Source organism: Salvelinus fontinalis, chromosome 27 (genome assembly GCF_029448725.1).
Source record: "Salvelinus fontinalis isolate EN_2023a chromosome 27, ASM2944872v1, whole genome shotgun sequence".
NCBI classification, from domain to species: domain Eukaryota; kingdom Metazoa; phylum Chordata; class Actinopteri; order Salmoniformes; family Salmonidae; genus Salvelinus; species Salvelinus fontinalis.
Window position 1 is genome coordinate 22,920,687 of NC_074691.1, and position 267,285 is coordinate 23,187,971.

General features: G+C 44.3%; 8 protein-coding genes and 3 long non-coding RNA genes across 16 annotated transcripts in view; 6 read left to right on the forward strand and 5 right to left on the reverse strand.

The window, feature by feature from the left end:
• Positions 1-45,054, forward strand: part of wasf1 (WASP family member 1) — a 149,979-nt gene extending 104,925 nt beyond the window's left edge. For both annotated transcript variants that reach the window (XM_055885305.1, XM_055885304.1), the window contains 7 exons: positions 1,211-1,364; positions 9,212-9,329; positions 26,939-26,995; positions 28,402-28,574; positions 32,258-32,434; positions 42,366-42,913; positions 43,064-45,054. In XM_055885305.1, the coding sequence (XP_055741280.1) occupies positions 1,211-1,364; positions 9,212-9,329; positions 26,939-26,995; positions 28,402-28,574; positions 32,258-32,434; positions 42,366-42,913; positions 43,064-43,224 (1,388 nt within the window). In that variant the 3' untranslated portion in view covers positions 43,225-45,054. The remainder of the gene's footprint in view (positions 1-1,210; positions 1,365-9,211; positions 9,330-26,938; positions 26,996-28,401; positions 28,575-32,257; positions 32,435-42,365; positions 42,914-43,063) is intronic.
• A 16,451-nt stretch (positions 45,055-61,505) lies between these two features.
• Positions 61,506-63,990, reverse strand: LOC129825306 (G-protein coupled receptor 6-like). Its single transcript, XM_055885306.1, has 2 exons — positions 63,424-63,990; positions 61,506-62,970 (listed from the first exon to the last, which is right to left on the reverse strand). The coding sequence occupies exon 2, from the start codon at positions 62,941-62,943 to the stop codon at positions 61,933-61,935; it is 1,011 nt and encodes a 336-aa protein (XP_055741281.1). The 5' UTR covers positions 62,944-62,970; positions 63,424-63,990; the 3' UTR covers positions 61,506-61,932.
• Positions 63,991-76,310: 12,320 nt separating this feature from the next.
• fig4a (FIG4 phosphoinositide 5-phosphatase a) lies at positions 76,311-180,703 on the reverse strand. The gene is made up of 24 exons (XM_055885309.1): positions 180,546-180,703; positions 179,996-180,132; positions 177,429-177,527; positions 171,361-171,484; positions 164,530-164,686; positions 163,878-163,928; positions 162,217-162,368; positions 161,687-161,815; positions 156,612-156,712; positions 156,032-156,194; positions 151,980-152,077; positions 144,140-144,273; positions 141,500-141,616; positions 133,736-133,781; positions 133,444-133,592; positions 133,150-133,316; positions 119,868-120,006; positions 118,452-118,510; positions 118,088-118,235; positions 117,212-117,298; positions 112,709-112,907; positions 109,150-109,235; positions 103,126-103,200; positions 76,311-77,509 (listed from the first exon to the last, which is right to left on the reverse strand). The coding sequence occupies exons 2-24, from the start codon at positions 180,056-180,058 to the stop codon at positions 77,332-77,334; spliced, it is 2,721 nt and encodes a 906-aa protein (XP_055741284.1). The 5' UTR covers positions 180,059-180,132; positions 180,546-180,703; the 3' UTR covers positions 76,311-77,331.
• Positions 180,704-180,759: 56 nt separating this feature from the next.
• Positions 180,760-203,152, forward strand: ak9 (adenylate kinase 9). 2 transcript variants are annotated; one of them, XM_055885307.1, is made up of 38 exons: positions 180,760-180,915; positions 181,145-181,272; positions 181,405-181,468; positions 181,569-181,621; positions 181,708-181,804; positions 181,965-182,077; positions 182,290-182,466; positions 182,579-182,701; positions 182,907-182,981; positions 183,214-183,315; positions 183,515-183,654; positions 183,770-184,092; positions 184,241-184,291; positions 184,380-184,421; positions 184,525-184,658; positions 184,793-184,943; positions 185,060-185,171; positions 185,292-185,377; positions 186,370-186,438; positions 186,595-186,789; positions 189,431-189,558; positions 189,800-190,003; positions 190,232-190,534; positions 190,643-190,764; positions 190,876-191,095; positions 191,383-191,451; positions 191,604-191,807; positions 192,324-192,542; positions 192,721-192,934; positions 193,850-194,051; positions 194,319-194,465; positions 194,720-194,937; positions 195,822-196,018; positions 196,204-196,373; positions 201,938-202,036; positions 202,146-202,248; positions 202,396-202,510; positions 202,701-203,152. In XM_055885307.1, the coding sequence occupies exons 2-38, from the start codon at positions 181,180-181,182 to the stop codon at positions 202,910-202,912; spliced, it is 5,346 nt and encodes a 1,781-aa protein (XP_055741282.1). In that variant the 5' UTR covers positions 180,760-180,915; positions 181,145-181,179; the 3' UTR covers positions 202,913-203,152. The 2 variants fall into 2 exon arrangements, with proteins under 2 accessions (XP_055741282.1, XP_055741283.1); XM_055885308.1 differs by having other exon boundaries at positions 190,646-190,764.
• A 118-nt stretch (positions 203,153-203,270) lies between these two features.
• On the forward strand, positions 203,271-206,495 carry LOC129825310 (uncharacterized). The gene is made up of 2 exons (XR_008754847.1): positions 203,271-203,515; positions 203,982-206,495. It is a non-coding gene; the product is annotated as an uncharacterized LOC129825310 (long non-coding RNA).
• On the reverse strand, positions 205,862-207,322 carry LOC129825311 (uncharacterized). The gene is made up of 2 exons (XR_008754848.1): positions 207,224-207,322; positions 205,862-206,250 (listed from the first exon to the last, which is right to left on the reverse strand). It is a non-coding gene; the product is annotated as an uncharacterized LOC129825311 (long non-coding RNA).
• Positions 207,323-214,677: 7,355 nt separating this feature from the next.
• On the forward strand, positions 214,678-217,320 carry ppil6 (peptidylprolyl isomerase (cyclophilin)-like 6). Its single transcript, XM_055885310.1, has 8 exons — positions 214,678-215,309; positions 215,444-215,539; positions 215,698-215,886; positions 216,062-216,124; positions 216,214-216,361; positions 216,571-216,630; positions 216,788-216,923; positions 217,164-217,320. Exons 1-8 carry the CDS (start codon positions 215,232-215,234, stop codon positions 217,273-217,275), a joined length of 882 nt encoding a protein of 293 aa, XP_055741285.1. The 5' UTR covers positions 214,678-215,231; the 3' UTR covers positions 217,276-217,320.
• Positions 215,992-217,220, reverse strand: LOC129825314 (uncharacterized). The gene is made up of 2 exons (XR_008754849.1): positions 217,127-217,220; positions 215,992-216,405 (listed from the first exon to the last, which is right to left on the reverse strand). It is a non-coding gene; the product is annotated as an uncharacterized LOC129825314 (long non-coding RNA).
• Positions 217,321-222,500: 5,180 nt separating the features above from the next.
• On the forward strand, positions 222,501-243,528 carry LOC129825313 (sialomucin core protein 24-like). 2 transcript variants are annotated; one of them, XM_055885311.1, is made up of 6 exons: positions 222,504-222,706; positions 223,592-223,654; positions 236,608-236,697; positions 237,437-237,553; positions 237,715-237,816; positions 237,988-243,528. In XM_055885311.1, exons 1-6 carry the CDS (start codon positions 222,637-222,639, stop codon positions 238,152-238,154), a joined length of 609 nt encoding a protein of 202 aa, XP_055741286.1. In that variant the 5' UTR covers positions 222,504-222,636; the 3' UTR covers positions 238,155-243,528. The 2 variants fall into 2 exon arrangements, with proteins under 2 accessions (XP_055741288.1, XP_055741286.1); XM_055885313.1 differs by lacking the exon at positions 237,437-237,553 and having other exon boundaries at positions 222,501-222,706.
• Positions 243,529-256,154: 12,626 nt separating this feature from the next.
• Positions 256,155-260,604, reverse strand: cep57l1 (centrosomal protein 57, like 1). 2 transcript variants are annotated; one of them, XM_055885315.1, is made up of 11 exons: positions 260,416-260,604; positions 259,861-260,035; positions 259,571-259,729; positions 258,977-259,098; positions 258,267-258,383; positions 258,092-258,169; positions 257,805-257,894; positions 257,636-257,713; positions 257,293-257,537; positions 256,994-257,138; positions 256,155-256,835 (listed from the first exon to the last, which is right to left on the reverse strand). In XM_055885315.1, exons 1-11 carry the CDS (start codon positions 260,434-260,436, stop codon positions 256,605-256,607), a joined length of 1,461 nt encoding a protein of 486 aa, XP_055741290.1. In that variant the 5' UTR covers positions 260,437-260,604; the 3' UTR covers positions 256,155-256,604. The 2 variants fall into 2 exon arrangements, with proteins under 2 accessions (XP_055741290.1, XP_055741289.1); XM_055885314.1 differs by having other exon boundaries at positions 259,571-259,732; positions 260,416-260,603.
• Positions 260,605-261,643: 1,039 nt separating this feature from the next.
• sesn1 (sestrin 1) overlaps positions 261,644-267,285 on the forward strand; it is a 72,787-nt gene continuing 67,145 nt past the window's right edge. For both annotated transcript variants that reach the window (XM_055885316.1, XM_055885317.1), the window contains exons 1-2: positions 261,644-261,750; positions 262,815-263,126. In XM_055885316.1, the coding sequence (XP_055741291.1) occupies positions 262,848-263,126 (279 nt within the window). In that variant the 5' untranslated portion in view covers positions 261,644-261,750; positions 262,815-262,847. The remainder of the gene's footprint in view (positions 261,751-262,814; positions 263,127-267,285) is intronic.

Here is a 267,285-nt window from a genome sequence, read left to right on the forward strand (position 1 = left end):
CTGGGTTTTCGTAGCAGAAATGTAGTTTTTAGCCCAGTGAGATCGAGTGCTTCACTGTCTTCTAGATTTCTTCCTCTCTCAGCAATTTCTCAAGGCTGTTTTCTGGGAGAAGTCGTGCACTATTGGCTGTGTGGCATCGATTTTCCTCTGTTATTCTCCTTCTGATCCAAAATGACAGTTGGTCCAGTATTAAAGAAGGCCAATTACACCCACTGCCTCTGATCAACGGGTTAGCGGTTAGCTTTAGTGTTAGCCCAGCGATCTACCCAGGCTTTGCTTTGGAGCAAATGGAGGCAGTTAGCCAATTTGCACAAATTGTGGCTATAGAACATTAGCCTGTAGGCGTATGACAATGGGTTTGACATTTCCTGACACTAATTGTGACTACCATAATGATGATGGTTATTACTGGCCCCACTTTTATTGGAGTCCACAGCGGGAGTGTAAAAACACACACGTGTTCCTGCTGTAGATTTAGCACAAAACCTGATGCCTCTCTCCTCTCTCTTTCTCCTCTCTCTCCTCTCTCTCTCTCCTCTCTCTTTCTCCTCTCTCTCTTTCCTCTCTCTTTCTCCTCTCTCTCTCTCCTCTCTCTCCTCTCTCTCTCTCCTCTCTCTCCTCTCTCTCTCTCCTCTCTCTCCTCTCTTTCCTCTCTCTTTCTCCTCTCTCTCTTTCCTCTCTCTTTCTCCTCTCTCTCTCTCCTCTCTCTCCTCTCTCTCTCTCCTCTCTCTCCTCTCTCTCCTCTCTCTTTCTCCTCTCTCTTTCTCCTCTCTCTCTCCTCTCTCTTTCTCCTCTCTCTCTCTCCTCTCTCTTTCCTCTCTCTCTCTCCTCTCTCTCTCTCCTCTCTCCTTCCTCTCTCTCTCTCCTCTCTCTCCTGTCTTTGTCTCTCCTCTCTCTCTCCCTCGCTCTCTCTCCTGTCTTTGTCTCTCCTCTCTCTCTCTTTCTCCTCTCTCTTTCTCCTCTCTCTCTCTCCTCTCTCTTTCTCCTCTCTCTCTCTCTCTCTCTCTCCCTCTCTCTCTCCTGTCTTTGTCTCTCTCCTCTCTCTCTCTCCTCTCTCTCCCTATCTCTCCTGTCTTTGTCTCTCCCCCCCTCTCTCTCTCCTCCTTCTCTCCCTATCTCTCCTGTCTTTGTCTCTCCCCTCTCTCTCCCTCTCTCCCTCCTGTCTTTGTCTCTCCTCTCTCTCCCTCTCTCTCGCTCTCTCTTTCTCCAGTATCTCTCCAGGACATCACTATGAGGAAGGCGTTTAGGAGCTCCACCATCCAGGACCAGCAGCTGTTTGCCCGCCAGTCGCTGCCCATCCCCCTGCAAGAGACCTTTGACCTCTGCGAGCAGCCGCCACCCCTCAACATCCTCACACCCTACAGGTCAGCTTCACAGCCATCTCCCTCCTGATTGCTTAGTGTCAGCTTCACAGCAATCTCCCTCCTGATTGGGTAGTGTCAGCTTCACAGCAACCTCCCTCCTGATTGGGTAGTGTCAGCTTCACAGCAACCTCCCTCCTGATTGGGTAGTGTCAGCTTCACAGCAACCTCCCTCCTGATTGGGTAGTGTCAGCTTCACAGCAACCTCCCTCCTGATTGGGTAGTGTCAGCTTCACAGCAACCTCCCTCCTGATTGGGTAGTGTCAGCTTCACAGCAACCTCCCTCCTGATTGGGTAGTGTCAGCTTCACAGCAACCTCCCTCCTGATTGCTTAGTGTCAGCTTCACAGCAACCTACCTCCTGATTGGGTAGTGTCAGCTTCACAGCAATCTCCCTCCTGATTGGGTAGTGTCAGCTTCACAGCAATCTCCCTCCTGATTGAGTCAAATGGAGATAAATAATCCATGATGAAACCCCAGCAAGCGGTCCAGGGCTTTTTATTTGTCTGGTTTCTCAGTTGTGTGTGTGACTGACTGACTTTGTTTTTTACGAGGCCCATAGCTATTCCAGGCTGTGGACCGAGCCTGGCTGGTAGAACTGGGGAATAGCAGAAGTGTTATTTATATATGTGGACCCAGCCTGGCTGGTAGAACTGGGGAATAGCAGAAGTGTTATTTATATATGTGGACCAAGCCTGGCTGGTAGAACTGGGGAATAGCAGAAGTGTTATTTATATATGTGGACCCAGCCTGGCTGGTAGAACTGGGGAATAGCAGAAGTGTTATTTATATATGTGGACCCAGCCTGGCTGGTAGAACTGGGGAATAGCAGAAGTGTTATTTACATATGTGGACCCAGTCTGGCTGGTAGAACTGGGGAATAGCAGGAGTGTTATTTATATATGTGGACCCAGCCTGGCTGGTAGAACTGGGGAATAGCAGAAGTGTTATTTATATATGTGGACCCAGCCTGGCTGGTAGAACTGGGGAATAGCAGAAGTGTTATTTATATATGTGGACCCAGCCTGTCTGGTAGAACTGGGGAATAGCAGAAGTGTTATTTATATATGTGGACCCAGCCTGGCTGGTAGAACTGGGGAATAGCAGAAGTGTTATTTATATATGTGGACCCAGCCTGTCTGGTAGAACTGGGGAATAGCAGAAGTGTTATTTATATATGTGGACCCAGCCTGGCTGGTAGAACTGGGGAATAGCAGAAGTGTTATTTATATATGTGGACCCAGCCTGGCTGGTAGAACTGGGGAATAGCAGAAGTGTTATTTATATATGTGGACCCAGCCTGGCTGGTAGAACTGGAGAATAGCAGAAGTGTTATTTATATATGTGGACCCAGCCTGGCTGGTAGAACTGGGGAATAGCAGAAGTGTTATTTATATATGTGGACCCAGCCTGGCTGGTAGAACTGGGGAATAGCAGAAGTGTTATTTATATATGTGGACCCAGCCTGGCTGGTAGAACTGGGGAATAGCAGAAGTGTTATTTATATATGTGGACCCAGCCTGGCTGGTAGAACTGGAGAATAGCAGAAGTGTTATTTATATATGTGGACCCAGCCTGGCTGGTAGAACTGGAGAATAGCAGAAGTGTTATTCATATATGTGGACCCAGCCTGGCTGGTAGAACTGGGGAATAGCAGAAGTGTTATTTATATATGTGGACCCAGCCTGGCTGGTAGAACTGGGGAATAGCAGAAGTGTTATTTATATATGTGGACCCAGCCTGGCTGGTAGAACTGGGGAATAGCAGAAGTGTTATCTTACTTCATTCATTCATGCTTGTGTGTGTATGTGTATTTTCTATAATAGCCTCTGTTTCTATCTCCATAAATGCACACACACACACACACACACACACACACACACACACACACACACACACACACACACACACACACACACACACACACACACACACACACACACACACACACAGGGGGTTCTGAGGAGACAGCTGCAGGTGTACATTACTCTGGTTTTAAATCCAGGGTCAGTTTGTGTGTGTGTATGTGGGTTTCACAAGCTACTGTATGACTGTGACTGAGAGGCAGGTGTTGGTATTACTACTACTCTATAGGCTGACAGACACAGAGCCTGTAGACACAGTGTGTGTTTAGTAGCTGTATTGCTCTGTGTCTGTTCTAGGATAAATGTCAGCTGTTGAGCTAGTCTATACTGAGACACAGCTGTAGACATTACTATGGACAGCATACCGACAGAAACCTCTACCCAGCATGTTCTCTGACCCCTCTATATATACAGTTGTAGTCGGAAGTTTACATACACCTTAGCCAAATACATTTAAACTCAGTTTTTCACAATTCCTGACATTTAATCCTAGTAACAATTCCCTGTCTTAGGTCAGTTAGGATCACCACTTTATTTTAAGAATGTGAAATGTCAGAATAATAGTAGAGAGAATGATTTATTTCAGCTTTTATTTATTTCATCACATTCCCAGTGGGTCAGAAGTTTACATACACTCAATTACACGCATTGCCTTTAAATTGTTTAACTTGGGTCAAACGTGTTGGGTAGCCTTCCACAAGCTTCCCACAATAAGATGGGTGAATTTTGGCCCATTCCTCCTGACAGCTGGTGTAACTGAGTCAGGTTTGTAGGCCTCCTTGCTCGCACACGCTTTTTCAGTTCTGCCCACAGATTTTCTATAGGATTGAGGTCAGGGCTTTGTGATGGCCACTCCAATACCTTGACTTTGTTGTCCTTAAGCCATTTTGCCACAACGTTGGAAGTATGCTTGGGGGTCATTGTCCATTTGGAAGACCCATTTGCGGCCAAGCTTTAACTTCCTGACTGATGTCTTGAGATTCAACATAACTTTCCTGCCTCATGATGCCATCTATTTTGTGAGGTGCACCAGTCCCTCCTGCTGCAAAGCACCCCCACAATATGATGCTGCCACCCCCATGCTTCACGGTTGGGATGGTGTTCTTCGGCTTGCAAGCCTCCCCCTTTTTCCTCCAAACATAACGATGGTCATTATGGCAGTTCAACAGTTCTATTTTTTGTTTCATCAGACCAGAGGACATTTCTCCAAAAAGTAGGATCTTTGTCCCCATGTGCAGTTGGAAAACATAGTCTGGCTTTTTTATTGCAGTATTGGAGCAGTGGCTTCTTCCTTGCTGAGCGGTCTTTCAGGTTATGTTGATATAGGACTCATTTTACTGTGGAAATAGATACTTTTGTACCTGTTTCCTTCAGCATCTTTACAAGGTCCTTTGCTGTTGTTCTGGAATTGATTTGCACTTTTCGCACCAAAGCACGTTCATCTCTAGGAGACAGAATGCGTCTCCTTCCTGAGCCGTATGACGGCTGCATGTTCCCATGGTGTTTATACTTGCGTACTATTGTTTGTACAGATGAACTTGGTACCTTCAGGCGTTTGGAAATTGCTCTTAAGGATGAACCAGACTTGTGGAGGTCTACCATTTTTTCTGAGGTCTTGGCTGATTTCTTTTGATTTTCTCATGATGTCAAGCAAAGAGGCACTGAGTTTGAAGGTAGGCCTTGAAATACATCCACAGGTACACCTCCAATTGACTCAAATGAGGTCAAATAGCCTATTAGAAGCTTCTAAAGCCATGACATAATTTTCTGGAATTTTCCAAGCTGTTTAAAGGCAGTCAACTTAGTGGATGTAAACTTCTGACCCACTGGAATTGTGATACAGTGAATTATAAGTAGTTTGTTAACAAGACATTTGTGGAGTGGTTGAAAAACGAGTTTTAATGACTCCAACCTAAGTGTATGTAAACTTCTGACTTCAACTGTAGAACACTTCTGAAGGACTCCAGGACCACTGTTTAGTTTCTTTAGTTTCTGTCCCATGTACCCTTTCTTCTCCCTCCCTCTCAATTTCAATTCCATTCAAAGGGATTTATTTGCATGGCAAACAGATGCCAAAGCATTAGAAATAGATAAAAAACAAAAGGAAATGAACAGTAAACATTACAGGAATATTTCAAATGTCATATTGTGTCTTTGTAAAGTGTTGTAACTATGTTCAAATAGTTAGAATACAAAAGGGACAATAAATAAACATAGATATTGTATTTACAATGGTGTTTGTTCTTCACTTGTTGCCTTTTTCTTGTGGAAACAGGTCACAAATCTTGCTGCTGTGGTATTTTGCATAATAGATATGGGAGTTTATCAAAATTGGTCTGTGTAATCTGAGGGAAATATATGATTCTAATATGGTCATACATTTGGCAGGAGGTCAGGAAGTGCAGCTCAGTTTCCACCTCATTTTGTGGGCAATGGGCACTAGAGGTCGACCAATTATGATTTTTCAACGCCGATACCGATTATGATTTTTCAACGCCGATACCAATTATTGGAGGACCAAAAAAAGCCGATACCTATTAATCGGCTGATTTATGTAATAATGACAATTACAACAATACTGAATGAACAATGAACACTTTTATTTTAACTTCATATAATACTTAAATAAAATCTATTTAGTCTCAAATAAATAATGAAACATGTTCAATTTGGTTTAAATAATGCAAAAACAAAGTGTTGGAGAAGAAAGTAAAAGTGCAATATGTGCCATGTTAAAAAGCTAATGGTGGCCTCCCGGATGGCGCAGTGGTATAGGGCACTGCATCGCAGTGCTAACTGCGCCACCAGAGTCTCTGGGTTCGTGCCCAGGCTCTGTCGCAGCCGGCCGCGACCGGGAGGTCCGTGGGGCGACGCACAATTGGCATAGCGTCGTCCGGGGTAGGGAGGGTTTGGCCGGTAGGGATATCCTTGTCTCATCGCGCTCCAGCGACTCCTGTGGCGGGCCGGGCGCAGTGCGCGCCAACCAAGGGGGCCAGGTACACGGTGTTTCCTCCGACACATTGGTGCGGCTGGCTTCCGGGTTGGAGGCGCGCTGTGTTAAGAAGCAGTACGGCTGGTTGGGTTGTGCTTCGGAGGACGCATGGCTTTCGACCTTCGTCTCTCCCTAGCCCGTACGGGAGTTGTAGCGAAGAGACAAGGTAGTAATTACTAGCGATTGGATACCACGAAAATTGGGGAGAAAATGGGATAAAAAATTATTTAAAAATAAATAAAAATAAAAAAAAGCTAATGGTAAAGTTCCTTGCTCAGAACATAAAAACATATGAAAGCTGGTTGTTCAATATTCCCAGATCTTCAATATTCCCAGTAAAGAAGTTTTAGGATGTAGTTATTATAGGAATTATGACGCGTCGACTATTTCTCTCTATACCATTTGTATTTCATATACCTTTGACTATTGGATGTTCATATAGGCACTTTAGTATTGCCAGCCTAATCTCGCGAGTTGATAAGCATGAAGTCATAAACAGCACTGTGCCTCAAGCATTGCAAACGCAGTAAAGTGCTGTTTGAATGAATGCTTACGAGCCTGCTGCTGCCTACCACCGCTCAGTCAGACTGCTCTATAAATATCAAATCATAGACTTAATTATAATATAATAACACACAGAAATACGAGCCTTTGGTTATTAATATGGTCGAATCCGGAAACTATCATTTCGAAAACAAAACGTTTATTCTTTCAGTGAAATACGGAACCGTTCCGTGTTTTATCTAACGGGTGGCATCCATAAGTCTAAATATTCCTGTTACATTGCACAACCTTCAATGTTATGTCATAATTATGTAAAATTCTGGCAAATTAGTTCACAGTTCGCAACGAGCCAGGCGGCCCAAACTGCTGCATATACCCTGACTCTGCTTGCACTGAACGCAAGAGAAATGACACAATTTCCCTATTTAACATTGCCTGCTAACATGAATTTCTTTTAACTAAATATGCAGGTTTTAAAAAATATACTTCTGTGTATTGATTTGAAGAAAGGCATTGATGTTTATGGTTAGGTACATTTGTGCAAAGATTATGCTTTTTTCAACAATGCTCTTTTGTTAAATCATCCCCGTTTGGTGAAGTTGAAGTAGACTGTGATTCGATGATAAATTAACAGGCACTGCATTGATTATATACAACGCAGGACAAGATAGTTTACCTAGTAATATCATCAACCATGTGTAGTTAACTAGTGATTATGTGAAGATTGATTGTTTTTTAGAAGATAAGTTGCTACCTTGGCTCCTTGCAGCCACAAGGTTCTTTTGACGCTGCACTCGCGTAACAGCTGGTCAGCCTGCCACGCAGTTTCCTTGTGGATTGCAATGTAATCGGCCATAATCGGCGTCCAAAACGGCCGATTACCGATTGTTATGAAAACTTGAAATCGGCCCTAATTAATCGGCCATGACGGTTAATCGGTCGACCTCTAGTGTGCACATAGACTGTCTTCTCTTGAGAAACAGGTCTGCCTATGGCGGCCTTTCTCAATAGCAAGGCTATGCTCACTGAGTCTGTACATGGTCAAAGATTTCCTTCATTTTGGGTCAGTCACAGTGGTCAGGTATTCTGCCACTGTACTCTCTGTTTAGGGCCAAATAGCATTCTAGTTTGCTCAGTTTTTTTTGTTTATTCTTTCAAGTGTGTCAAGTAATTATCTTTTTGTTTTGTCATAATTTGGTTGAGTGTAATTGTGTTGCTGTCCTGGGGCTCTGTGGGGTCTGTTTGTGTTTGTGAACAGAGTCCCAGGACCAGCTTGCATAGGGGGCTCTTCTCCAGGTTCATCTCTCTGTAGGTGATGGCTTTGTTATGGAAGGTTTGGGAATCGCTTCCTTTTAGGTGCTTGTAGAATTTAACGGCTCTTTTCTGGATTTTGATAATTAGTGGGTATCAGCCTTATTCTGCTCTGCATGTAATATTTGGTGTTTTACGTTGTACACCATAAAGGTCAATGGGTTCAATAACTGATTCAAGTATTTTTAGCCAGATTCAAATTGGCGTGTCGAATTTTATGTTTCTTTTGATGGCATAGAAGTTCTCTCTCTCTCTCTCTCTCTCTCTCTCTCTCTCTCTCTCTCTCTCTCTCTCTCTCTCTCTCTCTCTCTCTCTCTCTCTCTCTCTCTCTCTCTCTCTCTCTCTCTCTCTCTCTCTCTCTCTCTCTCTCTCTCTCTCTCTCTCTCTCTCTCTCTCTCTCTCTCTCTCTCTCTCTCTCTCTCTCTCTGCAGCACCTCAGGCTGTTGTTCCTCAGATCCAGCTGCTGCTACCCTGTCACATACACAATCACAATATAAACACCATACTACTCAGTCACAATACACACACACACACACACGCCAAATTCACATGCACATGATGCACTCACACACTCAATAACACACAGCCTACCCCTGTCATACTCCCTTCAATCTTCCCCATGTTGTTGCAACTCATTAAACGTCCTCAGCTATTTTGATGATGTTTCCTCTTCCTCCCTCTGTCACAATCACGGCCTCTTGTCACCGAGCACAGCATGGTCCTTAGGAGAAAGAGGTGGAGCCCTTTTAATGCTGCAGGTGACTTATGGAGAAACCAGTATGATGTTGTCAGGGCAGAATATGGCTCAGTTAGTGAGTTACTTCAGTACCTTTTGCTGGTGTAACTGACTAGCATGTGTATGTGGCTATTTGTGGGTCGTGTGTGTGTGTGTGTGCGTGTGCGTGTGCGTGTGTGAGAGAGAGGGAGTGACAGTGTGTGTGTTTGGTCATTCATTTCCTCGTCCTAGGGGATTTGAAGTGATAATTTCCTCCTTCCGATTTAATTTCTCCTGGTCAAGGGTGAAGACAGGAGGAAATGAAAGACAAATGAAAAGATAAAGAGAGAGAGAGTTCAAACTTGACTGATCAGAGTGCATCCCCCATCAGCCTTCGCTGGTTCGCAAGGCTCTGAGTAGACCTTAGATCAGTGTCTAGGGGTAACTGTGGTTTCCTCCTGCAGGGATGACGGTAAGGAGGGGCTGAAGTTCTACACCAACCCCTCCTACTTCTTTGACCTGTGGAGAGAGAAGATGCTGCAGGACACAGAGGACAAGAGGAAGGAGAAGAGGAAACAGAAGGTAATGAAGGGCAGCCATTGGCCCGTCACCAGCATCCTGTCTACATATTGGTGGATTCAGCGTGGTGTCGTTAGCCCATTGGTCCTTAACTGAGGGGCTGTGTCACCAAGTGGCTTTCTGACCCTAACTAATTTCAGATCAGCTCTCCATATCGTAAGCATAATCTCAGCCATTATGAGCCCAGTAGTGGAACTGTTCTTGGATCAGAATTGACAGTATTATTAACATTTAGAGCTACAGATGATATATGCGATGAAGGACATAACACTGTAGTCTATGGTCAGTGATTCACACACACACACACACACACACACACACACACACACACACACACACACACACACACACACACACACACACACACACACACACACACACACACACACACACACACACCCACACACACACACACATTAAAGCATAGATTCACAAACACACACACACACACACACACACACACACACACACACACACACACACACACACACACACACACACACACACACAGGGAACCATTAGCTATGTATCTGTAATAGATGAGCATCAGGGAGGGGAGGATACAGGGTGGTTCTCTGTTGTCAAGTTATTTACTCTAATTAATGGTTGGCTCTGCCCTCTCTCTGCCCCCGCTCCTCATGAGGGAGCCTTTGTTTATCCTTAGAGAGACACACTCACATTTCCATACACCCACATACTGTACACACAGTTGATCTCATGTGGGGCCCTTCATAAATACACATTTACTATACTGTATACACACATACGTACCGTACACACAAATGCACTCATGAGGAAGAACGCTGTGCATCCTCAGAGACACACACACACCCACACAGAAGCATGAGGCAGCCTTTGTATATCGTCCGAGATCTCCTTCCGTCTCTCACACAAACCCTAATTTACTGAGAAGTCAGCCCCTGTGCAGAAGGAGGGGTCTCCTGCCCCGAGCCCCAGGGGCTCCCTATGACGCTAATCAGCACCAGCTTGAAAGGCGGGCCATAGCCCTCACTTCCCCATACCATTCAACCGGAGGCCAATGTGGTTAGATTTCCAAGCACAACCAGTCAATGAGGTAGAAGCTTCCACAGGGAACCCTGCCAGAGAGGTTTGGGATATAGAAGTTGAGGTTTGGGTTTTCATGGTGGTGATAAATGGTTCAGTCACAAGGCTCAGTCAGGGAACAGGGGACAGTTGCATTAGTCAGGGAACAGGGGACAGTTACAGTAGTCAGGGAACAGGGGACAGTTACAGTAGTCAGGGAACAGGGGACAGTTACATTAGTCAGGGAACAGGGGACAGTTACAGTAGTCAGGGAACAGGGGACAGTTGCATTAGTCAGGGAACAGGGGACAGTTACAGTAGTCAGGGAACAGGGGACAGTTACAGTAGTCAGGGAACAGGGGACAGTTACAGTAGTCAGGGAACAGGGGACAGTTACAGTAGTCAGGGAACAGGGGGCAGTTGCATTAGTCAGGGAACAGGGGACAGTTACAGTAGTCAGGGAACAGGGGACAGTTACAGTAGTCAGGGAACAGGGGACAGTTACAGTAGTCAGGGAACAGGGGACAGTTACAGTAGTCAGGGAACAGGGGACAGTTACAGTAGTCAGGGAACAGGGGACAGTTACATTAGTCAGGGAACAGGGGACAGTTACAGTAGTCAGGGAACAGGGGACAGTTACAGTAGTCAGGGAACAGGGGACAGTTACAGTAGTCAGGGAACAGGGGACAGTTACAGTAGTCAGGGAACAGGGGACAGTTACAGTAGTCAGGGAACAGGGGACAGTTACAGTAGTCAGGGAACAGGGGACAGTTACAGTAGTCAGGGAACAGGGGACAGTTACAGTAGTCAGGGAACAGGGGACAGTTACATTAGTCAGGGAACAGGGGACAGTTACAGTAGTCAGGGAACAGGGGACAGTTACAGTAGTCAGGGAACAGGGGACAGTTACAGTAGTCAGGGAACAGGGGACAGTTACAGTAGTCAGGGAACAGGGGACAGTTACAGTAGTCAGGGAACAGGGGACAGTTACAGTAGTCAGGGAACAGGGGACAGTTACATTAGTCAGGGGACAGTTACAGTAGTCAGGGAACAGGGGACAGTTACAGTAGTCAGGGAACAGGGGACAGTTACAGTAGTCAGGGAACAGGGGACAGTTACATTAGTCAGGGAACAGGGGACAGTTACAGTAGTCAGGGGACAGTTACATTAGTCAGGGAACAGGAGACAGTTGCAGTAGTCAGGGAACAGGGGACAGTTACAGTAGTCAGGGAACAGGGGACAGTTACAGTAGCCAGGGAACAGGGGACAGTTACATTAGTCAGGGACTAGTTGCAGTAGTCAGGGAACAGGGGACAGTTACAGTAGTCAGGGAACAGGGGACAGTTACAGTAGTCAGGGAACAGGGGACAGTTACATTAGTCAGGGAACAGGGGACAGTTACAGTAGTCAGGGAACAGGGGACAGTTGCAGTAGTCAGGGAACAGGGGACAGTTACATTAGTCAGGGAACAGGGGACAGTTACATTAGTCAGGGAACAGGGGACAGTTACAGTAGTCAGGGAACAGGGGACAGTTACAGTAGTCAGGGAACAGGGGACAGTTACAGTAGTCAGGGAACAGGGGACAGTTACAGTAGTCAGGGAACAGGGGACAGTTACAGTAGTCAGGGAACAGGGGACAGTTACAGTAGTCAGGGAACAGGGGACAGTTACATTAGTCAGGGAACAGGGGACAGTTACATTAGTCAGGGAACAGGGGACAGTTACAGTAGTCAGGGAACAGGGGACAGTTACATTAGTCAGGGAACAGGGGACAGTTACAGTAGTCAGGGAACAGGGGACAGTTACAGTAGTCAGGGAACAGGGGACAGTTACAGTAGTCAGGGAACAGGGGACAGTTACAGTAGTCAGGGAACAGGGGACAGTTACAGTCACACCACTGTGAGTTTAGAAAAGACAGAGGACACAGAATATATAGAAAGAAGTATTTCACAAAATACTAGGCTATGGGCCTATATATACAGTATTCAATAGACCTTGTTTTGTGTAGACAGAGTATTGAGTTGGGATGGTGGTGGAGTTGGGGCCAGATCCCAGTCTAATAAAAGGCTTAACTCAGTGGGGTTATAAAGCCCTATTCATTTCCACTGCACCACAATACACTGGCAGCCATTACAGTCAGAGTACAGACCCCTTACAGATAGCCAGGATGGCAGGCCACTAAGACCAGGGAGGGAGATTTCTGGGGTCTACACACTAATAGTTCTGGTTTGGGTTCAGATACATTATGAGATACAGGCATACAAGTACAGGATAGTGGAATAAGAGACGACGGGTTTCTGGCATGGACATTATGGAGTTATGTGAGTGGATAGACATGATGTCCTTGGCTAGAGAAAGTGAGTGAGAGAGAAAGAACAGAGAGAGAAAGGAAGAAAGAACAGAGAAAGAGAGAGAGAGAGTGTACAAGCATCTCTACAACAGATCAGAGCACTTTTTCTGGAATATACATGCAGGGACTGGATTTGCCCCGATTGCCAACCCCCACAATGTACTCCCCTTCAACACAATATTACTGGTCGGGTTCCCTACCCCATGCTCTAACCCCTCTCCCTCTCTCTTTCCCTTCGTCCTCTCCCCTGTTCTCATCCCGTCTCTATTGTCTCTGACTGTGTGCAGCTGGAAATGCCTTTTAATTTGTGACCGGAGGGCCTTATAAGAGTCCCCTCCTTGCCCCCTCCCCTCCTCGCCCCCCCTCCCCCCCCAGAGGTAAGGCTGACACCCCAGACCCTGTCATGGGACCCTCAGGTTAGCCTGCTGCCCCCCTACCTAACACCCCTTAAGGCATTTGCCCTGCCTCAAAGCATTGGACCGGCCCCCACTAACTCTGCTGCTAACCCCTCCTACGTACCTACCTACTACTTACCTGGAAACCCTTGCTAATCACCTCCCTAACTACAAAACACTTCTGAGACAATCGCTGGCTGGCTGCTAGTGGGATTCTGCTTATTTCACAGTGATTGTAACCTCCTGGGTTAGTATGCCGCCCTCCCTCCACCTGCTGCCCACCAACACAGACCCCCTCCCTCTACATGCTGCCCTCTAACACAGACCCCCTCCCTCCACATGCTGCCCACTAACACAGACCCCCTCCCTCCACCTGCTGCCCACTAAAACAGACCCCCTCCCTCCACATGCTGCCCACTAACACAGACCCCCTCCCTCCACCTGCTGCCCACTAACACAGACCCCCTCCCTCCACATGCTGCCCACTAACACAGACCCCCTCCCTCCACATGCTGCCCACTAACACAGACCCCCTCCCTCCACATGCTGCCCACTAACACAGACCCCCTCCCTCCACCTGCTGCCCACTAACACAGACCCCCTCCCTCCACATGCTGCCCACTAACACAGACCCCCTCCCCTCAGTGTCTTGGGTTTCCACTAACACAGACCCCCTCCCCTCAGTGTCTTTGGGTTTCCACTAACACAGACCCCCTCCCCTCAGTGTCTTTGGGTTTCCACTAACACAGACCCCCTCCCTCCACCTGCTGCCCACTAACACAGACCCCCTCCCTCCACATGCTGCCCACTAACACAGACCCCCTCCCCTCAGTGTCTTTGGGTTTCCACTAACACAGACCCCCTCCCCTCAGTGTCTTTGGGTTTCCACTAACACAGACCCCCTCCCCTCAGTGTCTTTGGGTTTCCACTAACACAGACCCCCTCCCCTCAGTGTCTTTGGGTTTCCACTAACACAGACCCCCTCCCCTCAGTGTCTTTGGGTTTCCACTAACACAGACCCCCTCCCCTCAGTGTCTTTGGGTTTCCACTAACACAGACCCCCTCCCCTCAGTGTCTTTGGGTTTCCACTAACACAGACCCCCTCCCCTCAGTGTCTTTGGGTTTCCACTAACACAGACCCCCTCCCCTCAGTGTCTTTGGGTTTCCACTAACACAGACCCCCTCCCCTCAGTGTCTTTGGGTTTCCACTAACACAGACCCTCTCCCCTCAGTGTCTTTGGGTTTCCACTAACACAGACCCCCTCCCCTCAGTGTCTTTGGGTTTCCACTAACTACCAGGATGGTTGTGGTCTGATATTTCTCCCTGTACTTTACTCCCTGTACTTCACATGTAAGAGGTTCAGTACTTTAGTTTCTCATTCTTTTACCGTCTACTATGTACTTGGTAATTCGAATTAGGGGTGAAAGTAAGGTGGTCCGGTACGGCGTCCCGGCAAAATAAATAGTGGGGGTACGCCATACCGGTAAAACATGAGCCTATCACAATAATGAAAACAAAATATCAAGAAAACTGCATGTCAGAGGCATGGAAAAGAGAGAATGGACATGAAACCCGGTGGTAAAGCCTACGCTCCAAAATATGATGTGTTTCGGTGAGAACACTGCAATTTTGCCAAGGCAGAGATGAGTGGCCGAAACAGAGACACGCGGAGAGCAGTGGACGCATACATTCTGTCCTAATTACAATCGCCAAACGTCATTAGACTTTTTGGTGTCACGTTCCTGACCTATTTCTGTTAGTTTGTTATATGTGTTAGTTGGTCAGGACGTGAGTTTGGGTGGGCATTCTATGTTTTCTGTTTCTATGTTGGTTTTTGGGTTGCCTGGTATGGCTCTTAATTAGAGGCAGGTGTTTGGCGTTCCTCTAATTAAGAGTCATATTTAGGTAGGTGTTTTCACAGTGTTCGTTGTGGGTGATTGTCTTCCGTGTCTGTGTCTGTACACCACGCGGGACTGTTTACGGTTTGTTCGGTTTGTGTAGCCTATGTTTCCTATTCGTGCGTTTTTCTTGTTTTATGTAAGTACGTCGTCTAGGTCTGTCTACACCGTTTGTTGTTTTTGTTAGTTTAGTCAAGTTCGTGTTTTCGTTAATAAAATATGTCATTTCACTACGCTGCGCCTTGGTTCCCTCAATACTCCTCCTCTTCAGATGAAGAGGAGGAGGACTGCCGTTACAGAATCACCCACCAATCCAGAACCAAGCAGCGGAATTTCGAGCAAGGGGAGAGGATACAGGACTTGTGGAGTTGGGAGCAAGTATTTAACGGAGAAGGACCATGGGCTAAAGTGAATCACCGTCCATGGGAACAGCTGGAGGCAGTTCGGAGAGCGGAGGAAAAGAGAGAGAGGAACCGGAGTTATGAGGGGATGCGTCTTGCACGGAAGCCCAAAAAGCCTGTGAGTAACACCCAAAAATTTCTTGGGGGGGGCTAAGAGGTAGTGGACCAAGGGCAGGTAGGAGACCTGTGCCCACTTCCCAGGCTTACCGTGGAGAGCGGGAGTACGGGCAGGCTCCGTGTTACGCAGTAGAGCGCACGGTGTCTCCTGTACGAGTGCATAGCCCAGTGCGGGTTATTCCACCTCCCCGCACTGGTAGGGCTAGATTGGGCATTGAGCCAGGTGTCATGAGGCCGGCTCAACGCGTCTGGTCTCCAGTGCGTCTCCTCGGGCCGGCATACATGGCACCTGCCTTACGCATGGTTTCCCCGGTTCGCCTACATAGCCCGGTGCGGGTTATTCCACCTCCCCGCACTGGTCGGGCGACCGGGAGCATTCAACCAGGTAAGGTTGGGCAGGCTCAATGCTCAAGAGAGCCAGTACGCCTCCACGGTCCGGTATTTCCGGCGCCACCTCCCCGCCCCAGCCTAGTACCTACAGTGCCTACACTACGCACTAGGCTACCAGTGCGTTTCCAGAGCCCTGTTCCTCCTCCATGCACTCTCCCTGTAGTGCGTGTATCCAGTTCGGTGCCTCCAGTGCCGGCACCACGCACTAAGCCTCCTGTGCGTCTCCAGAGCCCTGTACACACTGTTTCTTCTCCCCCTACTAATCCTGATGTGCTTGCCCTCAGCCCGGTGCCACCAGTGCCGGTACCACGCACCAGGTATAGAGTAGGCTTTGAGAGTCCAGTGTGCCCTGTCCCTGCTCCCCGCACTAGCATGAAGGTGCGTGTCCTTAGCCTGGTGCCTCCAGTTCCGGCACCACGCACCAGGTCTACAGTGCGCCTTATCCGGCCAGAGCCATCCGTCTCCCCAGCGCCATCTGAGCCATCCGTCTCCCCAGCGCCATCTGAGCCATCCGTCTCCCCAGCGCCATCTGAGCCATCCGTCTCCCCAGCGCCATCTGAGCCATCCGTCTCCCCAGCGCCATCTGAGCCATCCGTCTGCAATGAGCCTGCAAAGCCGCCCTTCTGCCATGAGCCTGCAAAGCCGCCCGTCTGCCATGAGCCTACAGAGCCGCCCGCCAGACAGGAGCCGCTAGAGCCGCCCGCCAGACAGGAGCCGCTAGAGCCGTCCGTCAGACAGGATCTGCCAGAGCCGCCAACCAGACAGGATCTGCCAGAGCCGCCAGCCAGACAGGATCTGCCAGAGCCGCCAGCCAGACAGGATCTGCCAGAGCCGCCAGCGAGCCATGAGCAGCCAGAGCCGTCAGAGAGCCATGAGCGTCCAGAGCCGTCAGAGAGCCATGAGCGTCGAGAGCCGTCAGCCTGCCATGAGCGTCGAGAGCCGTCAGCCTGCCATGAGCGTCGAGAGCCGTCAGCCTGCCATGAGCGTCGAGAGCCGTCAGCCAGCCATGAGCGTCGAGAGCCGTCAGCCAGCCATGAGCGTCGAGAGCCGTCAGCCAGCCATGAGCGTCCAGAGCCTTCAGCCAGCCATGAGCGTCGAGAGCCGTCAGCCAGCCATGAGCGTTGAGAGCCGTCAGCCAGCCATGAGCGTCGAGAGCCGTCAGCCTGCCATGAGCGTCCAGATTCGTCAGTCAGCCATGAGCTGCCCTTCAGCCAGAAACGGCTATATACCCAGAACTGCCCCTCAGTCCAGAGCTGTCTCTCTGTCCGGAGCTGCCTTTCAGTCCGGAGTTGCCCCTCTATCCTGATCTCCCTCTCTATCCTGATCTACCTCTATATTCTGATCTATCCCTCTGTCTTGTGCTATCCCTCTGTCTTGATCTATCTCTCTGTCCCGGTGTTGTCCCTGTCAGTGATGTTACCAAGAGGATTTTGTGGGGGTAGAATGAGGGTGGACATTTTTAGGGGGAGATGGAGGCTAGGATTGATTATGGTGGGGTGGGGACCTCGCCCGGAGCCTGAGCCACCACCGTGGTCAGATGCCCACCCAGACCCTCCCCTAGACTTTGTGCTGGTGCGCCCGGAGTTCGCACCTTATGGGGGGGGGTTATGTCACGTTCCTGACCTATTTCTGTTAGTTTGTTATATGTGTTAGTTGGTCAGGACGTGAGTTTGGGTGGGCATTCTATGTTTTCTGTTTCTATGTTGGTTTTTGGGTTGCCTGGTATGGCTCTTAATTAGAGGCAGGTGTTTGGCGTTCCTCTAATTAAGAGTCATATTTAGGTAGGCGTTTTCACAGTGTTCGTTGTGGGTGATTGTCTTCCGTGTCTGTGTCTGTACACCACGCGGGACTGTTTACGGTTTGTTCGGTTTGTGTAGCCTATGTTTCCTATTCGTGCGTTTTTCTTGTTTTATGTAAGTACGTCGTCTAGGTCTGTCTACACCGTTTGTTGTTTTTGTTAGTTTAGTCAAGTTCGTGTTTTCGTTAATAAAATATGTCATTTCACTACGCTGTGCCTTGGTTCCCTCAATACTCCTCCTCTTCAGATGAAGAGGAGGAGGACTGCCGTTACATTTGGTGTGTTGTGTAGAAGATGTCTCTTTCCATTCACCACTGTTTAGAGGTTGGAAATATGTTGTGAGTGGATGAACATCACTGAGACCTTTGAAGTGATTGTTTGACAATCAGATGAAGACATCATGACTGGTTGAGTTGATGCTACGGTAAAAGGTAATACATTTTAAAAGTTAAATGACAAATCTTTAAGACTCACAGAGATCCTATTGAATTAGTAGGGATTCTATATGTAGTTCTATGATTAGGCCATCAAATGACATAGAAGGTCCTGTATCGGAATAAATTCATTCTACTTTCACCCCTGATTAGTATACAATCTCCATGATAATGACCAAATGATAGTTAGGTAACTGTACCAGCTCCTTCCCTCCCACCCCCAGACTCCCAGCCTGGGTTAGGACCTGCATGGGGGAGTAGAGACAGCAGTGGCGGTGGCATTACGCTGAGTCTGTCACACACACACACACACTGTATACATACACACACACAAACACTGTATACACACACACACAGGGTATACACACACACAAACTCACTGTATACACACACACGCACACTGTATACACACACACACACTGTATACACACACACACACACTGTATACACACACACACTGTATACACACACACACACACACACTGTATACACACACACACACAGCCTGTGCTTGCACAGCAAGACACACTCCTGTGTGCCGCTGGCACATTCAGATGTAGGATGACTGCATGGGTTAGTCATACAGGGTCCTGAAATTAGCCACATTTATAACAGTAATTACACATGCAGAACCCACACACACACTCAAACACGAACACTCAAACATGATCCCACACACACTCTCAAACACGAACACACACACACAGCGACCCACACACTCATCACTCATAACCATTTTAACTGATTAAGGAACGGCTCGCGAGTACAATAAACCTTCGGGTCCATTCCATCTTCTCTTGTGTGTGTGTGTGTGTGTGTGTGTGTGTGTGTGTGTGTGTGTGTGTGTGTGTGTGTGTGTGTGTGTGTGTGTGTGTGTGTGTGTGTGTGTGTGTGTGTGTGTGTGTGTGTGTGTGTGTGTGTGTGTATGCTTCTCTCCACCCGTGCTTCCTCAGCGTAATGGCCTGTGATTAATCGTGGCTAATCAATATGCATTACTGTTAGGATTCATGATGCTCCCTTCACTCTGCTGTGTGACCACTGACTGCCCTGGGCACCACAGGGACGGGTTGGGGGCGGAGTCAACTACAGGTAGCCAAACACAAACACAGGCTGACAACCGCCCAATCCACGTCTCTTCAAATCACTACCCACCGTCCTGTCACACACCCGCCTGATCACCTGAGCATGTGTCACGGAAACAAATGTTGTGTCTTTGGCATCATTAAGGTGAAGACTGTTATTTATCAAATCAATTATCTGTAAATATTATTACGTGATTAAACTAATCATGTAAATTGAATTAACTAGGAAGTCGGTGCACCACGGAAAATCTTCAGATTACAAGTTATAATTTTCCGAATATAACTCTTCAGATATTTTAATATCTGATCAATTAGTCTTCTAATTAATTAATGATTCTTTACCTCACATCAGTCTCATTCCAAATGTTGTAAATTGATAGTTATCTGCATGAACCCAGCCTAAACTATGAATCATCCATATACCAATTGGCTTAATCATTTATTTACTAACTAACTAAATAATCACAGAAATACATAAACAGTAGATATTGGTTACTAACCAAGCCGATATGACGGCTTGGTGGACAAAGGGAAGGGGGTGTGGACTGAGAAAGAGCGGGAAAGACAAAATTAATCACTACACAGTGGATAATTATATTCATTGAAATGCTAATCCTTTGCACATGAACGCTCGCTAATTTGGGAATAATTGCAATCAATATATTTACTCCCATATGTCGTTGTTGTCTTCTCTGTTGGAATCGTCGGTCCGTCTGCGGGAGAGTCAGTTCATCAGAGAGTCTCTGGTTACTCATGGTGGTGGCTCTATCGGCTGCTCCTGATACTGTTTGTTGTATGGATACGTCAGGCGTCCATTGTTCTTAGAGTAGATGTTTCGGCGGTTGTCGGTATTTGCATCCCAGGTTTACATAATTTCTAGCTGCAGACTTGTAATTAGTATCTAAGATTTGCTCTTATTTTTTAGGGATCGATAGTCTCAGAGTTGAACAATTTCCAGCCGTGTAGCCAATGCTCCACGTTGCATAGTTTTCTAGTTCTGGTAGTCAAACTGTAAGGGCTGTCGCTCTCCTCATCCTCGGACGAGGAGAGGAGAGAAGGATCATCAGACCAAAATGCAGCATTAGGGAAATAAGCCATCTTTTATTTAACACGACGATGGCAACACGAAAAAACAAAACACTTTCAAAAATACAAAACAAGAAAACGACGTAGACGAAACCTGAACATAAACTTACATAACTAAACGTAACACTTATGGACAGGAAACAGACTACATCGAAACGAAAAGAACAACGGAACAATCCCGTATGGTGCAAGACATAACACAGATACGGAAGACAATCACCCACAAACAAACAGTGAGAACACCCTACCTAAATATGACTCTTAATTAGAGGAAAACGCAAACCACCTGCCTCTAATTAAGAGCCATACCAGGCAACCCAAAACCAACATAGAAACAGAAAACATAGACTGCCCACCCAAAACACACGCCCTGACCATAAACACATACAAAAACAACATAAAACAGGTCAGGACCGTTACAGAACCCCCCCCTCAAGGTGCGAACGCCGGGCGCACCAGCACAAAGTCCAGGGGAGGGTCTGGGTGGGCAGTTGACCACGGTGGTGGCTCAGGCTCTGGACGCTGTCCCCACACCACCATAGTCACTCCCCGCTTCTGTCTACCCCTCCCAATGACCACCCTAAAACTAACATCCCCTAAATGAACGGCCAGCACCGGGACAAGGGGCAGCACCGGGACAAGGGGCAGCACTGGGACAAGGGGCAGCACCGGGACAAGGGGCAGCACCGGGACAAGGGGCAGCACCGGGATAAGGGGCAGCACCGGGACAAGGGGCAGCACCGGGACAAGGGGCAGCACCGGGACAAGGGGCAGCACCGGGATAAGGGGCAGCACCGGGATAAGGGGCAGCACCGGGACAAGGGGCAGCACCGGGACAAGGGGCAGCACCGGGACAAGGGGCAGGTCCCGGCTGATGTACTCAGGCAGATCCTGACTGAACGGCTCTTGACGCTCATGGCTGGCTGACGGCTCTCGACGCTCATGGCAGGCTGACGGCTCTCGACGCTCATGGCAGGCTGACGGCTCTCGACGCTCATGGCAGGCTGACGGCTCTCGACGCTCATGGCAGGCTGACGGCTCTCGACGCTCATGGCAGGCTGACGGCTCTCGACGCTCATGGCAGGCTGACGGCTCTCGACGCTCATGGCAGGCTGACGGCTCTCGACGCTCATGGCAGGCTGACGGCTCTCGACGCTCATGGCAGGCTGACGGCTCTCGACGCTCATGGCTCTCTGACGGCTCTGGCTGCTCATGGCTCGCTGGCGGCTCTGGCAGATCCTGTCTGGTTGGCGGCTCTGGCAGATCCTGTCTGGTTGGCGGCTCTGGCAGATCCTGTCTGGTTGGCGGCTCTGGCAGATCCTGTCTGGCGGGCGGCTCTGGCAGATCCTGTCTGGCGGGCGGCTCTAGCGGCTCCTGTCTGGCGTGCGGCTCTAGCGGCTCCTGTCTGGCAGACGGCTCTGTAGGCTCATGGCAGACGGGCGGCTTAGCAGGCTCATGGCAGACGGGCGGCTTTGCAGGCTCATTGCAGACGGATGGCTCAGACGGCGCTGGGGAGACGGATGGCTCAGATGGCGCTGAGGAGACGGATGGCTCAGATGGCGCTGGGGAGACGGATGGCTCAGATGGCGCTGGTGAGACGGATGGCTCTAGCCGGATACGGCGCACTGTAGACCTGGTGCGTGGTGCCGGAACTGGAGGCACCGGGCTAAGGATAAGCACCTTCCTACTAGTGCGGGGAGCAGGAACAGGGCACACTGTACTCTCAAAGCCCACTCTATAACTGATGCGAGGTACCGGCACTGGTGACACCGGGCTGAGGACAAGCACATCAGGATTAGTAGGGGGAGAAGATACAGTGTGTACAGGGCTTTGGAGGCGCACAGGAGGCTTTGTGCGTGGTGCCGGAACTGGAGGCACCGAACTGGATACACGCACTACAGAGAGAGTGCGTGGAGGAGGAACTGGGCTCAGGAGACGCACTGGTAGCCTAGTGCGTAGTGTAGGCACTGTAGGTACTAGGCTGGGGCGGGGAGGTGGCGCTGGAAATACCGGACCATGGAGGCGTACTGGCACTCTTGAGCATTGAGCCTGCCCAACCCTACCTGGTTGAATACTCCCGGTCACCCGACCAGTGCGGGGAGGTGGAATAACCCGCACCGGCCTATGTAGGCGAACCGGGGAAACCATGCGTAAGGCAGGTGCCATGTATGCCGGCCCGAGGAGACGCACTGGAGACCAGACGCGTTGAGCCGGCCTCATGACACCTGGCTCAATACCCAATCTAGCCCTGCCAGTGCGGGGAGGTGGAATAACCCGCACTGGGCTATGCACTCGTACAGGAGACACCGTGCGCTCTACTGCGTAACACGGCGCCTGCCCGTACTCCCGCTCTCCACGGTAAGCCTGGGAAGCGGGCGCAGGTCTCCTACCTGCCCTTGGCCCACTACCTCTTAGCCCCCACCCAAGAAATTTTTGGGTGTTACTTACGGGCTTTTTGGGCTTCCGTGCCAGACGCGTTCCCACATAACTCCGGTTCCTCTCTCCGGTAGCCTCTACTCTCCTCAGTGCCTCCAGCTCAGCTTTGGGACGGCGATACTCTCCCGGCTGTGCCCATGGACCTCTCCCGTCCAATATTTCCTCCCAAGTCCAGGAGTCCTTGTTGCCCTGTTCCTTACTCCGTTGAGTTTTCCCTTGCCGCTTGGTCCTAGCGTGGTGGGTGATTCTGTAAGGGCTGTCGCTCTCCTCATCCTCGGACGAGGAGAGGAGAGAAGGATCATCAGACCAAAATGCAGCATTAGGGAAATAAGCCATCTTTTATTTAACACGACGATGGCAACACGAAAAAACAAAACACTTTCAAAAATACAAAACAAGAAAACGACGTAGACGAAACCTGAACATAAACTTACATAACTAAACGTAACACTTACGGACAGGAAACAGACTACATCGAAACGAAACGAACAACCGAACAGTCCCGTATGGTGCAAGACATAACACAGATACGGAAGACAATCACCCACAAACAAACAGTGAGAACACCCTACCTAAATATGACTCTTAATTAGAGGAAAACGCAAACCACCTGCCTCTAATTAAGAGCCATACCAGGCAACCCAAAACCAACATAGAAACAGAAAACATAGACTGCCCACCCAAAACACACGCCCTGACCATAAACACATACAAAAACAACATAAAACAGGTCAGGACCGTTACACAAACCTGTGCCACCTCAGCTTACACTGAGGTATGAGTGGTCTGAATAGGATTTCCTCAGGAGTTTTTTTTTATTCGTAACAATAGAAAAGGGCGGTTGCATGACGCCAGATCATGTCTGTGCTCACGGGGGCGTGGCCGCTAACTAGTGAAACTTTACAGGGAATTCAATTCTCTCACATTAAAAAGGTTAACATCACATTACATAATTTCACAACTAGTTTCATCTTTACTCATTCATTTTATACAAGAATTAGATGCAAACCCCATAACTGAGAAATGTACACATTCAGAGATACCGTTATGTGTGTTTCCTGTCCTTCATGAGGTCACCAAATGAAACACACTCAACATAACTGTCCCATAAGTGTCCACGGACCTTTCCCACACTCTCAAAGGTGGACATATTGTTTCAAACTCCCATTTTGGGGATTTAGGAGTTTGAAAGCCAAGTGAAACCCCTTGTTCTCTCTGTGGTCTCTCTCACTGCATGACCAGGGGGAGAGAGTCTCCGCCAGGAATTTATGGCCTGACATAACATAACCTGGGTGTAGGAGAGAGTGAGGGAGGGGGAAGCCACGATCTACACCCAGAAAGAGCCACGTCATGTCACAAACTAACAATACAACACATGTTATCTACATGAGTTAGATTAGAGCTATACTAACAGGAATGTTGATTGATCAAACAATCGACCAAACAATCTTTTTCACTTGATTTGGCTTGATGTTGGTTTAGACTTGGGAGAGGGTTATGTATGTTTTGATATGTCTCTGAATGGGGGTTCTGTAGGGTTATGTAGTAGGGAATAGGTTTGAGAGGAGAATTAGGGCCAATTTCAAGTTTTCATAACAATCGGAAATCGTTATTTTTTGTAATTTTTTTTACACCTTTATTTAATCTTTATTTAACTAGGCAAGTCAGTTAAGAACACATTCTTATTTTCAATGACGGCCTAAGAACGGTGGGTTAACTGCCTCGTTCAGGGGCAGAACGTCAGTTTTTTACCTTGTCAGCTCGGGGGATTCAATCTTACAGTTAAAAAGTCCAACACTCTAACCATCTGATTACATTGCACTCCACGAGGAGCCTGCCTGTTACGCGAATGCAGTAAGCCAAGGTAAGTTGCTAGTTAGCATTAAACTTATCTTATAAAAAACAATCAATCAATCATAATCACTAGTTAACTACACATGGTTGATGATATTACTAATTTATCTAGCGGGTCCTGCGTTGCATATAATCGATGCGGTGCGTATTGTTGCTCCAATGTGTACCTAACAATAAACATCAATGCTTTCTTAAAATCAATACACAGAAGTATATATTTTTAAACCTGCATATTTAGCTAAAAGAAAGCAGGCAATATTAACCAGGTGAAATTGTGTCACTTCTCTTGTGTTCTTTGCACGCAGAATCAGTGTATATGCAACTGTTTGGGCCACCTAATTTGCCAGAATTTTACGTAATTATGACATAACATTGAAGGTTGTGCAATGTAACAGGAATATTTAGACTTATGGATGCCACCCGTTAGATAAAATACGGAACAGTTCTGTATTTCACTGAAAGAATAAACGTTTTGTTTTCGAGATGATAGTTTCCGGATTCGACCATATTAATGACCTAAGGCTCGTATTTCTGTGTGTTATTATGTTATAACTAAGTCTATGATTTGATAGAGCAGTCTGACTGAGCGGTGGTAGGCAGCAGCAGGCTCGTAAGCATTCATTCAAACAGCACTTTTGTGCGTTTTGCCAGCAGCTCTTCGTTGTGCTTCAAGCATTGCACTGTTTATGACTTCAAGCCTATCAACTCCCGAGATTAGGCTGGTGTAACCGATGTGAAATGGCTAGTTAGTTAGCGGGGTGCGCGCTAATAGCGTTTCAAACGTCGCTCGCTCTGAGACTTGGAGTGGTTGTTCCCCTTGCTCTGCATGGGTAACGCTGCTTCGAGGGTGGCTGTTGTCGATGTGTTCCTGGTTCGAGCCCAGGTAGGAGGGAAGAGAGGGACGGAAGCTATACTGTTACACTGGCAATACTAAAGTGCCTATAAGAACATCCAATAGTCAAAGGTTAATGAAATACAAATGGTATAGAGAGAAATAGTCCTATAATTCCTATAATAACTACAACCTAAAACCTCTTACCTGTGAATATTGAAGACTCATGTTAAAAGGAACCACCAGCTTTCATATGTTCTCATGTTCTGAGCAAGGAACTTAAACGTTAGCTTTTTTACATGGCACATATTGCACTTTTACTTTGTTCTCCAACACTTTGTTTTTGCATTATTTAACCAAATTGAACATGTTTTGTTATTTATTTGAGGCTAAATAGATTTTATTGATGTATTATATTAAGTTAAAATAAGTGTTCATTCAGTATTGTTGTAATTGTCATTATTACAAATACATTTTAAAAATTGGCCGATTAATTGGTATCGGCTTTTTTTGGTCCTCCAATAATCGGTATCGGTATCGGCGTTGAAAAATCATAAACGGTCGACCTCTACTACAGTATGTGGTCACATACAGTCAGACCTACAGCTGCTAAGTATCACAGCTCCAGATATTTTACTGCACGTTTATCTAACAACTATCTCACAACAGCTGTTATTCTTTTTCAATGCGTTTTAATGTCTCAGGGCTACATAAGTTTGTCATTGTGCTTGTGTGTAGGATGTTTAAGCTAGGTGTTACATTAAGATTGTATAACAATAAATTAGCCTACCTAGCATAATTATTTGAGGCCGATGCTTTGCTGCCTCTTAACGAAAGTGTTTGACCAAATTGCTGAGATTTCTGCTGCATAGCAACAGTCTAGGAACACCAACTGTATTTTTCTGTCTTGGATGTTGCCTGTAAGCTAGCTAGGTGGTTTTGTTTTAGATGGACTGTGAATGATGACTCCCTATTGTCCTTTTGACACTTGCTTTGTGCTTCCTTCTGGCGCTAACCGTGTTGTGCCAAACACTCTGTCATGTTTTGTTACTGTGTGTTCTTGTCCGACTGCACTGTGTTGTGAGTGGCGTGCTTTGTGCTTTTTTGTGTGTTCAAATAAGCTCTTATCTTTTATGACGATTTCTTTGTCTTTGTATGTCTGAACAGCTCTGTTGTCTTTGAGTGAGTGTTTGTTTGGAGCTGTGCGTGCGTGTTGTGTGCGCTCCAGTCCACTGTTTATTTGGTTTGTAAGGGGCGCATGCACTATGTTAAATTGTATGATTTGCGCTCTGCCGCTGTGTGTGACTACTGTCAGTCCAGCTGTGTCATGTCATTTTGTGTTTAAGAGAGTTTTGCTTCCTCATCTGATTCACTGCTCTGCTGCTGCTGTCCTGTTTTTGCCGCTGTCAGCAGCCAGCGGTGTTGCGTTCTAGTGCTCTGTGTGGTGTTAACTTGTTCCCCCTGGTGCTTCTCTTGTCGTTTTGTTCTTGTAGTTGCAGGACCCCAACATGTATGATCAGGTCTATAGGTACTTAGACCTCCCAGGACAGGTATGTGATCTCATTACAAACCATGTATCTTTTTACAGCTCATAGTCCCTAGGACAATATTTAGACATGTTATAATGCATTATGAAGACCTAGTGTCACGTTCCCACTGCTGTAGGTATGGGAACTAAGAATTCTGTTGTGTATTTTGGCAAAAATGATTTAATTAGTAAAGTACAGTTCAATTCGTTCTACTATTATTTGGACATGATAATGTCTTTCTTTTCATTTTGGTGTATAGTAGACACCATGTTTTCTGTAGTACTATACATGTAACATGCCTTGTAATGTCCAGCTCATTCAACTAAAATGTCAGCTACAGCTTTCCTTGTTCCCAGACTTCACATGGCAGTGTGGTATTCCTCACCTACACTAAGTTCTGCCTTACACTTGTTCTATCTTGTGTGCCACCTTCTGTGTGTCCCGTTTTATATATGTGTAGACTGAGCATCCTACTCTGTGTCTATGTAAATATTCCATATGGCTTAGTATCCAATGAAAAGGAGAGAGTCACTATGACAACAGCTACTGTGCAAAACCAAGAGCAGAGATAAGTTTTGCTTATGAGGCTTTATGGGATTGTGTTTGTTTTTTTGTTTTACTATCCTTGTGGGGACCAGAAGTCCTTGTGGGGACCAGAAGTCCTCACAAGGACAGTAAAACAAGAAACATTCAGACAAGTGGGGACATTCCTTTATTTTTTTATTTGATTTAACTAGGCAAGTCAGTTAAGAACAAATTCTTATTTACAATGACAGCCTACCCCGGCCAAACCTGGGCCAATTGTGCGGTTGTGATACAGCCTGGAATCTAACCAGGGTCTGTAGTGATGCCTCTAGCACTGAGATGCAGTGCCTTAGACCGCTGCGCCACTCAGGAGTGGGTCCCCACAAAGAAAAAGGCTATTTTAGGTTTAAGGTGTGTGTGTGTGTGTGTGTGTGTGTGTGTGTGTGTGTGTGTGTGTGTGTGTGTGTGTGTGTGTGTGTGTGTGTGTGTGTGTGTGTGTGTGTGTGTGTGTGTGTGTGTGTGTGTGTGTGCACCACACTTTGTTAGTCCCGATCCAATCAATGTGAAGACAGGAGTGTACCAACTGTTGATTCTCTATTAAATCTTTCTTCTCTCTGTTGCCTCCTGTCTTTGCACTCAGTTCCGCTCTCTGTCTCTCTTTAAATGTTAAATGTAAAGATAGCTCTTCCCTCTACTTGTGATCAAAGCAGTCATGACTGGTTAAATGTGTGTGAAGGGACCTTCAATGAAGTGCTGTGTTTGTATGATAGTTCTGTACAGATGAAGACTCTAGTCTCTCTCTCTTGCCTCTTTCCTTTCTTCGCTCCTCCAACCCCCTCCTTCTCCTCTCTCTCCTCCCCCCTCTCCTCCCACCTTCCTCCCTCTATCCCCTCGTTCTCCAGGTTAGGGGAAACGACCGTACTCTGGAGACTGAGAAGATCCCGCGGGCGCCTCACGACCGGAAGAAGGAGTGGCAGAAACTGGCGCTCGGGGCGGAGCTAGCTGAGGACGACCCTGAAGAGGCCCTGAAACACAGAGAGGCTAATGGCTCCGCTCCCTACCACGACAGGTCTGGGTGAGTGTGTGTGTGCGCGCGCACGTCCTTGTTTCTCTGTATATGGAGCATTGGGGAATGCTATTAAACCCCAATGTTACTCTATATCGAGAATTTGTGTCATGTCCCAATTCACTGTCTCCCTTACTTTTTTTACAATTTATTTAAACCTTTATTTAACCAGGAAAAGCCCATTGAGACCCAGAGTCTTTTTTTCAAGGGAGACCTGGCCAAGAAGGCAGCAACAATCAATACATTACAGAATTAAAACATACAACAATCAATACATTACAGAATTAAAACATACAACAATCAATACATTACAGAATTAAAACATACAACAATCAATACATTACAGAATTAAAACATACAACAATCAATACATTACAGAATTAAAACATACAACAATCAATACATTACAGAATTAAAACATACAACAATCAATACATTACAGAATTAAAACATACAACAATCAATACATTACAGAATTAAAACATACAACAATCAATACATTACAGAATTAAAACATACAACAATCAATACATTACAGAATTAAAACATACAACAATCAATACATTACGGAATTAAAACATACAACAATCAATACATTACAGAATTAAAACATACAACAATCAATACATTACGGAATTAAAACATACAACAATCAATACATTACAGAATTAAAACATACAACAATCAATACATTACAGAATTAAAACATACAACAATCAATACATTACAGAATTAAAACATACAACAATCAATACATTACAGAATTAAAACATACAACAATCAATACATTACAGAATTAAAACATACAACAATCAATACATTACAGAATTAAAACATACAACAATCAATACATTACAGAATTAAAACATACAACAATCAATACATTACGGAATTAAAACATACTACAATACAATAACATGATCCAGCCTAAAAAAAGCATTTACACTCCTCTGTAACAGAGTCTCCCATCAATATTTTAAATTCATTCAGTGGCACTAACATATCTAGAGGAAGCATGGATTGTAGACTATTCCATGCCTCTGGTGCACAAGAAGAGAAGGCAGTCTTGCCTAATACTGTGAATGTCCTGGGGACTTTAAGTAGCAACACCTAGCAGACCAGGTATGGTAACTGCTGCTGTTGAAGGAGACCAGACTACAGAGGTAAAGAGGGAGTTTACCCAAAAGGAATGTGTAGATGAACACATACAAATGTAAATTTCTGCACATATAACGTGAGGTCCAACCTACCATTTGGTACAATGTGCAATGATGGGTGAGTGACTTGGCATTTGTAATAGAGTTCCTTTAGCACGTGTGTAACACTTTAACGCTTCCCCTTTCTCTAAATCAAACACTCAAACACTCAATCAATCAAATGTATTCATAAAACCGATGTCACAAAGTCCTGTACAGAAACCCAGCCTAAAACCCCAAACAGCAAACAATGCAGATGTAGAAGCACGGTGGCTAGGAAAAACTCCCTAGGAAGAAACCTAGAGAGGAACCAGGCTCTGAGGGGTGGCCAGTCATCTTCTGGCTATGCCGGGTGGAGATTATAACAGAACATGGCCAAGATGTTCAAACGTTCATAGATGACCAACAGGGTCAAATAACAATAATCACAGTGGTTGTAGAGGGTGCAACAGGTCAGCACCTCAGGAGTAAATGTCAGTTGGCTTTTATAGCCGAACATTCAGAGTTAGAGACAGCAGGTGCGGTAGAGAGAGAGAGTTGGAAAAACAGCATTTCCGGGACAATGTAGCACGTCCAGTGAACAGGTCAGGATTCCATAGCCGCAGGCAGAACAGTTGAAACTGAAGCAGCAGCACGACCAGGTGGACTGGGGACAGCAAGGAGTCATCAGGCCAGGTAGTTCTGAGGCATGGTCCTAGGGCTCAGGTCCTCCGAGAGAAGAGAAAATAGAAAGAGAGAGAGAGAGAATTAGAGGGAGCATACTTAAATTCACACAGGACCCTGGATGAGACAGGAGAAATACTCCAGATATAACAGACTGACCTTAGCCCCCCGACACATAAACTATTGCAGCATAATTACTGGAAGCTGAGACAGGAAGGATCGGGAGACACTGTGTCTCCGTCCGACGATACCCCCGGACAGGGCCAACCAGGCATGATATAACCCCGCCCACTTTGCCAATGCACAGCCTCCACCCCACTAGAGGGATATCTTCAAACCACCAACTTACTACCCTGAGACAAGGCTGAGTATAGCCCACAAAGATCTCCCCCACGGCACGAACCCGAGGGGGAACGCCAACCCAGACAGGAAGATCACGTCAGTGACTCAACCCACTCAAGTGACGCACCCCTCCTAGGGACGGCATGTGTAACACTCTAACGCTTCCCCTTTCTCTATATCAAACACTACCCTGCCATGTGTAGCATATGCATTTCAATTAACAGGTGTGGCTTGTTCATTTGTGGAATTTCTTTCCTTCTTAATGCATTTGAGCCAATCAGTTGTGTTGTGACAAGGTAAGGGTGGTATACAGTAGATAGCCCTATTTGGAAAAATACCAAGTCCATATTGAGGCAAGAACAGCTGAAATATGCAAAGAGAAAGGACAGTCCATCATTACTTTAAGACATGAAGGTCAGTCAATCTGGAAAATGTCAAGAACTTTGAAAGTGTCTTTAAGTGCAGTTGCAAAAACCATCAAGTGCTATGATGAAACTGGCTCTCCACCACAGGAAAGGAAGACCCAGAGTTACCTCTGCTGCAGAGGATAAGTTCATTAGAGTTACCAGCCTCAGAAATGGCAGCCCAAATAAATGCTTCACAGAGTTCAAGTAACAGACACATCTCAACATCAACTGTTCAGAGGAGACTGCGTGAATCAGGCCTTCATGGTCGAATTGTTGCAAAGAAACCATTACTAAAGGACACCAATAAGAAGAACAAACTTGCTTGGGCCAAGAAACATGAGCAATGGACATTAGACTCATCTGACCTTTGGTCTGATGAGTCCAAATTGGAGATTTTTGGTTCCAACTGCCGTGTCTTTGTGAGACGCGGAGTAGGTGAACGGATGATCTCCGCATGTGTGGCTCCCACTGTGAAGCATGGAGGAGGAGGTGTGTTGGTGTGGGGGTGCTTTGCTGGTGACACTGTCTGTGATTTATTTAGAATTCAAGGCACTCTTAACCAGCATGGCTACCACAGCATTCTGCAACGATACACCATCCTATCTGGTTTGCACTTAGTGGGACTATCATTTGTTTTTCAACAGGACAATGACTCAAAACACACCTCCAGGCTGTGTAAAGGCTATTTGACCAAGAAGGAGAGTGATGGAGTGCTGCATCAAATGACCTGGCCTCCACAATCACCCAACCTCAACCCAATTGAGATGGTTTGGGATGAGTTGGACCACAGATTGAAGAAAAAGCAGCCAACAAGTACTCCGCATATGTGGGAACTCCTTCAAGACTGTTGGAAAAGCATTCCAGGTGAAGCTGGTTGAGAGAATGCCAAGAGTGTGCAACGCTGTCTACATGATTCCATATGTGTTATTTCCTAGTTTTGATGTCTTCACTATTATTCTACAATGTAGAAAATAGTAAAAATAAAGAAAAACCCTTGATTGAGTAGCTGTGTCCAAACTTTTGACTGGTACTGTATATGGAGGGGATCTGTAACACTACCCCCCCCCCCCACCCCCTCTCTCAGAGCTCCTAGTTACTTGGATGGGATGGACGGGCCATTCTCCCTAGCAGCGCTGCCCTACAGCCAGATGAATGAGCTGCTGAACCGCCCTGGGGACAGAATGTACACAAGACCCCATGACCCCCCACCACCACCCCCTATGCACCATCTGGGAGACATCAAACCCCCCTCCATGATCAGGTGGGTATCACACACACACACACATACACACACACACACACACACACACACAGAGGCACACACGCAAGGGGTGGCAGGTAGCCTAGTGGTTAGAGCATTGGACTAGTAACCAAAATGTTGCAAGATCAAATTCCTGAGCTGACAAGGTAAAAATATGTCAGTCTGCCCCTGAACAAGGCAGTTAACCCACTGTTCCCCGGCAGGCCACCATTGAAAGTAAGAATTTGTTCTTATCTGACTTGCCTAGTTAAATAAAGCAAACTAGAGAATGTGTTACCACATGGGAGTGTCTCCCCATCACCTACCTGGTTTTGTGGCTTTGAGAATGCCTTTCACTCCAAATGGATACAAGTCTCTTCTTCTGTTTCCAGTCAGTTGTTTTCTCTACTCTGTTGTTCTCTTCTACTCATGGGTTGCATGTTTCCTCACAATGTTGTTTTGAACATTTGTTTTGGACTGATGACCGACTGAGCATATCGTCAATGAGCACTGTTGAAGATTTCATCAAAAGTCCAATACAGTGGCTTGGAAATACAATGGCATTCAAGTGTAGGCAAATAAATAGTAGGAAAACCTTTGGTTATAATTTTGATGTCACCAGATTGACTTTAGATGCAGTATAACGTTAGCTATTTAGCTAAGATTGAGGGGAGGAGGTAACAATACTTCGTATGAAGTGCCTACATTATTACACATATTATGCATTAATTGTGGAAATAAATTGATGAGGTGACTCTGGGATGCTGGCCTTCTAGGCAGAGTTGCAAAGAAAAAGCCATATCTCAGACTGGCCAACAAAAAGAAAATATTAAGATGGGCAAAAGAACACAGACATTGGACAGATGAACTCTGGATCCCGGAGACGCCTCGTCACTGTTGACGTTGAGACTGGTGTTTTGCGGGTACTATTTCATGAAGCTGCCAGTTGAGAACTTGTGAGGCGTCTGTTTCTCAAACTAGACACTCTACTGTACCTGTCCTCTTGCTCAGTTGTGCACCGGGGCCTCCCACTCCTCTTTCTATTCTGGTTAGAGACAGTTTGCGCTGTTCTGTGAAAGAAGTAGTACACAGCGTTGTACCAGATCTTTAGTTTCTTGGCAATTTCTCGCATGGAATAGCCTTAATTTCTCAGAACAAGAATAGACTGACGAGTTTCAGAAGAAAGTACTTTGTTTCTGGCCATTTTGAGCCTGTAATCGAACCCACAAATGCTGATTCTCCAGATACTCAACTAGTCTAAAGAAGGCCAGGTGTATTGCTTCTTTAATTAGCACAACAGTTTGCTAACTGTGCTAACATAATTGCAAAAGGGTTTTCTAATGATCAATTAGCCTTTTAAAATAATACACTTGGATTAGCTAACACAATGTGCCATTGGAATACAGAATCGTTCAATGGCCCTAGGATCCAGGTGGACAGAGGTGGTCTGCCAGTCACTGGGACGACAACCCAACTTGGGATGGGGGGAGGTTTTAGCGAGTGGAATAGTGAAGAACAATTGGAGGTTTACTCAGTAGCAGTGCCAATCCTGTATCAATAGTACAGTTATATAGACACTCAGTCATCATGGTGCTTATTAATGGTAAGTTTACAAACATATGATAAATCGAATTTCAACTTGTATCTCATTATGGTAAATGGGGAAATAAGTATAGCCAGTTATAATTGTAATATCTTAGAAGATAATAAGAAAAGACGATCAGTATTTACCTGGCTGAAAGAGAAGGAATATAACATCTATTGTTTACAGGAAACTCATTCACCAATTTTAGATGAAGTTGTGTGGAAAAAGGACTACGGGGGCAAGATACACTTCTCCTATGGGCAAAGAAACTGAAAAGGGGTGATGATATTAATTAACAATATATTTGATCCAAATGTGCAAATTGTCCAAACAGATTCAGAAGGTAAATTGATTATTTTAAATATGTTATTGGATCATAAACCGATTTGGCTCATTAATCTATTTTGGTGAAAAGAGTTCATATTAACAAAGGAATAGAGGGATTAATACTACCGATAGATGGAAATAAAAACTGTACCATAGAGACACAGAATAAGTTAGAGGAAAAGCAAAAATATCAAGTGTAATGTATTATAAAAAATAAAGCAAACTGGATGGAATATGGGGAAACAATTTTTAATCTTCAACATAGAAATGTTATCAAAAATCATTTACTGAAACTTGTTACAAATGACTGAGTCACCCACGATTCACCAGTCTTGTTTCAGTCTCCTCCATCTCCACTTACCAAAGTTTATTGTAAGGATTTATTTTCTATTAATAATGTCAAATGAACAGCTGTACAGAAAGACTCATGGAAGGCCAAATTACCGAGGAGGAACTTCTTGATGCAATTAAAGCCTTTAAGTCCGGGAAAACTCCAGGACTGGATGCCATACCAGTGGAGGTATACCCAAACCTTAATGATGTTCTCAGAGGACCATTATTACTGTAGCATGTTTTAACCACTCCTATAAAAAAATATATATAATTTACCTAGGCAAGTCAGTTAAGAACAAATTCTTATTTACAATGACGTCCTACTGGGGAACTGTGGGTTAACTGCCTTGTTCAGGGGCAGAACAACAGATTTTTACCTTGTCAGCTCGGAGATTCAATCTAGTAACCTTTTGGTTACTGGCCCAATATTCTAAGCACAAGGCTACCATCCCTTCATCCTTCTCCCTCGCTCCACTACCCCATCCCTTCATCCTTCTCCCTCGCTCCACTACCCCCCATCCCTTCATCCTTCTCCCTCGCTCCACTAACCCATCCCTTCATCCTTCTCCCTCGCTCCACTACCCCCATCCCTTCATCCTTCTCCCTCGCTTCTCTACCCCATCCCTTCATCCTTCTCCCTCGCTCCACTACCACATCCCTTCATCCTTCTCCCTCGCTCCACTACCCCATCCCTTCATCCTTCTCCCTCGCTCCACTACCCCATCCCTTCATCCTTCTCCCTCCCTACACTACCCCATCCCTTCATCCTTCTCCCTCGCTCCACTACCCCATCCCTTCATCCTTCTCCCTCGCTCCACTACCCCCATCCAGAATCCATCCCTTCATCCTTCTCCCTCGCTCCACTACCCCCCATCCCTTCATCCTTCTCCCTCGCTCCACTACCCCATCCCTTCATCCTTCTCCCTCGCTCCACTACCACATCCCTTCATCCTTCTCCCTCGCTCCACTACCCCATCCCTTCATCCTTCTCCCTCGCTCCACTACCCCATCCCTTCATCCTTCTCCCTCGCTCCACTACCCCATCCCTTCATCCTTCTCCCTCCCTCCACTACCCCATCCCTTCATCCTTCTCCCTCGCTCCACTACCCCATCCCTTCATCCTTCTCCCTCGCTCCACTACCCCATCCAGAATCCATCCCTTCATCCTTCTCCCTCGCTCCACTACCCCCCATCCCTTCATCCTTCTCCCTCGCTCCACTACCCCATCCCTTCATCCTTCTCCCTCGCTCCACTACCCCATCCCTTCATCCTTCTCCCTCGCTCCACTACCCCATCCCTTCATCCTTCTCCCTCGCTCCACTACCCCCCATCCCTTCATCCTTCTCCCTCGCTCCACTACCCCATCCCTTCATCCTTCTCCCTCGCTCCACTACCCCCCATCCCTTCATCCTTCTCCCTCGCTCCACTACCCCATCCCTTCATCCTTCTCCCTCGCTCCACTACCCCCATCCAGAATCCATCCCTTCACCAATTTTGGCCCATTCCTCCTGACAGAGCTGTTATAACTGAGTCAGGTTTGTAGGCCTCCTTGCTCGCACATGCTTTTTCAGTTCTGCCCACAGATTTTCTATAGGATTGAGGTCAGGGCTTTGTGATGGCCACTCCAATACCTCCAAGACTTTGTTGTCCATAAGCCATTTTGCCACAACTTTGGAAGTATGCTTGGGGTCATTGTCCATATGGAAGACCCATTTGCAACCAAGCTTTAACTTCCTGACTGATGTCTTGAGATGTTTCTTCAATATATCCAAATATTTTTCCTGCCTCATGATGCCATCTATTTTGTGAAGTGCACCAGTCCCTCCTGCAGCAAGCACCCCCACAACATGATGCTGCCACCCCCGTGCTTCACGGTTGGGATGGTGTTCTTCAGCTTGGAAGCGTCCCCCCTTTTCCTCCAAACATAACCATGGTCATTATGGCCAGACAGTTCTATTTTTGTTTCATCAGACCAGAGGACATTTCTCCAAAAAGTACGATCTTTGTACTTTGCAGTTGCAAACCGTAGTCTGGCTTTTTTATGGCGGTTTTGGAGCAGTGGCTTCTTCCTTGCTGAGCGGCCTTTCAGGTTATGTCGATATAGGACTCGTTTTACTGTGGATATAGATACTTTTGTACCTGTTTACGCCAGCATCTTCACAAGGTCCTTTGCTGTTGTTCTGGGATTGATTTGCACTTTTCGCACCAGGGTACGTTCATCTCTAGGTGACAGAACGCGTCTCCGTTCCTGAGCCGTATGACGGCTGCGTGGTGAACGTGATGAACGTGGTACCTTCAGGCGTTTGGAAATTGCTCCCAAGAATGAACTAGACTTGTGGAGGTCTACAATTTTTTTCCTGAGGTCTTGGCTGATTTCTTTTGATTTCCCCATGATGTCAAGCAAAGAGCCACTGAGTTTGAAGGTAGGCCTTGAAATACATCCACAGGTACACCTCCAATTGACTCAAATGATGTCAATTAGCCTATCAGAAGCTTCTAAAGCCATGACATCATTTTCTGGAATTTTCCAAGCTGTTTAAAGGCACAGTCAACTTAGTGTATGTAAACTTCCGACCCATTGGAATTGTGATAAAATGAATTATACGTGAAATAATCTGTCTGTAAACAATTGTTGGAAAAATTACTTGAGTCATGCACAAAGTAGATGTCCTAACCGACTTGCCAAAACTATAGTTTGTTAACAAGACATTTGAGAAGTGGCTGAAAAACAAGTTTTAATGACTCCAACCTAAGTGTATGTAAACTTCAGACTTCAACTGTATATACTGTATTTTAGTCAATGCCACTCCGACATTGCTTGTCCTAATATTTACATATTTCTTAATTCCATTATTTGGACATGGATGATACATTTGAGATAATATAAGACAAGTACTGGAAACAATAGAACACTATGAAGAATCTGTGAAACCAGGCCTGGTATTCATAGCTGATTTTGAAAAGGCTTCTGATAAAGTGCGACTGGAATTTATATACAAATGCCTGGAATATTTGAATTTCAGAGAATATCTTATACAATGGGTGAAAGTTATTAATAGTAACCCTAGGTGTAAAATAGTAATTCATATTTCTCAGAAAGTATTAAACTGTCAAAAAGAGCTAAACAAGGTTGTCCACTATCAGCATATTAACAGGTCATTCAGAAAGTATTCAGACCCCCTGACGTTTTCCACATTTTGTTACGTTACAACCTTATTCTAAAATGGATTTAAAAAAACATTTTTCACATCAATCTACACACAATACCTCATAATGACAAAGCGAAAAACATATTTTTAGCAAATGTATTAAAAATAAAAACAGAAATACCTTATTTACATAAGTATTCAGATCCTTTGCTATGGGACTCAAAATTGAGGTCAGGTGCATCCTGTTTCCATTGATCATCCTTGAGATGTTTCGACAACTTGATTGGAGTCCACCTGTGGTAAATTCAATTGATTGGACATGATTTGGAAAGGCACACACCTGTTGTCACGTTCCTGACCTGTTTTCTGTTATTTTTGTATGTGTTTAGTTGGTCAGGGCGTGAGTTGGGGTGGGCATTCTATGTTTTGTGTTTCTATGTTTAGGTCATTTGTAATTAGCCTTATATGGTTCTCAATCAGGGACAGGTGTTTGACGTTTCCTCTGATTGAGAACCATATAAAGGTAGGCTGTTCACACTGTTTGTTTGTGGGTGGTTGTCTTCCGTGTCTGTGTCTGTGCACCACATGGGACTGTTTCGTTTGTTCGTTCGTTTGTGTCATCTGTACCTGTTCATGCGTTCTTCGTGTTATGTAAGTTCGTTTTGTTCAGGTCTGTTGACTTCGTTTATTATTTTGTAAATTCTCAAGTGTGTTTAGTTTTCGTCTGGTTTAATAAATATCATGTCGTATCACAACGCTGCGCTTTGGGTCCAATCCCTACTCCTCCTCTTCGGACAAAGAGGAGGAGGACAACCGTTACACCTGTCTATTTAAGGTCCCACAGTTTACAGTGCATGTCAGAGCAAAAACAGCGACGCCCCCCCATCCAACCTGACAGAGCTTGAGAGGATATTCAGAGAAGACTGAGAGAAACTCCCCAAATACAGGTGTGCCAAGCTCGAGGCTGTAATCTCTGCCAAAGGTGTTTCAACAAAGTACTGAGTAAAGGGTCTGAAAAGGGTAAAGGGTCTGAATACCTATGAATACTTATTTTACATTTTTTTGCACCTTTATTTAATCTTTATTTAACTAGGCAAGTCAGTTAAGAACACATTGTTATTTTAAATGACGGCCTAGGAACGGTGGGTTAACTGCCTTGTTCAGGGGCAGAACGACAGATTTTTATCTTGTCAGCTCGGGGGATTCAATCTTGCAACCTTACAGTTAACTAGTCCAACGCAATAACGACCTGCCTCTCTCTCGTTGCACTCCACGAGGAGCCTGCCTGTTACGCGAATGCAGTAAGCCAAGGTAATTTGCTAGCTAGCATTAAACTTATCTTATAAAAAACAATCAATCAATCATAATCACTAGTTAACTACACATGGTTGATGATATTACTGGTTTATCTAGCGTGTCCTGCGTTGCATATAATCGATGCGGTGCGTATCGTTGCTCCAATGTGTACCTCACCATAAACATCAATGCTTTCTTAAAATCAATACACAGAAGTATATATTTTTAAACCTGCATATTTAGCTAAAAGAAATCCAGGTTAGCAGGCATTATTAACCAGGTGAAATTGTGTCACTTCTCTTGCGTTCTTTGCACACAGAACGGTTCCGTATTTCACTGAAAGAATAAACGTCTAGTTTTCAAAATGAAAGTTTCCGGATTCGACCATATTAATGACCTAAGGCTCGTATTTCTGTGTGTTATTATGTTATAACTAAGTCTATGATTTGACAGAGCAGTCTGACTGAGCGGTGGTAGGCAGCAGCAGGCTCGTAAGCATTCATTCAAACAGCACTTTCGTGCGTTTTGCCAGCAGCTCTTCGTTGTGCTTCAAGCATTGCGCTGTTTATGACTTCAAGCCTATCAACTCCCGAGATTAGGCTGGTGTAACCGATGTGAAATGGCTAGTTAGTTAGCGGGGTGCACGCTAATAGCGTTTCAATCCTCACTCGCTCTGAGACTTGGAGTGGTTGTTCCCCTTGCTCTGCATGGGTAACGCTGCTTCGAGGGTGGCTGTTGTCGATGTGTTCCTGGTTCGAGCCCAGGTAGGAGGGAGGAGAGGGACGGAAGCTATACTGTTACACTGGCAATACTAAAGTGCCTATAAGAACATCCAATAGTCAAAGGTATATGAAATACAAATGGTATAGAGAGAAATAGTCCTAAAATTCCTATAATAACTACAACCTAAAACTTCTTACCTGGGAATATTGAAGACTCATGTTAAAAGGAACCACCAGCTTTCATATGTTCTCATGTTCTGAGCAAGGAACTTAAAAGTTAGCTTTCTTACATGGCACATATTGCACTTTTACTTTCTTCTCCAACACTTTGTTTTTGCATTATTTAACCAAATTGAACATGTTTCATTATTATTTATTATTATTAGTAGTAGTATTAGTATTGTTGTCATTATTTTGTCATTATTGTCATTATTTGTCATTATTGTCATTATTACAAATACATTTTAAAAATCGGCCGATTAATCGGTATCTGCTTTTTTTGGTCCTCCAATAATCGTATCGGTATTGGCGTTGAAAAATCATAATCGGTCGACCTCTAATAGCCAGTTGTGTTGAGTTTTGTTCTGCTCAACTCTGATGATGGGGACGTGAGCAGCTACAGGTGTGTTTCACATCTCCGGAATTTTCTGCTACGTTGAAGCGCAGGCAGAGGAAAGGAGGGAGGGATGATGGGTGGATTCTGGATGGGGGGGTAGTGGAGCGAGGGAGAAGGATGATGGGTGGATTCTGGATGGGGGGTAGTGGAGCGAGGGAGAAGGATGATGGGATGGATTCTGGATGGGGGGGTAGTGGAGCGAGGGAGAAGGATGATGGGTGGATTCTGGATGGAGGTAGTGGAGCGAGGGAGAAGGATGATGGGTGGATTCTGGATGGAGGTAGTGGAGCGAGGGAGAAGGATGATGGGTGGATTCTGGATGGGGGGGTAGTGGAGCGAGGGAGAAGGATGATGGGTGGATTCTGGATGGGGGGTAGTGGAGCGAGGGAGAAGGATGATGGGTGGATTCTGGATGGAGGTAGTGGAGCGAGGGAGAATGATGATGGGTGGATTCTGGATGGGGGGTAGTGGAGCGAGGGAGACGGATGATGGGTGGATTCTGGATGGGGGGTAGTGGAGCGAGGGAGAAGGATGATGGGTGGATTCTGGATGGAGGTAGTGGAGCGAGGGAGAAGGATGATGGGTGGATTCTGGATGGGGGGGTAGTGGAGCGAGGGAGGAGGATGATGGGATGGGGGAGCAGTGGAGCGAGGGAGAAGGATGAAGGGATGGGGTAGTGGAGCGAAGGATGAAGGGATGGATTCTGGATGGGGGGTAGTGGAGCGAGGGAGAAGGATGATGGGTGGATTCTGGATGGAGGTAGTGGAGCGAGGGAGAAGGATGATGGGTGGATTCTGGATGGGGGGTAGTGGAGCGAGGGAGAAGGATGATGGGTGGATTCTGGATGGGGGGTAGTGGAGCGAGGGAGAAGGATGATGGGTGGATTCTGGATGGGGGGTAGTGGAGCGAGGGAGAAGGATGATGGGTGGATTCTGGATGGGGGGGTAGTGGAGCGAGGGAGAAGGATGATGGGTGGATTCTGGATGGGGGTAGTGGAGCGAGGGAGAAGGATGATGGGTGGATTCTGGATGGGGGTAGTGGAGCGAGGGAGAAGGATGATGGGTGGATTCTGGATGGGGGTAGTGGAGCGAGGGAGAAGGATGATGGGGGGGTAGTGGAGCGAGGGAGAAGGATGAAGGGATGGGGTAGTGGAGCGAGGGAGAAGGATGAATGGATGGGGGGTAGTGGAGCGAGGGAGAAGGATGAAGGGATGGGGTAGTGGAGCGAGGGAGAAGGATGAAGGGATGGGGTAGTGGAGCAAGGGAGAAGGATGAAGGGATGGGGTAGTGGAGCGAGGGAGAAGGATGAAGGGATGGGGTAGTGGAGCGAAGGATGAAGGGATGGATTCTGGATGGAGGTAGTGGAGCGAGGGAGAAGGATGAAGGGATGGATTCTGGATGGGGGGTAGTGGAGCGAGGGAGAAGGATGAAGGGATGGGGTAGTGGAGCGAGGGAGAGGGATGAAGGGATGGGGGGTAGTGGAGCGAGGGAGAAGGATGAAGGGATGGGGGGTAGTGGAGCGAGGGAGAAGGATGAAGGGATGGGGTAGTGGAGCGAGGGAGAAGGATGAAGGGATGGGGGGTAGTGGAGCGAGGGAGAAGGATGAAGGGATGGGGTAGTGGAGCGAGGGAGAAGGATGAAGGGATGGGGTAGTGGAGCGAGGGAGAAGGATGAAGGGATGGGGTAGTGGAGCGAGGGAGAAGGATGAAGGGATGGATTAGCTTGTTGTACTTTGAGTGTACAACAAGAGTACAAGGTATTCTCTTGACTCTCCATCTTCCTGTTATCTCTGCTAGATTTCCTTCATTTCTTGCTCCCTCTCTCCCACCTGATATATATTTGTCACATCTTCTCTGTTAGTGCACTGCAGTTCAGTTAGCTTTCAATTAACAGTAACTCTGTCTTTCTCTCTTCCCTCTCCTCAGCTCCAGTTCAGGTTTTTCAGACAGCAGACCCCAATCTCCAGCACAGACTCACGGCTTCAACTCCAACACACCTCCCCCTCCGCCACCCCCCTTGCCCCCTCCACCTCCTCCCTTGCCTTCCATGTCTGGTTTTGGCCCTCGGGGCACCCCTCCTCCCCCTATTCCTCCTCTACCCGTCCAGCAGCAGCCACCGGCCATCCCCCCTCCCCCTGCCCCTCTCCAGATCGCCCCTGGCGTCCTCCACCCTGCCCCTCCCCCAGTGGCACCTCCCCTCCACATCTCCTCCCCAGCCCGTCTCCAGCAGGTCCTGGACAGGGGCCCGACCCCTGGCCAATCAGATGGCACCGTGCTACCTCCTCCGCCCCCTCCCCCGCCCCTCCCAGGAGTGCGGAGCTCCTCCCCCTGCCCACCGGGCCCACCTCCCGTGCCTTCCTTCCTGTCAGGTGCCATGGCGTCCCCGCTCTCTCACTCCGGGGGGAAAAAACACTCCGCCAACCTGCCGCCCATCAGCGATGCACGCAGTGTCCTATTGGAGGCCATCCGCAAAGGTGGGTGGGGCCTCGGTGTAACAGCCAGTAGATCTGTTTATTGTGCATGACTGTCAATGTGCGTAGTCATTGGACAGTTTTATAACAGAAGAAAGCTGATACATTCTCTCTTGTAGATTGCAGTAATCCCTCTCTCCTTCGCTCCCCCAGGTATCCAGCTCCGGAAGGTGGAGGAGCAAAGAGAGCAGGAGGCAGCCAAACACGAGCGTGTGGGGAACGACGTGGCCACCATCCTGTCCCGACGCATTGCCGTCGAGTACTCCGACTCAGAGGACGAGTCCGAGTTCGACGAGGGAGACTGGATGGAGTGAATGAGATGGAGGGAGAGGAAAAGAAAAGAGAGGGGGACAAAAGGCAAAACTGTCACCCAACTGTACCCCCTTTAGAGATGTCAGAATCCATCCTTACATCCACTATCCTCTGTCAGTCCTGTTTTACACCCTCACCTGTCATACCACACCTCTCTCTCTCGCCCTCTTGCTCTCTCTCCCCCTCTCTCCCCCTATTTTTCCTCCATCTCTCTCTTTTTCCCTCTCTACACCTCCCTCTCTTTCTCTCCCTCTCTACCTCTCTCCCTATTTCTCTCTCCTCCCCCTCTCTCTATTCTCTCCCTTCCTCTCCCTCTACACTTCCCTCTCTCTTTCTCTCTGTCCCTCTCGTTCTCTGTCATATACTGTTCTTGGTGTGTTTGTAGGAAAATATCAATTTCAGTTGTTTGTTCCCCATGTTCTGGTCGGGAAATGTTTTTGTACTCATTTTCTACACTACTACACATTGTTCAGTGGCTCTTATGTTATTTTCCTTCTTTATCCTCCAATTGTATGACATCCTCCTCATGTACAGTTGTTTAAAAAATGACCGTTAACCAAACAATTTTTTTTGTTTCCGATAACCTTTTAAAGAAAAGCTATTAACAACTACATGTTTTTTTATTTCCTTTGTTTCTTGCTGTTGAGTGTCAACGTGACGAGGTGGCCTGATTCTTCTGTCCTTAGTTCTGATACTATCCTGCCACCTGGTGGGCCAAAGTGGAGGTGAATTGATTCTGTATTTTATTATCTCTATTTTGAGTTTCTTTTCTTACAGAAAAACACTTGCAGTTTTTAAATGGGCCAGTTGTTGCCAATATGAACCACTTGAAGGATGGTAGCCATCCTGAATATCAGTCGGCTGTGGTTGTTTGCTGAGGAGATTTATTGGAGTCGTTGTTTGTTTTTATATTATCAGGATTTTACTTATCACCTCAGAACAAGGAAATATTGTGATGATAGTATGATATGTTATGTGATGATTGTTGTATGATTGTGATGATGAAGATAAAGAAGGATAATTGTGAGACATTAGAAGGAAGTTATTAAGTGATCCGAGCTAATCTATGTTAATCGTTCCCTTATGTCACCCAAGGACGTGTCTGTCAAGTTTAGCCAAATGTTTTATTATCTAGGTATGTGTGTCCTCAAAGAGCCACCGTAATGTATCTTGGCAGCAAGGAAGTATCATGAAGTTTGGAGCCATATGGTATACTATACTAGACTAGTGTCTGACCAACAGGAACCACTTTACAGTAGTGGCTGACCAATAAGAACCACTTTACTGTAGTGCTGACCAACAGGAACCACTTTACAGTAGAGTCTGACCAATAAGAACCACTTTACAGAATGGATATCAAAGGCAGCTTATTTCCCAGGGTCCCCCACTCTGTGTGTGCTGACTAACAAGAAGCCTTACCTCGTTTGACTCTAGAACACTAACTAACTGTTACTATGAAGAATATAAATAAATGAACAGCATGGGTCTACCTGTGTTTCTGCTGCCCAAGGGGGCGGGACTCTGAAGAGAAAGAATGATTTATCTGCCTTCACTGCCCCCTTTGAAGAAGATGATGTCTGCCGTCCTTTTCTTTCTCTCTTCCTACTTTCTCTCTCTTCAACTTGCCTTATTGTTTGTACAGACGTATTGTTGAGTTCATGAATGTATCGTGCTGTTACTACTTTTTGCCTGCACTCGTATGGATTAGCTGTTTCTATGTTTGGGGACGGGGAAACCGAACCCTGGGTTAAAAAAATATCAAACCGTGTAACATGTAACTTATGTAATTGTAACAGTTTGCTTGAATTAATAAAAGCTAATGTTATGTTTCAGGAGTTGTTGTTTTGTGTTTTATTCTTTACTCATATATACGATAGATAGCTGATCCAGGGTTAGTCATTCCATCTAAAGCCCCCAAACACCCGATCTCACTTCATGAACCATGAGGTAACCACTGATCCAGGGCCTGTGTGTGCTTTTCGGTAGTGGTGTACCCAAAGGGCTACGGTTCAGAGACGTCTTCCTGAATCAGTAATGGGGACACCATGCATTACACCTCATGACGATAACCTTCCCTCTCTTCACTCTCTCAAACACAAACAGATTTCAGTACTAGACAGATTTCGGATCTTAATTTGACCTAATTTGTCACAGCAAAATAGTCCTGCAGTAACAAGATTTGAACATTTAGTCCATAATGTTGCTTGGTAAGGCTATTAGCTGGCCAAAAGTAGGCAACATGAATATTGTTAATATAACCGTGTTAATGTGGGTTTTCACTGATTTTATGTCAATCATGAAGCTCATCTGCAGTAAAATTCTCAGCAACAAAGTGATCCAATTAAGATTCCACATCTGTATGTATAAACTGCCTATGTGAAGTTAAATCCATTCTTGGTGCACAAGTGGTGCAGGGGGGCTGCTGCAGGGAGGCTGCTGCTGCAGGGGAGCTGCTGCAGGGGGGGCTGCTGCAGGGGGGCTGCTGCAGGGGAGCTCCATCTGTAACCACAACGTAACCTCTCCTGGAGACACTTATTTATTGTGTCACACGCACACACATGCACACACGCACACACATGCACGCACGCACGTACACGTACACACACACACACACACACGCACGCTCTTTTTGATACATCAGCTGTAGGTCTGCTAGGATTAAGAGGGAATACATTTCTTCACAATCACACTGTTCTGGCGCATGAGGCTTATTTAAATCAGTGTGGGTGCCTGTGTGAGTGTGTCTGCCTGTGTGTGTGTGTGTGTGTGTGTGTGTGTGTGTGTGTGTGTGTGTGTGTGTGCGTGCGTGCGTGCGTGCGTGCGTGCGTGCGTGCGTGCGTGTGCGTGTGTGTGTGTGTGTGTGTAAGAAAGAATGGTATGAGGGAGGGAGAGATTCAATCACTAGATAGTCATAGCAAAGTAAATATAAATGTGAATATTATTATTCATGCCTGTAGGGAGTCTTCTTATAGTTTCTCTAACTCCGGCCTTGTTGGCAACATTTACTCTTCCTGCTATGTCTTTCACACAATACATTCACACGAGAAAGTGAGTTGAATCAGTGATATTGTTGCCTTTCCTCCTCCTGCTTCCTGGCCTAGAGGGCTCCATTTATTGGCCTAAAATTTTGTGTAACATGTGAGGACCTCATGGGCCAGTTTCCCAGACACAGATTAAGCCTTGTCCTGGCTCAATAGAGCATGTCAATTTAAAGTGTTTTTTAGTCCAGGACTATGTGTAATCGGTGTCCAGGAAACTAGCCCCATTAGTGTAAAAAAAAAAATGACCACGCACTCCCTCCCATCCACACACTTGGCACAGATCTGTTGTAAAGGTTGTGTAACACTGCCCTCTGCTGGCTCAGGTAGACTCATATGATGAGCTACTCTCAAGCGCTCTGACTAAATCAATGTCCCCAGTAGATGGTAGCAACATGCTTTCTATGTCAGTGACACTGCCTGACTTCTGGTGCCAGACCAAAGCCCATTTATTATACATGTACAGTGTCCATAGGACAGACTCTTTGTCAGCAGTAAGGCAACTCCTGCTGAGCCCGAGGCTGTCCTAATACGGCCACCATATTCATTATTTGTGTGAAAACATCATTGCACTGAGCAGCTTTTGGGTGAATATCAATAGTCTCAAGTGGCTTCCTTGCCTCGTCTCTTCCCCGTGTCTCCTTCCCTCGTCTCCTTTCCTCCATTTGCTCTGACAGGTGACAGGTGAAAGCACATTCCTGGTAGTTATCCACCATATTGCTTTCTGCTGTGTTTATTGTTATTTTTATGTTTCAGACCAGTAAAGATGAAGGAGAAGAGAAAAGGAGAGAGAAACATTTTAGAGTACTGAGATGCACCCATAGTTTTTCTATGGTGAGGGTGCACAAACGTTCATGAAGGTTTGTACTTACCTAAATTATTTGATTTACCACAAAGTAATGGCTCAGACAGGCATACTGGGATGGAAGTCAGACGTTGGTGTGGCTCGTTTGGTATAGGGGCATGTTCAGAGGGCATGAAGCGAGGCATCTGTAAAAAAATAAAATAAAATAAAAAAGACAGGGAATAGAAGCATTATGGTGGCTGCATTTCAAGAGGGTCATTTCCTAATGTCCTTTGGAGGAAGGATGTTTGACATTTTTATCTAATGAAAGGATACAGATATCAAATATCTGATGGTAGTATGGCTCAGTCCGGTAAGGCAGGCAGCCAGGGATGGGAGATTGGCGGTGGTAACCGTGGTATACTCCGAGTTGATATGCACGTAATAATAAGGAATTCCCCTCGACCACGGCCACAAGAAAACAAACATTATTTCCAATTGATCCCCATTGTAAAAGAGCCAACTACGTTGTTGATTTTCTGTTATTGAGAAATAACAAAACAATGCCGAAAATCTGCTGTGTTATTCAATGTACATGTAAGCAGATCAAAAATCCCAACCTACAGTTCCCAATGAAACTCTCGACCCGCTCCACTACAGCCCCGTCGATGTTAATGGGTAGAGCAGCGTTTTATTATGGACATACTTCTCCCCATCTTAGCTACTGTTGTATCAATATTTTTTGACCATGACAGTTTACAATCCAGGGTTACTCCAAGCAGTTTAGTCACCTCAACTTGCTCAATTTCCACATTTATTTTTTACAAGATTTAGTTGAGGTTTAGGGTTTAATGAATGCTTTGTTCCAAATACAATGCTTTTAGTTTTAGAAATATTTAGGACTAACCTATTCCTTGCCACACACTCTGAAACGAACTGCAACTCTTTAAGCTGTAGTAGCTGACATGTATAGTGTTGAGTTATCCACATACATAGGCACACTGGCTTTACTGAAAGCCAGTGACATGTCATTAGTAAAGATTGAAAAAAGTAGACCTAGACAGCTGCCCTGGGGAATTCCTGATTCTACCTGGATTATGTTGGAAAGGCTTCTATTAAAGAACACCCTCTGTGTTCTTTAGACAGGTAACTCTTTATCCACAATATAGCCTGGGGGTGTAAAGCCATAACACACATGTTTTTCCAACAGCAAACTATGATTGATAATGTCAAAAGCCGCACTGAAGTTTAACAAAACAGCCCCCACAATCTTTTTATCATCAATTTCTCTCAGCCAATCATCAGTCATTTATGTGCTGTGCTTATTAAATGTCCTTCAATATAATCATGCTGAAAGTTTGTTGTCAATTTCTTTACTGTAAAATAGCATTGTATCTGGTCAAAAGTTTACTAAGGGTTGGTAACAAGTTAATTGGTCGGCTATTTGAGCCAGTAAAGGGGGCTTTACTATTCTTAGGTAGCGGAATGACTTTTGCTTCCCTCCAGACCTGGGGGCACACACTTTCTAGTAGGCTTAAATTTAAAATATGGCCAATAGGAGTGGCAATATCATGAGCTATTATCCTCAGTAACTTTCCATCCAAGTTGTTAGACCACAGTGGCTTGTCATTGGTGATAGACAACAATCATTCTTCACCTTTTCCACACTCACTTTATGCTTGTCTTTCATAATTTGTCCAGATATACTTGGATGTGTAGTGTTCATGTTTGTTACTGGCATGTCATGCCTAAGTTTGCTAATCTTGCCAATGAAAAAATCATTAAGTAGTTGGCAATATCAGTTGGTTTGATTCAATGAATGAAGGAGCTGAGTTAGCTTTTTTCCCCAAAATGTCATCCTAAATATTTCTAAAACTAAAAGCATTGTATTTGGGACATCATTCATTAAACCCTAAACCTCAACTAAACCTTGTAAAAAATAATGTGGAAATTGAGCAAGTTGAGGTAACTAAACTGCTTGGAGTAACCCAAAAGCTTTTTACTATCATTCTTTATGTAATTTGTCTTTGTTTCATAGTGTAGTGATTTCTCAATGTGCAATATGTTTACCAATCGTTTGTTCAGCCAGACTTATTTGCCATTCATTTTGCCTCATCCCTCTCAACCATACAATTTTTCAATTACTCATCAATCCATGGGGATTTAACAGTTTTAACAGTCATTTTCTTAGTAGATGCATGCTTTTAGTAACTGGAATAAGCAATTTCATAAATGTGTCAAGTCTGTTTTCTCCTCATTACACACCACGGACCAACAAATATTTTTTGTCATCAACAACATATGAATAACTACAAAACTTATTGTATGACCTCTTATACACTATATTAGGCCCATCTGTTGGAACCTTGGTTTACCTAGATATGGCTACTGTATTGTGATCACTACATCCGATGGATCTGGAAACTGCTTTCAAGCAAAATGTAGCTTGCACATAGGATACCCAGTGATGTCCTCAATCATTTAACATATTTTATTCTGAAAATGTAGAAGCTTTTGAGAATTCTGCAGGTGTACCTGTGTCCAGGTACAGTGCATTCGGAAAGTATTCAGACCCCTTGACCTTTTCCACATTTTGTTATGATACAGCCTTATTCTAAAATAGACTAAATACATTTTGTTCGTCATCAATCTACACACAATACCCCATTATGACAAAGCAAAAACTAGTTTTTAGAAGTTTTTGGAGATTAATAAAGAACACAAAACAAAAATACCTTATTTACATAAGTATTCAGACCATTTGCTATGAGACTCGAAATTGAGCTCAGGTTCATCCTGTTTCCATTGATCATCCTTGAGATGTTTCTACAATTGGATTGGAGTTCATCTGTGGTAAACTGAATTGATTGGACATGATTTGGAAAGGCACACAGCTGTCTATATAGTTGACAGAGCATGTCAGAGCATGTCAGAGCAAAAACCAAGCCATGACGTTGAAGGAATTATCTGTAGAGCTCTGTGACAGGATTGTGTCAAGGCACAGATCTGGGGAAGGGTACCAAAACATTTCTGCAGCATCGGAGGTCCCCAAGAACACAGTGGCCTCCATCATTCTTAAATGGAAGAAGTTTGGAACCACCAAGACTCTTCCTAGAGCTAGCCGCCTGGCCAAACTGAACAATCGGGGGAGAAGGGCCTTGGTCAAGGAGGTGACCAAGAACTCAATGGTCACTCTGTGGAGATGGGAGAACCTTCCAGAAGGACAACTATCTCTGCAGCAATCCACCAATCAAGCCTTTATGGTAGAGCGGCCAGACGGAAGCCACTCCTCAGTCAAAGGCACATGACAGCCTACTTGGAGTTTGCCAAAAGGCAACTAAAAGACTCAGACCATGAGAAACAAGATTCTCTGGTCTGATGAAACCAAGATTGAACTCTTTGGCCTGAATACCAAACGTTACGTCTGGAGGAAACCTGGCACCATCCCTATGGTGAAGCATGGTGGCGGCATGCTTTATCCTGTTGGAAGGCGAAGGTTCACCTTCCAACAGGATAACGATCCTAAACTCACAGCCAAGACAACGCAGGAGTGGCTTCGGGACAAGTCTCTGAATGTCCTTGTGGTCCAGCCAGAGCCGAGACTTGAACCATATCAACCATCTCTGGAGAGACCTGAGAATAGCTACGCAGCGACACTCCCCATCCAACCTGACAGAGCTTGAGAGGATCTGCAGAGAAAAATGGGAGAAACTCCGCAAATACAGTTGTGCCAAGCTTGTAGCGTCATACCCAAGAAGACTCGAGGCTGTAATAGCTGCCAAAGGTGCTTCAACAAAGTACTGAGTAAAGGGTTTTAACTTTTAATACATTTGATACAATTGCTTTGTCATTATGGGTTATTGTGTGTAGATTGATGAAAGAGAAAAAAATATTTTTATCTATTTTAGAATAAGGCTGTAACGTAATGAAATGTGGAAAAAGTCAATGGGTCTAAATATTTCCAAATGCACTGTACATCTATATAGGTACATAGCTTTTGTTATTGTTCTATTCCTACACATCAATTACTATACCCATTATACTTCATCCAATGCTCTTAGATGGACAGTGCAATCAAAAACATATTTTTCCAGTGTTTTGTATGTACAGTACCAGTCAAAAGTTAGGACGCACATACTCATTCAAGGGTTTTTCTTTATTTTTTACAATTTTATACATTGTAGAATAATAGTGAAGACATCAGAACTATGAAATAACACATATGGAATCATGTAGTAACCAACAAAGTGTTTAAAAAATCAGAATATATTTGAGATTTGAGATTCTTCAAAGTAGCCACCCTTTGCCTTGATGACAGCTTTGCACACTCTTGGCATTCTCTCTACCAGCTACACGAGGTAGTCACCTGGAAAGCATTTCAATTAACAGGTGTGCATTGTTAAAAGTTAATTTGTGGAATTTATTTTATTGTGACAAGGTAGGGGTGGTATACTGAAGATAGCCCTGTTTGGTAAAAGACCAAGTCCATATTATGGCTCAAATAAGCAAAGAGAAACAACAGTCCATCATTACTTTAAGACATGAATGTCAGTCAATCTGGAACATTTCAAGAACTTTAAAGTTTCTTCAAGTGCAGTAGCAAAAACCATCAAGTGCTATGATGAAACTGGCTCTCATGAGGACCGCCACAGGAAAGAAAGACCAAGAGTTACCTCTGCTGCAGAGGATAAGTTCATTAGAGTAACCAGCCTCAGATTGCAGCCCAAATAAATGCTTCACAGAGTTCAAGTAACAGACACATCTCAACATCAACTGTTCAGAGGAGACTGTGTGAATCAGGCCTTCATGGTCGAATTGTTGCAAAGAAACCACTACTAAAAGACACCAATAAGAAGAAGAGATTTGCTTGGGCCAAGAAACATGAACAATGGACATTAGACTGTTGGAAATCTGTCCTTTGGTCTGATAAATCAAAATGAGAGATTTTTGGTTCCAACCGCTGTGTCTTTGTGAGACGCAGAGTAGGTGAACGGATTATCTCTGCATTTTTGGTTCCCACCATGAAGCATGGAGGAGGAGGTGTCATGGTGTGGGGGTGCTTTACTGATGACACTGTTGGTGATTTATTTAGAATTCAAGGCACACTTAACCAGCATGGCTACCACAGCATTCTGCACCAATACTCCATCACATCTGGCTAGAACTTAGTGGGACTATCATTTGTTATTCAACAGGACAATGACACAAGACACCTCCAGTGTGTGTAAGGGCTATTTGACCAAGAAGGAGAGTGATGGAGTCCTGCATCAGATGACCTGGCCTCCACAATCACCGACTTCCTCACACACATACACTTTCTAAGATCACGAAGGGACAGGAACAAGGTATGTTTTGACCAGTCTGCCCATGTAAGCACCACATCACACTACACCACATCATACCACATCATACCATATCATATCACATCACACCATACCACATGACACCATATCACACCACATCATACCATATGATATCATATCACCCCACATCATACCACATCACACCATACCATATCACACCACATCACATCATATCACACCACATCATACCATATGATATCATATCACCCCACATCATACCACATCATACCATACCATATCACACCACATCACATCATATCACACCACATCATACCACATCATACCATATCATATCACATCACACCATACCACATGACACCATATCACATCACACCATACCACATGACACCATATCACACCACATCATACCATATGATATCCTATCACCCCACATCATACCACATCACACCATACCATATCACACCACATCACATCATATCACACCACATCATACCACATCATACCACATATCATACCACACCACATCATATCACACCCCATCATATCACACCACATCATTCCACATCATATCATACCACATCATACCACATCACACCATACCATATCACACCATATCACATCATATCACACCACATCATACCACATCATACCATATCATATCACATCACACCATACCACATGACACCACATTACACCACATCATACCATATGATATCATATCACCCCACATCATACCACATCACACCATACCATATCACACCACATCACATCATATCACACCACATCATACCACATCATACCATATCATATCACATCACACCATACCACATGACACCACATTACACCACATCATACCATATGATATCATATCACCCCACATCATACCACATCACACCATACCATATCACACCACATCACATCATATCACACCACATCATACCACATCACACCACACCACATCATACCACATATCATACCACACCACATCATACCACACCACATCATATCACACCCCATCATATCACACCACATCATTCCACATCATATCATACCATATCACATCATATCACACCACATCATACCACATCATACCATATCAAATCACATCACACCATACCACACCACATTGACACCACATTACACCACATCATAACACATCACACCATACCATATCACACCACATCACATCATATCACACCACATCATACCACATCACACCACACCACATCATACCACATATCATACCACACCACATCATACCACACCACATCATATCACACCCCATCATATCACACCACATCATTCCACATCATATCATACCACATCATATCATACCACACCATACCACACCACATCATACCACATCACACCATAACACACCACACCACATCATATCACACAACATCATACCACACTACATCATACCACACCACATCACACCATAACACATCACACCACATCATACCACATCACATCACCCCACATCATATCACCCCACATCATATCACCCCACATCATACCACATCATATCACCCACATCATACCACACCACATCACACCATAACACATCACACCACATCATACCACATCACATCACCCCACATCACATCACCCCACATCATATCACCCTACATCATACCACACCACATCATATCACCCCACATCATACCACACCACATCATACCACACCATATCATATCACCTCACATCACATCACACCACATCATACCACACCACATCATACCACACCACACCACACCACATCATATCATATCACACCATAGCACTCCACATCATACCACATCACACCACATCATACCACACCACATCATACCACACCACATCATACCACATCACACTACATCATACCACATCATACCACATCATATCATACCACACCACACCATAACACATCATATTACCCCACATCATATCACACCATAGCACTCCACATCACACCACATCATACCACACCATAACACCTCACATCACACCACATCATATCACACCATAGCACTCCACATCATACCATATCACACCACATCATACCACAGCATACCACACCATATCACACCACACCATATCACCCCACATCATATCACCCCACATCATACCACATCACACCATAACACACCACATCATATCACACAACATCATACCACACCATAACACATCATATTACCCCACGTCATACCACACCATAACACATCATACCACACCACATCATACCACATCATACCACATCACACTACATTATACCATATCATACCACACCACATCATACCACACCATATCATACCACACCACACCATATCATACCACACCATAACACATCATATTACCCCACATCATATCACACCATAGCACTCCACATCACACCACATCATACCACACCATAACACATCACATCATATCACACCACATCATAACACATCACATCACATCACACCACATCATACCACACCATAACACATCACATCATATCACACCACATCATACCACACCACATCAAACCACACCATATCATACCACACCACATCATACCACACCACATCATACCACACCACATCATACCACACCACAGCATACCACACCACAGCATACCACACCATATCACACCACACCATAGCACTCCACATCACACCACATCATACCACACCATAACACATCATATCACACCACATCATACCACACCACATCATACCACACCATATCATACCACACCACATGATACCACACTATATCATACCACACCATATCATACCACACCATAACACATCATATCACCCCACATCATATCACCCCACATCATATCACGCCACATCATATCACACCACATCATAACACACCACACCATAACACACACCATAACACACCGCACCACACATGGGGCTGGGGAGGGGGGCACAAACAGTACCATGTCAGATTCTGGAAGGAGCCAGAACACGCTAACAAGCTCTGAGTAAACACACACACACACACACACACACACACACACACACACCTTATTTACTGCATCTTCATTAGTCGTTCCATCTGTCCTCTGGGATTCACATTACTTGCTCAACCATTGCAGATGGGGGTGGGGCAGGGAAGACCAAGGGAAAACCTGAGGCTCTAGCATGATGATACTCTGCAATCATATAATATTGACTGGCCTATCATGCTGTGTCTTGCTGAGAGCAGTTCTAAAGATATTTGTACACATGTAATCACACACACTCATAAACAAGCATCACACCACTCAGGGGGATGGGGAGGAGGTCACAAACAGTACCCTGTCAGATTCTGGAAGGAGCCAGAACACGCTAACAAGCTCTGAGTAAACACACACGCACAGTTTATTTGTACAGACAGATGCGGGAGAAGGAGGTAACGGGGCTGTTCAACACAGGAGATGTGGACACTGGATATAATCTAACCTGCCTGTCTGAGACAATTACTGAGGCCCAGGTGTGTGTGTGTGTGTGTGTGTGTGTGTGTGTGTGTGTGTGTGTGTGTGTGTGTGTGTGTGTGTGTGTGTGTGTGTGTGTGTGTGTGTGTGTGTGTGTGTGTGTGTGTGTGTGTGTGTGTGTGTGTGTGTGTGTGTGTGTGTGTGTGTGTGTGTGTGTGTGTGTGTGTGTATTGAGCACGTTGATCCCAAGAGAGAGAGGAGGTGGACTGATCATAACACAATCAGTAGACCAGTCGCTTGGTATCGACAGAGAAGTCACACAATCTTCCAGCATGTCACCGTGACCATTTCACCGAGGAATGGACATCCTATGCAGCAGAAGGAACCAACAACTATACTGTCCTGTAGCACCCCAGAGAAAAAGAATCACTCAATCAGATCAACTAGCTCTTTATGGCAGGCAGCAGATCTTGACGAAACAGAAAAGCATACTGCATATCAGGGGAATAGCAGCCTGGAATGCAAACTAAATAGCACTCTGTTCTTCTGATGTTTAAGAGGAATCCAGGCAATGAACATATACACCTAAGTAAATCAGAGAAACCAACTACAGATGTTGGACCTTCATTTGAGCCAGTTTCTATATAAGGAAAATAATCCTGCAGCAACAGGAAATGTGAGTTATTATTTGGATTATAATTAATGGACATTTCTGTTGGGGTTGATACATTTTTCGTAAGGGAAAATCAAGTCTGACATTTCAAAGTAAAAAATTACAAACTTCAGAAGCCTTTTATAGCCTCAAATACACTACAAGTTTAAAATGTCCTGTATTGCAGGAAAGTTCTCCTGCAACAGGCTGATCAAATGTAGATCCTGCATCTGTACTGTACTATATCTGTGATGTGTAATAGCTCCATCATCAGTAACATTAGCATTACATTCCCCCATAAGACTAATTAAAGTTGAGTATTAATACTGTGTCTCTGAGCAAACATAGAGATTGCACTGAGTGCTACTGTGCCCAGGATTACATAACACACTCTGTCTCTAGCCCTACCTCCTTCCACCTTCATTAGGTAATGACTTTCATACCAGAGTCTTAGCACAGCAGTCACTGACTGGTTTAACGTGGGTAACGTTAATGTAGAGTTGTAAATGTAGATTACACTATCTAAGTGAGAGAGAGGCACAGGGAGAGCTACATTGTATACAGTGGTTTGACATTAGAGAACTAGCAGAGTGTGTGCTGTCCATTCAGCACTACTAGAGCACAGCACCCAACCTAGAGACACTGAACATGATTTTAGTACTGAGCAATTAACTTAGTATGTATGTGTCTGCATGGCCATAATTATGCAAGTCCGTGCAGTGAAAGAACTGAATAAAACCTCAAACAGCGGTGGATTGAAGAGGGGACTAGTGAAGTGTAGGAGTGGATCTTAGAGTACCTCCTGCCTTCAAGAGAAGAGGACAGTGGTTGTCCCTGCTGCTCTCGCTCACAATCTGAGACTTCATCCACCTTTGTGCTGTAGCCTTTACAAAAGTGTCCACTGTCGAGTCTGTGGTGTGGTTGTTATTTAGTTAGGCCCGCCTACGCATGAGCGAGTTACAAAGCGATGACTCTGCGATGTTATAAAGCGCAAACAAACAGGCGGCAAGGCCAGAGCACTTTGGATGAGAACACCCTTAAGTGACTTGACTCAGTTAAAAAAAGATGGAACATCTGTCTAGGTACAGATTTCACTACAATGAACAAACATCTCAAACTACACGGTCCATTACCTGCGTGCGGTAACCTTTCCTCCAGTTCTCCTTATACCGCACAGAGCACAAACGTCAAAGGTGCGATCTTATATCGATCGACTTTCGATAAGTCTGTGGCCCTCAGAACTGATGTGACTTTAGGCCAGGCCTACTGCCGAATAACCAAATCAAACCAGGTAATAGCCTACAATTCAATAAACCGAGAGGAAAACTTGTGAATCAGTCACATCAACAGTAATTAGAGGAACACAGTTGGGAAGCGCGTGTTAAAGCCATTCACGAGTAGGTGAGATAGATGATTTTTCAAGCAGAGTCCTGGGACGCTCGTCCTCCATCCCTCGTGGCCGTTGGACGTCATCACCGCGCGGGATGGATGTCTGTTTAAACAGGCTGGCAGATAAACTATTGTGCAGGAGCGTTCCGAGGCTGCGCAGACTCTTGTTCCGTTTAATCAGTGGTTATCAGGAGTCATCCCGAAGGAGTGATGCACCAACAGACTGCCTCATAAGTAAGGTATCAATGGGGACACACACAAAGAGAGAGATTGGGCAATCACTTTCACTGGAATATTAAAAAGTTTGTCATTCTAGATAACCAAAATAAAGATCTGTTGAATTTAGCATATTATCAGTCTAGTTCAGTGAGATTATCTTATGCATGTGTGGTAGACCTTTCTCATTGCATGTGATCATATAGGCTAATATCGTTAATAACATCATCTTATCAAACCAAAGTGGATGTGTCAGTACAGAGTTACATTATCGACACCGTGGGCCTGCTCAGTACAGAGTTACATTATCGGCACCGTGGGCCTGCTCAGTACAGAGTTACATTATCGACACCGTGGGCCTGCTCAGTACAGAGTTACATTATCGACACCGTGGGCCTGCTCAGTACAGAGTTACATTATCGACTCCGTGGGCCTGCTCAGTACAGTTACATTATCAACACCGTGGGCCTGCTCAGTACAGAGTTACATTATCGACACCGTGGGCCTGCTCAGTACAGAGTTACATTATCGACTCCGTGGGCCTGCTCAGTACAGAGTTACATTATCGACACCGTGGGCCTGCTCAGTACAGAGTTACATTATCGACACCGTGGGCCTGCTCAGTACAGAGTTACATTATCGACACCGTGGGCCTGCTCAGTACAGAGTTACATTATCGACACTGTGGGCCTGCTCAGTACAGAGTTACATTATCGACACCGTGGGCCTGCTCAGTACAGAGTTACATTATCGACACCGTGGGCCTGCTCAGTACAGAGTTACATTATCGACACCGTGGGCCTGCTCAGTACAGAGTTACATTATCGACACCGTGGGCCTGCTCAGTACAGAGTTACATTATCGACACCGTGGGCCTGCTCAGTACAGAGTTACATTATCGACACCGTGGGCCTGCTCAGTACAGAGTTACATTATCGACACCGTGGGCCTGCTCAGTACAGAGTTACATTATCGACACCGTGGGCCTGCTCAGTACAGAGTTACATTATCGACACCGTGGGCCTGCTCAGTACAGAGTTACATTATCGACACCGTGGGCCTGCTCAGTACAGAGTTACATTATCGACACCGTGGGCCTGCTCAGTACAGAGTTACATTATCGACACCGTGGGCCTGCTCAGTAGAGAGTTACATTATCGACACCGTGGGCCTGCTCAGTAGAGAGTTACATTATCGACACCGTGGGCCTGCTCAGTACAGAGTTACATTATCGACACCGTGGGCCTGCTCAGTACAGAGTTACATTATCGACACCGTGGGCCTGCTCAGTACAGAGTTACATTATCGACACCGTGGGCCTGCTCAGTACAGAGTTACATTATCGACACCGTGGGCCTGCTCAGTACAGAGTTACATTATCGACACCGTGGGCCTGCTCAGTAGAGAGTTACATTATCGACACCGTGGGCCTGCTCAGTAGAGAGTTACATTATCGACACCGTGGGCCTGCTCAGTACAGAGTTACATTATCGACACCGTGGGCCTGCTCAGTACAGAGTTACATTATCGACACCGTGGGCCTGCTCAGTACAGAGTTACATTATCGACACCGTGGGCCTGCTCAGTACAGAGGGTTCGTTCAGCGCAGCTGTGACTGTGATGTTGGAACGCCTTGTTCTTTTGGCTAATGCTAGATGTAATTAAGTATACCATTACCAACTTACAGTAACTAACAGCCGTGCTTGACTCATTTCCCAATATTTGTTTCCAGTCACTGACTGTGCCCCCCAGCTTGACGTTCTGTTGTTGACGGTCTGTTGTTGATGACCTGCAGGTCATGTAGGCCTATACAGTGGTGTAGAGTACAAATACTATAAAGTATTACTTAAGTATTTTTTTGGGTATCTGTACTTTACTATTCGTATTTTCGGCAACTTTTATTTCATTACATTGCTAAAGAAAATATTAGCTTTTTTAACACACATGGAATTATGTAGTAGGTTAGGTTTGCGCTTAGTGGGACTATCATTTCTTTAGCAACAGGACAATGACCCAAAACACACCTCCAGGCTGTGTAAGGGCTATTTGACCAAGAAGGAGAGTGATGGAGTGCTGCATCTATCTGTCACGCCCTGACCTTAGTTCCTTTTTTATGTCTCTATTTTGGTTTGGTCAGGGCGTGAGTTGGGGTGGGCATTCTATGTTTTTTCTATGTTTTCTATTTCTATGTGTTTGGCCGGGTGTGGTTCTCAATCAGAGGCAGCTGTCATTCGTTGTCTCTGATTGAGAACCATACTTAGGTATCCTTTTCCCACCTGTGGTTTGTGGGTAGTTGTTTCCTGTTTTGTGTTGTTGCACCTTTCAGGACTGTTTCGATTTTCGTTTCTTACATTCACTTTGTTATTTTGTATTTTCGTGTTCAATTATAATAAATTAACATGGCCACTTACCGCGCTGCGTTTTGGTCCGATCTTTCCTGTTCCTCAGATGAAGAAGATCGTTACAGCATCAGATGACCTGGCCTCCACAATCACCGGACTTCAACCCAATTGAGATGATTTGGGCTGAGTTGGACAGCAGAGTGAAGGAAAAGCAGGCAACAAGTGCTCAGCATATGTGGGAACTCCTTCAAGACTGTTGGAAAAGCATTCCTCGTAAAGCTGGTTGAGAGAATACCAAGTGTGCAAAGCTGTCAAGGAAAAGGATGGCTACTTTGAAGAATCTCGAATATAAAATATGTTTAGATTTGTTTAACACTTTCTTGGTTACTACATGATTACATGTGTTATTTCATAGTTTTGATGTCTTCACTGTTATTCTACAATGTAGAACATTGTAAAAATAAAGAAAAACCCTTGAATGAGTAGGTGTGTCCAAACTTTTGACTGGTACTGTACAGGCTTCTTTGTAAATGATGTCTGAGTGTTGGAGTGAGCCCCTGGCCATCTGTGAATTCCCTTGTTATTTTTTATTGATGGTGTTGTTTGGTTAATATAAGGAAATTGAAATTATTCATACTTTTACTTTTGATACTTAAGTATATCTTAGCAATTACAATTACTTTTCGTACTTAAGTTTATTTTTAAAACCAAATACTTTGACTTTTCCTCAAGTAGTATTTTACTAGGTGATTTTTATATTTTATATTTAAGTATGTTTACTTTTACTCAAGTATAACAATTTGTTATTTTTTCCATCACAGGGCTTACATAAGTTTGAACCGTCTAGTGGGCAAATGCACGTAATGTAGGTCTACTCTATCAATGCACGATTGTGTGTCTCTCTCTCTTTCGCACATGCACACACACTTTGAGAAAACACGTTTTGAATATGTCTGGGTGCAAATTGAAGCCATTCTTCGGCACTGACTGAGTCAATGTGCCATTAGTCTAACTAAACAGCCACCCAGAGGGGGAGATGGTCGGAGAGGAAGAAAACAGGAAGACACCGAGTGAAAAGACAGATGCAGCACGAGAACACTTTTAGAGAAACACGTGGCAACCAAACACGTGTGGCGCTCACTGATTCAGTTCTTATTTTCTCATTTTATTCATATACTCATCTCGTATAAAATGTACAATATAGACACCTTTACAAAATAGAAAATGACCCACATTACTGACAAATACAAAGTACAACTCCAACATATATATATAGGCCTATGCAATACTGCTTCGGCATTTCAAATACATAATAAAGTGCTAGTTTTTTCATCTTTTTTTATATAAATACATTCATGATGACGTTTTTCTTTTCGTCACAAAAGTTCTTGTTCACAGAAATTCAGACGGACTGTGTCCTGGTCTTCAGTTGCAATAAAGTGCAGATACTTATGTTAGATATATATTTGAGCGCCGAATCCACTTGTTTAAAGCATTTACAGTCAACTGAAAGCGAATTATCGGTGGCCAACACACAAACACACTGTCATCAGAGTTCACTCAGCACCCCTCTAAACTTCACTGGGTGACCTGGAGCGGTAGGCTACGTTGGTCTGAAAGCAGCCGCAGAAGAGGACATAGAGCGAGCGCTGGATCTCGGCATTACGGTAGGCGTAGATTATTGGGTTGATCATGGAGTTGTAGGTGGCCGGAAGCAGCGTGGCGTACGTGTACACCAACGGGTACTCACGCTCTCCCACCAGGCAGTAAATAGCGAAGGGTAGCCAGCTCGCGCCGAAGGTGCCCAGGATGATGGCCAGCGTGGACACGCCCTTCTTGGTGGCCACGTAGTGCGAGGCAGTGAAGAAGTGCTTCTGAAGAGCGATCTGGTGCGCGTGGTGGCATACGATCTTGCAGATCTTGAAGTAAAGAGTCAGCATGAGTATGAAGATGACGAAGAAGGAGACCGCCAACAATGTCACGTTGCTGCGAGTGAGCGGGCGCACGATGCTGCACGAGTTCGGGTCGTCCAGACAGTTCCAGCCCAGCACCGGTAGCAGGCCCAGGCACATAGACACGCCCCACGTGACCACCAGCATCAGGTGCACATAGTGGAGCGTCTTCTCTGAGAAGTAAGTCAGTGCGTTGTAGAGAGAGAAGTACCGGTCCACCGTTATAGCCAGCAGGCTACTGATGGACGCCGTGAAGGAGGCCACTAGGAACCCAACAGTAATAAGGCTGATAGTCTCTGAGGAGATGACGTACTGGAACACGAAGTTGAGGATTAATCCCATGCCTGCCAGTAAATCCGCAGTGGCCAGGCTCCCTATGAGCACGAACATGGGGGTGCGCAGGGTGGGCGTATAGAAGATGATAGCCACCACGATGCTGTTCTCACAGGCGATGACGGTGCCCGACATGCAAAGCATGATGTCCCACGGGTTGATGGGGAAGTCCTGCGGGGCGGCGGATAGTTCTAGGCTACCGTTTCTCTCTGGATAGTTGGCCTCCATACACGGGAAAGCCTTTCCAGCCAACGTGGCCGTCGCAACAGTGTCGTTACCGAGGAAAGTCTCGTTCATGTCTGCGAATGTGTCTCCTTTTCCCTCCTGAAGAGAGAATGACACAGAGAGAGAGAGAGATTGCAGTTTAGTTTCACAATTGCCATATGTAAAAATATGCAATGCCTAGAGACAGCAGGGTAGGAGGTATCTGTGGTGCAGAAACGTGGGCAACTCATGCAGCGGTTAAAAACGCTAAACCTGAATCATGAAAAACCTCATAAAAGACAGATATCTAAAACTGTTATGACATCACGGTAATATTATCCAAAAGCTTTATGTCCAACCGCATGAAGAGCAGTGACCGAGGAGCTATCCATGGTGCTGAAACTTGAAACGGAATAATAGGCTATGATCGTAGATAAAAATGCACCCATGTCCCACTTAACTCCCAATAACGAAACAAACTGATACACAATATTATCAAAACTCAATAAAGTAGCACATCGTCTATTCACCAAGTTGTAGTTTCCATGTGAAATGGTGATGTAGGCTACGTACCTCCGTTTTACACAGAGCTTTCGGAAAATCACAACTGTCCCTTTCCTCGAAATAGCTCAGGTAAAGCCCTCGGCTTGGCTCCGTTTCCCTCGCATAGGCGAGACACCAAGGGCAGGTGCGACCTGAAGCATTGACTGGCGCGGGGGAGAGGGACAAGAGCGCGAGAGCCAGAACGGTAAAGACTGACGTTTGCAAGCGGTGGAGCGCTATTAAACCCAAGTGACGTCAGGTCACATACTGTAGAGAGAGGAGAGAGAGGAGAGATACAGACAGGCAGACATGAAAAGGCCGACCGCGATCACATGCTCAAGGTAAAACGTGTAGCCCATGCAGCGTCTCTCTGCCCATGAAGACTTCACAGCGCCCTGCTCAGCGCACGGCCAAACAGATTACAGTCGGACTAATGCTAATTTCACTTGGTTACAGACCCTCTCTTGAAGAAAAAAAGATGAAATGACACATTTCTTATATCAGAAAGTTACTGGTTGCGGATAGACACTAGTCAAAGTAATCCAGTCCTGAAAGGTGTAAGAGTCAGGATACATTTTTGTGCGTGTGTCTGTGTGTGATGTGTGTGGGAGTGCTTGTGCTGAAACTGCATTCTCTGTGTACGGCTTTCTAGATGTGGTAACCTAACCATCCTTATAGGTCCACTATTATCACTACGAGATTCTGAGGAGCGGAGTGGCTTTTCACTTTTCAATTCACCTTACAACCCTGTCTTACCTTTCGTTGTGGCTGGCAACGCAACATTCTTGCTCTGCTGCTCAAATTGACCATAAATATCATAGTAGCCACTAGCCAGTAAGCACAAACTATTGTAATAAAACATATTACAATATTGAATAATGCAACCAAAACATAATGTCACCTATTAGTCTGTGCTTCAGTCTGATCAAGTATAGCCTACTGATAACAACCACAGCTGGAGGTAGACTAGGGAAGCCAATGCGCTCTGATCCCATCTTTATTTAACCTTTATTTAACTAGGTAAGTCAGTTAACAAATTCTTATTTACAATGACGGCCTCCCCCGGCCAAACACTAAACCGGACAACGGGCCCTATGGGACTCCCAATCACGGCCGGTTGTGATACAGCCTGGAATCGAGCCAGGGTCTGTAGTGACACCTTTAACACTGAGATGCAATGCCTTAGACCGCTGCGCCACTCGGGAGTAGTCAGCCTGCGAAAACGTAAAGTCATGTTTTTATAGCCTAAGCTGCACTACATGACCAAAAGTATGTGGACACCTGCTCATCGGACATATCATTCCAAAATCATGGCCATTTTAATATGGAGTTGGTCCCCCCTTTGCTGCTATAACAGCCTCCACTCTTCTGGGAAGGCTTTCCACTAGATGTAGGAAAATTGATGCTGGGACTTGCTTCCATTCAGCCACAAGAGCATTAGTGAGGTTGGGCACTGATGTTGGACAATTAGGCCTGGCTCACAGTCAGCGTTCCAATTCATCTCAAAGGTGTTCGATGGGGTTGAAGTTAGGGCTCTGTGCAGGCCATTCAAGTTCTTCCACACCGATCTCGACAAACCATTTCTGTATGGACCTCGATTTGTGCATGGGGGCGTTGTCATGCTGAAACAGGAAAGGGCCTTCCCCAAACTGTTGCCACAAAGTTGGAAGCACAGAATCGTCTAGAATGTCATTGTACGTTGATTTCCCTTCACTGGAACTAAGGGGCCTAGCCCGAACCATGTTAAACAGCCCAGACCATTATTCCTCCTCCACCACACTTTACAGTTGGCACTATGCATTTGGGCATGTAGCGTTCTCCTGGCATCTGCCAAACCCAGATTCCTCCGTCGGACTGCCAGATGGTGAAGTGTGATTCAACACTCCAGAGAATTAGTTTCCACTGCTACACAGAGTTCAATGGCGGTGAGCTTTACACCACTCCAGCCCGCGCTTGGCATTGCGGATCGTGAACTTAGACTTGTGTGCGGCTGTTCGGGCCATGGAAATCCATTTCATAAAGCTTCCAACGAACAGTTCTGGTGCTGACATTGCTTCCAGAGGCAGTTTGGAACTCGGTAGTGAGTGTTGCAACCGAGGACAGACAATTTGTATGCGCTACACGCTTCAGCACTCAGAGTTCCCGTTCTGTGAGCTTGTGTGGCCTACCACTTCACAGCTGAGCAGTTGTTGCTCCTAGACGTTTCCACTTCACAATAACAGCACTTACAGTTGACCGGGGCAGCTCTAGCAGGGCATACATTAGTGGAACTGACTTGTTAGAAAAGGTGGCATCCTATGACGGTGCCAAGTTGAAAGTCACTGAGCTCTTCAGTAAGGCCATTCTACTGACAATGTTTGTCTATGGAGATTGCATGGCAGTGTGCTCGATTTTATACACCTGTCAGCAACGGATGTGGCTGAAATAGCTGAATACACTCATTTGAAGGGGTGTCCACATACTAGTGTATGTATTTATTGCCTAAAATAAGCCCATTTATTTGTGTTCTGAGAAAATGTGAATGTTATCAAATTTGGTTTATATTCAAACTTCAGGTGGCTAGACTACCAGGGCCTTTTTAATCCAAAATGATTGACTGGAATTAATCAAAATAATAGTGAAAACATGCGGTATGAGTATCTTTAAACTTCAGGCTAGGCGTCCCGCTAGCGGGACAACTTCCAGTGAAACTGGAGGGCGCGCAATTCAAATAAAGAATCATAAAAAATATGGATATTAAACATTTAGGTACATACAAGTGTCTTATATCAGTTGAAAGCTTAAATTCTTGTTCATCTAACTACCCTGTCCGATTTACAGTAGCATTTACAGTAAAAGCATGCCATGCGATTGTTTGAGGATGGCGCCCCACATCAAAATATTTTTCCACCAGCACAGGTTTCATAAATTCACAAATAGTGATTAAATATTCACTTACTTTTTGAAAATCTTCCTCTGATTTGTCATCCAAAGGGTCCCAGCTATAACATGTAGTGTCGTTTTGTTAGATAAATCCTTCTTTATATCCCAAAAGTCAGTTTAGTTGGAGCCATCGATTTCAGCAATCCACTCGTTCAACATGCCAAGATATGAATCCGAATATCTACCCCTAAACTTTGTTTCAACAAGGCAAAATACATTTCTATTTCATCCTAAAATGTAATCAAACTATAATATTTCATACGGAAAGAAGTATGTTCAATAGGAAACCAATATTAGCAGGTGCGCGTTGTCTTCATGGCGGGCGCACACACGAATTTCCAAGGCTGTGTCCCTGTAGTAAAACTCATTATTCTTACTCATTTTGGAAGAAACAAGCCTGAAACCTTGAACATTGAGTACCGACACCCAGTTGAAGCCATAGGAATTGCATACTGGGAGCTAGATTTCATTATTTGCCTATACTTTCCATTGTAAGAGCATTGGCTCTCAAATTTTTTGGGATTTTCTCCTACCATATCTATTGTGTTACAGACTCCTACATTATTTTAACATTTCTACAAACTTCAAAGTGTCTTCTTTCCAATGGAACAAATGATATGCATATCCTGGCTTCAGGGCCTGCACAACAGGCAGTTTACTTGAAATTGAGAAAAAAGGACCCTAGCCTGAAGAAGTTTTTAATTACAGCTGCAAAGGCCGACACAATGCAACCCTGCATACAGCGAGCTCAGCCCTGTCGGTTTTATTGTCCAATCGCAGTTGTCTGTCTGTGTAAAGGGCTTTAATGTTTCCATGGGTTTACTTAGTTTTACTTGGCTCAGTGCAGCCGGCAGCTACTGTGACAATTTCAGAATGTAACATGCTATTACTTTAATTTCAGGTAAAAGCTTAATAAAACAAGTCTCAAATATCAGGAAAATGTCTATACAATTCAGCTGTTTCAAAAACATTGCTCTGCTATAACCATTTGTACTGTAGGAGTGTTGGCTCAACAACACATTTCTGCTTCAAGGGGGGCAACAGCCGTGCAAATGTCGTGCTACCTCCGGAGGTAGTGGTCGAGACATAGCAAGTACGCAAGTTTACGTTTGAGTAATATGTGTAGCCGACGGTATTTTTAAAGAGGCTCTATGTAGACTACGCCACCTTCTGTTTAATGAGAAGGATTTAAACCTTAATGGCCTATCATGTTCCCTGCACAGTTCAGTTACAGATCACCAGTCCGCTCCCAACGCATCTCGATGCCCCCATAGGCACCCGCAATGTGATTTAACCAAAGAGTTTTGGTATCCATTACTGGGAGTTACAGGATAGGTACTGTTTGGTGTAGCACAGATCATTTACGACCAACCTTAGCTTGGAGATACTGTCTTCGTCCTCAATTGGTGGAAACAGGAGTCTCATGGAATGTCGTTGTCCAGCTGCAGGGGGTCCGTTTGAGTTTAGTAAATGCTCCATACATTAAAACAAATAGTTTTTTTGTTTCATGAAGAAAATCCAACAATGTCTACGCCCCCATCAAATCAAACTTTATTTGTCACATGCGTCGAATACATGTGTACACCTTACCATGAAATGCTTACTTACAAGCCCTTAACCAACAATGCAGTTCAATAAAGAGTTAAGAAAACATAAAATAACAATAATGAGGCTATATACAGGGGGTACCAGTACCGAGTCAATGTGCGGGGGTACAGGTTAGTTGAGGTCATTTGTACATGTATGTAGGGGTAAGTGACTATGTATAGATGATAAACAGCGAGTAATCCGGTGGACATTTGGTTAATTGTTCAGCAGTCTTATGGCTTGGGGGTAGAAGCTGTTAAGGAGCCTTTTGGTTCTAGACTTGGCGCTCCGGTGCCACTTGCCGTGCGGTAACAGTGAAAACAGTCTATGACTTGGGTGACTGGAGTCTGACAATTTTTGGGGCTTTTTGAGGATCTGGGGACCCATGCCAAATCTTTTCAGTCTCCTGAGGGGGAAAGGTATAGTCGTGCACTCTTTACGACTGTCTTGGTGTGTTTGGACCATGGTAGTTCGTTGGTGATGTGGACACCAAGGAACGTGAAACTCTCTACCCGCTTCACTCAGCCCACCTTTTCCTGTAGTCCACGATCAGCTCCTTTGTCTTGCTCACATTGAGGGAGAGGTTGTTGTCCTGGCACCACACTTCCAGGTCTCTGACCTCCTCCCAATAGGCTGTCTCATCGTTGTCGGTGATCAGGCCTACCACTGTTGTGTCGTTAGCAAACTTAATAATGGTGTTGGAGTCGTGTTTGGCCACGCAGTCGTGGGTGAACAGGGAGTACAGGAGGGGACCAAGCACACACCCCTGAGCCCGTGTTGAGGATCAGCGTAGCTGACGTGTTGTTGGCTACACTCACCACCTGGGGGCGGCCAGTCAAGAAGTCCAGGATCTAGTTGCAGATGTTTAGTCCCAGGGTCCTTAGCTCAGTGATGAGCTTTGTGGGCACTATGGTGTTGAACGCTGAGCTGTAGTCAATGAACAGCATTCTCTCATAGGTGTTCCTTTTGTCCAGGTGAGAAAGGGCATTGTGGAGTGCAATTGAGATTGCGTCATCTGTGGATCTGTTGGGGCAGTTTGCAAATTGAAGTGGGTCTAGGGTTTCTGGCATGATGGTGTTGATGTGAGCCATGACTAGCCTTTCAAAGTACTTCATGGCTACCGACATGAGTGCTACGGGGCGGCAATCAGTTAGGCAGGTTACCTTCGCTTCCTTGGGCACAGGGACTATGGTAGTCTGCTTGAAACATGTAGGTATTACAGACTCGGTCAGGGAGAGGTTGAAAATGTCAGTGAAGACACTTCCCAGTTGGTCTGCACATGCTTTGAGTACACGTCCTGGTAATCCGTCTGGCCCAGCTGCTTTGTGAATGTTGAACGGTTTAAAAGGTCTTGCTCACATCGGCTACCAAGTGCGTTATCACATAGTCGTCCTGAACAGCTGGTGCTGTCATGCATGCATCAGCGCTGCTTGCCTCGAAGCGAGCATAAAAGGCATTTAGCTCTTCTGGTAGGCTCGCGTCACCATCTTGTCTATTTCAAGTCTTCTCTCATTGATCAAGAGAGTGGGAGTCCACCCCAAAGTGCTGCATGTCATGATGACAGACACCTGTCTCGATCAATGACAGAAGACAAGAAATAGACAAGATGGCGGAGTACACGGTTGTATTAATTCATAGAGTAAAAAAAGTATTTTAATAACAGAGCATTTTCTAAATTCAAATACTCCACAATGCCAACTCAATCACACCTGTAGGCAATTAGGACTGATCGTTCTTGAGAACATCAGCTATGGCTGCGCCACTGTGTGGGAATGTAGGTGTGGTCAGCCAGGTAAAATACCACATGTATGCATCAGCAGCTAATAAAGAGTAGCTTACTATCAGCTCCTAAGATATCACTAGCTTGAATCAAAGAACCCAATGCCCCAGGCCTGTCTGCACCCTGTCTACGTCCTGTGATCTAACCAGCTACTGATCTCAAATCAAAGCCAGTCAACTCAGATATTTCAGAAAACTGAAATATCAATTCAATAACTGAAAAGGGAAATCTATTTTGAATAACTTCTCAAAATACTTGTCACCTATACTCCCTGTCCGGCCTCTAGGTCATCAGGCTGCTGATTATCCCGCACACCTGTCACCATCGTCTCGCCCACCAGCGCCTCATGACTCCATCACCTGACTCCGTCACCTCCTTGATTATCTTCCCTATATCTGTCACTCCACTTGGTTCTTTCCTCAGGTGTTATTGACTCTGTTTTCATGTCGGTGAGTTGTTTGTGTTCCGTGTTTATTGTTTTATTTATTCTTTAAAACACTCCCTCCCTGTACTTGCTTCCGACTCTCAGCGCGCTCGTTACAGAATAACACCTTAAGCCTCAACCAGATCGCCAGGCTCCCCTGCCTGAGCCGGCTTGTCAAGCTCTCATGCCTCAGCCGATTCGCCAGGTTCTCATGCCTCAGCCGGATCACCAGGCTCCCCTACCTCTACCGATCTGTCAGGTTCTCATGCCTCAGCCGGATCGCCAGGCTCCCCTACCTCTACCGATCTGTCAGGTTCTCATGCCTCAGCCGGATCGCCAGGCTCCCCTACCTCTACCGATCTGTCAGGTTCTCATGCCTCAGCCGGATTGCCAGGCTCCCCTACCTCTACCGATCTGTCAGGTTCCTGTGCCCCAGCTGACTCGACAGGTTCCCGTGCCTCAGCTGGCGTGACAGGTTCTCGCGCATCAGCATGGGTGACCAGTCCGCTCCTGATCCTGGGTTCGTGCCCTTTGACGGCGTCCTGCGGCTGGAGCCTCGTGTCGGGGAGGGGGTACTGTCACCTATACTGATCCCTCCTTGATTATCTTCCCTATATCTGTCACTCCCCTCGGTTCTTTCCTCAGGTGTTAATGACTCTGTTTTCATGTTGGTGAGTTGTTTGTGTTTCATGATTATTGTTTTGTTTATTCATTATAACACTCCCTTCCTGTACTTGCTTCCTGACTCTCAGTGAGCTCGTTACAACACTGAAAAGTAAAAGCTATTTATTTTAAAAGTTGCTCCAATTTTTGAAGTTTAAATTCAAATCACTTCCTGAATTGACTACCTTCAATTAGAATTGACCCCAACCCTGGTCTCTTCTCATAGCCTCTGTCTAACCACTATGTGGGGAGACTAGCTAGTTCCAACACAGCACCACCACTACCCCCCTCAGTGCTGCTCCACGTGTTACCATGCCGTAAGAGCAATCCATCCCCCCCTGGACACAGATCCTGCTGTTTGTCCTTCTTGTGCAACGTCAACTGGTCTGCTCCTCTCTGCCTGCAATACCCTACCCAGTCCACTCCACACAACAGTTTAAATGGCAACCATGGTAACCAATATTCACACTGGGTGTCCAAGCTTACCGTACACTCATTACCTAATACATAACACCAACTAATTTAACACCTGTTGTACCTATCACAGTGGATATACGTACTGTACAGGGAAACAGCCTGTTGCTGTATGTCCAGGGCATGTACCGGCTGTACCTGAATACTCCTCTAACCATCATTTACTCTCCCACTTCATTCCCTCTCTCTCTTCCACCTTCATTCCATTATTTTCTCTATTACGCTGCCTTTACCCCTCTTTTTCAAATTCTCTCTCTCTCAAAGTCTCTTTTCTCCTGAGCCATCCCTATCATGATTCCCTTTACCTTTTGGTCCATCCCTCACTCTCCCTTTCTCACTCATCTATCAGTAGTGGCACCAGTGGATGGGAAGATGTGGCCGACAGACAAAATGTTCCCCTTAAAGGAGAGTTGACTCAGTGTCTCAGTCACTACTCCCACACGTCATTGGCTCTTACGGTAGTCATCCTTAATATTTTACACTTTTTTTCTCTCAAAGTAAATTTTTTAATTTCTGGTTTTAGGTAGAGAGACAAACAAGCACAGATCAGACCAGACTCGAACAAACAACATTTCAGTGGCCCAAAAGTGTTTAAACATTTTGTTACCAATTCATATTATCTTCTGATAACAATTGCTATTTACAATGGTAAAATGAAGAAATTCACAGAAATTCACATTGGCAGAAATCAAATCTTATTGGTCACACACATGGTTGGCAGATGTTAATGCAAGTGTAGCGAAATGCTTGTGCTTCTAGTTCCAACAGTGCAGTAATATCTAACAAATAATCTAACAATTCCCAACAACTACCTAATATACACAAATCTAAAGGGGTGAATGAGAATATGTACATATAAATATATGGATGAGCGATGGCCAAGCGGCATAGGCAAGGTGCAGAAGATGGTATAAAATATAGTATATACAGTTGAAGTCGGAAGTTTACATACACCTTAGCCAAATACATTTAAACTCAGTTTTTCACAATTCCTGACATTTAACCCAAGTAAAAATTCCCTGTCTTAGGTCAGTCAGGATCACCACTTTATTTAAAGAATGTGAAATGTCAGAATAATAGTAGAGAGAATGATTTATTTCAGCTTTTATTTCTTTCATCACATTCCCAGTGGGTCAGAAGTTTACATACACTCAATTAGTATTTGGTAGCATTGCCTTTAAATTGTTTAACTTGGGTCAAATGTTTTGGGTAGCCTTCCACAAGCTTCCCACAATAAGTTGGGTGAATTTTGGCCCATTCCTCCTGACAGAGCTGGTGTAACTGAGTCAGGTTTTTAGGCCTCCTTGCTCACACACGCTTTTTCAGTTCTGCCCACACATTTTCTATAGGATTGAGGTCAGGGCTTTGTGATGGCCATTCCAATACCTTGACTTTGTTGTCCTTAAGCCATTTTGCCACAACGTTGGAAGTATGCTTGGGGTCATTGTCCATTTGGAAGATCCATTTGCGACCAAGCTTTAACTTCCTGACTGATGTCTTGAGATGTTTCTTCAATATATCCAAATATTTTTTCCTGCCTCATGATGCCATCTATTTTGTGAACTGCCCCTTTTCTGAGGTCTTGGCTGATTTCTTTTGATTTTCCCATGATGTCAAGCAAAGAGGCACCGAGTTTGAAGGTAGGCCTTGAAATACATCAACAGGTAAACCTCCAATTGACTCAAATTATGTCAATTAGCCTAGCAGAAGCTTCTAAAGCCATGACATAATTTTCTGGAATTTTCCAAGCTGTTTAAAGGCACAGTCAACTTAGTGTCTGTAAACTTCTGACCCACTGGAATTGTGATACAGTGAAATAATCTGTCTGTTAACAATTGTTGGAAAAATTACTTGTGTCATGCACAAAGTAGATGTTCTAACCGACTTGCCAAAACTATAGTTTGTTAACAAGACATTTGTGGAGTGGTTGAAAAACAAGTTAATGACTCCAAACTAAGCGTATGTAAACTTCCGACTTCAACTGTACATGTGATATGAGTAATGTAAGATATGTAAACATGATTAAAGTGGCATTATTTAAAGGGGCATTGTTTAAAGTGACTAGTGATCCATTTATTAAAGTGTCCTGTGGTCAGCCTCTCTGAGTTAGTGATGGCTGTTTAGCAGTCTGATGGCCTTGAGATAGAAGCTGTTTCTCAATCTCTCGTTCCCAGCGTTGATGCACCTGTACTGACCTCACCTTCTGGATGATTGTGGTGTGAACAGGCATTGGCTTTGGTGGTTGTTGTCCTTGATGATCTTTTTGGCCTTCCTGTGACATTGGGTGCTGTAGGTGTCATGGAGGGCAGGTAGTTTGCCCCCGGTGATGCATTGTGCAGACCGCACCACCCTCTAGAGAGCCTTGCGGTTGAGGGCGGTGCAGTTGCTGTACCAGGCTGTGTACAGCCCAACAGGATGCTCTCGATTGCACATTTGTAAAAGTTTGTCAGAGTTTTGGGTGACAAGCCAAATTTCATCAGTCTCCTGAGGTTAAATAGGCGCTGTGGCGCCTTCTTCACCACACTGTCTGTGTGGGTGAACCATTTCAGGTTGTCTGTGATGTGTACGCCCAGGAAATTAAAACTTTCCACCTTCTACACTGCTGACCCTTCGGTGTGGATAGGGGGGTGCTCCCTCTGCTGTTTCCTGAAGTCCACGATCATCTCCTTAGTTTTGTTGACGTTGAGTGAGAGGTTGTTTTCCTGACAGAAGAGGGCTGAGCACACACCCTTGTGGGGCCCCAGTGTTGAGGGTCAGTGAAGTGGAGATGTTGTTTCCTACCTTCACCACCTGGGGGCGGCCCGTCAGAAAGTCCAGGACCAAGTTGCACAGGGTGGGGTTGAGACCCAGGGCCTCCAGCTTGATGATGAGCTTGTAGGGTACTATGGTGTTGAATGCTGAGCTGTAGTCAATGAACAGCATTCTTACATAGGTATTATTTTTGTCCAGATGGGATAGGGCAGTGTGCAGTGCAATGGAGATTGCGTCATCTGTGGATCTGTTGGGGCGGTATGCAAACTGAAGTGGGTCTAGGGTGGCCGGTAAGGTGGAGGTGATATGATCCTTGACTAGCCTCTCAAAGCACTTCATGATGACAGATGTGAGTGCTACGGGGCGGAGGGTGAGCAGAAGGACTTGAGTTCCTGTGTGTTGTTATGATCGCACCATGAGTTGTTAATCATAAAGCATACATAATGCACTCCAGATGGAGATCACTGCTTTGAATCTCTGAGAACAGTGTGACAAGTAGGGAGGATCACATGGTGACAACGTCCTGAGTGGTCTTCTAACAGTTGTGTGGTGTGTCTGTGTAAGAGGAGAGAAAGAGAAATACACATTTGGGGAGAAAGAGGGGGTGAGAGTGAGAGAAGAGATGGAGAGAGTGTGAGAGGAGAGGGAGAGAGAGCGAGGACGAGAGAGAGTGCGAGAGGAGGGGGGATGTAATAGGTAGAGCAGGAGGAGGCAGTTCATGGTTGAAATGGAGAGGGAAATGTCAGTTTTATACAGCATGCAGTTTCTCCCTTCATTCTGTGACCACAGCAGGTGTACTACTATTAACCACGCACAGAGGGAGCTACACATAGTTCTATTCCACTAATCAACTGTTTTTGTGGATACAAATTGAACAGGATTGCTACCCCATGAAAGGTAGCTGGCTCCAGATGATTCATTCATTTCAGGCGAGTGAGAGGTGTGTGACCAAAACAAATCACTGATATTTGACACCCGCTGTTTGGTTCAAAAACAACTTAGAAAAACAGGCTTATTTAAAGACCCTGCTTCTCATTCATTCTCACATATAAGCGCGCGAGCACACACACACACACTCTAATGACTAATGAGGGGAGGCACGTTTACCTAAGCACATGTACGCTCATGGGCTTAGTCTGATTTCTGATCACTAACGGTCTGTTTTTGATAATGTCACTAGACGAGGAAACCAGAAAGACAGACAAAGTATATAAAGAGCTGTCCTAATGGTTGTTGTTCCTCTCTGTCTGATTGGCTATTCTTATCTCTCTAGGCACCCAGCATTGTCCCGCTGGCCAGAAATGGCAGACACCGGCACACGTTCTCCCCCTCCAATGTTCTCGATCAGCTTTAATCTGGGCTTAATAACAGCTAATAGACGTTCACTCTCGGTTTCATTCCCTCTCCTCTAAATGCGGGTATATGCAGCAGGCTGTTCATCCCTCATCCCACGCTTCCTCTCCCCCTTCCTTCTCATTCCTCTATCGCCGTGTCTCACTAGGCACAGAGAGGCCAGGGAGAAAGGACCAGCGGCCAGGGTGTGTGTGTCTTTGTGGAGTGTGTATAACTGAATGTGTGTTCTGTGAGCAAGTCAGTGGCTGTGGCTGCAAAAGCTCTCTGAAGCCCGAGGGAGAGACACACACTCAGAGAGAGAGCGAGGGAGAGCTATACACACACACACACAGAGAGAGCGAGGGAGAGATATACACACACACACACACACACACAGAGACAGAGAGCGAGGGAGAGATACAGAGACAGAGCGAGGGAGAGATAGATATACACACACACACACAGAGAGCGAGGGAGAGATATACACACACTCAGAGAGACAGAGAGCGAGGGAGAGATACAGAGACAGAGCGAGGGAGAGATATACACACACACACAGAGACAGAGCGAGGGAGAGATACACACACACACACAGAGACAGAGCGAGGGAGAGATATATACACACACAGAGACAGAGCGAGGGAGAGATATACACACACACACAGAGACAGAGCGAGGGAGAGATATACACACACACTCAGGGAGAGATACAGAGACAGAGCGAGACAAAAAGATTGAGAGATTAACAAAATGAATATAACAGTAGAGCATGCAGCCCAAAGTCACCAGCAGACAAATCATCCTCAATGAATGAGTATACAGTACTGTCAGTGTGTTTCTGACATGTACAGTTCTTTTAGTGACAGCTGTAGAGGATGGAGAGGTAGAGGACAGGAAGGAGAGAAGAGACTGAAGGAGTGTGGCTTGGTCTTGTTCTCTAAGGATGCTACTGTAGTCCACTCACCAATGAAACCTCTCACCACATTTAGATTTACATGACATTTAATAAATATACAAGTTTAATATGGCGCTACACACTTATTCACCTCAGTATTTAGATAGGCAGTTATCCTAAACAAGTAAATCAAAGACAATTAAAAAAGCAAAATAAAAGGTGCAAAACAATGAAAATCATAATCTTCATTATTTATATGAAATGAAATTAAATCAATTAGTTTTGTAAACATGATAAGTTTATTTTGTCCAACATCCAAACAGAAAAAACGACAGCTGTGCTAAATGTGTAAAACTCAAAAGCTATATTAAAAAAAGCAGGGATGTGTTTAAAATTACATGAGCGAGAAAAAGAAAACAATTAAACACTTGTTTAACCTTGGAAGCCATACATGATCATGACTAAAATAACTGAAATAAATAACCTGTTTTCATCCTTTACTGCTGTCACTCTAAAATAACTACTGAAAAATCTGAAGTCATAAAACAGACTAGGAATATTTTCCTCCCTCCTCTGGAAACCCTCCCTAACTCTCATCAGTCGGAGAAGCCTTTGATTGGGTGTCCACTGTATACCATGAAACTACCATCCACTCTCCTTGCAGGTAATGGGGCTGTGGTCAAGAGCGTGGTTGATCCAACGTTGAGATGTGGTTGATCGATGGTTGCTCCATGGTTGAGATTTGGTTATGGCCATAGAAATACAATGAATAGAACAGGCTTGGAATCTCTGACCCTGGCAATATGACTGGTAAACTCATGGGTACACTTGTAATGGCTGCCTGGTGATTAAATCATTTCCATGGTAATGTAGAATGTTAATTCAAATGATGCTAACTGATGTAGCTCTTACAATGGAATGTCTTTTTTTGTCATGTCAGTTGAGTTGATTTAACAGATCACATCACAGATTGATGGCACACTTCCTGCTTTTACTTCCTGCTTTGCTCCTTATGGGTACACTCGCAATGGCCACCAGTCCACCCATTATGCCATCATTGACTTTAATGGGGATGACCATTCTATTTCTATGGTTATGGCGCCTCTCACATCACATGTACCTGTTCTTGATGTACTCTCTGTACATGAGTATGTCCTCTCGGCACAGTGATCTCACCTGGCCAAGGCCAGTTAGCACGTGGCCCTCAAACACCTCCCTGTTGTCCCTGTCCACCTGCGGAGACGACACCTCGTATATACTGTCAGTCGTAAAGCATGACACAGGAACACTGAAGAGAGAGAGATAAGAGGGAGAGGTGAAAAATAAAACAAATAGTTAAACTCATGCTGGATATAAGTTACTGTGGTACAGTAGCTGTAGGTAGTAGTGATTCATGTGTAACACAACTAAGCCAAGCAGACCAAAATGTGTTCTGCAGAAAACTGACATTTTTAAACTGAAACGTGTTCCTAAAAGAAGAGATAATGGGTCACAAGACAGATTTGTAGACGATTGAGGATGCAGGGAGGGAGAGAAAAATGTTGGTATTTCTACAGCCCTGGTAATCACTAATAATAACTAGTGTGGAAGCTGAACCCTTCGCATGTTCAGTCATCTACACAGCTCATTAGCTACCTCAGGTTCCTCAAGTCATCCTTCTGGAGACTGGCAACACCACAACCCCACCCACCAGCCTCATGCACATACCCACTATACAGACATTTCATAGACCACTTTTTCTCACAGCACTCAACACTACCACCCCCCCGCTTTCGGGAACGTCACAGAATACACAACATGACAGAATGACACAGAATTCATCAGAGCAGAGCACTTAGTAAAAAGCCAGTGTTGAGCAATGGGGCCGGCCATTGGGCTAGACTTAACATCAAGTGCTTTTATGACTGAAAAAGAACAACATGTGGATGTGGAGGTACAATGTGTCTGTTCTGCTTGGAGGTCACAACTCTCTTATTGTAAAAGAGCTTGATATGTACACTCAGCACACAGTACTAAACTGACTTCTGATAGCGGATGTTGGCTGAGAGGTCACCAAGACAACACAGCGAGGCATCCAGTGGGTCACTGAGTGATGTACAGTAGTTAGCCTTGATAGAGAAGCACTTGTGACTGAAGTGTTTTGGGTGAGTCAGAGCAAAGCAAACAGTCACAAGTTAGCTAGGATGAACAATACCAGGAAGTGGAGTAGAACTCAACCTAATCGTTTCACATGTTCCACCTTTCCTACCACCATTTCCTGTAGCAACACTGGTCTTCCTCTTAGTTGTCCCAGCACGTTTGATGACCCACTTCCTCTGCAGTAAATCAAATTACTTTTCTGTTCTTTGTCCTCTCATTCTCACTCTTTTTACTGGTTCCCCTGTCCCCCTAGTCCCTGGCTGTGAATTGAGTGTGTGTGTTTCTGGGTGGTTTCTGAGAGCCTGAGAGAAACAGTTGAGGTGTGTAAAAAAAATGTAGGTGAATAAGAGAGAAGACACTAGCAAGGTTTCCATCCAATTGGTGACAGATGTGAATATAAAAACAAAGTACAGTTGTTGTGTTTCTATGAAATAGACTTTTTGCGGCTAAAAATATGCGGGATGACGTAGTGCACACAGAATAACTTCTGCAGTTAAATTCCCATGTACCGAATAAACAATACAAGTACAGTAAATGGGTTTCCATCACATTTTCAACTACTGATCGTTTTGTAACAAAGCATGTCGCGCTATATAGAGAATGTTCCCGCTCTGGTCTTTGCACGTGTGCTCTAGCCAACAGCTCAGCGATAGGCCTACAGTGCGGGTATCTACATGAGATTCCTATTATGGAAAAAAAGAGCGAGATTCTTTCTATTTGTGAAATGGCAGTCAAGCATCGATCATCACGTCACCAGAATAAGACCCTCAATATTTATTGTAAAGCAGCATCAAGATCACCGTGCACTTTCACCAACCTGTGAAGTTCATAACTTATTTCATATGTAGTTAAATAAACTGCATGGTTTCCCAGGTCGTAATGGGAGGACCACAAAACATATCATCGCTTGACTCCAAGTTTACTTTGATATTATATCAATATTTGAGCAGAAAGGTATTTCAACCGTCATTTCACGCATAATTAACTTTACAGACTCTAAAATATCCTACCTTGTCTAGCGTATTTCATTTTGTCGACATTTGGAAAGTTTACTGACAAATTTGCTGTTTCCATCAGGCCTGCCATAAATTTTTAGCCGACGTTCTTTACTCGCATAAAGAAGTTGGATGTAAACCTGGTTACTGAGACACTTCAGTGTCTGAAAATATGTTAAAACACTTCCTGACACACAACACACACACACAGGAGACAAGGTAGGGGGTGTGGGGTAGTCCAGACATGGTGTAGCACTACATACTACTGAAATATGCATTTCAAAAGACGTGCCACAAGTGCAGGTGACGTGCCACAAGTGCAGGTGAGGTGCCACAAGTGCAGGTGAGGAACTAGCCATCATAGGTGATGGCTAGTTCCTAGTACCAAGCGCATGCGAGGTCAACAATGTTGATGGCTGGTTTCTATTACCAAGCGCATGCGAGGTCAACAATGCTGATGGCTGGTTCCTAGTACCAAGCGCATGCGAGGTCAACAATGCTGATGGCTAGTTCCTAGTACCAAGCGCATGCGAGGTCAACAATGCTGATGGCTAGTTCCTAGTACCAAGCGCATGCGAGGTCAACAATGCTGATGGCTGGTTCCTAGTACCAAGCGCATGCGAGGTCAACAATGCTGATGGCTGGTTCCTAGTACCAAGCGCATGCGAGGTCAACAATGCTGATGGCTGGTTCCTATTACCAAGCGCATGCGAGGTCAACAATGCTGATGGCTGGTTTCTATTACCAAGCGCATGCGAGGTCAACAATGCTGGTGGCTGGTTCCTAGTACCAAGCGCATGCGAGGTCAACAATGCTGATGGCTAGTTCCTAGTACCAAGCGCATGCGAGGTCAACAATGCTGATGGCTGGTTCCTAGTACCAAGCGCATGCGAGGTCAACAATGCTGATGGCTGGTTCCTATTACCAAGCGCATGCGAGGTCAACAATGCTGATGGCTGGTTCCTAGTACCAAGCGCATGCGAGGTCAACAATGCTGATGGCTGGTTCCTAGTACCAAGCGCATGCGAGGTCAACAATGCTGATGGCTGGTTCCTATTACCAAGCGCATGCGAGGTCAACAATGCTGATGGCTGGTTCCTATTACCAAGCGCATGCGAGGTCAACAATGCTGATGGCTGGTTCCTAGTACCAAGCGCATGCGAAGTCAACAATGCTGATGGCTAGTTCCTAGTACCAAGCGCATGCGAGGTCAAGAACGCTGATGGCTGGTTCCTAGTACCAAGCGCATGCGAGGTCAACAATGCTGATGGCTGGTTCCTATTACCAAGCGCATGCGAGGTCAACAATGCGGATGGCTGGTTCCTATTACCAAGCGCATGCGAGGTCAACAATGCTGATGGCTAGTTCCTAGTACCAAGCGCATGCGAGGTCAACAATGCTGATGGCTAGTTCCTATTACCAAGCGCATGCGAGGTCAACAATGCTGATGGCTAGTTCCTAGTACCAAGCGCATGCGAGGTCAACAATGCTGATGGCTAGTTCCTATTACCAAGCGCATGTGAGGTCAACAATGCTGATGGCTAGTTCCTATTACCAAGCGCATGCGAGGTCAACAATGCTGATGGCTGGTTCCTAGTACCAAGCGCATGCGAGGTCACAATGCTGATGGCTAGTTCCAAGTACCAAGCGCATGCGAGGTCAACAATGCTGATGGCTGGTTCCTAGTACCAAGCGCATGCGAGGTCAACAATGCTGATGGCTGGTTCCTATTACCAAGCGCATGCGAGGTCAACAATGCTGATGGCTGGTTCCTATTACCAAGCGCACGCGAGGTCAACAATGCTGATGGCTGGTTCCTAGTACCAAGCGCACGCGAGGTCAACAATGCTGATGGCTGGTTCCTAGTACCAAGCGCACGCGAGGTCAACAATGCTGATGGCTGGTTCCTAGTACCAAGCGCACACGAGGTCAACAACGCTGATGGCTGGTTCCTAGTACCAAGCGCATGCGAGGTCAACAACGCTGATGGCTGGTTCCTAGTACCAAGCGCACGCGAGGTCAACAACGCTGATGGCTGGTTCCTAGTACCAAGCGCATGCGAGGTCAACAACGCTGATGGCTGGTTCCTATTACCAAGCGCATGCGAGGTCAACAACGCTGATGGCTGGTTCCTATTACCAAGCGCATGCGAGGTCAACAACGCTGATGGCTAGTTCCTATTACCAAGCGCATGCGAGGTCAACAATGCTGATGGCTAGTTCCTATTACCAAGCGCATGCGAGGTCAACAATGCTGATGGCTAGTTCCTATTACCAAGCGCATGCGAGGTCAACAATGCTGATGGCTGGTTCCTATTACCAAGCGCATGCGAGGTCAACAATGCTGATGGCTAGTTCCTAGTACCAAGCGCATGCGAGGTCAACAATGCTGATGGCTGGTTCCTAGTACCAAGCGCATGCGAGGTCAACAATGCTGATGGCTAGTTCCTATTACCAAGCGCATGCGAGGTCAACAATGCTGATGGCTAGTTCCTATTACCAAGCGCATGCGAGGTCAACAATGCTGATGGCTGGTTCCTATTACCAAGCGCATGCGAGGTCAACAATGCTGATGGCTGGTTCCTATTACCAAGCGCATGCGAGGTCAACAATGCTGATGGCTGGTTCCTATTACCAAGCGCATGCGAGGTCAACAATGCTGATGGCTGGTTCCTATTACCAAGCGCATGCGAGGTCAACAATGCTGATGGCTGGTTCCTAGTACCAAGCGCATGCGAGGTCAACAATGCTGATGGCTGGTTCCTAGTACCAAGCGCATGCGAGGTCAACAATGCTGATGGCTGGTTCCTAGTACCAAGCGCATGCCAGGTCAACAATGCTGATGGCTGGTTCCTAGTACCAAGCGCATGCGAGGTCAACAATGCTGATGGCTGGTTCCTAGTACCAAGCGCATGCGAGGTCAACAATGCTGATGGCTGGTTCCTAGTACCAATCGCATGCGATGTCAACAATGCTGATGGCTGGTTCCTAGTACCAAGCGCATGCGAGGTCAACAATGCTGATGGCTGGTTCCTATTACCAAGCGCATGCGAGGTCAACAATGCTGATGGCTGGTTCCTATTACCAAGCGCATGCGAGGTCAACAATGCTGATGGCTGGTTCCTATTACCAAGCGCATGCGAGGTCAACAATGCTGATGGCTGGTTCCTAGTACCAAGCGCATGCGAGGTCAACAATGCTGATGGCTGGTTCCTAGTACCAAGCGCATGCGAGATCAACAATGCTGATGGCTGGTTCCTAGTACCAAGCGCATGCGAGGTCAACAATGCTGATAGCTGGTTCCTAGTACCAAGCGCATGCGAGATCAACAATGCTGATGGCTGGTTCCTAGTACCAAGCGCATGCCAGGTCAACAATGCTGATGGCTGGTTCCTAGTACCAAGCGCATGCGAGGTCAACAATGCTGATGGCTGGTTCCTATTACCAAGCGCATACGAGGTCAACAATGCTGATGGCTGGTTTCTATTACCAAGCGCATGCGAGATCAACAATGCTGATGGCTGGTTCCTATTACCAAGCGCATGCGAGGTCAACAATGCTGATGGCTGGTTTCTATTACCAAGCGCATGCGAGGTCAACAATGCTCATGGCTGGTTTCTATTACCAAGCGCATGCGAGGTCAACAATGCTGATGGCTGGTTTCTATTACCAAGCGCATGCGAGGTCAACAATGCTGATGGCTGGTTCCTATTACCAAGCGCATGCGAGGTCAACAATGCTGATGGCTGGTTCCTAGTACCAAGCGCATGCGAGGTCAACAATGCTGATGGCTGGTTCCTAGTACCAAGCGCATGCGAGGTCAACAATGCTGATGGCTGGTTCCTAGTACCAAGCGCATGCCAGGTCAACAATGCTGATGGCTGGTTCCTAGTACCAAGCGCATGCGAGGTCAACAATGCTGATGGCTGGTTCCTAGTACCAAGCGCATGCGAGGTCAACAATGCTGATGGCTGGTTCCTAGTACCAATCGCATGCGAGGTCAACAATGCTGATGGCTGGTTCCTAGTACCAAGCGCATGCGAGGTCAACAATGCTGATGGCTGGTTCCTATTACCAAGCGCATGCGAGGTCAACAATGCTGATGGCTGGTTCCTATTACCAAGCGCATGCGAGGTCAACAATGCTGATGGCTGGTTCCTATTACCAAGCGCATGCGAGGTCAACAATGCTGATGGCTGGTTCCTATTACCAAGCGCATGCGAGGTCAACAATGCTGATGGCTGGTTCCTAGTACCAAGCGCATGCTAGGTCAACAATGCTGATGGCTGGTTCCTAGTACCAAGCGCATGCGAGATCAACAATGCTGATGGCTGGTTCCTAGTACCAAGCGCATGCGAGGTCAACAATGCTGATAGCTGGTTCCTAGTACCAAGCGCATGCGAGATCAACAATGCTGATGGCTGGTTCCTAGTACCAAGCGCATGCCAGGTCAACAATGCTGATGGCTGGTTCCTAGTACCAAGCGCATGCGAGGTCAACAATGCTGATGGCTGGTTTCTATTACCAAGCGCATGCGAGGTCAACAATGCTCATGGCTGGTTTCTATTACCAAGCGCATGCGAGGTCAACAATGCTGATGGCTGGTTTCTATTACCAAGCGCATGCGAGGTCAACAATGCTGATGGCTGGTTCCTAGTACCAAGCGCATGCGAGGTCAACAATGCTGATGGCTGGTTCCTATTACCAAGCGCATGCGAGGTCAACAATGCTGATGGCTGGTTCCTATTACCAAGCGCATGCGATGTCAACAATGCTGATGGCTGGTTTCTATTACCAAGCGCATGCGAGGTCAACAATGCTGATGGCTGGTTCCTAGTACCAAGCGCATGCGAGGTCAACAATGCTGATGGCTGGTTCCTATTACCAAGCGCATGCGAGGTCAACAATGCTGATGGCTGGTTCCTAGTACCAAGCGCATGCGAAGTCAACAATGCTGATGGCTGGTTCCTAGTACCAAGCGCATGCTAGGTCAACAATGCTGATGGCTGGTTCCTAGTACCAAGCGCATGCGAGGTCAACAATGCTGATGGCTAGTTCCTAGTACCAAGCGCATGCGAGGTCAACAATGCTGATGGCTGGTTCCTAGTACCAATCGCATGCGAGGTCAACAATGCTGATGGCTGGTTCCTAGTACCAAGCGCATGCGAGGTCAACAATGCTGATGGCTGGTTCCTATTACCAAGCGCATGCGAGGTCTACAATGCTGATGGCTGGTTCCTATTACCAAGTGCATGCGAGGTCAACAATGCTGATGGCTGGTTCCTATTACCAAGCGCATGCGAGGTCAACAATGCTGATGGCTGGTTCCTATTACCAAGCGCACGCGAGGTCAACAATGCTGATGGCTGGTTCCTATTACCAAGCGCACGCGAGGTCAACAATGCTGATGGCTAGTTCCTATTACCAAGCGCATGCGATGTCAACAATGCTGATGGCTGGTTCCTAGTACCAATCGCATGCGAGGTCAACAATGCTGATGGCTGGTTCCTAGTACCAAGCGCATGCGAGGTCAACAATGCTGATGGCTGGTTCCTATTACCAAGCGCATGCGAGGTCAACAATGCTGATGGCTGGTTCCTATTACCAAGCGCATGCGAGGTCAACAATGCTGATGGCTGGTTCCTATTACCAAGCGCATGCGAGGTCAACAATGCTGATGGCTGGTTCCTATTACCAAGCGCATGCGAGGTCAACAATGCTGATGGCTGGTTCCTATTACCAAGCGCATGCGAGGTCAACAATGCTGATGGCTGGTTCCTAGTACCAAGCGCATGCGAGGTCAACAATGCTGATGGCTGGTTCCTAGTACCAAGCGCATGCGAGATCAACAATGCTGATGGCTGGTTCCTAGTACCAAGCGCATGCGAGGTCAACAATGCTGATGGCTGGTTCCTAGTACCAAGCGCATGCGAGATCAACAATGCTGATGGCTGGTTCCTAGTACCAAGCGCATGCCAGGTCAACAATGCTGATGGCTGGTTCCTAGTACCAAGCGCATGCGAGGTCAACAATGCTGATGGCTGGTTCCTATTACCAAGCGCATGCGAGGTCAACAATGCTGATGGCTGGTTTCTATTACCAAGCGCATGCGAGATCAACAATGCTGATGGCTGGTTCCTATTACCAAGCGCATGCGAGGTCAACAATGCTGATGGCTGGTTTCTATTACCAAGCGCATGCGAGGTCAACAATGCTCATGGCTGGTTTCTATTACCAAGCGCATGCGAGGTCAACAATGCTGATGGCTGGTTTCTATTACCAAGCGCATGCGAGGTCAACAATGCTGATGGCTGGTTCCTAGTACCAAGCGCATGCGAGGTCAACAATGCTGATGGCTGGTTCCTATTACCAAGCGCATGCGAGGTCAACAATGCTGATGGCTGGTTCCTATTACCAAGCGCATGCGATGTCAACAATGCTGATGGCTGGTTTCTATTACCAAGCGCATGCGAGGTCAACAATGCTGATGGCTGGTTCCTAGTACCAAGCGCATGCGAGGTCAACAATGCTGATGGCTGGTTCCTATTACCAAGCGCATGCGAGGTCAACAATGCTGATGGCTGGTTCCTAGTACCAAGCGCATGCGAAGTCAACAATGCTGATGGCTGGTTCCTAGTACCAAGCGCATGCTAGGTCAACAATGCTGATGGCTGGTTCCTAGTACCAAGCGCATGCGAGGTCAACAATGCTGATGGCTAGTTCCTAGTACCAAGCGCATGCGAGGTCAACAATGCTGATGGCTGGTTCCTAGTACCAATCGCATGCGAGGTCAACAATGCTGATGGCTGGTTCCTAGTACCAAGCGCATGCGAGGTCAACAATGCTGATGGCTGGTTCCTATTACCAAGCGCATGCGAGGTCTACAATGCTGATGGCTGGTTCCTATTACCAAGCGCATGCGAGGTCAACAATGCTGATGGCTGGTTCCTATTACCAAGCGCATGCGAGGTCAACAATGCTGATGGCTGGTTCCTATTACCAAGCGCACGCGAGGTCAACAATGCTGATGGCTGGTTCCTATTACCAAGCGCACGCGAGGTCAACAATGCTGATGGCTAGTTCCTATTACCAAGCGCATGCGATGTCAACAATGCTGATGGCTGGTTCCTATTACCAAGCGCATGCGAGGTCAACAATGCTGATGGCTAGTTCCTAGTACCAAGCGCATGCGAGGTCAACAATGCTGATGGCTAGTTCCTATTACCAAGCGCATGCGATGTCAACAATGCTGATGGCTGGTTCCTAGTACCAAGCGCATGCCAGGTCAACAATGCTGATGGCTGGTTCCTAGTACCAAGCGCATGCGAGGTCAACAATGCTGATGGCTGGTTCCTATTACCAAGCGCATGCGAGGTCAACAATGCTGATGGCTGGTTCCTATTACCAAGCGCATGCGAGGTCAACAATGCTGATGGCTGGTTCCTATTACCAAGCGCACGCGAGGTCAACAATGCTGATGGCTGGTTCCTATTACCAAGCGCACGCGAGGTCAACAATGCTGATGGCTGGTTCCTATTACCAAGCGCACGCGAGGTCAACAATGCTGATGGCTGGTTCCTATTACCAAGCGCACGCGAGGTCAACAATGCTGATGGCTAGTTCCTATTACCAAGCGCATGCGAGGTCAACAACGCTGATGGCTAGTTCCTAGTACCAAGCGCATGCGAGGTCAACAACGCTGATGGCTGGTTCCTAGTACCAAGCGCATGCGAGGTCAACAACGCTGATGGCTGGTTCCTATTACCAAGCGCATGCGAGGTCAACAACGCTGATGGCTGGTTCCTATTACCAAGCGCATGCGAGGTCAACAATGCTGATGGCTAGTTCCTATTACCAAGCGCATGCGAGGTCAACAATGCTGATGGCTGGTTCCTAGTACCAAGCGCATGCGAGGTCAACAATGCTGATGGCTGGTTTCTATTACCAAGCGCATGCGAGATCAACAATGCTGATGGCTGGTTCCTATTACCAAGCGCATGCGAGGTCAACAATGCTGATGGCTGGTTCCTAGTACCAAGCGCATGCGAGGTCAACAATGCTGATGGCTGGTTCCTAGTACCAAGCGCATGCGAGGTCAACAATGCTGATGGCTAGTTCCTAGTACCAAGCGCATGCGAGGTCAACAATGCTGATGGCTGGTTCCTAGTACCAAGCGCATGCGAGGTCAACAATGCTGATGGCTAGTTCCTAGTACCAAGCGCATGCGAGGTCAACAATGCTGATGGCTAGTTCCTAGTACCAAGCGCATGCGAGCTCAACAATGCTGATGGCTGGTTCCTATTACCAAGCGCATGCGAGGTCAACAATGCTGATGGCTGGTTCCTATTACCAAGCGCATGCGAGGTCAACAATGCTGATGGCCGGTTCCTAGTACCAAGCGCATGCGAGGTCAACAATGCTGATGGCTAGTTCCTAGTACCAAGCGCATGCGATGTCAACAATGCTGATGGCTGGTTCCTATTACCAAGCGCATGCGATGTCAACAATGCTGATGGCTAGTTCCTATTACCAAGCGCATGCGAGGTCAACAATGCTGATGGCTGGTTCCTAGTACCAAGCGCATGCGAGGTCAACAATGCTGATGGCTGGTTCCTAGTACCAAGCGCATGCGAGGTCAACAATGCTGATGGCTAGTTCCTAGTACCAAGCGCATGCGAGGTCAACAATGCTGATGGCTGGTTTCTATTACCAAGCGCATGCGAGGTCAACAATGCTGATGGCTGGTTTCTATTACCAAGCGCATGCGAGGTCAACAATGCTGATGGCTGGTTTCTATTACCAAGCGCATGCGAGGTCAACAATGCTGATGGCTGGTTCCTATTACCAAGCGCATGCGAGGTCAACAATGCTGATGGCTGGTTCCTATTACCAAGCGCATGCGAGGTCAACAATGCTGATGGCTGGTTCCTATTACCAAGCGCATGCGATGTCAACAATGCTGATGGCTGGTTTCTATTACCAAGCGCATGCGAGGTCAACAATGCTGATGGCTGGTTCCTAGTACCAAGCGCATGCGAGGTCAACAATGCTGATGGCTGGTTCCTATTACCAAGCGCATGCGAGGTCAACAATGCTGATGGCTGGTTCCTAGTACCAAGCGCATGCGAGGTCAACAATGCTGATGGCTGGTTCCTAGTACCAAGCGCATGCCAGGTCAACAATGCTGATGGCTGGTTCCTAGTACCAAGCGCATGCGAGGTCAACAATGCTGATGGCTAGTTCCTAGTACCAAGCGCATGCGAGGTCAACAATGCTGATGGCTGGTTCCTAGTACCAATCGCATGCGAGGTCAACAATGCTGATGGCTGGTTCCTAGTACCAAGCGCATGCGAGGTCAACAATGCTGATGGCTGGTTCCTATTACCAAGCGCATGCGAGGTCAACAATGCTGATGGCTGGTTCCTATTACCAAGCGCACGCGAGGTCAACAATGCTGATGGCTGGTTCCTATTACCAAGCGCACGCGAGGTCAACAATGCTGATGGCTAGTTCCTATTACCAAGCGCACGCGATGTCAACAATGCTGATGGCTGGTTCCTATTACCAAGCGCATGCTAGGTCAACAATGCTGATGGCTGGTTCCTAGTACCAAGCGCATGCGAGGTCAACAATGCTGATGGCTAGTTCCTAGTACCAAGCGCATGCGAGGTCAACAATGCTGATGGCTGGTTCCTAGTACCAATCGCATGCGAGGTCAACAATGCTGATGGCTGGTTCCTAGTACCAAGCGCATGCGAGGTCAACAATGCTGATGGCTGGTTCCTATTACCAAGCGCATGCGAGGTCAACAATGCTGATGGCTGGTTCCTATTACCAAGCGCATGCGAGGTCAACAATGCTGATGGCTGGTTCCTATTACCAAGCGCATGCGAGGTCAACAATGCTGATGGCTAGTTCCTAGTACCAAGCGCATGCGAGGTCAACAATGCTGATGGCTGGTTCCTAGTACCAATCGCATGCGAGGTCAACAATGCTGATGGCTGGTTCCTAGTACCAAGCGCATGCGAGGTCAACAATGCTGATGGCTGGTTCCTATTACCAAGCGCATGCGAGGTCAACAATGCTGATGGCTGGTTCCTATTACCAAGCGCATGCGAGGTCAACAATGCTGATGGCTGGTTCCTATTACCAAGCGCACGCGAGGTCAACAATGCTGATGGCTGGTTCCTATTACCAAGCGCACGCGAGGTCAACAATGCTGATGGCTGGTTCCTATTACCAAGCGCACGCGAGGTCAACAATGCTGATGGCTAGTTCCTATTACCAAGCGCACGCGATGTCAACAATGCTGATGGCTGGTTCCTATTACCAAGCGCATGCGAGGTCAACAATGCTGATGGCTAGTTCCTAGTACCAAGCGCATGCGAGGTCAACAATGCTGATGGCTAGTTCCAATTACCAAGCGCATGCGAGGTCAACAATGCTGATGGCTAGTTCCTATTACCAAGCGCATGCGAGGTCAACAATGCTGATGGCTGGTTCCTATTACCAAGCGCATGCGAGGTCAACAATGCTGATGGCTAGTTCCTATTACCAAGCGCATGCGAGGTCAACAATGCTGATGGCTGGTTCCTAGTACCAAGCGCATGCGAGGTCAACAATGCTGATGGCTGGTTCCTAGTACCAAGCGCATGCGAGATCAACAATGCTGATGGCTGGTTCCTAGTACCAAGCGCATGCCAGGTCAACAATGCTGATGGCTGGTTCCTAGTACCAAGCGCATGCGAGGTCAAAAATGCTGATGGCTGGTTCCTATTACCAAGCGCATGCTAGGTCAACAATGCTGATGGCTGGTTCCTATTACCAAGCGCATGCGAGGTCAACAATGCTGATGGCTGGTTCCTATTACCAAGCGCATGCGAGGTCAACAATGCTGATGGCTAGTTCCTATTACCAAGCGCATGCGAGGTCAACAATGCTGATGGCTGGTTCCTAGTACCAAGTGCATGCGAGGTCAACAATGCTGATGGCTGGTTCCTAGTACCAAGCGCATGCGAGGTCAACAATGCTGATGGCTGGTTCCTAGTACCAAGCACATGCCAGGTCAACAATGCTGATGGCTGGTTCCTAGTACCAAGCGCATGCGAGGTCAACAATGCTGATGGCTGGTTCCTATTACCAAGCGCATGCGAGGTCAACAATGCTGATGGCTGGTTCCTATTACCAAGTGCATGCGAGGTCAACAATGCTGATGGCTGGTTCCTATTACCAAGCGCATGCGAGGTCAACAATGCTGATGGCTGGTTCCTATTACCAAGCGCATGCGAGGTCAACAATGCTGATGGCTGGTTCCTATTACCAAGCGCATGCGAGGTCAACAATGCTGATGGCTGGTTCCTAGTACCAAGCGCATGCGAGGTCAACAATGCTGATGGCTGGTTCCTAGTACCAAGCACATGCGAGGTCAACAATGCTGATGGCTGGTTCCTAGTACCAAGCGCATGCAAGGTCAACAATGTTGATGGCTGGTTCCTAGTACCAAGCGCATGCGAGGTCAACAATGCTGATGGCTGGTTCCTATTACCAAGCGCATGCGAGGTCAACAATGCTGATGGCTGGTTCCTATTACCAAGCGCATGCGAGGTCAACAATGCTGATGGCTGGTTCCTAGTACCAAGCGCATGCGAGGTCAACAATGCTGATGGCTAGTTCCTAGTACCAAGCGCATGCGATGTCAACAATGCTGATGGCTGGTTCCTATTACCAAGCGCATGCGATGTCAACAATGCTGATGGCTAGTTCCTATTACCAAGCGCATGCGAGGTCAACAATGCTGATGGCTGGTTCCTAGTACCAAGCGCATGCGAGGTCAACAATGCTGATGGCTGGTTCCTAGTACCAAGCGCATGCGAGGTCAACAATGCTGATGGCTAGTTCCTAGTACCAAGCGCATGCGAGGTCAACAATGCTGATGGCTGGTTCCTATTACCAAGCGCATGCGAGGTCAACAATGCTGATGGCTGGTTCCTATTACCAAGCGCATGCGAGGTCAACAATGCTGATGGCTGGTTCCTAGTACCAAGTGCATGCGAGGTCAACAATGCTGATGGCTAGTTCCTAGTACCAAACGCATGCGAGGTCAACAATGCTGATGGCTGGTTCCTAGTACCAAGCGCATGCGAGGTCAACAATGCTGATGGCTAGTTCCTAGTACCAAGCGCATGCGAGGTCAACAATGCTGATGGCTGGTTCCTATTACCAAGCACATGCGAGATCATCCAAGGTGGCTTAGCAGTTCAGACGTCTTTTCCGTATTGTCTTGTCGTGTCCTGTATATATATATATATTTACACCTTTTCTTCACATATCTTTTATTTATTTTATTATCCAAGAACTCAACTACAAAAGCTTTCCTGCAAAAGCTTTCCTGCAACCCGCTTCACCAATTACAATAAGTAATATTTACCTCAATCTGAAAATCCATCGTGGAAGATAGCCAGGGGCTAATTCAGAAGCTAGCCTGATAGCTAACCAGAAGCTACTCCGATAGCTAGCCAGAAGCTAATCTGTAGCTGCCCCGAAATTAGCCGGTTTGCTAGCTAGCGTTGGTGTTTCAGCTGCCCACGTTTTGCGGTCATCAGCTATCCCTTTAGCTCGATAATCTACCGGCACTTTTGTGCAACGCGACTCGGACCGGAGCATTCCGGGACTTTTTTTCTCCCAGTTTCCCCGGATTCCAACCGCAGGCTCTGGACACTTGCACCTTGATTTCGCAGCTAGCTAGCTGCATACCGTGTGACTATTGGCTTACGTCGACCCCGGAGCAAACTCAAATCATGCTGGAGCTAGCCAGCTGAGGAGTTCCATCACCATCCGGACCCGTTTCTTTTGTTGCTGCTGCAGATACGGAACCCCACCGGGCCTTCACGACTGACTGCCGACGTTATCTGCCCGAGGGATTTATCCAACCGGCAAATCCGTCCCGACGTTACCTGAACGCTCACCTGAGGCCCGCTAATCGTTAGCTGTCCTATCGGCTGCTATCTGAACAAAACCCCACTACACGGAACCTACCGACGGAAACGCACGAGGTATCTACAAACAGACCTCCATCCTATGCTGCTACCGATAGCCATATACCCGGCCAGCTGTCTGGATCGCCACGACCCCAACCAACCTCTACTCACTGGACCCTTACTGATCACTTGATTAAGCATGCCTCTCCTTAATGTAAATATGCCTTGTCCATTGCTGTTCTGGTTAGTGTTTATTGGCTTATTTCACTGTAGAGATTCTAGCCCTGCTCTCTATACCATATCCAACCTATCAGTTCCACCACCCACATATGCGATGACATCACCTGGTTTCAATGATGTTTCTAGAGACAAGATCTCTCTCATCATCACTCAATACCTAGGTTTACCTCCACTGTATTCACATCCTACCATACCTTTGTCTGTACATTATTCCTTTAAACTATTTTATCGCCCCCAGAAACTTCCTTTTACTCTCTGCTCTAGTAGCTCTAGGCGACCAATTCTCATAGCTTTTAGCCGTACCATTATCCTACTTCTCCTCTGTTCCTCTGGTGATGTAGAGGTGAATCCAGGCCCTGCAGTACCTGGCTCCACTCCTATTCCCCAGGCGCTCTCTTTTGATGACTTCTGTAACCGTAATAGCCTTGGCTTCATGCATGTTAACATTAGAAGCCTCCTCCCTAAGTTTGTTTTGTTCACTGCTTTAGCACACTCTACCAACCCGGATGTTTTAGCCGTGTCTGAATCCTGGCTTAGAAAGACCACCAAAAATTCAGACATTTTTATCCCCAATTACAATATTTTCAGACAAGATAGAACGGCCAAAGGGGGCGGTGTTGCAATCTACTGCAAAGACTGCCTGCAGAGTTCTGTTATACTATCCAGGTCTGTTCCCAAACAATTTGAACTTCTACTTTTAAAAATCCACCTCTCTAAAAACAAGTCTCTCACCGTTGCCGCCTGCTATAGACCACCCTCTGCCCCCAGCTGTGCTCTGGACACTATATGTGAACTGATTGCCCCCCATCTATCTTCAGAGCTCGTGCTGCTAGGCGACCTAAATTTGAACATGCTCAACACCCCAGCCACCCTACAATCTAAGCTTGATGCCCTCAATCTCACACAAATTATCAATGAACCTACCAGGTACCACCCCAATTCCGTAAACACAGGATGATATCTATGAGGGTACCCAACAAACTTGCCCTCCAAATACACCTCTGCTGTTTTCAACCAAGATCTCAGCGATCACTGCCTCATTGCCTGCATCCGTAATGGGTCAGCGGTCAAACGACCTCCACTCATCACTGTCAAACGCTCCCTGAAACACTTCAGCGAGCAGGCCTTCCTAATCGACCTGGCCGGGATATCCTGGAAGGATATTGATCTCATCCCGTCAGTAGAGGATGCCTGGTCATTTTTTAAAAATGCCTTCCTCACCATCTTGAATAAGCATGCCCCATTCAAGAAATTTAGAACCAGGAACAGATATAGCCCTTGGTTCTCTCCTGACCTGACTGCCCTTAACCATCAGAAAAACATCCTATGGCGTTCTGCATTAGCATCGAACAGCCCCCGTGATATGCAACTTTTCAGGGAAGCCAGAAACCAATATACACAGGCAGTTAGAACAGCCAAGGCTAGCTTTTTCAAGCAGAAATTTGCTTCCTGCTACACAAATTCAAAAAAGTTCTGGGACACCGTAAAGTCCATGGAGAATAAGAACACCTCCTCCCAGCTTCCAACCGCTCTGAAGATAGGAAACACTGTCACCACCGACAAATCCACTATAATTGAGAATTTCAATAAGCATTTTTCTACGGCTGGCCATGCTTTCCACCTGGCTACCCCTACCCCGGACAACAGCACTGCCCTCCCCTCTGCTACTCGCCCAAGCCTTCCCCATTTCTCTTTCTCCCAAATACAGTCAGCTGATGTTCTTAATGAGCTGCAAAATCTGGACCCTTACAAATCAGCCGGGCTAGATAATCTGGACCCTTTCTTTCTAAAACTATCTGCTGAAATTGTTGCCACCCCTATTACTAGCCTCTTCAACCTCTCTTTCGTGTCGTCTGAGATCCCCAAAGATTGGAAAGCAGCTGCGGTTATCCCCCTCTTCAAAGGGGGGGACACCCTTGACCCTAACTGCTACAGACCTATATCTATCCTACCCTGCCTTTCTAAGGTCTTCGAAAGCCAAGTCAACAAACAGATTACCGACCATTTCGAATCACACCACACCTTCTCCGCTATGCAATCTGGTTTCAGAGCTGGTCATGGGTGCACCTCAGCCACGCTCAAGGTCATAAACGATATCGTAACCGCCATCGATAGGAAACAATACTGTGCAGCCGTATTCATTGACCTGGCCAAGGCTTTTGACTCTGTCAATCACCACATCCTCATTGGTAGACTCGACAGCCTTGGTTTCTCTAATGATTGCCTCGCCTGGTTCACCAACTACTTCTCTGATAGAGTTCAGTGTGTCAAATCGGAGGGTCTGTTGTCCGGGCCTCTGGCAGTCTCTATGGGGGTGCCACAGGGTTCAATTCTTGGACCGACCCTCTTCTCTGTATACATCAATGATGTCGCTCTTGCTGCTGGTGATTCTCTGATCCACCTCTACGCAGACGACACTATTCTGTATACTTCTGGCCCTTCTTTTGACACTGTGTTAACAACCCTCCAGGCGAGCTTCAATGCCATACAACTCTCCTTCCGTGGCCTCCAACTGCTCTTAAATACAAGTAAAACCAAATGCATGCTCTTCAACCGATCGCTGCCTGCTCCTGCCCGCCTGTCCAACATCACTACTTTGGACGGCTCTGACTTAGAATATGTGGACAACTACAAATACCTAGGTGTCTGGTTAGACTGTAAACTCTCCTTCCAGACCCACATCAAACATGTCAAATCTAGAATTGGCTTCCTATTCCGCAACAAAGCATCCTTTACTCATGCTGCCAAACATACCCTTGTAAAACTGACCATCCTACCAATCCTCGACTTCGGTGATGTCATTTACAAAATAGCCTCCAAAACCCTACTCAATAAATTGGATGCAGTCTATCACAATGCCATCCGTTTTGTCACCAAAGCCCCATATACTACCCACCACTGCGACCTGTACACTCTCGTTGGCTGGCCCTCGCTTCATACTCGTCGCCAAACCCACTGGTTCCAGGTCATCTACAAGACCCTGCTAGGTAAAGTCCCCCCTTATCTCAGCTCGCTGGTCACCATAGCAGCACCTACCTGTAGCACGCGCTCCAGCAGGTATATCTCTCTAGTCACCCCCAAAACCAATTCTTCCTTTGGACGCCTCTCCTTCCAGTTCTCTGCTGCCAATGACTGGAACGTACTACAAAAATCTCTGAAACTGGAAACACCTATCTCCCTCACTAGCTTTAAGCACCAGCTGTCAGAGCAGCTCATAGATTACTGCACCTGTACATAACCCATCTACAATTTAGCCCAAACAACTACCTCTTTACCTACTGTATTTATTTATTTATTTATTTTGCTCCTTTGCACCCCATTATTTCTGTCTCTACTTTGCACTTTCTTCCAATGCAAACCAACCATTCCAGTGTTTTTTAGTTTTTATTTTACTTGCTGTGTTGTACTCACTTCGCCTCCATGGCCTTTTTATATTTTATTTATTTATACATATATCTGTTTGCCTTCACCTCCCTTATCTCACCTCACTTGCTCACATTGTATATAGACTTATTTTTTTTCACTGTATTATTGACTATATGTTTGTTTCTACTCCATGTGTAACTATGTGTTGTTGTATGTGTCGAACTGCTTTGCTTTATCTTGGCCAGGTCGCAATTGTAAATGAGAACGTGTTCTCAATTTGCCTACCTGGTTAAATAAAGGTTAAATAAATAAATAAAATAAACAATGCTGATGACTAGTTCCTATTACCAAGCGCATGCGAGGTCAACAACGCTGATGGCTGGTTTCTATTACCAAGCGCATGCGAGGTCAACAATGCTGATGGCTGGTTCCTAGTACCAAGCGCATGCGAGGTCAACAACGCTGATGGCTGGTTTCTAGTACCAAGCGCATGCGAGGTCAACACACACACGCTCTGCAAAGAAATACATGCCCTTTTCTGCACTGCCTGAGAGAAAGAAACCAGCTCATCTAGAGCTCCACTGTCCCATGATCAGTCAATTAAAACACTGATACTGCTTTCTCCTTTTTCCTCAGCCTTTCACACCAATAGTGAGCCTCCGTTTAGCTCAGCCAATACATGATGGGTCAAACGGATAATGCCAAGCGCAAGAGATGGGGAAAAAGAGAACTTTTGGGGGATGCGGTTACATGTCTAAGAATAGCCTTGTTATGCAATGGCAGGTACACCTGCTGGACCCGTGGCCATGAGAGAGGGATGGAGGGGAAAAGGGAGGTAGAGAGGACTAGAAAGAGTGATGAGGTCAGATGATAGAGAGAGAGAAAAGGGGGAGAGGGAGGGAGCGTATGATACAAAGTTAGCTGTATTGATGAATCAGTTTGTTTCCCTAGCCACACACACAGCTGTGCTCTATATCAGGGCTGGATGCCTGGCTGATAGGACGCCTGGCTGACAGGACGCCTGGCTGACAAAGCTCTCCATAGAGAAACAGAGGGTGATGAGAACAACACTCAGCCAGCTTCACTGAGACGCTTCACCAACATCAACACAGAGAATCAGCTAGAACATTCAACAAAGGACAACACGTGTCCATCCATACTCCTCCACAAAGAGTTAACATATACAGCAAAAAAAAAGGGTGTGGGGATAAAGGAGTCTGACCCTCCCCTTCAATTCACCTGTATAAGCCCACTCATGTATATGATCTGTCATACAGGCCTCTCCCTTTAAGGGAACAGTAGATCCATGTGCACAGGGCACCGGCATATGTATGCGTTAAGCATGGATGGGTCCGTGGGGAATGGGAAAAGCCTTTCAGAGCCTGGTCTTGTTGGGGCTGTGTGTATTGTTTGACGGGGATTTTTCTCCTTTCACTCAAATCCATATCTCAAAATTCGAATTCAACCTCCTGTGAGACGGATCTCAGAGGTTTCTCTCTCTACCAGTCTCACTCTCCCTATTGCTGTCTCTCCGTCTCATTTGGTCTCTCTCTCTCCGTATCGCTCCCCTTCTGCCTCAGATTTTGGAACCTCTGGCTGTGTGTTGGCTGGGCGGTTGACTGATCTCTGCAGTGATGTGAAACCACAGCAACACGTTGATTCAGTAAATAGACCCTGATAACACACGTGGCTCTCTTTCCATCCTGTCTCCAGTCTATATTTTTTGCAGCGAAACAAAAACAAACAATCTAACCCTCCAAACCTCTCAAAGGGTTCTCTGAAAGTTCCCCTATTCACACAACTTCCATAATAACCATGGCGAGAATTAAATGAAGACTTTTATTGATCTAGCCTCAATCAAACTGAGCCAGGAAGAGAGCAACACGTGTGTCTGTGTGTGTGTGTGTGTTTAGATGGATTGCTATGCGTCAACCACTTCAAAGTCTAGGAGATGGATGAGACGAAAGAGTGTTACCGTGACAACAGGCTGTGGAGATGAACAAGGGTTTTATATAAGGGTGAATGCACTCAGGGCAGGTGTGTGGGTGGTGATAAAGGATTGAGGTATTAGAAAACCACCCTCCCCTCTGACACACATACACATAGCTAATTAACATTCTCCCAATAATGGTCACCTACATTAAGGATCTGACTGTGGAGGTGTGAACCCATTGCGTGAACCCATTAAGCAGTCTAATGACACACAGACACACACCAGAGCCCTTAAACTCAACTCTGGACCTGGAAGCCAGTTCCACTGCTTTGTTTCCCTATTGTTCCCCTCTAATCAGGGACTGATTTAGACCTGGGACCCCAGGTGGGTGCAATTAATGTTCAGGTAGAACAGAGAACCAGCAGGTTCCGGACCTCGTAGGGTATCCCCTGCAATCCTCAACCCTCTGCAATCCCCTGGACCAGAGGATTGCAGGATTTTAGGGTGCTACAACCTAATCGGCTTGTCCACTAGATCTAACAGGCAGTAGTGATGGGTAGGGGGGATAGATACATGTACACATATTTTGGACGATATATCATATCTTATTGTTTTGAGAAGCTTGTTCTCCATTTTCTTTTTAAAAAGGGAGCCAATTTGTTTTCAGCACTTATTTCCATGACTGATCAAACCTTTCTCATGGCTCTTTCTTGTTCCTCAGCAGCAGACATATGGTGAGCAATATGTTTGGAACATTGAATCACAATAAAATCACAGTATCGAATCGCAATACATATAGAATCGGCACCAAAGTATCGTGATAATATCGTATCGTGAGGTCCCTGGCAATTCCCAGCTTTAACACGCAGTGAAGGAAGATGCAAGATGTTTCACTGGAGGGCCACACAACGCTCTGGACCTGAAAACCATTCAGCCCATCTAACACTAAAGCCACCTCAGAGTCTGGAACTGCCTAGGAGGAAAGGACAATGCAGTCAAAACACGTGTTCCTACATTTTTTCTTTGCTTTAACCCTTTACACTCATGGGAATTGGCCTATATGGATAAGGTCAACTTGAAATGTTTCTTACAGAAGACCCATAAAAAGCATATGACAATGCTAGCAACACTGAGATTATGGGGAAATGATCAGACCAAAAGGTGAGGACAACAGTTCACCTGACAAGACTGAACCCAAACATTAACACTGTTGATTTGATGTGCAATTTACATTTACTGTACTTTTCACAGCATTTGTCAATAATAAAATCTGAAAATACTCTGGATACATTCAGTAACATAATAGGGTTGGGGTTTGAGTGAGGTCTAACTGGAGTCTCCAAGTGGCCACACACCTCTCCAAACTGTGCACAGTTCAGTCATTTCAATGCACCTTCATGACTCAAGGAAAAAGCTTTCAAGGTGCTTTTTTGAGCTCTCCTAGCTTTGCCATTGAGGAAATGAAGCAAGCACACTTGTAGTTGTTTTGTTTGGAACACAACCCTGTGTCCACACAACCACAGTTGTTGTTTACGCAATCCAAAAACATTCCTATATAAAATCACAATCTGGATCAGGTGGATCATTATTTTGAAAGCTAACATTGTTGCCAATACAATACGCTAAGTTATAAAATATGATCTTACAGTGTTAGGCTTCAAAAGGCACTTCAGACAAACCGGTTGTAATTTAGGTGCGCATCAAATGGAGTTATGAGTACATTCAAGTGCGTATTGCGCAGGAAATTTTCTTCACAATACGACAAACATAGGCTCATTTTGTTCAAGACAACTGAGTATAAGGCAGGTAATCTATGTAACTGTAGATGAAATATGATATGAATTGTAGATTTGGAATCACAGGTGTGTGGTGTGCTTGTATGACATTAAATCTGTATTTAATATAACCCTCATCGTCTCATCTTTTAGAACACAGACTCCTCTCGACATGTCGCCTTCCACATTTCCCTCACTCAGACAACAAACATACAAAAGTAGGCCCATTAGTGGGAGGGATGCGGGCATGTTCTTGTTGAGAGCGATTCTCAAGTTTAAAACGACTGTCAGTCAAAAGATATCCAAGTGTGCTTACTTCATTTCCTCAAGCCGAGAACATGAGCACTGATGTCCCGTATAGCATGTAACTGTACAGCTACTGCGTTCCAATTTAGGCACTTATCAATGACAAAATCTGCCATTTTCAACCCGTATATGGGATGACGGGTGTTGTGTATGGGATGACGGGTGGTGTAAGTGGAAAGGCACACTGGAAAAGGAAATTAAATTAGGATAAATGTGATCAAGATTGTACTGTGAGTCTGGAGTCTGTCCTCGTGTAATATCATCCCCTCCATGCCTAAGTCAATGGGTGAGACAGGTCTCAAGGGGGATGAGGCTGTGGATGGAGGGAGTGGGGGTGCCAGGGAAGGAGGGGGAGCTGGATAGAAAGCAAACACAAGGATACAGCATTCTGCTGTCCCTCTCTCCCAAATTCTCCCTGCAATTTCTCAAGCAAGAATTTTGCTACGACTGTCTGGTAGTGGTATGAGTGGGGCGGGGGAAACTGAAAAATACCTGTTATTGGCAGAGGTTTGGAATGTTCTTTCTTATTGGTCTATTAACTAGTGGTGAAGTCACCAGGCAGGTCAAAACTCCATCCCACCAACAAAGGCTGACATTTCAGAGGGGTCTTTACAAACAGCTCTTACACTAAAAGGGCTTTAGCCTAATTTTCACAATTTCACAGTATTATTCCAACCCCATTGTGCCGAAATATATATATAAAACACAGGAAATAACATTTGACTGCACTGGGCCTTTAAAAGAATACAGTTGAAATCAAAAGTTTACATACACTTAGGCTGGAGTCATTATAAATATTTTTTCAACCACTCCACACATGTCTTGGTAACAAACTATAGTTTTGGCAAGTCTGTTAGGATATCTACTTTGTGCATGACAAGTAATTTTTCCAACAATTGTTTACAGACAGATTAATTCAAATCACAATTCCAGTGGGTCAGAAGTTTACATACACTAAGTTGACTGTGCCTTTTAACAGCTTGGAAAATTCCAGAAAATGATGTCATGGCTTTAGAAGCTTCTGATAGGCTAATTGACATCATTTGAGTCAATTGGAGGTGAACCTGTGGATGTATTTCAAGGCCTACCTTCAAACTCAGAGCCTCTTTGCTTGACATCATGGGAAAATCAAAAGAAATCAGCCAAGACCTCAGAAAAAAAATTGTAGATCTCCACAAGTCTGGTTCATCCTTGGGAGCAATTTCCAAACGGTACCACGTTCATCTGTACAAACAATAGTACGCAAGTATAAACACCATGGGACCACGCGGCCGTCATAACGCTCAGGAAGGAGACGTGTTCTGTCTCCTAGAGACAGACATATTTGGTGCGAAAAGTGCAAATCAATCCCAGAACAACAGCAAAGGATCTTGTGAAGATGCTGGAGGAAAAAGGTACAAAATATCTATATCCACAGTAAAACGAGTCCTATATCGACATAACCTGAAAGGCCGCTCAGCAAGGAAGAAGCCACTGCTCCAAAACCGCCATAAAAAAGCCAGACTACGGTTTGCAACTGCACATGGGGACAAAGATCGTACTTTTTGGAGAAATGTCCTCTGGTCTGATGTAACAAAAATAGAACTGTTTGGCCATAATAACCATCGTTATGTTTGGAGGAAAAAGGGGAGGCTTGCAAGCCGAAGAACACCATCCCAACCGTGAAGCACGGGGGTGGCAGCATCATGTTGTGGGGGTGCTTAGCTGCAGGATGGACTGGTGCACCTCACAAAATAAATGGCATCATGAGGTAGGAAAATGATGTGGATATATTAAAGCAACATCTCAAGACATCAGCCAGGAAGTTAAAACTTGGTCGCAAATGGGTCATCCAAACGGACAATGACCCCAAGCATACTTCCAAAGTTGTGGCAAAATGGCTTAAGGACAGCAAAGTCAAGGTATTGGAGTGGCCATCACAAAGCCCTGACCTCAATCCTATAGAAAATGTGCGGACAGAACTGAAAAAGCGTGTGCAAGCAAGGAGGCCTACAAACCTGACTCAGTTACACCAGCTCTGTCAGGAGGAATGGGCCAAAATTCACCCAACTTATTGTGGGAAGCTTGTGGAAGGTTACCCGAAATGTTTGACCCGAGTTAAACAATTTAAAGGCAATGCTACCAAATACTAATTGAGTATGTAAACCTCTGACCCACTGGGAATGTGATGAAAGAAATAAAGCTGAAATAAATCATTCTCTCTACTATTATTCTGAAATTTCACATTCTTAAAATAAAGTGGTGATCCTAACTGACCTAAAACAGGGAATTTTTACTTGGGTTAAATGTCAGGAATTGTGAAAAACTGAGTTTAAATGTATTTGGCTAAGGTGTATGTAAACTTCCGACTTCAACTGTATGTATGAAAAAGTTGTAAAACATTATCCTAAATATAAAACCATCAATTTGGTTACCATTGGTGCTTAATATGAGTTGTCAGTATATAAATACAATATATATATATTAAGTACATACTTTTATTTACTATCATTTCTTTGTTGTAAATGTTTTGGTGCCATACTGGTGGCAGTAGTGAAAAACGTCAATAGTTGGAAAGGTTAATTAAAAATAATTCCATTGTTGATCAGATGCTTTTTTCATCAATTAGAGAATAACCATATGGTTTATCCACTAGAAACTCATGGACAATATCTACACGGATATAAAAATGAATACTATATAAACTTTTTTTTGTCAAAGTATAAATGACCGAAGTTACCATTAATTACCAATATTAGCAAAGATTCCAGTAGTAAATTACCAGTAGCTTTGCAACCCTATTCCCAGGAGACTGTTGTTCATACGCTTTTATATGATGGTGTGTGTGTGGGTGTGCGTAGCGCACATTGCTTTAATATGTGTTGGAGTGCTGGCACTTCTAAACCCCCGGTTCACAGTGCACTGGGGTGGGTCAGAAGTGGACACGGGAGCGAGAGGCTACCACTGATGAGAGAATAACACTGAGGAGGATAGAGGGAGGGGATTGACAATAATAAGAAGAGAGAAATTGTGGAGAGGCAGGCAGCACAAGTCCACAAGCCCCTTTGGGACCACTTAGAAAGGAATGTGTTATTACATTTTTTCCAGAGTCGTCTGAAAAGGCCTGTAGCCATCTGTTCATTAGAATAGTATTAGACAGTGTACTTGTTTGTGTGTTAAAAGAGCTCAACTTACACGTTGATGGCGTTTTCCAGGACTGAGGGTTCGGTTCTCTCCAACTTGTGCTGGTTCTGGCCCAGATAGGCAAACCTGCAGAACGACACACACACAGAGTGTTTAAACAGCTGATCACCACGGAGACCAAAACATCACAGATAACATAAGTAGCATCACACCTCTTTTTTTAGACACCACAGTATCAAATATTTAACATTGAATTATGAAAGTATGTGGACGCCTGCTCGTCAAACATCTCATTCCAAACTAAAAGTAACATTGAAAAATAGTAATCAATATATATATAAAAACACAGAATCCCAAACAATGTTCATAAATCTGAGTTGACATTTCTGGAAGGCCAGCATCTCGGAGTCGCCTCTTCACTGTTGACGTTGAGACTGGTGTTTTGTGGGTACTATTTAATGAAGCTGCCAGTTGAGGACTTGTGAGGCGTCTGTTTCTCAAACTAAACACTCTAATGTACTTGTCCCTCTTGCTCAGTTGTGCACCGGGGCCTCCCACTCCTCTTTTTATTCTGGTTAGAGCCATTTGCGCTGTTATGTGAAGGGAGTAGTACACAGCGTTTTACGATATCTCTTGCCTGCATCTAGCTTATCAAGGGTGTAATCATTAGTCCAAAAGTTGCAAACAAGAGTTTCTATTGGACAAATTCAGGTTATCCCAGTTTCATTTGCATCCGTTTAAGAAACGTTTATCAACAGAAATCGATGGAATGAAGACACCCCTGATCACACAAACAGTTCACTTTGTATTCCTTCTCGCCTCTATGCACTCTCCTCTCACCTTTTCCCTTTGTTTGTAGACTTCAATGAACAACACTTCAGCTGTATGTGACCAGGCGAAAAAAAACTTTCCAAGCCAACCCATATCATAACCGCTACACACAGCCTACATCGTTGTCACCATATTAGCTAAAGTAACGTGATAGTCAACATAGCTAATAGAAATAACTCATTCGTAAACCTGCTACATTCATGTAGTAACGTTACAGTGTAGAGTCACAGTAAGCAGTTACACTGGCAGGCTCCGGCGGCAATACATTTTTAAAACCAAAAGCTTACCTTTACTTGGAAGAGTTCCAGTTATGGATAGTCATAGCCAGCAAGCTAACATAGCATCCCTCTTTTTGAGCCAGGTGTTTGAGTAACTAAACTAGCCAGCTGCATTTGCTAGCTAAGTGAAACTGAAAAAAAAGTACAAAATCTCACATGCTTCTCCTTCATTTTTGAAGAAATTAATTTGCTGAAAACTGTTCAACTATTGTCTTTCTCTCTCTTTGAGTCAACTACTCACCATATTTGATGCAGTGCTAGCTAGTTGTAGCTTATGCTTTCAGGACTAGATTCATTATCTGATCCTTTGATTGGGTGGACCACATTTCAGTTCATGCTGCTCTGATAGGTTTGAGGACGTCCTCCAGAAGTTGTCATAATTACTGTGTAAGTCTATGGAAGGGGGTGAGAACCATGAGCCTCCTAGGTTTTGTATTGAAGTCAATGTACCAAGAGGAGGACGGAAACTAGCTGTCTTCTGGCTACACCATGGTGCTACCCTACAGAGTGCTGTTGAGGCTACTGTAGACATTTATTGCAAAACAGTGTGTTTTAATAAATTATTTGGTGACATTAATATATTTAGTATAGTTTTATCTAAAAAGGTTAACTTTTTATGTTTTAACATTTATATTTTTAAGAAATTCACTGAGGGTGCTCCTCCCGTTCCTCCTCTGAGGAGCCTCCACTGGTTAAGGTAAAAGCAAGGTGACGTATAACCAATAATTATCTTCATACAATAGCTCCCAGTACTATACAATGGCTGTGTTCAGCTCCTCCACAATGTGATATCTGAGTGACCAGGGTACAGAAGGACACAGGAACAAAGGACAGTATGACGAACAGCAGCTATAAATACAGAGCTGTGAGGGGAGAGCGAGAAACACAAAACTTATTTGTTCCCATGGCCTGATTAATCTCTCCATTTCGGTGGTTCCATCAGGACGCCCCACAGGTAGGGAGACGTGAGTGTGTGTGTGTGTTTTCTGATGGGATTAGGCTCCAAGGGCCTTCAAAGGCCCAACACACACACTCAGTTGTTCATTGAGGAGGAGACGGCTGTAGCTAACCTGAGGTACCCCTCTGTGTCCTGAGTTCCATCCCTACACTGATGGCCACTATAGTATAGGCTGCCATAGCACATGGCGAAAAGCTCAGATGATGAGAGTAGAACTATACTTCTAAAGGGGGATTATAGATATGATCATACATACAGTACATATTAATGAGCCATTCATTGTATGTGTCCTACAGGCACAGTATGTACAGCGCCTTCAGAAATGATTCACACCCCTGGACTTTTTCCACATTTTGTTGTTACAGCCTGAATTCGAAATGGATTACATTTAGACTTGTTTTGTCACTGGCCTAGACACAATACCCCATAATGTCAAAGTGGAATTGTGTTTTTAGAAATGTTTATAAATTTGTTATAAATTTGCTGAAATGTCTTGAGTCAATAATTATTCAACTCCTCTGTAATTGCAAGACTAAATAAGTTCAGGTGTAAAAGTGTGCTTGACAAGTCACATAAGTTGCATGGACACACTGTGTGCAATAATAGTGTTTAACATGATTTTTGAATGACTCTCTCTACACACCACACATACAATGAACTCTAAGGACCCTCAGTTGAGCAGTGAATTTCAACCAGAGTCAACCACAGGGACCAGGAATGTTTCCCAAATCCTTGCAAAGGGCACCTCTTGGTAGAAGGGTACAAATAAAAAAACAGACATTGAATATCCCTTTGATCATGATGAAGTTATTCATTACACTTTGGATGGTGTATCAATACACCCAGTCACGACAAAGATACTGGCGTCCTTCCTAACTCAGTTGCTGGAGAGGAAGAAAACCACTCAGGGATTTCACCATGAGGCCAATGGTGACTTTAAAACAGTAACAGAGTTTAATGGCTGTGATCGGAGAAAACAGAGGATGGATCAACATTGTAGTTACTCTACAATAATAACCTATTTGACAGATATTCCAAAATATGGCACAATATTAAGCTAATAAAAAATATTCCAAAACATGCATCCTGTTTGCAACAAGGCACTAAAGTGATACTGCAAAAAATGCGGCAAAGCAATTCACTTTTGTCCTGAATACAAAGTGTTATGTTTGGGGCAAATCCAATACAACACATTACTGAGTACCACTTTCCATATCTACAAGCATAGTGGTGACTGCATCATGTTATGGGTATGCTTGTATTCTTAAAGGACTAATGGATCTATGCACAGGCAAAATCCTAAAGTCTGTTTCCACCAGACTTTAGGACAGGGGTGTCAAACTCATTCCACGGAGGGCCTAGTGTCTGCAGGTTTTTGGTTTTTCCTTTCAATAAAGCCCTAGACAACCAGGTGTGGGGAGTTCCTAACTAATTAGTGATGTTAATTCATCAATCAAGTACAAGGGAGGAGCGAAAACCCGCAGACACTCGGCCCCCCGTGGAATGAGTTTGACACCTGTGCTTTAGGAGATGATTTACCTTTCATTAACTAAAAACACAGGTGACCAAGAACCGATAATCACTTTGACAAAGTTCCAGAGTTCGTCTGTGGAGATGGGAGAACCTTCCAGAAGCACAACCATCTCTGCAGCACTCCACCAATCAAGCCTTTATGGTAGAGTGGCGAGATGGAATCCCCTCAGTAAAAGGCACATGACAGCCTGCTGGGAGTTTGCCAAAAGGCACCTAAAGGACTCTCAGACCCAAGATTCTCTGGTCTGATGAAACCAAGATTGAACTCTTTGGCCTGATGTTTTTCAGCAGCAGGGACTGGGGGATTAATCAGGATCGAGGGAAAGATGAATGGAGCAAAGTACAGAGAGATCCTTGATGACAAACTGCTCCAGAGCACTCAGGACCTCAGACTGGGGTGAAGGTTCATCTTCCAACAGGACAATGACCCTAAGCACACAGCCAAGACAATGCAGGAGTGGCTTCGGGTCAAGTCTCTGAATGTCCTTGAGTGGCACAGCCAGAGCCTGGACTTGAACCTGATCGAACATCTCTGGAGAGACCTGAAAATAGCTGTGCAGCGACGCTCCCCATCCAACCTGACAGAGCTTGAGAGGATCTGCAGAGAAAAATGGGAGAAACTCCCCAAATATAGGGGTGCTAATCTTGTAGCGTCATACCCAAGAAGACTCAAGGCTGTAATCACTGCCAAAGATGCTTCAACAAAGTACTGAGTAAAGGGTCTAAATACGTATGCAAATGTGATATTTACATTTTTTTATTTTATTAAATTTGCAAAAATGTGTAATATCCTGTTTTTGCTTAGTTATTATGGGTTATTGTGTGTAGAGTGATGAGAAAAATAAACAATTTAATCAAATTTAGAATAAGGCTGTAACGTAACAAAATGTGGAAAAAGTCAAGGGGTGTCACGTTCCTGACCTGTTTTCTGTTAGTTTTGTATGTGTTAGTTGGTCAGGACGTGAGCTTGAGTGGGCAGTCTATGTTTTCTGTTTCTATGTTTGTTTAAGGGTTGCCTGGTATGGCTCTCAATTAGAGGCAGGTGTTTGGCGTTTCCTCTAATTGAGAGTCATATTAAGGTAGGTTGTTTCACATTGTTTGTTGTGGGTGGTTGTCTCCTGTGTCTGTGTATGTTGTTGCGCCACATGGGACTGTTTCGGTTTTGTTTGTTCGTTCGTTTTATGTAGGCAGTTTTCGTGTTCATGCGTTCTTCGTGTTTCATGTGAGTTCGTCGTTCAGGTCTGTCTACATCGTTTATTTGTTTTGTAACTTCAAGTGTTCGTTCGTGTTTTCTGTTTTGTTTATTAAACATCATGTCTAAGTATCACACTGCGTCTTGGTTCAATCCATGCTCCTCCTCTTCGGATGAAGAGGAAGAGGAGAACCGTTACAAGGGTTCTGAATACTTTCCGAAAGCACTGTATATGGCAATGGTCTATTTGCATATAGGCCTGCTGCAGCTCTGATTGGTTATGGTGCACAGGTCTGTGTAGAGTGGGCTCCCAAGTGGCGCAGTAGTGTAAGGCACTGTAAGAGGTGTCACTACAGTCCCTGGTTTGATTCCAGGCTGTATCACAACTGGCCGTGATTGGGAGTCCCATAGGGCGGCGCACAAATGTCCCAGCGTGGTCCGGGTTTGGCCGGTGTAAGCCGTCATTGTAAACAAGAATTTGTTCTTAACTGACCTGCCTAGTTAAATTAAATAAATCAAAACAAGAGTAGTGCCTGTCAATGGAATAGAATCCTACTCAGATGCATTCTGGCTACAATCTGCCTCTTGTATAGCTAGTTCATTTTGTTTCAGTATGTTGCATTGAAACGGGCAAATACTGCGTTGATTCATCACAATTCCTACAGTAAAGAGAAACGTTGACAGTATTAACTAACAGGGAAAACTCTAGAACGTTGAGTGAAGTTCAGTCTCGTGCTTCTCTGCGCTCGCTGATATTTCTTCTGCGCGGCAGTCCTGGGGAAGCTTAGTGGGAACATTGGGTGCAACTCTAAACTCAGCAAAAAAAGAAACGGCCCTTTTGAGGTCATTAATGTGCCGTTCTCCAGTTGACAGAGTCCATTTAGAACATCACCCTAATAGTGACTATGGGACGGCCTGTCCCCGTCTTCCTAACAGGTAGGTCTTCAGGACAGGATGTCTTCTATCATTATCATTATCAACATCATCATTACAGAGAAAAGGATCAGAATCAGACTGACTGATCATCAGTTGTGTTTGTCTCACAGGGACCACTTTCATAACGAAACGTGTCTCTGTCATGATTAGACGTTTGGGCAGTTTTGTGTCAGTAGGTCAGAAGCTCACAGGGGTTGAAATGCAATACTCAGTGAGACGGCAGTGTGAAGATCGATCTTTTCGGCATACAGTCAATCATCAAACACCTGACTCCGTCTCACATGATGCGTGGAAGCCACTCGTTTTCATGGTGTGTGTGTGTGTGTGTGTGTGTGTGTGTCTCTCACCTCTCATATATGAGCATGTCCTCCTCGGCAGGGAGCGCGGCCAGGTTGAGTCCATAGGTTTCCCTCATGGACTGTTGCAGGAAGTCCTGTGTGGGGGCAAGGGTCAAATGTTAGGGGTCAAAAGGTTAGAGCGAGGTGAGAGGTAACAGTGAGGAGTGGGATGAAAGGATACAAACAAACAGTATGAAATCATCCTGAACAACTCTGACTAGATCTCTTCAAGCGCTCTCCAACTGTACAACCGTTCAGATTGTACCCCCTTCCTCTAACCAGGGACCAAACCTGAGGAGAACATATCAACACATCCTCCCCTCCTGAGAAACACTAGACGTGGGAAGTGTAGTTTACTGTGGGAGGTGTGCTTTATAGTCCGCAGGGAGAAAATAGATGGCTTTTCAGCAAACACAAAGCCACAGGAAAACTACAGACTGGAACACCTGTGATTGTCACCACAAGAGACTAGAGTGAGAATGAATACTAACAACAATAAAGATGAAGTGTACATCCATCTTCTGTCCCTACATAACGTGGATGGTCCAGAGGTGGTTTAAGTAAGAGCAGTAGCCTTTCAAGCACTCTTCTCCTCTGAGATGATGGGACAGCTCTCGGTCCAAAACAAAACATAGCATTTCCATTCAAAGGCTATGATTCAGCCTGCCGCCATGGTCTGTGCCCAAGATGAGAGAACTGGAGGGAGGTGGCCGGATACAACGAAATACAAGAGAGTGAAGCTTTGCAAACACACACACAGAAACAAACTCTCACACGCACGCACAGAGAGGGAATATGGAATTAGTGTGTCTAATTATACAGCAAGCAGCAAGGTAATGATCAGATGTTTAAATATTTGATCAGTTATGTGTTTTTCTGGCGCCATAGCAATCCATTCTTTGGGACAGGCTCGCAGGCAGCGACACAAGACACGTGTGTGTATGTGGCGACACGTGAGCTAACCGCTAACCTTCTATCCCAAAATATTCATGACCCCCCTCCCTGCTACCCACTCCAGATCCAAGAAGTCAGAAAACATATATGAGGGAAGCATGTTATAAATGAAGCCTGAGGGAGAAAACATATATCTGAGGGAAGCATGTTTTAAATGAAGCCTGAGGGAGAAAACAGTACTGGGGTTAATGGATATTTACAAAAATATATATTTTAAAATGTTTTTTTTGCCTCTCGTTGTCAAAAGCAATCAGTGTGGTTGTTACTGGGGATATGAGGATGAGTGAATCTGTCAAGAAAGACTGGGAGGGGAGAGGATGAATCAGAAAACAGAACGCAGCATGTGAATTAACATATAAAGGTATATTGACATCTAAAAGCATGTGAATGAAGATGTTAAATAAAATAAAAGGTGTCAGCGGAGGAGTGTAATCTCTTTCTTTCGCTCCGTCTCTCTACCCTGCTCTCTTCATGGCTCCTGTCCTTTCTCGATCTCTCATCACGTGTAGACGGGGAGAGGAGAGAGCTTATCCTTGTGGTAACTTCTGTTTAGAGAGTATGAGATGGCCCTTAACCTGAACACTTCACTCAAGAATGTAAACAGAGGACGAAATTACCCACAAGCCCCCAGCTGGCACCAGAAGCCATGTTGTGTGGATGCCTGGCGGCACACAAAAATAAAAACTTGATTCACCACCACCGGCCTCGCCGCTTCTTCACACAATGAGGGTCTAGTCGGTCAAAGAGACCCAAAACAGCATCTGGGTCACCATCGCCGCTGACAACAAATGTGGCACACAATAGTCTCGTTATAGCAACAGATTGAGTACAATTGGGATTTTGAAGCAAAGCGTGACATTTTTGTGTGTCCCGGTGTACGTCACTGGGCTTGGCTGTTGATTACTCTGTCTCTTTTCTAGTGGCCTCATTTCTCTTTTCATCTCTGTCCATCCATCTATTCATTTATGCTTTTGTTGTATTTTATGGCAGAGTATAATTTAGCCCATAGCTGTCGTCATAAAACATACAGGAGGAATGACCGTTCGAGGAAGGTTCAGTAACTGGACATAAGTTGAGAAATAAGTTGAGAGATGAGTCGAGACAAAGCTACCATAGACCTACCCAGTCTATGATTGACAGAGATTTCAGATATGATATGAACTCAGGGGAAGAGGCCTTTCCAAACCAACTGTCCTAAAGGATGGTAGAATGGATAGAGAAGGAGAGACTTCTCAACTCGTTGTGTTGTCTCTCACAGGGAAAAGTACTGTGAGCCATTATTTAATTAACTACATCCAAATCATCTACTTCGTTAGGATGTCCAGTTCTGTACAATTCATGAGTTGGTAATTGCTCCTCATCTTCAATATGCTCCCCATCTTCCCCCAGTTCATTTCCTGACCTGAATGAGCTCCAATGGAATCTACTCACATCTTGCTGCCAATCTAAACCCCCCTTTTATGGTAGCACTCACATGAGGTCCAGGTGATGGTACCACTCTTAATAGACAGTGGTACTACCACCTGAGTACCAGTCCAACAGCATGTATGTGTCCCAAATGGCATACTATTGCCTTTGTAGTGCACTACTGTTGAAAAGGCCCATAGGGCTGTGGTCCAATTTAGTGCATTATATAGGGAATAGGGTGCCATTTGGGACACATCCACACAATGTATTCTGACTGAGGCTGGCTTCAAAGGGCTAAAGCCCAGCTCCGCTTCTAGGTCATCCTATTCAAATTCAAACTCCCATTGTCTTCCCTCCGCTCGCTCACGAAGGAGAATATTCAACCAGTCCAGTTGTCATGGAAACACAGAGACCTTGAGTCACAAACGAGAGATGAGAGCCCCCCGTTATTTGTTGTGAAGTGTGTGTGCACATGAAAATGGATCAGTGTCATGTATTTTATTCACTCTAGTATAATCATTATGATACAATGTATTAGACTGGTGACTGTGGATAATGTTGATGATAGAACACAATATCAGCTGCAGTGGTATGTTAGTCTTCTACATTTTGCTCTGCTGTCTAAAAATCCAAACCATCAAGCCAAACCGTCAAGCAAAACCGTCAAGCCAAACCGTCAAACCAAACTATCAGTGTCCTGGGGAGTTCAATCAAACCATAAGAACTCAAACTGTGTTGTGATGAAAACACTTTTGATTACATATAATTTATATGCCATGTTATGGATTCATTATCTGAATGATTATGCGACCATTGTGATAATCTCAATGGATAGGGGGGAAATTAATGTTCTCAAACAATAACACCGATAGGTCAACTCCGTGAGTGAGAGGGGGAGACAGATGGTTGGCTAGAGAGACAGAAATGGGAGGGAGAGGGAATGAGAGAGGGCCAGTTAGCGAGAGAGAAACCAAGAGAAACGTCATTATGTTCTGAACATGTGAGGAGAAACAGGAGAGCTCCACCTGACACTGAAAATCTTTTTAAAATTGACACAGAATGAGTTTTCAATCTCGATAGTTGAAATCTTCACTTTTAGTTAGCACCTTCTCTCCCAAGGTCCAGTTTGCATGTCAGCTGACATTTAACTCAGCTGGCTACGTGCGTGTGTGTGTGTGTGTGTGTGTGTGTGTTTCCCATCCCATACCTCCTGAGTGCGGACACTCTCCCCAGACTCGGTCAGTAGTTTGACGGGGGTGGAGCGTTGGGACACTGATCCGTCATCGTCGCGGTCGTCCTCGGAGTCGTCCTCTGAGCTGCTGGAGATCTGTTCCTCGCTGGGGGGCGGGGGGGCGCTGGCCGCTGTCTTCCTCTGGACCACCGTCTCCTCCTTACTGCTCTTAGCACTACACACACACTTACATTTTAGTCATTTAGCAGACGCTTTTATCCAGAGCGACTTAAAATTCATGCCTTCCTCCCAAGATAAGTGGTTGTCTCACCCAGCTATCACACACATTAGTAGTAGTAGTAGTTAGTGTCAGTAGTCCATAGCGTGACCATACTGCTCTTAGACACACAGAATAAACAGACAGTAGAGGTAGACAGTACCGTTGGTAGTTTTTTAAAATAAACATGGTTAACAAGACGGAGCCAGACTGAAAGGCTGAGAGAGAGAGAGAGCGCGAGAGCGAGAGATTAGGCAGCAGGACAGAGGGGAGTAGGGAGAGAGAGAAGTTAGGGGGGAGGATAGAGAAGTTAGGCAGCAGGACAGGGGGGAGTGGAGAAAGGGAGAGAGAGAGGTTAGGGGGGGAAGAGAGAGAGGTTAGGGGGGAGGACAAAGGGGAGTGGAGAGAGGGAGGTTAGGGGGGAAGAAAGAGGGAGAGAGAGGTTAGGCAGCAGGACAGAGGGGAGTAGGGGGAAGTGAGCGAGAGCTTAGGCAGTAGGACAGAGGGGAGTAGGGGGAAGTGAGCGAGAGGTTAGGCAGCAGGACAGAGGGGAGTAGGGGGAAGTGAGCGAGAGCTTAGGCAGTAGGACAGAGGGGAGTAGGGGGAAGTGAGCGAGAGCTTAGGCAGTAGGACAGAGGGGAGTAGGGGGAAGTGAGCGAGAGGTTAGGCAGCAGGACAGAGGGGAGTAGGGGGAAGTGAGCGAGAGCTTAGGCAGTAGGACAGAGGGGAGTAGGGGGAAGTGAGCGAGAGGTTAGGCAGCAGGACAGAGGGGAGTAGGGGGAAGTGAGCGAGAGCTTAGGCAGTAGGACAGAGGGGAGTAGGGGGAAGTGAGCGAGAGCTTAGGCAGTAGGACAGAGGGGAGTAGGGGGAAGTGAGCGAGAGGTTAGGCAGCAGGACAGAGGGGAGTAGGGGGAAGTGAGCGAGAGCTTAGGCAGTAGGACAGAGGGGAGTAGGGGGAAGTGAGCGAGAGGTTAGGCAGTAGGACAGAGGGGAGTAGGGGGAAGTGAGCGAGAGCTTAGGCAGTAGGACAGAGGGGAGTAGGGGGAAGTGAGCGAGAGCTTAGGCAGTAGGACAGAGGGGAGTAGGGGGAAGTGAGCGAGAGGTTAGGCAGCAGGACAGAGGGGAGTAGGGGGAAGTGAGCGAGAGATTAGGCAGCAGGACAGAGGGGAGTAGGGGGAGGGCAGAGGAGAGAGAGAGGTTAGGGGGTAGGAGAGAGAGGTTAGGGGGGAGGACCGAGGGGAGTAGGGGGAGGGCAGAGGAGAGAGAGAGGTTAGGGGGGAGGAGAGAGAGATTAGGGGGAGGAGAGAGAGGTTAGGGGGGAGGACCGAGGGGAGTAGGGGGAGGGCAGAGGAGAGAGAGAGGTTAGGGGGGAGGAGAGAGAGGTTAGGGGGGAGGACCGAGGGGAGTAGGGGGAGGGCAGAGGAGAGAGAGAGGTTAGGGGGGAGGAGAGAGAGGTTAGGGGGGAGGACCGAGGGGAGTAGGGGGGTGGAGAGAAGGAGAGAGAGAGGTTAGGGGGAAGGAGAGAGAGGTTAGGGGGGAGAACCGAGGGGAGTAGGGGGAGGGCAGAGGAGAGAGAGAGGTTAGGGGGGAGGAGAGAGAGGTTAGGGGGGAGGACCGAGGGGAGTAGGGGGTGGAGAGAAGGAGAGAGAGAGGTTAGGGGGGAGGAGAGAGAGGTTAGGGGGGAGAACCGAGGGGAGTAGGGGGAGGGCAGAGGAGAGAGAGAGGTTAGGGGGGAGGAGAGAGAGGTTAGGGGGGAGGACCGAGGGGAGTAGGGGGTGGAGAGAAGGAGAGAGAGAGAGAGTAATCAAAGCGTTGTCCTCTCTCTACAACGGATGGACAACTCCAATCTGGATGCCTACATAACACTCCAGTAGAGAACGATACCGGACACTCAATCATTCATTAAAAGGTTGCGCTTTGATAAATAAACCCATAAACAGCCATTGACTGGTTAAAGGAACAGGAGTAATACATGCCCTTTATAGTAGTTCAATATTCATACTAACACACGTAATTGCTCAACAACTAGGTGTTATTGAAGGTTTTCAAGAAGGTAAAGAGGTGGTGTGTGTGTGTGTGTGTGTGTGTGTGCTCACATGAGTCAGCTAATGGAAGATGAGTGTCTTGTTTTTGGGCCACGGTTTCCAGATACACGTGTTGAGACACAGAAATATACAAACGCACATAAACAACGCCTGTGCGGAACACACACACACACACACACACACACACACACACACACACACACACACACACACACACACGAGGCCACACACGAGCGAACAAAGAGAAGCGCACCCACGTGCACACACACACACGTCATGATTCTTTACTCCAAACGGGTGGCGGTTCGTGTGCAAAGTATATGATTACAGTGAGAGTAGTTTCTAAATGTACCAAAGTATTTCACTACCGTTCAAAAGTTTGGGGTCACCTCGAATTTTCCTTGTTTTTGAAAGAAAAGCACATTTTTTGTCAATTATTTATAGATTATCTAGATAGGCGTACATAGGCCCATTATCAGCAACCATCACTCCTGTGTATCAATTGCACGTTGTGTTAGCTAATCCAAGTTTATACTTTTAAAAGGCTAATTGATCATTAGAAAACCCTTTTGCAATTATGTTTGCACATCTGAAAACTGCCTAGAAGGCCAGCATCCTGGAGTCGCCTCTTCACTGTTGACGTTGAGACTGGTGTTTTGCGGGTACTATTTAATGAAGCTGCCAGTTGAAGACTTGTGAGGCGTCCGTTTCTCAAATTAGATATTCTAATGTTCTTGTCTTCTTGCTCAGTTGTGCACCGGGGCCTCCCACTCCTCTTTCTATTCTGGTTAGAACCAGTTTGCGCTGTTCTGTGAAGGGAGTAGTACACAGCGTTGTACCAGATCTTAAGTTTCTTGGCAATTTCTCACGCGGAATAGTCTTCATTTCTCAGAACAAGTATAGACTGACAAGTTTCAGAAGAAAGTACTAAAGTTTCTGGCCATTCTGAGCCTGTAATCGAACCCACAAATGCTGATTCTCCAGATACTCAACTGATCTAAAGAAGGCCAGCTTTATTGCTTCTTTAAATCAGAACAACAGTTTTCAGCTGTGCTAACATAATTGCAAAAGGGTTTTCTAATGATAAACTTGGATTAGCTAACACAACGTGCCATTGGAACACAGGAGTGATGGTTGCTGATAATGGGCCTCTGTAAGCCTATGTAGATATTACATTTTTAAAAATCAGCCGTTTCCAGCTACAACAGTCATTTACAACATTAACAATGTCTACACTGTATTTCTGATCAATTTGATGTTATTATAAAAAAACACTTTTTTTTTTGCTTTTCTTTCACAAACAAGGACATTTCTAAGTGACCCCAAACTTTTGAACGGTAGTGTATGTCTCTGTCCCTCTCTCTCGCTTTCTATCTTTTGTAACAAGCTGCCATATTGTGTCAGTCTGCTTGGGACCTGTTTCTAATGTTTCTAATGTTCTAATGATACTGTTTCTAATGTTTCTAATGTTTCATCCACCTCTGGCCTGCTCGCCTCCCTACCACTGAGGAAGTACAGTTCCCGCTCAGCCCAGTCAAAACTGTTCGCTGCTCTGGCACCCCAATGGTGGAACAAACTCCCTCACGACGCCAGGACAGCGGAGTCAATCACCACCTTCCGGAGACACCTGAAACCCCACCTCTTTAAGGAATACCTAGGATAGGATAAAGTAATCCTTCTGACCCCCCCCCCCCCCCCCTTAAAAGATTTAGATGCACTATTGTAAAGTGGCTGTTCCACTGGATGTCATAAGGTGAACGCACCAATTTGTAAGTCGCTCTGGATAAGAGCGTCTGCTAAATGACTTAAATGTAATGTAAATGTAATGTATTAAGTGTGTATGTTTAACTTGTGTTACCATTTAGTTAGCTGGTAAATAAATAATTAAACCAATTTGTGTAGTACTGAATCATAAGTATGGCTGGGGATTTTGCAGATGCAGGAGGTTACGACTGTTCAGAATGTCGATATGATACGAAGTTACGATTAATACATTGACTGTTTATAGATGTGTTAGGTTAAGACCTTTAGAGTTTAATTTGGGAGATGGTAACTCTTTAAAGAACCGCTCTTGTGGTGCCCCAGATCCTAATGAGTTAATTGTTACCTGATTAATTGAATAAAGTAACAATTAAACATAGTTAGGTGATAAGATAAATAACAGTCATCAGACTAATTAAGGTAAAGTCACGACACATGCGAGTAGAGTACACTCACCCAATCACAGCAGATTTCCCAGTCTCCTCTGGCTTGCGCACAGTAAAGGGGCTGGGGTCCACTCCTACCGTCTTGGGCATCAACTCCCTTCAAACACAGAGAGAAAATAATCACCACATTATTATCCCAGGAAAAACACATCATAGTTAACCTCATGTCTGCACCCAGATCCAAATCTCTTTTGTCTCTCTGCAACAGGCATATGGTGAGTACACCAAACATTAGGAACACCTTCCTAATATTGGAGTTGTGCACACCCATGGAGTTGCTGACCAAGAAGACTGTGAATGTTCCTGAGTGGCAGAGTTACTGTTGACTTAAATCAATTGAAAATCTGGCAAGACCTAAAATTGGCTGTCTAGCAAAGATCAATAACCAATTTGACAGAGTTTGACGAATTTTGAAAAGAATAAGGGGCAAATGCTGCACAATCCAGGTGTGGAAAGCTATTAGAGACTTACCCAGAAAAACTCACAGCTGTAATCGCTGCCAAAGGTGCTTCTACAAACTATTGACTCGGGGTTTGAATACCTTTATAAGTGAGAGATTTCTGTAATTCATTTCTAATTATTTTTTTAATCTAAAAACATTTTTCTAGTTTGTCATTATGGGGTATTGTGTGAAGATTGGTGAACAAAAAACCCCCATTTAATCCATTTTGAATTCAGGCTGTGACACAACAACATCTGGAAGAAGTCAAGCAGAATGAATACTTTCTGAAGGCCCTGTATATAATACCTTCATTGTCAATTTACAATTATAATATTTTTGCTCCGGCCAGTATTCAGACATCTCATTGTATGAAAGTAAAAAGCAACATGGTTAGCCATTACCCAGTGGATATTGATCTAACTGTCTACAGGTCAGGGTACGTACCGTGCAGAGTTGGTCATAGCTATGCAGAAGGTGTCGTCAAAGGAGGTGAGTTCGTAGGGTTTGAAGAACTCTGTGTAGGTATCGATGCTCTCGTCGTAACGGTTTACTCTCCTCACCCCTACCTTCTTCATATTCTCCTCACAGGGAACTGGAAGCACACACACACACACACCCTGATTAGGACACACACGCATATCACGACACGTCACACTAACATATTGTACATACAATGCTCATAGTGTACACACAATCAAACACCGTGAAATTAGAGAAAAGTATATTCTTTTCATTTATGTCGGTCATGATTTTGGCTTTGAGACAAACTTTACTTTCCAACCCAGATGTGTGTATGTGTAATAGATACCTTCATCATAGGGCAGAGGCAGGTAGGATAAGATCCCCTCCGACCACCAGTACGTATAGCTAGAGAGAAACACACAACAAGGATTAGCTAACAGCGTTCAACATTATGATAAACGCAAGTTTCCGTAAGGTTTGCATTCTCAACATTCTCTACCTTCACTGCCATAACACCAAAGAATAACGTACTTCCATAAGCCAGTTATGAAACTAGGATTCAGCTCGACGACAGCCTAACAACTAATACATCATCCCTTTAATTCAACAAAGTCCAGTTTGTGCAAATAAATACAGCAATTATAGGGAGTTGTGTGGCTGGTTGAGAGGAAAAAGACTGACTGCAGATTTCATTTCTTCAGATAATAACAGAGCCATCTTGGCCTTTGTAACTGAATGGTGGAGTGGCCACAGCAATCTGGGTCTGTCATTATGACAGCAGCACAACCACACAGAGTTGACTGAACACAGGCAAGTAGGCAGACAGATCTGGGTCAGAACATACGAGAAGAGAAAGAGGGAGTGAGAGACTGGAAGACTGAAAGAGAGGAGAGTGAAAGACAGTGAGAGGGGGTGAGAGGGAATCAAAGTAAAAATAAGAATGAGAGAGTGAGAGCGAGAGAGAGCGGTAGTAGAGGTCTGCTACCCTACCCGAGCCAGACGGGCCACGACATTATACATGGGGTTAGGGATGGGTAGGGACTGTTTTTTCATCAATAACTACAGTACGGGCAGGTCACTAACATTTTGAACCTGTCATATCTGACTAAGATCATAACATGGTGTCAGAAGTGATTCAACTTCGTCAAAGATAGGAGAGATTATTTAACAGAAAATAACAATTTTCCTTGAGCTGTCTGAGTTGAGTGATAAAGTATCTAACTGCTCTCCTGTCTCTTCATTGAGCAGAGCGGCCCAAGCGGAGCCATTGCTATGGATACTCAAGAGCAGAGCGAGCTGCGTGCATGGAGCCAGTGACAGACAGAGAGGAGCAGCGAATGGATTTACTAAGAGAGGAAGTTACTTCTGATTTTGGGTTTTGGGCAGGGCCTTAAATTTGACAGAAGCAATCAGGCCTGGGTAGGGTAGGGCCTGAGCATGGTTAGGGCTCGGCTTAAAATTCATGACTGTGCAGGGATAGAGGGAGCGAGGGGGTGGAGAGGGCGTGAAATAAGAAAGAAAGAGACAGAGCGAGTGGGTCTGAGAGAGAGGGACCAAGAGAAAGAGATGGAGAAGAGAGACACTTAAATCATAAAACACACACTCAGACAAGCTTCAGCATGCGCACACACACACACTGCTGTTCTGCAGGTAAGCCCCCCCCCCCTAAAAGAAACACAGATGCAGCTGGTAATCTTGTCCAAGTGATCTCCCACCAGGCATATCAGCGTGTGAGTACGCATCTGCCGTGGTGTGTGTGTACCTGCGCCTGTCGTGGGTCAGTGCCATAGAGTTCCTCTGGTGCAGGTAGAAGTCAGTGGGCAGCTCCCAGAGGTGAGGCTTAGACTCTGACGGCTGGTACACCTGCAGAAACAGGTTGATGGCATCCTGCCGGTCTGCATCTGAGACAGAGAGAGTCACAGAGACGACGATACGATAAGCACAATATGTACAAGACCGAGGTGGAAGTAACAGGAAGTAAATGTATCCTTTGTGTCCACATCACTAAGGAATTAACACAGTCCACACACACAGTTATGAAGAGGGCACGACAGAGCCTCTTCCCCCTCAGGAGGCCGAAAAGATTAGGCATGGGTCCGCAGATCCTCATAAAGTTCTACAGCTGCAGCGCTGAGAGCATCTTCACTGGATGCATCCCCGCTGGGTATAGCAACTGCAAGGCACCCGACCGCAAGGCGCAACAGAGGGTGGTCAGTACGGCCCAGTAGATCACTGGGGCTGAGCTCCCTGCCATCCAGGACCACTATACCAGGCGGTGTCAGAGGAAGGCCCCAAAAAATGTCTACGACTGCAGCAACCAAAGCCATAGACTGTTCTCTCTGCTACCGCACAGCAAGCGGTACTGATGCACCAAGTCTGGAACCAACTGGACCCTGAACAGCCTCTACCCCCAAGCCATAAGACTGAACAGCTTCTACCCCCCAAGCCATAAGACTACTAAACAAGAGCTAATCAAATGGCTACCTGCTGCTGCTACTGTCTATTATCTATCTTGTTGCCTAGTCACTATAACCCTACCTATGTGTACATTTACCTCGTACCCCTGCACATCGACTCAGTACTGGTACTCCCTGTATCTAGCCATGTTATTACCTCGTACCCCTGCACATCGACTCAGTACTGGTACTCCCTGTATCTAGCCATGTTATTACCTCGTACCCCTGCACATCGACTCAGTACTGGTACTCCCTGTATCTAGCCATGTTATTACCTCGTACCCCTGCACATCGACTCAGTACTGGTACTCCCTGTATCTAGTCAAGTTATTTGTACTCGTCATTGTTATTCACTGTGTATTTCTTCCTCGTGTCACTTTTTCTTTCTTTAACTCTGCATTATTAAAAAAGTACACGGATGTAAGCATTTCACGTTAGTCTACGCCTGTGACAAAAGTGAATGTTCTACAGTAACAGAAAGTAAATGTTCTATAGTAACAGAAAGTAAATGTTCTACAGTAACAGAAAGTAAATGTTCTACAGTAACAGAAAGTAAATGTTCTACAGTAACAGAAAGTAAATGTTCTATAGTAACAGAAAGTAAATGTTCTATAGTAACAGAAAGTAAATGTTCTATAGTAACAGAAAGTAAATGTTCTATAGTAACAGAAAGTAAATGTTCTACAGTAACAGAAAGTAAATGTTCTATAGTAACAGAAAGTGAATGTTCTATAGTAACAGAAAGTAAATGTTCTATAGTAACAAAAAGTGAATGTTCTACAGTAACAGAAAGTGAATGTTCTACAGTAACAGAAAGTGAATGTTCTACAGTAACAGAAAGTGAATGTTCTAGAGTAACAGAAAGTAAATGTTCTATAGTAACAGAAAGTAAATGTTCTACAGTAACAGAAAGTAAATGTTCTACAGTAACAGAAAGTAAATGTTCTACAGTAACAGAAAGTAAATGTTCTACAGTAACAGAAAGTGAATGTTCTACAGTAACAGAAAGTGAATGTTCTACAGCAACAGAAAGTGAATGTTCTATAGTAACAGAAAGTAAATGTTCTATAGTAACAGAAAGTAAATGTTCTATAGTAACAGAAAGTAAATGTTCTATAGTAACAGAAAGTGAATGTTCTACAGTAACAGAAAGTGAATGTTCTACAGTAACAGAAAGTGAATGTTCTACAGTAACAGAAAGTAAATGTTCTATAGTAACAGAAAGTAAATGTTCTACAGTAACAGAAAGTAAATGTTCTACAGTAACAGAAAGTAAATGTTCTACAGTAACAGAAAGTAAATGTTCTACAGTAACAGAAAGTGAATGTTCTACAGTAACAGAAAGTGAATGTTCTACAGTAACAGAAAGTGAATGTTCTACAGCAACAGAAAGTAAATGTTCTATAGTAACAGAATGTAAATGTTCTATAGTAACAGAAAGTAAATGTTCTATAGTAACAGAAAGTAAATGTTCTATAGTAACAGAAAGTGAATGTTCTATAGTAACAGAAAGTGAATGTTCTATAGTAACAGAAAGTGAATGTTCTATAGTAACAGAAAGTGAATGTTCTACAGTAACAGAAAGTAAATGTTCTATAGTAACAGGAAGTAAATGTAATTATTGGTGCGTTCACCTTATGACATCCAGTGGAACAGCCACTTTACAATAGTGCATCTAAATCTTTTAAGGGGGGGGGGGGGGTCAGAAGGATTACTTTATCCTATCCTAGGTATTCCTTAAAGAGGTGGGGTTTCAGGTGTCTCCGGAAGGTGGTGATTGACTCCGCTGTCCTGGCGTCGTGGGGAAGTTTGTTCCACCATTGGGGTGCCAGAGCAGCGAACAGTTTTGACTGGGCTGAGCGGGAACTGTACTTCCTCAGTGGTAGGGAGGCGAGCAGGCCAGAGGTGGATGAACGCAGTGCCCTTGTTTGGGTGTAGGGCCTGATCAGAGCCTGAAGGTACTGAGGTGCCTTTCCCCTCACAGCTCCGTAGGCAAGCACCATGGTCTTGTAGCGGATGCAAGCTTCAACTGGAAGCCACTTAAGGGCCAAGGCGGGTAATTAGCTGCAAAACCAGGGTGTTTGGCAGCAATTACAGGCTCTTTCTATCTCTCTCCCTGGTAATTTCTAGAAGTAAATTTCATCATATTCAATAAATAAATAAGGAGTTAATGTCACACTATGGAGGAATACATGCAGCCACAAACATCAAGGAGAAGAAAACATGTGTTTTTACATTTGTGTGTGTGTGCTCGGTGTGTTAATTGTACATTGGAGGCAGGTTAGTGTGTGTGTGTGTGTGTGTGTGTGTGTTAGAGCTTGTGTTCCTTTAATTCAACACTATTGTTTCTCTGTTCTGTACATCCTCCACAGATGCAATAGATTCCGCATGTAGAATGTGATGTCAATGCTATACCTGTTCTTCTCAGTTATATACTTTAAATAACTGTTGTTTTGAGAAAGCGGTTACAGCTCAAGGGAAACACTTTGAAAAACAGTTGTGGAGCTGGCGTGTGTGTGTGTGTGTGGTCTCCATCATGAAACATGACATTTTTAGTGAAGGACCCTATGACATCATACACAGGTGAGCTCCAAAGCTCACGTCCGGCCAAAAGTGTGACATGACCTTGAGAGTCAGTGAGGCAAGAGTAATATTGGGGCAATGACTAAATAAAAACATTAGCCTTGCCTGTGTGACTGAAATCACACACCGTCCCTGACCCACACAAACAGCCTGTATCATCAGGAACAGTGTGAGAGGAGAGGGATGATGAGGGGGAGAGAAAGAAGAATGGGAGGAACCCAGAGGAAAGAAGGTAGAAAGGCAAAACAAGTATTGCCGTGAAACCGACCATTTTGCATCTTGTCACATGCTTCAGTCACCACTGACAGGTGCACAGGCCGTACACATCAGTTTCCAAGAAAGCCACCTGACGTTTCAAAGAGATTTACAAGGCAGAAGGTCCCTGGGCTTTATACCTGTTCTATTAAGAAGTTGCCTAAGGACTAAAGGTAGCGTGGAACGAAGTTGATCACAAATACAAAGTCACCAATGTCTTTGTTATGCAACTGTTGCCAACCAAGGATAAAAAGATGCTTCAAAGGAAAACCGAGATGACCGCATTAATGCACATTTGTGGCCTGCTGGAGGTCATTTTGCAGGGCTCTGGCAGTGCACCTCCTTGCACAAAGGCGGAGCCAGCGGTCCTGCTGCTGGGTTGTTGCCCTCCTACGGCCTCCTCCACGTCTCCTGATGTACTGGCCTGTCTCCTGGTAGCGCCTCCATGCTCTGGACACTACGCTGACAGACACAGCAAACCTTTTTGCCACAGCTCGCATTGATGTGCCATCCTGGATGAACTGCACTACCTGAGCCACTTGTGTGGGTTGTAGACTCCGTCTCATGCTACCACTAGAGTGAGAGCACCGCCAGCATTCAAAAGTGACCAAAACATCAGCCAGGAAGCATAGGAACTGAGAAGTGGTCTGTGGTCACCACCTGCAGAATCACTCCTTTTTTGGGGGTGGCTTGCTAATTGCCTATAATTTCCACCTTATGTCTATTCCATTTGCACAACAGCATGTGAAATTTATTGTCAATCAGTGTTGCTTCCTAAGTGGACAGTTTGATTTCACAGAAGTGTGATTGACTTGGAGTTACATTGTGTTGTTTAAGTGTTCCCTTTATTTTTTTGAGCAGTGTATTTTGCTCATTGTAGGCTACAGTCTGAAATCGTGTCTCAATATATTTCATGGTGTAGCATGTGCACATTTTTATATGGTAATTATTAGGGTAATGCCTATGAGCATTACAATAAGTCGCCTCAATATTTGCAGCCATAGGTGATAATATCTCTCTAGAAGCTGATCTGTCGTCAGTATTGTGGAATTATTCTCCTAATGTTTTAAGGTAGGCCAAGATTTTAACTGAGGAAGCTGATCCGAGAGCAGCGCTGCTTGTCTTTCGATCACATGCCTCAACTACACACTTCTCTCTGTGTGGAGTTTTGGGAAACGCATGTTACATCTTCGGTGGTTGTAGGAACGATGCATCGCTCAAACACTCGTAAGCCTAAGTTCCATCGCTATCGGGAAACTGGGTCCTGAATACACTGCATTTTACAAAGTGGGGTTATGACTATATTCTTGAATCTTACAGCATGGTTATCGAATCACTACCCATCAACAGTAAATGCAGCCCATATCAAAATGCCAGTTACTATCTAGAGAATACTATAGGGAATTAGATCAAGCTACTAGAGGTTTGTTAGTCATCTACAGTAATTATGTCAAGGTAAAACATTATTAGTCACTCGTCCTCAGTGAACAGAAAGCACAGAGCTTGGAACATCATTCAACTGTTGGTAATACTGTGCAGTGCATTCGGAAAGTATTCAGACCCCTTAACCTTTTCCACATTTTGTTACATTACAGCCTTATTCTAAAATGGATTAAATCGTTTTTTTCTCTCACTTCCATCTACACACAATTCCCCATAATAACAAAGCAAAAACAGGTTCTTAGCTACAAGCTTGGCACACCTGTATTTGGGGAGTTTCTCCCATTTTTCCCTGAAGATCCTCTCAAGCTGTCAGGTTGGATGGGGAACGTCGCTGCACAGCTATTTTCAGGACTCTCCAAAGATGTTAGATCGGGTTCAAGTCCGGGCTCTGGCTGGGTCACTCAAGGACATTCAGGGACTTGTTCCGAAGCCACTCTTGCATTGTTCTGGCTGTGCTTAGGGTCTTGGTCCTGTAGGAAGGTGAACTTTCACCCCAGTCTGAGGTACTGAGTGCTCTGGAGCAAGTTTTCATCAAGGATCTCTCTGCACTTTTCTCCATTTATATTTCCCTCAATCCTTACTAGTCTCCCAGTCCCTGCAGCTGAAAAACATCCCCACAGCATGATGCTGCCACCACCATGCTTCACCATTGGGATAGTGCCAGGTTTCCTCCAGACGTGACGCTAGGCATTCAGGTCAAAGAGTTCAATCTTGGTTTCATTAGACCAGAGAATCTTGTTTCTCATGGTCAGAGTCCTTTAGGTATCTTTTGGCTGTCATGTGCATTTGATTGAGGAGTGGCTTCTGTCTGGCTACCATAAAGGCCTGGTTGGTGGAGTGCTGCAGAGATGGTTGTCCTTCTGGAAGATTCTCCCATCTCCACTCTGCTAGAGTGACCATCGGATTCTTGGTCACCTCCCTGACCAAGACCCTTCTCCCCACGATTGCTCAGTTTGGCAGGGTGGCCAGCTCTAGGAAGAGTCTTGGTGGTTCTAAACTTCTTCCATTTAAACATTGAGGTCACTGTGTTCTTGGGGACCTTCAATGCTGCAGAAATGTATTGGTACCCTTCCCCAGATCTGTGCCTCGACACAATCCTGTCTCGAAGCTCTACAGACAATTCCTAGAACCTCATGGCTTGGTTTTTGCTCTGACATGCACTGTCAACTGTGGGACCTTATATAGGCAAATTATGTCCAATCAATTGAATTTACCACCGGTGGACTCCAATCAAGTTGTAGAAACATTTCAAGGTTGATCAATGTAAACAGGATTCACCTGAGCTCAATTTCAAGTCTCAAAGCAAAGGTACTGAATACTTTTGTAAATAAAATCTGTTTTCACTTGTGTAGATTGAAGAGGAAAATGTTTTATTTAATCAATTTTAGAATAAGGCTGTAACGTAACAAAATGTGGAAAAGGTCAAGGGGTCTGAATACTTTCCGAATGCACTGTATGTACTTCAGCCAGAAAACAAATGTGCCGCCTAGAACAGATTGAATTGCAGACATTTTCAGCTCTAACAATGTTCCAACATTCAACTTGGACACGATACTGCACAGACTCAGCTAAGAACATGTAACAGCTCTTTCTCTCTTATGTCAGTTAGTCCAATCTTCTTTCAACATCTTGCCATAAATTGAAGAACAAAGTAAAATAAACAAGAGTAAGCCTATGAATGAATAAAACCCCTCAATTACAGTTAAGAAGAAAGATGGAGTTTAGAATAGTCTAATAGGGAGACAGACTGTTGGGTTGAGAGGGGTAGGAGAGAGGTGCTACAGTAAGAAAAACCAAATGAGTTGTTTTAGCATTAGTGACGACAACGAGGGTGGTGACTCAACACAATAACATAAGAGGAAAAGGAAATGCAATCATGGGAAATAAGCACTGTGACAGTCTGATCCCATCCTCAGTGGCACAGTAGTTTGGCCTTTTCACTTCTTTCTTCTTCTTTTCTTTTTTCTCTCCATCTTTTTGGGAACCGAGTGCTGTGAGGGATGAAGTGTAAATCATAGTCCACAGATGGTAAGACGCGTTAGTCCCGTGTCCCATTGTGACATAGCTACGCCCGAATGCGCACCTCCCCACAATTCCCAAACAGCGTGGCTCCGGTACATGTCCTCGAATCATTTGAATGTGTTGACAGTTGGAGAACAATACTCCTTCAAATTAGTGGATTCAGCTTTTTCAGCCACACCTGTTGCTGACTGGTATATAAAATCGAGGAAACAGCCATGCAATCGCCATAGACAAACATTGGCAGTAGAATGGCCATACAGCAGAGCTCAGTGACTTTCAACGTGGCACTGTCATAGGATGCCACCTTTCCAACAAGTCAGCCCTGCTAGAGCTGCCCCAGTCAACGTGCTGTTACTGTGTAGTGGAAACGTCTAGGAGCAACAGCGGCTCAGCCGCAAAGTGCAAACACGTTCTCTGGAGTGATGAATCACACTTCACCATCTGGCAGTCCAACGGATGAATCTTGGTTTGGCGGATGCCAAGAGAACGCTACGTGCCCCAATGCAGTGACAACTGTAAAGTTTGGTGGAGGAGGAATAATGGTCTGGGGCTGTTTTTCATGGTTCGGGCTAGGCCCCTTAGTTCCAGTGAAGGGAAATACTAACGCTACAGCACACAATGACATATGGCATACAATGACATTCTGTGTTTCCAACTTTGTGGCAACAGTTTGACACTGTACAGACTAAGTGCACAAAGCGAGGTCCATACAGAAATGGTTTGTCGAGATCCATGTGAAGAACTTGACTGGCCTGCACAGAGCTCTGACCTCAACCCCATTGAACACCTTTGGGATTAATTGGAACGCAGACTGTGAGCCAGGCATAATGTCCCAGCATCAGTGCCCGACCTCACTAATGCTCTAGTCCCTGCAGCAATGTTCCAACAGCTAGTGGAAAGCCTTCCCAGAAGAGGTGATTTTGGAATGAGATGTTCGACAAGCATTCTTTTGGACATGTAGTGCAGCTTGACCTGCGCTGAGAATTCGAAAAGTATGAACGTCAACATACCAATATTCTAGAACAATGATGGACGCTTAAGGGTGGGATAAGTGTCAGCTCTGTCGTACTAACCATCAGGCATAGATGACACATCTGGGTTAACCAGCATTCAGTCTAACTGTTACTGGCCAATCAAAATGATCCTGTATCTATATTAGCCTGATGACAGACATTGGTTGGTGCAGGGAGAGCAGGGTGTGTGAGGACAGAGGAAGACAGTGACTCACCACTCGACATCACACACAGAGATGTTGCAATTGAATTCTGCAGCCAAAAGAGAAGAGGAGTTTGTGTCGACTCTAGATGAAATGCTCTACTCAAACCCAAAAGGGCAAAAGGGTGGATTTAGTGTGGAACGTTAGTCTTGAACGTGCTAACACACACACACGCTCACTAACAAATACCTGGCCACAACACTGACATCAAACTGATTCCCACTCAGCGAACGAACGAGTTAGAGTGGCCCCTCATCCTCTCACAGGCCCCTAAGGCCCTCTTTTCTCCCACTCACTCCATCGCAGCCAGGCCCCAGCAGATCTCATTGTGGATATCTTATATGACGCCTGGGGTTCTGGTGTACGTCATTTCTGAACACTAATAACAATGAGGATAGTTTAATCCTGAACTAGAGAACAGTAAAGTTTCATTGCCACCACAATCAGATGACTGTGTGTGTGTGTGTGTGTGTGTGTGTGTGTGTGTGTGTGTGTGTGTGTGTGTGTGTGCGTGTGTAGTCAACACAAGGTAAATTACATCAACCTAGGGAGGCACGGAAGATTTTCATATAAAAAGATCAGGACGCAATAACAGAGATAATAATAATCTCATCCAAAATAAACAATTATTTTCCTCCATATTCCAATAATACCATTTCTCCATTTAAGCCTAACTGTTTTGTTTTTGTATTTATTATGGATCCCCATTAGCTGCTGCCAAAGCAGCAGCTACTCTTCCTGGGGTCCAGTAAAATTAAGACAATTACTGTTGACTGGATTATTCCCATGATTCACTTGGATTGAGTTAAACTAAACATGGTCCCCAGTAAAACACTCCAGGGTCACTTTCCTCACTAAAGTTAGAGGGAGACAGGAAGTCATGTGTTAGTTGAAGAGGAGAGAAGCCATTATGTTCCCTGTAGTGTCAGTGTGACTGAAGGGAGATATTTTTTTGTTTGTTAATTTAACCTTTATTTAACTAGGCAAGTCAGTTAAGAACAAAATCTTATTTACAATGACGGCCTACCCCGGCCAAACCCAGACGACGCTGGGCCAATTGTGCACCGCCCTATCGTTACCAGGATATGGGTCCTGTGGTGCTGGTAGACTGAATGTTACTCTGGGGGATGTCATGAGGATGTATAATTCAACGTCGTGAAGGAAGCCTAATTTCATCATAATTAGTGTGGAGGTGGGCGAGGGTGTGTGTGTGTCCATGCAAATGTAATGCATGCGTGTGTGACTGTGGATCTTTGTACGTGTGAGGGTGATTCAGAAGATAGTGCTCTGGGAGACCGAGGAGGGTTTCTACAGCTCTGTTGTTAAATCTTCCAGCAACAGGAGATGTAGGACACCGAGACGAGGGGAAGCCTTCTAATCTACCCCGTGTCTACAGTGTTCTGAACAGCAAAGGGCTGTGAACTAAGATGTCGAGAGACTGTGATTTAAAGGGAGAAAGGGAACACTTCTAAGCCAAGAACACAACGAGATGCACTTAGTGCTGTGTATAGTAGATTTTCCTGTGTTTTATATACTCCGTTCTGAAGTATTCCAAGGCAATAGAGTTCTACCCATAGAATTAGAATAGTCAATTAATAGGATCTCTATGGTTCCACCCCTCTGCTCTAACTCTTCCCCACAATGTCGTGTCCTCAAACAATGTAGCTGGTAAATACAATAAATAAATCAGTACTGGACACATTTACAGTGGTTGATTTATTAGGGTCTTTATGGCAATGCTGAAGACTGATGTGAAGAAGGGGGATAATGTATAGCTCTCTACACAGTGTTTCTCTACCAGAATCATTTACAGCAATTAGTCTCCATTAATGCAAACTGTGTGCGTGTGTGTAATCCCATGGGAGAGAGATAGGTTGTGTAAACATCACATGATGTATGACATTATTATGAGGTTGCCACTCGCCGTACGCTGGGTCTGCAAACTCATTATAGATTTTATTTGAAATGTAACTAAGGAGTTGGGGGGGGGGGGTCACATTATCTGACAGAGAGAGCATAGAGGTAGTGGGAGCAATGGTTCAACAGTAGTTGGAGAAGTGGAGGGGATGAGGTGGGGGGGTGGGTGGGTGGGTGAGGGGAAAAGGTAGAGTGGATGAGGATGGGGGTGAGGAGGGGAGAAGGGAGAGTGGATGAGGAAGGGGCGGGAGAAGAGGGGGTGAGGAGGGGAGAAGGAAGAGTGGAAAAGGAGTGGACGGGAGAAGAGGAGGGGGGCGGGAGGAGGATGAGGAGGGGAGAAGGAAAAGTGGATAAGGAGTGGACGGGAGAAGAGGAGGGGGCGGGAGCAGAGGGGGTGAGGAGGGGAGAAGGAAGAGTGGATGGGAGGGGGGAAGGAAGACTGGATGAGGCGGGGTACGGGAGAAGAGGAGGGCGGGGCAGGAGAAGAGGAGGGGGGCAGGAGAAGAAGGGGTGAGGAGGGGAGAAGGAAGAGTGGATGAGGGGGACGGGAGAAGAGGAGGGGGCGGGAGAAGAGGGGCAGGAAGAGTGGATGAGGGGGGCGGGAGAAGACGAGGGCGGGGCAGGAAAAGAAGGGGTGGTCCCGTGTGGCTCAGTTGGTAGAGCATGGCGCTTGCAACGCCAGGGTTGTGGGTTCAATTCCCACGGGGGGACCAGGGTTCAATTCCCACGGGGGGACCAGGATGAATATGTATGAGCTTTCCAATTTGTAAGTCGCTCTGGAGAAGAGCGTCTGCTAAATGACTTAAATGTAAATGTAATGTAAATGGGTGAGGAGGGGAGAAGGAAGAGTGGATGAGGGGGATGGGAGAAGAGGAGGGGGCGGGAGAAGAGGGGCAGGAAGAGTGGATAAGGGGGGCGGGAGAAGAGGAGGGGGGAGGGAGAAGAGGAGAAGGAAGGGAGAAGAGGAGAAGGAAGAGTGGATGAGGAGAGGGATGGGAGAAGGGAAGGTGGGCGGGAGAAGAGGAGGGGGCGGGAGAAGAGGGGGTGAGGAGGGGAGAAGGAAGAGTGGATGAGGTGGGGGATGGGAGAAGAGGAGGAGGGGAGAAGGAATAGTGGATGAGAAGAGGGGTGGGAGAAGAGGGGGGCGGGAGAAGATGAAGGAATCGGCAGAAGAGGAGGGGGCGGGAGAAGAGGAGTGGGCGGGAGAAGAGGAGGGGGCGGGAGAAGAGGAGGGGGCGGGAGAAGAGGAGGGGGCGGGAGAAGAGGAGGGGGCGGGAGAAGATGGGGGGCAGGAGAAGAGGAGGGGGTGAGGAGGGGAGAAAGAAGAGTGGAAAAGGAGGGGCAGGAAGAGTGGAAAAGGAGGGGGGTAGGAAGAGTGGATGAGGAGGGGGGAGAGGATGAGGAGGGGGGATGAGGAGGGGGGAGAGGGGATGAGGAGGAGGGGGTGAGGGGATGAGGAGGGGAGAGGATGAGGGGGGTGAGGGGATGAGGAGGGGAGAGGATGAGGTGAGGAGGGGAGAGGATGAGGTGATGAGGAGGGGGTGAGGGGATGAGGAGGGGTAAGGAGAGAGGAAGAGTCACTAGTGGATGAGTAAGCAGTGGTGTCATAAGGACAGGGCAGGGGTGAATGGAGTATGTGTGTGTGTGTGTGTGTGTGTGTATTTAGGGGGAATAGAGGGATCCTGAGTGAGTGTGTTGCCGTAGTAACAATATGGGGGTGATGAGTGAGTGGTATGAAGTGGTAATACCTCGAAGGCACCGTTACCTCGGAGACACTACTACCTACATAAGAAATCTCAAACTAGGGCTGTCAAGAGAGACTACCTAAAATCAGGATGCCTGAAAAGAATTTGCAATGGTAAAAGTATTTTTGTTATGACAGATAATGTGTGTGTGTGTGAGCATGTGGGTGTGTGTGCATGTGTGTGCTTGCGAGCATGAGACACCATTCTGTGTACTTCTGGCCCTTCTTTGGAAACTGTGTTAACAAACCTCCAGACGAGCTTCAATGCCATACAACTCTCCTTCCATAGCCTCCAACTGCAAGTTAAACTAAATGCATGCTCTTCAACCGATCGCTGCCGCACCCGCCCGCCCGTCTAGCATCACTACTCTGGACGGTTCTGACTTAGAATATGTGAACAACTACAAATACCTAGATGTCTGGTTAGACTGCCAACTCTCCTTCCAGATTCACATTAAGCATCTCCAATCCAACATTAAATCTAGAATTGGCTTCCTATTTTGCAACAAAGCATCCTTTGCTCATGTTGCCAAACTTACCCTCGTAAAACTGACTATCCTACCAATCCTTGACTTCGGCGATGTCATTTACAAAATAGCCTCCAACACTCTACTCAGCAAATTGGATGCAGTCTATCACAGTGCCATCCGTTTTGTCACCAAAGCCCCATATACTACCCACCACTGCGACCTGTATGCTCTCGTTGGCTGGCCCTCACTTCATATTTGTCGACAGACCCATTGGCTCCAGGTCATCTATAAGTCCTTGCTAGGTAAAGCCCCGCCTTATCTCAGCTCACTGGTCACCATAGCAGCACCCACCCATAGCACGCGCTCCAACAGGTATATTTCACTGGTCACCCCCAAAGCCAACTCTTCCTTTGGCCGCCATTCCTTCCAGATCTCTGCAGCCAATGACTGGAACGAATTGCAAAAATTACTGAAGCTGGAGACTCATATTTCCCTCACTATCTTTAAGAATCAGCTATCAGAGCAGCTTACAGATCATTGCACCTGTACATAGCCCATCTGTAAAAAGCCCACCCAACTACCTCATTCCCATATTGCTATTTATTTTTTTGCTCCTTTGCACCCCAGTATCTGTAATTGCACATTCATCTTCTGCACATCTATCACTCCAGAGTTTAATTGCTAAATTGTAATTATTTCGCCACTATGGCCTATTTATTGCCTCACCTCCCTAATCTTACTCCATTTGCACACACTGTATATATACTTTTCTCTTGTGTTATTGACTGTATGTTTGTTTATTCCATGTGTAACTCTGTGTTGTTGGTGTCGCACTGCTTTGCTTTATCTTGGCCAGGTCGCAGTTGTAAATGAGAACTAGTTCTCAACTGGCCTACCTGGTTAAATAAAAGGTGAGATAAAAGTGTGTCCGTGTCTACCTGAGAAAGCGTTGCTATAGTAACGGGACAGGGTCTGCATGATGTCTTTGGAGTGCTGTGTCCAGGGGGCTATCTTCCGGTAGGTCTTCACCCTGTGGACCAGCTGGGAGCCCCCGTACTGCAGAGACAGGGTGTCCCCATGGTCTTCATACAGTTCCTCAAACAGCCTGAATTGGGGAGGGGGGTAAAGGTCACACAAGGTCAGAGATGTCAACAGCATTTTCTAATTACTTATGTCAACTTTTAGAAAATGTTTAAGTGAGTCTCAGAGGCGAGAGTAGAGTAGGGTTTTACCTAACACAGTCCGTGTCGAACTGCAGCTTGGGCTTGTCAATCATGCCCAGAGCGTAGAGCTGATAGGCCAGAGCACACTTCCCCACCATGAACTGGGCCGTGTTAGTACGGTCCAGACAGTCCACACAGTTCGTCCTCAACACACCTGTCTGAAGATGGGAGAGGAGAGCTCAAAAACGACAAAACATTTGAATGTGGGCGCTGATAAAAGACGTGCATCATCTCCACCTTCAGGTTTCCATGTCAACAGCCACCGCTTGCTTAGGTGTGTACGATGTGTAATATACCGTACCTGGACACGCCCACTTGAGGTGAGACTTCCCCCAAGATCTCCCCACCTGAGGAAAGAGAAAACTCCTTTAATCAATTAAACACTGAGTATGCTTGTTGTACTTTTATACTCCTGCAATGCACATTAATTGTCTAGAGACGGCACAACTCAAAGTTTCTGAATCTGAACACATTTAGGACTGGTGCATCGAGGAGTAATTATCCAATGCCACAAAGCACTGTATGATGAAAACCAGAGAAACATCGGCTCTACTACCCATAGCATCTCTTTCCTCTCCAAGATAACCATCCCGTCCTCTTTGCTTATCAATTTAGGTCACTCTAGGCTTGCTTCATTGCCAGGTGTATCTAGCCCCTGGCTTGTATGCAAAGCATGATATGCTAATGTAAAAAATAATGAACCCCTTTTCACCCCAATTTCGTGATATCCAATTATGATCTTGTCTCATCGCTGCAACTCCCCAACGGGCTCGGGAGAGGCGAAGGTCGAGTCATGCGTCCTCCGAAAAAGCACCCGGAAGCCAGCCGCACCAATGTGTCGGAGGAAACACTGTTCAACTGATGACGGAGTCAGCCTGCAGGCGCCTGGCACGCCACAAGGAGTCGCTAGAACACGATGAGCCAAGTAAAGCCCCCCCGGCCAAACCCTCCCCTAACCCGGACGCCGCCCTATGGGACTCACGCTCATGGCCGGTTGTGACACAGCCTGGGATTAAACTTGGGTCTGAAGTGATGCCTCTCACTCATTATGATGGCGTCGACAGGAAACACAGAAACATGGCTCTCTCAGGATATGTTGTCAGAATCGGTTCAGCCATCGGGCTTCTCCATGCAACACGCCGACAGAGATAAACACCTCTCTGGGAAAAGATAGGGGGTGTATGCTTTATGATTAACGACTCATGGTGTAATCATAACAACATACAGGAAGTCAAGTCCTTCTGCTCACCCGATCTAGAATTCCTTACAATCAAGTGTCAGCATTTTACCGACCAAGATAATTCTCATCATATATAGTCACAGCTGTGTACATTCCCCCTCAAGCAGACACCAAGATGGCCATCAAGGAACTTCACTGGACTATATGCAAACTGGAAACCATACATCAAACTGGAAACCATACATGAGGCTGCATTTATTATAGCCAGGGATTTTAACAAAGCAAATTTGAGAACAAGGCTACCTAAATTCTACCAGCATATTGATTGCGCATGCGCAATACCCTCGACCACTGCTACTCTAACTTCCGCGATGCATGCAAAGCCCTCCCCCGCCCTCCCTTCGGCAAATCCGACCACGATGCCATCTAGCTCCTTCTGTCTTATAGGCAGAAATTCAAACAGGATGTGCCAGTGACGAGAACCATTCAACGCTGGTCTGACCAATTGGAAGCCACGCTTCAAGATTGTTTTGATCACGTGGACTGGAATATGTTCCGGTCAGTCTCAGAGAACTACATCGACCTATACACTGGCTCGGTGAGTGAGTTTATAAAGAAGTGCATTGGAGATGTTGTACCCACTGTGACTATTAAAACCTATCCTAACCAGAAACCGTGGATGGATGGCGGCATTCACGCAAAACTGAAAGCGATCCACCGCATTTAACCATGGAAAGAGGTCTGGGAATATGTCTGAATATAAACAGTGTAGCTATTCCTTCCGCAAGGCAATCAAACAAGCCAGTACAGGGACAAGGTGGAGTCGCAATTCAACAGCTCACACACAAGACACAAGGCAGGGTCTAAAGGAAATCACGGACTACAAAAATTAATCCAGCCACGTCACAGACGTCACGCTTCGAAACACTTTCTTCGTCCCCTTTGAGGATAATACAGTGCCACCATTGCGGCCCACTAACAAGGACTGCCCCCCCCCCCCCTTCTCCATGGCTGATGTGAGTAAAACATTTAAACGTGTTAACCCTCGAAAGGCTGTTGGCCCAGGCAGCATCCCTAGCCGCATCCTCAAAGCATGCGCAGACCAGCTGGCTGGAGTGTTTAAGGACATATTCAATCGCTCCCTATCCCAGTCTGTTGTCCCCACATGCTTCAAGATTGCTACCATTGATCCTGTACCCAAGAAGGCAAAGATAACTGAACTAAATGACTACCGCCCCGTAGCACTCACTTCTGTCATCATGAAGTGCTTCGAGAGACTAGTCAAGGATTATATCACCACCTTACTGGCCAAACTAGACCCACTTCAGTTTGCATACCGCCAACAGGTCCACAGACGACGCAATCACCATCACACTGCCCTATCTCATCTGGACAAGAGGAATACCTATATAAGAATGCTGTTCATTGACTACAGCTCAGCATTCAACACCATAGTACACTCCAAGTTCATCATCAAGCTGGAGGCCTTGGGTCTCAACCCCACCCTGTGCAATTGGGTCCTGGACTTTCCAACAACGACGAGACAGACTAGAGGGAGGAGGTGAGGGAACTCGGAGTGTGGTGTCAGGAAAACAACCTCTCACTCAACGTCAAGAAAACAAAGGAGATGATCGTGGACTTCAGGAAACAACAGAGGGAGCACCCCCCTATCCACATCAAAGGGACAGCAGTGGAGAAGTTAGGAAGTTTTAAGTTCCTGGGCGTACACATCACAGAACGAGGCTGAAGAAATGTGGCTTGTCACGCAAAACTAGAGGTCGACCGACTTAAGATTTTTCAACGCCGATACCGATTATTGGAAGCCCAAAAAATGCCGATTCCGATTAATCGTGACGATTTTTATATATATATATATATATATATATATGTAATAATGACAATTATAACAATACTGAATGAACAATAAACACTTATTTTTACTTAATATAATACATCAATAAAATCAATTTAGTCTCAAATAAATATTGAAACATGTTCAATTTGGTTTAAATAATGCAAAAACAAAGTGTTAGAATAGAAAGTAAAAGTGCAATATGTGCCATGTAAAAAAGCTAACGTTTAAGTTCCTTGCTCAGAACATGAGAACATATGAAAGCTGGTGGTTCCTTTGAACATGAGTTTTCAATATTCCCAGGTAAGAAGTTTTAGGTTGTAGTTATTATAGGACTATTTCTCCCTGTACCATTTGTATTTCATATACCTTTGACTATTGGATGTTCTAATAGGTACTTTAGTATTGCCAGCCTAATCTCGGGAGTTGATAGGCTTGAAGTCATAAACAGCGCAATGGAAGAGCTGCTGGCAAATGCAAGACAGTGCTGTTTGAATGAATGCTTATGAGCCTGCTGCTGCCTACCACCACTCAGTCAGACTGCTCTATCAACTCATAGACTAAATTATAATAACACACAGAAATACGAGCCTTAAGTCATTAATGGTGGTCACGATAACAACACCCACTCGTAGCACGCGCTCCAGCAGGTATATCTCACTGATCATCCCTAAAGCCAACACCTCATTTGGACGCCTTTCCTTCCAGTTCTCTGCTGCCTGCGACTGGAACGAATTGCAAAAATCTCTGAAGTTGGAGACTTTTATCTCCCTCACCAACTTGAAACATCTGCTATCTGAGCAGCTAACCGATCGCTGCAGCTGTACATAGTCCATCTGTAAACAGCCCACCCAATTTACCTACCTCAACCCCATACTGCTTTTATTTATTTACTTTTCTGCTCTTTTGCACACCAGTATCTCTACTTGCACAAGATCATCTGATGATTTATCATTCCAGTGTTAATCTGCTAAATTATAATTATTCGCTCCTATGGCCTATTTATTGCCTACCTCCTCATGCCTTTTGCACACAATGTATATAGACTCATTTTTCCCCCTACTGTGTTATTGACTTGTTTATTGTTTACTCCACGTGTAACTCTGTGATGTTGTCTGTTCACACTGCTATGCTTTATCTTGGCCAGGTCGCAGTTGTAAATGAGAACTTGTTCTCAACTGGCCTACCTGGTTAAATAAAGGTGAAATAAAATAAAAAATTAATATGGTCAAATCCGGAAACAATAATTTTGAAAACAAAACGTTTATTCTTTCAGTGAAATATGGAACCGTTCCGTATTTTATCTCACGGGTGGCATATATAAGTCTAAATATTGCTGTTACATTGCACAACCTTCAATGTTACGTCATAATTACGTAAAATTCTGGCAAATTAGTTCGCAACGAGCCAGGCGGCCCAAACTGTTGCATATACCCTGACTCGTCGTGCAATGAACGCAAGAGAGGTGACACAATTTGCCTAGTTAATATTGCCTGCTAACATTAATTTCTTAACTAAATATGCAGGTTTAAAAATATATACTTCTGTGTATTGATTTTAAGAAAGGCATTGTACATTCGTACTCATTCGTGAGTACTCTAGAGTACTCTCTCAACTAGACTAAAGAAGGCCAATTGTATTGCTTCTTTAAGCAGGGGAACAGTTTTGAGCTGTGCGAACAATGGTAAAAGGGTTTTCTAATGATCAATTAGCCTTTTAAAATGATACATTTGGATTAGGTAACACAACGTGCCATTGGAACACAGGAGGGATGGTTACTGATAATGAGCCTCTGTACGCCTAAGTAGATATTCCATTAAAAATCTGCAGTTTCCAGCTACAATAATCTTTAACAACATTAACAATGTCTCCACTGTATTTCTGATCAATTTGATGTTATTTTAATGGACTAAAAATGTGCTTTTCTTTCAAAAACAAGGACATTTCTAAGTGACCCCAAAGTTTAACGGTAGTGTGTGTGTGTGTGTATATACACTGCTCAAAAAAATAAAGGGAACACTTAAACAACACAATGTAACTCCAAGTCAATCACACTTCTGTGAAATCAAACTGTCCACTTAGGAAGCAACACTGATTGACAATAAATTTCACATGCTGTTGTGCAAATGGAATAGACAAAAGGTGGAAATTATAGGCAATTAGCAAGACACCCCCAAAAAAGGAGTGATTCTGCAGGTGGTGACCACAGACCACTTGTCAGTTCCTATGCTTCCTGGCTGATGTTTTGGTCACTTTGAATGCTGGCGGTGCTCTCACTCTAATGGTAGCATGAGACGGATTCTACAACCCACACAAGTGGCTCAGGTAGTGCAGCTCATCCAGGATGGCACATCAATGCGAGCTGTGGCAAGAAGGTTTGCTGTGTCTGTCAGCGTAGTGTCCAGCGCATGGAGGCGCTACCAGGAGACAAGCCAGTACATCAGGAGACGTGGAGGAGGCCGTAGGAGGGCAACAACCCAGCAGCAGGACCGCTACCTCCGCCTTTGTGCAAGGAGGTGCACTGCCAGCGCCCTGCAAAATGACCTCCAGCAGGCCACAAATGTGCATGTGTCTGCTCAAACGGTCAGAAACAGACTCCATGAGGGTGGTATGAGGGCCCGACGTCCAAAGGTGGGGGTTGTGCTTACAGCCCAACACCGTGCAGGACGTTTGGCATTTGCCAGAGAACACCAAGATCGGCAAATTCGCCACTGGCGCCCTGTGCTCTTCACAGATGAAAGCAGGTTCACACTGAGCACATGAGCACATGTGACAGACGTGACAGAGTCTGGAGACGCCGTGGAGAACGTTCTGCTGCCTGCAACATCCTTCAGCATGACCGGTTTGGCAATGGGTCAGTCATGGTGTGGGGTGGCATTTCTTTGTGGGGCCGCACAGCCCTCCATGTGCTCGCCAGAGGTAGCCTGACTGCCAGTAGGTACCGAGATGAGATCCTCAGACCCCTTGTGAGACCATATGCTGACACATGCACATTTGTGGCCTGCTGGAGGTCATTTTGCAGGGCTCTGGCAGTGCACCTCCTTGCACAAAGGCAGAGGTAGCGGTCCTGCTGCTGGGTTGTTGCCCTCCTACGGCCTCCTCCACGTCTCCTGATGTACTGGCCTGTCTCCTGGTAGCGCCTCCATGCTATGCACACTACGCTGACAGACACAGCAAACCTTTTTGCCACAGCTCGCATTGATGTGCCATCCTGGATGAGCTGCACTACCTGAGCCACTTGTGTGGGTTGTAGAATCCGTCTCATGCTACCATTAGAGTGAGAGCACCGCCAGCATTCAAAAGTGACCAAAACATCAGCCAGGAAGAATAGGAACTGAGAAGTGGTATGTGGTCACCACCTGCAGAACCACTCCTTTATTGGGGGTGTCTTGCTAATTGCCTATAATTTCCACCTTTTGTCTATTCCATTTGCACAACAGCATGTGAAATTTATTGTCAATCAGTGTTGCTTCCTAAGTGGACAGTTTGATTTCACAGAAGTGTGATTGACTTGGAGTTACATTATGTTGTTTAAGTGTTCCCTTTATTGAGCAGTGTATATATATTTATTTATTTTTTCTTCTTCTTTTGAATTATTATTTTATTCATAATTGTGGTAGTGTAAGAAGGTTAGCCTCCAGACTAGCAGTGAGCCCCACAGGAGTCTCCATATGAGACAACCCAGGGATAGTCAGAATGTCACATGTCTGGAAGCACGGAAGAAATAATAAATTAAGAAGTAAATGGAGGAAGACTTTTCATTTGTGACACGTCTGGCCTGGACTCAAGTCAACAACCCCGCCAGAGACGAGAGAGTGGGCGGCCGGGTGTGTGTGTGGTCCATGTGCATATGTGTGTGTTTCTTAAGCATGAGCAAATGTATAAAAGCGAGGGAGTGTGTTTGATAATGTAACATAAAGCTAATAAATACGGCATTAGAAGAATGGCTAGCAGCTTAGGTAACCAGATGGAAATGTCAATGCTTGTGATTAAGATATGCAGATAGTGAGCAGTGCAGCCCTTCTTCACACCCTTCTGCTGCTGTATGCTCCGTCATCTACTCTGATAGGTAGGGATACCCTGGCCATGACTATTCAGCAAGACTCCCATCGAACAGACCTATCTATTCCCATTACTGGACATTCATTTATATCAGAAGGAAAAAAAGAAATGTAATTGCTATTAATGCGTGATTGTAAAATACTGTATGATTAGTTATTAGACGGAGCTTTATAACAGCCCTCAGAGGGACTTTGTCTAACACACTAAAACAAACGTAGCAATAAACACCAACCCCTGTAAAAAAATCTAGAGGGTGGGGTGAGGTAGTTATAGAGGTATAGGTTGGGTTGTAAAGGGCGCAAGTTTTTACCCCTCTGGCGTCACCTCTCGTCTGGGTGTACCTCTCGTCTGGCCTGTTTGGGTGTACCTCTCGTCTGGCCTGTTTGTGTGTACCTCTCGTCTGGCCTGTTTGGGTGTACCTCTCGTCTGGCCTGTTTGGGTGTACCTCTCGTCTGGCCTGTTTGGGTGTACCTCTCGTCTGGCCTGAGGGTGTGTACCTCTCGTCTGGCCTGAGGGTGTGTACCTCTCGTCTGGCCTGAGGGTGTGTACCTCTCGTCTGGCCTGTTTGTGTGTACCTCTCGTCTGGCCTGTTTGTGTGTACCTCTCGTCTGGCCTGTTTGTGTGTACCTCTCGTCTGGCCTGTTTGTGTGTACCTCTCGTCTGGCCTGAGGGTGTGTACCTCTCGTCTGGCCTGAGGGTGTGTACCTCTCGTCTGGCCTGAGGGTGTGTACCTCTCGTCTGGCCTGAGGGTGTGTACCTCTCGTCTGGCCTGAGGGTGTGTACCTCTCGTCTGGCCTGAGGGTGTGTACCTCTCGTCTGGCCTGAGGGTGTGTACCTCTCGTCTGGCCTGAGGGTGTGTGTGTGTGTGTGTGTGTGTGTGTGTGTGTGTGTGTGTGTGTGTGTGTGTGTGTGTGTGTGTGTGTGTGTGTACCTCTCGTCTGGCCAGAGGGTGTGCGTGTGTGTGTGTGTACCTCTCGTCTGGTCTGAGGGTGTGGCAGAAGAAGTCAGAGCGGTTGATGAAGAAGCCGGTCCTCTTGACCACGTTCTCTGCTATCATACTAAGACGGTCCAGCACGTTATACAGCTTACTGAGAGAGGGAGGGAGGGAGAGCGAGAGATGCGATCATTATTTGACACACTGGAAAATAATTTACCAAAAATCAGAGCAAACTGGAATGTTATTTGGTCCTAAACAGAGAGTACACATTGGCAGAATACCTGACCACTGTGACTGACACAAAATTAAGGAAATGTACAGACTCAATGAGCATAGCCTTGCTATTGAGAGAGGCTGCAGTAGGCAGACATGGCTCTCAAAGGAAAACAGGCAATGTGCACACTGCCCACAAAATGAGGTGGAAACTGAGCTGCACTTCCTGACCTCCTGCCAAATGTATGACCATAATAGAGACACATATTTCCCTCAGATTACACAGATCCACAAAGAATTTGAAAACAAATTACATTTTGATAAACTCCCATATCTATTAGGTGAAATACCAGTGTACCATCACAGCAGCAGGATGTGACCTGTTGTTACAAAAGCAACCAGTTTAAATAAAAACATATTTATTATTTTTTGAACTTCAGCTACATACAAACTTTCTTGAGTGTAATGTTTACTGTTCATTTCTGATTGTTTATTTCACTTTTGTTTATCATCCATTTAATTTGCTTTGGCAATGTAAACATATGTTCCCATGCCAATAAAGCCCCTTAAAGAGAGAGAGAAAGAGACAGAGAGAGGAGGCGGGGCAGGCAGACAGAGAGAGGGGGCAGGGCAGGCAGACAGAGAGAGGGGGCGGGGCAGGCAGACAGAAAGAGGGGCGGGGCAGGTAGACAGAAAGAGGGGGCGGGGCAGGTAGACAGAAAGAGGGGGCGGGGCAGGCAGACAGAGGGCGGGGCAGACAGAAAACATATGAGTGTTAGGCAACTTAAAAGGTCTCTTTGAAAAATGTTTTCACTGAACTTGAACATTTCCTTCAGGGACAGCAACAATAACTAATCTACTGTTAAAGTTAGGTCCATTGCTGGTGAGCAAAGGTAGCTTGGGGAGTACCATGCCAGTGAAAATGAATAAGGGAAAGATGTGATCTTCACAGCGTTTCCATAGCTGCAGTGATGGATAACCCCAGGACTTTGTGGTTAATGTACTTTGGCCCATGAAATATATAGCCCTTCTTGGGTCACATGGGACCATGTGCTGCTGTATGTCCTGTATATAACCATGTAGCCTAGAGGATCACAAACTAGGGGGCAGATATGAAAATGGGGTTGCGGGAGAATTTCCCAAATCCCCCCCAAAAATGTAATAAATAAATACAAAGACAATATTATAATATATATTTTTTGTATCTCAATTTTTATGTGGTTAACCTTAAAAATCTAAAATGAAAATGATTATACTCCAAAACTCCCCAGCTTATGCTCTCCAAATGGATGTTAGCTGTGAGGATCGAGATGCCCATGCAATGACTTTTGTTCGCTATAAAGGTTGGGAGAGGCTATTCACGAGGACATATTGCTCTGTCTCATGATTCCGGAGTGTGCTGTGGCTATATTGACAAAAAACAGATTCCATATGGGATCGAATGGTGGGCTTTTGCACAGATGGAGCTCCATCTATCACGGGACGGCGGGCAGGCCTCTGAACTCTGGTTATGAACGTGAATGTGATTTTTCGTATTGAGAGAAGAGCGGTTGTCATTCACAATGGATGTAAAAACAACGGACTTGGTTGACTTTCTGTGTAATGAAAATAACAGAACACAGCATCAGTAAGTGTCCCACATGGGTGATGACTGCTCATCTCCAACACTTGGAAGGGCACTTTGGGAACAACTTCCCAAGACAACTGGTAACTCGGAATGAAAAGAGCTCCAACTGGGAACATCTGCTTTGAACAGTCATGTAACTCGGGAACTCAGCCCTCTTTCTAGAGCTTAGACTTCCTGACCTGAAGATCACTAACGTCAGGATTCAACCACGTATTTGTCTTAGTTCCCAGTTGTCTTGAAAGCACCAGAAAAGTCATGGTAGACTACCCTTCGCCAGCTCATATCTGTGTGAAGCTGGATCCAGTGCTCGTCTGCATTAAAATCAAATATCCATCCAGGTTGGATGTGACAGCAGAGAAGAGGTGCGTACTATTGACCACGCCCCCTGACTTTGAGAAGCTCTGACGCGACACCCATCAAACATACCCATCTCATTAGTGGTGGCGAGATATAAGACATTATCAGTATAACTTGCAATTGACTGTCATAGTCCCACATTAAAAGTAAACATTGGTTGTTAATTACAACAACAAAAAAATTCACATGGGTGGGGTCGCGAGACTTTTCAGATATCAAAATAGGCTTGTGGGCCCAAAAAGTTTAGGAACCATTAAATGTTCTGAGGTGTTGACTTAGGTTGCTGGGACAATACTTTGTACCTCTGGCTCTTACAGAACACGATGCTGGTGTAGGGTTACGCTAAAGCAGCCGGTATGAGTAGGATGAAGTCGCAACCAAACACTGATCTTAGGCGTTTCCCCTTTAATGGTTAAGGATCGTTTCCCCTTTAATGGTTAAGGATAGGGTTTGGGTGAGCTGATCCTAGATCTGTACCTCTTGGTGTATCGGGCCATGTCCCAGGCGATGTAGTCAATGCAGTGTTCTGGAGGGAGGAACTGGTTGAGGTTGATTACAGCTGGGAAGAGCTCCTCACTGAGGATCTTCTCATGCTTTCTCTTCTCTCGTTTCTACACACAGACACGGAGACACACACATCATCAGCGTTACTCATTTACACTGAAGGAAAGGTCTCTGATTTATGAGAAGAGGCATGAAAGTCTATGGTAATTTCATAATTTTTGTCTCGTGCAAATTTCTCCCGCAACAGTACCACCTGAATGAACATACCATTTTTTTTAACATCTCCAACCGTTAACTACATACAGATGTAGGACCCTAACTATTTACAGACACTTAAAACTAGTGAGTCACAACCTACCAACCAACCATTAATGCCCGTTCACCCAAAGGAGCAGTGTGTGTACGTGTGCGCGCAGTAGTCATCACCTCTTCTCTCCAACGCAGACACACAGACACAGTACTCCTAGCTCTGCATTGACATCAGCTAATCATGTCTACAGCAGCCAAACTATGTCTGTCTACCAGATCTTCAGTTCCTCTCTACGAAACGTTCTCTCAAAACACACTCTCCCTCACATATGCTGGCTACTTACTGCACTGTCAGTTCCTATTCATTCTGTTTGAAGCCAAGAGAGTCTACCCCCGCATCCCAGTATCCAAGCCCCCTGCTGCTCCTCCTGTCATCTCTCCTAAAGATCACGCCGGTCGCTAGACCTTCAACAACCTTTTAACCACTTATCTACAAAACACACACACGCCTCTATCAGTGTCACAGCACTGGCCAAACAGCCAGTTAATAACCAGCCATTAACCACTGCCAGGCTCTCTCTCACAGCATGGCATCAAAACACACACACACACGTGCCAAACAAAGTATCATGCATACACGCACACAACTGCAAACACACTCATCATGTGCCAGCATACCATGCATGCAGTACAGTACAGTACATGCTCTGCACACACAGATGGGAATCATGCAAAATGCATGCACATGGATACACACAGATCTCACACACCTGCATAAGAGTGTGGCAAGGCATGACAGAGGCTCTTGCTGTGACAAATGAACAGTGGTTAAATGTGTCTCTGCACAAACGAGGGAATTTCCCAGTTAAGAGAAATGGATCCTGATGAGTGACACACCCCCACCTACCATCACAAATCACTACTACGCTGCAAAGTCTATGGTGACTTTTTTTATTGCTGCTTGTGAGTGAGAGGGGGGGGGGGGGGGGCGTGGGACTAAGGGGGAGCACCCTACCCTCTCATCCCCTACTGCACATGGCCGAGCTTGTGCAGGCAACGGAGGGCTGTGATTGGCTATCCCTCTTCTCGTTCCCTTGTGAGTGACATGCACAGGACACCCGTGCATGTCACAGGACACTTACTGCTCAGCAGTAAGAAGGGGGGGGGGGGGGGGGGGGGGGGGTTCACAACACTGTGTGAAGAGAGTGTGTGAGTGCATTTAAGGTGGTTCTTCAACAGCTTGTAATTACCAGCCCCTAACCAGTTTCATCTCTCCAGTACCTCTTTTATCAGTCCATCTGTCAGAGTAACCACAACAACTGTTCTTTTCCAATGTATTGACACAGCTAGGGAGTTAGCCTAAACCTTCACTAGCTAATTAAACCAACACACCAGGCTATTGTCCAATCACATGAAGCTGTGATTCCAGGAATCCTGCTGGTTTCTTAGAAAAATCCTCAAGTGAAATTCTCAGTCATTTGGATGTGTCTGTAAACACTTCATTATGGTCATGTTGGATATTACATCTCTCCTTGTTTTCTCCTCCACAGGGACATCTGACACCAGAGAATGTGTTTTTTTCCCTCCAAAAGCTTATTTAATGCCATCTTTAGTATAAATATGTTAATTAAACATTGCAGTAATATAATGCTTGGAAAACAACACAATGGGGCCATACTTACAAACATGATATATATTTTTTGTTTAACCTGGACCCGTCTCAAAACGAGCATCAGCCAGATACAATCGTGGACATAGTTGCACATGATAGAACGCTACATTGTAGCTGGCCCCATCAGCTGACAATGATTATATCCCATAAGTTCTGCATCAGCTACGATTGTATTTGGCTGATGCACATTGAAACAGAGGTCCAGGTTGAACTTTAAATTATTATTACTTTTTTATGTTTGCAAGTATTGCCCCAATAGTTTCCAACCCACTTCACAGAACCGAGAACAACAAGAACCAGGAATAATTACTTCACACAGAGAGAGAACAACAGCCTGGCTGATTGAGTCAGAAGTGCTTGTATAACCATTCACTTCAGCGCTCTCCTCTCTGGCAGTATCACCACAAGCTGCTTGCCCTGCATTCTGTCACAAGTCACAATAACATATAGGTCTTTAACTTTGAAGTCAGAGCAGCAACAGAACGGCAACTAATGTATGGCTTGCCAGTCAAGTCCTCTCACTACTACTGGAGTGACCTACACTGCCTGTTTTAGAACACCTACTCATTCAAGGGTTTTTCTTCATTTTAACTATTTTCTACATTGTAAAATAATAGTGAAGACATCAAATCTATGAAATAGCACACATGGAATCACGCAGTAACCAAAAAAAGTGTTAAACAAATCTAAATATATTTTAGATTTGAGATTCTTCAAATAGCCACCCTTTGCCTTGATGACAGCTTTGCACACTCTTGGCATGTGATGGATTCTGACTTCTGAACTTGAATCCTTGTTCATGGTACTGAGGGAGAGAGGTGAATGTAGAACGTTTACACTCTGTCAAAACATGTTATTGTTAGACATCAGGTATTGTATGGAAAGGAACAGGGCGATAGTCTGGTTTCAGTTGATGGGTTGTAATTTGAAATACTTGATACACCAGAAGTTAATGGTAATCTGTAGGAGGAAAGTATATGGTGGGGGTAAATTAAGGTTGGATATGAGGCAGGGGCTTGGAATGTTACTGAGTAAGGGAAAGGCAGTCACATGGTTGTGGTCATTGATAAGGGTGGAGAGCTGTGGATTAATGATGAATGGGGACCGAGGTCAGGTCAGGTCACATTAAGGGAGAAGGAACAGTTTATTACCCACATCACTTAAACTTCCTGCGTAGCAATGAAGATGTTATGTTTAGAGAAAAGGAGGAGACTTCACCTAAAGTTGGGTGTGTATATATACATACACAAGTTGAAGTCGGAAGTTTACATACACTTAGGTTGGAGTCATTAAAACTTGTTTTTCAACCACTCCACAAATGTCTTGTAAACAAACTATAGTTTTGGCAAGTCTGTTAGGACATCTACTTTGTGCATGACACAAGTAATTTTTCCAACAATTGTTTACAGACAGATGATTTCCCTTATAATTCACTATATCATAATTACAGTGGGCCAGAAGTTTACATACACTAAGTTGACTATGCCTTTATACAGCTTGGAAAATTACAGAAAATGATGTCATGGCTTTAGAAGCTTCTGATAGGCTAATTGACATCATTTGAGTCAATTGGAGGTGTACCTGTGAATGTATTTCAAGGCATACCTTCAAACTCAGTGCCTCTTTGATTGACATCATGGGAAAATCAAAAGAAATCAGCCAAGACCTCAGAAAGAAAATGGTAGACCTCCACAAGTCTGGTTCATCCTTGGGAACAATTTCCAAATGCCTGAAGGTACCAAGTTCATCTGTACAAACAATAGTACGCAAGTATAAACACAATGGGACCACGGAGCCATCATACCGCTCAGGAAGGAGACGCATTCTGTCTCCTTGAGATGAACGTACTTTGGTGCAAAAAGTGCAAATCAATCCCAGACCAACAGCAAAGGACCTTGTGAAGATGCTGGAGGAAACAGGTACAAAAGTATCTATATCCACAGTAAAACGAGTCCTATATCGACATAAACTGAATGGCCGCTCAGCAAGAAAGCCACTGCCCTAAAACCACTATAAAAAAGCCAGACTACGGTTTGCAACTGCACATGGGGACAAAGATCGTACTTTTTGGAGAAATGTCCTCTAGTCTGATGTGTTACGCCCTGACCATAATTTGCTTTGTATGTTTTATGTTTTGGTTGGTCAGGGTGTGATCTGTGTGGGCATTCTATGTTGTTTGTCTGGTTTGTCTATTTCTGTGTTTGGCCTGATATGGTTCTCAATCAGAGACAGGTGTTTTGCGTTGTCTCTGATTGGGAACCATATTTAGGTAGCCTGTTTTGTATTGTGGGTTATTGTCTATGGCAGGTGCCTATGTCTGCACTGTTTATTTATAGCTTCACGTTCGTTTGTTGTTTTTTGTATAGTTTGTCTAGTGTTCTTCGTCTTCGTCCATTAAATTAAGTATGTATTCAAACCACGCTGCGTTTTGGTCCGATCCTTACTCCTCCTCAGACGAGGAGGATTACGACAAACGTGACATGAAGAAACAAAAATATAACTGTTTGACCATAATGACCATTGTTATGTTTGGAGGAAAAAGGGGGAGGCTTGCAAGCCGAAGAACACTATCCCAACCGTGAAGCAGAAGGGTGGCAGCATTATGTTGTGGGGGTGCTTTGCTGCAGGAGGGACTGGTGCACTTCACAAAATAGATTGCATCATGAGGTAGGAAAATTATGTGAATATATTGAAGCAACATCTCAAGACATCAGTCAGGAAGTTAAAGCTTGGTCGCAAATGGGTCTTCCAAATGGACAATGACCCCAAGCATACTTCCAAAGTTGTGGCAAAATGGCTTAACGATAACAAAGTCAAGGTATTGGAGTGGCCATCACAAAGCCCTAACATCAATCCCATAGAAAATTTGTGGGCAGAAATGAAAAAGCGTTTGCGAGCAAGGAGGCCTACAAACCTGACTCAGTTACACCAGCTCTGTCAGAAGGAATGGGCCAGAATTCACCCAACTTATTGTGGGAAGCTTGTGGAAGGCTACCGGAAACATTTGACCCAAGTTAAACAATTTAAAGGCAATGCTACCAAATACTAATTGAGTGTATGTAAACTTCTTACCCACTGGGAATGTGATGAAAGAAATAAAGCTGAAATAAATCATTCTCTCTACTAATATTCTGACATTTCACATTCTTACAATAAAGTGGTGATCCTAACTGACCTAAAACAGGGTATTTTTACTAGGATTAAATGTCAGGAATTGTGAAAAGCTAAGTTTAAATGTATTTGGCTAAGGTGTATGTAAACTTCCGACTTCAACTGTATATGCTACCACTGGTGTGTGTCCAAATTTGACATTTTTGATAACAACCGCCGTGTCTTTGTGAGACGCAGAGTAGGTGAACGGATAATCTCCGCATGTGTGGTTCCCACCGTGAATCTTGGAGGAGGAGGTGTGATGGTATGGGGGTGACACTGTTGGTGATTTATTCAGAATTCAAGGCACACTGAACCAGCATGGTTTCCACAGCAATCTGCAGCGATACGCCATCCCACCTGGGTTGCGCTTAATGGGACAATAATTTATTTTTCAACAGGACAATGACCCAACATCTCCAGGCTGCATAAGGGTTATTTGACCAAGAAGGAGAGTGCTGGAGTGCGGCATCAAATGACCTGGGCTCCACAATCACCCATCCTCAACGCAATGGAGATGGTTTGGGATGAGTTGGACCACAGTGAAGGTAAAGGCGGCAACAAGTGCTCAGCATATGTGGAAACTCCTTCAAGAAAAGCATTCCAGGTGAATCTGGTTGAGAGAATGCCAAGAGTGTGCAAAGCTGTAATCAAGGCAAAGGGTGGCTACTTTGAAGAATCTAAAATATATTTCGATTTTTTTAACATGATTCCATATGTGTTATTTCAGAGTTTTGCTGTCTTCACTATTATTCTACAATGTAAAAAATAGCAAAAATAAAGAAAAATCCTTGAATGAGTAGGTGTGTCCAAACTTTTGACTGGTAATGTATATACACTACCGTTCAAAAGTTTGTGGTCACTTGGATATGGCTTTAAAAAAAAAAAAAAAATGTTTTTGAAAGAAAAGCAATTTTTTTGTCCATTAAAATAACATCAAATTGATCAGAAATACAGTGTAGACATTGTTAATGACTATTGTAGCTGGAAACGGCTGATTTTTTATGGAATATCCACATAGGCGTACAGAGGCCCATTATCAGCAACCATCACTATTGTGTTCCAATGGCACGTTGTGTTAACTAGTCCAAGTTTATAATTTTAAAAAGGTTAATTGATCATTAGAAAACCCTTTTGCAATTATGTTAGCACAGTTGAAGACTGTTGTTCTGAATAAAGAAGCAATAAAACTGGCCTTCTTTAGACTAGTTGAGTATCTGGAGAATCAACATTTGTGGTTTCGATTATAGGCTCAAAATGGCCAGAAACAAATAAGTTTTTTCTGAAACTCATCAGTCTATTCTTGTTCTGAGAAATTGCCAAGAAACTGAAGATCTTGTACAATGCTATGTACTATTTCTTTCACAGACCAGCGCAAACTGGTTCTAACCAGAATAGAAAGAGTGGGAGGCCCCAGTGCACAACTGAGCAAGAGGACAAGTACATTAGTGTCTAGTTTGAGAAACAGACGCCTCACAAGTCCTCAACTGTCAGCTTCATTAAATAGTACCCGCAAAACACCAGTCTCAACATCGATAGTGAAGAGGCGACTCTGGGATGCTGGCCTTCTAGGCAGAGAAAGGAAAAGCCATATCTCTGTCCAGTGTTCTTTTGCCCATCTTAATATTTTGTTTTCATTGGCCAGTCTGAGATATGGCTTTTAAGTGACACCAAACTTATTTCCGGGCAATTTGGATAACTAGGGCCACTAACAATTTATAGGTCATTCACTCCCTGCTCTAAAATGGAGAGAAAAACAGGGCAATTCAAGAGCGTGCTATAAATTCATGTCAAAATGTAGTTTCCTTTGCCCTGTCATTATCAATCACTTGTTCTTGACAGTGTTGATGAAATAAGAACGTTAGTTTGCTAGTTTAGACTGAGGTGCTCTTGGTTGTATCTCTTCCATATTTAGCATTGGGAGATGGCACCATTTGGAGGTCTTTCTGCAGGATGGACCTATCAAAATCAACTTGATATCCTCGTCATTTTCATCTCCGATCCTTGGCTTCCATTGGCTATTTATTGGCGATCAATTTACATTGAGAGGGGCCGTTTCTATAGAGATTTAAAGGGAAAGACTCAGAAATACACAATGAAAACAGGAACAGATTGTCTACGCGGAGGGTGGATAATGAAATTCAGTCTGTCAGTCTTCTAAATAAATATTATTTAGTCCCTATGTTGCTTTCTATTTCACGGATTTCATTTAGAAAAAGTCCATATTTTCACTGATGAACGTGTAGCCAATGGTTAGCTTGTCAGTTGATGTTCGAAGTTAGCGCCAATCTGCCATGAAGCAGCGCCACAGAGTTCTATTGAGCAGTGACCACTTTTTGATCATCCCGGTGACGACATTTCATTCACTCTAAACATGCTCAATTCTCTGCGTATTCTCATGGTAGAGACATGAGGTTTGGACTATTGCTTTTCTGACGCAATTTTCTATTGAATGGACATATTTTTATATACCTTGAATGAACTAATCATTTTATGGGTGAACACACAACAATTTAAATGAAGTAAATGGATCCGTGGAGACAAACTGTGGAACAATCCTTTAACTGTCCACTGTCCACTGATGTAATAGTATCGTAAATGGGTACTCTGAGGAAGGTTTCATCTATTGGACTCAGTTTCTACCAGAGTAATTATTCCGTTGTTCCATTAACAGTGTGACAGGTGTTGGTCTGAGGTGCCCTGTGGTGGGTGGTGCGGTGCAGTGAGGTGAGGTGCGGTTACCTTGACGAGGTTGAGGATGATGATGGGTGAGCCAAACCGCTGGAGCATCTGGTCAAAATGGAGGGCAGCTACATGGGCATAGGGGTCGGCCTGATCCACTGAAACACAACAGAGAGAGGAGGTCAGAGAGCAGCTACACTACCGTTCAAAAGTTTGGAGTCACTTAGAAATGTCCTTGTTTGTTTAAAGAAAAGCACATTTTTTGTCCATTAAAATAACAGGAAAAATTATCAGAAATACAGTGTAGACATTGTTAATGTTGTAAATGACTATTGTACATGGAAACGGCAGATTTCTCATGGAATATCTACATAGGCGTAGAGGCCCATTATCAGCAACCATCACTCCTGTGTTCCAATGGCACGTTGTGTTAGCTAATCCAAGTTTATCATTTTAAAAAGGCTAATCGATCATTAGAAAACCCTTTTGCAATTATTTTAGCACAGCTGAAAACTGTTGTCTGATTAAAGAAGCAATAAAACCGGCCTTCTTTAGTCTAGTTGAGTATCTGGAGAATCAGCATTTGTGGGTTCGATTACAGGCCCAAAATAGCCAGAAACAAATAACTTTCTCCTGAAACTTGTCAGTCTATACTTGTTCTGAGAAATTAAGACTATTCCATGCGAGAAATTGCCAAGAAACTGAAGATCTCGTACAATTCTGTGTACTACTGCCTTCACAGAACAGCGCAAACTGTCTCTAACCAGAATAGACAGAGTGGGAGGCCCCGGTGCACAACTGAGCAAGAGGACAAGTACATTAGAGTGTCTAGTTTGAGAAACAGATGCCTCACGAGTCCTCAACTGGCATCTTCATTAAATAATACCCGCAAAACACCAGTCTCAATGTCAACAGTGAAGAGGGGACTCCGGGATGCTGGCCTTCTAGGCAGAGTTGCAAAGAAAAAAACATCTCAGACTGGCCAATAAAAATAAAATATTAAGATGGGCAAAAGAACACAGACACTGGACAGAGGAACTCTGCCTAGAAGGCCAGCATCCCGGTGTCGCCTCTTCACTGTTGACGTTGAGACTGGTGTTTGTGGGTACTATTTAATGAAGCTGCCAGTTGAAGACTTGAGGCATCTGTTTCTCAAACTAGACACTCTAATGTACTTGTCCTCCTTGCTCAGTTGTGCACCGGGGCCTACCACTCTTTCTATTCTGGTTAGAGCCTGTTTGTGCTGTTCTGTGAAGGGAATAGTACACAGCGTTGTACGAGATTTTCAGTTTATTGGCAATTTCTCAAAGTTTCAGAATAAAGTTATTTGTTTCTGACCATTTTGAGCCTGGATTGAACCCACAAATGCTGATGCTCTAGATACTCAACCAGTCTAAAAGGACAGTTTTATTGCTTCTTCAATCAGAACAACAGTTTTCAGCTGTACTAACATAATTGCAGAAGGGTTTTCAAGCGATCAATTAGCCTTTTAAAATGATCAACTTGGATTAGCTAACACTGATAATGGGCCTCTGTACACCTATGTAGATATTCAATTTATTTTTTTAAATCAGCCTTTTCCATGTACAATAGTCATTTACAACATTAACAATGTATTTCTGATCAATTTAATGTTATTTTAAATGAACAAAGAAATTGCTTTTCTTTCAAAAACAAGGACATTTCCAAGTGACCCCAAACTTTTGAACGGTAGTGTACATGGGCGCACGGGTCGGCCTGGTCCACTGAGACACAACAGAGAGAGGTCAGAGGTTAGAGGGCAAATACATGGGCGCACGGGTCGGCCTGGTCCACTGAGACACAACAGAGAGAGGTCAGAGGTTAGAGGGCAAATACATGGGCGTAGGGGTCGGCCTGGTCCACAGACACAACAGAGCGAGGTCAGAAGGCAGCTACATGGGCGTATAGGTAGGCCTGGTCTACTGAGGTGCAACAGAGAGAGGTTAGCTACATGGGCGTAGGGGTCGTCCTGGTCCACTGAGACAACAGAGAGAGAGGTTAGCTACATGGGCGTAGGGGGCGTCCTGGTCCACTGAGACAACAGAGAGAGAGGTTAGCTACATGGGAAAAGGGGGTCGGCCTGGTACATTGTGTCTGATAGGGAAGTGAGTTACTGTACTGTACATACATATCTTAGTGGGGAGAGCAGTCTCAGTTACATTAGGGTCACTTTAGCATCTAGTTCACTCAACTCTATTTTGACTGAGCGATGAGCAAACGTTAAGGTTTCGGATGTTAGAAGGAAAGGGGGATACCTAGTCAGTTGTACAACTGAATGCCCTCAACTGAAATGTGTCTTTCGCATTTATCCCAACCCCTCTGAATCAAAGCCATGCCACTGGCTGTATCATAAGGTAAGCAATGTTTGATATGATTCATAAGCATTTCATAAGACCAACCAAAAGGTAACCTGGAAACATTAAGGTCATCTAACCTGCTGTTGATTATACAGTAGAGTGTTATTATACCATAACTAACACGCATGCCCATTTCCTTTTTGCCCCTCTCTCCATCATTTCACCCATCCGCTCTATTCTTTCAGTGTTATGACTTCATGTGGTGGTCATGCAGAGCCCCACACCTGCAGACAATTCAGCCAACCAAATGAAGATCTGGGTCAGTCAAACATCTCTTCCCCTCATGATCAGTCATGAGGGGAAATCAGTCATCCATTTAGGTCAGTTGTAAATGGTGATGTTGGGTAACCAGGGTGAGGGGGGGGGGGCTGACTGAAGCCATTTTATGAGGCCCTCATCCTCGTTCCCACGTGGGTCGTCATGATTAGGACGAGGAAGCATGAAAAGACACGCTTCTCTTCATCCCTCCCTACAAAGCTATTCACCTACTTAAGCATGTCATAAAGACAACAGGAGGCTTGTGTAACCGCAGTCTCATTTTTCAGAACCGGCTGGCTGGGTGGTGACTGACCGCTATGTCCCACCAGGGTCTTCCTGATCGTCTACCTGTCCTAAATTCACTAATGGCTGATGATCTTGGAGCTGACAGGCATCGTTATCGAACAAGAATTGACATGTAATTGGACATCTTTGTGTCTATGGGCTTCTATATCTGTGTGTGTGCCTGATGCCATATCGCTGAATTGATTTAATGGATTAGCTGAATGACGTTTGAGCGGGCGCTTCATGAAATGGATTTCCATGGCTGAACAGCTGCACACAAGCCCAAGAACCCCATGCACAATGCCAAGCGTTGGCTGGAGTGCTGTAACGCTCTTCGCCATTGGACTCTGGAGCAGTGGAAAAACATTCTCCGTAGTGATGAATCACACTTCACCATCTGGCAGTCCAACGGACGAATCTGGGTTTGGCGGATGCCAGGAAAACGCTACCTGCCCCAATGCATAGTGATGTTATATCAGCAAAGGGGGGACCAACTCCATATTAATGCCCATGATTTTGGAATGAGATGTTCGACGAGCAGGCGTCAACATACTTTTGGTTATGTAGTGTAGATAGACAGATGGGAGAGGGAGGGTAAGGTCCCCATCACATAGATCTTGAGGACACACTAGCTCTCTCTGTACATTACATCTCTGCATTATGCACGTAAATGTCTTCCTAGGATGGACTGAAAACCAAATGGAGGATGAGAGGAAAAGATAATTTCATCTACAAATGCATGCGTGCGCGCGCATACACACATCTTGGGACAAGCTCTCAACCTCTTAGGTAAATATCATCCACGATGGACTGTAGACCAAATGGGGTAAGAGAGGATAACATCATTTAATGCAGTCGAGTCCACACACACAAACTGCAGTCTCTCTCCACCTTTTCAATCTCTGAGACCATCTGATCCTCACACACTCCCTAGGATGTATCCTGCTGGAGTCATTATGAGAAACAGAGATGGATGAAAAGAGGTGAGAATATCTCTCTCTCATCAATAGTAAAACATGGTCCGTTTGGCCAGAGTATAGTTTATAGTATTACTACTACTGTAAGTGCTGTAGTAATGTGTATCTTATGGCATATTGGTGATATGGGTATGTCCAGACAGAGACCAGTAGACCACATTATATTAATGATACTGTACAGTGTATATGATATTTAATGATGATAACATCTTACATCGTATAGGTGGTTTAGGCATCATGGTGGAGATGTCCTGGGACCAATAGAGGGGAACGGAACCCCTGACCTGAACGTACGAAGAGTAACTCCCCGCCGTGAATGACATCACCGACGCATCGTGGATGATCTGCTCAGTCTCCACCTCATTGGCTACGTCGCCCTGCAGAGGACCAGATGAGAACAGGTGAGGGACAATATACAGAGAGAACCACATGGATCTACACACTCTTAGATGGCCCCATAGTTGTTTTTTTCATTGTTCAATAGTTTTGACCTGTAATTGACAGGAGTGGACCATGTACTGAACCAGAAAGTCATCCCAAAATGAGCACAGACACACCTTACGACTTTCAATCCTGGCCTAAACTAAGCCGTGCGGAGGGAATAATAGATACATAATTTGGCCTCAAAAAAACAGCATACTGAACCCCTTTACCACCAAACTACACACACAAAAAGGAGATGCAGAGACACGGTGCTTACATTAACCCCCCCCCTTTGTGCCATGCTGCTATTATATAACACCGGGGGCGACTACACCCTGTTGTCGTGGCGACAAGATAAGGCAGGAGGTTACCTCGCAGTTGGCTCCTCTCTTCAGGAAGCGGGTGCCAGCGAATTTACTGGAGCGCCTGGCGATGAGGGTGACATGAACCGGACGACCGTAGATTAGGAGCTCTTCACACAGAGGTTAAGGTGGGACACACACAGTTGTAATATAAAAAGGCAAAGTGTCATTGGTTTCAAATAACAATTAGTAAATGATTGAAATGGTATTGTAATTCACTCGCCACGCAAAACACCTAGGATAAGAGAGATACTTCAAAGAGGGAGACAAGATGGTGCTTTGGCACTTCCCAACTTACTGTTTCACTACCGGGCAGCTAGTATTCAGAAGATTTTGGTCTGGTGTAATTCTCCAAGTACCAACTGGTGCTCAATAGAAGCACATTCTTTCCAATCATCCCCTTCTCTTCTTGAATCTGTGCCCCACTATCCATGTGTCCTTCAGAGTACACTACAAATTCTATTGTGCTCTCTACTTTGAAGATCTGGAAACAATTTTGTCAGCATTTTAGACTTTCTGCACCTTATCTTCTACTCCCTATTTGGAACAACCATCCATTTCTACCCTCCAATCTTGACCAGGATTTGTTTTTGTGGCGTGAGAGAGGTTTGGTATGTTTCAACTATTTATTATTTTTAGAAGGGACCTTTGCCAGTTTTAATGATCTTGTAGCTAAATGTAATCTGCCTTAAAACCTGTTAAGGCTAGGGGGTGCTGTTGTCACTATTTATGGAAATCGTGTAATTTTTGAAACTGCTTCCTACAAAATTCTTGATCGTACAATATGCATATTATTATTATTATTGGATAGAAAACAGTCTATAGTTTCTATAGCCGTTGAAATTTTGTCTCTGAGTGGAACAGAACTCATTCTACAGCAATTTCCCTGACATGGAGTCAGATTTCACACATTTTGGCCCCTGTTCTGGAGTCAGTTTTAAGGCCACTGTTATTGCTATGAGTATACGGACACTGCTTACGTCTTCCCCTGGATGCCTTTACGTGATGACGCTTTGAATGGTATCGATTGCCCAATCACAGCCCCTATAAAACAAAAACACGTGTAGGTAGGAACTCTTTTCTAGGTGCGTAAGGCGCGCGGAGGACACCGACCTACTGTTTTTCCAAGCATTAGTGTAGCCAGTTATATTTCTCAGGTCATGTTTCTACTCGTTATAGGAGTTAAAAACATCATAAGGTAGTTAATTTAAAGCGTTTTATAGCAATTTATATCCGTTTAGTGCGATTTTGGGACATTTATTTCTGAGATACTGTGAATCTCTGGGCACCGTTCCAGTTCATGCCGAACGCAATGTGCATTTCTACATGGCAAGAGGACAGCTTTCGACCAAAAGACGATTAGACCCAAGAAAGGATTCTTTGACCAAGATTCTGATGGAAGAACAGCTCAAAGTAGGAACAATTTATTATGATAAATCGTGTTTCTGTAGAAAAATGTTAATGGCTTAGGACGCCATCTTTTTTGACGTAGCTTCGCTTGGCGCAAACTGTATTGAAAAGTAAGGATAATTAAAAAAATGTAAATCCGCGATTGTATTAAGAATTAAATTGTCTATCAATCGCTGTCCACCCTATATTTTTTAGTCACGTTTATGAGTATTTATGTATACGACTAGATCACTGTCTAATGTGGCGCAGGACATTTTCTGACCAGCTGGGCTACTTTTCTCATTGTCTAACCATGATTTTGGTGGCTAAATATGCACATTTTCGAACAAACTGTATATGTATGTTGTAATGTGATGTTACAGGAGTGTCATCTGAAGAATTCTGAGAAGATTATTGAAAAAATTAATATATTTGGCGATGTTTACATTATCGCTCTCTTTGGCTAGAATCAATGCTGGTGTAATGTTTGCACATGTGCTATGCTAATATAACGATTTATTGTGTTTTCGCTGTAAGACACTTAGAAAATCTGAAATATTGTCTGTATTCACAGGATCTGTGTCTTTCGATTAGTGTATGCTGTGTATTTTTACAAAATGTTTGATGATTAGTAGTTAGGTAAACACGTTGCTCATTGTATTTATTCTAGTCCATTTGTGACGGTGGGTGCAATTGTAAACTATGACATCTACCTGAAATATGCACATTTTTCTAACAAAACCTATCCTATACCATAAATATGTTATCAGACTGTCATCTGATGAGCTTTTTTCTTGGTTAGTGGCTATCAATATCTTAGTTTAGCCGAATTGGTGATAGCTACTGGTGTTGGTGGACAAAGAAAAGATGGTGGATTATGCTAATGTGTTTAGCTAATAGATTTACATCTTTACATATTGTGTCTTCCCTGTAAAACATTTTAAAAATCGGACATGTTGGCTGGATTCACAAGATCTGTGTCTTTCATTAGCTGTATTCGACTTTAATGTGTGAAAGTTAAATATTTAAAAAAAATATTTTTTTTGAATTTCGCGGCTCTGCCTTTTCAGTGGGGGTGGGGGGGGGTGTGCCGCTAGCGGCACCCCGGGGCTAGACAGGTTAATCTCTTCCTCTATTTCAAAGCTCGTAATTTTGTTAGTTCTCACTTTCCTACTTTTCCTTAATCACCTCCTATCACGCTATTAGAAGGGATCCTGTCACTCCGGCAGATATGGGGACATCTCATATGATGATGTTATGCTCTCCTCTGAAAACCTCTCCCATCAACAAACTAAAGACTTACTGGGGAAGAGAACTTGACCTAACAGATGACTGGTCGGAGGAGGCACTTCTTAGGGTTAACATATTCCTGTGCTCGGTTAAGTTTAAATCAGATCAAAGTGTTGGACAAAATTCATTACAAAAAAGGCATTAAACTATTCATTTTTCCCCAGAGACAAATGACACGATGCGTAATGTCTCCCGCTGATCACAGTCACATGTTTTACTCATGCTCTAAGCTGTCAAGAGTTTTGTTCTTCCTTTTTAACTACTCTCTCTAAAGGTATTGATATTGACCTGCAGTCTTGTCCTTTGATAGACAGCACAAATGGAAGTCCAAATATAGCTATTCTCACCTAAAGTAAAGCAGATGTAACGTTTGCTTCACTAGTAGCCCGCCAACAGATTTGGCTTAATTGGAAATCTCTCAAAACAACCGCGGAGTTCTTATGTCTTTTCTTAATTTAGAGTGCATGTACTGCTAACTTTTTTCTGAGATGGCCACCTTTAATTTACTTTTTTTGACAAATTACACTCTATTGAGCAAGATTAAGAACTTGGGACCAAAAGGGGGAGGGGTAGTGTGTTGTGATCTGTTGTACTTTTATTTTCATATTGAATGTTAGTTTGCTTGTTTTTTTTTTGGGGGGGGGGGACGCTTCTCCAATAAGAAAAGGGGGAAAAAGATATTGGTACTCATGTCAAGAATTGTAAAGTGTATGCATTTATATGTCTTATTCAAGAAAGGGAGAAATTGCCCCTGCCAAACACTGTTCCCCTCCATCTCTCTGGCACTAATTTACTAAGTCCCTCTCTAAACTCTGTTTTCCTCCATCTCTGTGCCTTTCTTCACCCCTCCCCCTCCTCACTTTCCTTCTGCCTGGGTTTCTCTGGGAAAAGAACCATGAGAAGGATGGCTTCCAGGAACCGTTGTCTAAACCCAGCGTCTGCAATGTGGCCCCCACTGCCCCTCTAACCAGCCAACCTGGTGAGACACACACACTTAACCCTCGTGCTATTCAGCAATATTTGCTGTAAACCAGTGGTCCTCAACTGGTTGTCTCGGGACCCAAATGGAACCAAATATTCTCAGTCGCAACCCAATATTAGCATCCCATTTTGTTGTTGTTGCAAAAATACAATCTGGAAAACTATTTAGAATGCTATATTGATAGTAAATGTAGCAATTATATGATAAGGGAACAACATTCCCACCTTTTTCCATTGTCAATAACTCTAATTTGCCAATATTCTTGATGAAGAATGTTAATAAGCTGACTGGTTTGAGACCACAAAATCAACCAAATCCGCTAAATAGCACTGCTAATAGCTCCAGATAAGAAAATACTGTGATTGAAAAAATAGTTTCAGAAATAAAACAAATAATAAATGTAAGTAGGTTCATTATCATTTCCCCACACTTTCTACATAGTTTTAGTTGTTTAAGTTCAGACTGAAGTATTTTTGTTTATACTATCCATTTTCTCTTTCATCTCGCCATCACTGGGATACTGGGGAGTTCACTTATTCATCTCATGACTGTGGAGGAGGTGATTCATTTATTACTTGCGTATATAAAAAGCCAAGAACAACTTCAGTCAAGCAGAAGAGTCATTAGCTAAAACCTCTCATGGCTAAGAGGTGCAATGAATGGTTATAATTTCTTAATGTCTGCTTATAAGATCTGCACTGACGGATAGTTAAACTGGGCTCTCAAAATCAGGGACACAATTCATCAGATTTAGTTATTCTCAAGCACTTCTACCCAAGCCTCAAGCATCCACACTCAAATATGCATCAATATAACCAAACCATGCATCAATATAACCAATGTATAACCATACATTTTGTTTCAAGTGTGTTTTTCTTTGGCTTAGTGGAGACATTAGCTGTGCGTTCCTAGTCTAAACAAAAAGAAACTGTCTAGCTAACCTAAGCATGTTTTTATTTTCCACCTCATATACCAGATGGGCAAAGCATGCAAATGCGGTACTGTTTTCATACCTGACAAGCATTGCTTAATATTTTTATAATGACCATAATATAAACACAAATCGCTTAATGCAGCTTAGCAGACTGGCGAGCATCTGGCTCATTAGGTATTCCAAGTGCCCCCCAAACAAAAACAAACACAAAAATGGTATTCCATGTGTTGTGGAACAAGAGGCAGGCACACACTTTCCAGTGAGCAGCATGCCAGACACATGATAGGGGGAAAAAAAGAAAACTCGGCCAACCAGCAGCCAATCGAACAAACAATAGACCAGTCGATTAAATTGTCAGCCCGAGTGGATACCAACATCTGGAACATGGCAAAAGCACCAAGTCACTGACACAAGCACACATGCAGCACCTGACTACTAAACTGAACACTCTACTTTGCAGGTCGTAACCAGGCAGGAGGAAAAGGATACTGGACTGGCCACAGAAGCCATGGATGATGTACATGAGCCAATCAGGATGCACTGTGTCCTTGACGCGCTCCAGGAGCTTGCCGTTCCACACGTACTTGGCGTACGGTTCACTCTGGAGGCCGTGGAACACTGCAGCGGAACCATGACATAGGAACACAAAACACCACAGAACAGCTTACATGGACAGGATCAAGGAGGGGATGGTTTACCACCGATACAGTAGATTAGAACATGGAAACTGTATTGAGGAGAGACAGATGAGCTGAATAAAGATTTTGGTTTTGGGCTAGTAGTGATGTCCTGATCAACCTTTTAGCTGGTGAATGGCTTTATGAGTGGCTTGAGTTGTGAGGATCTTTTTCTATTTGGAACCAGTGACTGACTTAAGTTATAACATCAAGAAAACATAACCAAGTGTAACATACAACTCCTTTTTTTGTGCTAACAAATGAAATGTGTTCAATGGAGTGTAATCACAAAAACTGGAACTGGAGTTTAGGGAGAGTGTGAGAGGGCAGGAGCGGTCTGACCTTGTGTGGGCAGGCCCTCGTCCTCGAAGATGTCAAAGCTGTCCTGCTGTCTGCTGCTCCGTGTGTGCACCTCCTCCACTGTGCCCGGGTCACACGGGCTATGCAGCAGCGTCAGGTTGTACTGCAGGGAGTGGCTCAGGTCATAGCTGTAGCTGGGGGGGTGGTCAAAGTTCATAGGTGAAAAGGTTAACGAGGAAGAAGAACACTTCGATAATCAGAAATCAACGAGATGGATGAATGGAGTGATGCGTAAAAACAATAATGATAGAGGAATGAACGGGAAAAAATCATTTTGTTTTACACCTGACAGTACGTCTATTTTTTTTTTTTTTTTTTTTTTTCTTGACGATATACCTTTTTTATATCCTCAAGGAAAAAAACATTGTAAGGTCCAAAATGTATCTTCACCTGTCGCTAGGGAGAAAAATTTCCAGCTTGACAACAAGTCTGAGTGAGAACTAATGGAAGGTCATCTGCGGAGCGAGTCGTGACTACACTAAGTCAATACAGACCCTTTAGTACAGCTACTGCTACAGTGGGCTTTAGATGGTAGGTGCTGAAGGGCATGATTCCAAGAGGAGTTACGGATACACCAGATGGGTATTTTGAGCTCTCTGTGTGTCACTCTGGCTTAATGACGAAAAACTGACAGACACTTCAGAAAGGAGTCCAAACAGTACTTTAATGATACATAACTATTGGTGGCAGTGATGTCATCTCTTAGGTGTTTTTGTAAGAGAATTCAATGAAAGAAAATACAATCTAATTCAATGGATGGATGGAAATAAAAGATAACCGTTTGTTTTAACACTGAGATAAAAACATTAGGAACACTTTCCTAATATTGAGTTGTCCCCCTTTATGCCCTCATAACAGCCTCAACTCGTATGGGAATGGACTCTACTATGTGTCGAAAGCGTTCCACAGGGATGCTGGCCCATGTTGACTCCAATGCTTCCCACAGTTATGTCAAGTTGGCTGGATGTCCTTTGGGTGGGTGGACCATTCTTGATACACAGGAAACTGTTGAGTGTGAAAAACCCAGCAGCGTTGCAGTTCTTGACACACTCAAATCGGTGCGCCTGGCAAACTCTGTTCAAAAGGCACTTAAATATTTTGTCTTGCCCATTCCCCCTCTGAATGCCACACATACACAATCCATGTCTCAATTGTCTCAAGGCTTAAAAATCCTTTTTTAACCTGTCTCCTCCCCTTCATCTACACTGATTGAAGTGGATTTCAATAGTTTTAATGAGGATGTTGATACATAAATCCATAAGAGTGTGGCTCTGTCCTCTCTCACCGACTCATAACATCACTGCAGTAAAAGATCCAGTCTTGAAAGTGTGTGTGTGTGTGTGTGTGTGTGTGTGTGTGTGTGTGTGTGTGTGTGTGTGTGTGTGTGTGTGTGTGTGTGTGTGTGTATGCACATGAGAGGGATAACCTCAGATATACTATACATCTTGTGTGACATTTGTTCCAACAAAGTAGCATACAAAAAAAGTGAAGAACTGAATAGCGTTTGACAGGTTCCATACTGCAGCAAACACCTGAGCATCCTGATCACCAAGGCTTGTGACAAACAAAAGCATTGACTTGACAAACAACAGAAGAGCTATGTGGAGGAGTGGGTATTTTTAAGATCTCACACACTTACTTACCTGAAGTAGAAGTTACTGGACAGGTCCACATTCTGAAAGATCCTCACGTATCTATAAGAGGAGAAATAAACAGTCCCAATCTCTTATGGTTATGACCTGCATCACTGACATAATACTGGTTGTGACTAGACAGAGTACAGCTACGACCGGAATTGACTTTTCGTAGCAGTTCAGGAGCGCATTTGAGCTAACCCTAACCCCTTTCCTAACATGAACCTAATTCTCCTAACATGCCACGTGGCTGCGTAAGTTCTCCTAACCTGCTACGAAAAAGTAACTTCTGGTCGTAGCTGTATCCCACCTAGTCAGAACCTCAAATACTAGTGGCAGGAGTTTTTCCTGTCGCATCACCACAGTCACATGACCGGAGTTGTCAGGTCACATAGGAAACAGTCCTAGTCTTTGAGATATAACATCATACATGTTACTTTCTCATCTCAATGAAAAGGGGAGACAAGAAAATGTCATAATCATTTGCTGTGCACGGCAGGTTATTTAGACCCAGTGATCCTTAGCTGGTCACACTGTGAAGCCGTCACACTGTGTGTGTAAACAGAGAGAAACAAGTGAGAGAAAGAGGAAAGTGGAAGGAAAGGAGAAAATCTCCAGTGGGGTGTGAGATGTTGGGTATATAACGGTTGACCTACTGTACCTGGCCTCGTCAGGATGTGTCACCCTCACTGAGTCGTTGGGGATGTAGATCATGTTAGTATCCTCTATCTTGTATATGGAGTGACCACCAATGTCGGCCATCTTCCTCCGCTTGGTGATCAACACGAGGTAATAACCCTCAAGGAATCGGACAAAGCCTGCAAGACCAGGACAATGAATACACATGAACAGCACACATAAGATTAGTATTACTATAGGACACCTCAAACCACCCAGATAACATTTTCATACATCTATGTACAATATCTATTCTCATCTCAACAATCAAATGAGTGCCTATCTATGTATGTATGTGTGTGTCTTCATGATAGATGAGACCACTTGTTTTTCACGCTGCATGACCACAACACACTCACAGTCTGTTCATCTGTCTTACATCCTTCATTATCACCTTCAAAATCTTTATTTTAAATTATATATATATATTTTCAATTACAAAATAATATGCTTTCAGTCCTGGAATGTGTATTCACTACTGTAATACACAGAGATATACTGCTTCACGGAAAAGCAGAATAGATGTTCTCTGAGAGCATATTATTGTTTGTCAATCATATTAGTCAGGCTGTTTTCATATGATCTCCTCTTGGAGGTCATGGACCGCTAGAAACACAGACCACAAGCGCCATGTCGCTTGGACCAGGGATTCCCAAACTCGGTCCTGGGCCCCCACTCCCATTTACGTTAATGGGAGGGGATGAGACTATAGGCAAATCTACAGGTTACGCATCCTCCTGGGGGAAATAACCTACTGGGGATAGATGAGAGAAACATCCCTAGAAACAGCATAGGATAAATTCATTTGGATAAATGATATTAAGCATAAATGGTTTGAGGATTGGGGATGAGAGAATGGACATTTTGTACCTCCAAATGATACCCTTACCCATTTTACATCATCAGAACCACCCATGTTCTTGCCGTGACACATTGACATTCAATTTCCCTGCTTTGTCTGGGTCGGTGTGAGCGATTTCCTAGATCAGTGGTTCCCAAATTGAACTCAGTCCGGCTTTCAACTTACTCTTGAAAGTTGTAATAGTAGAATGCAAAAGGTGTCATTTAGAAATTGGGCAGTGCATCATCAGTTCCTCTTGTCATGTCAGTCATCGCAAACCGTAGAGAGCTATTTGTCCAATGCTGGAAGGTGTGACATTAGTGCTAGTACGAACTCGGACACAGGCACAGAGAAAAACAACAGATAGAGGTAAGGGTAAATCCAGAATATTTACTTAAGGTCTTCATAGCAAAACAACAAAGCAAGGGCCCACGAGAACACTGAACAAAACATGAGACTTGAGCAACTGGCCCAGTCCACAGTGGAACCTAAATAGTCATCCAGCAGGTGATCCCAATAAGCCCAATCAGGGTCACCAGGATACTAGAAGTAACCCAAGGGTGTTCTCCAGTGGCAACCTGGGGGGGGGGGCTGAGTGAAAAGGTTTGAGAACTCCTGTTCTAGATCACCATCCAGCTCAATACAGATGACTTCCAAGAAATGTTTCTCTGTAGGCCATGCCATGTTACCTACGTAGCCAATTGCAGTGATCGTCAATTTCAGATAGAAAAATAGATTGGGTGTCTGTGGGTGTGAATGTTTAAACCTTAAACCACATTAGTGCTGAACGATTAACTGAAAAGTTGGTTATTTTTCAGTTTTTAAAACAACTTATTGACCGATGTCAGTTCAATTATTTGAATTCCAATTCTCAATGCTAGTATCTCTAGTTTCTCTAGAGATAAATCAGATCATGTGCGAATTGTGCGATGTAGTAGGGAGTTGTAGTGTCCAACAGACCAATGTTCTACATAATTATCACGTTTTCAGCGCTAAACTAACTACAATGACCATAATCCATTGTACACCTGTTTCTTTTAGCCTGCGACATATAGGTATGAAAATGCCTGATCAAAAGGGATAGGCCTACTTTGAGAGCAATTGCTTCGAGGTATCCATGGAGGGCCTAGTCTCTGCTGGTTTTTCCTTTCATTTCAGACCTAGACAACCAGGTGAAGGGAATTCCTTACTAATTAATGACCTCATCAATCAAGTACAAGGGAGGAGCAAAACTCTGCAGACACTAGGCCCTCCGTGGAGTTTGACACATATGATCTAAGTGATTGTTGGTATTTATGAGTATGCCTTATTTAATTTGAAGAACTATTAAAATAGTGATTTTCTCAGACAGCATAGGCAACAGCTTTATAGAGAGGAGAAAATAACTTGGAATGAATTAATAAAATCTAATTAAACAAATGTAATATACACAACAACTGAAGTATTTTATTTAAAAGTAAAGTAATGTGAATAAATGGTTAATAAGTCAGAAGCAGTAATGGGCAGTCACTACCACCATGGGACTTTCCTTACTTGTTTTATTCTGTGTAGTTACAGAATTCAATCCACATAATGAAACCGAATTATATTTTTTTATAATCGAACTGAGACTACCTCAAAATGCAGTAGTCGCTCAGCCCTATACTAAATTAAAATCGCAGTTATCAAAAAACATTATTTTCCGTGTTATAGCCTAACTAGACAATAGGCTATAAAAGCCTGGGGAAAGTTGTGTAATTTAAAATAAAACCAGAGAGGAACTTTAGGCTTCTTTGGGGAATTTGCGAGGCGTGCAAAGACATATTTTTCTGCCTGGCCCCTCCCTCCCCTCTCTCCCTTGCGCTAGCTTGTGTGGGGCGTATTCATTATTCTTTGTGAGATACAGCATTCCATTGAGAGATACAGCTTTTGATTGCCGATAGATAGAACCATGCACTAGGCCTGACTGTCTGCCTGGTGGCCGACCTGCATACTGTGCACCTCCCCTCTCTCTCCGCGTCCCTGGATCGCTATGAATGTGCTTATTTTCTCAGAAGTACGGCAACTAATAAGTCTCCTCCGTTTCAAAAACACTGAAGTTTAGGAGTCGATCCCTAGCGAAATCAAATCTTGACACTCAGAAATGGGAGTCGACACCGGGCGTCGACGTGCAAAACGTAAAGGCAGTAGCGGTTATAGCTTGTAAGGCTCCCTGGGCGAACCCCCCTTTCAGCGCCCCACCCGGCAACAACAACAACAAAAAAGCACCATTCTGCACTAACTAATTTTTATTCAGACATTTGGAAAAACACAAATAAATATTCATAACATTTAAAACTATATAAATACACTGCTCAAAAAAATAAAGGGAACACTTAAACAACACAATGTAACTCCAAGTCAATCACACTTCTGTGAAATCAAACTGTCCACTTAGGAAGCAACACTGATTGACAATAAATTTCACATGCTGTTGTGCAAATGGAATAGACAAAAGGTGGAAATTATAGGCAATTAGCAAGACACCCCCCAAAACAGGAGTGATTCTCCAGGTGGTGACCACAGACCACTTCTCAGTTCCTATGCTTCCTGGCTCATGTTTTGGTCACTTTCGAATGCTGGCGGTGCTCTCACTCTAGTGGTAGCATGAGACGGAGTCTACAACCCACACAAGTGGCTCAGGTAGTGCAGTTCATCCAGGATGGCACATCAATGCGAACTGAGCGCACCTAAATAGCAGCATCCCTCACCCCCATATAGTTTTAATGTAAAAAACGATAAGGTATCATGGGCAGAGGTGGCCTGCACCCTGGCTTACATGCACTTCACCTGTGTGTGTGTGTGTGTGTGTATAATGAAGCTGCCAGTTGAGGACTTGTGAGGCGTCTGTTTCTTTAACTAGACATTAACGTACTTGTCTTCTTGCTCAGTTGTGCACCGGGGCCGCCCACTCCTCTTTCTATTCTGGTTAGAGACAGTTTGCGCTGTTCTGTGAAGGGAGTAGTACACAGCGTTGTATGAGATTTTCAGTTTCTTGACAATTTCTCCCATGGAATAGCCTTAATTTCTCAGAACAAGAATAGACTGACAAGTTTCAGAAGAAAGTTATTTGTTTCTGGCCATTTTGAGCCCGTAATCGAACCCACAAATGCTGATTCTCCAGATACTCAACGAGTCTAAAGAAGGACAGTTTTATTGCTTCTTCAAATCAGCACAACAGTTTTCAGCTCTGCTAACATAATTGCAAAAGGGGTTTCTAATGATCAATTAGCCTTTTAAAATTATAAACTTGGATTAGCTAACACAACGTGCCATTGGAACACAGGAGTGATGGTTGCTGATAAATGGGCCTCTACGCCTATGTATATATCCATTAAAAATCAGCCGTTTCCAGCAACAATAGTAATTTACAACATTAACAATGTCTACACTGTAATTCTGATCAATTTTATGTTATTTTAAAATGGACAAAAAATGTGCTTTTCTTTCAAAACAAGGACATTTCTAAGTGACCCCAAACTTTTGAACGGCAGTGTGTGTGTGTGTGTGTGTGTGTGTGTGTGTGTGTGCATACACACACACACACACACCGCCTTTGGAAAGTATTCAGACCCAATGACTTTGTACACATTTTAATACATTACAGTCTTATTATAGATTAGATTAAAATAGATTAAATAAAGAAAAATAGTCAATCTTCACACAATACCCCATAATGACAACCCAAAAAAAGGGTTGTCCAAAATTGTAAAAATTTATAAAAACTGACAACATATTTACATAAGTATACAGACCTTTTGCTATGAGACTCAAAATTGAGCTCAGGTGCATCCTGTTACCATTGATTGGACATGATTTGGAAGGCACACACCTGTCTATATAAAGGACCCACAGTTGACGGTACATGTCAGAGCAAAGAACAAGCCATGAGTTCGAAGGAATTGTCCGTAGAGCTCCGAGACAGGATTGTGTTGAGGCACAGATCTGGGGAAGGGTACACAAACATGTTTGCAACATTGGAGGTCCCCAAGAACACAGTGGCCTCCATCATTCTTAAATGGAAGAAGTTTGGAACCACCAAGAATCTTCCAAGAGCTGGCCGCCTGGCCAAACAGCAATCCGGGGAGAAGGGCCTTGGTCAAGGAGATGACAGAGCTCTAGAAGCACTCCACCAATCAAGCCTTTATGGTAGAGTGGCCAGACGGAAGCCACTCCTCAGTAAAAGGCACATGACAGTGCACTTGGAGTTTGACAAAGGGCACTTAAATTCTCTCAAACCATGAGAAACAAGATTCTCTGGTCTGATGAAACCAAGATGGAACTCTTTGACCTGAATGCCAAGCCTCACGTCTGGAGGAAACCTGGCACCATGCCTACGGTGAAGCATGGTGGTGGCAGCATCATGCTGTGGGGATGTTTCTCAGTGGCAGGGACTGATAGACCAGTCAGGATCGAGGGAAAGATGAACGGAGCAAAATACAGAGATCCTTGATGAAAACCTGCTCCAGAGCGCTGAGGACCTCCGACTGGAGAGAAGGTTCAGCTTCCAACAGGACAATGACCCTAAGCACACAGCCAAGACAACGCAGGAGTGGCTTTAAGTGACAGAGCTTGAGAGGATCTGCAGAGTAGAATAGGAGAAACTCCCCAAATACATGTGCCAAGCTAATTGCGTCATACCCAAGAAGACTCGAGGCTTTAATCGCTGCCAAAGTTGCTTCAACAAAGTACTGAGTAAAGGGTCTGAATACTTATGTAAATGTGATATTTCAGTTCTTTATTTTTAATAAATTAGCAAAAATGTCTAAAAAACAGTTTTTGCTTTGTCATTATGGGTTATTGTGTGTAGTTTGGTGAGAGAGAAAAAATGGTTGGAATTTTAGAATAAGGCTGTAACCTAACAAAATGTGGGACAAGTCAAGGGGTCTGAATACTTTCCGAAGGTACTGTAAAGTGTATGCCTGTGCGTCCTTGCTTGCGCACATCTGTTTGTTGTTCTCCCCTAAACTGTATGTAGATCAGGGCTGATGGGGGATGAATGGCATTCACACTACTGTCAGACCTATTACCTGTTGGTATAATTCTACAAACACACTGGCCCGGAGACAGTTGGAACAAGGCACCATGATTAAAGCCTCACAACATTGTCTGTTCAAACTACTGAATGTCATCTGACTCAGCCTCCAAGTAAATGGGTTTGTGTGCGTGTGCGTGTTCGTGTGCGTGTGTGTACAGAAACGAGACAGAAGGATAATAAGGCTGTGTGACGCTCCCCTCTCAGGATCCCTTCTTCCCTCTGTTCAGTGTGAACTTGATCTCAAAGCTTGACATTTCTACTAGCAAGAGCATCACAACTCCACATTAGCAACCATTTCACCTTGAGATGCTTCATTCTTCCAGGCATTAAGACTAAATACATCTCTCAGGTTCAGACACTGAAATTACCAATTAAGTAACAAAATTTGGGTTTCAAGAGAAAAATGTGGGGAAATGGTCTAGCGGGAAGTTGGTTATTGTCAAACTTCAAGTGGCCACTGAAGGCCTTGAGAGATCAGGTAGTGTCACGTGCTTATGAGAGTAGAAACAGGTATAGAGACTAAGGCCAGAAATACATCTGAATGGGGTTGGATTACGCTTTTAAGTCTTTATTTGATCAATTAAGTAAACCAAAACAAGTGACTGCATTGATTAGCTTCTTGTAAAAAATATTTAAAAAATAGCCTGCTAGGAGCACTAACTCTATAATATCTCTGAACCCTCCAAAAGCTGGTTTCCACAGCAACACAGGGACAGAAAACACACTTTCTGCCCTTAATGACTGCTTCAGGATCAACTCTCCTTACCACAGTCCTACTAGCCTACACATCTCAGCCAAAACCCTCATGTGCAGTACTCACTAGACAAGACATGCCGACAGGCTCATGGCCGTTCCTATGGCAACTGGTAGAGGAGAAGAAGTTGTGAGGACTGAGGGTCCAAGGAGGACTATCTTACCCACAATGCCATAGGCTGACACAGCTCGGGACAGACCTGAGGAGCCCTTCTGGCCCATCTTGGTGCGGTTGCCCAGATCCAGACGTCCCAGGAGCTCCCTCACCTCCTGCTGGTTGTAGACATGCTGGGGACAAGAGGGATGTATTGTTAATAGTGGGCTTCTGGATTCTTTAAAACTGAGCTTCTGGCTGAGACAGGTGCAAGCAGTAGAAACAGTACATCCCATAGACATCTTGGGACTAAGCCCCGGCTTTTGTCAATATTTGTTTTTCTGTGCTGCCGTTTGGATTTCAGAACACTGAAAAACATTTATAATATTAATTCTGCTGTAATCACAACATAACGTGGCAGACAGTATGTCCATTCCTTCTGCAGAGAACAGAACAGTACATACTGTACCAGTGGAGGCTCCTCAGTGGAGGAAGGGGAGGACCATCCTCAGTGAATTTCATAAAAATATAAAGTGAAACATTAAAAATAAGTTACGCTTTTTAGATAAAACTACACTAACTACATTCACATCACCAAAAAATGTATTAGAACACACTGTTTTTCAAAGAAGATCTACAATAGCCTCAGCAGCACTCTGTAGGGTAGTACCATGGTATAGCCGGAGGACAGCTAGCTTCTGTCCTCCTCTTTGTACATTGACAAAACCTAGGAGGCTCGTGGTTCTCACCCCCTTCCACAGACTTACACTGTAATTATGACAACTTCCAGAGGACGTCCTCTAACCTATCAGAGCTCTTGCAGCATGAACTGAAATGTTGTCCACCCAATCAGAGAATTAATTTAGTACTGAAAGCATAAGCTACAGCTCGCTAGCACTGCAGTACATCAAATGTGGCAAGTTTATTTAATTTTTTATTTCACCAGGTAGGCTAGTTGAGAACAAGTTCTCATTTGCAACTGCGACCTGGCCAAGATAAAGCATAGCAGTGTGAACAGACAACAACACAGAGTTACACATGGAATAAACAATAAACAAGTCAATAACATAGTAGAAGAAAAAAAAAAGAATCTATATACAATGTGTGCAAAAGGCATGAGGAGGTAGGCAATAAATAGGCCATAGGAGCGAATAATTACAATTTAGCAGATTAACACTGGAGTGATAAATCATCAGCTGATCATGTGCAAGTAGAGATACTGGTGTGCAAAAGAGCAGAAAATTAAATAAATAAAAACAGTATGGGGTGAGGTAGGTAAATTGGGTGGGCTATATACCGATGGACTATGTACAGTTGCAGCGATCGGTTAGCTGCTCAGATAGCAGATGTTTCAAGTTGTTGAGGGAGATAAAAGTCTCCAACTTCAGAGATTTTTGCAATTCGTTCCAGTCGCAGGCAGCAGAGAACTGGAAGGCGGCCAAATGAGGTTTTGGCTTTAGGGATGATCAGTGAGATACACCTGCTGGAGCGCGTGCTACGGGTGGGTGTTACCATCGTGACCAGTGAACTGAGATAAGGCGGCACTTTACCTAGCATAGCCTTGTAGATGACCTGGAGCCAGTGGGTCTGACGATGAACATGTAGCGAGGGCCAGCCGACTAGAGCATACAGGTCGCAGTGGTGGGTGGTATAAGGTGCTTTAGTAACAAAACAGGGCCAGAAGTATACAGAATGGTGTCGTCTGCGTAGAGGTGGATCAGGGAATCGCCCGCAGCAAGAGCAGCATCATTGATATATACAGAGAAAAGAGTCGGCCCGAGAATTGAACCCTGTGGTACCCCCATAGAGACTGCCAGAGGACCGGACAACATGCCCTCCGATTTGACACACTGAACTCTGTCTGCAAAGTAGTTGGTGAACCAGGCAAGGCAGTCATTCGAAAATCCGAGGCTACTGAGTCTGCCGATAAGAATGTGGTGATTGACAGAGTCGAAAGGTGCACCCGTGAAAGGTGCACCCACCCGTGCACCCACCCGTGCACCCGTGAGGTGCACCCGTGACCGGCTCGGAAACCGGATTGCACAGCGGAGAAGGTACGGTGGGATTCGAGATGGTCAGTAATCTGTTTGTTGACTTGGCTTTCGAAGACCTTAGATAGGCAGGGCAGGATGGATATAGGTCTGTAACAGTTTGGGTCCAGGGTGTCTCCCCCTTTGAAGAGGGGGATGACCGCGGCAGCTTTCCAATCCTTGGGGATCTCAGATGATATGAAGGACAAGTTGAACAGGCTGGTAATAGGGGGTGCGACAATGGCGGCGGACAGTTTCAGAAATAGAGGGTCCAGATTGTCAAGCCCAGCTGATTTGTATGGGTCCAGGTTTTGCAGCTCTTTCAGAACATCTGCTATCTGGATTTGAGTAAAGGAGAAGCTGGGGAGGCTTGGGCGAGTAGCAACGGGGGGGGTGGGGGGGGGGGGCGGAGCAGTTGGCCAAGGTTGGAGTAGCCAGGAGGAAGGCATGGCCAGCCGTTGAGAAATGCTTGTTGAAGTTTTCGATTATCACGGATTTATCGGTGGTGACCGTGTAACCTAGCCTCAGTGCAGTGGGCAGCTGGGAGGAGGTGCTCTTGTTCTCCATGGACTTTACAGTGTCCCAGAATTTTTTGAAGTTAGAGCTACACGATGCAAATTTCTGCTTGAAAAAGCTGGCCTTTGCTTTCCTGACTGACTGCGTGTATTGGTTCCTGACTTCCCTGAACAGTTGCATATCGCGGGGACTCTTCGATGTTATTGCTGTTCGCCACAGGATGTTTTTGTGCTGGCCGAGGGCAGTCAGGTCTGGAGTGAACCAAGGGCTATATCTGTTCTTAGTTCTGCATTTTCTGAATGGAGCATGCTTGTCTAAGATGGTGAGGAAGTAACTTTTAAAGAATGACCAGGCATCCTCAACTGACGGGATGAGGTCAATATCCTTCCAGGATACCCGGGCCAGGTCGATTAGAAAGGCCTGCTCGCAGAAGTGTTTTAGGGAGCGTTTGACAGTGATGAGGGGTGGTCGTTTGACCGCGGACCCGTAGCGGATACAGGCATTGAGGCAGTGATCGCTGAGAACTTGATTGAAGACAGCAGAGGTGTATTTGGAGGGCAAGTTGGTCAGGATAATGTCTATTAGGGTGCCCATGTTTACGGATTTAGGGTTGTACATGGTGGGTTCCTTGATGATTTGTGTGAGATTGAGGGCATCTAGCTTAGATTGTAGGACTGCCGGGGTGTTAAGCATATCCCAGTTAAGGTCACCTAACAGAACAAACAAACAGAACAAAGTAGTTGACTCAAAAAGAGAGAAAGACCCATATTTGAACAGTTTGGGAAAAAAATTATTCTTTCCAAAATTAAGGAAAAGCAAGAGAGAGAGAGATATTTTGTAGTATAGTCAAATTGAAGATAGCTAGTTTAGCCTACACAAACACCCGGCTCAAACAGAGAGGGATGCTATGTTAACTAGCTGGCTATGGCTATCCAACACTGGAACTCTTCCAAGTCAAGGTAAGCTTTTGGTTTTGCTAATTTATTGCCAACGAGGCCCGCCAGTTTAACTGCTAAACTGATTGCTGCTGACTTCACTATACTGCATGATTGTAGCGGGTTTATTAACAACTTACTGCTAGCATGACAACAATGTAGGCTGTGTGAAGCGGTTAGCAGTCAATGACGGTTTGACTTGGAAAGGTTTTTTCAAAGACAGCTGATGTGTTATGCACTGGTCCACAAGCTAAGAGGTGAGAGGAGGAGAGAGCGCGTAGACAGATTTGAGAAGAAATTATATATATCTCTAGTACTGAGATGCTGTGCTTAGACCACTGCGCCACTCGGGAGCCCTCGTCAATCTTTAAAAATATATATATATCACATTTACATAAGTATTCAGACCCTTTACTCAGTACTTTGTTGAAGCAACTTTGGCAGCGATTAAAGTCTTGAGTCTTCTTGGGTATGACGCTATTAGCTTGGCACGTGTATTTGGGGAGTTTCTCCCATTCTACAGATCCTCTCAAGCTCTGTCACTTAAAGCCACTCCTGCGTTGTCTTGGCTGTGTGCTTAGGGTCATTTTCCTGTTGGAAGGTGAACCTTCTCTCCAGTCGGAGGTCCTGAGCGCTCTGGAGCAGGTTTTCATCAAGGATCTCTCTGCACTTTGCTCAGTTCATCATTCCCTCGATCCTAACTAGTCTCCCAGTCCCTGCCGCTGAGAAACATCCCCACAGCATGATGCTGCCACCACCATGCTTCACCGTAGGGATGGTGCCAGGTTTCCTCCAGACGTGAGGCTTGGCATTCAGGCCAAAGAGTTCCATCTTGGTTTTATCAGACCAGAGAACCTTGTTTCTCATGGTCTGAGTCCTTTAAGTGCCTTTTGTCAAACTCCAAGCAGGCTGTCATGTGCCTTTGACTGAGGAGTGGCTTCCATCTGGCCACTCTACCATAAAGGCCTGATTGGTGGATTGCTGCAGAGATGGTTGTCCTTCTGGAAGGTTCTCCCCTCTCCACAGAGGAACTCTGGAGCTGTGGCAGAGTGACCATCGGGTTCTTGGAAGAGTCTTAGTGGTTCCAAACTATTTCCATTTAAGAATGATGGAGGCCACTGTGTTCTTGGGGAACTTCAATGCTTCAGATATTTTTTTGTACCCATCCCCAGATCTGTGCCTCGACACAAGTCTGTCTCGGAGCTCTACGGAGAATTCCTTCGACCACTGCCTTGGTTTTTGCTCTGACATGCACTGTCAACTGTGGGACCTTATATAGACAGGTGTGTGCCTTTCCAAATCATGTCCAATCAATTCAATTTACCCCCGGTGGACTCCAATCAAGTTGTAGAAACATCTCAAGGATTATCAATGGAAACAGTATGCGCCTGAGCTCAATTTCGAGTTTCATAGCAAAGGGTCTTATGTAAATAAGGTATTTGTTTTTTATTTTTGCTAACATTTCTAAAAACCTATTTTTGCTTTGTCATTATGGGGTATTATGTGTAGATTGATGAGGAAAACATTTAATTGTATACATTTTAGAATAAGGCTGTAACGTAAAACAAAATGTGGAAAAAGTCAAGGGGTTTGAATACTTTCTGAGCTGGTTGTATGTGTCTGGTATGAAAGTGAACTGTACTTGCGTGTGATCAGGGGTGTCTATTCATTGCGCTGATTCTGTTGAAAAACGTTTCTTAAAGGAAACCGGGATAAATATACCTGAATTTGTCCAAAATAAACTTTTGGACTAATGATTACACCCTAGATCAGCTAGATGCAGGCAAGAGTCTGCAAGGTGGTATTTTGTGTCACTGTCTGTCACCTTGATTGCTCAAAATGTGTGCATCTACGTTGTAAACTTTTATTCATATGCTAGGTTATAGCAACCTCATGATGGGTATAGGGAAAATTTGAGTATCATGTAGTAGCCTAAACCTATCGCTGTTACATTGAACAGGGTGAATGGAATATGAATGACAGTCATCCAATATTCTGTAATAGAAATAAGGCCATGGTCATAATTTATTTCTTTATTTTTTAAATGTTGTAATTTTCTTTGTCACTCCAGTATCACATGAATACACATTAGGCAAATGTATAAAATTGCAAGACCATTAGCTTTAAAACTGCTAAATGTTCTTTGCACCCCATGACAAAATGAATAGAATTACAGGAAATAAGCTTTAAATCTGTAAAATTCTCTCCACCAAGAGGGGTGTGAACAGTTTGTGTCATGAACAGTGCTTGTGCCCACAGAAATAGACAGGGCACGGGTTGTTCCCCAATGCTGGGAGGGGGCCCAGAGTGAAGAAGTTTGGGAGCCCCTGATCTACAGGAACGAATGGGAGGATGATGATGGATGGAAAGGGAGCTTCCCAGTGGACACTGTACAATAATAACAAACCAATCAGAATCCTTATCATTCTGATGAGAACAAACAAATCTCCTCCACTCTCATACACCGTGGTAATGACTGACTGCAGGGGATGAGTGATAATGTACAGTAGTCTCTTAAACCTTCATCAGCCAAATCTGTCACCCATACACACTTAGGACCAGCTGACTGATTGTACAATTTTCCCTGAGGGGTGCTGTACAACAAGTGCAAAGGTCACTGCTACTGTAAAGCAGTGGTTTGACGTGCAGCAACTCACCTTATCATCAATAATCGCCAGGTCCTTGGGCTCAGTGCGGTCGATTTTCAGAACACGGTGTTTGGTTTGGGCGTGATTGCTCCCCACAAGGAAATACCTCTGTAATCAAAGAACACATGAAACATTACACAATAAAGTACATCATGGATGAAACATCGAGCCTCACTCAACAGCGGGATGAAAGCAGTGCTTTGGTCGATAGAAGATGAGAGAAAAGTACAATTTAAAACAGTGTTTAATACAAGACATGCTTTTCTTTTTCATGCAGGACTTTTCTCACTGACACAATTAAGATGCTACATGAGTCTCTTTCTTCCGACCCTTATGTGTTTCTATATTGGTGTGAGATTTGATGCGGGGACATCCAGTATGAACACGTTGATAGTACAGTCTGGAACTGAGTTAATTCTGTCCTGTTCTACCTATCATCTACACCTCTGTGTTGCTAATGTCTGAACACGAGTGAGCCAATGAAAGGGGCAGGGCTGACCTGAAACTCTTACAATGTAGTCAATGCTGGCTCTTTACAAAACGTGTTCCTCAAGCCTAGGCCGTCCTGCTGAGACCCATAGTGTTTGCGGGCTTTTGTCCCAGCCCAGCATTAACACTTCTGATGCATCAAATCAAGTTGATGATCAGATGATCAGTTGTTTTAGTATGAGGACCCATCTCTGTCGTCTTCTGAATGCAGCAGCAAGTAACTTTGTGTTTTAAAAATGTATATGTTTAGATGTTACAACGTACTCTTACCCATACTGGCATACCAGACACCACCGTAGCCCCCACAAGGCAGGAGGGCCAACGAGCTCTGGGGCCCCATGCGCCCGTCATTGAAGTCTATTTTTTTATTTTTTTTTATAAAATAGTTGACAGTAACCCTCTAAAAAGTAATTAGTACTTCAGTGAACAAATGCCGTAGTTAAGGCTACGACGGCGCCAGTGCAATGAGTGTGTTCAAAAGCACATATCAGACCGAGAGCCTAATGTTTCTTAGGTAGTCCTTTATGATTTTTTTTGTTTAGAAAACAATTTCTCTGTAGACGCTAGAACTACAGGGATGGTAAATACAGCTTAATTGCCATAGCAACATCAGGGAAACTGGGAAGAAGGGCGTTGTGCTTCAAATACAGCAGTTCTGTAACATCTTTAATTGAGCTTATCATTCACCTTAATTGCTGCCAGATTATAATCAGATTATAATATTTAGCATACAACAGTTCTCGAGGACTTACTGTTTGCAATTTCATTCATACTGGTGAACCAGCATTGGAGTTGTGCGGTTGTAATATCAACAGTCCCTTATCTCTGGTATATCTTGGCATGCATCATTCAAGACTAAATTTAAATTGTGTGCAGCGCCATGGACAAATAATGCACAATGTCTCAGGAAAGACTTTCTGGGTTGGCAATACTCAGTATAAAAAAACAGTCGGTCCCGCAACCTGGACCTACAGGGCTTGGTGAAAACATTTGCACACAAAAAAAAGGAGGACTTCAGGAGACCAGGGAAGTCTCTCAATTTGGACCTAATTTGATTTCATTTACCTTGAATATAGCAGCCCATTTGAGTAGGCTATTAGCCGCACACATACCACTGAGTTCAACAAAAAAATTGTGGCTGAATTTATCCTCAAGCCAACTACTTTTCCCCTTTATTTTGTGTAATAAAATGAAATGTAAAGTTTATTAATAGCAGCTAGATACAGTATATAGCTATAGATCGTACCCTGCATAATGAAACAACCACTAGTAAGCTATTGTTTTGAGGGTGGACTGACTTATTTGGCATTAAAGGACTGGTTTTATGCACAACAACTTCTATCCAAGCTGGGAGAGAGCGAGAGGATGACTCATGTCATGCAGGTTCAGGAAGCCTATACATATATATAATAAGTATGCTGTTGCATCGAACATTTATTATTCAAATCTGCAACGTTTGAATTTCCAACTTTAATTACTGAACAAGTATTACATCATTGCCACCAGTCAGCATTTTAAAAATGGCAGCATTGCGACATGGTGTATAGCTTCGTGAAATGTTAGGCTTAACATAAGAAAACTACGGGCAAAGAAGCCTACCAATAAACATGTATCCATTATTTAAAGCAAAGCTAAGACCTGGCACCACAGAAAGCCTATCAACGAATCGATAGGCATGCAGACACACAGACATGTCGCTATTTCAGCACCAGGGACAGCAATCGGTAATCGAGAAACTGCGTTATACCAGGGACCAGAGAAACTGCGTTATACCAGAGCCCATACTGCCATCTAGTGTTAATGTACTGTAAACAATAGGTCATAACATAAGACAATGGGCAAATGGTCTGCTAAAAATACTGTCTTTCATTTGAGATATTGAATGCAATCGTGACTAAATATCCAACACCTGGTAATAGTTTATAAATGACAGTTAAGACAGTGTAATATGGACATACCAACACTATACTTCATGTGTAAAGAAATAAGCTATGCATTATGCGCAAAACGGATGGAAGGCTTCCTCCAGCCAATGTTTGAGAGAATAATGCATTCATCAAGTCTAGGGGAAATACTGTGAAACGTACGGCTCTAGTTTCGTACAGAACCAACTTCTGCACTCCACTGATGACGGCTGCTGACAGAGGCATGGTGAAGATTTGACGAAGACCAACTTCACAGACTCGATGGACGAGACTGCCAGCTGCGTTATGTGGAGTTCACACTGGGGAAGGATATTAGAGAGATTCGAGGATGTCAACTTCAATTCAATTGACAAACAGAATACGTTACAAAGTTATAAACAAGCAATACATCTGTTGCATTAAATATGACTGCTATAAAGTGGAGACATTGTAGCTAGCTGACATTGTTACTGTCAGTTAGATAGTGCCAAACCATTGCGAGCATGGGTGTATTCATTACGGAAACCGTTACCAGTTTTAGAACCAAACAAAAGCAAATAGAGCAAACGAAACATAACGGGGAGGGACCGACCTGAATATGTCCGAGAAACCCTCGTTTGCGTTTTCCGTTTGGAGGAAACGGTTTCATGCGAAACGTTTTGCAACAGAATCGGTCTAATGATTACACCCAATGTTGGCTTTTTTGACAACATATCGCTACCATATGACTCACCAAATGTCGTTAGCTGATACGAGGCATGTTAAACTGCTCCTTAAGATGTTGTTTCAAACCATGCTCAATCAAAAACCCAATTTGACAGCACTGCTAAAGACAGAAAAGCAAACGAATTTACCATGCACCTCCCTGATCATGCGTTTGTTTCGATCAGGTGACTGTCACAAACTTCAGCTGAGACGGGTACTCATACGTTCAAAAAGGACGCGATATAAAGCGATTTAAAAGTCCTTGTACGGGCTCGGGTTACTATGGTTACGCTCGCTCAACAAAGTTGAGGTATAAGAAAATTATGTGGTTAACAGGCACATAACCATGGCTAACTTGTTTTGAGTACCTAATAAAACAGATGGCAAATTATTAAATGGTAAGTTAAATGTCATTTCAAATGTAGCTAGCTAGCTTATGTCGTTGCAGTATTATTAAACCACTCACTTGCTAGGTAGTACTAGGGGTATTCAAAATTGTGTAAACTAACGTTAGCTAACAGTTTAGAGTTTGCCTGTGACAGTTGGTTACAACAACCTTTTCAGCTGCTTGTCAGCTACTTGAAATGATAACATTCTTTCATGGCTGTTTGTCATTGCATATTTCAGAGGAAGTATCATCAAATGTTCTAGAACTCCCAGTCATGAACACTTATGTTGACAACCTCATTGAGGATGAAGCTGAGATTGAGCTTCTTCTTGCCAAACCGACTTGCTTCATCATTATTGGGAAGCCAGTGAGTTATCAATATGGTTCACACACACACACACACACACACACACACACACACACACACACACACACACACACACACACACACACACACACACACACACACACTGACCTACTGTATTGTTATTCTATACAGGGGGTTGGCAAATCTACTCTTGCCACAAAATTAGCCCAGTCCTGGAAGTGTGTCTTGATTGATGGTAAATATTCCCTATCTATCTCAACCTGTTTTTCTGTTCCTAATATCATGCCCTGTTCTCTTTTTCTGTATCTGAGCACGTCTTTATACATTCATTTCAGACACAGAATTGCTCAACCAACACATCAATGATCAAAGAGCGCAAGGAGTAGAGGTGAGTTGCCACTGTGCAGCCTCAATATTCTGTATAGTAGCAGATTTACATGAATGACTGTTCAACTACCCATCTTATGGTTTCAGCTTCTCGAGATTCTGAATGAAGGGAAAAGTATCTCAGAAGAGATGGTGGTCCAGCTGATTCTGGACAGGCTCAAGTCACCAGAGGTCGAGCACTACGGTAATTCAACTCATTTTGCTAGCCTAATCGACATTGCTTTCGTTGTTCCTTAATCCCTAACTACATTATACTCACTAGATTCAACACAGTGCTGCATGTTTTGTGTATGTTTGAAGTGTGTGCAGTTTCAGGAAAATGACAGTATTGTGTTGTATGGCAGGTTATGTGCTGAGCTGCTTGCCCTCCATGTCAGAGGAGTACCTGAAGATACTGGAGCAGATTGAGTTCATCAAGAACCTGAGACTGGCGCCCGATTTTATCATAAACATCAAGGTTATCTTCTTCTCCCTTGAGTTAGTTTACTGTGCCTTGTGCTGAATTAACAAGACACAACCAAACTTTTACAGCTAGTTACACCCATTACACTACACTACACCATTGACCGTGAAATAACAGTAAAATCCTGAAACTGTCCTTGGCCTGAAGTATCCTCATTGTGTTGAACTTTTCTATCCACTTATTCTATTGAGCTGTTCCATCCCCAGTGTGCGGACAGGGACCTGATCCACCGCCTGGCGGGCCAGAGGCAGCACCCCCAGACAGGCAGGGTGTTCCTCAGGGAGCAGTGGGACACTGTGAAGAAAGAGACCACCAAGAAAAGGAATGAGATAGACGAGGATGAGGGGGAAGAGGAGGAAGGGGAGCTGGAGGAGGCAGAGGAGGTGCAACCAATCATGAACAGATTGATACTATCCTCATTGGAGATGTTGTTATACTCTATTCTATGTGATTTGTTTGTTTGTTTACTTAGTCGGTTGCTTATTTGTTGATCAGGTGGAGGAGCGCGAGCTGCAGAAGGACATGATTACCCAGCTGGTGCGAGCGCAGGAAAACTTCCCAGAGAACGCCTACCGCAGGGTTCTCCTGTATAAAGACACCATTCTCAGACCTCTAGAGGTGAGCGCACTGAGGCCTGAAGAAGACACACCTAAAATGGCTGCCAATTCCTGACAACAACTCCATTCACTTTGTATACTCATCATCAAGTGTTCTAACTTGATCAGTGATAGAGATGTAGTGTATTACTAGATGGACACAGTTCTCTGTTCTGATTAACTGTCATGGCTACCGACATGCTGTTTGACATGCTGTTTGTTTCCAGGACTACATGGCAGACCATGCTTCCCTGCACCTGTTTGAGCTGGATGGGAATAAAAACCCTGAGGAACTGTTCATGGTGGGATCAGAGGGGGTTCTTGGAAAGAGGGGTTCCCTTTCTGAGGGAATAAGCAACGCAACCCGTAGCCCTCTGTCAATACATTAGTCACATTGAAAACCCTTGAGTTGGCTGCAATTTCATTATCCATTCTACAACTAACCACAGTGACTGTCCCGTAGGTAAAGACTGACTTCTGTGTTTTAATTGCTGGTTGACGAGCTGGTTATTTATGGTTTTGTCCCTGGTGTAGTCAGTGCTCTTCCGTCTGGAGTCCATGGCAGTGAGGAGGGTTGCTGTCCCCCTTCGGCTGCTCCAGATCGACGAGGAAGAGCTGCCTGATGAGATTGACACGGTCAGACATGCTACTGCCTCTCGCTTATGCTACTGTTTGTGTGGAAAACCCTAAACTCAGATCTATTATTGTAAGATTAGTCAATGGTCCTTGAGCAGCAAGGAATGTAGCTAGCTAGCACAATGTTAACAGGTCATGGTAGCCCAATGCTATGGGATAGTAACTGCCATTGACTGTCTGTGCTGATGTCCTCTCTCAGGAGGAGCTGTTGCGGACCATGTCCTCCTCTAAGACAGTGGCCCCTGGGTTCAGGTGGAGGAGGAGTCGTTGGTGTAGAGCCTGCCCTGTGGCCCTGAAGGAAGGAAAGATCATCAAGGGCAAGCCCGAGTTCTCTGTGGGGTGAGTGAGTGAGTGAGTGAGTGAGTGAGTGAGTGAGTGAGAGTAGGTGTGTGTCTCTCTGTTGCTTGTGTCTACACATTCCAGCCATTAACTCTCCTTCCCCGCTCCCCTTCAGGTTCATGGACAAAATCTACATCCTGTCGTCCCAGGAGGCCGTGGGGAAGTTCATGCTGAACCCGCGACGGTACCTCCTGCCGCCTATGCCGCGGCCGCCCTGCAAGGTGTCTGTGATCGGGCCTCCATGTGCAGGCAAGAGCACGCTGTGCGCCCTACTGGCCCAGCACTACGGAGCAGAGGTGGTGGACATGGAGGTCTTGATGAAGCCAGTCATCACCAAGGTCAAACAGGACATGCTGGAGAAGGTCAAGAGAGACTCCACCCTCATGGCTATCGAGAGGGTCAAGGTCAAAATGGAACTGGACGCCACCCACGGTTCCAGTGAGTGATGGGATGATTATGGTGGTGATGATGATGATTGCATGGTGAAAAAGTGTATCAATCCTTTGCTCGGTTTCTTGTGTTGTCACCTGAAGCATTTATAGTATGAGCATTTAGTAAAATGTAATAAAATGTGGATTTCCTGCAGTAAACATGAGATCCAACATCAGTGAGGAGGAGTCTGATGACAATGATTCAGGTGAGTAAATCAGACTCTAACCAACAAGCAGGTAAGTGCTGCCTAATAGACATACACATTTACTGGTGATTCTGATGTCATCCCACAGCGACATCTACAACCCTCTCCTCGAGTGAACAGACTGAGGAAGGTGAGCAACACAACCATACAGTCCCACTACATGTCAGTTTCTCTGTTTGACTGTCTGCTGAGGTGTCGTTGTTGTTGTTGTTGCTGCTGCTGCTGGGATACAGTGATGATGGAGGTGACAGAGGAGCACCCAGATGTACAGGCCATCGTGGAGGAGGCTTTAAAGGAGGCGGAGCAGGTTGTAACCCCGCCCTCTCTGGACCTGTATGCAGAGGTGCTGGAGAATCACATCAGAGAGGTTTGTCTGAAGTCAAGTCAAGTAAATTACCGTGAAGATTAAATAGTTGAACGTGTGCACAGTATCTTTCCAAATTGAAAATGCTATGCCTTGTGGAATGGCATTGATGTTCTTTTATCAAATGAGTATTCCAGATTGAGATGGCTGATGCAGACTCAGAGATCAAGAGAGGGTGGGTGCTGGACAACTTTCCCAGGAACAGGTCCCAGTTGGCCACCATTCAGGATCTCCACGATGGGATCATGCCCGATATCCTGTTCTGCCTGAAAGACAACGATGGGGAAGGTGGGAGAAACTACAACTCACAACTACAAATACTACCATAGTAATGCCTTTGTATTATTCATCTGAAGACTACCATATTTGTAGTTCTATACAAATGGAGAATATTTCTGTTGCAGGTAGGGTAGTATTGAAGAGGGTGTATGAACAGAACAGGGAGGAGGTTGACAAGGTAATCAAGAGGCTTGAAGAACAGCAGAAACAGAAGGCCCAGGAGGCTCAAGATTCCTTGTGAGTAGAGCTAAAATGGAGGGGGAATGATGTGTTGGTCCTCTGCATCGTTGAAGCCAACATGGATGGTTGGGTTAACCAGTTTCATCTTGCTGTATGTGTGTTTGTGGCCTTCTGTAGAAACCGTATGCAGCAGGACCCAGAGGAGGATCCTAAGCCAACAGATCCTCAGGCCAAACTAGAGGCAGTGCAGGAGGAGGTGGAGGGTACTGTTCCATTTTAACTAAATGTTGTCATTCTCGATCTCGATCCTCAAAAACATGACTTACTGGTAAATCAAATCAAATTTTATTTGTCACATACACATGGTTAGCAGATGTTAATGCGAGTGTAGCGAAATGCTTGTGCTTCTAGTTCCGACAATGCAGTAATAACCAACGAGTAATCTAACCTAACAATTCCACAACTACTACCTTATACACACAAGTGTAAAGGGATAAAGAATATGTACATAAAAATATATGAATGAGTGATGGTACAGAACGGCATAGGCAAGATGCAGTAGATGGTATCGAATACAGTATATACATATGAGATGAGTAATGTAGGGTATGTAAACATAAAAGTGGCATAGTTTAAAGTGGCTAGTGATACATGTATTACATAAAGATGGCAAGATGCAGTAGATGATATAGAGTACAGTATATACATATACATTATATTAAGTGGCAGTGTTTAAAGTGGCTAGTGATACATTTTTGATCAATTTCCATCAATTTCCATTATTAAAGTGAGCTGGAGTTGAGTCAGTATGTTGGCAGCAGCCACTCAATGTTAGTGGTGGCTGTTTAACAGTCTGATGGCCTTGAGATAGAAGTTGTTTTTCAGTCTCTCTGTCCCTGCTTTGATGCACCTGTACTGACCTCGCCTTCTGGATGATAGCGGGGTGAACAGGCAGTGGCTCGGGTGGTTGTTGTCCTTGATGATCTTTATGGCCTTCCTGTGACATCGGGTGGTGTAGGTGTCCTGGAGGGCAGGTAGTTTGCCCCCAGTGATGCATTGTGCAGACCTCACTACCCTCTGGAGAGCCTTATGGTTGTGGGCGGAGCAGTTGCCGTACCAGGCGGTGATACAGTCCGACAGGATGCTCTCGATTGTGCATCTGTAGAAGTTTGTGAGTGCTTTTGGTGCCTTCTACGATCACAGCTTTTGTATACTCATATCTATCTTCATTGTATCCTCTTAATTTGCTTTGCAGAAGGCTCTGCCAAATCTGATGCAGATGATGTTGACAAAAGCCCACCTACCGTCAGCATAAAAGGTGGAGGTAAGACTGAGCAATGACCATCTGAGCAATGTGAAAACATTGTTATTGTTTTGTTTTGTGATATGATGATGATGATGATTATTATTATTATATCTCTGATGTAAAGTGCCACCTGCCTCCATCCATCTCTCTCTCTTTCTCTCTTTCTTTCTTCAGAGGTGACTCTGCCTGCAGTGTGGAAGAGAGGCTATCCAGACGGTCCAGAGATGAACCCATTCAAGCTGCAGCTGAAGCAGTTTGTGATCGACTGGGAGAGCATGGAGTCCTCTATCACAGGCAGCTACAATGTACTGGAGACCTCTGGCAAGAGCCCTGAGGACCTGGTCCAGGAGATGGTCTTCCACATGGAGAGTGAGTTTTCGGCTTAGGGTGTTTGTGTAGGTGGAGGGGGTGGGGGGCTCAGGGTGTGTACATGTATGTTTTTTGTGCTGGTAAAAGAGAGTATGTCAGGGTACTAAGAGTATGGCAGTGTTTGAGGTTGAGTTACTATACTGGCTTGGTCAAATAGTGTGGCAGAGGACAGAGTTATAAGGCACCTTCAGAATGTATTCATAGTCCTTGACTTATTCCACATTTTGTTGTGTTAGAGTCTGAATGCAAAATTAATAAAAAATTATATATTCTCACCTATACGTCACATAGTTCTCAGAATCACACAATATCCCATAATGACAAAGTGAAAACATTTAGAAATGTTTGCAAATGTATTGAAAATTAAATATCTCATTTACGTAAGTATTCAAACCGCTGAGTCAATACTTTGTAGAAGCACCTTTGGCTGCGATTACAGCTGTGAGTCTTTCTGGGTAAGTCTCTAATAGCTTTCCACACCAGGATTGTGCAACATGTGCCCATTATGCTTTTCAAAATTCTTCAAGCTCAGTCAAATTGGTTGTTGATCATTGCTAGACAACCATTTTCAGGTTTTGCCATAGATTTTCAAGTAGATTTAAATCAAAACTGTAACTCATCCACTCAGGAACATTCACTGTCTTCTTGGTTAGCAACACCAGTGTAGATTTGGCCTTGTGTTTTAAGTTATTGTCACGATCGTGTGGGGGAGAGACGGACCAAAACGCAGCATTTGGAAAATAAGCCATCTTCCTTTTATTTTCAAGAAGGAAAAACGAAACAAAACACTTACAAACTAACCAAAACAATAAACGACCGTGAAGCTAATAAACGTAGTGCACATATACAGGCTACAAACGTTCAGACATAGACAATTACCCACAACAAACTAAAGCCTATGGCTACCTTAAATATGGCTCCCAATCAGAGACAACAGAAATCAGCTGTCTCTAATTGGGAACCCATTCAGGCAACCATAGACTTTCCTAGACAACTACACCCAACATAGACACAGCTAGACACATTCACTCAACACAAACACATACGCTACACCCAACACCCCCTTTACCATATAACCACCCAAAACCGACAAAACACAAAACATTCCCCCATGTCACACCCTGACCTAACTAAAATAATAAAGAAAACAAAGAATACTAAGGCCAGGGCGTGACAGTTATTGTCCTGCTGAAAGTTGAATTAATCTCCCAGTGTCTGGTGGAAAGCAGACTAAACCAGGTTTCCTTTTTTTCCTTTTTTTTTTATCCCCTTTTCTCCCCAATTTTCGTGGTATCCAATCGCTAGTAATTACTATCTTGTCTCATCGCTACAACTCCCGCACGGGCTCGGGAGAGACGAAGGTCGAAAGCTATGCGTCCTCCGAGGCACAACCCAACCAAGCCGCACTGCTTCTTTAACACAGCGCGCCTCCAACCCGGAAGCCAGCCGCACCAATGTGTCGGAGGAAACACCGTGCACCTGGCCCCCTTGGTTAGCGCGCACTGCTCCCAGCCCGCCACAGGAGTCGCTGGAGCGCGATGAGACAAGGAAATCCCTACCGGCCAAACCCTCCCTAACCCGGACGACGCTAGCCCAATTGTGCGTCGCCCCACGGACCTCCCGGTCGCGGCCGGCTGCGACAGAGCCTGGGGGCGAACCCAGAGACTCTGGTGGCGCAGTTAGCACTGCGATGCAGTGCCCTAGACCACTGCGCCACCCGGGAGGCTAAACCAGGTTTCCTCAAGGATTTTTCCTGTGTTTAACGATTACAAGCATAGCCATAACATGATGCAGTCACCACTATGCTTGAAAATATGGAGAGTAGTACTCAGTAATGTGTTGTATTAGATTTGCCCTGAATATAACATTTTGTATTCAACACAAAAAGTTAATTGCTTTGCCACATGTTTTGCAGTTTTACTTTAATGCCTTGTTGCAAACAGGATGAATGTTTTGGAATATTTGTATTCTGTACAGCCTTCCTTCTTTTCACTCTGTCAGTTAGGTTAGTATTGTGGAATAGTTTCCTTCCTCTTCAGCAACTGAGTTAGGAATGACACCTGTACCCTTGTAGTCACTGGGTGTATTGACACACCATCCAAAGTGTAATTAATAACTTCCCCATGCTCAAAGGAATATTCAAATGTCTGCTTTTTTATTTTGACCCATCTTCCAATGGGTGCCCTTCTTTGCAAAACATTGGAAAACCTCGCTGGTCCTTGTGGTTGAATCTGTGTTTGAAATTCACTGCTCGACTGAGGGACCTTACAGATAATTGTATGTGTGGGGTACAAAGATGAGGTAGTCATCTCTGTTAAACACTATTATTGCTCACAGAGTAAATCCATGCAACTTATTATGTGACTTGTTAAGCAAATGCTTACTCTTGAACTTGTTTAGGTTTGCCATAACAAAGGGGTTGAATACTTATTGACTCAAGACATTTCAGCGTTTCATTTTTTATTAATTTGTAAACATTTCGAAAAACATAATTCCACTTTGACATTATGGGGTATTGTGTGTAGGCCAGTAACAAAACATATAGGCTGTAACACAACAAAATGTGGAAAAAGTCAAGGGGGTGAATACTTTCTGAAGGCACTTTTAGGTACCTAATAACCTTGATGTGTGTTTTCCCAAGAGCCCTTTAAGTACGTGGGCTGGGAGCTGTCAGGAGTAGACCTGGATGAGGAGGAGGAGGATGCTCAGGCCTTGGCTGAGCTGGAGAAACCTGAGGAGGCAGAGGAAGAGGAGGAACAGGAGACAGATGTACGTCCTACATGGAGAAACCCACTAATGACGTATAATAGTTGGCAATTTAGACCTTACACATTTCTTGTACACATTCTCCAATTAAATGCACTGTAGCTGAAAATAAAATTGCTTCAGACTTCACAGTATAGGTATTCTAACCAAAAACATCCATGTCTGTTTACCATCATCCCATACTGCTGTTTTTCTGTAACATTTTTACGACATACCCTCTCTCCTCTCTCTCTGCTGTATCCAGGAGGAGGCAGCGTCTAAGAGGGTGATGGGGGACACCCAACACTTCTGTCCCGTGTCCCTGAAGGAGAACGGGGCACTGATCCCCTGTCTGGATGAATATGCTGCCAAGTACAGAGAGAAAGCCTACTACTTCTCTAGTACTGAGGCCAGGGAACGCTTCTTACTGAGCCCCGAGACATACGTCTCACACACACAGCTATTGCAGGTAGGAGAGGAGGGAGGGAGGGAGGGAGGGAGAAACAAAGTGGAAGAGTGACAGAGAGAAACAGTGAGGAAGTAAGAGCTACTGGATAACTTGTTGAACAATTGAATCTATGAATGTCTGAAATGACCAAATAGCTAAGACAAGTGAATCCATGATAAAATAATGATTCCACTTGACCCCCATATTCTATCCCTCTTCCTCTCCACCTCCCCTTTGTCTCCATCCCAGGCCCCAGCTCTGAGAGTCTTCCTGCTGGGTACGAGGGGCTCTGATAAGACCACCCACGGGAAATGGCTGGCGGAGCAACTGGGGCTTTTTCACATCCAGTTCAGGGAGTGCCTGCAGGAGCTGATCCTGGGGAAGACCCAGGCCCGCGTACCCTACTCTGATGAGGTGGAGCCCCCTGAGGAGCCCCTTGAGGACCTGGAAGCCCTTCTGCTGCAGGCACAGGGAGGGGCAGCAGTGCCCTATACGGACGAGGAGGAAAAACACAGTGGGAATGACAGCCCAGAGGAAGCCCCAGCAGCAGAGGTAAAGGATATGATACTGTCACATATCACAGTTTATATGGTGCAGTATTGCAGCTTGTTCCCCAGGGAATGAATGGTGGGCTATCTGTGTTGCTGTGTATGTTGCTAGCAGGAGGTGGGGCTGAGTGACGAGGAGGAGGCAATTAAGTCCTATCTGTTTGATGGAGCGCCTCTGCCTCAGGAGATCATGGAGATGATGCTGCCACAGTTCTGGGACCAGGAGCCATACAAGTACAAAGACATTTCACTAACACACACACAGACTCATCTTGACACACAAGGCACTCTTGCCCACTGACTTCCCATCTTGACTGATTTGCTGCACCCCCCTCCCTACCCCAGATCGAAAGGGTTCATCCTGGAGGGTTTCCCCCAAAACCCTGAGGACGTGTCCTTCATGGTGGAGCGCCGGCTGTTCCCGGACGCAGCCGTGGTCATGACGGTGGACGTGAGAGATGTCGTGCGGCGTCTGCTGCCCCCCCGCCTAGCCAGCTGGAGAGAACGCCGTGACCGCAGGAGAGAACAGCTGAGACAAGTCAGGGAGCTACGCCACAAACTACGGGTGAGAGGAGAGCAGGGCAGATGACTAGGGCTTCAGAACAGGGAGCCAAGTGGGGGAGAAGGTGGAGAAAGTAGAGAGGCTCAATGCTCAAGGCAGGTGTTAGAGGTCATGTTAACACACTCTCACTCCCTCTCTCTCTCTCCATCTCCCCCCTCCTCTCTATTTTTCTCCAAACCCCATCCTCTCTCTCTCTCTCTCTATATATATATATATATATATACATATATATTATTATTTTTTCTCCCCCTCCCTCACTCCCCTCCATCTATCTCTTTCTGTTGATGCAGGAGGAGGCCATCACCCGGAGGAGGGCTGAGCTCATGGCAGAGCATGCCTCAAAGCAACCAGCTGCAAAGGTAGTCCTTCATTGTCACAAGCACAGATGCTGTGACTCTTTGAGGCTGATATGGGTCTGTGCTATATTAGTTTGGGAAGAGTTTATGATTAGACCCTGATAAGTAGGGACTCTGTCATCCACTGTTCCTTACAGTCTCTCTCTGTGTGCCAGGTGAAGGATGAGGAGGATGAGGTAGAGTTTGATGAGGAAGAGGAGGGGATGGAGGAGATCGAAGCCATGCTAATTGAGGAGTTTACTCTGGACGAGGAGGATGATGGGGAGGATGAGGAGACAGAAGCGGCTGCTGAGGAGAGGCTGGAGATGGAGATCGGGGAACGCTTTGAAACAGACGACGCCAACTTCACTAGGATGATGGTACAGAGACACACATACTGTCCAGCTATGAACAGGCTTTAATATTGTCAGAGGCATTATAATAATAATAATACATTTGTAACCCAAAGTGCCATTATAAATCCAATCACATTTTATTTGTCACATGCTTCGTAAACAACAGGTGAAATGCTTACTTATGGGCCCTTCCCAACAATGCAGAGAGAAAATGAAAAATAATAACACAAGAAATTAATACACAATGAGTAACGAAAACTTGGCTATATACACAGGGTATCAGTACAGAGGAAAAAAGACAAGGTGTAATTTAGTTCAATTACAAAAGCATTAAAAAAAATAAAAAATACATTATACTGTGACTTCATCTTATCAATTAGAGAAGGTTAGGCTCCATAACTGAAGACATACTTTTTCCTCCTCGCCTTCCATTTATGTCACCCTGCACCTTTTCTTGAAATAATTGTCTGACTCTCCCACAGACCCCCTCCCCCCATCTTAGTGTGTGATTATTTACTTGTGTGTTTGTTTGTTGTTCAGGAACTCCTGGATGAAAACCAGATCCCTAAACTGACCATCAACGGTGGCCGTAAGTCCAGGATCGTGCGTTACCAGCTGCTTCAGAAGGTTCAGCCTCTGGTGACCAACAGGGAGGCCCACTTCCACAAGTGCCAGCCCATCAGCTATACCCTGGCCCGCAAGCTGCTCTGCTACTCCTTCAAGTATAACAGCTTCTTCGGCTGCTGGGACCCCGTCAAGGTCAGTATAAACCGGGACATACCCACACTCTCTCTCTCTCTATTCAAATCCCAATACGCTTAATTCAGTGGATGTGGACTTCTTCATAGTGTGATAAATGTTTTTATCTTCTAACTTTCTGTTTATCCCTGTATGCTGTGATGTGACTGATAGCAGATCCCATGTGTTCCTCTTTTAGTACACAGAGGGAGACCTGATCCAGCCAGTGCAGGGTCCTATGAACACATCCTACCCCGTGCTCTTCCACCAGTTCATCTACTTCTTCGCCTCCAAGGAGACGAGGAACACCTTCATCCTCAACCCCATCAAGTACCTGAAGCAGCCCAAACCCAACCCCTCCCTTCCCATCAAACTGGTCATTATCGGACCCCCCAAGTCAGGCAAAACCACAGGTCAGAGTTCACAACACATAGAGGCATATTACACAAGTTCTCATCCAGTGGTGGAAAATGTTACCAATTGTCATACTTGAGTAAAGGTTAAGATACCTTGATAGAAAATGACTAAAGTAAAAGTGAAAGTCACCCAGTAAAATACTACTTGAGTAAAAGTCTAAAAATATTTGATTTTAAATATACTTAAGTATCAAAAGTAAATGTAATTGCTAAAATAAACTTAAGTATCAAAAGTAAAAGTATAAATAATGTAAAATTCCTTATATTAAACAAACCAGATGGCATCATTTTCTAGTTTTTTACATTTACGGATAGCCAGGGGCATGCTCCAACACTCAGACGTAATTTACAAATGAAGCATGTGTTTTAGTGAGTCTGCCAGATCAGAGGCAGTAGGGATGACCAGGGATGTTCTCTTGATAACTGTGTGAATTAGGCAATTTTCCTGTCCTGCTAAGCATTCAAAATGTAATGAGTACTTTTTGGTGTCAGGGAAAATGTATGGAGTAAAAAGTACATAATATTCTTTAGGAATGAAGTGAAGTAAAAATTGTAAAAAATATAAATAGTAAAGTACAGTACAGATACCCCCAAAAACGACTTAAGTACTACTTTTAAGTATTTTTACTTAAGTACTTTACACCACTGTTCTCATCACAAATTTAGCTCTGTGGTAAGTGAATGTAATTCACTTTTTGTAAGGATTGTTTGCAATATGTTTATTTGATTCTTAAACTCTTTTCTCCTCTATGAATGCACTAAAACTCACGTTACTGTCAAACAATGCATTAGGATTTTATTCTCTCTAACACAAACTTAGATTTAAGACCATCTCAGGCCAGTTCAGCCAATCCAGCTGTACATTAGCTCACCCAAACAGAGAACACACCCATATTTATATGTGTTGTGCAGTGGCGAGGATGTTTGCCCATGAGTACAGCCTGACTCGTCTGTCCATTGGGGACGTGATGCGAACTGTGCTGGCCAGCCAGGGTAGGACAGAGCTGGCCACCCAGATGATGAAGCACCTCTCCCAGGGCCACACCTTGCCAGATGAATTGGCCATCCAGTGTCTGGAGGTAGCCCTCATGAGCCTGGTCTGCAGCACCAGAGGGTAAGGCTGAAATATAGAGGCAGTGTTCAATTTCCCTCTTTCTAATGTCTGGTTTCATTCTGAATTATGTCATAAAACGTTAAAAGTCAGTAAGTCCCAGTGAGACGGTAATTTGGTGATCCATGCAGACCAATCAAAAGCTGGAAAAAGGTTGTATTGAACAGACCAAAAGCAACATTTCATTGTATGCCAACCAGAAGGTTGACTAGGCTATTCATTCTATTTCCATGACATATTCTATTGACTGTATTTCCTTCCCTATCTCAGGTACGTGTTGGATGGCTTCCCTATGACGCGTAAGCAGGCTGATTTGATGGAGGCTCGGAGCATTATCCCAGTGCTTGTGGTGGAGCTGCAGCTGGACACCGTGGAGGTGCTAAAGAGAGGCCTCAGTGACAAGATGAAACCCAACAGGTCAGATGGGTGGCACTAGATGGCCCTACCAGAGAGGACAAAACTGTTGTGTACTGTACATCCAGCTATATGCATCAATCTCAAATGAATAGGAAAGTTCGGCACATCCTGAAATTAATCAACTTTGACAGTGTCTATGCTTCCCATTCATTTAAGATTTAGGGCATCTATGCAACAGATGACCTGGGACATGGATTCATCTTGTTATCATTTTGGCGTAAACTGTCACTTAATTATCCCCCCTCCCCTGGCAGTCCCCACCTGATGCATGACAGCCCCCAGATCCTGAACATCCGTACCTCTAATTTCAAGCGTGAGGTAGAGGCGGTGAGGCAGCACTACCAGCAGCAGTACCAGAACTGGGTCTCTGTGGATGGACACAACTCCAAGTGGTGGGTCTGGAACAGAATCCTGGATGAGGCCCGCATGAGCATGAGACACATCCACACCTACCTGGAGAAAATACGCACCGGTAATATATGCAGTCTAGAGAGAAAATAGAAAAAGCCTATTCACTTTGGTAATTATTTGATTTCTACACTGAACAGAAATATAAACGCATTGGTCCCATGTTTCATGAGCTGAAATAAAAGATCCCAGAAATTTTCCATAAATTATGCACAAAAAGCTTATTTCTTTCAAATTTTGTGCACATATTTGTTTACATCCCTGTTAGTGAGCATTTTGCCTTTGCCAAGGTAAAATCTACCTGACAGATGTGGCATATCAAGAAGCTGATTAAACAGCATGGTCATTACACAGGTGCACCTTGTGCTGGGGGACAATAAATGGCTACTCTAAAATGTGTAGTTTTGTCACACAACACAATGTCAGTTTTGAGGGAGCATGAAATTGGCATGCTCACTGCAGGAATGTCCACCAGAGCTGTTGCCAGAGAATTGAATGTTCATTTATCTACCATGAGCCACCTTCAAACTTGTTTTAGACAATTTGGCAGTATGTCCAACCAGCCTCACAACCACAGACCACGTGTTTAGCATTGTGTGTGTGAGCTGTTTGCTAATGTCAACTTTGTAAACAGAGGCAGGCATAAGCTAAGGACAACAAACACAATTGCAATTGCATTTTATCAATGTCACTTTGAATGCACATAATTACTGTGATGAGATCATGAGGCCCATTGTGAGGCCCTTGTCTTTTAAGGTATCTGTGACCAACAGATGCATTTCTGTATTCCCAGTCATGTAAAATCCATAGATTAGGGCCTAATACATTTATTTCCTCACATGGACTTTAACTCAGTAAAATCTTTGAAATCGTTCATTTTTGTTCAGTATATATTAAAGTCTTATGAGATTGCTGCTTCTCCTATGTCTTTGACCCTGGCCCCTACAGGACATGCAGCTAGCATCGACAGGCTGTGCATCACACCAAAGGAGCTAAATTCTCGGCTGGGTGAGTTTAGCTATTACTGCCCTGTAAGCCTCGCCCTCCATCGCCACCTGGTGGACTGTTCTCTCACTACATCTCTGGAGCTGGCAGCTGAGTTCAGGGGACACTATTACAAGATGTGCTCTCGGGAATACCTGGAGGTGGGTCTCATACCTGGTGACAGTCATCAATGATTTGGTGACTTACCTGCATATAATGTGTGTAAAGTGCTCTTTGAGATATGTGGTTAAAAGGTATAATTTATATTATTACATCACAGGAACTATTAACAGAGGTTAAAATTATATTGATTTCTCTCTTTGCATTGTACCCCTATCTACAAAAGCTCTTCCTTGAGACTCCAGAACAGTTTGTGATCCCGGGCTGCCCACATGCTCTCCCCCCTCCCCACATGTTGCCCAAGAAGCTGACGGCCGGCCAGGTGAAGGCCAGGTTCCCCAAACAGGTGGAGATGAAGGGCTACTGCCCCGTCACCTACCTGGATGGGAGGCAGAGGTAGCCAACACACTGGCTTTACTCCTATCTATTCATTATAGTACCAGTCTTCTTCAATGCTGGCACAGGGGGGCATGGGTTCTTTGTAGGTCTCTGGCTTTTTAAGAGGTCTCAAGTTTGGAATATGCCAGTAATTAGGTACAGTTGAAGTCTGAAGTTTCAATACACTTTAGCCAAATACATTTAAACTCAGTTTCTCACAACTCTTGACATTTAATCCTAGTAAAGATTCCCTGTCTTAGGTCAGTTAGGATCACCACTTTATTTTAAGAATGTGAAATGTCAGAATAATAGTACAGAGAATGATTTGTTTCAGCTTTTATTTCTTTCATCACATTCCCAATGGGTCAGAAGTTTACATACACTCAATTAGTATTTGGTAGCATTGGCTTTATATTGATTAACTTGGGTCAAACGTTTCAGGTAGCTTTCCACAAGCTTCCCACAATAAGTTGGGTGAATTTTGGCCCATTCCTCCTGACATAGCTGGTGTAACTGAGTCAGGTTTGTAGGCCTCCTTGCTAACACACGCTTTTTCAGTTCTGCCCACAAATTTTCTGTGGGATTGAGGTCAGGGCTTTGTGATGGCCACTCCAATACCTTGACTTTGTTGTCGTTAAGCCATTTTGCCACAACTTTGAAAGTATGCTTGGGGTCATTGTCCATTTGGAAGACCTATTTGCGACCAAGCTTTAACTTCCTGACTGATGTCTTGAGATGTTGCTTCAATATATCCACATCATTTTCCTACCTCATGATGCCATCTATTTTGTGAGGTGCACCAGTCCCTCCTGCAGCAAAGCATCCCCACAACTTGATACAGCCACCCCTATTGTAACGGCTATCGTCATATTCTTCCTCCTCCTCGGACGAGGAGAGGCGAGACGGATCGGACCAATACCCAGAGTGGTTAGGGTTCATAATGATTTATTATAACGAAACTGAAACTGACTTACAAAACAAATAAACGAAGTGCATAAACCGATACAGTACCGTGTGGTGCAACAAACACAGACACGGAAACAAACACACGTGAAACCCAGGCTGCCTCCCAACATAGAAAATCAAACATAGACAAACCCACACAACTCATGCCCTGACCAACTAAATAAATACAAGAAAAAGGAAAACAGGTCAGGAACGTGACACCTATGCTTCACGGTTGGGATGGTGTTCTTTGGCTTGCAAGCCTCCCCCTTTTTCCTCCAAACATAACGATGGTCATTATGGCCAAACAGTTCTATTTTTCTTTCATCAGACCAGAGGACATTTCTACAAAAAGTACGATCTTTGTCCCCATGTGCAGTTGCAAACCATAGTCTGGCTTTTTTATGGTGGTTTTGGAGCAGTGGCTTCTTCTTTGCTGAGCGGCCTTTCAGGTTATGTCGTTATAGGACTCATTTTACTGTGGATATAGATACTTTTGTACCTATTTCCTCCAGCATCTTCACAAGGTCCTTTGCTGTTGTTCTGGGATTGATTTGCACTTTTCGCACCAAAGTACGTTCATCTCTAGGAGACGGTGTGACGGCTGCGTGGTCCCATGGTGTTTATACTTGCGTACTATTGTTTGTACAGATGAACGTGGTACCTTCAGGCATTTGGAAATTGCTCCCAAGGATGAACCAGACTTGTGGAGGTCTACAATTTTTTTTCTGAGGTCTTGGCTGATTTCTTTTGATTTTCCCATGATGTCAAGCAAAGAGGCACTGAGTTTGAAGGTAGGCCTTGGAATACAGCCACAGGTACAACTCCAATTGACTCAAATGATGTCAATTAGCCTATCAGAAGCTTCTAAAGCCATGACATCATTTTCTGGAATTTTCCAAGCTGTTTAAAGGCACAGTCAACTTAGTGTATGTGAACATTAGAAGCCTCCTCCCTAAGTTTGTTTTATTCACTGCTTTAGCACACTCTGCCAACCCGGATGTCCTAGCCGTGTCTGAATTCTGGCTTAGGAAGGCCACCTAAAATCCTGAAAGTTCCATCCCTAATGTAATGAGTGCGTGTAGGTGGCAGGGAAGTCAGGCGCAGGAAAAGGAACTTTGTATAAACGGAGTCGTTTAATAAGTGCTCATAACCTCCAAAAACCAAAATATACCAAAAAATAATAAAAGTGGGTAAAAAATCCGTCGCACACCGACACATGACTAGCACAACACATACAATAAACAATCTCCGACAAGGACATGAGGGGAAACAGAGGGTTAAATACACAACATGTAATTGATGGGATTAGAACCGGGTGTGAAGGAAGACAAGACAAAACCAATGGAAAATAATACATGGATCAGTGATGGCTAAAAGATCGGTGACGTCGACTGAAAGATCGGTGACGTCGAACACCGCCCGAACAAGGAGAGGGACCGACTTCGGCGGAAGTCGTGACACCTAACTATAACATTTTCCCACAAGTTAGAACTGCCAAAGGGGGAGGAGTTACAATCTACTGCAGAGATAGCCAGAAGAGTTCTGTCATACTATCCAGGTCTGTGCCCAAACAATTCGAGCTTCTTCTTTTAAAAATCAACTTTTCCAGAAACAAGTCTCTCACCGTTGCCGCTTGTTATAGACCCCAGCTGTGCCCTGGACACCATATGTGAATTGATCGCCCCATCTATCTTCAGAGTTCGTACTGTAAGGTGACCTAAACTGGGACTTGCTTAACACCCCGGCCGTCGTACAATCTAAGCTAGATGCCCTCAATCTCACACAAATTATCAAGGAACCTACCAGATACAACCCAAAATCCTTAATAATGGGCACCCTCTGAGATATCATCCTGACCAACTTGCCCTCTAAATACACCTCTGCTGTCTTCAACCAGGATCTCAACGATCACTGCCTCATTGCCTGCGTGCATAATGGGTCCGCGGTCAAACGACCACCACTCATCACTGTCAAACGCCCCCTAAAACACTTCAGCGAGCAGGCCTTTCTAACCGACCTGGCCCAAGTATCCTGGAAGGATATTGACCTCATCCCGTCAGTAGAGGATGCCTGGTTGCTCTTTTAAAAGTGCTTTCCTCTCCACCTTAAATAAGCATGCCCCATTCAAAAAATGTAGAACTAAAAACAGATCGAGCCCTTGGTTCCCCCCAGACTTGACTGCCCTTGACCAGCACAAAAACATCCTGTGGCGTTCTGCATTAGCATCGAAGAGCCCCCGCGATATGCAACTCTTCAGGGAAGTTAGGAACCAATATACTCAGTCAGTTAGGAAAGCTAAAGCTAGCTTTTTAAAACCAAAATTTGCTTCCTGTAGGACTAATTCCAAAAAGTTTTGGGACAATGTAAAGTCCATGGAGTATAAGAGCACCTCCTCCCAGCTGCCCACTGCACTGCGGATAGGAAACACTGTCACAATAAGCATTTTTCCACAGCTGGCCATGCTTTCCACCTGGCTACCCCTACCCCGGCCAACACCTCAGCACCCCCTGCAGCAACTTGCCCAAACTCACCCCGCTTCTCCTTCACCCAAATCCAAACAGCTGATGTTCTGAAAGAGTTGCAAAATCTGGATCCCTACAAATCAGCTGGGCTAGACAATCTGGACCCTCTCTTTCTAAAATTATCTGCCGAAATTGTTGCAACCCTTATTACTAGCCTATTCAAACTCTCTTTCGTATCGTCTGAGAACCCCAAAGATTGGAAAGCTACCGCGGTCACCTTAGACCAAAACTGTTATAGACCTATATCCATCCTGCCCTGCCTTTCTAAAATCTTTGAAATCCAAGTTAATAAACAGATCACCGACCATTTCGAATCCCACTGTACCTTCTCCACTATGCAATCTGGTTTCCGAGCTGGTCATAGTTGCACCTCAGCCACGCTCAAGGTCCTAAACGATATCATAACCGCCATCGATAAAAGACAGTACTGTGCAGCCGTCTACATCGACCTGGCCAAGGCTTTTGACTCTGTCAATCACCGCATTCTTATCGGCAGACTCTATAGCCTTGACTTCTCAAATGACTGCCTCGCCTGGTTCACCAACTACTTCTCAGAGTTCAATGTGTCAAATCGGAGGGCCTGTTGTCCGGACCTCTGGCAGTCTCTATGGGGGTTCCACAGGGCTCAATTCTCGGGCCAACTCTTTTCTCTGTATATATCAATGATGTCGCTCTTGCTGCTGGTGATTCGCTGATCCACCTCTACGTAGACGACACCATTCTGTATACATCTGGCCCTTCTTTGGACACTGTGCTAACAAACCTCCAAACGAGCTTCAACGCCATACAACACTCCTTCCGTGGCCTCCAACTTCTTTTAAATGCTAGAAAAACTAAGTGCATGTTCTTCAACCGATTGCTGCCCGCACCCCAGTATCTCTACTTGCACATCATCATCTGCACATATATCACTCCAGTATTAATGCTAAATTGTAATTATTTTCACCTCTATGGCCTATTTATTGCCTACCTCCCTACTCTTCTACATTGGCACACACTGTACATAGATCCTTCTATTTTTCTTTTCTTTCGTGTTATTGACTGTACGTTTGTTTATGTGTAACTCTGTGTTGTTGTTTTTGTCGCACTGCTATGCTTTATCTTGGCCAGCTCGCAGTTGTAAATGAGAACTTGTTCTCAACTAGCCTACCTGGTTAAATAAAGGTGAAATAAAAAATGTTAAATGTAAACTTCTGACCCACTGGAATTGTGATACAGTGAATTATAAGTGAAATAATCTGTCTGTAAACAATTGCTGGAAAAATGACTTGTGTCATGAACAAAGTAGATGTCCTAACCGACTTGCCAAAAAAATGTTAATGACTACAACATAAGTGTATGTAAACTTCCGACGTCAACTTTATATATTAAGTTATTTAAATGTATAAGGCCATAGAAATGTAATTAAATGTTTAACGGATGACATTTCTTGAAAAGTGAGGCGATTGAGCTAACAAAAAAAGTTGACCTTCTTCTTAAAATACTATCGTGATCTTAGTTCAACACATAACAACCTATTCAAGATATTTTAACCTCTTAGAGAGAATATAAGATGCATAGTTCAGCAATTTTCCTGATTTATTATAATAAAAAAGTTTATGAGAAAAGTGAAGAGGGGAATTCGTTAAATATTTTTAAAAAATTGTTTGGCCTTAGGTATTTAAAAACTTGGTCAGAGCAAACTTGCTCTCACGGACCTGTTGTGATTGTGTTATGGTTCCCCCTGGCACCAGAAGGCGGCAGAGACCGCGCTAGAGACTTTAATTGGATGATTGTGTCCCTGTTAAAAGAGGTGTGTTTTCTGTGGTCCTTTGCAGCTTGAATTGTTTACCGTGTGCGTTCATTTCCTGAGTGAGTTTGAGACTTAGTGTTTGTTTTTTCAAGTGTACTGTGATCCTGCGTCTACCGGTTCTCAGTAAAGTATTATGTTTATCCTTAACCACTGATTCCTCGTCTGGTCTCTTCTCTGCACCTGGGTCCAACCTTACAACGTCACAGATTGATGCTCTCATCCTACCTCCCAGACAGGCTGCTTGCTATATGCTCTCAGTTGATTCCGTTTCATGTTAGTGCCTTTGAGATGTATTGATTTTAGTTTGAAACTCTCCTCAGGTATGAGGCCCTGGTTCGTGGAAGCGTGGAGTACTCTGTGGAATATCGGGAACAAATCTACATTTTCGAGAACGAACAGAAACAGGACAGGTTTCTGAGGTCAGTAATAGACTGATGCAATGAACTTGGTGTGATCTCAAACTATCAATTTGAATATTGTTAGGTAACCCAAACCAGTTCTCTTCCAACTCCTTGCTCCTCCTCTCAGGTTACCTGAGACCTATTGGAACCAGAAGCTGCCCGACAAGCTGCCTCCTATGAGTGAGCCTGTGCAGCTCACCTCCCTGCCCATGCTAGGCTACATGGAACAGGTGAGACTGAGGCTCAAACACACCGGGAGGCACTCTGGATGTAATTACTGGAGGGACTTAATCTGAATAAAAATAACTGAAGTGTGTTTACACTACAGTGCATGTGACATACTGTATGTTGACCAGAGGTTTTGTGTTCCATATCAGGGCGTGGCAAGATCTATCATTAAAGCTCTGACGGCCGTCGGTTGTCTCAAACCAAAGTTCCCCTACCTCAGTCCGAAAAGATCAGCACTCCATTATCTGGCCTTTTATTTGAAAGGTATGCAAAAATCATTGAGAGGAGCCTTAAGGCTCTTCACACACCCAAGTTTGTCATCACCATAATGTCACACGGTCCCTGGACATGCTATCTTTGCAGTGCATTGGTCTCGGATTATAATTTGACTCTGCATTATGTTGCTTGTCCATTCTTTCACCCTATTCCCTCCATCCCTCTCTCCGTTCCTCAGCCTTCAACCCCAGGAACTCGGACTACATCCGCCAGAAGTACAAGAAGAAGCTGGCGTCATTTGAGGAGAATTGTGAGCTTATCTCCTACCTGGGCTCCACTATGACCAAGAAGTACATAGCTCCTCAGGAGCAGCCCATAGACTTTGAATTTAAGCTGCACAGGTTTTTGGCCTTTGGAGAGTCCACAGAGGCTGCTGCTGGGGTGCTATAGTACCTCATGACTTGTGAAATATTGTTCACTGAAATGATGAGCTCTCAGTATTTCACAGGGTGCATTGTACTGTTGATATATCAAAGACTGACATTAGAATTGCAGTCCTTTTAAACTGCTATTAATATTTCTAAATGTTTCTTATTATTTAACCAAATGCATTTTGTTAGATCACCATTTGTAAGTTGAAAGTCAATGGGTTTTTCTTCGTACATATTAAAAACCTAGGTCAGTCAGAAATGTGATTTTCCTGTGATATATATATACATTTCCACACTGTTGAAAATTATCATGTCCTTTAAGTGTACGAGCTGTTTGAAAAGACTGCCAGAAATTTTAGCCTGTTTGGTGGGATGGAGTTTGGGCCTGCCTGGTGACATCATGAGGCTGTAAATGTGTGAATAGAGGGCTTGCAGTTGCTTCACAAATCACCTAGCAACCGCACCAAGCGCCATGTTGGAAGAACAAACTCAGTTTGTTGAAAGTCCTCCAATCGTAGACATGGCTGGCTGCGTTTTGCTACCACCGGAAACTTCAGGAAGATTGCCGTTTTTTCTTCTTCTAAGGACCTAGAAAACGGAGGCAGTGGGAGAACCTATTTAAGTAAGTAAATATGTTGAAAGGGGTCAAAAATGATGTATTATTATCTAGCTTACTACAGAAACGTAGTGTGCAGGCTAACTCAAATGAGCTGCTAACGTAATGTTAGATAGGTAACTTTACATACTGTATATCTCGCTACGTGAATTAAAAATCACCAGTTTGCTAACTTCATATTAGCTAGTTAGCTATCTTGATGTATTTATCGTTTCAGACCCAAAGCTATCTACCTACCTACCAATAGATAACGGCCATGGAAGAGTGTGAAAGGATTAACTAGCACTTCCAGCTGTCAAAGGGCAGAGTAGGCTACTCTGGATAGGGCAGGTAACTTTGGTAGGGCATTACAAAACTATTCTCCTAATCTTCCAGAAAAATTAAGGACCACGAGATAAAGCAACTTAATATTCAGGGATGTCTAACATCATTATAATGCAGCGTGTTTCTTTGTGTTGTTTTCTGTCCTCAGATACAAAGAGCCATCAAATCCTGTCTGCAGATGAACAGGTCCCAATGAATGTCCCAAGAGAATAAGGGTACATACAGTGCATTCTGATAGTATTCAGACCCCTTCCCTTTTCCCACATTTTGTTATGTTAGTCTTATTCTAAAATTGATTAACTTATTTGTTTTCCTCAATCTACACACAATACCCCATAATGACAGTGAAAACGGGTTTAGACATTTTAGCAAATATACAAAACACAGAAATCCCTTATTTACATAAGTATTTAAACCTTTTGCTATTAGATTTGAAATTGAGCTCAGGTGCATCCTGTTTCCATTGATCATCCTTGATGTTTCTACAACTTGATTGGAGTCCACCTGTGGTAAATTCAATTGATTGAACATTATTTGGAAAAACACACATCTGTCTATATAAGGTCCCACAGTTGACAGTGCATGTCAGAGCAAAAACCAAGCCATGAGGTTGAAGGAATTGTCCGTAGAGCTCTGAGACAGGATTGCGTCGAGGAACTGATCTGGGAGAAGGGTGGCAAAAAATGTCTGCAGCGTTGAAGGTCCCCAAGAACATTGGCCTCCATCATTCTTAAAAATGGAAGAAGTTTGGAACCACCAAGACTCTTCCTAGGGCTGAGCAATCGGGGGAGAAGGTCAGGGAGGTGACCAAGAACCCGATTGTCACACTGACAGCATTCCAGAGTTCCTCTGTGGAGATGATTGTCCTTCTGGAAGGTTCTCCCATCTCTGCAGCACTCCACCAATCAGGCCTTTATGGTAGAGTGGCCAGACAGAAGCCACTCCTCAGTAAAAGGCACATCACAGCCTGCTTGTATTTTCCAAATGGTTCCTAAAGGACTCTCAGACCATGAGAAACAAGATTCTCTGGTCTGATGAAACCAATATGGAACTCTTTGGCCCGACTGGGTCGAAGGTTCACCTTCCAACAGGACAACGACCCTAAACACACAGCCAGGACAACGCAAGAGTGGCTTCAGGACAAGTCTCTGAATGTCCTTGAGGGGCCCAGCCAGAGCCCAGACTTGAACCCGATCGAACATCTCTGGAGAGACCTGAAAATAGCTGTGCAGTGACGCTCCCCATCCAACCTGACAGAGCTTGAGGGGATCTGCAGAGAAGAATGCCACACCTGTATTTGTAATTTCTCCCAATCTTTTAGCATCATACCCAAAAAGACTCAAGGCTGTAATCGCTGCCAAAGGTGCATCAAAAGTCTGAATACTTTATGTAGATGTGTTCAATGACAGATACTTTTATCCAAGAAGGTCTGAGTGGCACATGGAGGTGCTAATGAAGATGGTTTGCCTAAGACTACCACAATTACATTAAAACACATTTAGCATACTGTTATGGGATTTTTTGTGTTTAATGACTAAAATATGTATACATTTGACTTAGATGTTAGTGTATGAATGAAACTTATTATAATCATAATGCTGAATGTAATGTGTTCTTTATTAGAAAGGAGTTATCTTCAGACAGGCTGGAATGCTGTGTTCCTTACAGGACATTCTGTCTCTACCCAGGGAGGGGAGAGACCTTGGGTTGGTTGCAGATAGTTTAACAGGTGGCAGACAATGTAATGAGGCTGTGAACTGTATTGCCATTGTATTCTAGAGGAGGATGGACATAAACTTATGACGTCATCTTTATTATATAACCTGATGTAAATTGTACTACGATTCAGTACTCTCGAGAGTAAATGCTATTGATTGATTTTGAGACTGGTTTCTGTCCATTTTATGCTGATAAGTATCTTACAAATTTGTATGTATGGACAGAGTGTTTTAATTTAATTGGTTGATAAAGGAATTTTAATTCCTATGTTTAACACATACATAGTCAAATTGTAAAGAAAGAAAATAGTTGGGCTATAAGAATACGTTTTATTCAATGGGGCTAGGCAAAGCAGAGATGACAATACTTTATTTCACCCATACAACAATATAGCCTGTTATTAAAGTACAATACATTTACAATATCATAAACAATAAATAGTCTTTTACACCTTCCAAGTTACATTTTATATAGTGTAAGGGGGCACTTTTTCCATGACGACAAGGTGAAGGTGCTCTACTCAAATCGTTTAGATTGATCAAAGCACAGCATATAACAACCATGTTGTATAATTGAGGGATGTCTCCTTTCATATCTGGAAAATGGCAAAGTAGAAACTGATGCTGCTGCAGCATTGCTCATCTTCACAGTGGTAATCCAGTTGACATGGGTGTCTTGATAGAGGTCAGCTGGTGAACCTACAGTAGTACATAAACAAATTAAAAGCCCACCTGATGTTAGAATGTCACCTATACCACCAGGGCTCTTAATTGTTTGGTTGTGTTTAATTCATTCAGGTGTTTTAGTGTGATAAAGATTAAATCTGTTGGCCTTGAACAACCAATAGTCAATACAGGTTGTGCTATCCCATTGAGGCCTTTGTCCTATGCTGCAATGTCCATACATTTTCCTTTCTCTTATGAATAAAGTTCTCAACAAATTATCATTGTTTTATCATATGAATATGATAACCACAAGTGTTTTTGGCAATAATGTCCTCTGGGCTATATGGACATAATATTGTACAATTTGTATCTCTCATTTTCATGGTCATGGCTAGAAGGGATCCAGTTTTTGTCAAATTAATGTCATATTTGACATTTCTTAGCAGATTACGATCATTTAGGCAGCAGGTTAGGAAAAGGTTTAGCTAAAATGTACTTTTGACAAAAGTTGGCTTTCTTTTAGCCAGGACCCCTTTTTCATAGGCCTAGATTATATGGTTGCATTCAAGACAAGGTCGTTTTTATTGATCAGTAGAGTAGGCCATGGCTACCATCGTATGAAAAATGATTCTGAAAATGTCACGAGTCATAAACTGTAGTAGAATTGCATGAAATGTTTATCAAAGGCCACATTTTTCCAGGAAACGTCTCTGATATAGCCTATAAACCTATACCACTACGCGCTTATTAAATAGCCTAAATTATTACTATCCAATCTACTCATAACATTAGGAATAGTAGGCTTACATTTGTCTGCAAATATACGATGATCGAGGCATGCAATCCTTTGGTGAAAAATTGCATCCCCAAAACTTTAAACTCACACGACACGTTATTTGCTAGACTACAAGCTATCTAGCTAGCTAATTTTGGTTAACTTGGTGTTGTTAACACTTGGTTGGCATAACAGCCAAACTAAACTCGAAATCGATCAGACTTGACTTACCAGTGATTAAATGATCGTAGCAGACCCGTTACTGACAGCTGTCTGGGTTCAGGTCTTGAAAGGCAAAAAGGTTTCTTCTCTTATCTGACAGTTCTTGACTCTTACCTTGGTGTCACCAATGGTGTTTCATGATTGCGGGGAATCTGTAAACATATTTTTTTCCTGATGTCTTTCCTGTCTTGTTAGAGAATGCAGTTTGGGGTAGCCACTCAGCTGTTGTTGTCTGAAGAATTAATGCGGTGGTTTCCAACGTGGCCGCCAGGACGCTTTTTATGTTAACTGCAAGCCCTCAATAAGAAAGAGTTCCAAACCTCTCTGCCAATAACAGCGTTTTCAGTTCCCCCCTCCCCACCCAGAACACTCCAGTCCCAGCAAAATTATTGCATGAGAAATTGCTCTTTGCTAAACAATTTTTTTTTATTTTCAAACATTTTAATTGAAAACAATCACAGTAAGGTACTTCATTGTTACTCAGAAATTATTTGATATTGAGATTTTAAAAAACGGCTTAATTTGACCTTTAAACCATGGAGATCCTATTAAATTAATATAGCTTCATTCCAAACACTTAAGACACACCGTCTCCCCTTCGCCCTCAAATTAAGTGGACCCTTCGGTTGACGTATCATGACGTCTGTCTGACGAGTTGAATTAATTTTAAATGGACCACTCTTGCCCGGAAATTTGTCACTCGTTCATCCCACGGTTGTGTTTTCAGTCATCATGGAACTGTTGTGTGGGCCTTACATGTGCTACAGTCAATTATGATTGCATTTCAAATCAAATTCAAATCAAATGTTATTTGTCACCTACACATGGTTAGCAGATGTTATTAATGTGAGTAAGTAATCTAACTATTTCACAACTACCTTATACACACAAGTGTAAAGGAATGAATAAGAATATGTACATAAAAATATATGAATGAGTGATGGCCGAACGGCATAGGCAAGATGCAGTAGATGGTATATAGACTACAGTATATATATGAGATGAGTAATGTAGGGTATGTAAACATTATATAAAGTGGCATTGTTTAGAGTGGGAAGTTATACATTTATTACATAAACTTTTCCATTATTAAAGTGGCTAGAGTTGAGTCAGTATGTTGGCAGTGTAACGGATGTGAAATGGCCAGCTAGTCAGCGGTGGTGCGCGCTAATGGCCTTTCAATCGGTGACGTCACTTGCTCTGAGACCTTGAAGTAGTGGTTCCCCTTGCTCTGCAAGGGCCGCAGCCTTTGTGGAGCGATGGGTAATGACGCTTCGTGGGTAACTGTTGTTGATGTGTGCAGAGGGTCCCTGGTTCGAGCCCGGGTATGGACGAGGTGACGGACGTAAAGTTAAACTGTTACATTGGATGCTGTTGACCCGGCTCGCTGGTTGCTGCGGAAAAGGAGGAGGAGGTTGAAAGGGGGGTGAGTGTAACGGATGTGAAATGGCCAGCTAGTTAGTGGTGGTGCGCGCTAATGGCCTTTCAATCGGTGACGTCACTTGCACTGAGACCTTGAAGTAGTGGTTCCCCGGTGGGTAACTGTTGTTGATGTGTGCAGAGGGTCCCTGGTTTGCGCGAGGGGACGCCACTCAATGTTAGTGGTGGCTGTTTAACAGTCTGATGGCCTTGAGATAGAAGCTGTTTTTCAGTCTCTCGGTCCCCGCTTTGATGCACCTGTACTGACCTCGCCTTCTGGATGATAGCGGGGTGAACAGGCAGTGGCTCGGGTGGTTGTTGTCCTTGATGATCTTTTTGGCCTTCCTGTGACATCGGGTGGTGTAGGTGTCCTGGAGGGCAGGTAGTTTGCCCCCAGTGATGCGTTGTGCAGACCTCACTACCCTCTGGAGAGCCTTACGGTTGTGGGCGGAGCAGTTGCCGTACCAGGCGGTGATACAGCCCGGCAGGATGCTCTCGATTGTGCATCTGTAAAAGTTTGAGTGTTTTTGGTGACAAGCTGAATTTCTTCAGCCTCCTGAGGTTGAAGAGGCGCTGCTGTGCCTTCTTCACCATGCTGTCTGTGTGGGTGGACCATTTCAGTTTGTCCGTAATGTGCACGCCGAGGAACTTAAAACTTTCCACCCTCTCCACTACTGTCCCGTCAATGTGGATAGGGGGCTGCTCCCTCTGCTGTTTCCTGAAGTCCACGATCATCTCCTTTGTTTTGTTGACATTGAGTGTGAGGTTATTTTCCTGACACCACACTCCGAGGGCCCTCACCTCCTTCGTGTAGGCCGTCTCGTCGTTGTTGGTAATCAAGCCTACCACTGTATTGTCTTCTGCAAACTTGATGATTGAGTTGGAGGCGTGCATGGCCACGCAGTCATGGGTGAACAGGAAGTACCCTCACCACCTGGGGGCGGCCCATCAGGAAGTCCAGGACCCAGTTGCACAGGGCGGGGTCGAGACCCAGGGTCTCGAGCTTAATGACGAGTTTGGAGGGTACTATGGTGTTAAATGATGAGCTGTAGTCGATGAACAGCATTCTTACATAGGTATTCCTCTTGTCCAGATGGGTTAGGGCAGTGTGCAGTGTGATTGTGATTGCGTCATCTGTGGACCTATTGGGGCAGTAAGCAAATTGGAGTGGGTCTAGGGTAGGGTGGAGGTGATATGGTCCTTGACTAGTCTCTCAAAGCACTTCATGATGACGGAAGTGAGTGCTTCGGGGCGGTAGTCATTTAGCTCAGTTACCTTAGCTTTCTTGGGAACAGGAACAATGGTGGCCCTCTTGAAGCATGTGGGAACAGCAGACTCAGATAAGGATTGATTTAATATGTCCGTAAACACACCAGCCAGCTGGTCTGCGCATGCTCTGAAGACGCGGCTGGGGATGCCGTCTGGGCCTGCAGCCTTGCGAGGGTTAACACGTTTAAATGTTTTACTCATGTTGGCTGCAGTGAAGGAGAGCCCGCAGGTTTCGGTAGCGGGCCGTGTCAGTGGCACTGTATTGTCCTCAAAGCGAGCAAAGAAGTTGTTTAGTTCGTCTGGGAGCAAGACCTCGTGGTCCGCGATGGAGCTGGTTTTTCTTTTGTAGTCCGTGATTGACTGTAGACCCTGCCACATACCTCTCGTGTCTGAGCCGTTGAATTGCGACTACTTTGTCTCTATACTTAGCTTGTTTGATTGCCTTGCGGAGGGAATAGCTACACTGTTTGTATTCGGTCATGTTTCCAGTCATGTTTCATATCTTGGCTAGAAGACAACGTATCCTCAGACATCGAATGTTTTTACTTACACTTGTATGTTGACTTCTCCATATTAATTTGGGCTTTACATTTTGGCTTACTTTTCTTAGCGGATGTACAATCATCGCGAATTGAATTATGGGGCATTTCAGGCCCCAACGTTAACAATTGTACACTCGCAAACTCTTAAAAACGAGGTCTGAGGGGCTTACGTTGCAAACTTCCCCTGCTTGGCTAATCATTTGGACTGACAACAAATATGGCCGCAGGGATTCCCCCAAGGGCATAGGACTGAGGGTTTAGGGCCGAGGGCTGTCTACTTTGAGTTTGAAATGCAGCCTACGTCATAAAACCTCAAAGTTCCAGAATGGAATAAATGGCAGCCATGATGGACGTATTGGACAGGGAGAAATCCAAACCAGTCTAATTGGAATGAATGGCAGCAGAGCCATAATCTTGATTTTACTTATGCCGGGGAAAAAAGGCATGTGATATTAGAAATTGTGTAATAGAATTATTGTCAACCTAAAATATTGTAATAGAATTATAAAACAGTTTATGGTTTTATACCAATTTTCTGTATAAATGGCCTCTAAAATATGTAAACAGCTGACCTTTATTCCATCATAAGAAGGTTCATGTCCATTCTCGTATTCTAATTCTACGTAATATATTCATTTTTATGAGAACCTGTAGTCTGGGTACCAGTCTGTTTACCTAGCATTCCACTCATTGCCACTCCTTGTCGTGCTAAATAGACTGTCCTTTTTGCCATCTTCAAATATGAACATTCTATCACAGTTTCTAAACCATACTGTACTGTCTTTGATTCTATCATTAATGAGCTCGGGGAGAACAGAGGATTTAATCCTGATTCGATAACCCTCACAGCTATCATCCAATCACAACGATTATGCAAATATTGGAACTCTCACTTTTTTCCTCCACAGTTCATGTTGGTATGCAACTGTTTTTTGTTTGGTTTTATCTGGATAGTGGACAGTCTCACAAAAGCAATGTTGTGTATAAACCCTGGATGACTGACAGGGGACACTGTATTGAAGCCTCCACGCAGCCACCTTGGCACTCCTAATTTGTAAAAAATATTCAGGACTCTGTAGAAATGCATTTATTAATGTCTATATTCTTTTTTGACACGTTTATTCAATGTGTCACCTTAATGCATACTTTTAAATTACATTGTGAGCTAAACATTAACATTTCAAATTTAGACAGCAGTAATGTTACTGTCCCCACTACAACAAAAAAGATATACTTATGTAATTTTGTCCTTAACATTTATTTGAATTACTGTACAATTCCATTCATTCTTATGGAGGACTGCTCCTGCTAGGAAGTGCCAATATGGGTGACCGGTGGACTCTCAACGGTATCAGGAATCCAGGGTTTTATTACAGTTGAAGTCGGAAGTTTACATACACTGAGGTTGGAGTCATTAAAACTCGTTTTTCAACCACTCCACAAATTTCTTGTTAACAAACTAAAGTTTTGGCAAGTTGGTTAGGACATCTACTTTGTGCATGACAAGTAATTTTTGCAACAATTGTTTACAGACAGATTATTTCACTTATAATTCACTGTATCACAATTCCAGTGGGTCAGAAGTTTACATACACTAAGTTGACTGTGCCTTTAAACAGCTTGGGAAATTCCAGAAAATAATGTCATGGCTTTAGAAGCTTCTGATAGGCTTATTGACATCATTTGAGTGAATCGGAGGTGTACCTGTGAATGTATTTCAAGGCCTACCTTCAAACTCAGTGCCTCTTTGCTTGACATCATGGGAAAATCAAAAGAAATCAGCCAAGACCTCAGAAAAAAAATTGTAGACCTTCACAAGTCTGGTTCATCCTTGGGAGCAATTTCCAAATGCCTGAAGGTACCATGATTATCCGTACAAACAATAGTATGCAAGTATAAACACCATGGGACCACGCAGCCGTCAAACTGCTCAGGAAGGAGACGCATTCTGTCTCCTAGAGATGAACGTACTTTGGTGCGAAAAGTGCAAATCAATCCCAGAACAACAGCAAAGGACCCTGTGAAGATGCTGGAGGAAACGGGTACAAAAGTATCTATATCCACAGTAAAACAAGTCCTATATCGACGTAACCTGAAAGGCCTCTCAGCAAGGAAGAAGCCACTGCTCCAAAACCGGCATAAAAACGCCAGACTACGGTTTGCAACTGCACATGGGGACAGAGATCGTACTTTTTGTAGAAATGTCAGCTGGTCTGATGAAAGAAAAATAGAACTGTTTGGCCATAATGACCATCGTTATGTTTGGAGGAAAAAGGGGGAGGCTTGCAAGCCGAAGAACACCATCCCAACCGTGAAGCACAGGGGTTGCAGCATCGTGTTGTGAGGGTGCTGTGCTGCAGGAGGGACTGGTGCACTTCACAAAATCGAAGGCATCATGAGGATGGAAAATTGTGTGGATATATTGAAGCAACATCTCAAGACATCAGTCAGGAAGTTAAAGCTTGGTCGCAAATGGGTCTTCCAAATGGACAATGACCCCAAGCATACTTCCAAAGATGTGGCAAAATGGCTTAAGGACAGCAAAGTCAAGGTATTGGAGTGGCCATCACAAAGCCCTGACCTCAATCCCATAGAACATTTGTGGGCAGAACTGAAAAAGCGTGTGTGAGCAAGGAGGCCTACAAACCTGACTCAGTTACACCAACTCTGTCAGGAGGAATGGGCCAAAATTCACCCAACTTATTGTGGGAAGCTTGTGGAAGGTTACCCAACACGTTTGACCCAAGTTAAACAATTTAAAGGCAATGCTACCAAATACTAATTGAGTGTATGTAAACTTCTGACCCACTGGGAATGTGATGAAAAATAAAAGCTGAAATAAATAATGCTCTACTATTATTCTAACATTTCACATTCTTACAATAAAGTGGTGGACATGCCTAACTGACCTAAAACAGGGAATTTTTACTCGGATTAAATGTCAGAAATTGTTTAACTGAGTTAATGTATTTGGCCAATGTGTATGTAAACTTCAGACTTCAACTGTACGTCATTGGTCAAAAGTTGCTAGCACACAGAGTTCTCAAACTATACTGAACAAAAATAACGCAACATGTAAAGTTTTGGTTTCATGAGCTGAAATAAAAAATCCCTGAAATATTCCATATGCACAAAAAGCTTATTTCTCTCAAATTGTGTGCACTAATTTGTTTACAGCCCTAGTTGGTGAACATTTCTTATTTGCTAAGATAATCCATCCACCTGACAGGTGTGGTATATCAAGAAGCTGATTAAAACAGCATGGTCATTACACAGACACACCTTGTGCTGGGGACAATAAATGGCCACTCTAAAATGTGCAGTTTTGGCACATAAAACAATGTTAAGATGTCTCTAGTTGAGAGAGTGTGCAATTGGCATGCTGACTACAGGCATGTCCACCAGAGCTGTTACCAGAGTATTGAATCATCATTTCTCTACCATAAGCTGCATACAATGTAGTTTTAGAGAATTTGGTAGTAGGTCCAACTGGCCTCACAACCACAGACCATGTGTAACCACACCAGCCCAGGAACTCCACATCCAGGCTTCTTCATCTGGGGGATCGTCTGAGACCAGCCACCCGGACAGCTAATGAAACTGAGGAGTATTTCTCTGTAATAAAGCCCTTTTGTGGAGAAAACCAAGTGTGATTGGCTAGGCCCTGCTTCCCAGTGGGTGGGTAGGACCTGGCTCCCCAGTGGGTGGGTAGGACCTGGCTCCCCAGTGGGTGGGTAGGACCTGGCTTCCCAGTGGGTGGGTGGGACTATGCCCTCCCAGGCCTAGTCCCAAAATTAAATGTATTTACAGTAAGTATTTTTTATTGTGCTGTAGTGGGGACAGCAACATTACCAAAAACGAGGTGGGAAACTTCTGTTTCAGTCCCTGTGTTGACATAAAACATGATTTGGTCTGCTCAGTCAGTTAGTGCTCATGCTGGATAGCCTTAGCTAGCTAACCAGGTTGGTTTGCCAGAATATCTATATTTAATCTTTACTTTGAAGCTTTAAGTTACCTCGGCAATGCTCTTAGCAATTTGAAAATTAGCTGCCCAGTCATGTGAAATCCATCGATTAGGACCTAATGAATGTATTTCAATTGACTGATTTCCTTATATGAACTGTAACTCAATGAAGTCGTGTATTGTTGCACGTTGCGTTTATATTTGTGTTCAGTATAAATACATACTGCAATTACAACCACAAAACGTCTTAGCTTTGATTTTGTTTTTGACTTTGTTGTTAAAATTATAATTATATTTTCGACACTCCACGTGTTGTCATGGATTTATACTATGTTTAACAACCAATCAGCAACTCCGTCACAAGGCCAGTACAAGAAGTGAAGTGGAATGTTATGCCGCGTTAAAAACAACTGGGAAATCGCCGACATCTGACTAAAGTGCGTTCAAGACAACTGGGAACTCGAAGAAAAAAAGAGTTTCTGACTGGGAAAAATCGTTGTGAACGGTCATCCAACTCGGAATTCCAAGTCTGAAACTCGGGCATATTTCTAAAGCGCTGACTTTCCGACCTGAAGATCACAGACGTCATGATTTGACCTCGTTTTTTTCCCGAGATCCCAGTTGTCTTGAAAGCACCTTTGGTTAAACAGACTTCCACAGATACTAAACCGGTCCCCATGCTAGACAAGATGCTGTACTGTCAACAAAATGCGACGAAAACTTAATTTTAGCTCGTGACTGCAATGTTACCATGGATACGTTTTGTTTACTAACACCTCTGGGCTGTCAAAAAATTATTGCAGCCCAATGGAAATAGCCAATCATGACTTCTGAAGTTTATCTGGAAATTGTGGGTTTGATGAAAGAACACCATTTTCAAATTGCTAAGAGCATTGCCAAGGTAACTTTCAGCTTCAAAGTAAAGTTTAAATATAGATATTCTGGCAAACCAACCTGGTTAGCTAGCTAGCTAAGGCTATCCGGCATGAGCACTAACTGACTGAGCAGACCAAATCATGTTTTATGTCAACACAGGGACTGAAACAGAAGTTTCCCACCTCGTTTTTGGATCCAACAATTCGTCCATTACTCGAATGTGACTGGCATGTGTATCTAACCAATAAGAAAAGGGTGGGTATACTTTCTGAGTATTTGAATAATAGACTCAAATGCAGAATAATGCTTAGCTAAGTAGTGTGATGTATGGCTTGAGTTGTGGTGTGCATTAGTCAACATTAGTATTATGAATGGTTGAGTTTTACTGCATCCTTCAACATTTTCAAACCAAGGAGCTGAAAGGGGAGGTGTGGCAGTTCTCCAGCAACCTCATGTGTTTCGTGAATGGTTGTCTCCTTGGCAACGAGAAGGACCTGACCAGCTGGGCTGAGAAGCAGTGGGAGTTTACACTTATCCGTCCACATGCACTATACCTGGCTCTCGCTGACGACTACTACTCTAAACACCTCCACAGCACTGGGGCAAGTCTAGTCTACACACTGTACTTGCATAGGATTAGTATAGAGTGACACCATAGACCATGAAACACACACAGACAGACAGTGCAGTTACTACAGTAAGCCCCATGGCCCTAAAGTACTTTATAACAGTGACATCATACCTACAACATGACATCCTCTCTCGCTTCCACCACAGCACACGTTTGTTTACATGGACATTTCGATCCGAGGGGAATCGGTTGGGAGATTACTGTTTGAGGTGAGACTACCCATTCAGATCAATGGTTACAAATGACAAAGAAGTTGGTCCAGAGTTGTATTGACGGCGTAGGTCTTCTGTCTCCCCAGCTGTTTACAGAGCTGTGTCCGAAGACGTGTAAAAACTTCCAGGCTCTGTGTACAGGGGAGGCAGGCCTGTCACAGAGTGACTTAATGCTGTCCTACAAGGGTTCTGTGTTCCATCGTGTGGTGCCCAACGGCTGGATACAGGGGGGAGGTACGGTCTACCAGGTCCTCTATCCGAAAGTCACCCCTATAGGCCTACATTGATAAGAAAGGACATACAGCACTGTATTTTACTTGCCATTGATTCCATACTGTATCTGTTTGCTGTAATATCAGTACATTTTAATTGAGTCATCATACGTCAATATTTACTTTTCAGTACACACACACACCACTTGATGTCATATTTCCCTATTGCAGATATTTCGGCACCAGGCAAAGGCAACGGAGGGGAGTCAATCTACGGGCCAACTTTTGAAGGTACAGAAGCAGGCCTTCCAAATCAAGTTACTACTCTACAGTATTAATACACATGTCTAGGGAAATGTATTCGGGTAAGTAAGTATAGGGAGATGCATTAGGATGTATGTCTATTTACTGTCTCCACACTAACATGTGCCTGTTGGATCTCTGCTAGATGAGAGCTTTGCAGTCTCCCACAGTAGGAGGGGCATCCTGGGAATGGCCAACCAGGGTCCTCATAGCAACAGCTCTCAGTTCTACATCACCCTGCAGCCCGCCCTTTGGATGGACAGAAAATATGTGGCTTTCGGGTGTGTACGTCTCTAACGATGTGTGGTATAGTGCTGTTAGTTGAATGAAGTGTATGTTTGTGTATTGCTATAGTGTACTGCTTGTGTCTCGGTTTTGTGTTCAAAAACCTTTAGGCTCGCACAATCTTTTGGGTGTCAACGTTTTAACGACCTCTGTGGCATCGGGACTGTTCTGTGATATACTGTATGTCTGTATATTGTACCTGGTATTCAGCTGTTTTCATATTCTTTGTTTTGTAGTCAAGTGGTTGAAGGCACAGAGGTTCTGAGGAGACTTGAAGAAGTCCCAACCTACAATGAAAGACCCAAACAAGACTGTAAAGTAGCAGACTGTGGAGTGTTTGAACCCTGACGTAACCTTAACTGCACATTTTTATTAAAACCCAGTTTGACATAACTGGTCCAGCTCTATTTTATTCTTGGTATATTCAGTTAAGCTCAGGTAATTAAAGCTTTAGTCACTGGGGAATTGGATTTGTAATGAATATATACAGTACCATTCAAAAGTTTGGATACACCTACTCATTCAAGGATTTTTCTTTATTTGTACTATTTCCTACATTGTAGAATAATAGTTTAGACAAACTATGAAATAACACATATGGAATCATGTAGTAACAAAAAAGTGTTAAACAAATAAAAATATATTTAATATTTGAGATTCTTTAAAGTAGCCAGCCTTTGCCTTGATGACAGCTTTGCACACTCTTGGCATTCTCTCAACCAGCTTCACCTGGAATGCTTTTCCAACAGTCTTGAAGGAGTCTCCACATATGCTGAGGACTTGTTGGCTGCTTTTCCTTCACTCTGCGGTCCGACTCATCCCAAACCATCTCAATTGGGTTGAGGTTGTGTGATTGTGGAGGCCAGGTCATTTGATGCAGCACTCCATCACTCTCCTTCTTGGTTAAATAGCCATTACACAGCTTGTAGGTGTGTTGGGTCATTGTCCTGTTGAAAAACAACTGATAGTCCCACTAAGCCCAAACCAGATGGGATGGCGTATCACTGCAGAATGCTGTGATAGCCATGCTGGTTCAGTGTGCCTTGAATTCTAAATAAATCAGTGTCACCAGCAAAGCACCCCCACACCATCACACCACATCCTCCATGCTTCACGGTGGGAACCACACATGCGGAGATCATCCGTTCACCCACACTGCGTCTCACAAAGACACAGCGGTTGGAACCAAAAATCTCAAATTTGGACTCCAGACCAATGGACAAATTTCCACCAGTCCAATGTCCATTGCTCTTGTTTCTTGGCCCAAGCAAGTCTCTTCTTATTGGTGTCCTTTAGTAGTGGTTTCTTTGCAGCAATTTGACCATGAAGGCCTGATTCACACAGTATCAAATTTGTCACATGTGCCGAATACAACAGTATTTCACCTTACAGTGAAAGCCCTTAACTTTCACTGTAAGAAATTACTTACAAGCCCTTAACCAACAATGCAGTTTTTGAAAAAATACGTGTTAACAAATAATTAAAGAGCTGCAGTAAAATAACTATAGCGAGGCTATATACAGGGGGTACCGGTACAGAATCAATGTGTGGGAGCATTGGTTAGTCGAGGTAATATGTACATGTAGGTAGAGTTAAAGTGACTATGCATAGATAAAACAGAGATTAGCAGCAGCGTAAAAGGGGAGGGTGGGCAATGCAAATAGTCTGGCTTGCCATTTGATTAGCTGTTCGGGAGTCTTATGGCTTGGTGGTAGAAGCTGTTGAGAAGCCTTTTGGACCTAGACTTGGCGCTCTGGTACCGCTTGCCATGCGGTAGCAGAGAGAATAGTCTATGACTAGGGTGGCTGGAGTCTTTGACAATTTTTAGGGCCTTCCTCTGACACCGCCTGGTATAGAGGTCCTGGATGACAGGAAGCTTGGCCCCAGTGATGTACTGGGCCGTACGCACTACCCTCTATAGTGCCTTGCGGTTGGAGGCCGAGCAGTTAGGATGCTCTCGATGGTTCAGCTGTAGAAACTTTTGAGGACCCATGCCAAATCTTTTCAGTCTCCTGAGGGGGAATAGGCTTTGTCGTGCCCTCTTCACGACTGTGTTAGTGTGTTTGGACTGTGATAGTTTGTTGGTGATGTGGACACCAAGGAACTTGAAGCTCTCAACCTGCTCCACTGCAGCCCCGTCGATGAGAATGGGGGCGTGCTCGGTCCTCCTTTTCCTGTAGTCCACAATCATCTCCTTTGTCTTGATCACTTTGAGGGAGAGGTTGTTGTCCTGGCACCACACAGCCAGGTGTCTGACCTCCTCCCTATAGGCTGTCTCATCATTGTTGGTGATCAGGCCTACCACTGTTGTCATCGGCAAACTTGATAATGGTGTTGGAGTCGTGCCTGGCCATGCAGTCATGAGTGAACAGGGAGGACAGGAGGGGACAGACCACGCACCCCTGAGGGGCCCCCGTGTTGAGGATCAGCATGGCGAATATGTTGTTACCTACCCTTACCACCTGGGGCTGCCCGTCAGGAAGTCCAGGATCCAGTTGCAGAGGGAGGTGTTTAGTCCCAGGGTCCTTAGCTTAGTGATGAGCTTTGAGGGCACTGTGGTGTTGAACGCTGAGCTGTAGTCAATGAACAGCATTCTCACGTAGGTGTTCCTTTTGTCCAGGTGGGAAAGGGCAGTGTTGAGTGCAATACAGATTGCATCATATGTGCAACTGTTGGAGTGGTATGCAAATTGGAGTGGGTCTAGGGTTTCTGGGATAATGGTGTTGATATGTGAGTCATGTCCAGCCTTTCAAAGCACTTCATGGCTACAGACGTGAGTGCTACGGGTCGGTAGTCATTTAGGCAGGTTACCTTAGTGTTCTTGGGCACAGGCACTATGGTGGTCTGTTTGAAACATGTAGGTATTACAGACTCGGACAGGGAGAGGTTGAAAATGTAGTGAAGACACTTGAAAATTGGTCTAGGGTTTCTGGGATAATTGTGTTGATGTGAGCCATGGTGTTGATGTTAGCCATGACCAGACTTTCAAAGCACTTCATGGCTACAAACGTGAGTGCTACGGGTCGGTAGTCATTTAACAGCTGATGCTCTCATGCATGCTTCATTGTGACTTGCCTCGAAGCGAGCGTAGAAGACATTTAGCTCGTCTGGTAGGCTTGTGTCACTGTGCAGCTTGTGGCTGTGCTTCCCTTTGTAGTCTGTAATAGTTTGCAAGCCCTGCCACATCCGACGAGCGTAAGAGCCGGTGTAGTATGATTCAATCTTAGTCCTGTACTGACGCTTTGCCTGTTTGATGGTTCGTCGGAAGGCATAGCGGAATTTCTTATAGGCTTCCGGGTTAGAGTCCCGCTCCTTGAAAGCGGCAGCTCTGCCCTTTAGCTCAGTGCGGATGTTGCCTGTAATCCATGGCTTCTGGTTGGCGTATGTATGTACAGTCACTGTGGGGACGGCGTCATCGATGCACTTATTGATGAAGCCAGTGACTGATGTGATGTACTCCTCAATGCCACCGGAAGAGTCCCGGAACATATTCCAGTCTGCTAGCAAAACAGTCCTGTAGCTTAGCATCTGCTTCATCTAACCACTTTCTTATTGACTGAATTGCTGGTGCTTCCTGCTTTAGTTTTTGCTTGTAAGCAGCCAGGTGGGGGTCAAAATCAAAAGTATCAGTCAGTATCTGGTGTGACTATGCATAGACTATGCATAGTATCTGCTCACCTCATTTGCTCACATTGTATATAGACTTATTTTTCTACTGTATTATTGAGTGTATGTTTGTTTTACTCCAAGTGTAACTCTGATGTTATATGTGTCGAACTGCTTTGCTTTATCTTGGCCAGGTCGCAGTTGTAAATTAGAAGTTGTTCTCAACTTGCCTACCTGGTTAAATAAAGGTGAAATAAATAAAATAAAATTTGCGACCAAGCTTCAACTTCCTGACTGATGTCTTGAGATGTTGCTTCAATAGATCCACATAATTTTCCTCGCTCATGATGCCATCTATTTTGTGACGTGCACCAGTCCCTACCGCAGCAAAGCACCCCCACAACATGATGCTGCCACCCCCGTGCTTCACGGTTGGGATGGTGTTCTTCGGCTTGCAAGCATCCTCCTTTTCCCTCCAAACATAACAATGGTCATTATGGCCGAACAGTTCTATATTTGTTTCATCAGACCAGAGGACATTTCTACAAAAAGTACGATCTTTGTCCACATGTGCAGTTGCAAACCGTAGTCTGGCTTTTTTATGGTGGTTTTGGAGCAGTGGCTTCTTCCTTGATGAGCGGCCTTTCAGGTTATGTCGATATAGGACTTGTTTTACTGTGGATATAGATACTTTCGTACCCATTTCCTCCAGCATCTTCACATGGTCCTTTGCTGTTGTTCTGGGATTGATTTGCACTTTTCGCACCAAAGTACTTTGATCTCTAGGAGACAGAACGCGTCTCCTTCCTGAGCAGTATGACGGCCGCGTGGTCCCATGGTGTTTATACTTGCGTACTATTGTTTGTATAGATGAACGTGGTACCATCAGGCGTTTGGAAATTGCTCCCAGGGATGAACCAGACTTGTGGTCTACAATTTATTTCTGAGGTCTTGGCTGATTTCTTTAGATTTTCCCATGATGTCAAGCAAGGACGCACTGAGTTTGAAGGTAGGCCTTGAAATACAACCACAGGTACACCTCCAATTGACTCAAATTATGTCAATTAGCCTATCAGAAGCTTCTAAAGCCATGACATCATTTTCTGGAATTTTCCAAGCTGTTTAAAGGCACAGTCAACTTAGTGTATGTAAGCTTCTGACCCACTGGAATTGTGATACAGTGAGTTATAAGTGAAATCATCTGTCTGTAAACAATTGTTAGTTGTGACATGCAGAAAGTAGATATCCTAACCGACCAAAACTATAGTTTGTTAACAAGAAATTTGTGGAGTGGTTGAAAAACAAGTTTTAATGACTCCAACCGAAGTGTATGTAAACTTCAGACTTCAACTGTAGCTTTTTTTGACCCAGAAATGAAAGCTAGATAGAGATGTCGTGTACCCTGTATATGTGAAACAATCATTCCCCCCTAAAAATGACTTGTCTGTTGATTCAATCCCTCCTCTCTTTGAGTAAACCAAAGCAAAGACTCGTCCAAACCAAAGACGTGTGGCATTTCTAGTCCTCATTTTGTTGTGGTGGACTATACAGGAAATGGTATCTTGACCTAAAAGAGGCCACAAAAACAGTAGGCATGCTGTCCAAATTCCTACACTGTAATGTACAGTCAGAACAGAACTAAATAAAAAAAGTTATAACCAGGGGCTGTGAGTTGGTTGGCATGTATTATCTGTTTGTTTCATCAACAAGTGATTCTATATCAGCAGATGATATGCAAGAATGAAATCCTCTGGTTATTTCAATTGTGATTCATGACAGGTGTGAGTTTCTTTCAGGAGAATTAAACATGTTGCCACTTACCCGAGACAAGTTATTATAACTGTGCCACTCTGCAATGAAGTAGTATAAACAGGAGGTCCGTGTTTTTAAGTACAGTATACTGTGAAATAAAGTCAGTACTGGACGTCTTACTTCACGACATCTCTTACCCCTCCCTGCAAGCAAGCAATAAAAAGTGCCACATGACCTGTGTAGAAGGAAGTAGCAAGTTAGCAACAAGCCCCGTATCCAGCAGATATCCAGATCTCTCTTGCGACTATAATTCGGGTAGAACAAATTGAGGAAAAATAGAAATTAAACAACATGTTCTTAAAACTTGTGTACGTTACATTGGTACTCGCATTGGTGAGTGCAACAACAGCTACAGACGTAGGTAAGTTTGCGACCTACGAAGCACAGCACAACCTGTTCTTGCGCTTTCTGCATTGTAAAGCCAGCGAGCGCGCTAGCTAACGTTAGCTAGCTAACTAAGGAGAGGTAACTGCGCGAGACGTTTGAGTGCATATTTGTGTCACATGTCTATCTAATTTCCCCGAATGTGACTGCAAACAGTTTGTTTAAATTATTTGTGCGAATCCCACGTGTTGTCAAATCAGGTCAAGCTAGTTGGTTTTTATAAGGAAATGTACGGAGCTTAGCCAGCTAGCTAACAGACTGCGCGCGTGCGACATCAAGCAGCCTACATTATCGTCCTCTAACTAGCTTTTAGAATAAAATAATACTAACGCCAGCCAGCAACCCTAAACTTACAGGAAAATGTATCGCTTTTAATTGACCCTTTCACAACAACTTTCGAAAATGGATGGTTAGTGAATCGGCCAGCTATTCTCTTGTTGCCCATGTCCAGCTGGCTGTTATCATATGCAACAACAAGCCTGTCAGCCTTGCGTCACATTAGACTTTTGTTGCGTTATGAAGCTCTAGTTAGTTAGCTATGAAGCTACACAAGTCACACGAACAGAGGGACAATGTTAAAGTCCCTCATTGACACAGGTATTTTAAATGTAATGCACTTGATGTTGACATGACCTTTCTCACCTCGTAACGTTAGACTGATTTCATGTACAAGGAATCGCTCAGTAACTTTACCACTCCCTGTGACTAACGATTTACATACAGTTGATGACTAATGTTTTGCCTAGTAAATATCTCCCTGGTAGGTCCAATTAGGTCTATATCCGTTAAAGTTGGCCAAATTACATCTAACCTTAGTTATACACTTGTAATTACTTATGTTAATTGATGTTTCCCGTTTCAGTTGAATGTGCTGCACTTGCTTGTGACGCATGTGTTGGTGACTGTCAATGGATGAACTGCACATGTAAGTACCTACTTTTCCTGCTCCTGCATGCATGATATTGTGGTGAAGAGTCATACATTTTGGCATGTAAGCTTAAGCCTACAATTTCCTGGGCCATACTGTAATTTTAATTTAGGAACATTAAACTACCAGACAGTATCGTTCTCTTTCAGGTACATTGTAAGCCAGTTGATTCTGTTTATTGACAATGTCATTCCAAAGGATCAAGAGGTAGCCATTTTGAGATGCAAGTCAAAAAGGACTGGGACAATGGGCCATTTGGGCAAGGCAGTGAACAGAGAAATGTGTGTCCTTAGTAAAAGTGTCTGCTTAGGTAGTTTAAGAAGCTACTAGGACATTTAGCCTCAAACCTCTTCCACACCAGCCATTTTAGAGAGTAGAGATATCTGCTGGTCCTTGGACAAGAACACTTTGCTACACAATTATCTCATTATGATAATGGAAATGCCTGGTCAGTCTATCATGATAAATGTCTTGATATTGTGGTCTCAAAATCTCCAGTGGGGATGTTTGTTAGTTTTTAGGCTTTGGTCGATGGTGTGATATACTAAGCTCCTAGATGCCTGAGTCATACAGTATAATTAAGCAATAAGGCAGGGGGGGGGGGGGGGGGGGGGGGGTTATATGGCCAATATACCACGCCTAAGGATTGTTCTTAGGCACGACTTTACGGTGTGCCTGGACACAGCCCTTAGCCGTGGTATATTGGCCATATACCACAAACCCTCAAGGTGCCTTATTGCTATTATTAACTGGTTATCAATGTAATTTACAGCAGTAAAAATAAATGTTTTGTCATACCCGTGGTATACGGTCTGATATACCACATCTGTCAGCCAATCAGCATTCAGGGTTCTAACCACCCAGTTTATAAGTCTTTATATAGCCAGCCAACAGCCTGCTGCTCTGACTGCCACATCCAAACTCTGTTTGCCTGTGGATGTTATCAGCCCAGTGAGTTAAGGTTACAGGTTGTTTTAATTGGGTTTTGTAAGCCAAGCCCAGATCATTGCCCATGACACAGTGCTGAGTGATAAAGGTGAACAGGTGCGTCATTCCCAGGTATGTGCGTGCCTGTGTGTGTGATGCTGAGAAGAAGCCGAGCAAATCCGATTGTGTGTTTTAGGAGGTGGTGCCATTTAAGCTACGTAGGGTTGTGAGATGTTTTTAGAGAGCCTGTGTGTCTGTCATCATGATTTGCATAATTTACTTCAACATAGCAAACTACATATTATAGGACTATCTAAATTGTGGGTGTGGTAAGTTGAATAGAAGGTTCCAGGCACATTATCCTCCTTGATTATGTGGACTGAGCTGAGTGTAGGCCCTCAGTTTTTGCGGTTACCACTAAAAAGAGGATGATCCCAGCTGCTACTGTATTTATTTCTCGGCTGCACTATAAAACCGCAGTAGCCTACCCAGCATGATTTGAAAAATTATCTGCGGGAAAGCAGCTTCCATTCGCTATTCGAGTGCATATGGACGTCTTATTTTTATCCTGCCCATTTGTTAATAGGCCCTTCTAAATCGAAACATGTTGAATATTAGAGTGAAATATGATCACTTGAAAAGAGACCAGTGTGTGCAGCCTGAGGCAAGGAACAGAGCGTAAGCGGGCCAAATTAGGCCCGTGGGCCGCCAGTTGGGGAACCCTGGCCTATGGCATGGCGTATAGCCAGATGACAAACTTCTATCCTGTTTTACTGAAATAAAGTTTAAGTTGGCAGTTTACATGCACTTAAGTTGGAGTCATTAAAACTCATTTTTCAACCACTCCACAAATTCTTATAAACAAACTATAGTTTTGGCAAGTCGGTTAGGACATCTACTTTGTGCATGACACAAGTAATTTTTCCAACAATTGTTTACAGACAGATGATTTCACTTCTAATTCACTGTATCACAATTCCGGTGGGTCAGAAGTTTACATACACTAAGTTGACTTTGCCTTTAAACAGCTTGGAAAATTCCAGAAAATGATGTCATGGCTTTAGAAGCTTCTGATAGGTTAATTGACATAATTTGAGTCAATTGGAGGTGTACCTGTGGCTGTATTTCAAGGCCTACCTTCAAACTCAGTGCCTCTTTGCTTGACATCATGGGAAAATCAAAAGAAATCAGCCAAGGCCTCAGAAAAAAATTGTAGACCACAAGTCTGGTTCATCCCTGGGAGCAATTTCCAAACGCCTGATGGTGCCACGTTCATCTGTACAAACAATAGTACGCAACTATAAACACTATGGGACCACACAGCCGTCATACCACTCAGGAAGGAGACACGTTCTGTTTCCTAGAGATGAACGTACTTTGGTGCAAACTGTTTGGCCATAATGACCATCGTTATGTTTGGAGGAAAAGGGGGGATGCTTGCAAGCCGACGAACACCATCCCAACCCGTGAAGCACGGGGATGATGGTGTAACGGATGTGAAATGGCTAGTTAGTTAGCGGGTACGCGCTAGTAGCATTTCAATCAGTTACGTCACTTGCTCTGAGACTTAAGTAGGGTTTCCCCTTGCTCTGCAAGGGCCGTGGCCTTTGTAGAGCGATGGGTAACGATGCTTTGTGGGCGACCGTCGTTGATGTGTGCAGAGGGTCCCTGGTTCGCGCCCGTGTCGGGGCGAGGGGACGGTTTAAAGTTATACTGTTACAATGGCATCATGTTGTGGGGGTGCTTTGCTGCAGGAGGGACTGGTGCACTTCACAAAATAAATGGCATCATGAGGTAGGAAAAGGATGTGGATATATTGAAGCAACATCTCAAGACATCAGTCAGGAAGTTAAAGCTTGGTCTCAAATGGGTCTTCTGAAGGGACAATGACCCCAAGCATACTTCCAAAGTAGTGGCAAAATGGCTAAAGGACAACAAAGTCAAGGTATTGGAGTGGCCATCACAAAGCCCTGACCTCAATCCTATAGAAAATGTGCGGACAGAACTGAAAAAGCGTGTGCAAGCAAGGAGGCCTACAAACCTGACTCAGTTACACCAGCTCTGTCAGGAGGAATGGGCCAAAATTCACCCAACTTATTGTGGGAAGCTTGTGGAAGGCTACCCAACACGTTTGACCCAAGTTAAACAATTTAAAGGCAATGCTACCAATTACTAATTGAGTGCATGTAAACTTCTGACCCACTGGGAATGTGATGAAAGAAATTAAAGCTGAAATAAATAATTCTCTCCTATTATTCTGACATTTCACATTCTTCAAATAAAGTGGTGATCCTAACTGACCTAAAACAGGGAATTTTTACTAGGATTAAATGTCAGGAATTGTGAAACGGAGTTTAAATGTATTTGGCTAAGGTGTATGTAAACTTCCGACTTTAACTGTACATTTTATTCATATCATAATGTTTCTTTCGACCTGCCTAAAATGAATAATGGATTTATTGTGATGGTGTATATTAAATGGATTTATTAGATTTTTTTATATATAAAAAAAGTTTCTGTGTGGGTATAGATTTTTTTTATGCAGATGTTCCAAAGGCGTGCATCAGCGGCTTGTATGCATCAGCGACGCTAAAAGTATTTCAAAACTGTAATATCTTATGCTTCACGGAGTCATGGCTAAACGACGACACTATGAACATACAGCTGGCTGCTTATACGCTGTACTGGCAGGATAGAACAGCAGCGTCTGGTAAAACAAGGGGCGGCGGGCTATGTATTTTTGTAAATAACATCTGGTGCATGATATCTAAGGAACTCTCGAGATTTTGCTCGCCTGAGGTAGAGTATCTCATGATAAGCTGTAGACCACACGATCTACCTAGATATTTTTCGTAGCTGTCTACATACCACCACAGTCAGAGGCTGGCACTAAGACAGCATTGAATGAGCTATATTCCGCCATAAGAAAACGCTCACCCAGAGGCAGCGCTCCTAGTAGCTGGGGACTTAAATCCATTTTAACAAATTTCTATCAGCATGTTGAATGTGCAACCAGAAGAAAAAAAACTCGACCACTTTTACTCCACACACAGAGACGCATACAAAGTAGAGGTCGACCGATTAATCGGAATGGCCGTTTAATTAGGGCCGATTTCAAGTTTTCATAACAATCGGAAATCGGTAATTTTGGACGCCGATCATTATTTTTTTTAATATTCATTAATAAAATATATATAATAATAATGTAGACCTTTACTTAACGAGGCAAGTCAGTTAAGAACACATTCTTATTTTCAGTGACGGCCTAGGAACGGTGGGTTAACTGCCTTGTTCAGGGGCAGAACGACAGACTTTTACCTTGTCAGCTCAGGGATTCAGTCTTGCAACCTTACGGTTAACTAGTCCAACGCTCTAACCACCTGCCTCATGAGGAGCCCGCCTGAATGCAGTAAGAAGCCACGGTATGTTGCTAGCTAGCATTAAACTTATCTTGTAAAAAATAATCTTATCAATCATAATCACTAGTTAACTACAAATGGTTGATATTACTAGTTTATCTAGCGTGTCCTGTGTTGCATATAATCGATGCAGTGCGCATTCACGAAAAAGGACTGTCGTTGCTCCAACGTGTACCTAACCATAAACATCAATGCCTTTCTTAAAATCAATACACAGACAATATATAATTTTTAAACCTGCATATTTAGCTAAAAGAAATCCAGGTTAGCAGGCAATATTAACCAGGTGAAATTGTGTCACTTCTCTTGCGCAACAGTTTTGGCCGCCTGGCTCATTGCGAACTAATTTGCCAGAATTTTTCATAATTATGACATAACATTGAAGGTTGTGCAATGTAACAGGAATATTTAGACTTATGGATGCCACCCGTTAGATAAAATATGGAACGGTTACGTATTTCACTGAAATAATAAATGTTTTGTTTTCGAGATGATAGTTTCCGGATTCAACCACATTAATGACCTAAGGCTCGTATTTCTGTGTGTTATAATTAAGTCTATGATTTGATAGAGCAGTCTGACTGAACGAGGTGGGCACCAGCAGGCCCGTAAGCATTCATTCAAACAGCACTTTCGTGCGTTTTGCCAGCAGCTCTGTTGTGCTTCAAGCATTGCACTGTTTATGACTTCAGGCCTATCAACTCCCGAGATTAGGCTGGTGTAACCGATGTGAAATGGTTAGCGGGGTGCGCGCTAATAGCGTTTCAAACGTCACTCGCTCTGAGACTTGGAGTGGTTGTTCCCCTTGCTCTGCATGGGTAACGCTGCTTCGAGGGTGGCTGTTGTCGATATGTTCCTGGTTTGAGCCCAGGTAGTGGCGAGGAGAGGGATGGAAGCTATACTGTTAGACTGGCAATACTAAAGTGCCTATAAGAACATCCAATAGTCAAAGGTTAATGAAATACAAATCGTATAGAGAGAAATAGTCCTATAATTCCTATAATAACTACAACCTAAAACTTCTTACCTGGGAATATTGAAGACTCATGTTAAAAGGAACCATCAGCTTTCATATGTTCTCATGTTCTGAGCAAGGAACCTAAACGTTAGCTTTCTTACATGGCACATATTGCACTTTTACTTTCTTCTCCAACACTTTGTTTTTGCATTATATAAACCAAATTGAACATGTTTCATTATTTATTTGAGGCTAAATAGATTTTATTGATGTATTATATTAAGTTAAAATAAGTGTTCATTCAGTATTGTTGTAATTGTCATTATTACAAATACATTTAAAAAATCGTCCGATGTAATTGGTATCGGCTTTTTTTTGGTCCTCCAATTATTGGTATCGCCGTTGAAAAATCTTAATCGGTCGACCTCTAATACAAAGCTCTCCCTCACCCTCCATTTGGCGAATCTGACCATAATTCTATCCTCCTGCTTACAAGAAAAAATGAAAGCAGGGAGCACCAGTGACTAGATCAATTAAAGAAGTGGTCAGATGAAGCAGATGCTAAGCTACAGGACTGTTTTGCTAGCAAAGACTAGAATATGTTCCGGGATTCCTCCGATGGCCTTGAGGAGTACACCACATCAGTCATTGGCTTCATCAATATGTGCATCGACGACATCGTCCCCACAGTGACCGTACGTACATACCCCAACCAGAAGCCATGGATTACAGGCAACATCCGCACTGAGCTAATGGCTAGAGCTACCGCTTTCAAGGAGCGAGACTAATCCGGAAGCTTATAAGAAATCCCGCTATGCCCTCCGATGAACCTTCAAACAGGACTAAGATCGAATCGTACTACACCGGCTCTGACGCTCGTCGGATGTGGCAGGGCTTGCAAACCATTGCCGGCTACAAAGGGAAGCACAGACGAGAGCTGCCCAGTGACACGAGCATACCAGATGAGCTAAACTACTTCTGTGCTCGCTTCGAGGCAAATGGCACTGAAACATGCATGAGCGCATCTGTTCTGCAAGACTGTGATCACGCTCTCCGCAGCCGATGTGAATAAGCCCTTAAAACAGGTCAACATTCACAAGGCCGCAGGGTCAAACGGATTACCAGGACAGGTACTGCGAGCATGCGCTGACCAATTTTCAAGTGTCTTCACTACATTTTCAACCTCTCCCTGTCCGAGTCTGTAATACCTACATGTTTCAAACAGACCACCATAGTGCCTGTGCCCAAGAACACTAAGGTAACCTGCCTAAATGACTACCGACCCGTAGCACTCACGTCTGTAGCCAAGAAGTGCTTTGAAAGGCTGGACATGACTCACATATCAACACCATTATCCCAGAAACCCTAGACCCACTCCAATTTGCATACCACTCCAACAGTTGCACATATGATGCAATCTGTATTGCACTCAACACTGCCCTTTCCCACCTGGACAAAAGGAACACCTACGTGAGAATGCTGTTCATTGACTACAGCTCAGCGTTCAACACCACAGTGCCCTCAAAGCTCATCGCTAAGGACCCTGGGACTAAACACCTCCCTCTGCAACTGGATCCTGGACTTCCTGATGGGCAGCCGCAGGTGGTAAGGGTAGGTAACAACACATCCGCCATGCTGTTCCTCAACACAGGTGCCCCTCAGGGGTGCGTGCTCAGTTTCCTCCTGTACTCCTGTTCACTCATGACTGCACGGCCAGGCACGACTCCAACACCAAGTTTGCCGATGACAACAATGGTAGGCCTGATCACCGACAACGACGAGACAACCTATAGAGTGGAGGTCAGACACCTGGCCGTGTGGTGACAGGATAACAACCTATCCCTCAACTTGATCAAGACAAAGGAGATAATTGTGGACTACAGGAAAAAGAGGACCGAGCACGCCCCCATTTTCATTGACGGGACTGCAGTGGAGCAGGTTGAGAGCTTCAAATTCCTTGGTGTCCACATCACCAACAAACTAACATGGTCCAAGCACACCAAGACAGTCGTGAGGAGGGCACGACAAAGCCTATTCCCACACACGAGACTGAAATTTTGGCATGGGTCCTCAGATCCTCAAAAGATTCTACAGCTGCACCATCGAGAGCATCCTGACTGGTTGCATCACTACCTGGTATGGCAACTGCTTGGCCTCCGACAACAAGGTGCGTACGGCCCAGTACATCACTGGGGCCAAGCTCCCTGCCATCCAGGACCTCTATACCAGGCGGTGTCAGAGGAAGGCCCTAAAAATTGTCAAAGACTCCAGCCACCCTAGTCATAGACTATTCTCTCTGCTACCGCATGGCAAGCGGTACCAGAGCGCCAAGTCTAGGTCCAAAAGGCTTCTCAACAGCTTCTACCCCCAAGCCTAAAGACTCCCGAACAGCTAATCAAATGGCCTCCCAGGCTATTTGTATTGCCCCCCCCCCCCCCCCTTTACACCACTGCTACTCTGTTATCATCTATGCATAGTCACTTTAATAACTCTACCCACATGTACATATTACCTCAACTAACCAGTGCCCCCGCACATTGACTCTGTACCGGTACCCCCCTGTATATAGTCTCGCTATTGTTACTTTTATTTCTTATCTGTATCTTGTTTTGTTTTTTTGTTTTTTTACTGCATTGTTGGTTAAGGACTTGTAATTAAGCATTTCACTGTAAGGTCTACACCTGTTGTATTCAGCACATATGACTAATAAAATTTGATTTGATATCAATATTTGCACATAAAGGTATTTCCACATCCATTTCTCCTGTAATTCATTTTACAAGACAAAGATCCCACCATGTCGAACTAACTAATTCTGTCGCATATATAAAATTGTACCCTAATTACTTGTTTCCATCACAGCTGTTGTGAATTATATATTTTTTAATAAGGTATGACTTTATTCTGATTTAAAAACTGTGGATGGAAACATGGTTTATGACTGACAGACAAAATCCCCACATCGCTGTGTCACACACCAGAACGAACAACTCAGCAGTCTCTCTCTATCACTCACACACCAGAACTAACGTCTCTCACCACACAGTAGGTCGGAGGTCTGAACTAATGCTTCTCACAAGCCCTACAACAGGATCACCAATTAGATATGAACTCAGTAAATCTGAAAGTTCACACAGACTGACCGTGGAGAGGGACATTCTAAAGTTGGCTACAATACAGACCCAGCACACTTAGGCCCAGGTAATGACCCAGCTCATTGTGGTGAGTTACTGCAAGCCCCACTGTTATTACCAGATTTATCATTGGTTTAGGGATTTCATGTAAACAACGTATAGGCCTCAAAGGGGCTCCATTTTTGTTCTGAAGGCTGTATTTTAATCCCACTGAGCTTCACATGTCCGCTGGTTTAGCTCAAAGTGTACTGGTCTGGATGTAAGAAACGCAAAGCGTTATGCAGCACTAGGCGCTTTAAGGATTTCCCCTCTGACAATCCTCTTCCCTCCGCTCTCTCTTACTGGATGCCCCTTGCAGTGGGTTTGTCTCACACTGATGTCAAGATCCTTCTGGAATGTGTGTTAGTGAGCGCCACCTTTCATAGCTGCCTGTGAGGTAACAGCCACCTCTACCCTCTCTACCAATGGAAAAGCCTGCCTTACACACACGGATAGTGGGGTCACACACGGATGATCTTAATTGCATATTCCTCGTGTCCTCTCGTCTCCTTCTCAAAACCCCATTGGATGAGAGAACCAGAGGTCCCTCTGACCTTCTCCTCCAGTGGGGTTTTGAGAAGGAGAGAATGCGAGGAGTATGCAATTAAGATTCTCCACTACTTAGCAAGACTAGGGTAGTGGCAGTGCTCAAAGTTTCAGAACAGTACGAGCATGAGATAAATCACCTGTAGGTTTCTGTTAAAGTTGATGTGTTTATGCTATGAACAGCAGCAAGTCTACCTAGCTTTATTGATATCACGCTGTTTCTTTATCAAATCAAACTTTATTGGTTGCGTACACAGATTGAGATGTTCTTGCCAGTGCAGTGAAATGCTTGTGTTTCTAGCTCCAACACTGCAGCAATATCTAACAATACACACACACCAATAAATATAGGGCGTTGTAACACTTGGTCCCTTAAAGACATTTTCTGTGAACTCAAGGAAGTTGGCTTAATTTGTTGTGCAGTGGGCACACACGAAAGCGGTGGTCACCAACCGGTTGATGGCCAAAAATGTACAGTGCATTCGGAAAGTATTCAGACCCCTTGACTTTTTCCACATTTTGTGTCGTTACAGCCTTACTCTAAAATCGATTTAAAACCAATAAAAAATCTACACACAATACCCCATTATCACAAAGCGAAAATGGGTTTCATGACGTTTTTGCAAATTGATTAAAAAAACATACCTTATTTATATAAGTGTTCAGACGCTTTGCTATGAGACTGGAAATTGAGCTTAGGTGCATCCTGTTTCCATTGATCATCCTTGAGATGTTTCTACAACTTGATTGGAGTCCACCTGTGTTAAATTCAATTGATTAGACATGATTTGGAGGGACACACCTGTCTCTAAGGTCCCACAGTTGACAGTGCATGTCAGAGGATAAAGCAAGCCATGAGGTCTATGGAATTGTCTGTAGAGCTCCGAGACAGGATTGTGTCTCAGATGTCTGCAACATTGAAGGTCCCCAAGAACACAGTGGCCTCCATCATTCTTAAATGGAAGTTTGGAACAACCAAGACTCTTCCTAGGGCTGGCCGCCCGATCAAACTGAGCAATCGGGGGAGAAGGTCAGGGAGGTGACCAAGAACCTGATGGTCACTCTGATAGAGTTCCATTGTGGAGATGGGATAACCTTTCAGAAGGACAGCCATCTCTGCAGCACTCCCCGCCAATTAGGCCTTTATGGTAGAGCGGCCAGACAGAAGCCACTCCTTAGTAAAATGGCATGTGACAGCCTGCTTGGAGTTTGCCAAAACACACCTAAAGAACTCTCAGACATGAGAAACAAGATTCTCTGGTCTGATGAAATCAAGATTTCTAAAAACCTGTTTTCTCATTGTCATTATGGGCTTTGTGTGTAGATTCCATGTGTGTTGTTTCATAGTTTTGATGTCTTCACTATCATTCTACAATGTAGAAAATAGTAAAAAAAATAAAGGATCCTTGAATGCGTAGGTGTCCAAACTTTTGAATGGGACTCATATCTCTATATAGATTGTGTGTACACACATTACCGTTTAAAAGTTTGAGTTCACTTAGAAATGTCCTTGAAAAGCACTTTTTTTTGTCCATTTTTAAAATAACATCAAATTGATCAGAAATACAGTGTAGACATGGTTAATGTTGTAAATGACTATTGTAGCTAGAAATGGCAGATTTGTAATGGATTATCTACATAGACCCATTATCAGCAACCAATGGCACGTTGTTAGCTAATCCAAGTTGATCATTTTAAAAGCCTAATTGATCATTAGAAAAACCTTTTGCAATTATGTTAGCATCGTTAGCGAACTGTTGTGCTGATTTAAGAAGCAATAAAACTGGCCTTCTTTAGACTAGTTGAGTATCTGGAGCATCAGCATTTGTGGGTTTGATTTACAGGCTCAAAATGGCCAGAAACAGAGCACTTTCAGAATAGAACCAGAATAGAAAGAGTGGGAGGCGCCGGTGCACAACTGAGCAAGAGAACAAGTACATTAGTGTCTAGTTTGAGAAACAGATGCCTCACAAGTCCTTAACTGGCAGCTTCATTAAATAGTACCCACAAAACACCAGTCTCATCGTCAACTGTGAAGAGGCGACTCCGGGATGCTGGCTTTCTAGGCAGAGTTGCAAAGAAAAAGCCATCTCTGACTGGCCAAAAAGATTTAAGATGGCAAAAAGAACACAGACACTGGACAGAGGAACTCTGCCTCGATGGCCAGCATCCCAGAGTCGCCTCTTCACTGTTGACGTTGAGACTGGTGTTTTGTGGGTACTATTTAATGAAGCTGCCAGTTAAGGACTTGTGCGGCATCTGTTTCTCAAATTAGACACTAATGTACTTGTCCTCTTGCTCTGTTGTGCACCGGGGCCTCCCACTCCCTCTATTCTTGTTAGAGACAGTTTGCGCTGTTCTGTGAAGGGAGTCGTACACAGCGTTGTACGAGATCTTCAGTTTCTTGACAATTTCTCCCATGGAATAGACTGACGAGTTTCAGAAGAAAGTGCTTTGTTTCTGGCCATTTTGAGCCTGTAATCGAACCCACAAATGTTCCAGATACTCAACTAGTCTAAAGAAGGCCAGTTTTACTGCTTCTTTAATCAGCACAACAGTTTTCAGCTATGCTAACATAACTGCAAAAGGGTTTTCTAATGATCAATTAGCCTTTTTAAAGTGATACATGGATTAGCTAACACAACGTGCCATTGGAACAGAGGTGTGATGGTTGCTGATAATGGGCCTCTGTAGATATCACATAAAAAATCAAGCAACAATAGTCATTTACAACATTTAACATTGTCTACACTATTTCTGGTCAATTTGATGTTATTTTAATGGACAAAAAAATGTGCTTTTTCTTTCAAAAACAAGGACATTTCTAAGTGACCCCAAACTTTTGAACGGTAGTGTATCTATCCACCCCCTTGGATTAATCAGTAATGGGAAAGATCATGCAGTGGGGGAGGGGGCTGGCTATGATGTATGACTTTCCAGGAAGGAGAATGACTGAACTCACACTAGACTCCTGAGCTGACAAGCCCATCCCATTTGACTGAAAACAAGATAATACTTGGCTGTGGTTCAAACTCATAAAAGACACACCCTCGTCCACTTAACCTCGCCTTATGCCCTTGGGGGAATCCCTGTCACCATCTTGGAGGGCGGTCCAAATGATTCGCCAAGCAAGGGAAGTTTTAAAACGTAAGCCCCTCAGCCCTCGTTTTTAGTCGAGTTTGCGAGTGTACAATTATGTTCACTTTGGGGACTGAAACTTCCCATAATTAAATTTGCGACGATTGTACATCCGCTAAGAAACGTCTGCCAAAAATGAAAACGTCAACATTGAAGTGTAAGTAAAAACAAATGTAAATTATTTATAAATTGTGCTACTAATGCACATGACGGCACAAACACGTCTTGTAAAAGTAATGATGTTTGGTTCGTTTTTGGAAAATTTTGAAATAAAATGTTTTCCTTCTTCAGAAGTTCCAGCTAGGCAGGCTAACCGTTAGTTAGCTAATTAATTTGCTAGCTATCATATAGTTGGCATGTATTAATCATTATACATTTAATTGTAAGTAGACTTGCAATTGTAATTGACTGTAGCATATGTAAAGCACCCACAAGCTACCGGTGGCTGAAACACAATCATCGCGGGATGAACGAGTGACGAATTTCTGTGCAAGGGCGGTCCATTTAAAAATCATTCCTTCCTCCCTTACCCTGCAAGTGTATACTCGTCAGGCATCATCAGAAGTGTCCACTTAATTTGAGGGCTGAGGGGATAGGGTGTCTTCAGTGTTTGGAATGCAGCCCTTGTGTTCTTAAATGGCTCATGTTCCCTATGGTGCCAGGATTAGTATAGTTTTCCTAAAGATTCCCGATCACCTGAACACATTTTCTTGTCTTTGTGTTAGTGCTCTACTGGAAAACGACATCTTTCATTGGTGCTTGTTTGTTCCTTTTATCCCCTCTGTTCAGTTACAGCAACTCCAGATGTCTCCTGTGTCAACGTCACCGTAAACAGTCAGAACATGAGCATAGGCGCCTGCTCCAATGAAACCTGCTCAGGTAAAGTCCAATACCATCACCTGGTTCATTTAAAGGCTACTCCAGAGGGATTACATGTGCTTTGTCATTCCAGTGACAGTGACTGTCACTTTGTTAACATGACACAGGACTGGCCTTCAACAGAAAGTGACTGATCTTGGCATATGTAGACATTCTATATCTCTGTTATGTGGTGTCAGTTGCTTTCTCTCAATACTTTGAAATGCTTCCCTCCTTTCCTAATTGCTTTGTCGCTGCCTTCCTCCTCCCTTGTCATTCCACTGGTCCAAAAGGATTAGATGGGCGAAAGCTATTTGTATGAATTCACGCTATTACATTCACCTACCAAATCCTGTCAGATCAAAATGGAAGGCAGGAGGGGAATGCAGAAGGCATTTTGGGACTATCCAGATGTAGCCTGGTTGTTATGGTGGTATGTCTCTTTCTTCCCTGCTTTATACTAGGCCCGGGATGATACCAGTATCCCGATACTCATTAGTATTGTGACAAGGAAACAAAAAGCAAAGCGGATTTAACTTCTTTAGATTAACAGCCCTAATGTTGGAGACGAACGTGATTAGGTTCTCTTCCAGAGTCACGTTTATTTTCCAAGCAATAGTGCACAATATTTTACGTACAGCAGGACCGTAGTGTTAGGTCTGCTTTGTGTTTTCATTTTTGCCTTGGAAAAAATATTGCAATACTGAAATCGTCACAGCCCTGCTTTATACTCTGTCTCTCTCTGTGTCGGTCTCTTCAGTGCAGCCTTTTACTTCAAGTTCAGCCAAACCCCCTACCCCCATCACGACTGCTATCCCTACCCTCACCCCTACAGTCAGCAATGTCACTAACAGCTCTACCACTGAGTCCACCACAGGTAACCAGCAAAAACCAGCCTCTCAGCTGCTCCCTTCTAATCAGTGTGTGTCTACTGTGTGGCCTGATGGTTGTAATGTCAACCCTAAATATGGGTAAATGGTCAACTGTTTTTGTAAATGGTGAAATGGTATTAAACTGATATCTTACTGCTGTGTCCAGCTAACCTGACCACTGCAGTACCAACTGCCCTGACCACTGCAGTACCAACTGCCCTGCCCACTAACGGCACCGTCACAGTCTCTGACACAACGACTGCTTCAAGTAAGTTCCCATGCAAGCCCAGTCTGAAATCAAATCATATTACTGAATCAAATTACTGAATCAAAACTCAATTCCACCAGTGTATTATCAATATGTTTGTGGTTCTACATAGCCCTAGAGGCTAGTGGCGATACAGTGAAATGACTTGGCTCTCACTCCCACCCTGTGCAGACAGCACTGCGTCACCAGTGGGGCCCTCTCCTGCACCTCATAAGAATGCAACGTTTGACGCAGCAAGCTTCATTGGGGGCATCGTGCTGGTCCTGGGCCTGCAGGCTGTGCTCTTCTTCCTCTACAAGTTCTGCAAGTCCAAGGACCGCAACTACCACACCCTCTGAAGGACCGACACCAACACCTACTCTGGCCCCCCACCCCTCCCGGGCCAGCTGGAACCTCCTAATATCAACCCCCTAACCCCTGGCCATTGTGATTCTCTCAAACAGTGTTTCTCCCACAATCCCCACTCCTCATTGCATTGTGCTAGCAACCTGTGGTTTAGGCCAGTAGCCTGAATACACACATGGGCTGTAAACTAAACACACAACAGGAGGCTGCTGAGGAGAAGACTGCTCATAATAATGGCTGGAACGGAGCAAACGGAATGGCATCAAACGCATGGCATGTGTCTAATTCCATTCCGTTTGCTTCGTTCCAGCCATTATTATGAGCCGTCTTCTCCTCAGCAGCCTTCTGTTGTGTGTTTAGTTTGGAACGGATACCATTCCGGCTCTAGCCATTAGCACGAGCCCGTCCTCCCCAATTAAGGTGCCACCAACCTCCTGTGGTACACACCCACATTTGCGCCACATCTTTTACTGGATGTAGTACACTACGCATTTCTCACACCCTGGTGCAGCCTTCAGCACATAGGATTACATCACTGTGTTTCCCCTCTTTCCCCCCCTCCTCATTCAGTTAGTCATTGTGACTGGAGGAAAATCAGCTTCATTTACTGCTCCTCTCCCCTGGCCCTTCATTTTAATGTTTTACCTGCCTGGCCTGCCATTTAAAGAGCCAACAGTCATTTATGTGAAGGACTTTCTGTTCTGTTGGAATATAGTGGGGCTGCCATGGCATTAGCTTGTGGCCTTCATGCACCTTGGTAACGCTTCGGAAACACTGAGGTCCCCTCCCCTGTTATTTTTCAGAATTTGATGACTGGATGATGCAGCATAGCTTTTATTCTTGTTTGTCGTGGGACAGATCTGGGCAGGGTTTTTCACACCTATATAAAGGGGATATAATCAACTGATGGTGGAGGTACCTGAGAAAGTCCAAACAAAAAGAGAACTAGAAGCAGTACTCCATTCTTTATGTTAGAATATTCTGTATGAAGATGCCTCCATCTGAAGCGGAGGATGAGTCAGACTCTTGGTGTTAAGACACAGCACACACCACACGCTGCCAAGAGAGCAGCTCAATGCAATACACCCAAATCAATCCCCATTTCTACAACCCCCTCTGTCTTTACCGGCTTCGGCCAAACGGATCACAGTGAAGAGTCGAGTCAGTAGACTTGAGATCTTCCCTTAACAGGAAGGCAATCGCAATGAGTCAAGTCTTTGGGACATGGTCGAAGGGTTCTACAGATAAAAGATTGTAGTAAATATATGAGAATGATTAAATAAGTCTAATTATGAATTCAAGTGTTGAATGGAAGAGATGAAGATAAGACAGCCTGCACCTTATTGATGCGTACAGTGATAGCAGTAAAGTGCCTTTAATGTTAAATGTGACTTAAAGAGGGGATGAGTGAGAATTATGATGTTGCTCCTCTTCCTCCTAGCTGAGGCCTGAGTGTCGTTGTGAAGTAAAAGCAGTCTGGTGACAGGAGCGGTAACACAGTGCTGATATTAGTGATGAGCAGAGAGAACAGAACCAGGGTGGTTCTCAATCCCATTTTTCATTCACTCAAACCAAGTAGTTACCTGAAATTCAAAAATGTTCCTCATAGAAGATTGGGAATGATTTCAATTTCAGTTGACTTCCTGAACTGGCTGAATAATTGCAATGAATTGGGCCCAACCCTGAACAGCAGAACCCTAGTATCCCAGCTGGACTGAATAGCCTTTTATTATTGAAGAGTAGACCGATACATTAGTTCCTCATCTTGGTCTTTGATGGATGAAGACCTATTACAGTATCAATTGATTATAATGGCATTGGTTGAGATGTCACCTATGCAGGAAGATGTTTTGAATGTTCCCCACAGCACCCTAGTGCTAGTTCCCCCTCATATTGTACAGGCACATCCTTATAGCCTGTGTTTTTGAAAATTAATAGTGAAGAATAATTTTTGGCTTAGTTCTTAATACATTTGTTTTTCCTGGAGTCATGCATAAATTGGACTGATAGTTTTGAAATTATCAAATAACTAACTAATACCTGGTCCCTGAACTTAAAATGGATGCAATGTTGAGATGTCCTTTTCATGAGCTCTGTCTTTTTTTAAGTGCAGTGCCAAGGAGAGGAGTTCCTTCAGAAAGTATTGACACCCCTTGACTTTTTCCACATTGTGTTGTTATAGCCTAAAATTTATTAAATTGAGATTTTGTATCACTGATCTGCACACAATACCCAAAATGTCAAAGTGGAATTATGTTTTTAGAATTGTTTACAAATTAATTAAAAATGTAAAGCTGAAATGTCTCGAGTGGAAAGGTATTCAACCCCTTTGTTATGGCAAGCCTAAATAAGTTCAGGGGTAAAAATGTGCTTAATGAGTCATGTAAATTACATGGACTCACTCTGTGCGCAATAATAGTGTTTAACATGATTTTTAAATGACTACTCCATCTCTAAAACCCCACACGTACAATTATCTAAGGTCCCTTGGTCGAACAGTTAATTTCAAGCACAGATTCAACCACAAAGACCAGGTTTTGCAAAGAAGGGCACCTATTGGAAGATGGGTAAAAAAGCAGACATTTGAATATTCCTTTGAGCATGGTGGTTATTAATGACACTTTGGATGGTGTGTCAATACAGCCAGTCACTACAAAGATGCAGGCGTCTTTCCTAACTCAGTTGCTGGAGAGGAAGAAAACCGCTCAGGGATTTCACCATGAGGCCAATGGTGACTCTAAAACAGTTACAGAGTTTAATGACTGATGGGAGAAAACAGGATGGATCAACAACATTCTAGTTGCTCCGCAATACTAACCTAATTGACAGAGTGAAAAGAAGGAAGCCTGTACAGGAAAGAAAATATTCCAAAACATGAATCCTGTTTGCAATAAGGCACTAAAGTAATACTGCAAAAAATGTGGCAAAAGAAATTTGACACTTTGTTCTGAATACAAAGCATTATGTTTGGGGATACTCCCAACACATCACTCAGTACCACTCTTCATATTTCCAAGCATGGTGGTGACTACATATGCTTGTCTTCGGCAAGAACTAGGGAGTTTTTAGGATAAGAATAAACGGAATAGAGCTAAGCACAAGTAAAATCATAGCGGGAAACCTGATTGTCTGCTTTCAAACAGACACTGGGAGACAAATTCTAAAACACAATGCCAAATATACACTGGAGTTTCTACCAAGACAACATTGAATGTTCCTGAGTGGCCTGGTTGGGCTTTTACTTAAATCTGCTCATTAATCTATAGCAAGACTTGAAAATGGCTGTCTAGTAATGATCAACAACCAACTAGACAGCTTGAATAATTTTAAGAATAATGTGCACGTATTGCACAATCCAGGTTTGCAAAACTCCTAGAAGTTTTTTGGGGATTTTTCTTCTGCTTTGACGTTAGAATATTTTGTCTAGATCGTTGGCAAAAAATTACAATTAAATCCATTTTAATCCCACTTTGTAACACAACAAATTGTAGAAAAAGTCCAGAGGTTTGAATACTTTCTCAAGGCACTGTAGGTTTCCCAAATGTAGTGCTCGTACAGTATGTCTAGTTCTTTGATTAGCTTGCTGCTAACAGTGTGATGTCCACCTTGTACATAGAGCTGTCATGTCCTTCAGTTGATCTACCTTCAAGGTTTCCACTTTCAATCGTGTAAAGGCAAGATGATGGATCTTTTTTAGTGTTTTATCAATTGCTTTCGCTTGCAGTGGCTTGTCAATGTCAAGACTTGGTTGTGTTTTTGTTTGTAATTTTTTGCATGTTTGCATGTCCAATGCTTGAAATTGTTATATTTTATTTTGAATTAGGCTCATGGTGCTTCAGGCACTTAAAATAAAAATAACCACTTGATGAATTTGTCAAACAGTATGCTAGTGGAGAGTATGCCTAAACAATGTGCATTAAAGCCAAAGTCCTCAGTCTTGGCATGGAAAATGGAGCGTTGCACTGACGAAGCTTTGCTTTGTACTTTTTGCCTTATCGTTTTTGTATTGCTTCCAAAAATGTATGAATGCTTGTGAGAACTCTTAGCTCAATATTTTCCTAATGATGGAAAAAAATTATCACTTTGTTGTTTTTGTATGAACACTCAATGTCATTTAAATCTGCGCATGCGTCTTTCCTTGGCCTTCATTGTCCCTGATTTCATATTTGTTCTTGATCGCTTTAAGCATGCCTTTTACAGTATTCATCTACAGTCACCCAGCGGCATTAGGCTACGTCCCAAAGACCCCCGAACTATGGCATGTCAGAAGTACAAATCTAGTTTTGCCTTGGCTGCATTCACAGCTTCACAGTATGCTGTGGCAACTGATAAGCATTTGTGAATCAATCCAGCATTCTGAGTGTTACTTCCCTGTTATTTCTCTTTTTGCCATAGTCCTAAGGACACAATGTTTGTTTTTGAAACTGATTTAAAATGACTGCCTACCATAGAAATGCACCATCTTGCAGTGAGAGTATTTTCTTTCAGTAGATGTCACATGACATCGCCAGTACCCACAGCAACTAATACAAATATTCAAATTGTTGCCAATTTTTTCCAGTGCCCGTAGACTCACAGTTCCTCTCCCTGCACCTTTTCAAGAAAAGTGCCTTACTCAGTTGAACATAAATTAACGTTATTTTTGTTGTAACGGGATAGTACACCCAATAGATATCAAAGGGACTCTTCATTTTCAGACCCCTTGTAAAGATGAAATCAAAGATGCTTTGTGTTATAAGAGCATCTTTAAATGTTGTCTTTGTTTTCTCAATCACACTTTGCTTTTGGAGCCTAAACCAGACACAGAAGAATGGGTTAGCTGGCCAGAGCCACAGACATGCATAGTATGGCAAATTGTCCTAAATATTGTCACCAAGCATTCCATGACTTGCCTACATTCCAACCAAAATTGGAATTTACATTCTTGACCCTAGAATGTAGCGTTCTCTGGAACAACGGTGAACGTTAGTATTGTACCCAGTTGGTCGATCTTTACATGTCTCTGGCTCTCGAGGCAGCTGTCATTATTAGTGTGAAGCTCTGGAGCTGTTTTTTTGTGTTGCCTTATTGCTTTTTAACCATGTCCACATGCCACCTTGATCTAAGTCCTGTTGAATAAAAAGTCATAGGTCTTATTGAATGATTCCTCAGCTTTGCTCTCACCTTTCTCTCACACACAGACACACACAGGTTAATGTGTTGACAGACACTTGCTGTTGCATATAGTCAGGATGCCTACAACTCTAATGGTTTGCTTGTTGATGTGTCCTTTTTGCCTGGAATCTTGTTTGCCTTAAGTTTTCTTTTATAGTTTTGCCATTAGATTCAAGATGTTAAAATCAATAAAGTTTGAATATTGTTAAACAATTTATTTGTCTTTGTATTTACTGTACATTCTCTCACGTTTCTGAGCAGGACAGTCTTATGGCAGAATGCAGTGGGTCATACAGTAAACCACAAATCAAGACTGCTACAATGGAGCTGTATATTTGTGAAACAGTTGGAAACCAGGACTCAGGTTAAAGATCTATCTATGAAATAATGTGGCAGGTTGCCTCAGCAACAAAAGGTACAGAGTTCAGAAAGCATGATCTCCAGCAGATTTAGAATTAGAACACGGGAGAGAGAAGTAAGGAGGAAAGACACTAGAATACCTGCTGTTGAAACCTCACAGAATTCGGAAGAACTAAACAGGCAAAGATGCTGGACTAAGGTAAAGAAGTAGTGCTGCTGACTACATTCTAGGGCCCCTAGTGAAGGTGTGGATGTCAGCGACAATCAAACACATCTCTGTCGGTGGTCTAGCCACGTGCTGGAAGGGTCAAGTTGCCCAGAACGCCTGTAGAGGTGCAACAGGGTATTACAGCTTTACTCTGCAGCACTGCCTCTTAAACATAAATCAATCAAATGTATTTATAAAGCCCTTTTTACATCAGCCGACGTCAAAAAGTGCTATACAGAAACCCAGCCTAAAACCCCAAACAGCAAGCAATACAGATGTAGAAGCACGGTGGCAAGGAAAAACTCCCTAGAAGGCAGGAACCTAGGAAGAAACCTAGAGAGGAACCAGGCTCTGGGATGTGGACAGTCCTCTTCTGGCGGTGCCAGGTTGAGATTATAACAGTACATGGCCAAGATGTTAAAACGTTCATAGATGACCAGCAGGGTCAAATAATAATAGTAATCACAGTGGTTATAGAGGGTGCAACAGGTCAGCACCTCAGGAGTAAATGTCAGTTGGCTTTTCATATCCGATCATTCAGAGTTAGAGACAGCAGGTGCGAGAGTGAGCCGAAAACAGCAGGTCCTGAACAAGGTAGTACGTCCGGGGAACAGGTCAGGGTTCCATAGCCGCAGGCAGAACAGTTGAAACTGGAGCAGCAGCACAACCAGGTGGACTGGGGACAGCAAGGAGTCATCAAGCCAGGAATCTTGAGGCATGGTCCCAGGGCTCAGGTCCTCCGGGAGTGGAGGGAGAGAGGGAGCATACTTAAATTCACACAGTACACCGGATAAGACAGGAGAAATACTCCAGACATAACAGACTGACCCTAGCACCCCGACACAAACTATTGCAGCATAAATACTGGAGGCTGCGACAGAAGGGAACCCGAGGGGGGCGCCAAACAGAAAGATAACGTCAGTGACTCAACCCACTCAAGTGACGCACCCCTCTTAGGGAAGGGATGGAAGAGAACCAGTTAGCCAGTGACTCAACCCCCGTAATAGGGTTAGAGGCAGAGAATCCCGGTGGAGAGAGGGGAACCGGCCAGGCAGAGACAGCAAGGGTGGTTCGTTGCTACAGTGCCTTTCCGTTCACCTTCACACTCCTGGGCCAGACTACACTCAATAATAGGACCTACTGAAGAGATAAGTCTTCAATAAAGACTTAAAGGTCGAGTCCGAGTCTGCGTCTCTCACATGGATAGGCAGACCATTCCATTAAAATTGAGCTATATAGGAGAAAGCCCTGCCTCCAGCTGTTTGCTTAGAAATTCAAAGGACAATAAGGAGGCCTGTGTCTTGTGACCGTAGTGTACGTGTAGGTATGTTTTTTATAAAATAATTATTTAACCTTTATTTAACTAGGCTAGTCAGTTAAGAACAAATTCTTATTTACAATGACGGTCTACCAAAAGGCAAAAGGTGTCCTGCGGGGACGGGGGCTGGGATTATAAATAAATAAATACAGGACAAAACACACATCACGACAAGAGAGAAAACACTACATAAAGAGAGACCTAAGACAACAACATAGCAAGGCAGCAACACATGACAACACAGCATGGCTTCAACACATGACAACACAGCATGGCAGCAACACAACATGACAACTACATGTAGCAACACAACATGGTAGCAGCACAAAACATGGTAGAAACATTATTGGGCACAGACAACAGCACAAAGGGCAAGAAGGTAGAGACAACAAAGCATCACACGAAGCAGCCACAACTGTCAGTTAGTGTCCATGATTGAGTCTGTGAATTAAGAGATTGAGATAAAACTGTCCAGTTTGAGTGTTTGTTGCAGCTCGTTCCAGTTGCTAGCTGCATCAAACTGAAAAGCAGAGCGACCCAGGGATGTGCGTGCTTTGGGGACCTTTAACAGAATGTGACTGGCAGAACATCTAGCCGCTCGAGAGCACCCTTACCTCCCGATCTATAAATTATGTCTTCGTAATCTAGCATGGGTAGGAATGTCATCTGAATCAGGGTTATTTTGGCAGCTGGGGTGAAAGAGAAGCGATTACGATAGAGGAAACCGAGTCTATATTTAACTTCAGCCTGCAGCTTTGATATGTGCTGAGAGAAGGACAGTGTATCGTCTAGCTATACTCCCAAGTACTTGTATGAGGTGACTACCTCAAGCTCCAAACCCTCAGAGGTAGTAATCATACCTGTGGGGAGAGGGGCATTCTTATTACCAAACCACATGACCTTTGCTTTGGTGTTGTTCAGAACAAAGTTAAGGGTAGAGAAAGCTTGTTGTAGAGCATTTAACACAAAATCCGCGGAGGGACCAGCTGAGTATACTGTATCATCTGCAGAGCTTCCTACTGCCTGAGCTATGTTGTTGATGTAAATTGAGAAGAGCGTGGGGCCTAGGATTGAGCCTTGGGGTACTCCCTTGGTGACAGGCAGTGACTGAGACAGCAGGTTTTCTGACTTTTTACACTGCACTCTTTGAGAGAGGTCGTTAGCAAACCAGGCCAAAGACCCCTCAGAGACACCAATACTCCTTAGCCGGCACACAAGAATGGAATAGTCTACCGTATCAAAAGCTTTGGCCAAGTCAATAAAAATAGCAGCACAACATTGCTTAGAATCAAGGGCAATGGTGACATCATTGAGGACCTTAAGGTTTCAAAATAGAAATAGGCCTATAACAGTATCGGATCAGCTTGATCTCCCCCTTTAAATAAAGGATGAACCGTGGTTGCCTTCCAAGCAATGGGAACCTCCCCAGAAAGGAGAAACAGGTTAAAAAGGTCAGAGATAGGCTTGGATGATAGGGGCAGCAACCTTAAAGAAAAAAGGGTCTAAACCATCTGACCCAGATGGTTTTTTGGGGTCAAGTTTCAGGAACTCCTTTAACACCTCAGACTGAGTGACTGCCTGCAGGGAGAAACTTTGTAGCGGGGCAGGGGAAAAGAGGGAGAAGCATGGGGGAAAGTCGCATTAGAAGGGGTGGGAGATGAGGAAATGTTGGACGGGCAAGGATGGCTGAGTCAAATAGCAATCCTGACTTAATGAAGTGGTGATTAAAGAGCTCAACCATGTGCTTCTTGTCAGTAACAACCACATCAACAACATTAAGGGACATGGACAGCTGTAAGGAGGAGGGTTTATTCTTCAGGTCTTTAACCGTTTTCCAGAACTTCTTGGGGTTAGACCCACAGAGAGAGATCTGCTCCTTAAAGTAACTAACTTTGGCCTTCCGGATAGCCTGAGTGCACGTATTTCTAATTTTTCTGAACGAGAGCGTCAGCCTAAGTATGCGTGTGCCGAGCCTTTCGCCAAATGCAATTCTTGAGGGGCTGGGGCTGAACCTGTTTTTAATTCTCCCTTTCTTCATGGGGTCGTGTTTGTTGACACCATTTAAAACATCAAAAAAGAAGGTCCAAGCATCTTCAAGCTGATTCTATACCATTTTACAGAGGCCAGGTCATGAAGGAAGGCTTGCTCATTAAAGTTTTTCAGCAAGCGTCTATAACAATTCAGGACAGGTCTTTTCACTGAGCAGCCATTACGAACACAGGCTATAAAACAGTGATCACTAAGGTCATTACAGAAAACACGAGACTGATACCTATCAGGATTATTTGTGAGGATAACATCAAGGAGAGTAGCCTTTTCTGGGTGTTTGGAGTCATACCTTGTGGGATTGGTAACAGTCTGAGAAAGATTTAGGGAGTCCCATTGCTTTAGGACTTGGTCAGGGGGTTTAAGCATGTCCCAGTTTATGTCACCTAGCAGGACAAATTCAGACTTAGTGTAAGGGGCCAGGAGAGAGCTTAGGGCAGGTAGGGTACAGACCGGTGCTGATGGAAGACGATAACACCCAGCAACAGTCAACAAAGAGCTATTTGAAAGTTAAATGCTTAAAACCAGCAAATCAAATTGTTTGGGGACAGACTTGGTGGAGACAACCGAGCACTGAAGGTGATCCTTGGTAAAGATTGCCACTCCCCCACCTTTGGAAGATCTGTCTTGCCGAAAAAGGTTATAACCAGAAAGGTTAACATCAGTACTCAAACACTCTTTCTTAACCACGTCTCAGTAATGACCAACACATCGGGATTGGAACTGTGAACACACACTTTCAATTGATCATTTTTAGGTAATAAGCTTCTAGTGTTAATGTCTAGAACACCCAGGCTTTTACGAGAGCAGAAATCAGTGCAGCAGATATCAGAGAACAATTCAGAATTGGGCCTAGCAACGGTAGATGGGCCAGGGTGTACATGCACATTTCCAGATATCATCAACAGTAATACAATGTACGGCAGGACCAAATCGGAGAGATAGGTAGAAGCAAGCCCATGTAATGCTTTGTAGGTTAGCAGTAAAACCTTGAAATCAGCCCGAGCCTTTACAGGAAGCCAGTGTAGAGAGGCTAGCACTGGAGTAATATGATCACATTTTGGGGTTCTAGTCAAGATTCTAGCAGACGTTTTTAGCCCTAACTGAAGTTTATTTTGTGCTTTATCCGGGTAGCCGGAAAGTAGAGCATTGCAGTAGTCTAATCTAGAAGTGACAAAAGCAGGATTAACTTTTCTGCATAATTTTTGGACAGAAAGTTTCTGATTTTTGCATTGTTACGAAGATGGAAAAAAGCTGTCCTTGAAATAGTCTTCATGTGTTTGTCAAAAGAGAGATCAGGGTCCAGAGTAACGCTGAGGTCCTTCACAGTTTTATTTGAAACGTCTGTACAACCATCAAGATTAATTGTCAGATCCAACAGAAGATCTCTTTGTTTCTTGGGACCTAGAACAAGCATCTCTGTTTTGTCTGAGTTTAAAAGTAAAACATTTGCTGCCATCTACTTCCTTATGTCGGAAACACAGGCTTCCAGGGAGGGCAATTTCGGCGCTTCACCATGTTTCATCGAAATGTACAGCTGTGTATCGTCCGCATAGCATTGAAAGTTAACATTATGTTTCCGAATGACATCACCAAGAGGTAAACTATAAGGTGAAAACAATAGTGCTCCTAAAACGGAACCTTGAGGAACACCGAAACTTACAGTTGATTTGTTAGAGGACAAACTGATATCTTTCCGACAGATAAGATCTAAAACAAGCCAGAACTTGTCCGTGTAGACCAATTTGGGTTTCCAATCTCTCCAAAAGAATGGAGAGATACCTGTCTTGTGCCTAACCAGGGTGTTCTGTAGTAGGGCAAATCCTGTCCAGGAAAATTGTGTTTTCTCTCTTTTACTCTTCACCCCCTTCCCTCTCTGTCTCTCTCTGTCTCTCTCTTTCTCTAACCTCTGCTTAGTGCTAACACACACATAACAGGATATTAAAGAGGAAACTGGTACAGGAAATCTACCACTGGCTCCATATGCAAACAGTGACATTGATATTACTGACTTAATTAACACCATCAGAAGTTAAGTCCATAACCCATTAAGAAACCAAACTGATCAATTATACTGGACCAGAGTTCTCTCTCTCTCTCTCTCTCTCTCTCTCTCTCTCTCTCTCTCTCTCTCTCTCTCTCTCTCTCTTTGGGGAAATGACACTCTCTGATTGTTTTATATTTTTTACATTTTGTCTCTCTCTCTCTCTGTCTCTGTTTCTGTCTCTCTCTCTCTCTCTCTCTCTCTCTCTGTCTCTCTCTCTGTCTGTCTGTCTCTCTCTCTCTGTCTCTGTCTCTCTCTCTCTCTCTCTCCCTCTCTCTCTCTCTCTCTCTCTCTCTCTCTCTCACTCTCTCTCTCTCTCTCTCTCTCTCTCTCTCTCTCTCTCTCTCTCTTTCACATACACACATTCCTTTTTTTGTCAAACACTCAGTCCAGTGTTCGTTGTATCCTACTCTCTCAAACTAACAGGATACGTGGCCAGTTCCCAGGGCCTGCTTACTTTGCAGAAAATGCCAGTGCGAGAGACAGTGTGTGTATTTGTGAATGTGTTCATATGCATTCTTCTTTGAGGGTGTATATGTGTGTGTTTGGAGAGCATGTTTTATGTGTGACTGGGCAAGTGTTATTATTCTTCCTTCTGATCAGAAGCGGCCCTCGAGGCTGCCGTTGTTTTCCTACAACCAGAGAGCGAGGTTACGGGAAAGGCCAGGCATTTTGGACTCTGAGTACTAGGTCCTTTCCATCTTTCCATCAAAAACAATCTAACGCCCTGCACTTAGTGTGCAGTGGACATGGATGGTCGATGAGCCACATGGTTGTTCTATTTCAGTCCACCTCTTATTTATGACCCCAGATGCCCTTTACAGAAGAGGGGGAATCTCCCAGTCAGTCTTGTTAGTTACTCGATGACTAAGCTAATCCACCTGCTGAATCTCTATTCGAGCCTGGGGACGAGGTTACTTGACGACCAATCAACTCACCGTGAACACTATTTATTATAGACCAAGGAATCATCAACTAGATTCAGCTGCGGGCAGATTCTATCTTGAGCTGACGGTCAGGGGGCCGGAACATAATTACAAATAATTTGTAGACTGCAAATTGACCGAGAGAAGCACAAACAGATATAACGTTGGACTGAAACATAATCATTTCAAACCTTGTTTACATTTGTATACCATCACATACATTGAGTATACAAAACATTATGAACACCTGCTCTTTCCATAACCAAGTGAATCCAGGTAAAAGGTATGATCGCTTATTGATGTCATTTGTTAAATCCACTTCAATCAGTGTAGATGAAGGGGAGGAGACAGGTTAAATAAGTATTTTTAAGCCTTGAGACAATTGAGACATGAATTGTATATGTGTGCCATTCAGAGGGTGAATTGGCAAGACAAAAGATTTAGGCACCTTTGAACAGAGTATGGTAGTAGGTGCCAGGCGCACTGGTTCGTGTCAAGAACTGCAACGCTGCTGGACTTTTCACGCTCAACAGTTTCCATATGTATCAAGAATGGTCCACCACCAAAAGCACATTCAGACAACTTGACACAACTGTGGGAAGCATTGGGGTCAACATGTGCCATCATCCCTGTGGAACGCTTTCGACACCTTGTAGAGTCATTCCCCGATGAATTGAGGCTGTTCTGAGGGCAAGGGGGTCCTAATGGGGGGAGGGGGTCCTAATGTTTAATATACGTTTAATATACTCAGTCTATTATCTCTAAATTATGTCTGGGAAAACTTTGGAATGGATTTCCTAAATTGGATTCACTTGGAGCTGGTGTTTTTACAGTCTTTTATGTCCAACAATGGGCCGCCAGTTGAGGAACCATGTTATAGACTGACAGGGAATTTGTCTTGTAAAATCATTCAAGCCGGAGTGCTTCACATTATCTGTAGATATTGTCAGTGATTTAAACAGACAGATTATATATATATATATATATAAAAGGTGAAAGTCCCAAAACACAGTCACTGGACTGTTGGCACCCGTCTTTCAACCTACAGTAAGGCTTAATTAAAAAATATATATATATATATACTGAACAAAAATATAAATGCAACATGCAACAATTTCAAAGATTTTGCTGAGTTACAGTTCATATAAGGAAATCACTCAATTGAAATAAATTCCTTAGACCCTAATCTATGGATTTCACATGACTGGGCAGGGGAGCAGCCATGGTTGGGCCTTGGAGGACATAGGCCCACCCAACTGGGAGCCAGGCCCACCCAATCAGAATGAGATTTTCCCCACAAAAGAGCTTTATTACAGACAGAAATACTCCTCCAGCATTTTGCTTTTATATTCTTGTTCAGTGTATATATATATATATAGCCTCCAATACTCTACTCAGCAAACTGGATGCAGTTTATCACAGTGCCATCCGTTTTGTTACTAAAGCACCTTATACGACCCACCACTGCGACCTGTATGCCCTAGTCGGCTGGCCCTCGCTACATGTTCGTCGTCAGACCCACTGGCTCCAGGTCATCTACAAGGCTATGCTAGGCAAAGTGCCGCATTATCTCAGTTCACTGGTCACGATGGCTACACCCACCCGTAGCACGCGCTCCAGCAGGTGTATCTCACTGATCATCCCTAAAGCCAAAACCTCATTTGGACGCCTTTCCTTCCAGTTCTCTGCTGCCTGCGACTGGAACGAATTGCAAAAATCTCTGAAGTTGGAGACTTTTATCTCCCTCAACAACTTTAAAAATCTGCTATCCGAGCAGCTAACCGATCGCTGCACCTGTACATAGTCCATCTGTAAACTACCCACCCAATTTACCTACCTCACCCCCATACTGCTTTTATTTATTTTACTTTTCTGCACTTTTGCACACCAGTATATCTCTTCTTGCACATGATCATCTGATGATTTATCACTCCAGTGTTAATCTGCTAAATTGTAATTATTCGATTTATTGCCTACCTCATGCCTTTTGCACACATTGTATATAGATTATCTTTTTTCTACCATGTTATTGACTTGTCTATTGTTTACTCCATGTGTAACTCTGTGTTGTTGTCTGTTCACACTGCTATGCTTTATCTTGGCCAGGTCGCAGTTGCAAATGAGAACTTGTTCTCAACTAGCCTACCTGGTTAAATAAAGGTGAAATAAAAAAATAAATACAAATATATATAAAAAAATGTAAGCCTTACTGTAGGTTGAAAGACGGGTGCCAACAGTCCAGTGACTGTGTTTTGGGACTTTCACACACCCACAACAGCATGCCTGGCCCTGGCAGAATACAGACATTACTCTGGCCTCCCACTTCGGCTGCTACCGACACCACTCTGCTTTGTCCACTGGTCAGGAGATAGAGCAGGAGGGGGAGGGAGAAAAAGAAAGTGATAGAGGGAGGTGAGAGAATGGAAAAGGAAATGGGGTAAGGGAGTTGAGAGAGTGAAAAGGGGGAGAAAATAAGAGAATGTATGGGAGTGGGTGAGTCTGGTGGGGGAGAGAGATTAAATGATAGAGAGATGGGAGGGAGAGCTAGACAAAGGCCAGGGCTCATCTGAGCTAACTTGATTTCTACTCCCAGTGCTAGTCGATAATCTAATAAAGCAGTATGAGACAAACCACTGGATTCAGTACTGCTCTCTCTGACCCGCTCTCTGTGCGGTGCGATGCAGTGAGCTCCAAATCACACAGAAAATACCAGACCCAGTGATGGCAGATATATAAAAGTGAATCAAATGGACGTTAAAAACAATGAGTGGCAGCTGAACTCTTCTCCCATGACTCGGGGCCCTGTACAGCCAGTTCAGGTTGGGGTAGAGACCAGGCCGGCCACGTCTGCCTTTTTAACTTTTACAATTTAGGTTTCAATTTCAATTGAACCCTGGGAAAGCAGATCACCACCCTAGGGATACAAATATGACCACACACACACCTGCAGCTTAAGGACCAGAGTTGGGGTCGATTAATGGTTGGACCACAGAGTGTTTTGGTGTCTGGGGAGTGGCTGAGGACTGAGGTCATTACATGGGTAATGTCTGAGACTGAGACAAAGCCTCCATGTGTGTCTGTTTGCTGGGTATGACGAAAATGACACAAAACCATGGTCAAATGTTACTATGAGGCTCTCTCCCTGGGATAACTAATCATTCTGAACTTGACATGACTCTGTAAAAGTGTTTTTTATAGCTCAAATTGTAGTCACAGTATGAAGACACACACCCTGCTGATTTTCTGGCACTGGATTAGGCAGAGCTCTTGGCTTCTCCAGCCCCTATGGCCAGAGCCCAGCCCATAACATAGCAGGTGATTACTGTATGGAAATCCCCAGTCAGTCTAGCATCACTCCTAACGAACGTCTGCCATCGTCATCATCCGTCCCATCAGTGAATCTGCTTTTCCACCATTTTATCTTGTGTCGATAGAGAATGAGAGAAGGAGCACTGTGTGTGTGTGTGCGTGTGTATAAGTCAATGGTGTATATATAGTCATGTGATAAAGTAAGTACGCCCCCTGGAAAGTTGTCTTTTTTTGTAAATATTTGGACAGATGGATATGTAGTCTTCAACACTATTGACAGATAAAGATAACCTAATTTAACCAATGAAACATTATACTTTGCAATCATTTATTCATCAAAAATCAACAGAAATGCAATTCCATAGTGGAATAAATAAGTACACCCCCTAGCTTCAATAGCTGGTGTTGCCCCCTTTGACTGAAATAACTTAATGTAGCCGTTTCTTGTAACTGTCTATCAGTCTCTTATATCGACTGAGAAATCTTTTCCCATTCTTCTTTACAGTACTGCATCAAGGGTGTCATGTTCGAGGGATTTCTTGCATGCAAGGCCCACTTCAAGTTCCCCCACAGCATTTAGACAGGATTGAGATCTTGGCTTTGACTCAGCCATTCCATAACCCTCCATTTCTTCTTTTTGAGCCATTCGGTTGTAGCTTTGCTTTTGTGTGTTTTGGATCATTGTCCTGTTGCAAGGATTCATGTTCGGTTCAGCTTTTTTCAGATGGCCTCACATTCTCAAGAATTCTCTGGTACAATATGGAATTCATGGTTGACTAAATGATGCAAGTTGGCCAGGCCATTACACAGCCATAAACCATAATGCCACCGCCTCCATGCTTTAGGGTTGGTATGAGGTTCTTCTGTTCAAAGGCAGTGTTTTGTTTTTGCCAAAGATGGCGTCTGGCATTGCGGGCAAACAACTCCACCTTTGACTCATCTGTCCAGAGCACAATGTTACAGTAGTTTTGGTCTTTACCCAGGTGTTGTCTGGCAAACGTCAGTCTTAACATTCTTTTTTGAGAGCAGAGGCTTCTTCCTGACCTCACATGTTGGCCAAGTTTGTGCAGTCTCTTTCTGACAGTTGACTCATGCACTTCGACACTGATTATGGCAAGAGGTCTGTAGATCCCTTAATGTTATCCTGGGGTTCTTAGAGATTTCTATGAGCATCTTTTGTCAGAATTTGGTGGGACGATCTGTCCAAGGTAGATTGCCAGTGGTCTGGAGTTTTCTCCATTTGTAGATGATCCGTCGGACAGTGGAATGACGTACTTTGATTGCTTGGAAATGGATTAGTAACCCTTCCCAGACTCACTGGCATCAATAATGTTTCTTCAAGGGCCTTGGAGGTGTTTCCATCTTGGCATGATGTTACCACACAGCCATACGGTTAAGACCAAACCAGACCAAGTTTCTAATCTTTATGGAAGGCTGGGCACAAGGTACTCTAATGACTTCCTAATCATTTTCACCTGTTTTGGTGCACCTGATTCTAATTCTAGCCATTTTAGGTGACGGTAAAGCTAGGGGTGTACACATTTTCTCTGCTTAAGAAAATTGCATTTTGTTTATTTAATTGCATAACATTTTCAAAGCACATTTTTGTGTGTGTTATTTGTTAAATTGGGTTAGCTTTATTATTAAATGTGTTTGGAATTTAGCTCAAATATCCATGTGTCCGAATATGTTTTATAAAATACCACTTTCCAAAGGGTGTACTTTCTTTTTCACATGACTGTATATACTGTTAACAGTGTAGTTTTGTGTGTGCTTGTTTTGGAGGAAAGACTTGGTTCACTCGACCTTCCTCTATGGGGCTTCTAAGTCCTCCTGCATGTTGCATATCTGGTGTCCCCTGAGCTTTGAGGCCACTGTGAATGGAAACAAAGACTGAAAGCCCATCTCAAGTCTCACTTAGTCTACATTCCCAACTCCAGCCTGTCTCACATTGAGTCAGTCTGTGTGCTAGTCTGTTTCTGCTATTTCCAACCTCCACCTTATGGAGAAGGACTGGCACCCAAGCTAACTGTATTGCACCACCTCAGTATTAGTGTGGTCAGAAAGACATAGATGCTCTTTCGTACTGCTGTTGTTCAGCTGTCTGTTGCTGTTGACATAAGCGTTCTCAAACAGAACAGACAGCATGGGTTGACTTTCAGATAAGGAAGCCAGCCGTATGATGCTTATATTGGTATTATCAAGCTGTTCATACCCTACGCAGTAGGCCTTATGGTAAGTGTCAATAGGTTTCATAACAGACTTGTCTAGGCAAGGTTTGATACTGGAGAACAATACGGGAATGTCGGTTGTCTATTAATGTATTGTAAAGAAATACTGTAGTCTCTATGTCCCTAAATGAAATAAGTCATAATTTCACAACAAGCTGAAATAAATTACAAACTGCAGTAGGGCTGGAGGTCCTAAAATGACCAAAATATAAATGGCGGCCTCTTCTTACCTCGTTTCCTATCCAGGAAAAACATCACCATCTAGTGGATATTGACTATAAGGGCACAAAACATTGGACTGAAGTAGTCTGGGCAAATCTGGCTTTAATAGATGAATGAAAATCACAGGAATATTGAACATAAGAAAAAAGGTTGAGGTAAAACAAAAGTCAGATGCTGTTATATTAAGTGTTTATTAGACAAAAACGTGACTTTTGTGCATGTACAATGTGTATAACAAAACAAACATACATAACAAATACAAGTAATAAAAAGTAACTTCAAATACAATAATATAATTGAAATAAAATATGTCCAAACGCATCACTTCAAAGCTCGCAAGAGAGAAAACTCTTGGATATAAATGTTTATTCTGCAAGGTGAGACATTCATTGGTCATAAATATCGGTTTAGAAAACATCTGACCATGCAGAAGCTGAAAACCAATGGGGGATCCACAATGCTTTGCTTCTGTGGCTCCCGAAGCCAGTCCTGAAGGACCCCTATGTATGCAGGCTTTCATCTCCATCGCCCATTGGTCATCATTTGTATTTAATCTAGTATGGTTTGAGATGAACCTGTACACAGAGGGGTCCTTCAGATCCAGCTCTGATACATGCTGTCCTAACTATGTCTCCCAGGTGATGTCATCTTTCTTTAGGCTTGTGCAGAGTCTCTGGGTCTCTCTGAGCAGCTGGAGGTTCTCCTCCTGACTCACCCCAGCTCTCTTACCCCCCCGTGAGGTGGTCTTAACTGGAGAGGGGGGCAAGGGTCTCACCCCACTCCCCCCCTTAGCCCTGCCATCCTCACTTGTCGCCCGCTGACGAGGTTTCTGGGGGTTCTGTGTAAGTTTGTCCACCTGAGTGGGGAGAGGAAACACAGGGAGAGGTCATACAGTATTATTAGACATGTCAACAAAAAAAATTCTCCCCAGTAATCCTCCTCCCTACCCCTCCTGCAGATGCAGAACATCCCCTCATTCCTCCCAACTCCCTCTCTACAGTATTATGTACGTACAGTCTGCTGGTGTTTGCGGAGCTTGGTGATCTGAGATCCCTTCTCCTCCATCCTCTTGACCAGCAGCTCTAGCTCCCTCTCCAGATCCTCCCTGGTATCCCGATGCCGCGTCTCATCCATTTGACAAACCAGCTCTTGGTGCTCACTGAATTACACAGACAGAAATATTAAAACACACTCAGTATTGTGTGTGTTTAATAATTAATGTTAACACACTATCAGGCCCCTCAAAATCCATCAGAAACCTGCATACACATTGTCCACAAACACACACACTCTTAGCTAATGGTAGTACTCACAAGCTCATCTGTCCCAGTTCGTCCTGCAGTGCCAGCAGTAGCTCAGACAGAGAGCCCAGAGCAGGACCTGCCGGTCCAGGGGGAGAGGTGGGGGTGGATGGGGCCCTATGGAGGGCTCTCCTGGCGCCAGCGGAGCCAGACCTGCGCAGAGAACGCACCCGCTCACACAGGTGGGGCTGGTGGTGCTTCATCATGTGGAGGACACTCTGCATGTTAGCGTGCACCGAGTGGCTGGGGCTTGTCGACTAAGAGAGAGAAAGACAGGGAGAGATGTGGCGCTCAGTCACAGAGGAATTCTCTCAACAAACCCAATAAATACTTGCAAAGTAAAATGCAGACGTACTGTTCCAGCTACGAAGGGCAGTTTATTTTTGGGGAAACATGGTGGTGCTGGGGCCTCTTGCCGCACCAAACTCGTTTTCTGGAGAGGAAATGTTCAGACATTGTTATGTAGCACAAAATAAAGTTAATTGTAGTGCACGTCATTAAGTTCTGGTTATTGAATGTAGTACCTTGGAGGCATTCTTGGACTTCTTCTTTGGTTTAACCTCATCCGAGACTGCAGGACACAGGCGGAGGTTGGTCTCCAGCTCCCTCTGCAGCTGTTAAAGGATGTTTGGGCTTGATAAAGTAGAACCTTGTGTGTCCGATCATCGGTCATGATGAAAAAAGTAACGTTCCCTATACTTTCAATGTATTTTTCCGCAAAAGGCGGATAAACGCTATCGCAAAATAAAATAAAGTTAAAACTGTTTACCCTCCACTACACCACTGCTTGTGTAGGTGTTATTACACTAACCTCATCTGCTTTCTCCTGCACAAGTTTCCGCTCGTGTTCCTCTTCCAGGAGTTTCTGTTCCAGCAGCTCAATTTTCCTCTGAGGACAACAGAGAAAAGTTGAGAGATTAACTTTTGATTTACCACCACAGACTATGGTTAGTTACACCTCATTCAACCAAAGCACCATTGGTTACCTCAGCCACAGACTGTGTCTTGGACAGTTTCAGACAGTCCCTCTCTAGTTTCTCCAGCTTCTCTAGCGGAGTGTGGGCATCAGAGCAGTTCTGGAGCCTCTGCTTCTGAAGGGACAACTCCAATGGATAAACAGACACGTGTTAATCTAGTCTGATGCAGCAAAAATAACATGCAACATGCCTGCCTAGTTAATGAGGAATTGGTGAACAGAGGCCAGCTGATTCACATTCAGCTATATCTATGGACAGTTGTGCTCTGGGTGTTCGTAAATTCAGAGCGTTGTCAGATTGTCCATTCATAAATTCAGAGTGTTCTGCTCTCGGAGTGTTCAGAGCCACTGGACGCTCTGGCCGAGGAGTAGGGTTGATCCAAGCAACAGCAGTCAAGCACCCAAGCTATCTGGCTTAAGTTGGTTAGTTTGCTAGCTATTTCTAGACAACACAGTCTGCCCATTGTACTCACCCTAGCTAACAGAGCTGGTTAGGCTGTTTTCATGTTATCTAGAGTGTTGGTGTCTAACTGTGCTCCTGACAACAATTTAATTTAAAAAAATTGCCGACATTGACTGACACCAGCCATACTCAACAAGTGTTGCGCGTTTGTAAAATTCATAAGTTATTCTGCACTCTGGCACACTCATATGAAAGTGCTCCGAAATCAGAGTAGTTAGCCAGAGTGAGTTTATGAACACACCCTTAGTGGCATGTACCTGTTTCTCAGTCAGAGTGTTCTTGTCCTTCTCTGCATTCTCCACCATCTTCCTCATGTAGTCCAGCTGCTTCTCAAGGAGCTGACAGCGAGCTTCCGCAGACTGAAGCGGAGTGACCCGCTCTAAACACAGACAAAAAACAGGAGTGAGAGATTAGTCATGGTTCCTTATCACCATAAGCATCCTTCTGAGTACACAGCAACAAGAGGCACAGATATGGCAAATAGAAATCAAACCAGATGGACATCAGCAATAGATGGGAGAGGTTGAGGAAGGACAGGTGTAAAAACAAACAAAAGATAACTATTGTAAAATAGACTGTCCATAAAATGTATATAGTATGTATAAGCTGGAAGTAGAGGCCTAAGCGTTGTTGTTCACTAGTTTACTCCAATTAGTGGAGGGGTGGTAGGGTTACAAAGTAATAAAGGAAAATATATGGGGGATTGGAAGTGATGCAAACAATTACATTGATGGAAGCTACAATCTATCTGCAATATTAAAGCTTATCTACCCCCTTAAAAAAAACAAAAAAAACAAGAGGCACAGAGAGTGAGTTGCTGATATACAGTATATAGTCTCAAAGTCAAGTACCTTTCTTCCTGGAGCCATCTGTTTCGGTGTTGCATGGAGTGATGGAGCACTCATATCCATGGGCTGCCTGGGAGAACTGTTTGACGTTCTTCTCAGCCTGCTTCCTTTCCAGCTCCAGACGACGGATCTTCTCCTGGAGGGTCTTGAGAGCAGCAATGACTGCTACCGGGGAGAAAAACACCTACCTTTAGTAACCAAGCTACAACCATATGCATAATAGTTAAACCAAGGACATAGAACAGCAGACAGTCCCAGAAGTAAAGGCATTTCATTGTCTACATCGTGCCTACCTTTGCTGCCAGCATCGGGCGTAGTCCGATACACCTGCGGAGTAATGTTCTGCAAGTTCATGGCCGTCTTGGTAAGGGGGGCAGGGGCTTCCCAGACATATGAAGGTGGTGACAGCCTATCTGGAGGCTGGTAGTAGCTCCCTATGTAACTATTTTTGGAAGGAGAGTCCAGCAACTAGATAGAAAAGCAGCATGGTTGAATGACTTAGCAAAGACACCAGCATGAAGACCACCTAAAATAGTGCTAAACGTGCCCAATCTTAGCAAGGTAGCAACGCAGCTGTTTTCAAAAAGGCAAACAAACTCTCCTGGAAACACATCGAACGTTCCATTGTTCATTTTAGCAAGCTAGTTTTAGTAGCTAGCGTGACAATCATGACAAAGTCCCAAACAAAGATAATCGGTTGCAAACAGAAGCACTTGCATCGCTAGCTAGCTAACGTTAGTTACGAGGAAGGATAGCTTGCCAGCTAGCTATGGGTTGACTAACTAACGTTAGCTAACTCAAAACATGTCTGGAGTTATTTTGCTAACTTAGCTATGCAATTGTCTCACCTGATCTTGATAAGCCTCCATATGTAATGTAAATACAAATATATGACATGTATTATTTATCTGCTTCCGATTTGTTGACTTTGGATGGCTAAACCTCCAAACGATGACAGCAGGCAGTTCTTACAATTAACATTTCCCTCCTACACTCTTCCTTTTACCGCTCACTGGTTCAGCCTGCGCAGTGGGTTCTCTGCGCACAGTTTATTTTAGGCACTATCCACTCAAAAGATTGTCTGCTACAACAGATGTATGGATAAAATAATACTGTAATGCAGACCCAAAATAATATATTAATCAAATGCGCTTGGAACCGGAGCATAACTGAAATGTATGAATGTATCAGTCTAACAATAATTAAAAGCCCCTCTGCCATGTGTTACAAAGTCTGAACCAATGATTCAATTGATTGAAGTGGCTCTTCAACCAATTTATGCAAAATATTTGGCCATGGAGAATATTATGAGGGAAATTATATTTTCATTCCATCAGAAAGCTGTCAAAGCTGGGAGGCAGGCAGCCTGTTTGCAGGTGATGATGATGATGACGATGATGAGATGCAGATGAATGCGCAGATTTCTTCACATGCACACGTATGGGTTTTGAGAGCTGTGTGATACGTTTATAAAGGAACGGAATAGCATATGCCTGTCTGGCACTAGCCACCTGGTGACAGTCTTGAATGGGACAGCAGTTTGCCCACGTCCCACTGTGGTAATCTCCCCATCACAGACACCCTGGCTGGATGTTTAGTCCAAATGATGGAAAAACCTCAAACGATGATGGCATTCTCTCCTTACTCTTGTGAATGGCACTATATTTTCATATATAAAAATACACATTTCTATATTCAAAGAGTTGTAATGGTGGCACTGTTGCAAATAGTATTTAAATGTCTTTGTGTCACCTGAGGTTTAGAATAGCTTGTCTGTGTAAAAGCAAAGTGGGGGATGTGTTCACTTCTAAAATGCTGTTATTTTACATTTATGATAAACAAGGGGAAGGGGGGGGGGCTCTGCGCAACAACAATCCCTATGTTTTCTGGGAAGTGTATTTTTTAATACCTGTTCATTCCCGTTTTTTATGTGGGTCCGCTTGCTAAAATAATCAAACTCCCATGTTTCCCCTGTCGTGGTTATGGGCACGCCTTACACCATACCTATTGGTGAAGATCTGCATAGATCCTCCTTCATTGTATTATGCAGTAGACCATTGGACATGAGTCTTTCCAATCAACTGTCAACTCAAGTTGCTGCTCTGTATAATGAAATCTGCCTCGGCGTTTCAGTGCAGACTCAAGACGTCCTACGGCTGCTGTGCAAAAATAATGTGAATAAAGTAAGTATTTGTGAATGACACCCTTCGTTTGTAAGATGTACTGAAAAATGAGGGTATATAACTGCCGTTATGCTATAGATATTTGTACAATATTCCTGTTTTGTAACCAGCTAGCTACTGTTAAAAGGCTTAAGACAGAGAGAGCGAGAAAAGATTGAATGGCATTTTGGTTAGCTAACCAAACCTGCCTTGTAAACCAGATACCACACATTTATAACTAGCTAATGAGACTACTAAAACAAAGTGCATTGGCTGTGGATACTGTCAGATCAGTGCCAAACATTTTGGAAGTACATAGGAAACATGTTTTTATTTTAGCATGTTGAACAACATTACTAGCTGCCAACGAACTGCAAAACGGCTAACTAGCGTTGTAGCTACAGCTAGCTTGTTGTTCTCAGCAGCAGTACTGTACAACTAGGCTTTCTCTGTTGGTAGTAACTTTCTGGTCAACAAACGACTGGCTTTCTCAGTGTTCTCCGTACAGGTTGGAAGGGACGAAAAGTTGTCTTCATTGTCCATTGATACGCCCGCATGTTTTTTTGTTGTTGTCCGTTCCCTTTCACTGGACACACACACACACACACACACACACACACACACACACACACACAGACAGACAGACAGACAGACAGACAGACAGACAGACAGACAGACAGACAGACAGACAGACAGACAGACAGACAGACAGACAGACAGACAGACAGACAGACAGACAGACAGACAGACAGACAGACAGACAGACAGACAGACAGACAGACAGACAGACAGACAGACAGACAGACAGACAGACAGACAGACGGACGCATCTTGGCAATGCATACAATGTCCTTTTTATCCAGTCAAAGTATTTTGTTTCTCATTTGTATTATCAATGCCAACTCTCTAGCTGCATTATTGAAGATTTGACTGACATTGTTTTAGAATTTTCATAAATATTTGTAGTTGTACGGTCTATTGAATGAATGCATTTTGGGGATGCTAACGTAGTGTATACATAAAATATTTTAGCATCTGAGTATTTGACAGCAAACGGTTGGCATTTCATGTACTTCATATTATAGCCTGCCACGAGAAATCAAGAGAATCAGAATAAGATGGACATCCAGGATCAGGATGCCACAGCCAGATGGGAGGCTCTGGGCAGCCGTGACGCGAGATCCAGAGGCACAGCAATGGAGCACATCAGCCAGGAGGTGATGCGGAGAGTGGAGAGTATAGGGCCGATACCAGCCACCGTCCCCTCGCCTCTAGCTACTGCAGGGCACCCCACCAGCGACCTGAACGACATCCTGGCCCGTCTACTCATGCTGTCCAAGCGGTGCCCTTTCGATGACGTCAGAGAGCGATGTGTTTGGCTGCTGCAGAATGTTGAGGTAGGAGAACACGCAGCGCGAGGTCGACAGATGTGGTGCTGTCTGATATTATACGGCAGTGGCTGTACCACTACCACAGAGTTTCTAATCCCAGAGGTGCAATATTGCGAGCAGGGCTGGTCCTTGCTGCTCTGCCGCCCTAGGCAGGACCTCAAAAAATGCAGAACTAGAATATCCCTAGTAAGCTAAAAGACATATTTTCCAGTAGTTGAAGTTAGGTTCAATTTAGGTTCTGAATGAAATTTGAAAATACATAATTTATAGATGTTTGGGCTGGTCCAGACCGGACAAAATCGGAACCAAATTTAGATGTCTGTGATTGGTTCAGATTTGGTCCGGACAAAAAAATCGATGTCTGTGGATGTGGAAATCAAGGCCGGTCCGGACTGCACCATAAAAAGACTTCCAAAAGGTGTTGGCTTCCGTCCGTGCTTACTGAGGTGCCTACATTGTTGCCTGAAATAATATAATTTTATGAATGCACATCTGTGTGATAAGCCTACCGTTTGTAAAACACAAAAAGAAGTCCGGACAGGACCAAAAAGACTTTGGCCATGTAGGCTCCCAATGTACTTTTATGAATGCCCGTCCATGTGGTAGGCCCACCATTTGTAAAACATGCATTGCATTGGCTTTATTAATACTGATTTCTGTGACTAATCTATTTAAGCTCTGAATATCAACTACCCAACTTTGTCAGCAGGTATCGTGAGCCTATCTGTAATGTGTTTACACAGTGGGAAATGCAGAAGTATTAAAAAAAAATTCTGCTATGATCAGCTTGTGAGAAATTGACAGATACAAACTTGAAACCACTAATAATGACAATGGGGAGAAACTCCTGGACAACAGTTGTGATTGCCCATTTTACTTTGACTTGTCCTGTTTTTAGATATGTTGTTTTTAACATGACAGCATATTTATTATTTGATTGGGTGCCATTTAGGTTTGGCTTTTTGATCGGTGAAACCTGCATGACGTAAAAAGTGTCCGTCTCATTACATTGTCATACATTTGATATCCAGCCTGTTGGCTACAGAAAAGGCCACAAACTCATTCTACCATATCCTGTATCTGCTACATGATTTATATTAGATTGTATTTTTGACTGAATGTTGGTGGAGTGCCGCAGCGATGCGGAGAGCTACACGGAGAGGCGTGCTGTGAATGGACAAGCAAAATATTTGGTGCCTTTGACAAAGTCGGCACTGCTTATCACAGGGCGACATCAGTGCTCACCTAAAAAGACCATATGCAAGTGGGTGAGAGAAAATGTTTGTTGTTGGAGGTGCGTCTTAGTCAGTTTAGCTCAGAAAATGCTTCCTAATGAGCGGGCCGGCCGTGATCGCGAGACTTCCTGGAATGCTTGCGAAACAGACCAAGCAGGCCGGGGTTTGGAGTATGAGAAGTCAATGAGAGTAGTGAAAAATTCTAACTTTCGATTTTAATTTTGTCCAAATCTAAAGGCACAACCTAGATTGGAGCCATTGTCTTAAATAGTTGAACATGTTGTTACTCCAACCTCCTGAAAGTTACTGACACGTTTTCATTTTAGTCAAACAACTTTATATTGAAGGAGTGCTGTTGATTTGACTGCCTGCACATGCGCAGTTTGTCGCGAGACTACCGTCAAATATGTTTATAACTAACCCAAGATAGACCACAGCCTGCCTCATGCCATCATGTAGCTAGGCCATTACAAGTGTTCTCTTTTTGTTATTGTTGTCTGGTTATTAACCCCTGTGCGTGAATACCTCAGAACCCAATGGCTCACTATTGACAGGTATGAGGATGGGCTACAGTGTCAATGGATGAAGATTACTGTACGCTATTATAATGCAGAAGGGTCTTCTGACTGTAACCGGATTAGAAACTGTATTATTGACTACTGAACACGGTACAAAATGATGTAACCGCAAGGCACCAAGGGAAAGTAATGATAAGCTAACCTCTGATCTTGACCCTGTCTGTCTCCTGTACCTTTTTTGTTTAAAAATGTCACAAAGCTACAAACAGAACTGGGTCAGGGCATAGGGGAACTTTGCCTTGTTAATCATCCTAAGGGTGTCTGACTACATAAATATTGTAATGTGTTGCATGCATGGGGAAATGGGCTGAACACTGCACTTTATAGAATAGGCCAGCCTGTATCCTCTCCAGCTAAAACATGATATGTCTATAACAAACAAACAATTAGAACAGCTCATGAGGATATGGCTCAGGGTGTTATTCATAGAAAAAACCTTGCTAGGTTCCGGGTATAATTCATGTTTGTGTATATCTGGATGAGAGTGAGTAAAAGCACGAGGGACACAGCATAGAGAAAGCAGCTTTGCGGTTTAACAGTGCCGCCGTCGGTACGCACCACCGTCTGGTATTTCCAAATTATGTTAAGCTGCAATTGTTGAGGTCTTGCCAAAGGTTGCGTTTGAGTCCTGCACGTCTGTGGCTCCCTTAGCCTCCCTGTGTTCTGGTCGTCCGTCACCACACATATCCCCTGTTTTAAGATGGGGGGGGGGCTTTTCTAATTCTGCTGACTATAAGAGAGAGTCTTGGAGAGCACAGGGCAGGCAGGTAGGTCAGTCTAATCACACAGGCAGTCCCCTTCCAACAATAGTCTCAAATGTGAGGATTTCCTGCTTGGTCAGAAGAATGCTTCTATAATACCCCTGTACTTAATCCAGGGATTATATCAGTGATGGATAGCTACATGCTCTCACAGTAAGGTACTGTAGGTAGACTGTTCTGAAGGGTCTTTTTAAAATGATGTAGCTTCCTTTCAAGAATGAAGTAGAATAATGTATTGATGCCTGAGAGGTAAATGTAGGCTGTGTTTTTATATAGAAATAGTCTAATTTACAGTGCATTTGGAAAGTTTTAAGACCCCTTGACTTTATCCACATTTTGTTATGTTACAGCTTTCTAAAATGGATTAAATAATTATTTGTCCTAATCAATCTACACACTATCCCATAATAACAGCAATGTTTTTTTATTTATGCAAATGTATTAAAAATAAACATAAATATCTTATGTACATAGTATTCAGTCCCTTTGCTATGAGACTTGAAATTGAGCTCCGGTGCATCCGGTTTCCATTGATCATCCTTGAGATGTTTCTACAACTTGATTGGAGTCCACCTGTGGTAAATTCAATTGATTGGACATGATTTGCAAAGGCACACACCTGTCTATAAGGTATCACAGTTGATCATGCATGTCAGATTGAAAAACAAGCCATGAGTTCGAAGGAATTGTCCGTAGAGCTCTGAGACAGGATTATGTTGAGGCACAGATCTGGGGAAGTGTACCAAAACATTTCTGCAGCATTGAAGGTCTCTAAAAACACAATGGCCTCGATCATTCTTAAATGTAAGAAGTTTGGAACCACCAAGACTTCCTAGAGCTGGACGCCTGGCCAAACTGAGGAATCGCGGGGAGAAGAGCCTTGGTCAGGGACGTGACCCTGAACTCGATGGTCACTCTGACAGCTCCAGAGTTCCTCTGTGGAGATGGGAGAATCTTACAGAAGGACAACCATCTCTGCAGCATTCCACCAATCAGGCATTTATGGTAGAGTGGCCAGACGGAAGCCACTCCTCAGTAAAAAGGCACATGACGGCCCATTTGGAGTTTCCCAAAAGGAGCCTAAAGTCTCTCAGAGCATGATAAACAAGATTTTCTGGTCTGATGAAACCAAAATTGAACCCTTTGGCCTGAATGCCAAGCGTCACGTCTGGAGGAAACGTGGTACCATCCCTACGGTGAAGCATGGTGGTGGCAGCATCATGCTGTAGGGATGTTTTTCAGTGGCAGGGACTGGGAGACTAGTCAGGATCAAGGGATAGATGAACGGAGCACAGTACAGAGAGATCCTTGATGAAAACCTGCTCCAGACTGTTCATGACCTCTGTTACGTTCCCCAGTTTCTGTGTTCTGTTTTGTATTTTAGTGTGTGTGTTTTAGGAGATGGCTTCCTGAAGTACTCCCCAACCAGCTGATTGGTCGACCCCAGACTAATTGGTGATTGGAGCTGACCCCGCCCCCTCGTCAAGAAGCAGCTGACACTAATCACCATTGCCACCTGAAGATAAAAGCCAGTGTTCTGGCCCAGGAGTTAGAGAGAGAGAGAGAGAGAGAGAGAGAGAGAGAGAGAGAG

Bases quoted from the DNA above. Each gene is read 5' to 3' on its own strand.
- ak9 (XM_055885307.1), top strand. From the start codon at position 181,180: ATGAACACTTATGTTGACAACCTCATTGAGGATGAAGCTGAGATTGAG. The intron at 181,469-181,568 runs GTAAATATTCCC...CATTCATTTCAG, and splicing joins GAAGTGTGTCTTGATTGATG to ACACAGAATTGCTCAACCAA. The intron at 196,019-196,203 runs GTGGGTCTCATA...TATCTACAAAAG, and splicing joins GCTCTCGGGAATACCTGGAG to CTCTTCCTTGAGACTCCAGA.
- cep57l1 (XM_055885314.1), bottom strand. From the start codon at position 260,436: ATGGAGGCTTATCAAGATCAG. The intron at 259,733-259,860 runs GTAGGCACGATG...TCTCCCCGGTAG, and splicing joins GCCCGATGCTGGCAGCAAAG to CAGTCATTGCTGCTCTCAAG. The intron at 257,714-257,804 runs GTACTACATTCA...TTTCCTCTCCAG, and splicing joins AGTCCAAGAATGCCTCCAAG to AAAACGAGTTTGGTGCGGCA.
- ppil6 (XM_055885310.1), top strand. From the start codon at position 215,232: ATGACTTCTGAAGTTTATCTGGAAATTGTGGGTTTGATGAAAGAACAC. The intron at 215,540-215,697 runs GTGGGTATACTT...TTTCAAACCAAG, and splicing joins ATCTAACCAATAAGAAAAGG to GAGCTGAAAGGGGAGGTGTG. The intron at 216,125-216,213 runs GTGAGACTACCC...CTGTCTCCCCAG, and splicing joins TTGGGAGATTACTGTTTGAG to CTGTTTACAGAGCTGTGTCC.
- LOC129825313 (XM_055885311.1), top strand. From the start codon at position 222,637: ATGTTCTTAAAACTTGTGTACGTTACATTGGTACTCGCATTGGTGAGT. The intron at 223,655-236,607 runs GTAAGTACCTAC...CCCTCTGTTCAG, and splicing joins TCAATGGATGAACTGCACAT to TTACAGCAACTCCAGATGTC. The intron at 236,698-237,436 runs GTAAAGTCCAAT...CGGTCTCTTCAG, and splicing joins CTCCAATGAAACCTGCTCAG to TGCAGCCTTTTACTTCAAGT.
- LOC129825306 (XM_055885306.1), bottom strand. From the start codon at position 62,943: ATGAACGAGACTTTCCTCGGTAACGACACTGTTGCGACGGCCACGTTG.
- fig4a (XM_055885309.1), bottom strand. From the start codon at position 180,058: ATGCCTCTGTCAGCAGCCGTCATCAGTGGAGTGCAGAAGTTGGTTCTG. The intron at 152,078-156,031 runs GTAAGATGTTAT...GTTGTGTTTCAG, and splicing joins GCCTAAACCACCTATACGAT to TGGATCAGGCCGACCCCTAT. The intron at 112,908-117,211 runs GTGAGTGTACTC...GTGTGTGTGTAG, and splicing joins GGGAAATCTGCTGTGATTGG to TGCTAAGAGCAGTAAGGAGG.